At 43.2% G+C, this 288358-nt stretch overlaps 1 protein-coding gene, 1 long non-coding RNA gene and 1 other non-coding gene across 4 annotated transcripts; all 3 read left to right on the top strand.

Annotated features, from left to right (window-relative positions):
* The first annotated feature begins 125276 nt into the window (after positions 1 to 125276).
* Positions 125277 to 125482, top strand: LOC127570099 (small nucleolar RNA SNORA74). The gene has a single exon (XR_007956302.1). It is a non-coding gene; the product is annotated as a small nucleolar RNA SNORA74 (small nucleolar RNA).
* A 307-nt stretch (positions 125483 to 125789) lies between these two features.
* On the top strand, positions 125790 to 131089 carry LOC127569984 (uncharacterized). Its single transcript, XR_007956284.1, has 5 exons — positions 125790 to 125973; positions 126937 to 126995; positions 127880 to 127934; positions 130654 to 130779; positions 130917 to 131089. It is a non-coding gene; the product is annotated as an uncharacterized LOC127569984 (long non-coding RNA).
* An 11663-nt stretch (positions 131090 to 142752) lies between these two features.
* LOC127569568 (fibroblast growth factor receptor-like 1) lies at positions 142753 to 278181 on the top strand. 2 transcript variants are annotated; one of them, XM_052014328.1, is made up of 7 exons: positions 142753 to 143096; positions 152830 to 152932; positions 204962 to 205234; positions 271405 to 271494; positions 273453 to 273722; positions 275686 to 276039; positions 276790 to 278181. In XM_052014328.1, exons 2-7 carry the CDS (start codon positions 152848 to 152850, stop codon positions 277170 to 277172), a joined length of 1455 nt encoding a protein of 484 aa, XP_051870288.1. In that variant the 5' UTR covers positions 142753 to 143096; positions 152830 to 152847; the 3' UTR covers positions 277173 to 278181. The 2 variants fall into 2 exon arrangements, with proteins under 2 accessions (XP_051870288.1, XP_051870289.1); XM_052014329.1 differs by lacking the exon at positions 273453 to 273722.
* The last annotated feature ends 10177 nt before the right edge of the window (positions 278182 to 288358 follow it).

Below are 288358 nucleotides of genomic sequence, written 5' to 3'. Positions count from 1 at the left end.
CTTTCTCATAGAAGGAGACCAAACCCATACGCAATGCTCCAGATGCAGTCTTAAGGACTTATATTAAGACTCCCACACTCCTATACTCAAATTGGAAACTGAAACCAGAAATATCATAAAGGGAAAAAGAAATGGCAGAAGTATCAAACAAAAATTTTGTATCTCTCTTCAAAGTAAAAGGCATAATCAACATATTAATCCAGAAATAAGGTTCCAATGAGAGTGAGGAAGTTGCTTATAGCAATTAATAGCTGTAAAGAAAAAGTACCAAAGAAATTAATGGCTTTAAAAACCATCAAACACATTGGACCTAATGGACTAGGCCTAACAGAGGTGAATGCAGAGGTAGTGAATGAAGTAAGGGTTCTTCCAAAATTCCCAAGATGGGTCTGTATGGATTATGTGGTAGTAACTACCATCCTGGAAGAGCAAAGTGACAATTGAGACATACAGATTAGTTAGCCTATTTTCAGCTATTAAAAAGTTGCTGGAACCCATAAGAAATAACAGCAGGAGTTGGTCACATAGCTTCTTACCTGCAGGAGATTTGAAAAGAGGTGAGTCTTTGTGCTTGTGAGTTTCACCTTACAGGAGTCTACAAGAAGCATATTGGCAAGTTGTTAATAGTTGATTGGCTCATTGGCTAGTTAACAGCAGCCAATAAAAAGAAGGAAGGATCAATCAGAGTGGCTATTTTGGCATGGCCATTGTGGGAATGTGTCAGTATTAGAGTAGGGAAGCTGAGGCTTTGGCTCAAGAGGTGGAGGCTAAGGAGTTGGTGACTTAGAACGAGAGTGGGAGATTTGAAAAGAAGTGAGTCTCCTTGCTTGTGAGTTTCACTTGCAGGAATTAAGAGGTAAATCAGCTAATTGTTAGTTAATAGGTGATTGGCTAATAAGCTAATTATCAGCAGTTAATAAAAAGTCAGGGTCAAGCAGAGTGGCCATTTTGGAGCAGACATTTTGAGAGTGAATACCAGGCTTCAGTGAGGAGAGTGAGCAACACTAAGGTAAGGAGAGGGTAGATTCTCTTTCATTTCCTCTGTCTCTTTATTTTACCTCAAAGCTTCTTAACCATTGGCAGGTGAGCTCAGACCCATGTCATGCTCCTTCTGCGCAATGTGGGAACTCAGGGATGCTGCCAGTGTCCCTAATGACTACATGTGCAGGAAGTGTGTCTAGCTGCAGCTCCTGACAGACTGCATGTGGCACTGGAGCTGTGCATGGATTCACTTTGGAGCATCTGTGATGCTGAGAAAGTAACAGATAACACATTTAGTGAGTTGATCACACTGTAGTTTAAAGGCCCAGGGAAAGATGGGGAATGAGTGACCAGGAAGGTGGTGCAGGAGTCCCCTGCAGTCATCACCCTCCAAAACAGATATACTGCTATACTGCTTTGGATACTGTTGGGGGATATGGCTCATCAGGGGAAGGCTGCAATAGCCAGGATCATGATACTGTGAGCAGCTCTGCTGCACAGGAGGGCAGGAAAAAGACTGGCAGAGCAATAGTGGTTGGGGATTCCATAGCAAGGGGAATAGACAGGAGCTTCTGAGGCTGTAACCAGGACTCACGGTGTGTTGCCTCTGAGGTGCAAGGGTCAGGGATGTCTCGAAGCGGCTGCAGGGCATTCTGGAAGGGGAGGGTGAACAGCCAGTTGTCTTGGTGCATGTAGGTACCAATGATGTAGGAAAAGAGCAGGATGCAGTCCTCCAAGCCAAATTTAGGGAGCTAGGGGGTATATTAAAAAGTAGGACCTCAAAGGTAATAATCTCAGGATTACTACCTGTGTCACGTGCTAGTCAGAGTAGGAATAGCAGCAGAGTTAGGATGAATATGTGGCTTGAGCAGTGGTGCAGGAGGGAGGGTTTCAGACTCCTGGGGTATTGGAATGGGCTCTGGGGGGAGGTGGGACCAGTACAAACCTGGGCAGGACTGGGATATCCAAGGGGGATTGTTTGCTAGTGCTGTTGGGGAGGGTTTAAACTAATATGGTAGGGGCAAGGGAATCCATGCTGAAAGACAGGGAAGCAAAACAGAGATGAGAACAAAAGTTAGAAAAGAAAAATCTAAGAGTAGAGTACAGAAAAGTCAAGTGCAAAGGATACAAAGGTTACTAGATTCAACAAGGACAATGAGTGTAAGGACACTTTATCTGAATGCCCGTAGTATTCAAAGCAAGGTCAGTGAACTTGTGGCACAAATCAATACAAAGAGGTATGATTTAGTGGCTATTACAGAAATGGGGTTGCGGGATGGAGATGATTGGGAATTAAATTTCCAAGGGTATCAGGTAATACAGAAGGATAGGCAGGAAGGTGGGGTAGCACTCTTAATTAAGAATGAGATCAGGGTGATAGTGAGAGACAATATAAGATCTAAGGAGTAGAATGTTGAGTCCAACTGGGTAGATATTAGGAATAGTAAAGGGAAAAACTCACTGGTGGGAGTTGTCTGTAGGCCACCGAATAATAGCATTACAGTGGTACAGGCAATATCTGATGCACGTAAGAATGGAATGGCAGTTGTCACAGGGGACTTTAACTTCCACATAGATTGGGTGAATCAAGTTGGTCGAGGCGGTCTTGAGGAGGACTTCATAGAATGCACCGGTGATAGCTTTCTTGAACAGCATGTTAGTGAACCTATAAGGGAACATGTTATCTTAGATTTGGTCCAGTGCAATGAGACAAGTAAAGTTAGTGATCTTGTAGTTAGGGATCCTTTTGGAAAGAGTGATCATAGTATGATTGAATTTCTCATACAAATGGAGGGGTGCAATAGTTCGATCAAAAACCAATGTATTATGCCTAAACAAGGGAGACTACAACGGGATGAGGGAGGAGTTGGCTAGCATAGACTGGGAACACAGGTCATATGGTGGGACAGTTGAGGAACAGTGGATGACTTTCAAAGAAATTTTTCAGTGCTCAACAAAAGTACATTCCAGTTAAAAGCAAGGACAGTAAGGGTGGGGAGAGCCAGCCTTGGATAACTAAGAAAATAAAGGAAGGCGTCAAGCTAAAAGCTCATGCATACAAAGTCGCCAAGAGCAGTGGGAAAATGGAAGATTGGGAAAACTTTAAGCAACAAAGGACCACTAAGCAAGCAATAAGGAAAGGGGAGATAGATTATGAAAGTAAACTAGCACAAAGTATAAAAACAGGAAAAAATTTTTGTAATTGTATAAAGCAGAAGAGGGTAGCTCAAGTGAATCTAGGTCCCTTGGAAGATGAAAAGGGGGAATTAATATTGGGTAATGTGGAAATGGCCAGGCTTTGAATGACTATTTTGTGTTGGTCTTCACGGTGAAGAACACGTCTAACGTGTCAAAGAGATGTTATGGATGCGATGGGAGGTGAGGACCTTGATACAGTCACTGTCACTAAAGAGGTAGTGCTGAGCAAACTAGTGGACCTAAAGGTAGACAAGGCCCCTGGTCCTGATGGGAAGCATCCCAGGGTACTGAGAAAAATGGCAGAAGTTATAGTAGAGGCATTTGTGATAATTTACCAAAATTCTCTGGACTCCGGGCAAGTCCCGGCAGATTGGAAGACAGCAAATGTCACGCCACTGCTTAAAAAAGGATGTAGACAAAAGGCTGGTAACTATAGACCAGTCAACTTAACATCTGTAGTTGGGGAAATGCTTGAAGCTATCATTAAGGAAGAAATAGTGAGACTCTGGATAGAAGTGGTTCCATCAGGCAGACAGCATGAATTCAGGAAGGGAGGATCCTGTTTGACAAACTTACTGGAGTTCTTTAAGGATACGATGACTGCAGTGGATAGAGGGGAACAGGTGGATGTTGTATACTTGGATTTCCAGGAAGCGTTCAATAAGGTGCTACATAGAAGACATCCATAAGGTAATTATGCATGGAGTTAGGGTTAATATATTAACATGGATAGAGGATTTGTTAACCAATAGAAGGCAGAGAGTGTCAGTGCTGGACCTGCAACTGTTCACAATATACATTAATGATTTGGAAGAATGGACCGAGTGTAGCTTATCTAAGTTTTCTGATGACACTAAAATGAATGTAAAAGAAAATTGTGCAGAGGAAGTGGAGTCTCCAGAGAGATATAGATAGGTTAAAAGAGTGGGCAAGGGTCTGGCAGATAGAGTATAATGTTGGTAAATGCAAGGTCATCCACTTTGGAAGGAGAAATAGATCAGATTATTATTCAAATGGTGGAAGATTGCAGCATGCTGTTGTGCAGAGGGATTTAGGAGTGCTTGTGCATGAATCGCAAAAGGTTGGTTTGCAGGTGCAACAGGTTATCAAGAAGGCAAATGGAATGTAGGCCTTCATTGCTAGAGGGATTGAATTTAAGAGCAGTGAGGCTATGCTGCAACTGTACAGAGTACTGGTGAGGCCGCACCTGCAATACTGTGTGCAGTTCTGGTCTCCTTACTTGGGGAAGGATATACTGGCTTTGGAGGCAGTGCAGAGGAGGTTCACCAGGTTGATTCCGGAGATGAGGGGCTTAGCCTCTGAGGCGAGATCGAGTTGCCTGGGACTATACTTGCTGGAATTCAGAAGAATGAGAGGGGATCTTGTACTGTAGAAACATATAGAATTATGAAAGGGATAGATACGATAGAGGAAGGAAGGTTGTTTCCACTAGTAGGTGAGACTAGAACCAGGGGACATAGGCTCAAGATTCAGGGGAATATATTTAGGATGGAGATGAGGAGAAACTGCTTTTCCCAGAGAGTAGTGAATCTGTGGAATTCTCTGCCCAGGGAAGTAGTAGAGGCTACCTCATTAAATATATTTAAGACAGTTAGATAGATTTTTGCATAGTGGGGAATCAAGGGTTATGGGGAAAAGGCAGGTAGGTGGATCTGAGTCCACGGCCAGATCAGACATGATCTTATTGAATGGCAGAGCAGCTTGATGGCCAAAATGCCTACTCCTGTTCCTATTTCTTGTTCTTGTGTTGACCATTCAGAAATATCATGGCTGATCTAATATCTCAACTCTGCTTTCCCCATCCTCCTCATCTCCTTGATCCACCAAAATTCTAAAAAGCTGTCATCTCAGTTTAAAAAGCTCACAGTATTTGTGCATCCACAGCCCTCTGGTTTGCATATTTCCAAAGGTTCACAGCCCTCTGAGTCAGAAAATTCTTCTGACTGCAATCCCTAATGTCCGACCCCTTGTCTTGGGAACACGTCATCCAGTTCTAGACTCTTCAGGTAAGCTCCTTCAGAATCATGTTTTAAATGAGATTCCTTCTCATTCTTATCTCCAGACAGAGGGGCCATCATACTCAATCTTCCCTCTAGGACACCTTCTCATCCCAAGAAATCATCTAGTAAATATCCATTGTATCATCTCCAAGGCAGTTTATTTCTTTCTGAGATAGACCAAAATTGTACCAAAGCCTGTTTCATTAACAAGACTTATGTACTCCATCTCTCTGCCATAAAGGCCGATATTTCATTTGACATCCTAATTGTTTCCTGTACTTGTATACTAATCTGTGATTCAGGAAGATACCAAATCCTTCTTAGCTCTTAAATTGCTCTCAATTAAAATTTGTCTGATGCTGGATGTCACCCAAAAAGTTGACCATCCCTCTGCCTCACAGATGCTGTCTGACCTGCTGAGTTCCTTCAGTTTTTTCGCTAACAGCATCTGCAGTCTCTCACATCTCTAAAAAATGAGTCTGTTTGTCTTCTTGCCTGACCTTGAAATCTACTCACACTGTCCTCAATCTGTTATTATCTTGCTGTTCACTTAATAGCTTTGCTTTGCATTCTTTCAAGCTTTGCATTAAAATATGAATACTTTGTTGTCAATGTTTTCAATTAAGTCATTATTGTAAATAAGCTGAGACCTTTAAACCACCCACATTAGTTAGCAACTGCTAATCCAGCTATTATTCCTCCATATCCATTCATCAATTCTCCATACACAATTATGCATTCCAACAGTCCCATGAATCCTTATGCTACAATTTTTTGTGGCATCTTGCCATTCCTGAAAATCTAAATATGATACATAATCCAATTCCCTTCATCCACTCCGGGTAGTCACTAATTTAGCAAACACTATTCCCCCTTCATTGAACCATGTTAATGCTGTCTCCACATGTTAAGCTTGTCTAAGGGCTCTCTTATGACTTCCCCTTGATAATGGATTCCTTCATTTTCCTGAAAAGTTTTCAAGCTAACTGGCCTACTGTTGCCTGTTTTCGTTCTCCCTCCTTTCTTCACCAGCCGTTTTTCTGTTCTCCAATCCACGGAGATTCTCAGCCATCACAACCCAAGATGCTCATCGTAATTTCTTCTGTCCTTTCTTCTTAAGGGACCCATACGTTCCTCTTCCTTATTACATATTTCTGGAAACTCTTTCACCCTTCTAGATAGTTTGCCATTCAATCTTGTTTTCCTTTTTATCATTTTGGTGATCACCTATGGTGTCTTTTTGCAAATCTTCCCAATCCTCAGTTTTATTATTCTTGGCAACATTTTTGGCCTTTTAATCTAAAAGCTGCCAGATAATCACCATCTAATAATAAATACTGGATCTATTCTTGTGATACTGATTAATGAATGAAAGTTGCAAATGATATTGTGGATAACTTCTATGATTTGTTCAAATATTAAGTCGAGAAGGGCCTGTTTCTATGCTGTATAACTCTGTGACTATTGTCGTGGGAACTTTCGCAACCCCCTCAGATGGCAGCCTTGGAGGCTTATAGGGCCACAGCTATTTAACCATCCATTTGATGGGCTACATTGAAGGGACCAAGTGTCAGGAATCCAAGTTTGTTGACAGGTGGAAAAAGTAATCTGAGAAGAGGATACAAGAATCTGCAGTAGAATATAAACAGTTAAGGCAGTGAGCAAGAAGGTGGCTGATCTATGGTGGAGAAATAAAAGGCTATTAATTTTAGTGGGAAGAATCAGAACATAGATTTTAAAGTGAGAAACCTGACGTCCCTGTACAGAAGATGTGTGGCATGTGCAACACACTATTAGGAAGGCAATTGGTGTCTTGACCTTTATCTAGACGATTGGTATACAAAGGTGAGGATGTCTTCCTGAAATTATAGAGTTTTAAATGAGTTTGCACCTGGAGAACGGTGAGCTACTTTGGTTTCATCACCTCAGGAATGATATAATTGCCATAGACAGTGCTCAATAGATTCACTGATGGTGAAAAGACATTGATTAGACAGGATGTATCTCTCCACACTGGGGTTCAGAAGAATGAGTAGTGATTTCATTGGAACAAGTATCTGTGGGGGTTTAAACAGGATAGGAATCATAAGGATGATGTGGCAGTCTAGAACAGGGGAGGGGTATAATTTCAGGATAGGTGGATGGCCATTAAGATTGAGATGAGGAGAAATTTTTCTCAAGGTTTGGATTCTTTGGAATTCTCTTCCCCAGAGAGGTTTAGAGCCTTAGTCGTTGCTGAGATGATGGACTTTTGAATATCAAAGGGATTGGGTGGGGAAAGTGGACATAAGTAGAGACAAACATAAAGAAATAGACTCATACTGCACAGAAGCAGGGCTTTTGACAGCAATGTAGAGCACCCATTTACACTTGTCCCATTTTATTCTCTTCATGTGCCCATCACTCTTACCCTCCTGCTTCACCACATTCTAACGTTCATCCACATACTACAGGCAATTAACAGTGGGCATTTAACTTTACTGAATAGGGGAGCAGGCTCATGGACTGGATGATTTAGCCACTCCAATTTATGTTTAGTTATTATGAAATTAACCTTGAAGTATGTTTCCTTTTCCATAGATTCCTCTACCCCATTTTGTAATATATTCTTATTGCTCCGCACTAGGGTATGGACCTGAAAATCCTTTGTTTTCATATCCTGTTCTTTGACTGTAGCTCCAGCAAATAATTAGCAGAATTCCAAGGGAAATGTCATAAGCAGACAATTTATACTCATTGTGCAAATTCTGACAGTTCCATCAATGACCTGGAAGAGAACACAAAAGAAAAGAGAAATCCCTATGGGTCCTAACTACATTTAGAGGTATGACAATCATAGGATTCTAAGCAGTATTTCCACGCACAGATATAGAATTAGGCATCAGCAATAAATGTCGGTTTTGTCAGTGAAGCCTGTACCTCGTGCAAAAGTAAGTTTAAAAATATACTAGAATTCAATGAAAACTGCATTTTGGAAGTGTTGTAACTGGCAGAGTTTGTGCCTCAACTCTAGTGACCAAATCCTGAACTCCAGTACAGTCTGTGTGGAGGTTGCAGGATTCCCAGTGACCCAACATGGATTTACTCTGGGTGCTCCTATTTCCTCCACATTCCAAAGACATGCGAGTTGGTAGGTTTAATTGGCCACAGTGAATTACCCCTAGTGTGTAGGTGGGTGGTAAAATCTGGGGGGAATTGATGGCAATCTGGGGAGAATAAAATAGGATTAATGTAAAAAGGAAAAATTCTATTACTGTATACATGCACTCTTATTGCAGATTCAGTGCAAGTGACTGAGGATAAATTTTTATGCCACATTTATTTTAAAATCCTTTCCTATGAATATAGGAGAGAAACAGATCTCCCCACTGTAAGGTATAATCATTATCCAGTGATGCCCCTTCTCATCTCTAGCTCTCTCTGAGCCCTTCTGGAGATCTGTCTGGGGCCAGCTGAATCAGGCTGCTTTCTTTCATCCAGTGAGTCAATTGCAGCTAGAAGCTTCCCCTGAGCACACAAGTGAAGCCTTGGTAACAATTCTATTGATTCTTGCCCCTTTTAGTTAGACATGCAAATAAAAGGTGTGGATTATGTCCTGTCTTATGCATTTTGTGATAAAACCAAGAAGCCCACAGTAATTGGTTTCAGCATCCAAATGCCATAAATGGATTAACAAAACGGGAACTAATTAAAGATCAAAATCATGGTGGTTTTGGGTGTCACATTGATAGTTTGCTCTCACAGAGAATTCATAGAGTCATGGAGTCGTACAGTTGGAAACAAGCCGTTCTGACCATCACGACATTTACACTATTCCTACACTGGTCCCATTTTATTTTCCCCACATTCTCATCAACTCCCCACAGATTCTCCTGCAAACTTACACACGAGGGACAATTTACAGAGGCCAATTAACTTACCAAACTGCTTGTTTGGGACATTGGAATGGACTGGAGCACCCAGAGGAAATCAACATGGTCACAAGGAAAATATGCAAACTCTACACAGACAGCACTAGTGATCTGGATTGAACCAGGTCTCTAGAGCTGTGAGGTAGTGACTCTACTCACTGTACCACTCTGCTGCCAAATTGTCTTTCTTTAACAGTCATACAGAACAGAACAGGTCTTTTGGTCTTGAACATCCATGCTGACCCCTTTGCTCATCTACACCAATCTCATTTGTCCCCATTAGAACAGTATCCTTTCATGCCTTGCTGCTTGAGTGTCTGTCTAAATGCCTGTTTTATATAGTAATGTATCTGACTCCACCTCCTCTGGGCAGCGAGTTCCAGATACCAATCACTCTCTGTGTAAAACAATTACCCCTCAGATCCCCTTTAAAACTTGTTCCTCTCATACTTAATCTTATACCCTCTTGTTTTGATACCCCTACCACAGTTTAAAAAAAAAAGACTTTGAATATTTACCCTATCTATGCTTCTTATCAGTCACCCCTCAGCCTCCAGGGAAAACAAGCACTGGCCTATTCAATCTCTCCCCATTGTTAAAGTCCTCCAATCCAGGCAACCTCCTGGTGAATCTCCACATTCCCCCTCAAGTAAATTTGGGACAGACCTGCAAGACCTCTCAGGAATGTATCCTTCCAAATTGCAGTTGTCAATTATAAAAACAAAATGTTGAAAACACTCAGCAGCTCTGGTGGCATCTGTGGAGAGAGAAAAGTGGGATTAATGTTTTCAGGTTAATGACTTTCATCAGAACTGTGAAAAGCTAGAAAAGGAACATGTCTTAAGTTGCCAGGAAGGGGGAAGGATGGAGAGGACAGAAGGAATGTGAGTTGTAGGTTGGAAACCAGAGGGTCTGAATGACAAGTGGTAGCACTGGCTGAGAGAGAGTGGTGAAGGTTTGTTAATTGCAGTTGATTTATCTGGAGGAGATTTAAGTAGATGAATGAGGATGGAGGATAGAAAAGAAAACAATATTCACATTGAGATATAAAACACTGCAGTTGCATTTGCAATTGTTTTCCTCTTGCAGTTCTCAGTTGTTATGTGGGTTGTTACTGACTGTGTCGTGCATTTGTAAGTTCTTTCAACTTGCGCAAAGGGTGCTCCTCTCCAGGATTTCTTTAGCAATTAGGGCAGTGTATCCCTTGTGACGGTGGAAGAGGATAGCAGAGAGGGAAGCACACCATCTCGCGGAGACTAAGATGCTTTGTCCATCTGTGTGACAAGTTCTGGTGTTTAGATTTCAATTTTGTGTTTCTATTTGCACACTATAATCTTCCTTTACTGCAAGCGCTCCCCTGACTGAATCTCAATGTGTTCAGTCATTAAATGTATCTTCAGTGCTTTTTCTCCAAGCAATACATTTCCTCTCTGTTGGAGATTGCTGCCTCTCAGGAAATTAGACTTCACTTGTCCCACTAATTCATGACTTGTTCTTTATCCGTCATCTGGTTCTCTCAGGCAAGCTGTGTACTTCTCGACGACAATCTCAATTCTAGTCCATTAATGTAAGGGAGCTTAATAAACACATGAAAATAGACAATAGAGAAACAAATCTCCAAGATATTGATCCAGTGCAAAATTTATATAATCATACTCTTGCCACCAACATCTTGCAGGTAACATCTCCACAACCCCAACAAATGAAAGATTAGTACTTTCAAATTCCAGTCTTCAGTTTAATCTGATCATTGGAATGGGACAGTGGTGCAGCAAGTAGAGTTGCTGACTCTCAGCTCCAGAGAACTGGATTCGATCCTGACCTCCAGTGCTATCTATGTAGAGTTTGCACATTGTCCCTGTGATCAAATGAGTTTCCCTTGGGTGCTCTGGTTTCCTCCTACATCCCAAATATGTCAGGTTGGTAGGTGAATTGGCCACTGTAAATAGCCTCTAATGTGCAGATGTGTGGTAGAATCTGGGGGGAGTTGATGAGAATGTGGGGAGAATAACTGTGTGGGTTCAGTGTAAGTGTGTGCTTGACATTGTGCCTGTGGCTAGGTATGCCTGTTTCTATGTTCTATCTCTATGACTCACAACATCCATGAATACAATCCAGAAATGTAATGAATATATTCACTCCTTGATGAAAAAGTTCTGATCTTCAGTCTTCGTTCTGACTTGTTAACTCTACATGGATTTGCTACACCTATAATCATAAAGATAGGAACAGGGGAAGGCTATTTGGCTCCTCAATAAGATGCTGGTCCTTCAGTAAGATCCTGGCCAATCCTCTACCTGAACACCTTTTTTCTTCCCTGTCCCCACTTCTCTTGACTCCTTTAAGACCTAGAAATCTATCATTCCCTGTTTTGAACACAGTACCTACCCTTGGCTGATGGTGCCATGGACAACTCATACTTCCTGCTCACAGATTAGCTTCCTCCTGTCATCCATATGTGTGCACCACAATGCAGAAGTCACACATTGGAGGTCACATCCCTCTCTGTTACTGAACTCACTGATAGCAGAACACAAACGTACCAAGTTGCTGAGGTAGATACACTTTGCCTTTGTTGTTTTTAATTAATGTATAGTAGTTTAAGATATTTTAAATGAATTAATTGTTTTTTAATTCTACATTAATAATTTCCACTTTTAAAATATTAAAATCTATTTGACTGTTTTTAAAGGATCTCTGCATGCCAGAGACCACTTTCTTCGTCAGTCTCTCAAGACTGAGGGTGATTAGTTTTCCAGTGGGGAGTAGAAAGATGCTGATGCTTGATTTCTTTCAACAAACCAGCTACCACGTGGTCTGGTCAGAGTGAGGTATTGGTCCAATGGTAAAGAATGCATACACTCTTTTCCTCATTTCCCTCCCTCTACCTCTTATCCTACTCCAACCTAATTGCATCCCTCAGTGTCCTGATGCAGGGTCTGGACTCAGACTGTCAACAACTCCTCTTCCCCCAGATGCTGCTCAACCCATTGAGTTCCTCCAGCAGATTATTTGTTAATCACATCCCTCACCTCCCCTACCTCTAGCACCTTTCTTCCTTGGGCCCCCTCAGTCTCCCCACTTGGTCCCCATTGCTCAGCTCACCCCTCCCCTTTAGCTCTCCTCCTCCCCGCTTAGTCCATTCTCTCGATTCCCAGATGCCCACTCTGCTCCTGCTGCTCCCCAGTCACTAGCTGCTCACTCTCTCTAAGACATTTAAATACATTTCAAAGTGGCAATCCATTAAAAGGCCACTGGAATGGTTCATGGACAGAGCCTCAGGAATCACCTCCTAAATCCTAGTCCCTGCTGCTGCTACTGACAGCTTCATCTAGGTCATAGGGTCAGAAAGAGATACAGCACGGAAACAGGCCCTTCAACCCATCGGGTCCATGTTAACCATGAAACACCCATTACACTATTCCTTTCTTTTATTTTCCCCACACTCTCTTCAACTCCCCCCAGATTCTACCACTCATCGACACAGTAGGATCAATTTAGTGGCCAATTAACCTACCAATCCACAAGTCTTTGGAATGTAGGAATAAACTTGTGCACCCTGGGGAAACTCATGTGGCCACAGGGAGAGCTTGCAAACTCTACACAGACAACACCCAAAGTCAGGATTGAACCCTACTACTACTGCTCTGCTAGTTGTGCCATGGAAGCTGAAGTCAAAATCAAGTTTATTGTCATATGCACAAGTACATGTATGCACAGGTGCAATGAAAACTTACTTGCAGCAGCATCAGAGGCACATAGCATCAAATAAGCAGCATTCACAAGAAATGCCAGGTCCCAAGGTCAATTTAGTGGGATCATTAGAACATAAGAAATAGAAACAGGAGTAAGTCATTCAGCCCCTTTATACCTGCTTTAAAATACAATAAAATTACAGCTAACATTTTTGCTTGTCCTAACCCCATACCCCTGGGTTCCCTTCATATCTAAACAGTAGTGTAGTGGTTAGCATAACATTATTACAGCGCCAGCGACCTGGGTTCAATTCCCGCCACTGTCTGTAAGGAGTTTGTACATTCTCCCCAACTCTGCGTGGGTTTCCTCTGGGTGCTCCGGTTTCCTCCCACATTCAAAAGACGTACAAGTCAGGAGCTGTGGGCATGCTATGTTGGTGCCAGAAGAGTGGCAACACTTGTGGGCTGCCCCCAGAACATTCTCAGTAATGCAAAATGATGCATTTCACTGTGTTTCGATGTATATGTGACTAATGAATAAATATCTTATCTATTGATTTCTGTATTAAATGTATTGAGTGCCTGAACTCTTCAACACTCTTGGGTTGAGTATTCTATTGATTCAATATTATCCACCTGAAGAGATTATTTCTCAATCTGTATTCTGAATGGCTGACCTTTCAATTTCGGACTGCTTCTATAGACTCCAACTAGGGGAGACATCAACCTCACATTTACTATGTCAAGCACCCATAGAATTTTTTATGTATGTGGTCATCTCTAATTCTTCTAACCTCAAAAGAGTAGTGGCCCAATCTGCTTTATCTCTCCTTGTATAGCAAAGCCATCATCCTAGTGCTGCCTCCCCAGAGCTTTGAGGCACATGCTGCAGGTAATTTATGTCTCAGAAGTGTAAAGGAGGGCAGGGATCACTGCTGCCCAGTTGAACAGAAGTTTTGTCTTAGTCTGATGTCTTGATATTCACTCTCTTTTGCAGTTGGCCATGGGCCATGCTGCTGCATTGGAAACAGCTGTGAACTTCATCACTGATATGTTTTTGCAGGGTGGTGGATCCTGATATATGGGAAGTGATCCACATTTTGCAGCATCTGAGTGCGAGCCTTTATTGTGGAGTGGGGGGATAGTGTCATACTGCAGGGGCAGGTGGGTAGAAGACCTTGGTTCTGGGGATGATTAATATCTGGTCCATTCTCTCATACTCTTCAATGACAGAATCAATGCTGATTTCCACTTTAGCCTTCAAATGTGTGCAAGTGCACATGTTTGGCCGACATGTGTTTCTGCAGCTCTTGCTATTGAAATGCAAAATACTACAGTTGTGGGAAATCTGAAATAAAAGAGAATGCAAGGAATACACAGCAGATCAGGTGGCAGCAGCAGAGAGAAACAGGCAATATTTTAGATCAATGGCCTTGTGTCAAAGCTGAGAAGAGTTAGGAATCAACCTGTTTTAAATTGCAAAGATGGGGGAAGGGTGGAGAAAATAAAAGGACTATCTGAGATAACTTGGAGACCAAGAGAGTGAATGACACGTGATCGTGCTGGCAAAGAGGTCGTGATGAGGGGTTGTTAATCGCAGCTTATTTTGGAGGAGATGTAAATAAGAGGAGATGAATTAGAGCAGGGAAGGAGAGAGAAAGGAAAAGGTGCAATGTTTTCATCTCTATCATAGATATTCCCTCTGCTCTCTTCACCCCTTCCCCTTGTCTACAACATTTCTCAATTCTGATGAAACATTATCAACCTGAAACATTAACTCTATTTCTCTTTCCACAGATACTACCTGACCTGAGTATTTCCAACATTCTCAGTTTTTTCTGTTCCACCGTTATTGTTGACCCTTAACTGCATCCTCACTTCTAGGTAATTTGGAAAAGTCTATAAATGTTGGCAATGCCAGCGATTGTCCACATCCCATAAAGAATAACTAACAAACAACAACCCCACAAGGTTCCTATAATCATAGAAAGTTATGGCCAATAATTCACCATTGTGTTGTGGTTGCACTCCATTTTGCTGACTCTTTTCTCATCTCCCCTCTCTCATGGGACAGAAGATACAAAAGCCTGGAAGCACATACCACCAGGCTCAAGGGCAGCTTCTATCCCACTGTTATTAAAACTATTGAACAGTTTCCTTGTATGATAAGATGGGCTCTTGACCTCACAATCTACCTCATTATGGCCTTGTACCTTATTGTCTACCTGCACTGCACTGCACTTTGTAGCTGTTACACTTTATTCTGCATTCTGTTATTGTTTTACCTTGTACTACTTCAATGCACTGTGTAATGAATTGATCTGTGTGAACAGCATGTAAGACAAGCTTTTCACTGTACCTCAGTACATGTGACAATAATAAACCAATTCCAACATGTAATCTAACAGGAGAGCCTCAAGTTACAGTATTTCCCCAGGATATACAATAAGAATCACCACAACTCCCTGTCCCAAGTCAGACCTGATGTAGAGAGTGCTTCCCCATTCATTTCAATGTCTGCAAGTGTCTAAGATTATTAGTTCATAGAGATATATTTAAATGATTTGGGGGTCTTTAATCATTTTAAGCATTTTCAAAGCTTTTTATGTACTAAGTTTTTAAAATGATGAAAAAAACCTTTATGGTTTTCAGGGCTTTAATTGATTTTGGATGCTTCTGAATGTTTTTGAATCTGAAACATTCAGAAGTAATGTTTAAGTAATTGATAACTTTGACAGTTCAGATTAAATCAGGAGCTATTGATTAGCTGGTTGTCAATTTGTTTCTGCTTTTGGGTGAGGCTTGTTTTGTCTCACCACCCCGCTCTCCACCCCCACCCCCACCATTTTGTCATGGAAAGCTCTGTTGATATGTGGCATCTTGTCACTGAGGGTCAGACCAACTTACCCACTAGTGTGATCATGCTAAAAAGGTGCTAATATTTTTCAGAGGGCAGAGAAGTGTGATTCACCACTGACCACTAATTCTCAGCTATTTTTTTAAGATCCCAGAAGCAGCATAAAATGTTAAGCCGGTGGTGATGATTGAGGGATGTTGGGTTAGCGGCTGTCATAATTCACTTTTATGTCTAGAAATTCATCCATGGATCAGAAGCAAACAACATGAGATATCATGGGATCTGTGCATTGGACTTGCAATGAGGTACAACGTGTAGGTGAGCTTTTACCTTGTGAGTTTAACACTACCAGTCAAATGTCTCCAATGTTCACGTCCACTTGAACAGGAAGAGCAACACTTGGTTTAATTTCCTACCCAAAGGATAGGTCCTGCAACAATGTATCAGTCCCACTGAAATGTCAACCGAGATCACTTTTACAGATCCTGAAGTTGTCTTCTAAGCTAAAGGCTTCTGAACTGGAGACAACATTGGCCAATTTGACACCACTGAGTTACTTACAATCCTAAACTGAACTCTCACTCCATAATCATAGATGGTAGACTATAATTCTCCAAGTTACCAGAGACATTGAGCGAGCTCTTTGTATCTGCCTCATGACAGAAGGCACGAGAAACATTTCGGAAATAGTGAAGAACCAAGGATTTATTGACAACATGGAACTTAAAGAAATTAGTACATAAACAAGAGCCCCAAATCTCTAGGTCTGTTGGTTTACAGCCAAAGCTTTCAAAAATGGCTGTGACAGAAATAATTGATGCATTAGTTTTCATCTTCCAGAATTCATCTGTGAGAGTCCAATCATCCACCCTTGACAGTCATCTGCATTACCATCACTTTTTGTAGGGCACATGGAATAAATCCCTCCGAGGAACGCTGTGTGCACTGGTCTATCCTGCTAATTACACCTTATCTAAACTCTCATTATCATTGTCAAATGTAATTTTCCACTCATAAAGCCAGGGTGACTCTGCCAAATCATGTTATGATTTGTTACCACTTGCTAATTGATAGATTTCAGCAGGTATCAGAATGAATACTTCCCTCTTTTTCTCTCCCATTTCCATAAAATACTTAAGTTTGCCAATTCTGGTGCAATGGTTCCAGAATTTGAGAAGTTTTGTAAGAACATCTCTGCAGTCACCTCTTTAAGAATCTTGGGATGCAGAATTAATTTTTCTGCATTGATATTAATGACTTTAAGTTCCACACGCAACATCAGTATAGTTTTGCTATATTTATTGCACTTGCAGTCGCAGTAAATAACTGCCTGGTTCAGATAAGTTTCTGTTCAATGTTGATCACCAGGAAGTGAACAGTGGAGAATAGGCAATGACTTGATGTTGATGATATTCAACATTAAGGGGAAAAGTACAAAACAGATACAAAATAGTGTTTAAAAGCCTCAGCAGTTTATTAATTCTCCATAATTCTTTGTTGTCTTTATCTTTTTTGTGGAAGCTTTCTTTTTGCTAGTCTTTGTTGTTCATATTTATTGAAGATCTTACAATCATTTCTTGTGTCTCCTGATAATTTCCTCCCTTACTTTATCCACTTATTCTTCATTAATTTTTGCTGCTTCCTAATACTCACCCAATTCCCAAGCTTACAACTCTTCTTGACAACTTTTAAGCCTATTTGTCTCTTTGATGTTGGGGCAGGCTTGAGGGGCCAGGTGGCCTTTCCCTGGTCTATTTTCTTTTGTTAGTTGTCTATAGAAGGATTGATTTTTCTTGTGGAGATTTTATTTCTCAATAGGATATATATTCACTGATAACTTTAAGCATTTGCCATTTTTTAAAATCTAATTTCCAATCTCCTTTAACTTATTCACCCTTTATACCAACATAAATGGCTCTGGTCTCCAAGGGAAATGCATCTGTCAAACTGCAAAAAAATTTTATCAAATTGTGATTGCTTGTCCCTAAAGGATTTCTTACTCTGAAATTACTAATTAAATCTTGGTTCATTACATGAGTCAAGATATTAAATAGCTTGTTCTCTTGGTTTGATGATGTATTGCTCCAGAAAATTGCCCCGAATGCATTCAAAATCTCATTCTCCAAACTATTTTTCATAATTTAATTTGCTTTGCATATTTCAAAATGTAAGTCGTTGCATTGTTATTGTAGTACTTTCCAACTTTTAAAACAAAATCAATTCTCTGTCCAATTGTATTACTTCTGTTAGAGTGCCTGTAAATCATTCTGTCCTTTATTTCCTGCCTCCACGGGCTACCTTGTTCTTTTATCATTTTGTCTGCTTTTCCTATGCATAAAGCTCCCCAGAATTTTTAATTCCCAACTTTGTTTCAATTCTGCAGGAGCTTTAGGTTAAACTTGTATTTCTCTTCTTGTGCTCAGAATTCATCTATGGTGTTATGCATATCTTATGGTCAAGTGCTGAATTGTTCAGTATAAGTTATCAAGAGACTACTCTAGTATGCAGAAATGACTGCTTCACTTTCTCCTTAACATTGAACAACATTACCATTCCCCACTCCTGTCGCCCATATGCTAAGGATCACTTTTGACCAGAATCTGATCTGGACTCGGCATTTGTTTACTGTGACAAAAGCAGTTCAGGTGCTGAGGATGATGCAGCAAAGGACTCAACTCTGGTGAGTGCAAAAAATTTCCACCACCTGCAAGGCACCAGAGAAGGTGAGAGAAAAAACTTGAAATCATTCAGGACAGTAATAGATTGCCAATCCCTTTCACTGCTATTAGCATTCGGTGCTGTCCAGCATCGACCCAAAGGCTGCAGTGTATCTCTTTTATCCAATGAAGGTCAGTGCTCATCAAAGCTTCATCAGCTGCACTCAAAGAAGCCTCAAACTCTCTCACATAAAGAGACAAGCACAGGAATTGCTTGGGTATTCCAGCACCTGAAATTGTTCAAACACCACCCCAACCTGGGAATGCATCATAAATCCTCATTCATAACATTGGAATTGTCTGCAAAATCACATCCCCTAAGTGCCCTTTGAACACTGATACCTTGAGCTGAGCTTGGTTGGTAGCTTCACTGCAGTCTTCATACTTTGTGCAGCTTCTGCCTATGCTGCAATGGAAGATGAGTCTTCAGGCATCAAAGCACACATGATGGTAATGTCTGGGAGTGTTGACATGGAGCTGCACCATTCCCATCATGTAAGGAGAGAATCCAGGCCCAGTTCAAAGTCTTCTGCGATGAGGGAGTTAAACTTGCCGTTGCTCCAAGAGATCTTGCTCTAGATTTTGGGCAGGACTGGCAAGAATCTCAGTGTACTCAAGCATCAGTCTTTATTTGTGGACTAAACTACTTTGTCCAGCTCTGAGTGCTCCAGAGCAGTTGAGGTGTACAGCCACACCCTCTGGAGAGCTGAACTACCATCTCCACTTAGCTTGGCTGCAGTCCATTCATGCCTAGGGAATCACTGATTGCATTTCCAATCTCTAGGCTGCCCCCCACTATGTAAAGTGCTGGGATCTGACCAGGCAGATGCCTTCTGGTTTGAGGATCATCTGGCAGAACTGGGACAGATGAGATTTGTTTTAGGTACCTGGGGGGGAAAAAAAAGTGCAGCCATTTTGAGGATGGGGAGCTAATAAGAAATGCATGTCTGCATCATTTAAACTATGTACATCCTTTATGCAGGAAGAGCAGAACAACTGAGAAGTGGTATGTGAGAACAAGGATGAAGGAAGAGTTTACCATGATATTCAGCAATTCTCTGATCCATTACTGGCTGTGAGCACAAGCATTCTGTTCTCTATAAGCCTCGGCCTGTGGATACAGTAAGGCCCTGAGCCAATCAGATGGTGCAGTCAGTAGTTAGTCACTACCTCCTCCTGCAAGGGGGAGTGGGAAGAGTGTTGGTGAGTGTTGTAACCAGTGCTTGTGATGTGTGTGGCATGGTTGTAGAGCTGGAATATTGGTGAATTGGTTTATTATTGTCACATGTACCAAGGTACAGTGAAAAACTTTTGCATGCCATCCATACAGATCACTTCATTACAACAGTGCATTGAGGTAGTACAAGGGAAAACAATAACAGAATTCAGAATAAAATGTTACAGTTACAGAGGAAGTGCAGTGCAGGCAGACAATAAAGTGCAAGGCCATATTGAGGTAGATTGTGAGGTCAAGAGTCCATTTTATCATATAAGACTATTGTACGGTCCCTTGTAACAGTGGGATAGAAACTTCCCTTGAGCCTGGTGGTATGTGCTTTCAGGCTTTTGTATCTTCTGTTGTAGACTGGATTTTTTCTGTGTTGGCACCAGGTGTTAGTCTTTGTATTGACTTCCCTGGCCACATCCTTCCCTCGCCACTTTAACTCTTTTCTAGATAGCATCCTGGGTCACCAAGTGTGCAGGACTTCTCACCTGGTGTTTTACTCCAACAACAAGAATCTGCTGGCTGGTGTCTGAGAAGCAAAGTACCCATTTCCTTTTCTGTTGTGCCATCCTTTCATTTGTTTTTTTTTCCCAAGCTCCACAGAAACCACCAGCAGTAGTTTGAGGTGTGAGCACCTTCCCCTTTAAGAGGTGCAAGTACAACATAAATCAGTGATGACTACTACATTGAAATTATTGTGCATTAATATAAAACCAGTACAACTGGCATCATTGCATGTGATGAGTTCATGAAGTTCCTGGGCAAACAAAAACAAACTGGTGCAGGTCCACCATGCATCATTACTTCAGCACTTGGTTTCTAGTGTGATTGAATATGAATGTGCTGAAACTCCTGGTAGATGTTTCTGAAGGTGAATAATCGCCCTGCTCAGAGTATTTTGAGGCACTGTTAGGATTAGCAACTGGAATTATCTAAATTTACATAACCACAGAACTAACAGAAAATTAATCTAATCACTTGCAAAATATTTTGCATGAAATCCCTCTTTGGTTAGGTCAAATAAGCAATATAGACCAGTAGCTTAAGCTAACACTTTGCATAACACACATCAGTATTTTCTCCATCCCTCTCAATCAGAATGTTAGATGTCATTTGGTATTCCCATACCAGTCTATTTTCCTGCAAGACACCAGTAATTGTGGGTATAATTGGAATGATTGTTTCATGTACTTTTAAACATTTAATAAGCCTCCATTCAGAATCTTCAAACAAATTAAGTTGTTTTCCCTAAAGTGGCACTCTATCTATTCAATCCAAAAGATAATTATTACCTGTTAATAAATACATATTGATATGGTAAAACAAATAATGTGTCAAAGGGAATTCATTAGCTGATTTTGTTATGAGATATTGTAATAGACAAGGAAGGAGAAGAGGTCAGTGAGAAAGTGGGTGGCATTGCAGGGTGAGGGATGGTGGGGTGAGGTGACATAGGAGTGGGTTGAATTTTGGGGCTTGAACTGGATTCTGTGATTCCAGGAGGGAACATCATGAATTCACTCCAACACTATCATGGTGGCTTTGAGTCATGGAGTCAGAGATGTACAGCAGGGAAACAGGCCATTCAGCCCACCACATTCATGCTAACCAATGGGCACCCATCTGCATTAGTCCCATCTCCCAGCATTTGGTCTGTAGCTTTGGGATATGATGATTGTTATTGATGTTTAGAGTGCAGATTTGGTGCATGTGAGGCCCAGTTCTTTGATTGTCAAATCTGGGGATCCATGAATGCTCAGCTCCATGTGGTTACAGTCAGTTTCCATTTTAAAAAAAACACAAAAACGTTCAATTCTGGGTTATAATGGCACACTGCTTCTGAATCAGTGACGGGCTGGCACACTTCAGTTACAGGATCTGGAAATTGAGTTCAAAGTATCCAAAGTAGGAAAGGATAAAAACAAGCCAATACTTCATCTCCTGATGAATATTAGGAACTCCCACTGTAAAATGCACAAACACAAATACACAACAAGAGCTCAGTCAGCTACAAGAAAAACAGAACACTGGAAAAACTCAACAGGTCAAGCAGCATCTGTGGAGACAAAAGGTGCAAGTCAACACTTCAGCTTGAGAACCTGCATCAGGACTGAGAAGGAAGAGCAATGGTAGCTTGTATATAACAGTATGAGGGGTGGGTGGGACAGAGGCTGGTGGTTGATAGGTGGAACCAGATGGGGAGGGGATGACAGGCAGATAGAACCAGGTGGAGGCGGGGGAGGGGATTGGAAAGGAGATCAAAGGGAGAAGAAACCTAAGTGGATAGGTGAGTGTGTGTGGCAGAAGGGCAATGGGAGTGTGGGTTACCTGGAACTGGAAAATTCAATGTTCATACCACTGGGCTGAAAGTTACCCAAGCAGAATATCAGATGTACTTCCAATTTGTGTTTGACCTCTCCATAGCAGTTGTCAGTGTGGGAATGGGATGGAGAGTGAAAATGAAATGCAACTAGAAGCTCGAGATGGCCACTGTGAACAGAGCACAGGTGCTCAGCAAAACAGTCACCTGGTCTACACTTGGTTTCTCCAAAGCAGAGGAGGCCACATTGCGAGCCCCTAATGCAATAGACCAGGTTGGAAGAGGTGCAGGTGAACCTTTTCCTTACATAGCTGTTTAGGTCCCTGAATGATGATGAGGGAGGAGGTTAAGAGACAGGTGTTACACCTCCTACAGGGGAAAGTGCTGGTGGGGGTGGGGGGGGGGGGCGGAACTGGTGGATGCAGAGGGATAGGCAGACCAGGGAGTCAAGAAGAGAGGGTCCCTGCAGAAAGCAGCAAGGGGTGCGGGGGGAAGAGGAGAAGATGTGGCTGGTGGTGGGATCACATTGTAGTTGACGGAAATGAAGGAGGATGATGTGTTGGCTGCGGGGGCTGTTGAGGTGAAAGATGAGAACCAGGAAACTCTATAGGTGTTCTGCCTGGGGAGGAGGGAGGGTGGTGCGGGAAGTGGATGAAATGCATGTGAAGGCTCCATCAACTATGGCAGAGGGGATACCACACTTCCGGAAGAAGCTGTAGAGCAGAAGTCCTCATCTTGAGAACTGATGGAGATGGAAAAATTGAGAAAAAGAGATGGCATCCTTACAGGAGGCAGGGTGGGAGTTGGTGGGTTTATAGAAGATGCCAGAAGCAAGTTTGTCTCCTGAGACGTAGGCACAGAGATCTAGAAAAAGAAGAGAAACGTTAGAGATGGTCCAGATGAATTTGAGGGCACTCACCTCCTGCTTAGCTGGTTCACCTCCATAATTAATTTGGTATCAATGAAAGAATCACTTATCCAGTTACTTAAATGGTGCACCACAGCCTATCTATATTTCTTGATGATTGGCACCTCACTTAAAGAACTCCAGACTCCATATGCACAATGCACTTCCTCAGAGCAGCTCCACTTTTCAGGTGTAAGCAATGGTTGAATGCAGTGACCTCTACATTGAAGATGCCTATTAACCACAGTAACTACTGTAGCTGAAAGGAATGCATGACACTTTAATCAGACGATCACGCAATGGTCTACAACAGGGACAGAGACTCATTAATGGGTTCTTTCATGTGAGGGACATTTTAAGCCATTGTACCACATGACTATTTCAAGGTAAACAGTGGCAAAGTCCTCATGAAGTTCCAGTAGTCGAACCATCATGTTTCATGGAGCTCACAACAATTGGATGTGAGCACTGTAGTGTCATGCTTTTTGACAAAAGCAATGCCTTTTGACTAAATTCAGGCCTCTGGCTTTCAACCCCAGCAAGGGGCAATGTAGGGCATGTATTTTACTTCATTATGTGAAGTTGCTCATGTTCCTCAGCCTCCTGTAGGCATCCATCCCCCAGGGCTTGCCATTTTAAGTGTTGTGAGAGCAGACCAAGCAGAGGAGATAAATTCCAGGAGATTACAATGTAGTCGAAGGCATCATTCAAATTATTTCACATACATATATTTTTCACTGCAGTGAGAGATTCACTTTTAATGGGAAGAACATCCACACTTTCTAGCAACAAACAATGTTTATGTCGTGTATGTCAATGTGAAGTATACAGGTCCTGAAGGCATAGCAACCTAGTGTCAAGCAATTAATTCTTGAGCATCTCAGAACTTAATCACTCAACATTAGTGATCACACCTTCAGCTCCCAAAAGTCTGTTCAGGAGTTGCTTCCCCAATACTCTGTGCCTTTCTTTCCAACTTTAAGGCACTCCTTAAGGTCTACCCTTTGGTCCAAGTCGTTCTACTATGTTCTTGTGCGGGAAAGTTTGTTTCAGATTCGTAGTTACAGAAACAGCTCCATTGGCCCACCAAGTCTGCAGCGATTATCAAACACCCAGTTGCACTACTCCCCTTTTATTCTCCCCAGATTCCCATCGATACCACTCTCCTACCCTAGATTCTGCCACCTACCTACACAGTAGGGGCAATCTACAGTGGCCAATTAACTTATGAATCTGCACATCTTTGGGATGCAGGAGGAAACTGGAGTACCTGGAGGAAACCCATTCAGTCACAGGAAGAATGTGCAAACTCCAAACAGACAACACCTGGGGTCAGGATTGAACTTGGACTGCTGGAGCTATAAGGCAGCAGCTTTACTAATTATGCAACTGAGCATTGCTTATTTCTTGCCTCCCAAATTAGGAACACACCAGTTGTCACAATGCTATGTTTCTAAAAGAAACTACTGTTTTTCTGACCATGACTTGATGCTTAAATTAAATAGCAGAAGAGTTTGCTTTTAACTTAATTCTTCCTTCCACCTTGCTTAAATTGAATTTTATGGATAATGATGCAGCTGTGTGTGTCACTGAATCAACTACACTGCATTCATCGCGCTCAACTTCAATACGAATTGAATCAGCCATGCTGCACTTGACATACTCGATAATAACACAAGTACGGCAAATGCATCCAGGAGATAGCTTGATTTTCTAACTCAAGTGGCTAGGCATTGGATTTCCAACATAAAGCTAATAAGCCTGGTGTTGGAGAAGGGCTTTCAAGCATGAAGTATTTGTTCTAGTATCCCTTTGATCATCTGCAAAAGCTGATAGCAGTGTGGAAATTTGTTCCAATGCATTTATGTTATTCAGGTAGGTGGTAGGCTGTGAGTGTCGCCTTGGATGGATAACTAAGGCTCAGGCAAAATTGGTCCGCAGATCTTATTGTTGTATTGCTACCAAAGTGCAAGGGTGAAGTGGTTGCACAAAGATGAAGATGAAACAACCACACGTTCTGATACTCTGTGAGAGAGAGAGAGAATGGGAGGAGTTGATTGAGGATGGGAGTGACGGTGATCTGAGTATACAGAGGGCAAAATGAAAGGAGGGGAGAATACCTCAGATGGTAAGTGTCTGGGTAGAAAGGAATTTGACAATTGTGATGAAGCTGAATACTGGTGAGGAATAGTCTTTGGGACTGCTGCAAAGCCAGGATAGATATACATTTTTAAACTTATCTTTTTAGTGCAACCTAACATGCTTTCTTTAAGGATTATTCATTAGACCAATTGTAGATTTGGCTGTATCTCAAAGAGATGATAAGCACCTTTTATTGTATATGCGAAGGAGCCTTGATGCCTATGCAGGAGGTTTTATCAAATTGCTAGGTGCACATTTCTACTTCATCAATGTTTATGGCATTTGCCATATTTGGGTGTTTTAGCACTGTGACCACTACCTACATAACAATTATTTCCAACTGCCTCATTTTCTGCAGTTCCCTTCCCCAATGCTTGTACATCTTTGAATTTCTTCCACCTTTAAATGGTTAACATTTTGGCAAAATCTTAGGTTAATTCAATCTCTGTCTTCTTGTTTGCTTCTTCACTTGTTTCTACTCCATGAGACTTAATTTTACATTAAATTTACTACATTGGTTCTGTAAAAATAGAAAATGCTGAAAATACTGAGCAAGCAGCACCCATGGAGAGAGAAACAAAGTTAACATTCCCAATGAATGATTATGCACCATATATGAATGCAAATTGTTTTAACAGGGTAATTAGAATCATAGAGTCATTCAGCCCAACTGGTCCATGCTGTCCAAGATTCCCACCTAAGATAGTCCCATTTGTCTGCATTTGGCCCATATCCTTCTGAAGTTTTCCTATCCATTTACCTGTCCAAGTACATTTTAAATGTTGTGTTTGTATCTGCCTCAACCACTTCCTCTGGCAGCTCATTCCATATACAAACTATCCTCTGGGTAAAAAAGTTGCCCCTCAGGATCCTATTAAATCTCTCCGCACTCACCTGAAACCTATGCCCTCTAGATCTTGATTCTGATTCTCCAACCCTGGGAAAAAGATTGTGTTCTTTCACCCCATCTATGCCCCCCAGGATTTTAATACAGCTCTAAAAGATTATCCCCTTTTCCCCTACACTCCAATGCATAAAGTTCTAGCCTGCTCGACCTCTCTCTATAACTCAATCCTTCAAGTCCTGGCAACATCCTCATAAATCTTTTCTGTACTCTTTCCAGCTGAATGGCATCTTTCCTATAGTGGGGTGAACAAAACTGAACATAATATTCCAAATGCAGCCTCACCAATGTCTTGTACAAGATGTTGTAATTAATAATCAATAGCAAACAATGCTGAAATTTATTTTCAGATCAATAAAGGATACCCAGTTGGGAGCAGACAATAGCACTGTAATTAAAGTTGTTGTCAATGGCTCTTCCTGATGGCTCTGTGTAGTTGAAGCAGACAGGACAGTGCATTTGGATTTAAGCCACCTCTGAAGTAATTCAAGGCTATCACAGAGTCCAAGAAGAATGGAAGAGTTGAGACCATTTAACATGGTTAAGGCATGTCAGATTTGATGATTTCAATGAGTTCTGTAGAATTAAATAAGTACAATTCCAATTTATGATAGTCAGGCTGGAAAAAAAGAAATGGAAAACACATCTGCAATGGTGCCAGTGATAAAGCAATGTGTGAATTTAGCTTCAGATCACTTTCTCCAAAGATACAGTTGAAATTGTAAATAAAAACTGAAGCTATATTTGGTTTCTGCCTGAAATTAGGGAAGTAGCGTGATTTGGATCAATTGCTTAGAAATCCATTCAGCCCTGCAACAATTCCACAGCCCTCAAGCAGAACAATCCCAGACACCATGACAGAGACACAAGGATTTCTGCAGATGCTGGAATCTGGAGCAATACACGAAAAGTGCTGGAGGAACTCAGCGGGTCAGGCAGCATCCATGGAGTGAAATAAATAGTTGACGTTTCGGGCCGAGACCCTTCATCAGGATTAGAAAGGAAGAGGGCAGAAGCCAGAATAAGAAAAGTCAGGGGAGGGGGAGGAGCACACGCAGGCAGGTGATAGGTGAGTTCAGATGATGGGCGAGTCCAGGTGAGAGGGGGAAGGTAGTGGGCGGAGGAGGAGGAAAAGATGTAATAAGCTGAGAGGTGGTAGGTAGAAGACGCAAAGGGCTGAAGAAGAAGGAATCGGGTAGGAGAGGGCAGTGGACCATGGAATAAAGGATGGAGGAGGGGAGGAGAGGAGATGGGCAGGTCATCAAGGTGGGGGAAGGGAGCCACAGGAATAAGGGAAGACAAAGGAGTGGGGAGGGAAAGAAAAAGAAGGGGCAGGATTACCGGAAGTTAGAGAAATCGATGCTGAGGCCGTCAGGTTGGAGACGCCCAAGGCAGAATATGAGGTGTTGTTCCTCCAACCTGCGTCTGGCCTCAACATGGCAGTAGAGGAGGCCGTGGATAGACATGTCAGTATGGGACTGGGATGTGGAATGAAGTGGGTGGCCACTAGGAGGTCCTGGCTGTTACGGCGGGTGGAGCGAAGGTGCTCAATGAAGTGGTCACCCAATCTGCCTCGGGTCTCATCGATGTACAGGAGGCTGCACTGGGAGCACTGGATGCAATAAATGACACCCTCGGACTCACAAGTGAAACGCTGCCTCACCTGATTGTATGTGGCCCTGAATGGTGGTAAGGGAGGACATGTAGGGACAGGTGTAGCACTTGGTGCGGTTGCAGGGATAAGTGCCGGGGGGTTATCAGTGGGGAGGGACGAGTGGACAAGGGAGTCATGGAGATAGTGGTCCCTCCGGAAAGCAGACAGGGGGTGAGAAGTAGATGTGCCTGGTGGTAGGATCCCGTCGGAGGTGGCGGAAGTTGCGGAGAATGATGTGTTGGATACAGAGGCTTGTGGAGTGGTAGGTGAGGACACCACAACTACTAGTTTTCAACACCATTGTTTGCAGCCTGAACTGAACCAACAAACTCAAGGCCAATAAAGGTGTATCTTCCCCATCAGCAACTTTGCTTCCAGTGCAAGCGGCCTGCTGTGGTGGTTCACTCTCCCAACCCTGGAGCCACTATACATTTAGGATGCTTCATAACTAAATGAGGAAATGCTACACACTCATAAAACATGTGTCATTATGACTGTACAGGACAAGTATACTATGCTTTGGGACTATTTACTTGAAATGGGTGAATGTATCTGTGTAACTAATACATAAATCTATTTACAGATGTATGCGTATACAACTGACCATGCAGCACATAATCACAAATGTAATTGTATGCCTATATGTAAGTGTGAGCATTCGTTAACAGAAGGTAGTGAGCTCTAGAAGAGAACACAAGAAAATAGGAGCAGGACTAGGCCACCTGGTCCCTGAAGCCTTCCCTGCCATTCACTATAAACATGGTTGACCCACCCCAGGACTCATCTCTTCTGTACCAGTTTCCCAATTCCTTAAAATTTATCTGCCTCTTCTTTAAACACCTCTACAACCTTCCCAGGCAGAGCATTCCATTGATTCACCTTCTCTGCAAGGAGAAATTCCTGCATAACTCAAGTTTATATGTCTGCCATCCCACCCCCTCCCTACCTTGTAACTGTGTCCTCTTGTTCATCTCTCCCACTTGAAGAAATATCTCAATATCTACCCTATCATGCCCCTTAAGATCGTAAATGTTTCAACAAGATCACTTCTCATTCTGCTAAACTTCAAGGGATACAGATCCTATTTCCAAATGCCTAATTACCCATCACTTTTATCTTGATCAATCACCATTCAATCACCATTAATCCCATATCAGTCTCATATTGGACAACGTTTAAGATGTAATCATAGCTGCCATTATCTGTAAACAACTCTGAGTATGCTCTGCTATTATATAAAATTTTCTGAGCAATATCGTGTAAAGCCATGGTACATGGTCACTTGCTACTTTATTATAAAGCACAATACAAGATTTAATAACACCAACATAATTACATCAAGATGAGTATTGCCAAAAGGCCACCATCCTTCTCTCTTGTTTTCACTTTGGTAATTTGTGAAAGCACTTTAAGAGAATAGTAATCTTTTGTTTTCCTGGCCCATTTTTCACAAGTCAGCAAAGGAACAAAGTGATGAGAAGCTAATCAACTAAATAATTTAAAATAATATCAGACCAGAATCCCAATTTCTTGAAATCACTTGCAACATTGATTGAGACGGGCTGATCATTACAGAGCTGATTGAAGCACTGCTGAGCGTCCCCTAAATTGATATCAAAATGGATTTTCTTTAACTTGATTTTATGTAGTGGGCCCTCCTGGAAGATATTTACTTCAGACCATGAAGTCTGAACATGAGTTGGCTGTGAGTTAAAGACCCTCATGTTGTGCTGTTGCTAATGTTTTAAAGGCAGATTTCCATAAAACCACCTCCAATAATGAACACATTTTCCATTGTAATGGAAAACAAGCAGTAACCTACATGAGCATCCTCTTGTAAATACACTGTTGAAAGTTGTTTTAATGCTTACCTGATGGTTATTAGATGACGATAATCTTCCCGTGACTTGATGAGCTCATTGTGGTCTGTCCACTGTGTCCTATTGCCCTCTGCATTTATCCTTCTTCCTCTCCTGAAGACCTGTCCAACACAGCTACATGATGTATAATTGTCATAAGGTATTCAGTCCTTCACCCAAAATTCCAAAAGTGAGTCAGGGTAATAAGCAATTACCTATGGATGAAAATAGATGTAAAGGTGTTTGGTTATGAGCCTGTTCTTGCCTTACACTGTAAACATTCAATCTGAATGACTAAGTGGAGGATGGATGGGTATCTGACAATTTCAGTGCAAAAGTCATGATGCCCAGCTCTCAGTTCAGATTCTGTTCTTACCAGACCATGTTGCATTTATCTCTAACCTACTAAAGGATTAGATATCACGATGAACAAGACACATGTGTCCTGCAGTATTAAGCGTCCCACAGAGTACAATCATCCCACAAAATTTCTATATTGATTATAAAGTTTATAACTACTGTAGTTTAGAAGTATGAAAGATGTAAGATCCTGAGGGGTTTTGACAGGGTGGATGCAGAGAGGGAGTTTCTTCTTGTGGGAGAATCTAGAACTAGGGATCACTTTTTTAAAAAATAAGGGATCACCCATTTAAGACAGACATGAAGTGAACTGTTTTCTCTCAGAGGATGAATGTCTTTGGGACGCCCTTCCTAAAGGGGACTGGAAGCAGAGTCTTTGAACATACTTAAGACAGAGGTGGATGGATTCCTGATTAGCAAGGAGGTGGAAGGTTACCGTGGGTAGATGGGAATGCAGAGTGAGGTTTTGATCAGATCAGTCAAGGTCTTGTGAATGGTGAAGCAGGTTCAAGGGGCCAAGTGGCCTATGTCTCCTCATAATTCATATACTTGCATGAAGCTTTGAACAACATGAATCATTCCTGCTATCTTGGTTCACCTCTTGCCAGCTCACTTGAACTGGGTAAGTCTCAGTCATCTTTGCCAATCTTACCCTGTGTATCTGCATCAATCAGCTGCCGACCCTGGCCACATGGTGTCCTGTCAGGCTTGTGTCCTCGGGAGTCTAATGTGAAAGTTGAGTCAACCTAAGTAAGAGTGGGGATTGAACATCCTGAGAAATCTTGGGTTGCCCCGGAGTTCTGGATTGCCAACTATGGGATCCTTGAGAGAACTGGCTCACAGTATATGCAGACTGGAACACTTGAGGCTCAAGTGAAGCATAAATGCTAGCATGGACTTCAAGTTCAAGTTTATTGTCATGGGCATACATACCCAAGGTATAAATGCCATGAAAATTAGCTTTTTGTGGCAGCAGCAGCAGCACAGTACATTACAAACATGACAACCCGATCGCAGTGGGGAAGAAGCTGTTGCTGAACTGTGAGGTGTGGGTCTTCAGGCTCCTGATGGCAGCAATGAGAAGAGGGCATGGCCCAGATGATGGGGATTCTTGGTGATGGATGTTGCCTTCCTGAGACATCACCTCTTGTAGGTGTCCTTGATGGTAGGGAGTGCTATACACATGATGGAACTGGTTGAGTCCACCACTCTCTGTAGCTTTTTGCATTCCTGTGTATTGGAGTTTCCATACCAGGCTGTGATGCAACCAGTCAGAATGCTTTCCATTGTACATCTGTAGAAGTTTGTCAGTCTTTGATGACATGCCGAATCTCCTTAAATTTGCAGAAAGTAGAGATGCTGGTGTGCCTTCTTCATGGTTGCATCTATGTGCTGGGTCCAGGATAGATCCTCAGGGATATTGACACCCAGGAACTTGAAATTGCTCACCCTTTCCACCACAGAATTCTTAAGCTGAATGGCTCACTTCTGTGCAATATGTCCTAAATACTGCTGTACATTCACAGATGTCACCAGATGAGAGCACAGGAAATGCATGGCTTACAGTCATCAGCCTGGTGCTGCAGCATAAAGAGAGTCCAAAGCTCCAACGTACTGACAAGATCAGAAATTCAGCATTCCCAGTAACAATTCAGCAAACTCTACCTCTACGATGTTTATTACAAGCCAGGAGACAGCAATAGTCACACTGGAATTGAAGAGATGCTGGCAAATTCTTGGGGTGTAATTTCCAAGCGCTGGAGGAGAGATGTTATAGTCAGATCTCACATCATTTAGCTCTATAGTATGACTTTTATAAAGTAACAAGTTCCACTCACAAATGTCAGCCTAACTGGCCAATAGCAGTGGGGCGTCCGATTATGGGAGGGAAAGCAAGAAGTCTGATCACTTGGAATGGGAAAACATTTCCTTGGGTGGTGCAGTGGAAGTGATTTTGTTGTTAAACAGCAAGCACTCATTCTGGAAAAGCCAAGGCAAGGTAGGCTCTGCCACTGCAGAGAGTGCAGGAACAGATCCCAGGTGAGCCAAGAAACATAGCCTGCTTCAAGGTCCACTCATACTTTGGGCTCTTCTCACACACCACTGCCAAGCCCCACTGACATACTGGCATTTCTGCATCTCCTTTCATGGCCTTCTCAAACTAAACGTGTGTAGTTTTCAGTGGAAGTTAAATAAACTATCTGGAATAAGCATGTTTGCATACTTTTCTTCTTCTTCACCACCTGACTCCATATCCCAAATATACAACTGAACATCCACGGTGCTCTGAGGTGGAGAATTTCAAAGATTTGCAAATCTCTCGTAAAGAAACTTCTCCTCATCCCAATCCTAACCGGATGATCTATTACCCGAGGACTATGCCTCCTGGTTCTAACACACCCAGCTCCAGGAAACAACATCATGGCATTTACCCTATCAATCCCTCTTGTCCAATCAATGAGGTTATCTCTCATTCTTTGATATGCGAATGAGTATAGCTAAATTTCAGAACCTCTCTTCATGGAGTAACCCCATTCATACCGAGAAAGAATGCTATGAATCCATTGGACCAACTCCAAGGCAGGAGATTATGAAAAGGGTGGAGGGGAATGATGCAGAGGTAGAAAAGATGAGGGATGGCAGCAATGTTTGATCCAAGGTCTTTAATGTCTAATACACCACTGCACTTTTATGAGGTGGAAGAGCTGAATGGAAAGCTTTAAATTGCCAAGAGTAATGTTTCAATTAATACATTTTATTGATGGATTTGTAACTGAAGAATAATTGAGACTAAATCATTTACTGTTGTGCATGGTAGTCTGGGTGCTCTGATCGATGGGGAATATATCTTTCCTCGTTATCGTCTTTACTCAGATATTTTGCAAACCCAAAGTTAGGTAGGTTTGTGCTGTTACTGGGCAAAAAATATCAAATCCAAACCCAATCCTTTGACCTCTACTTTTCATGAAGATAGAATTGGATTTGGGTAACCATGTGGGTGAAGGTGACAGTTCATTTAAAAATTTGAACAAGTTCCCTTAGGTTTTCATCTCATTTCCAGTTTTCTATTAGCTGGTCAGGCTTCCTTCACTAGGAAAAATCAACAGGTAAAGGGAGGTGAGAGCTGCTGTATGGAAGGGGTAAATATTTTTCCAGCACTGGTTGTGGGGCAACAACAACAAAATCCCCACCATAGATGCAACACCTGACCCTATACCACCTCCATCCAGGGACCTAAACAGTCCTTAAGAAAACTGTTCTCAACAACAAAATCACTTCCGCTGCACCTCCCAAGGAAATGTTTTCCTGTTCCAAGTGATCAGACTTCCCGCTTTCCCTCCCATAATCGGACACCCCTCTGCTATTGGCCAGTTAGGGAACCAAACATCCTGTTCAGGCTGACATTAGTCATACTATAGAGCTAAATGATGTGAGATCTGACTAGAACATCTCCCCTCAATTGGAAATTACACCCCAAGAATTTGCGACCATCCCTTCAATTCCAGAGTGACTATTGCTGTCTCCTGGCTTGTAATAAACATGGATATCATTGTTAAACTATAAGGAAGTTAAGTTGTGTGGTCATTATGAAGTCCTCTCTGTTTGGAAAAGTAATTGCAATACAGTTTCAGAGTCAGGTCATGTGTCATAAGGAAATGTTGCTCAAATATGTAGACAGATTTCTAATTATTAATTATGTTTCTCAGAACTTTATCATGGAGTAATTTAAAGGGAAAGCTTGATAGTATCTCACTTTCAGGTGGATCACAACAATGGGGGTTGTGGAAAATTCAAATGGAGACAAGGGGACAGAAGGTGTTCCACTGATTGTTGTAGCATTGGAGATGGAAGATTAGTCTCTGACTGACCAGTGATGAAGCTGACATCCCATTACCTCACCCATAAAGTGGAGAATGAGTTAGACCAATCAGTTACCGTGTTATACAGTTTTTCCCCCTCCCCCATCTTTTCCCTCTCCCCAGCATTCTCCCTCATCTGATTCCATTTATCACCTTCCTTATGTATCAGATTCCAGCATCTGCAGCCTCTTGTATCTCCACTCATCACCTTCCTGCCTCTGTCTCTACCTCCACCCTCCCCTTTCCCCTTCCCCAGCTGGCTCCATCTGGCCCTTTCTCTTCTCTCCTTAACCGTTTCTACCTATCACCCACCATCCACTGTCTCCCAACTCCACCACACCCTCTGTCCCCCACCTGGCTCCAAATGACCATCATCTCCCAACCTCACCTGGTTTCATCTATCATCTAACAGCCCTAGTCTCTCTCTCTCTCACACACACACACACGCCCACCTCACTTTTTTATACTGACTACCTCTCCTCTACACTCTCAGTCCTGATGCAAGATCTCAACCCGAAACATCGACCACCCCTCTGCTTCCACAGATGCTGCCTGACCCACAGAGTACCTCCAGCAGTTTGTTGTTATTGCTCCAGAGTACAGCATCTGTAGTCTCTTGCATTCTTATGTCTTAGGTGTGTCTGATTTGGGAGATTCAATGCCAACAGTGAGAGGAAGAAATGCACTAATGTGCATTATTGACAATGTTCACCTTGATGAGCACAAAAATGAATTCAGTGTGTGTAAAATTAAAAATAAAAAGCAAGTGACAACCACAATCGTACAAAATGAAAGTTGAAACATTTTGTCTCTTCTGTTCAAGCATTTCACATTCCTGCATCTTTTATTGTCAAGTTGCCCAAGGTGACAGTGATTACCAAGGCTGCGCTTTCCGTCATTTCTTTGTGGCTAAAGTGCTACAAGGCCTTTTGATTGCTTTCCCTGTACCCTAATACCACAGAATTTCTGACAATATATATTTAGGCTCCTTCACATTTAAGTGTACAGCAGAGCATCTATGGGTCAGAAGTATATTCATACTGCTGCATATCTATCTTAATGACCTGTGGATGTAACAATAAAATCTTCTTCGGGTGGGGAAGCCCCTTAATCATTGAAATGGTGTATCACTCCAAGGGGCCACATGAGTTGTATTGGTGCTATGGTTTAAAAATAATGTGCTAACATGACTGAATGTATTGACCATTAAGAATGTTAAAAGCTTTTTACAATGTGTTTGTTCTTTTGTATATACAGTATTTTTATTATGACAAAAGTTTATTTTTGAAATAAAAAAGTAGAATCTTCTTACCATCTGAACATTCATGTGATCCCTGCATGCTGCCTTTTGAAAGCCTGACTAAAAATAAGACCAAACTGAACCATTAAGCTGTTTATGTCACATGGTTTGGGAAAGGGGTGGTAGTTACTAATGTGTGACATAACATATATATACTATGTGCACATGCACAATATAGGTAGAAGACCGAAATAAAAAGTTCTCCTGTCATTTAGTGATTCGTAATGTTCCTGGCACTACATAAAATAGAAATCCTCAATAACAAAGAATGGCATCTATGTAAAGACTTCCTATCAAGTGGGACTTCCCTGTGAGATGAAGATGTTGGTGACCACTGCGGCTTTTTGTGCCAGTTAGCAGCATTGCAGTGTAGAGTTGTAGCTAATCCTGAGTGAGTGCCAGCAAGTGTGGGTATGACAGAGAGTAGACTCTACAGATGCTGCTTGACCCACCGAGTTCCTCCAGCACAGATAGAGGTTGGCCAGTGGAACGACTTCTGGTGGGGATAAAAGAGCTCCCCATCAGTCCAATAATATGAAGGGTGTTGCAGTTAATTTAATGAGTCAGGGGATACAGCCAGTAAACTCAATACACACTGAAAAGTCAGGAAACCTTGCACTTTCTGTTATGACAGATTCAGCATTGCCACAAACTGTATCAGAACGACAAAATGGCTGTCCAGATTCAAGGTGTTTACATTGGCAGTCTTGCTGTAGGTAACTGGATGCATGAGCCTTGTACTTCATACATAGAATGTTGAATATAGAACATACAACAGCACAGCACAGGAACAGACCCTTTGGCTACAATGTCTGCATTGAACTTGATGTCAAATTAAACTAAATCTCTTCTGCCTGTACATGATCTATATTCCTCCATTCCTTGCATATTCATGTGTCAATCTAACAGCCTCTTAAATGCCACTATCCTATCTCTTCCACCGCCAACCCTGACAGTACATTCCGGACACCTACCACTCTGTGTAAAAAATTTGTCCCGCACATCTCCTTTAAACTTTCCCCCTTGCACCTTAAATGCACGTCCTCTAGTATTTGACATTTCTACCCTGGGAAAAAGATTCTGACTGTTTACCCTTTTTATGCCTCTCATAATTTTTTAAACTTCTATCAAGTCTGCCCTCAGCCTCTGACGCTCCACAGAAATCAACTTAAGTTTGTCCAACCTTTCCTTATAGCTCGTACCCTCTAATCCAGGCAGCAAAAGGCGAACCCCTTCGGCACCTTTTCCAAAGCCTCCACATCATTCTTATAATGGAGCGACCAAAATTGCACACAATAAATGTATGGAAATGTTTTACTTTTAGAGTCAATAACATAGCGGATGGGAGATTGATGCTGATAGTGGGAGTACAACCGCTCAAATTGAGGGCAGGAAAGCTATTCTGTTAACTGAAGTGGGTTCTCAGATGTACAATTTATTGGCAAACCTTTTGACACCACAGAAGGCTAAAAAAAGGTTTCATTTGACAAAGCACTGTGAATGTTACAGAATCACTTCAATCCTAAACCCTCAAAAGTTGTGGAGAGCTACAACTAATGTATCATCTGGTTGAAGGACCTGTGTTGGCACTACAACATCTGCTCCTTATTAGGCTGTGTGCTGCCAGACGTTTTGTTTTGTGCTCAAATCAATGAATGACTATAAACACATCGAATCGCAAAATTGATCTTGTTTGTAAAATTGCAACACCCATTGGGAATGCATCAAAGAATTTTGTCCAGCGTAAGGTACAAACCCAACAGCAATTTGCAGTCGGAGCAAAGTGCAGACTGGAGTTGCAAAGCAAAATCCAAATCACAGGCATGGTGCAAGGTGCTGTTACAGACACAACGTGATTTTGAATCAGTCTTCAAGGAAGAAGGCACTAAAAACGTCTGAATAATATTAGATTGTCAAGGGGCCATTAGGAGATTGGAACTTAAAACAACCTCTATCACTAGTAAAGGGGACATTAGATCATTCAGGCCAGTTATCGAAGAGCATGGCCTCGCTCTTGCTGTGGTTGACATCTGGCCCCCGATGCCAACTCAGAGTGGTCACAGATGCTGATCAATCTGCAAACTGACCGTGGATGCAAGCAGAAGATGATGACATTGTCCATGTACAGGGAGGTTTTGAGATGTGTGCCTCCACTGCCTGGCCATGTCACCTCTCTTATGCACTCGTCCTTCCTGACGGATTCAGCAAAGTATTCTATCTAGCACACAAACACAACAGGGGAGAATGGACAACCCTGCCTGACTCCAGACTTGATGGGGAATCTATCTGTCTCCCACCCATTGATTTGGACTGCACTATGGATATCTGCACAGAGCACTTGGATCCAATTTTTGATTTCCTCCCCAAAACACATTTTGGAGAGCACATTCATCATGTACGTGTGTGATATCCTGTCAAAGGCCTTCTCCTGGTCCAAGCTAACCAAGCAGGCACCCACCACTCTGTCCTGCATGTAGGCATTGGTATCCCTGAGCAGCACAAGGCTAGAAGTGACGGCTTACCGGCAGAGTTGTACTTGGTTCTGTGGGACTGGATGGGCCCAGACCTGCTGGAAGTGTACAACGTTATGCTTCTGGCTGGCAGCATGTCAGAATCCATGAGGAAAGGGATCATTACCCTCATCAACAAGCAGAAGGGGGAGAAGGAGGACATCAGGAATTGGAGACCATTTCACTGTTGAATTTGGACTGTAAGATCCAGCATAGCACTGTATGTGGGCAAATGCTTGATCTAAGTTGTAATTGTTATGAAAAGGCTTCATTGCCAGAGACCTTATGATGGTGGTTGCACTTTAAGGACATGTGAAGAGCTGAGGGAAGCAGCTGAAACTATTTTAAAAAAGAATTTGGTGGGTTTAGTATATTTTTATTCAGTGCCTCGGAAAATAACATAACTGATGTCTATGCTGATGATAAATGGTTGACTAGAACTGAGATCGAAAGCTGATGGATCCCAATCACCTGATAATTTGCATCCCAGAGTTTTGAAAGAGGTGGCTATAGAGACAGTGAATGCTTTGGTATCAGCTTTCAAAATTCTTTAGACTCTGGAATTGTTCCTCTGAATTGGTGGGTAGCAAATGTGATCACACTATTTAAGAAAAGAGTGAGAGATCAAACAGGGAACTACTGACCTGTTAACCTGACATCAGTGGTAGGGAACATATTGGTATCCATAATGAAGGAAGTATTAACAAAACAACTAGAACAAAATAATAGAATTGAGCAAGATTCAGCAAGGATTTGTGAAAGAAAATTATTTATCTGACTAATTCATTAGCATTCCAAGAGGATGTGACGAGCAGATTAGTTGAGGAGAAATTAGAGGGAGTGGTGAATTTAGACTTCTGAACACTTTCAATAAAGTTCCACATAGGAGGATAGTCAACAAGGTTGGAGCACATGAAATTGGAGGTGATGGACTGGCATGGAATGAGAATTGGTATACAGACAGAAAGCAAGGAGAGGAACTACATGGGCCCTTCTCAGGTTGATGGGCTCTGTCTAGTGGGGTGCTTGAGTCCTGCTATTCATAATCTATATTGATGATTTGGCTGACGGAACTAACCGTCATATTTCCAAGTGTGCTGATGATAAAAACATTCAGGAGGATTGCGAGTAGGGTGGAGGATGTAAAGAAGCTTCAAAAGGATATAGACAGGCTGAGTGTGTGCGCAAGAACATGACAAATGGAATATAATGTGGAAAATGTGGAGTGCACAAAACTGAAGAGCAGAGTATTCTTTAAACAGTAGCAATAAGGGAAACGTTGATGGTTAAAGGGACCTTGGTGCCTTTATACACTAGTTACTGAAAGCTAACTTGCAGGTGCAGTACACAGTTGGGAAGCAAATGGTATGTGACTATCTACCCTATCAATGCTACTCAGGATTTTATAAACCTCGATAAGGTCATCCCTCAGCCTCCTGCACTCCAGGGAACACAGTCCCAGTCTATCCAATCTCTCTTTACAACTCAAGCCCTCCAGTCCAGGAAACATCCTTGGGAATCTTTTCTGCACCCTCTCTTGCTCTCTATACTTCACTTTCTGTACCTGATTTAATATTGAATTCAATACTTGAATTCTGGTTCCCTGGCTCAGACCCTGAGCTGCTCATTAATGATTCTTCAATCTGATTGGTGCAGGAAATACAGAGATGTTCACACAGGACCCTGACAGACTTCTGTGAAAATCCCATGGTAATATACAAGTCTAATGAATGGCAATCACTGTTTGTTCACCACTCACTTTAGACTCCAACCAATAACTTTGAACTTTGCAGTGACATCATATGGTACGTTGCTGTTCACCACTCACTGTACAGTCCAGCTAATAATGTTATCTCTGTGATGATGTGAAATCATACTCCTTGCTGTTAAGTTACACAGCAATCTCTTCTTAAACTCAAGCTGAATCATATGGCATTCAGAAGAAGTAAGTCCCAAACAGACTAACCCCGCTTTCTCCCAGCTTGTAATGTACATCATTTTCAGTTGAGCTTAACAACAATAATGAAGTCACCATTGTCTAGAGAAATAATTGCAACGCATTGTCAGAATCTAGTTAAGCTTCAGGGGAAAATGATATGCAATTAATTAGGCATATTTTTAATTAGCAATTTCAGTAACTGTGGGCAGGATTTTTTCATGGAATAATTATACACAGGGGAAATTTGGTAAGTGTCTCACTTTCAGATGAATCACAGGAATGGCTGGTATGGGAAATTGAAATGGTAAATTGATGAAAGTGGATAGACTGGTCGTAAATAAGTCATGGGGCACTGGAGGGGGAACATTAGAGTGTCTCAGACCATTGCTGCAGCTGATTACTGGATTTATTTTTACATGGTATTTGAAGGAAGAAGCTTTTACTTTTAATTTTCTAATGACATTGAGGGAGGACATTTAGCCAACCAAATCCACGTTGGCTCTCAGAGCAGTCCCATCCTCCCACTTATTACCTCGCAATCTGTTCTCTACCACAGGCCTATCAACTTCCCACCTAATCACCTGCCACCCACCTGCACCAGCAACAACCTTCACAGTTGCCAATTAACCTACCAGCACTCCTTTTGAGACATGGGAGGAAACTGAAGCACCCAGGGAAAAAAACGAGGTCACAAGGGAAAAGTGTAAACTCCACACAAGCAGCATGCAAGGTTAGTCTCAGACCTGGGTTGTAAGAGGCATGCACTAACCACTGAACCACTGTTCTTCCCCTTGTAACTATGCTGTGGATCAGTGAAGAGTTCCCAGACCATGAACGAATCTTCCTTGGGTTATTTCTGATTTGTGAAGATTGAATAGAAAATGATATAAGAAAATGTTAACACCATTTTCTCCAGTTTACAAATATCATAGAGGAGCTTCAGTCGGGCAGATATTTTGATTCCTTCACACTTGAGTGTATGGTAGAGATTTGAAGCTTCACTATTTTGGAGCAAGGAACATGTCCTTTAAATTTCCTATAGAGTCATAGAATCACTAAGATACAGCACAGAAACCTGCCTTTCGGCTGACTAAGTCAACAACAATGATCCACAACCCATTTACACTCATCAATCACCTTCAAAAGAAGGGTGATGGTGACTTGATAGTGGTGTACAAGATGATAAGAGGCATAGATCGCGTGGACAGTCAGAGACTTTTTCCCAGGGTGAAAATGGCTAACATGAGGGGGCATAATTTTAAGGTGATTGGAGGAAGGTATAAGGGGGATGTCAGGGCTAAGTTTTTTACACAGAGAGTGGTGGGTGCGTGGAACACACTGCCAGCAGAGGTTGTGGGGGCAGATACATTAGGGACATTTAAGAGACTCTTAGATAGCCAAATGAATGACAGAGGAATGGAGGGCTATGTAGGAGGGAAGGGTTAGATAGATCTTAGTGCAGGATAAAATGTCGGCACAATGTAAGATAAGATAAAATATATCTTTATTAGTCACATGTACATCGAAACACACAGTGAAATGCATCTTTGCGTAGAGTGTTCTGGGGGCAGCCCGCAAGTGTTGCCATGCTTCCGGCGCCAACATAGTATGCCCACAACTTCCTAACCTGTACGTCTTTGGAATGTGGAATGAAACCGGAACACCTGGAGGAAACCCATGCAGACATGGGGAGTATGTACAAACTCCTCACAGACAGCGGCCGGAATTGAACCCAGGTCGCTGGCGCTGTAATAGCGTTACGCTAACCGCTACATTGCTGTGCCTGCCGAAGGGCCTGTACTGTGCTGTAGTGTTCTATGTTAATGTTTTATTCTCGCCATATCCTCATCAACTCCCCTCAGATTCTACCAGTTGCCTACACACTAATGGCAATTTACTGTGACAATGTACCAATCCACACGTCTTTGGGATGTGGGAAGGAAGCAGAGCACCCGGAGGAAACCAATGCCATCACAGGATGAATCTGCAAACTCCACACAGACAACACCCAAGGTCAGGATTCAACCTGGGTGTCTGGCACTTTGAGGCAGCAGCTCTACCAGCTAGCACATGAAATTGTGTGAAATTATTATTGCCACTGTCGAGGCAAATGGACTCTGGAAATCTGCAGTTCAATGGTACTGATGAAGAGTCCCAGACCCCAAAAATGTTAATTCTGTTCCTCCCTCCACAGACGCTGCCTGACCTGTTGAGTATTTCCCGTGTTCTCTGTTTTCATTTCAGATTTCCAGCATCTGCAGTCTTTTTTGATTTTCATTTACTGAAATACAATAGTGGTGCTAATTTCACCCAAGAGCCAGATGAACCATTGTGGTGTCCTGGCTATGGGCAAGTTCAGCACCAGGATACTGCATGGCTAAAACACATAAAAGATAATGGCTGCAGAATGTATGGTGTAAGCACCTGTATTTCAGTGGTATTGGTTCAGATTTATTTCCAAGGAGTGATCTGCACACTTTGTAGTGTGAGGTCTGCTGTTTGCCTCATTTTGAAGGTGATTTGTGCATGCAGAGTAGGTAGACTGTGATATATTTCCTCAAGAAATGCTTTCTGGATGCCAACACTGTCATATTAGACTTTAATGATCTACATAACACAAGGCAAATTCCAGCCCAACGAATAAGTATTCTAGAATAGGATTACAGTGGGATGCTGAGATTTATTCAGCTCTCTTCAGGTCTTCTCTTCTCTTAGGCAGTCCCTCAGGATGGAGGATTACTTGCTTCTACTCCAGTTTTGTGAGTTCTGAGGTCGCTGATGAGGCCAATATTTTGGACCAATTGACTCTTCCACGGATTGAGCCAGTGGTCCGACAGTGAGGGTATGAGGGTTTTTGTCAGGTATTGTACTCCTTCTCCTTTGACCTTTGGCCTCTGTGTGCTCTACATGGACATGTTCCTTCTCCACTTTGAACATGGGCTGGAGATCCCAGGAGTCAGTGTGGATGTTGTATTTTCCAAAGAGGCATTGAGAACATGCATGAATCTTTTCCTCATGCCTGCCTGATGATCTCTTCCCATGACAGAGCTCAGTCTATATTGACAGTGTGTATTGGGCGTGAGAATCACGTGGCCACCCCAATGTGACTGAGTGTAACTGAGCTTCATTGCTGGGAAACAACACTCCAGTGAATTTGGAAGATTTTGTTGAGTCGCCATTGGTGGTATCTCTCCAGTGCCCTGAGGTATCCTCTGAGTTTTGTGTCAGGGCTGAAGTCTTGACCTTGCTTTGCAAGAACCTACAACACCAGAAGACAAACTTTACTATCTCACGCTTCTTCCATGAAAGTAGCTGGAAGCAAACAAGCTGATGACAACTTTCACCTTGATGGCCTCTGGAGAAGTGGCCCTGGCATAGATCTGCCATATGAGTTGTAGCTGGGGGATCTGGTGCGATCAAACAGAGGTTGCACTTTTCATATTTGAAAATGTGTCATCTGGAATTGAGACCAGATCTGATGGAGAGAATAGGCTGACGCTGAGGAATGTCAGAGGCTGAGGTGTTGGATTGGAGTTGGGATCATATAATCAAAGTCAAAGTCAAATCAAAGTCAAAGTCCAGTTTGTTGTCATATACACAACTACATATACAGTATGTGCAGGAGCAATGAAAAACTTACCTGCAGCAGCATCACAGGCACATAGCATCATAAAGCAGCATTCACAAGAAAAACATAAACAATTTTTACAAAAAAGAACACAATTAGAACCAAAAAAAAGTCCATTTTAGTGCAAAGTGATCACTCGGAAGCGCGCGGGCGATTTAAAAGTCGGAGGTTCGCCTTCAGTTTTCTTTCCAGCGACGAGAGAGCGGAGAGTGCCGGAAAATAACGAGCGAGGTTTTTTTTTCTCTTTGTAGCATTCGGGACAGCGGCGAGTGACTGCGCAGGCGCATGACGTCACTCGGAAGCGCGCGGGCGATTTAAAGGTCAGAGGTTCGCCTTCAGTTTTCTTTCCAGCGACGAGAGAGCGGAGAGTGCCGGAAAATAACAAGCGAGTTTTTTTTTCTCTTTCTAGCGTTCGGGACAGCGGCGAGTGACTGCGCAGGCGCGTGACGTCACTCGGAAGCGCGCGGGCAATTTAAAAAGCAGATGAGCATATCCAGCGGACAGCGTCGGAGCGGGCAGCTGAGTGAGAGGGAGCAGAGTGGGTTCGGCTTTGGCTCAACCGGCTTCGGCGAGAGCGGGAAAGAGGCGAGATTATAGAGAGGGGGTAAGTTATTAGTTTAGTTTAGTTGTTGAGCTCAGTGATATTCAGCAGTATGCATCTGGGATTAGTGTTGTGTTTGGAGTGTCAGATGTGGGGCCCCTGGGAGACGACCAGACTCCCTGATAACTACATCTGCGCAAAGTGCACCGAGATGCGGCTCCTCAAGGAACGGATTGAGAGTCTGGAGCAGCAGCTGGATGACCTTCGGTTGGTTAGGGAGAGCGAGCAGGAGATAGACAGGAGTTATAAAGAATATGTAGACAGCACCTCAGTGGCAGTCCCCCTCAAAAACCGATATCTCATTTTAGATTCGATTGGAGAGGATGACTTCATAGAGGAAGACCTCAGCAGCCAGGACCTTGGCACCGTGTCTGGTACTGTGGTCCAGCAGAGGAAGCGAAATGCAGTGGTTATTGGGGATTCGATAGTAAGGGGTACGGATAGCAGATTCTGCGATACCGACAATGAGTCTCGGATGGTGTGTTGCCTCCCTGGTGCCAGGGTACGGGATATCACGGACCGTGTCGAGAATATTCTGAGAGGGGAGGGTGAGCAGCCAGAAGTCTTGGTACATGTAGGTACTGTCACGAACCAGCAGCAAAAGAAACACACTGAGCATGATTCAGCGTTAAAAACTATTTTATTAATCACTACTTATGGTAATACGTAAAATAAAAGTAAAAAAAAATGTTAGTACGTTAGAATTCAAGAATGTTAAACCTCGAACGTTAACCCCAAAACTAAACTCTTCGTGTGTGTGTGTGGCAAAGTCCAAAACTCCCAGTTCCGGAATGGTTCTTAAAGTTCAGTTCCGCAAGCCATAAGGTGAAATATGAGCAAGGGCTTCTTCAACAACCACCGTTGTCTGAAGATAAGATGTAGATGTAGAAAAACATAGAGAGAGTACATACGAAATCCAAATGTTCCACGATGGAACCCAAACGACACTTCAGTGTTTACTCGGTAGTGACTTCCTCACCCCGAAAAGCATCCGAACCGTGGTCGTCCACACACAAATACCTGTTTCCTTCTACAGGTCAGCAACAAAGTGAACTCCACCGGATTACTTCCAACTTCCATACATGGATTTCAGTGGCAAACACAGTTATTGTTTCTCATCCATCGATAGAGAAAACAAGCAGGCTGGTGTCTCTCTCCCTTCTCTCTCTCTCTTTCTTCTTCTTCTTCAACAACGTCATTACGTCCTTTATCTTCTATTGACGTAAGCACGCCCCACACACACATACACACACACTCTCTATCTTAAAGGGACTTTCACTGAGTCCATAACAGACCAATGATTTAGGTAGAAAAAGAGAAGAGGTCCTGAAGGAGGAATACAAGGAATTAGGGAGAAGGTTGAGAAGTAGGACCTCAAGGGTAGTAATCTCAGGACTACTACCCATGCCACGTGTCAATGACAGGAAGAATAGAAAGCTCTGGCAGTTAAATGCGTGGCTGAGTGACTGGTGCAAGGGGCAGGGCTTCAGATTCTTGGATACCTGGGACCTTTTTTGGGGGAGGCAAGACCTATTTGCTAAGGATGGGTTGCACCTAAACTCCAAAGGGTCCAATATCCTGGCGGGAATGTTTAATTTAGTTGTAGGGGAGGGTTTAAACTGATCTGGCAAGGGGATGGTAACCAGGATGCTAGGTTACAAGATGCTAAGGTGAGGGAGGAAGTGTATAGAAACGAATCCATTGAGGATGGCAAGAATGACAGGCAGGTGATAAGTCAGGATAATTTACTGAATAATAGAAATACAACAAATCAGGATGTTAGGATACAGAATGTTAGGATCGGGGATGAGGATGTTAGGATACTGAATGTTAGGATAGGGGATGAGGTCTACAGGAGCATGTCTAAGATAGTAGGTAGCGAAGATAGTAAGAAGGATGGACAGGTAGAAAGTCAGGATAATCTGCTGAACAACAGAAGTACAATAAAATCAATAGCAGATACCAGTCTAAACGTACTATATTTAAATGCACGTAGCATCAGGAATAAAGTAGATGACCTAGTGGCACAACTACAGGTTAATAAATATGACATCGTTGCAATCACTGAGTCGTGGCTTCATGATGGATGTGATTGGGAACTGAATGTCAAGGGGTATACAGTGTATAGGAAGGATAGGCGGGTAGGCAGAGGGGGAGGTGTGGCCATGATGGTTAGTAGTGATATAAAATCAATAGCAAGGAAGGACATTGGGTCAGAGGAGGTGGAATCCTTATGGGTGGAGCTAAGAAATAGCAAGGGTAAAAGGACAATAGTAGCAGTCATATATAGGCCCCCGAACAGCAGTCAGGAAGTGGACCATAAGTTGCAGATTGAGATAGAAAAAGCGTGCCAGAGTGACAATGTGAAGATAATTATGGGGGATTTTAACATGAAGGTGGACTGGGAAATCCAGCAAGGCAGTAGTACTCAGGAGAGTGAGTTTGTGGAATGTCTAAGGGATGTTTTTCTGGAGCAACTTATTGAGGAGCCCACCAGGGGATCGGCTGTTTTGGATTGGGTGCTATGTAGTGAACCCGAGGTGATTAGGGAACTAAAGGTAAAGGAACCACTGGGAACAAGTGATCACAATATGATTGAGTTTAGTTTCAAGTTTGAGAAAGAGAAGCTGATAACTGGTGTATCGATATTTCAGTGGAATAAGGGAAATTACAAGGGTATGAGAGAAGAGTTGGCCCAAATTGATTGTAGGAGTAAGTTAGCTGGAGGGACGGCGGAGGAGAAATGGAAGAAATTTCTACAGGAAATAAGGACAATGCAGGACAGATATATTCCGAGAAAAAAGAAGGTTTTGAATGGAAAAAAGGCACAGATGTGGATAACGAGGGAGGTGAAGGATAAAATAAAAGCAAAAGGGGCGGCGTACAAAGTAGCAAAAATTAGTGGGAAAACAGAAGATTGGAAAGTTTTTAAAAATCTGCATAGAGAAACTAAGAAGGTCATTAGGAAAGCAAAGATGAGTTATGAAAGGAAGCTGGCGGACAACATTCGGAAGGATTCTAAGAGCTTTTTTAAATACATAAGGAATAAAAGAGAGACACGGGTTGACATAGGACCAATTGATAATGGTGCAGGAGGTATTATAATGGATGATAGTGAGATGGCAAGGGAATTGAATGAATATTTTGCATCGGTCTTCACCGTGGAGGACATAAGCAATGTGCCCGTTAGTCAGGAGTCTCACGAATTGGAACTGAGTTCAGTTGAGATTAATAGGGAGAAGGTGCTAGGAAAACTAAAGGGGCTTAAGACTGATAAGTCTCCCGGACCGGATGAGGTGCATCCCCAGGTTCTGAAGGAGGTGGCTGTAGAGATAGCGGAGGCATTGGCGATTATTTTCCAGGAATCGATAGATTCTGGCATGGTTCCGGAGGACTGGAAGGTAGCGAATGTAGTTCTGTTGTATAAGAAAGGTGGGAGGCAGCACAAAGGCAATTACAGACCTATTAGTCTGACGTCAGTGGTGGGAAAATTATTGGAATCTATCCTCAAGGAGGAGGTTACCGAATACCTAGAGGCGCAAGGCAAGATTGGACCTAGTCAATATGGTTTTGTGAAGGGGAGGTCCTGTCTGACCAACCTATTGGAGTTTTTTGAAGAAATCACAGGTAGGGTGGATAAGGGAGAGGCGGTAGACGTTGTGTATTTAGACTTTCAAAAGGCCTTCGATAAGGTGCCTCACAAGAGACTGATTAATAAGATGAGAGGTCATGGAATTATGGGTAGGATAGCAGAATGGGTGGAGCAGTGGCTGGTTGGCAGGAAGCAAAGGGTGGAAATAAAAGGATCTCGTTCTGGTTGGTTACCGGTTACTAGTGGTGTGCCGCAGGGGTCGGTGTTGGGGCCGCTCCTTTTTACCTTGTACTTCAATGATTTGGATGATGGAATAAATGGTTGTGTGGCTAAGTTTGCGGATGACACCAAGATAAGTGGAGGAGTAGGGAGCATAGAGGAAATAGAAAGGATGCAGAGGGACCTAGACAGTTTAGGAGAATGGGCAAGGAAATGGCAGATGAGATTCAATGTTGAGAAATGTGCAGTTGTACACTTTGGAAGCAGAAATAAGCGGGTAGATTATTATCTAGAAGGAGAGAAGATTGAAAGTACGGTAGTACAAAGGGACTTGGGGGTACTCGTACAAGATACCTTAAAAGTTAACCACCAGGTTGGATCGGTGGTTAAGAAAGCGAATGCTATGTTGGCATTCATCTCGAGAGGTATAGTGTATAAAAGTAAGGAAGTGTTGATGAGGCTCTACGGGGCACTAGTGAGGCCTCATTTGGAATACTGTGCGCAGTTTTGGGCCCCACATCTTAGGAAGGATGTACTGACGTTGGAGAGGGTTCAGAGGAGATTTACGAGAATGATTCCGGGAATGAAAGGGCTTACGTATGATGAGCGTTTGTCGGCTCTTGGACTGTACTCACTGGAGTACAGAAGGATGAGAGGGGACCTCGTAGCGACATTTAAAATGTTGACAGGAAAGGATAGAGTAGATGTGGCTAGGCTGTTTCCCTTGGTGGGCGAGTCCAGGACCAGAGGGCACAATCTTAGAATTAGAGGGTACAGTTTCAAGACAGAGATGAGGAGAAATTTCTTTACCCAGAGGGTGGTGAAATTGTGGAACTCCTTGCCACGCACAGCAGTGGAGGCCAGATCAGTGGGGGTGTTCAAGGAGGAGATAGACAGATATCTAAATAGTCAGGGTATCAAGGGATATGGGGATAAGGCTGGAAAATGGGATTAGAATAGTTTTTTTTTTCCCCACCCCATTTCTTTTTCCCTTTTCCTTGGAGCAGACTCGATGGGCCGAATGGCCTGCTTCTGCTCCCTTGTCTTGTGATCTTGTGAAGTGGTCATTGTGTTGCTAAACTGTAGTGATTAGGGTATTGCCAGTTGGTTCAGGAATCGAATGGTTGAAGGGAAGTAGCGGTCCTTGAAACTGATGGTGTGGGACTTCAGGCTTCTGTACCTCCTGTCTGACGGTAGTTGTGAAAAGGTGGTATGGCCCGGATGGTGGGGATCTTTGATGATGGATGTTGCCTTCTTGAGGCCACACCTCCTGGAGATACTACCAGTGGTGGGGAGGGATGTGCCCATGATGAATTGGGCAGAGTCCACTACTCCTTGCAGCTTCTAACATTCCAGCGCATTCGAATTGCCATACCAGACCATGATGCAACTAGTCAGGATACTTTCAACAGTACGCCTGTGGAAGTTTGTGAGAGTGTTTGGCGACAAGCCAAACCTCCTTAATCTCCTAAGAAAGTAAAGACGCTGATGCACTTTCCTTGTGATTGCATCTATGTGCTAGGCCCAGGACAGGTCATTGCTATGTTAACGTCCAAGAATTTAAAGGAACTTAAATCATAGAGTCATACAAGGCCGAAACAAGTCCTTCAACCCGATGAGTCCCTGCTGACTATCAAGAAGCTATTTACATTAATCCCATTTTATTCTCCTCACATTCCCACCAACTCGCCACTGATTTTCTCCCACTCACTTAACACATTAGAGGCAATTTACAGTGGTCAATTCACCCACCAACCTGAATGTCTTTGAGATGTGGGAAGAAACTGGAGCACCCAGGGGAAACCCACCCAGTCACAGGGAGAACGTGCAAACTCCACACAAGCAGCATCAGGGGTCAGGATTGAACCTGGGTCACTAGAGGTGTGAGGTAGCAGTTCAACCAACTGCGCCACACTACCACCCTGGTGGTTGGTGATCGAGTCAGTGTCTGGGAGTGACAGAAATTGGTCCCATAGAAGATTATTGGGTTGGAGGTTCAGGAGAATCAGTGCAATCTCAGTGGATTAGTTGGAAGGAAAGGAGGGTCAGGCCTGTGCATCAGAGGGACCAGGGCAGCATTACTTCATGTGGGGTGGGGAACGGTGGGTCCAGGTTGGGGTGAGCCCCTGGGGATGAAAGTTAAATAAAAGACATACCTGACAATGGTCCCATCCCAGCATGACGGCATGAAAACCTAGTTGTTTACAGAGGGTCCAGCATTGGTGACCTCCAGGTGAACTTGGTCTAAGCACCCTGTGGTGCATTAAAAGAAACATGGCACTGACAATAGCATCATCCCATCTGTAGCTGATGAGTAAATTGTTTTAGGGATGGTGGGTGATGGATGTGCGGTCCTCTGAGCAATGTCTGAGGCTGGTGTGGTTGCTGAGATATGAAGATGCATTCACTTTCCTTGACTGTGCCTGTGAGGTCATTGAACTTCTTGCTGCTCTGCCATCAGTTCCTTGGTCCCAACCATTTACCTCAGGAACTAAATCTTCCCACTGCCTTCTGCACCTGTGCTAGCAGGTACCCCTGTGGTTAAAGTCATCTCTCCTTCTCGAGCAGTGAAGTTTGGGAAAAGCATGGTTCCCACAGACATGATGGGCTGAATGGTTTCCTTCCCTGCAAGTTATGTGCAGAGAAGGGGCAGGGAGGAGAGCAAGCACACACACATACACACACGCATGTACACATACACACACACACATACACACACACATACACGCACGTTCACACACAAATTTATGCACACCCACCCACACACGTGCATGCACGCATGCACACACACACACACACACACACACACACGCACACACAGAGAAAATCCATGAAGTAATGTATGGATGCACAGATTTATCCTCTACACATCTTTACAAAGCTAACAAATTTTACCTCTGCACTGAATCATTTTACCATTCTACCTATGTACCACCTTCATTGCATGCATCTGCAGATCCTAAGATGTGTGTGTGTGTATGTGTGTATGTGTGCGCGCATGCACATGTGTGTGGGTGGTGTGCGTGTGTGTGTGTGTTTGTGTGGTGTGTGTGCGTATGCGTGAGTGTGCATACGCCTGTGTGTTTGTGTGTGTGCTCACACATGGATGCGCTTGTTCCTCCCCCCGCTCCCTTTGTGCACATATCTTGTAGAGAAGGGAATTATTCAGCCCGTCATGCCTGTGGTCACTGGTTCCACTCCACACTCTTTTCCGACTCCCCCTGCAGGTTAGGTTGGTGCTGCTTTGACCATCCTTCCCAGTGATGTATTCTATAACTTTGCAGGGATAAATTTCCCCAGGCAGGTTGTTCTGTAATCCAAGTTTGGAGGGAAATATTTTTTCATTAGTGATCTGAGCAGTAACATGATGTAGTAAGTATGCATTATTTAAGGTACCATGGAGTTTAAGTTTGAAATTGATAGTTTTTTGGTAAAACGATGCAATAGCAAGAACCCTTTGGGAGTTTAGGTACCACAATATGTTGATACATCATAATTTCATCCAGGTTTAAATTTAAATTGGTGCATGCAGATTACATTATTTTCCCTTTTTTGACTGCATAGGTTCTGATTGCATTATTTGTGTCCCTGCAGCCCAGATTAGAAACATCATGAAACTCCCTCCACATTGTCCAGTCACATACTCCTGGGGCTGAGAGAGCAGGGTTAGATACAGAGTGAAGATCCCTATCTAAGGTCCCATCTCAAATTTGCAAGTCTAGTGCAGTGCCAATAAAAAAACAAAAATGAGATTTAAATATAGACTAAAGCTCCCTAGACCTGGAACAACACAAGTTCAATGCAGAGCAAGTCTCCCTCTACACTATCTCTTCTCAAATTCCCTGGGCAGGAATATTTGGGTTCGATACAAAATAAAAAATAAAGGCTCAGAGACAGAGTAAAGCTCCCTCTACAGTGTTCCAAAAAGTTTTTAAAAGAGAATAAAACTGTCATTTTTCAACACTGAGTGGTAATTGCAGTGAACTAAGTTGCAAGAAAAGGTGAAGAAGGAATTAGAAAAATCTCAATTTAGAACGACCATGCTTTGTTGCATGGAGGAGAGCTCTTTGAAAGTCAGGACGGTGAGGTTTTTGTTTGTTGCAGCTGTCACCCTGGACTGAGTGGAGAAATTGTTTGTGGTCTTTGCTTGAAATGAGGAAGTTAGAGATGGATCTAGTTTTTTGATGGGTAGGTATTAATAATGGATGTTTGCTTAACATCTGGGTAAAATTTGTTTACTGATTGTGGGTTTAAGGCAATGTTTCAGGCACTATTTGTTTTATATTCCTTTGCATTGTTTTAATATTCTACAGATGATTTCATTCCTAGGTAAGTTAATGCAGTGAAACAATGAGTCAGAGGAGGATTAGGAAACACATGATTTAAAATGAATTTCCAAAAGATGAAAGGTATTGGTTGAAAAAGTTAAAGGCACTTGGAATGGGAAGGAGGAAAACAATTATGTCAGATGAGAGCAAAGCAAAAACATATTAGTTGTTTTGACAACTCTGGTTCATTTAAAAATTAATAGATTCAAATTAATTTAATAAATTGGATTTCAGCCAATGCATGTCTGGGAAAAACTGTTTCAGAGACTTGACAGCATTTAAAAGATTAATCTTAAAAAAAAAAGCCATCACAAAAAAGCGGTGAGTGAGCTGATTCCACAATTTCTTCACTGAGCTTGAAAGGATTAATATTGTTATATTAGATTTGCTGCCTCACTCTTATTATGGCACCATTAGTCTGGGGCTTTGTGCTAAGCAGGTGAGTCTTTCAGTCATACAGAAAACCCATTACTCTCACAGGGCAATCCCAGCAGTTCCACTAATCACAGGATTTCTGCCTATGTGCGTGTGAATGTATGTATTGTCTCCACAACTGCATGGAGGCACAGCACTATATCCAGAAGAGGCAAAGGTTTACTTGCAAGATTTTACTTATTTAAGTATTGAAACTTTCAGCTGGCGTACTAAATGTCTGTGCCAATATTATATTGTCCAATAGGATCACAATATGAATACCCACATGGATACAGAGAGAACAGTGTATTTATGTTTAAAGAAACACTTAAAGGTACAGAACAAATCCCAAACTTATCGGACATATTTCACAATCCATTTCCTGACTGCACTTGGTTGGACTCCTCATGGATTCCAGTGGCATTTAAAATAATATAATTTAATTAATTGTTTTTAAATATTTTAAGTTGTTTTTAATATCTAAAAACATAATTGAAGCATTCAACTACGAGTTAAAATCAATGTTTCTGAAGAATTAACAATAAGTTATGCTGTGGAAATGGTTTGGTAGGCAATCTAAGGTCTTTCAGCTGTTCTGGCCACCCCTAGGTAATGGTGTTATTGTGTGTGGAAACTCTGTCATGATGCAGGATCACCTTGTCGAATATTAGGCTGATACTTGGCAGGAACCTGACATCAGAAGATTTACAGATGAGTAAGTTTGTACAAATTGTACAGCTCAGCAACCAGTATGGGCAGATTGCCATTGGCAGGAAATTCTGGACCTTTGTAATTAAGGGTTCTGGGATACACTCATCAACGTGATGAATTGTAGGGGTTAACTGTGTGAACCTTCTGCCATGAATTCTCCAGCATGTAAAATGTAAAGAACAGGAATTGCACAGGAATAAGAGCCTGCTGTTCTTTCCTTGATCACTCTCCTTTCAATTCACAAACTGCCCACCCTCCACTCACCCCTTGTCCTTTGCTTTATCCCACGTGTTGAACTCACTGGCAGAGTGTTCATGAGGTATGGCCTTTAAAATGGACCAGGCCTCCCAACTGTGGGAACAGGTGACTGGCCTGGTACCTAATATCAGGAATGGTTCTTCAAAGACATTGTCCCTCTCAACAGAGGGAATTACAGATTCACAGGGCAATGGGGAGTGGGACTAATTAGATGGCTGTTTCAAAAATTCAGCACGGGGAAAACAGCTCAATCATTTGGAGTCTACCATTTTGCTCAGCATTCAGGCAACATCTACCAGTTGCTTAAGTCTGTTCTCTTATTGATTACTTGACAGATTTCTGCCTTCAATGTTGTGGAAGTGCTAATGCACATCAGTTTGTGTGATACCAACCTAGGGGTCTAGCAACCAAGTCCAATGTCAGAACTCAGTTTGAAGGGAAGCAATGTAAGTAATGAATTCATGTTGATCAGGCAACTAGCTCAAGACCTCTGAATCAAATTGAGATTTATTAAGTAGAAGTCAGATACAGGAACAATATACTTAATGAAAGCATGAGATATATGATGGGATTTGGCACTGATCTATTTGCTTCTCCTCCTGTTCGGTATTGCTGTGTTCTGACGACCATGGTCTTTGTCCTTCTTCTAGGCATACCAATTCGGGACCTCGCATTTGGTTAGCACTTTGCAGGGTGTTGACACTAAGGGTCTTGCCAGTTCCACCTTGCCCATTCTTGGTCTTTCTGTACTTCCTTTTACTTTCACAGCAGCTTATTTCATATCTTGGTCCTGCACACAGCCATTGCCATCAGGACTCTTCCTGAAGATCAGCTCGAGGCACCCTTCCTGTCGTTTATTGCAAAGTTCAGATACTCCCTAATGTTTGATATCATATTCTCATATTTCATATTTTCTTGTAATATAGGAGACCATTTGACCCATCATGCCTATGCCAACTCTCAGAGCAACCCCATCAATCCAGTTCCCCCACTATTTTCTCATATCCTATTCTCTCTCAGATGCGCATCAAGTTCCCACCCACCTACACACTGGGGCTAATTTGAAGCAGCCAATTAACCTTCTAACCAGGACATGTGGGAGGAAACCAAAGGATCCAGAGAGAACTGGCAAACTCCACACAGACAACACCAGAAGTCCTTATTGAACCCAGGTCGCTGGAGCTATGAGGAGTCCTTTGCTGTGCTTACACTTGATCAATAAGCTTATTGCACGGATATTACCATGAATTTTTGTTATCTGTTTATTCTGAACTGACTGGCCTGGTGCATTGATATTCCCTATTCTTTGTCATCTGTATTTGTGCTCAACTAACCAGCTTAGTACACAGATGTTCCTTATTCTTTGTCATGCTTGTCTTACCTTACAAACTTTTCATATCAACATTTCATGACATGTTCCCTGAAAGAAACTAAAAAGTTCCCGAAGAAAGAGTAGCTATAATTTGTCAATTAAGTCAACCTTTTTGGTGGCTTTATTAAGCTCTTACATAAATCAAGGAGTTTCAGAGCACTTCAGAACACCAGTGATGATGAATTCTCCTCGTGTCAAAATATGAAGGTGGGTAGTCAGTGTAAAGCCACTGAAAGAAGATTAATGATCTTCTGAAGAGCAACAAATGGATTTTAGCCTGTCCAAAAATATTTTTTTATGGGTTAATTCATATGAATGCACAATGGAAGGGTGTTCACTGAATTTAATCAATGTATATTGTACAAAATTATCCAACTAGTATCAACAAGGTTAATAAAGAATACAACTTACAAGCATGATAACGAATTGATGTCCACGAGCGCAACTCTCAGCTCAACAGCAGAACTTTTCCTCTTGACTTTTAGCCAGAGATCATGGGTTCAAGTTCCATTCTTGAGATCCAAGCGGTAATCTAGCCTAGCACTTCATTATATTACTGAGAAGATTTTCCAGCTCCCCTCTTTCAGACTCTGCATTAAGATGAAGACCCCTTTTCCTTTATGTGGTGTTGTGACCAAGACTTATTTTTCAGTGTATAGTACTAAACAGGTTATAGGGTTATTTATCTTATGCTATTGATTGGATCATGCTGTACAGATATTGGTTGCCACATTTGCTTACCTGATTGGTGGGACATTCTGAGTACGTGAAAGGTGATAGACTGGTGACCCACCTTCCACGCAGGCGAACCGGCTCCAAAAACGGTGCGCGCATCGGCAGAGAGGCCAGCCACAAAATGGCGCTGGGCCTTCTTCTCCACCAGCGAGGGGAGAAAGCCCGCGCACGGGAAGAGGTTCTGGTGGCACACCTCTGACGTCATCGCTGCCCGGAGAGGGCAGGAACTTAACTGTTTAAAAGCCAGCGAGGTGAGGTTCGCGAAAAACCAGTCTTGGGTGCAACCTACCGAATGCGTATCGTTATTTCTAGCTCAGTGCGTAGCCCTTCACTACATTGGTAACCCCGACGGTCCAAACGGAATTTGGACCAAAGATGATCCACTCTTCATCCGTTCACGCGGTTTCGCTAAAACTGCCACCCTTCTGGACGTGGCGACCACACTTGTGGTTTGACCAAGCAGAGGCCCAGTTCCAGATTCAGCAGATACCACGCATTACTATTACGTGGTGAGTAACCTTGACCAGGAGACAGCTGCCCAGGTTGAGGATTTCATACAGTCACCCCTGGAGGAAGGCAAATATGCAGCATTCAAAGCGCTGCTCATAAGGACCTTCGGCCTCTCACGGCGGGAGTGAGGTGCTCGCTTGCTGCACCTCAACAGTTTGGGACACAGGCCGCCGTCAGCATTAATGAACGAGATGCTGGCCCTGGCTGACGGACACAAGCCCTGCCTCATGTTTGAGCAGGCATTCCTAGAGCAACTGCCTGAGGACATACATCCGCTACTGGCCGACGCAGGTTTCAGTGACCCCCGGAAGGTGGCGGCCCCGGGCAGACGTGCTGTGGAAAGCCAAGAAGGAAAGCGGGGCGTCCGTTGGACAGATTACCAAGCCACGTGCCCATGCCAGGACAGACCAGGCCCGGCAATGGAGCGCACACAACCCAGAGGCAGGAGTGAGGAGGCCACTGTACAGTGGTGTTTCTACCACCAGCGGTGGGGCACAGAAGCCCGCCAGTGTCACCCGCCCTGCAAGTTCCCGGGAAACGCCAAAGCCAGCCGCCGCTAATGGCTACGGTGGCTGGCCACCAGGACAGCCTCTTGTACATCTGGGACAAACAGTTGGGATGCCGCTTCTTGGTCGACACCAGAGCGGAAATCAGCATCTTACCCCTGACGGGAGTACGACACCTGCAACAGGGAGCCGGGACCCACCCTGAAGGCTGCAAACAGTAGCATGATACGAACCTACGGCATCTGCACAGTGCAGTTGCAGTCTGGCGCCAGCCAGTTCACATGGGACTTCACACTGGCCGCCGTGGCCCAACCACTCCTGGGGGCGGACTTCTTGAGAGCTCACAGCCTACTGGTCAACTTGCACAGGAAAAGGCTGGTCCATGCCAAGACTTTCCAGATGTTCTCCTTGGGTGAAGCCAAGTTGCCGGCCCCACACCTGGACTCCATCACGCTGTCAGACAACAAATTCACCAGAATCCTGGCAGACTTCCCATCAGTCCTGGCACCGCAGTTCACGGCAGCCATACCCAGACACGGAATACAGCACCACATTCCAACCAAGGGACCACCTCTCCACGCCTGCACATGACAGCTTCCCCCGGCCAAGCTCCACCTGGCGAAGGAGGAGTTCAAGAGGATGGAAGAATTGGGGATCGTACGGAGGTCAGACAGCCCATGGGCCTCCCCCCTGCACATGGTGCCCAAAGCAGCCGGGGGCTGGAGACCATGCAGCGACTACCGTCGACTGAACGAGGCTACAACCCCAGACCTCTACCCCGTGCCGTACATACACGACTTTGCAGCAAACCTGCACGGGGCAAGCATCTTTTCCAAGGTGGACCTCATCCGGGGATACCATCAAATCCCAGTACACCCTGAAGACTTCCCCAAGACAGCACTCATACCCCGTTCGGCCTGTTCGAGTTCCTCCGAATGCCATTCGGCCTGAAGAATGCCGCACAGACGTTCCAGCAGCTAATGGATGCGGTGAGACGCGACCTGGACTTCACGTTCATCTATTTGGATGACATCCTCATAGCCAGCAGAAATCGTCAGGAGCATCTGTCTCACCTCCGCCAGCTCTGCTCCCGCCTGAGTGATTTTGGCCTCACGATCAACCCGAACAAATGCCAGTTCGGACTTGACACCATCGACTTCCTAGGCCACAGGATTACCAAAGACAGGGCAGCACCCCTGCCCGCCAAAGTAGACGCGACCCGCCACTTCGCCTGGCCCAACACAGTCAAAGGCTTGCAGGAGTTCGTGGGTATGGTCAACTTCTACTGTTTCCTCCCCTCAGCAGCCCATGTCATGCGCCCTTTGTTCACCCTGATGTCAGGTAAAGGCAAGGACATTATTTGGGACGAAGAGGACGCAGCTGCTTTCGTTCAAGCCAAGGAAGCCTTGGCAGACGCCGCGATGCTGGTGAACCCCAGAACAGACGTTCCAACTGCCCTCACAGTGGACGCATCAAACACAACAGTCAGTGGGGTGCTGGAGCAACTCATCGAGAGGCGCTGGCAACCACTGGCATTCTTCAGCAGGCACCTGCGGCAACCCGAACTCAAGTACAGCGTCTTTGACTGGGAGCTGTTAGCGCTATATCTGGCAATCCAACATTTCAGGTACTACCACTGCCAATTCCTGCGCCCGAGCACTGATTGCAACCTGGGTAGCACGCTTCGAGGTACCGGCCCACATTACCTCCGACAGAGGTGCCCAGTTCACCTCCAAGCTGTGGTCGGCTGTGGCTAGCCTGTTGGGAGCACGGTTACACCACACAATTGCCTACCACCCACAGTCGAATGGACTAGTGGAACGTTTCCACCGTCACTTGAAGTCGGCTCTCATGGCCCTCCTGAAAGGGCCTGACTGGGTGGATGAGCTTCCCTGGGTCCTGCTTGGAATCCGCACAGCACCCAAAGAGGACCTGCATGCCTCATCGGCCGAGCTGGTGTACAGCGCACCCCTGGTCGACCCAGGAGAGTTCCTACCAGCCCCAAGGGGGCAAGAGGAAGAACCCGCGGCAGTCCTGGACAGACTACACGAAAGGCTCGGCAACCTGGCCCCTGTACCGACTTCACGGCATGGACAGATCCTGACCTGCATACCCAAAGACCTGCAGGACTGTAAGTTTGTATTTGTACAGAGGGGCGCACGCCGGACACCGCTACAGTGGCCGTACGAGAGGCTGTTCAAGGTGTTCAGGAACAGCGGGTCCACGTTCGTTCTAGACATTGGGGGGAAAGAGGAGGTTTTCACAGTGGACCGGCTCAAACTGGCCCATGTGGACTTGGAACAGCCGGTTGAGGTTCAGGCCCTGCGGCGCAGAGGCAGACCGTCCAAACATCGACTGATCCAGTCTGTGGACTTCGGGGGGCGTATCGCCGGTTCTGGGGGGGGTGGGTTATGTGGTGACCCACCTTCCACGCAGGCGAATCGACTCCAAAAACGGTGTGTAGGTCGGCAGAGAGGCCAGCCACAAAATGGCGCTGTGCCTTCTTCTCCAACAGCGAGGGGAGAAAGCCCTTGCACGGGAAGAGGTTCGGTTGGCGCACGGGAAGAGGTTCGGTTGGCGCACCTCTGACGTCATCGCCACCCGGAGAGCCAGCGAGGTGAGGTTCGCGAAAAACCAGTCTCAGATGCAACCTACCGACTGCGTGTCATTATTTCTAGCTCAGTGCGTAGCCCATCACTACAATATATAAAATGCAATTTCATTAAGTTGCTCTTTTGTAACCAAAAAAATATTCGCAGTATTTGCCTGTGCTTGAGGTTGTTTTCATGAGCTGATCTTGTGAGTGACTATAGAGTCAGGAAATCATACAGTACAGAAACAGGCCCTTTGGCCCATCATGTCATGCTGACCATCAAGCCCCATCGATACAAATCCCATTGACCAGCACTTGGCATGTAGCCTTGCATACTCCATCGGTTCAAGTGCTCATCCAGATACTTCTTAAATATTATGAGAGTCTCTTCCTCCACCAGCCACTCAGATGAAGCATTCTAGATCCCAACCATCTTCAATGTGAAAATATTCTTCTTCAGACCTCCTCTGAACTTCTTACTTCTTATCTTAGGTCGATACTTTCTAGCTATCGTCACCTCTCCTGTGGGGAAAAGTTCCCTACTATCTACCCTATTTATGCCTCTCTTGTTTTTCTATACCTCTATCAGGTCCCCCTCAGCATCCTTCACTCCAAGGAGAACAAATCAATCCTATCCAATTTTTCTTCATAGCTGAAGCATTCCATCCCAGGCAACATCCTGGTAAATTTCCTCTGCACCCTCTTCAGTATAATCACACACTTCACACAATATTCCAACAATGGTGTAACTAAAGGTTTATAAAGTTGTACCATAACTTCCATGCTCTTGTCTTCTGTGCCTCATCTAATGAAGTAGCCGGTTTGCCTTCTTTACCGCCTTACCTACTAGTGTTGATAACTCAACACAATATTCCCTAAGGCCCATCATTCACTATGTCCTACCCTTATTACACCTCCTGAAATGCGTTACTTCACACTTATCCAGATTAAATTCCACCCAGCTAATCAGCTGATCAATATCATTCTGTAGCCAAGACCACTTCCCTCATTATCAGCACCACCAGTTCTTATCTAAAGTAAAATACTCAGCAGGTCAGGCCACGTCTGTGGGAAGAGAAACATAGTTAACATTTCAGGTCGAAGATGAAGGGTCTGACAAAGAGTCTTGTGTGACATTATTGACCACCTCCACATATGTAATGTCAATCGAACAGGATATTCACTGGCATGCATTACAGGTGGCACACTGATTTTGGCTGTGTGGTTCTAATGCCCAAGATGAATTTTACTCCATTTGCATTACTTGGTGAGGACTTACCATGGTAGAATTGCACTCAAGTGTAGAAGGCCTGAATGACAGATGTGCATTGTGTGGGTAGAGTCATGGAGCCAATACAGCATGGAAACAGGCTATTCAGCACACCATGTCCAAGCTGACGGGTGGGCACCCATCCATATTAATTCCATCTTCCAGCACTTAGCTCATAGCCATCAATGCCTAGGTGATTCAGGTACTCATCCAGATACCTCTTAAATGGTCCCTCTCAGATCTCCTCTAAATGTTTTACACCTTATATGTCCTCTAGTTTTATTCACTTCTGCCTCTCTATACTACCCTCTCTATTCCCCACATAACTTTATATACCTCAATCATGTGTTCTCTTAACCCACTCCCTCTCCGGGGAAAACAGATCTAGCCTCTCCAGTCTCATCTCATAACAAAAATGCTCCATAGCAGGCAATACCCTGGTAAACCTCCTATGAGACCCTCTCCAGTGCTATCACATCTTTCCAATAGTGTGGTGCAAGAAAAATAAAAAGCAACATGATTGCAATACAAAAACTGACATCACAATAAGGATAAAATAACCAAGTTAAATTGGTTTAAGTAAATGAAACTGAGAGAGAACATATGTGTTACAGATTGTACAGTCTTTAGGGTCTAGTCTCGGGATTAATGCACTACAGATCGTCAATATCACTGCAGTAAAATAGTTGCAAGATTCAGAATCACACCACCACATATTTATCAACAGCTGACTATGCTGTCCTGGCCAGTCATCAAGAATTGCCCATGACCCTTAACATTACTGAATCTTACAACATAAATTGTCATTTGATCCATCATACCTGTGTTGATTCTTGAATGGGCTATGCATTGTGTTTCAGTTCTCTGCTCTTTCTCCATATCCCTGTCAAATCTTATCATATTTCAAGAATGTATCTGATTCCCTTTCAAAGGTTAATGTTGAATCTGCATCCTTCAACCTTTCAAGCAGATTATCTCAGATCATAGGAACTCACCTTGAGGAACATCTCTCCCTTGGCTCTTCCTTGAATTGTTTGAACCCTCTCGTTGTCACTCCTTAGAACAACAAAAGCAGTTTATCCTTATCTGGTCCATCAAAAAACTTTATAATTTTGAACACCTCTGTTAAGTATCCTTGTAATCTCTACTCAAAGGGAACAATCCCAGCTGCACTATACTCCACATAACTGATCCCTGGCACCTTCTCTAAGGCCCAGAATTGGACAACTCCACATGTGGCTGAGAACATGCTCCAAGAGGTTTAGCTTAACTTCCCTGCTTCTGAATTTCCCTCTTTACACAAAGGACATCAAATCCAAATTCAACCTCATAATCAGCCTCATCTATTGCTTCCAAGACAACATATAGGTCTATGCAGCAAGGAGTGCCACTCATCTAATGACGTTCCTGAAGCTCATGAGTTAAACAGAACTGTGCATTTGCCCCTACATTATTTAATCTGCTCTTGATTTGGAAAGCTAGAAGTCACTGAGTGTATTGGTAATACAAGTATAATGCTAACAGTGTGATTTGATTGCAGACTTCTAGATTTCAACACACAAACCTGTGATGGTAGCTAATCAAATTGAGAAGGCTGTTTAAAAAGGTCAATGGGAACCTAACATTACAATAGTATTCTTAATACTAGAAATCATTTTCGAGAGACATGGCAGGGTACATTTTCAATGACTGACTTTCAAACTTATCAATCCAAAATACATAATAAATCCCAACAAAGTGAGGTATGGATGCACTGTATGTTGACCACCCAGCCTTTGTCGCCCTCTCTGAGAATGACTTGCAATACTTACAGAATATTTTGGCCTATGCTGCATTACTTTTGGTTCCTGTATTAATGTAGGGAAAGCTGTAGCCCCATACCAACCATCTACTGGCAAAAATCCAACAACTCCATCACCATAGAAACAAAGGTAATTAGCAGCCAATTAAAATACGTCGTCCTTCTGCTATTTATGGTCATCTACAAAAAAAACGATGGGCAAGATAAAGGGTCAAAGTATCTACAATACACCAAGTTTACACAGCCGTTGTCCCATATCTCTTGAGCTCATTGGAAAACTGCCCCTTTACTTTCGCCTGAGTGAAAGACTTAAAGCCTGCAACAACACCTATGCAGCAGAAGGGAGTCTGCAAGAAGGCTGCACATGGTGACATCACTTTAGCCAGACAGAATGGAGGTGATGAAGTAACTCCCCTGTCAAGCAGGGTTGAACATAGAACATAGAACATTACAGCACAGTATAGGCCCTTCGACCCACAATGTTGTGCCAACATTTTATCCTGCTCTAAAATCGATCTAACCCTTCCCTCCCACATAACCCTTCATTTCTCTATCATTCATGTGTCTATCTTAGAGTCTCTTAAATGTTAACTGCCATTCTCTGCTATAAGAGATTTTATTATACACATAATTTAGTTGTAACTATCCTTCATTTACTGCATTTTTCTGGAAATTTTTCCTTGCTTTTACTGGGGGAAGTTGCAGTGGTTTGTTTTCTACAGTTTGTTAAATAGACTAGTTATTGCTTAAGCTGACTTTGTTCCGCCCACTTCTAACACTCACATATTGTTAAGTGTTGGCAATAATTACTCTGTTGACTAAATCACCAACAAAAATTTACTTTCGTTACCAGCTGTGCCAAATTTGGAAGCACACTGGCACAGAGATAAATGACCTGGAATGACCATGTGCTAAGAGATAAAAACAGAAAATACAGCAATATTGAGCAGGTCAGCCAACATCTGTGGAGAGAGAAAAAGAGTTAATGTTTCAGGTCATCAGAACCTGCTGCAAGTTTCCAGAATTTCTGGGCTTTTTTTTTTGGATTTCCAGCATTTGAAATATTTTGTTTTTGAACTGCCTATGAGAGTTCCAAATAGTGAATTTGGAAATGGCAGTAGGAAGGTTGGCTACTTGGCTACAAGGACTGTGTCACATAGCATATAAAGTCTGCAAGACTGGACATAATGACCTAGAAGGATATGGCCCATAGCGTAACTCATACAGCGCCAGCGACCCGGGTTCAATTCCAGCCGCTGTCTGTAAGGAGTTTGTACATTCTCCCCGTGTCTGCGTGGGTTTCCTCCAGGTGCTCCGGTTTCCTCCCACAATCCAAAGGCGTACAGGTAAGGAAGTTGTGGGCATGCTCTGTTGGCTCTGGAAGCGTGGCGACACTTGCAGGCTGCCCCCAGAACACTCTATGCAAAAGATGTATTTCACTGTGTGTTTTGATGTATATGTGACTAATAAAGATATTTTATCTTATGAAAAGAATAGATTGAGCAACAGAACATTATTGAATCATCTTGGGTGGCAGTGGGTAGGAGCATGGAATTCAACTTCTCCTGCCTTGCCCTATATGTGGAAACTGATTTCTAGTGTTAGGAGCATTATTCTGTTAGGTTCCCATGGACATTTTTATAACAGCCTTCTCAATTTGATTTGCGACCATCAATGATTTGTGTATCTGAACACTCAGGGGTCTCTGCTTTTGCACTCCCTTTGAGTTTCAGTGGCATAACATTTAAATAGCAGCGGTCATTGTATCATAAGGTTTAAAATCCTATGGAAAAGGTTGTGGAGCACTCTAGGTTAAAAGGATTCAGTTGGAGAGTGCCAATTTCATTGGCTTGAGAATAGATCTGACCCAGGTTAATTGGAATCGGAGCCTCGCGAGCAAAACTATGTGAACTATGGGAGGGATTCAAAGTGAAGATGCTTCAGCTCAGAACATTCCTAGGGGACAGAAGAGTAGGAACATTAAAGCCAGATCTCTCTGGATGATCATGAAATTAGGAATGAAAATAAAGCAGAAATAAAAGCCATATGATAAATGCCAGGTTGTTAACAAGCGAGAATAAGGCCGGTTAGAGAAAATTCAGAGGGAAGGTAAAAAACAAAGAAATACAAAAGAAATAAAGAGGGTGTTTGATAAAAGACTGGCAACAAACATAAAGGGAAATCCAAACATATCCTACACACGCATAAACAGTAAAAAGGTTTTAAGAGTAGGACCAGAAAGAAAATCTATTCAGGGAAGCAGAGGACAAGGCTGCAAAAGTAAATGAATACTTTACATCAGCCTTTACCAAGGAAAAAGGGAGATGTCATTGACACACTGGATACAGTAAATTTGACAAAGAGAAGGTACTAGAAAGGCTAGCCGTAGTTAAAGCGGATAAATCACCCAATCTGGATGAAGTCCACCCCAGGTTGAAGAGAGAAGTTAGGGTGGACATTGCAGAGATCCCAGGTATAAATATTCCAATGTAGCGACCTACCTTCGAAGCGAATGAACCGACTCCGAGAACAGAACGCGCGTCGGCAGGAAGGCCGGCAGCAAAATGGCGCCGGGCCTTCTTCTTCGACAGAGAGGAGAGGAAGCACACAAGTGGGAAGAGTTCAGTGACGCAACGCGGCCGGCCGCCTGTCACTTCTGCGGCCGGGAGGAGACGGTGTACCACGCGTACGCGGAGTGCGAGAGGTTGCAGCCCCTCTTTGAGTACCTGTGGGGGCTGCTGCTTAAGTTCTGGTTACACTTCAACCTGACACTGTTGGTTTATGGGCACCCGGTGAGGCGCAGGGAGGGGTGCATGGCGGATCTCCTGGTGGGTCTCCTGCTGGGCCTGGCCAAGCTGGCCATCCACGGGACGCAGCAGCAGGCGGCCGAGGGTCCTGGCAGGTCAGCCTGCCTGCCCGTCTTCCGCACTTACGTGCGTGCGCGGGTGTCGTTGGAACGGGAGCACGCGGTCTCCTCGGGCGCCCTGGCCGAGTTCCACCCTCGGTGGGCCCCTCAGGGGATCGCGCGTGTCGTGGACGAGACGGATGCGATTCTGGTATGAAGTGTCGTGCATTGCAGTTGCGGGCGTAGTGTTGCGTGGGTATTGGTTTTGGCCGGGTTGTTTCTTTCTGTACTAGATGTAGCGTGTTTGCTGTTGGTTGTTTTTTGTAGTGTTTTTTTAACGAATAAGCGTTTTGTACAAAAAAAAAGTGACGTACCGCGGGCGTCACTTCCGCCTGGAGAGGGTGGGATCTGTATCGGGTTTAAAAGCTAGCGCGGGTAGTTGAAAAATAAATCAGTCTCGAGTTCAGACCTCCAAATGCGTGTTTCATTCTTAGCTCGGTGCATAGCACCTCGCTACACCAACATCGAGAGGAACACAGGTAGTGCCTGAGGAAGAAAAGTTGCAGATAAAACAGGGTTTAGCGATAAACCCTGCAACCACTGGACAGATAGTTTAACCTTGTTGATGATAATTCAGGATAGAATTAGCAGTCACTTGGATAAGTACAGATTGATTAATGAAAGCCAGCATCGACTTGTTACAGGCAAATTCTGTTAAACCAGCTCGATAGAGATTTTTGATGAAGTGACCTGAAAAGGTCATTAAGAGAAATGTTATTGATGGATTGTCAAAGGCAATTAATAAAGTGCCAGTTAATCGGCTTGTCATTAAGAGTGAGGCCCATTGAATGTTAGGGATCAGGAGCTGCAGCTTGATGACCTTCAGTTAATTAGGGAAAGTGAGGAGGTGATTCACAGAAGCTGTAGAGAGATAGTAGAGAGCACCTCTGTGGCAGTCCCCCTCAGAAATCAGTATATTGTTTTAGATACTGTTGGAGAGGATGACCTGACAGAGGACGACCGCGGCAAATGGGACTCTGGCACTGTGCCTGGTGCCATGGTCCTGAGAGCAAGGAGAAATGCAGTAGTTATAGGGGATTCCATAGTGAGGGGAACAGACAGGAGATTCTGCGAGCCTGATAAGGATACCTGGATGGTGTGTTGCCTCCCTAGTGCCAGGGTATGGGATATCCTGGACCGGTCCAGAGTTTTCTGAGAGGAGAGGGCGAACAGCCAGAAGTCTTGGTACATGTTGGTACCAAAGACATAGATAGAAAAAGAGAGGAGGTCCTGAAGGAAGATTACAGGGAGTTAGGAAGAAAGTTGAGAAGCAAGACCTTCAGTGTAGTAATCTCAGGATTACTGCCTGTGCCACGTGCTAATGAAGGCAAGAATAGCAGGATCAGGCAGATGAGGCTGAGATCAGGCAGGCTAAGTAACTGGTGCAGGGGGCAGGGCTCCAAATTCTTTGATCATTTGGGGGGAGGTATGACCTATTCAAAAAGGATGGGTTACACCTTGTAGTATGAGAGCACATGGCTGTCACGTGATGGTAACAACACTGACCCCCCTGGTCGGAGGACAGCATTGCCTATCGGATCGGAAGTGGCACCACTGTCAATCAAGGTTTGGCTCCACCCCACCCATCAGGTGTGGGCATAGGGATTGGCCTTGGACATCACCTTTGTTCCTGAACCTGCCTGACCTTGACCTCCAAGCCATTGGCCTGTCTAAATGACTTCACCGGGCTCCACCCAGCCTCCCAGCACTATAAAGAGTGTTGCACTCCCCTGGCCCTTCCTCTTTTGACTGCCCCAGGAGTAGTGAGACGACGCTGCAGAGACCACTGGTAAGAGTGTGCACCACCATGTGGCTTGGGAGCGTTTTAGTCAGATTCCAGGGAGTGTTAGAACCAATGCTTGTTTGGGTCAAGATATTCGGGTATTGAAGTGTTTATCCCTTGATTAGCTGTACCTTGTTTGTGTGTGTGTGTGTGTGTGTGTGTGTATCTCATCCTTGTTGCGATTTCTTTTCCCCCCCTCATGTTTGCGGTCTCCTGCGTGTGTGAGTGTGCATCTGTTCCCATTCATTCTGTCCCCGCGTTTGCCTTTGTGATTAAACTATTTTTAAAATCCAAAGCCTGTGTCCAGAGCCCTCCATCTTTAAGATTCCAAAGGAACCTTTTCACACAACACACCTGAACTCAAAGGGTACCAATATCCTGGCAGGATTGTTTAATATAGCTGTTAGGGAGGGCTTAAACTAATTTGGCAGGGGGAAGTAAACCAGGGAGTTAGGGTCGAGGAAGAGGAAAATAGAAACAAGTCAAAGATAGTGTGCAGCAAAGATGGCAAGAAGGACAGGCAGGTGAAAAGACAGGATAATTTGCTGTGCAATAGAAATACAGCGAAATCGGTAGCAGATACTGGTCTAAATGCACTGTATTTAAATGCACGTAGCATTAGAAATAAAGTGGATGACCTCGTAGTACAGCTACAGATTAAAAGATATGTTGTGGCCATCATGGCTTAATGATGGATGTGATTGGGAGCTGAATGTCCAAGGGTACACAATGTATAGGAAAGATAGGCGGGTAGGTAGAGGGGGTGGCGTGGCCCTGATGGTAAGCAATGATATTAAATCACTAGAAAGAAGGGACATAGGATCAGAAGAGGTAGAATCCTTATGGGTTGAGTTAAGAAATGGCAAGGGTAAAAGGACCCTAATAGCAGTTATACATATATAGGCCCCCTAAGAGCAGCCAGGATGTGGACTACAAGTTACAGCAGGAAATAGAACAAGCGTGTCAGAGAGACAATGTCAAGATAGTTATGCGGGATTTTAACATGAAAGTTGATTGGGAAAGTCAGGAAGGTACTGGATCTCAGGAGAGAGAGCTTGTGGAATGTCTACGGGATGGCTTTTTGGAGCAGCTTGTTGATATGCCCACCAGGGGGATCGGCTGTTTTGGATTGGGTGCTGTGTAATGAACCTGAAGTGATTAAGAAACTAAAGGTAAAGGAACCCTTAGGAAATAGTGATCACAATATGATCGAGTTCAGTTTCAAATCTGAAAAGGAGAAGCTGATATCAGGTGTGTCAATATTTCAGTGGAACAAAGGAAATTACAGTGGCATGAGAGAGGAACCGGCCCAAATTGATTGGAAAATTAAGCTAGATGGAGGGACGACAGAGCCGAAAGGATGAAATTTCTACAAATAATGAGGAAAGTGCAGGATAGATATATTCCAAGAAAGAAGAAAATTATGAATGGAAAAGTGGCACAAATATGGCTAATGAGAGAGGTTAAGGCTAAAATAAAAGCAAAAGGGAGGGCATACAAGCAAGCAAAAATTAGTGGGAAAACAGAAGACTGGGAAACTTTTAAAAACTTACAGAAAGAAAGTCATTAGGTAAGAAAAGATGAAATATGAAAGGAAGTTGGCAGTTAATATACAGAAGGATACTAAGAGTTTTTTTAAATACGTGAAGAGTAAAAGACACAGGTAGATATAGGACCAATTGAAAATGGTGCTGGAGAAATTATAATGGGTAACAGAGATGGCAGAGGAACTAAATGAATATTTTGCATCAGTCTTCACTGTGGAAGACATCAGCAATATATCTGATAGGGGTCTCGGGATAGAATTGAGTAGAGTCGAGATTACTAGAGAGAAGGTGCTCGGGAAGCTAAATGGACTAAGGACAGATAAGTCTCCCAGAACAGATGAAGTGCACCCTTGGGTTCTGTAGGAGGTGGCTTTAGAGATTGTGGAGGCATTGGAGATGATTTTCCAGGAATCAATAGACTCTGGCATGGTTCCGGAGGACTGAAAAGTTGCAAATGTAGTTCCGCTGTTTAAGAAAGGAGAGAAGCAGCAAAAGGAAAATTACAGGCCTATTAGTCTGACATCAGTGGTTGGAAAGTTATTGGAGTCGATCCTCAAGGATGAGGTTATGGAATACCTAGAGGTACATAACAAGATAGGTCCAAGCCAGCATGGTTTCATGAAGGGGAGATCCTGCCTGGCCAACCTATTGGAATTTTTTGAGGTAATCTCAAGTAGGATGGACAAGGGAGAGGCTGTGTATTTGGATTTTCAAAAGGCCTTTGACAAGGTGCCACACAAGAGGCTGCTTAAAAAGATGAGAGTCCATGGAACTACAGGAAAGATATTAAAATGGGTGGAGCATTGGCTGATAGGCAGAAAGCAAAGGGTGGGAATAAAGAGATCCTGTTCTGGTTGGCTGCTGGTTACTAGTAGTGTTCCGCAGGGGTCGGTGTTGGGGCCACTTAGTCTTGTACTGAATATCGATGATTCAGATTATGGAATAAATGGTTTTGTGGCTAAGTTTGCAGATGACACCAAGATAGGTGGTGTAGCAGGAAGTGCTGAAGAAACAGAAAGGTTGCAGAGAGACATAGACAGTTTAGGAGCATGGGCAAAGGAATGGCAGATGAGACACAATGTTGAAAAATGTACAGTTGTACACTTTGGAAGAAGAAATAAACGGGCAGATTATTATCTAGGTGGGGAGAAAATTCAAAATTTGGAAATGCAAAGGGACTTTGGGGTTCCTCGTGCAAAAGGTTGACCACCAGATTGGATCGGCAGTAAAGAAAGCATTGGCATTCATTTCAAGAGGAATAACGTATAAAAGTAAGGATGTGTTGATGAGGCTCCATGGAACACTGGTGAGGCCTCATTTGGAATACTGTTTGCAGTTTTGGGCCCCTTATCTCAGGAAGGATGTACTGATGTTGGAGTGGGTTCAGAGAAGATTTACGAGGCTGATTCCCAGAATGAAAGGGCTTACATACGAGGAGCGTTTGTCGGCTCTTGGACTGTATTCATCGGAGTACAGAAGAATGTGGGGACCTCATAGAAACATTTCGAATGTTGAAAGGACTGGACAGAGTAGGTGTGGCTAAGTTGTTTCCCTTGGTTGGTGAGTCCAGGACAAGAAGGCAAAGTCTTAGAATTAGAGGGTACCAGAACAGAGATGAGGAGAAATTCCCTCAGCCAGAGGATTGTGGATTTATGGAATTCATTGCCACATACAGCTGTGGAGGCCCAATCACCGGGGGTGTTTAAGGAGGAGATAGATAGGTATCTAATTAGTCAGGGTATCAAGGGATATGGTGAAAAGGTCAGGAATTGGGGCTAGATGGGAGAATAGTTTAGCTCACGGTGAAATGGTGGAGCAGACTCGATGGGCCGAGTGGCCTACTTCTGCTCCTTTGTCTTGTGATCTTGCGAATAAAAGGGACAGTAGCAACATTGACAGAAACTGGCTTTGTGACATGAAACAGATGGTAGCAGTGAAAAATTGTTCCTTATATTAGAGGGAAGTGCACAGTGGAGTTTGTCAGGTGTCGGCACTAGAACCACTGTTTTTCTTAATATATACTGAGGATGGTAATGGACTTCGAGGAGATACAGTGGCTGGTGGAATGGGTGGATAGGTGGCAGATGAGATCTAACCCAGAAAAATGTTAAATTTTGGTAGGAAAAATGAGGAAGGGTCATATAAACCAGAGGGCACAATCCTAAAAGGAGTACAAGAACAGAGATCTGGAGGTACTTATGCACAGATCATTGAAAGTGACAGTTCAGATTGAGAAAGTGATTAAAAAAGCATCCAAGATCCTGGAATTTGTAAACTGAGGCATGGAGTACAAGAGCCAGGAAGTCATTACGAGTCTTTATAAGACTGTAGTTTGGCTACAACTAGAGAGTTGTTCTTTGCACCACACTTAAGTGAAGTTCAGAAGGATCTAGGCGTTTCGTGCATGAATCACACAAAGCTAGCAGGCAGATCCAACAAGGAGCTAAGAAGGAAAATGGCACTTTGGCCTTTATTGTAAATGAGTTGAAGTTTAAGAACAGAAAGGTTTTATTACAATTGTACAGAGAGTTGGTGAAGCCACATCTGGAAGACTGCACACTGTTTTGATCCTCTTACCTCATAATGAATGTAGTAGCATTGAAGGCAGTCCAAAGGAGGTTCACCAGGTTAATCCTGAGATGAGTGGGTTGTCCGATCAAGAGAGGCTAGACAATTTGGGTCTTTATTCCTTGAGATTTAGAAGAAGGAAGGGTGACCTTATTCAAAAATAAGGGAGCTTGACAGGGAGATGTTGAGATGATTTTTACTCGTGGGAGAGTAGCGAACAAGGGGGCAGAGCAGCAAAATAAGGGGCCAATCATTTACAACTGAGGTGTGTGGAAATTTCTTGTCTCATACAGTAGTGAATCTCTGGGGTTCTCAGTCCCAGTTGGTGCTGAAGGCCAGAACATTAGATATATTTAAGATGGAGGTAGATAAATATTGGAAAGATCAAGGAATTGGAGGTTGTGGGGAACTGACACAGAAGAGGAGGTGAGGCCAGTATAGATCAGCCATGATCATATTGAATGCAGGGCAGGCTTGAGGGGCCTGGTGACCTACTCCTGCTCCTATTTCCTTGTGTTTAGAAAAGATGTAACAGCCTCAAAGTTTGCATAACATATTTACTAGAATGATTCCAGGGATGGGGTTTTTCAGATACATGGATAGACTGAAGATGGTGGGGTTGTTTTCTTTGGAACAAAGGTTGAAAGAGGATAGAGATATTTATAATCATGAAGGGTCTAGAGAGAGACTGTTCCTACAGATGGGGGAGGGGGGATGGGTTCACTAACCAGAGGATATAGAATGAAGGTGATTGGCAAAGAATCAAAAGCAACATGACGTAAAAGTTTCTTTTAATGCAGTGAATGGTTAGGGTATGAAATGCACTGTCAGAGATAATTGGAGAGGAAAATTCAATAGTGGTATTCAAAGGAGATCTGGATAAGTACTTGAAGAAAAGAACTTGCAGCATTTTGGTGACAAATTGGGGGACTGGCTGTATTTCGCTTATATAAAGTTGGTACACACTGGATAGACTGAAGGGCCTTATGCCCTGCTGCAGCCTTTCTGTGATTTTGCACTTCTGTGATATTGCCCACAAACATTTTTTTTCCACAATGCATCAATCAAATCTCCCTGGATTGAGCTTCATTCTCATGTCACCAGTCTGAGGTCTCCTGAAATCTGCTGTGACCTTTTTCACCGTTCATGACATTTCCAAGTTTTTTGCTCCTTGCAGAGTTTGAACTTTTGTCTCATATCCTTGCATCCTTTGTTTTATGATTCATTCAAAAACATTTTTTCACAGAACACCAGCTGAGATTAGCATCACAGCACTTAGGGCCAAGGAAGAGGAAGTCATGTTATCTGTGTTTCTTTCCATTTCCATGACACTGTGCTATTGACACAATAGCATTCTGCTCTGCCTCACCATGTTTTGATTTCAAATTAGCTGGCACTTTAGTTCCTCGACTATAATGAACACAGCTTGATGAATATTATTAGTGGAAACATTCAGCACAAAATAAGGAGTAAGTGTTCTCCAAATTCTTAGTTAATAATATTTTTTTAAAAGCCTACCCATGGAGAAAAAAAAATGGATGGTGAAATGCGCTATTATTTAGTTAAATCAATACAGACTCAAAATAATAGAACATAGAAGGTTGCCATTGGCCAATCCAAACCAAGCCAGCTCCTTCATACATCATTTTAGTTAGTTCCATTCCATTTAATCTTTTTCCCCATGCTTCTGTAATATTTCCTCCTTTATTTATTAATTTCTCCTTTGATGGCTACTTTACAATCCATCTTGGAAATCAAAATCCTGCTGATGCTGGAAATCTGAAATAAAAATGGAAAATACTGGAAACACTCATCAGGTCAGGCAGCATCTACAGAAAGAGAACTAGAGTTGACATTTCATTGGACAAAGGATCTTCGATCTGAATCTTTAACTCTGTTTCTCCTCCACAGATGCAACCTGACTTGCTGAATGAACACTTCTAGTATCTTCCGTTTTTATTTTGAATCCATCATCTATTAAGCTGTGCATTCCAAAGTACAATCAATTGCTGAATTGTTTTTAAAAGAAGTTAACTTCTCCCATGTTTTTTGGCTATTATCCAAGCAATCTAAAGTTTGCTCAAGAGGGTTTAAGAAATGTCGCGGTAGAGGTAGATATGTTTATGGAGGATATTCTCTACGCTGCCAGACATGGTAGGATGAAGGAAGCAGTGGTTCCACAATTGCCCCTTTCCATGAACCACAGGAACAGCTGCATCTTAAAGATGAATCATTCACAAATCTAGAAAATAAAGTAAGGAAAGCTTGAAATGAGGGATCACGTACTGTTTCTCGTTGCATTTAGGAAAGAACAGCCCAACTTTTAAGGACTTATTCAAACAGCAAGACCAAACAGCCTTCTTAAAATTCCATTTTATTTATTTCAAGTCTGCATCCCACTATGCAAAGACATAATCCATAGAACCATGCCATTCTACAGCCCAGTCAGGAGTCACTTGATCGCTGGCTCATTGCCAAAGTATTGAGGGCTTGAAAGTATTTTACAAATTATCATCATAAGCAAAGCTAATATGGAAATTCATGTGCATAACTACCCTGTTTCACAAGGATTTAAAACCAGTTCAGGTAATTCCAGTGTTTGGTGAATTCTGCTTCAAGGAGACATAATAACAGTTGTTGAAGAATCAAAATGCAATCCCACTGTGAATACTTGTCTGAAGTCTGTGAATACCTGCGATATAAGAAGAAAATGTTGTAAATATTCCAATAGGTCAGGCTGCTTCTGTGGAGAAATGTATCATGTGAATAAGCTTTCATCAGATCCAACCTAGAATTAGGGGCAGGCAGTCAAATGAACGGAATGAAGTTCCACAAAGAACCCTCATCGAAGCCAAACTATTCACTCTATTTATATATGACTAGACGATGGTCTAAAAAAACACGTATCCAAATTTATCAATTGCACAAAAATTGGCAATGATGGTTGGCAACACTAAACTACAAAGTGATTATTAACAGATTGAATGAATGGGTGAAGTTATAACAAGAAGAATTCAGCACAGGGAAATATAAAGTCATCTTCTTTGGCTCTAAAGTGCTTGGAACTCTGGGCTTTCAAAGTGGTCAAAAATGGAACAGTGAAGATCAGATTACAGAAACTAGGACAGTATTCCCCAGAATTTAGAAAGTTAATAGGAGGTTTGAGAATTTTGGAATATTAAGAGAAACTAATAGGATGGATAAAAACTTGTCCTAGTCCATCAAGGACCAAGGGCTGAGTCTAAAAAATAAGGCCAGGTCTTTCGTGAATGCATTTAGAAAAATTCTAAATAAAGAGGCATGTAAAGATTTAGAAATATTTTCTGTAAATGGGAGTTAAAGCTATGTCATTTGACATTGTTCATTTTTTGTTAACCAAGAATATCAAGGGAAATGGTGAAAAGGTGAGAATACTAGGCTTAGTCATGAGTACAAATGGCCTCCAGAGACAGTGGTTAATAATCAGGTGTTAAGTGATTACATCAAAGTGATACGTCCCAGAAAAGGCTCAAAGGAGAGAATGGCCTATTATTGATCCTGTGTTCCTTTGTCCCTGATTCTGATGAAAAGTCATTGACCTGCAAAATTTACTGTATTTCATACTGGACAGCCTAATTTGCTGAGAATGTCCAGCATTTTCTGCTATTGTTTCAGATAGCCAGTTTCCACTGTATTTTTCTTTTGTCTCCCTGTGAAAAATTCTTTAACAAGCTTTGCTTAAATTGAGGAAGCACCCCGTGAATAAACCTTACACTATAAAGACAGTAATGCAAGACAGTTCTTGGAAGGAAAAGATGATGAAAACCTGAATTAGAGCCAGTGAAATTATAAATGTTCTAATGTTGAATCAAATGAAAAACCTCACCCAAATGGACCTTAGATTGGAGTGATATTTTTCCAATTCTTTTTGGTATATTTACACAGCTAAGTACACAGCAGCACAGTGAAGAAGGAGATTTAAACATTACTTAAATTACTTGTGAGCATCAACTAAGAAGACCATTAATATCATTTCTATGTTGTGCAGGGTATTGGGCTGCAGAAGAGATAAGGAAAATGTTATTTACACTCTTTAATAAAGGCAGAAGCACAGGTCTGGTTCATACGCAACAGCGAAGCTGAATTTCATGCAAAAAGCATATCAAATAAAGCAATCACTTTTGAATATTTGATGTTCAAATGACCATAATTCCATTGTTAGATAACTCCAACAGCAATCTAGATGACTTCCCTGATATCAGTGCAAAAGAATCATTCACACAAGTCTATGCTTGGTTCAGACAGATGTTTATTTATCTGATCAATCTTTCACTTGTAGGAGAGAGAGAGTGGCATAATCATCCTCCATCCTGTGATCCACAGACTCTCCCCAAATGTACAAAGCATGGTACTCTTATCCAGGTTTTGGAGGTTCCACCAATATACAGAGTTTGGTTATCATCTCTCAAGCAATGCAAAGCAAGAAGGTTCGTAATCAGCTATTACTGACATCATGTGCCTTAGAGACCCCTGCTCTGGTTGATCATAACAATGCATCTCTTTGATTTAATGAATTAATACTTGATTATTAACCATTCCCTCCAGAGACTATATGTACTCAACATTCCTGCTAATATTAGCTACATTGCATCAGGTGACCACCCACATTTATCAGACCTGTCACCTCTCACTTCTGCATAAATTGGGAACAAGCCTGTCATTTTTTCATTCTCCCCATAAGGGACATCTGTTTCAGGAAAGGCCTTTATCTCCTTTCTATGATCTCTTAGGCACCTTCTAACTGGGAATAGGCCCCATTACCTCAAAGCCCGTGTTTTCTGAGAAAGCGTGACATAAACTGTTGATCACAAATGTATTAGTCAGGTCTTCGTTAAATCCTATCTGTGTGCGCCCTTGTGCTAACCCCTGCCTATTATTGTTACAAAGACTGCAAAAATGTGTGATCTGCAGTGAAGATGAGGTTGTTATCAAGAGAACATTCCAGTAGGCTGTTTCTTTCTTATTTGTATCACTGAGCTCAATAACTCAGTTACACAAACAAGATCTGACGTTGGTGGGACAGAAAAACATTTTGTCTTACTATATGTTTTACACTATTGATATGCAAATTAACCTGCATGCACTTTCCCCATGTCCCACAATAGAAATGCGGGGAATTGTCTGGAAAAACTGGTAAAGTCAATGGGTCAGATTCTCCAATTTCAGCTTGATGGGGGTAATAAACTTTCACTTCCAAGTTGTCCATCAGCATGCTACCCTATTGGGGGTGATGTACACTGGCAGGAGATTATTTCAATCTCTTATTTAACAGCTAGATGTCTAAATTGAGGGAGCTAGGAGGTCTGGAATGCATAAAAATCAAAGCAAGCATCCAGCTTTAGGAGCCAGATATTACAGTCAGAGATAACCACCCCTCAATGCCTCACCTGTGGAAAAGTTCGTAATTCCTTGTACCTTGCATTATCTTCCAATTTGCTAAACGAAACCGGTTCTACAATGGTGAGAGCATGACTAAAACTTCTGTGTGTGTGTGTGTGTGTGTGTGTGTGTGTGCGCGCGCGCACGTGCGTGCATGCGCGAATGTGCTTGCGTGCGTGTGTGGGGAGGGCATTAATGGAGCTGGCGGAGGGGATGGTATAAATTCGCCATCTATAAATTTGTCAATAACACTACTGTTGTTGGCAGAATCTCAGATGGCGGTGAGGAGGTGTACAGGAGTGAGACAGATTGGCTGGTTAAGCGGTGTCCTTGCACTCAGTGTCAGCGAGACCAAGGAATTGATTGTGGACTTCAGGAGTGGGAAGTCGAGAGAACACACACCAGTCTTCATTGAGGGGTCAGCAGTAGAAAGGGTGAACGGCTTCAAGTTCCTGGGCGTCAACATCTCAGAGCATCTATCTTGGGCCCAATACATGTGTGCCTTCTTCATGATTGCATCACAGCGGCTCTACTTCATTAGGAGTTTGAGGAAATTTGGTATGTCACCAAAAACTCTTGCAAATTTTTACAGATGTACGGTGGAGAGCATTCTGACTGGTTGCATCACTGCCTGGTATGGAGGCTGGAATGAGCAGGATTGAAAGGGGCTGCAGAGGGTTGTAGACTCAGCCAGATCCATCACGGACACAACCCTCCCCGCCTTCGAGGACATCTGCAAGAGGTGGTACCTCAAGAAGGCGGCATCCATCATTAAGGACCCTCACCACCCGGGACATGCCCTCTTCATGTTACAACCATCAGGGAGGAGGTACAGGAGCCTGAAGACCCACACTCAATGTTTCAGGAACAGCTTCTTCTCCTCTGCCATCAGATTTCTGAATGGTCCATGAACCCATGATCACTACCTCGTTATTCCACTTTTGCACTATTATGTTTTTTTGTAATTTATAGTAATTTTTATGTCTTTATGTCTTGCACTGCCACAAAACAACAAATTTCACAACGTATGTCAGCGATAATAAACCTGATTCTGATTCTGATTCTTCTGGTTGCCAGAGCAAGCCCTAACTATAAAACTGCTGAGAGAACTTTAACAACTGGCCAAGGGTCACTCTCAGTGTAACCAGCCACCAAGTCTCAAAATATTCCAATGATATTAATGCTCACAAACCTCCAAAGCTATTGTAGAGTCAAAGATCAATACAGCATGGATACAAGCCCTTCGGCCCAACCAGTCCCCGCCAACCATGGTGACTACCCAACTAGTCCCAATTTCCTGCATTTGGCCCATATTCCTCTAAGCCCCGCCGCTCCATGGACCTATCCAAGTGCTTCTTAAATGATACAAGGAGAATCCTAAGGCATTTTATATTAAGCAAAAGAGGATAACTAAGGAGAGGGTAGGTCCACTCAAGGATAAAGAGAATTTGTGCTTGGAGTTAGAGCAAGTGGCTGAGGTACTAAATGAGTACTTTGCATTGGTATTTGCCAAGGAGAAGGATTTGGAGGATAGTGAAAACAGAATGGAGCATGCTAATGTGCTGGGACATTTTGAGATTAAGGAGAAGGTAGTGCTGGGTCTTCTGAAAGGCATTAAGGTGGAGAAGTCCTCAGGCCTTGATGGCATATGTCCCAAAATATTGAAAGAAGCAAGTGAGGAGATTGCTGGAGCTTTGACAAAGATCTTTGTGTCCTCACAAGCAGCAAGGCGAGGACTGGAGAGTAGCAAATGTTGTTCCTTTGTTCAAGAAGGGAAATAGGGATAATCCAGGTAATTATAGGCCAGTGAGCCTCATGTCAGTGGTAGGGAAGCTGTTGGAGAGGATACTGAGGGATAGGATTTATGGGCATTTGGAAAGGCATGGCCTGCTTTGGGACAGTCAGCTTGGCTTTGTGCGGAGCAGGTGATGCCTCACAAACTTTATTTGAGTTTTTTGAGGAGGTGACAAAGGTGCTTGATGAGGATAGGGCAGTGGATGTTATCTACATGGACTTTAGTAAGGCATTCCATAAGGTCCCTCATGGTAGGTTGAAGATAAAGCTGCATGGGACCCAGGGTGAATTGCAAGTTTGGATTTGGAACTGGCTTGTCCATAGAACACAGAGAGTAGGGGTGGAAGGCTTTATTCTGGTTGGAGGTCTGTGACCAGTGGTGTTCCACGACGATCGGTGCTGGGACCTCTGTTGTTTGTAATATATATCAATTATTTGGATGAAAATGTAGATGGGTGGATTAGCAAGTTTGCTGATGACACCAAGGTTGGTGGAGCTGTGGACAATGTAAAGAACTGTCAAAGAATACAGCAGAATATAGCTCAGTTACACATATGGGCAGAAAAATGGCAGATATGGAGTTTAATCTGGGCACGTGTGAGGTGTTGCACTTTGGGAGGTCAACTGAAAGGAGAAAGTACACAGAGAAACAAAGGACTGCAGAACGTACACAGTTAATGGGCGGCCCCTTAATAGCATTGAGGTACAGAGGGATCTTGGGGTCCAGGTCCATAGTTCACTGAAAGTGGCTATCCAAGTGGATAAATTGGTAAATAAGGTAAATGGCATGCTTGCCTTCATTGGTATGGGTGTTGAGTATAAGAGTAAGGAAGTCATGCTGCAGCTACATAAAACTTTAGTCAGACTGCACTTGGAGTATTGTGTGTAGTTCTGGTCACCCCATTATAGGAAGCATGTGGAGACTGTGGAAAGGGTGCAGAAGAGGTTTACCAGGATGCTGCCTGGATTAGAGGGTATGAGCTATAAGGAAAGGTTGGACAAAGTTGGGTTGTTTCCCTGGAGCATCGGAGGCTGAGGGGAGACCTGTCAGAGGTTTTTAAAATTATGAGAGGCATAGATCGGGTAGACAGTCAGAATCTTTTCCCCAAGGAAGGAATGTCAAACACCAGAGACATGTTTTTAAGGTTGGGGGTCAAGTTTAAACGTGACGTCAGGGGCAGGTTTTTTACGCAGAGAGTGGTAGGTGCCTAGAATGGGTTACCAGGGGTAGTAGTGGAAGCAAGCAGTTTGGTGGAGCTTAAGAAGCTTATAGATAGACACATGAATATGAAGGGAATGGAGGGATGTGGATGATACACAGGAAGAGTACATGTAGTATAAATAGGCATCAAGATCGGAACAACATTGTGGGCTGAATGGCTTGTCCAATGCTGTACTGTTTTATGTTCTATACTATTGTACTTGTCTCAACCACTTCCTCTGGCAGCTCATTCCATATACTCACCACCCTCCATGTGAAAAAGTTGCCTTTCAGGTCCTTCTTAAATCTTTCCCTTCTCACCCTAAACCTATGCCCCCCAGTTTTGGACTCCCCTACCTTGGGGAAAAGACTGTTACCGTCCACCTTATCTATGCCTCTCATAATTTTAAACATTTCTGCATTTCACCCCACATTCTCTTACATTCCAAGGAATAAAGACTTAGCCTGGCCAACCTCTCCCTATAACTCAGGACCTCTAGTTCTGGAAACATCCTTGTAAATCTTTTCTGCACTCTTTCTAGTTTAACCATATCTTTCCTATAACAGAGTAACCAAAACAGTACAGAATACTCCAAGTGTGGCCTCACCAACGACTTATACAACTGCTACATTATGTCCCAACTCCTATACTCAATGCCCTGACTGATGAAGGCCAGTGTGCAAATGTCTTTTTCACCACCTTGTCTACCATTCATATTACAAGTCCTACGCTGGTTTGACTTTCCAAAATGCATCACCTCACACTTATCTGTATTGAAATCCATTTGCCACTCCTCGGCCCACTTCCCTAACTGATAAAGATCCCCTATAATCTACGATAACCTTCTTCATTATCAACAACACCTCCTAATTTTGTGTCATCCACAAATTTACTGATCAAGCTTAGTACATTTGCATCCAATTCATTTACATAGATAATGAATAACAAGGGTCCCAACATCGACCCCTGTGGCACACCACTAGTCATCAGCTTTCATTCCGAGAAACAAATTTCAACCACCCTCTGCTTCCTGCCTCCGAATCCACCTAACTAGCTCTCCCTACGTTCCATGGGACCTAACCTTCCAGACCAGCTCACTATGCTAGACCTTGTCAAAGGCCTTGCTAAATTCCAAATAGACAACATCCACTGCCTTACCCTCATCTACCTTTTTGGTTACCTGTTCAAAAAGCTTTAAAAGTAAAGCACGACTTTCCACATACAAAGCCATGCTGACTCCTCTGTTATCCAAATGCTGGTAGATCCTGTCCCTCAGAATCCCCTCAAGTAACTTCCCCACTACTGATGTCAGCCAGACCAGCCTATAGTTCCCTGGCTTGTCCTTGTTACTCTTCTTAAACAACAGAAGGACATTAGCCACCTTCCAGCCTTCCAGTCTTTGGGAACTTCACCAGTGGCTAACAGTGAAGCAAGTATCTCCGCAAGAGCCTCCACAATTTCTTCTCTAGCCTCCCACAAAGTCCAAGGAGCACTCAGTCAGGCCTTGGGGATTTATCCATCTTAATGTGCTGTAAGGCTGCAAGTACCTCCTCCCTGGTAATATGAATGTCCTCCAAAACATCTCCACTAGTTTCCCTCAGCTCTTGAACCACCATGATTTTCTCTCAGTAAACACCAAGGACAAATATTCGTTAAAAATCTCACCCATCTCCTGTGGCTCAAGACATAGGCGGCCCTGCTGATCTCTAAGGGGACCTACTCTCTCCCTTGCCAGCCTTTTACTCTTTATATAGCTATAGAACCTCTTGGGATTTTCCTTAACCTTACCTGCCAGATCCATCTCATACTCTCTCTTTGTCTTCCTGATTCCCCTCTTAAGTGTATTCTTAATCTTTTTATAGTCATCAAGGGATTCACTTGTCCCTGACCTCCTAAACCCAATGTATGCTTCCTTCTTTTTCTTGACCAGAGCTTCACTGCATATTAAAATATGCAAATTATTAAAAAGCTTTAATAATGATTAAAACCTAAAACCCAAAACACTTACAACTAATTAAAACATTTAAATAAGCTTAAACAATTAAAAATTAAAGTAACTAAACCCTACTTTGATCCCTGTGGCCAATGGAGACATTGTTCATAGACCAGGAAGGACCTGAGGCAGGTTGTTCCAGAAGGTTACCGCACCATAAGTGGTAGGCAATTGCTGCAAGCTCCTTCTAAACTCTGCACTCCTCATGGAGTTCAAAGTCAGATGCATTAGGATAATTGCAGCTACCAGTAAAGTCATAATGTGTTCATTTTTAACACGTGCAGGAACCTCAGTTTTGGAGGCAATTCTGCATTTAAATTTTTTAATTTATATTTTATTTACAGCTTGGTAACATTTAAGTGTGGAGCGCCCACCAAAATCCACCAATGATGCCTCCCTGGAATTATTGCTGAATTTCATCGGGAGTGGAAAAGCCGTATTTTCCCAAAGCATCTATGGAACAAATTTATGGCTGTTATCAAGAAGGTATGGTTGTGGGTAGCAGAGGAGGTGAGAGGCAGGAACATTATGACTTGGGCTTGAATGCAATGAGAGAAGTGATTTGTTCACCTAATCAGGAAGAGTGAACATAATTGCTGATTCATCTGCATGGCTGTGAAGTAACCCCCCAAGCTCTCACCCTGTCAGGCTAAGTGGATTCCATCATATCACCAGTCACTCTCACTCCTTTTCCTTCTTCTTAGGCAGTCCCTATGGATGATTTGCTTGCCTTCCAGTTCTGTGGGTTCTGCGGTGGTTGATGAGGACGCCGAGGAATCTGCAGTCTTTGCCAGACATGAAGCAGGAGATGCCCGACAGGATGAGTGAGTGAATAGTTTGTGAGGTGGTTGCTCCATCAGCCATTTACATTGGGCTTTTGTGTGCTCCTGATGAATGGACTCGAGGTTCTCAAGTCCAAGTTTATTGTCAAGTTCAGGTTTATTGTCAAGTTTATTGTCATGGGCCTGCATACCCATGGTATAAATGCCATGACAATTAGCTTTTTGCAGCAGCAGCACAGTACACTTCAAGCATGACAAACATAAATTACATAAACTTAAATTAACATAAATTATACATAACTTACATGACACAATAAACAAAGATAACAATGACATTAGTACAAGTTGACGGAAGTATAGTCCAAGGTAGAATTAGGGTTTTTCAAGTCAGTTCAAGAACCTGATGGCAGTGGGGAAGAAGCTGTTGTTGAACCATGAGGTGTGGGCCTTCTCAATACCATACTGCATGCACCTTCTCCATTTTGCACATCATGTGCCAGAGATTGACACAAATCAATGGGGATAATGTACTTTATCTGGGAGACTTTGAGAACATCCTTGAATCATTTTCTCTGTCCACCTAGTAATCTCTTGTAATGACAGAACTCAGAATAGTGACCGTTTCAGATGCTGGGCAAATGAATCAACTGGTTGACAATCAAAACCAACTGATTGAAATTCGGACCTCAAAGCTACAGGTGTTGGCCTAAGAGAACACACATATGTGTGTGCTTACCCTGTCGGTGAATTTTGAGGTTTACTAATGATTAAAACTTAAAAAATATGATTAGGTACAACCACAACATTTAAAACGAATTTTAAGTGTGGAGAAAATGTTGGGGATATCTCTCCAGTGATTGAAATGCCTGCTCTTGTTAGTCTAAGTATCAGAAGCATACAGAAAGGCAGGATTCACTGCTGTCCAGTAGTCCATGAACTACCCTCACCACCATGAGGAGATACTTGCGGGCCCTGTGTCTTCTCTGCCACAGCTCCAGGCTTCACTCTCCACAACCTGCCACAGACCTCTCCAACACTTCGTCCTCCGCCGGATCCAAGCCTTCAACTGCCAGTTCTTCATCTTCCTCATGTCCAGGAAGGATCGGAAGCTTGGCCGTCTCCAGGCCGTGGCCCCCGCCACCTCCAGCTCAGACCCAGACTCCCCCAGGCCCAGGCCCCAGCCCAGGCTGCCTCCGGCTCCGATCTCGGCTCCAGCCTCCTCCAGGCCCAGGCCCCGGCTACCTCTGGCTCCAACCTCAGCCCCTGCCTCCCCAAGGCCCAGGCCCCAGCTCCAGCTCCAACTTCAGCCCCAGCCACGTCCAGGCCAAGGTCTCTCACACCACCGCTGGGTCCTACTGCTCCTCTGCTTCCACATCCACTCCTCACCTTCCCCTGGTCTCTCAAGCTTTCCCCTACCCCTCGACCGCACCCTCACTCCTCTGAGCCCCCATCTTCCTCCCACGTCACCTTCCCTGACCCCTCTAATTCTCCTCCCTCCTCTGACCCTAGCTCCAACCTGTGTCTTCACTATCCCCTCTGAACTTCTCCTCTCTGAAGCTGAACATTCTGTCCTCAGCAGGGGCCTTACCTTTATCCTCCTGCACCACACTTTCACGAGTTCCGCACTCTCCATGAAGCCAAGCTCTTCTTCCGTCACCTCCATCTCAGGGCCTACTTCTTCGGCAAGGATTCCCCACGCCCCACTGGTGACCCCTTCTCCCACCTTAAGCCTTCCTCCTCCTCTTGGATACCTCGTCCTGGCCTTCTGCCCTCTCTGGATCTCTTCATCTCTAACTGCCCACAGGACATTAACCGTCTCAACTTCACCACTCCTGTTAACCGTTCCAACCTCATCCCCTCTGAACGCACTGCCCTCCACTCTCTCCGCACTAATCCTAACCTCACTATCAAAACTTCAGGCAACGGTGGTGCTGTTGCAGTCTGGTGGACTGACCGTTACATCGCCAAGGCCAGACATCAACTCTTGGACACCTCCTCTTACTTATCCCTCAAACTTGACCCCACCAAGGAGCATCAGGCCATTGTCTCCCACATTATCACTGACATCACCTCCGGTGATCTCCCCTCTAATGCCTCCAACCTCATAGTTCCCCTACCCCGCACTGCCCGTTTCTACCTCCTACCAAAGAACCACAAGCCCAGCTACCCCAGTAGGCCCATTGTTTCTACCTACTCCTGCCCCACTGAACTCGTGTCTTCATGTCTTGACTCCATTTTGTCCACCTTGGTCCAGTCCCTTCCCACTTATGTCCATGACACTTCACATGCTCTCCATCACTTCAACAACTTTCAGTTCCCCGGACCTGACCGGCTCATTTTCGCCATGGACATCAAGACCCTGTACACTTCCATCCCCCATCAGGAAGTCCTTTAGGCTCTCCGCTTCTTTCTTGACAACAGACCCAACCAGCTCCCCTCCACCGCCACCCTTCTCCGTCTGGCAGAACTGGTGCTCACTCTCAACAACTCTTTCGGCTCCTCCCACTTTCTCCAAACCAAAGGTGTAGTCATGGGCACTCACATGGGCGCCAGCTATGCCTGACTTTTCGTCGGCTACCTGGAACAGTCCATGTTCCAAGCCTACACTGGTAACACTCCCCAACTCTTTCTACATTGGGGCTGCTTCCTGTACCTATGCTGAGCTCATCAATTTCATCAACTTTGCCTCCAACTTCCACCCTGCCCTTGGTCTATCTCCCCGACACCTCCCTCCCCTTTCTGGATCTCTCTGCCTCCATCTATGGAGACAGATTAACCACTGACATCTTTTACAAACCCACTGACTCCCACAGTTACCTTGACTACACCTCTTCCCACCCAGTATCTTGCAAGGATGCATCCCCTTCTCCCAGTTCCACCACCTCCGCCGCATCTGTTCCCACGATGAGGTTTTCCACTCCAGGGCATTCAAGATGTCCTCCTTTTTCAGGAAATGGGTGTTTCCCTTCCACCACCATCAATGCAGCCCTCACCCACATCTCCTCCATTTTCCACATATCTGCCCTCACCCCCTTCCCCCCCCCCCCCCCCGACATAACAGGGACAGGGTTCCCCTTGTCCTTACCTACTACCCCATGAGCCTCCGCATTGAACACATCATTCTCCACAACTTCCACCACCTCCAATGGGATCCCACCACTAGGCACATCTTCCCCTTCCCCCTTCTCTCCGCTTTCCACAGGGATCGCTCTCTCTGCGACTCCCTTCTCCACTCGTCCCTCCCTGCAGATGACCCTCCCGGCACTTATGCCTGCAACCACACTAAGTGCTACATCTGCCCCAACACCTCCTCCCTCACCACCATTCAGGGCCCCAGACAGTCCTTCCAGGTGAGGCAGAGGGTGTCATTTATTGTATCCGGTGCTCCTGGTGCTGCCTCCTCTGCATCGGTGAGACCTGATTCAGATCGGGTGACCACTTCGTTGAGCACTTTCGTTCCATCCACCACAAAAGCAAGGATCTCCCGGTGGCCACCCACTTCAATTCCATATCCCACTCCCATACCAACATGTCTATCCATGGCCTCCTCTACTGCCACGTTGAGGCCAGACGTAGTTGGAGGAGGAACACCTCATATTTCGCCTTGGTAGTCTCCAACCTGATGGCCTCAGCATCGATTCCTCTGACTTCCGGTATCCCCTCCCCTCTTCTCTACCCCTTTTTCTCTGTCATTCCTGTGGCCCCCTTCTCTTTCCCCACCCTCATAACCTGCCCATCCCTGCCCCCAACCTTATGACCTGCCCATCTATTCCCCACCTCCCTCCCTTTATTGCATAGTCCACTGCCCTCTCCTACCATGTTCCTTCTTCTTCAGCCCTTTACCTCTTCACCTCTCACCTTCTTACTTCTCCCCCCTCCCCCACCCCGACCCTCCTACCTTCCCCCTCTCACCTCGACTCACCTATCACCTGCCTGCATGCACTCCTCCCCCTCCCCCAACCTTCTTATTCCGGCTTCTGCCCTCCTCCTTTCCAGTCCTGATGAAGGGTCTCGACCCGAAACATCGACTGTTTATTTCTCTCTGTAGATGCTGCCTGACCTGCTGAGTTCCTCCAGCATTTTGTTTGTGTTATTCATATTCTAACTTTTGAGGTTTTGGAATTATTTTAGTTGGGCTTTATTGCACTCCCTTCAAGGCCAATAAAGCATTCCAGAGTTGAGAAACCCATAACTAAACACAATGTTCAAGATGTGATTTAGTAGCAGCATTATTTATATCCACTTATATCTCAGTCCTCAAGATATAAAGAGGTCTATTCCATTAGCTTTTCTGAGGAACTGAAACTGGAAATAAAACACCACAAATTATACAGCTCACAAACTCAGAGGACATTGCCATGGAGATAATTGCCCCATCTGCAACCCCTCAGCTGGTGATGGAGAGAATTCAAATGAGCAGATGGTTGAGAACAGCTGCAAAGCTCTCTGACGGAAAAACGCTGACTTCATTTCATCATTCACTGAACCCTAAGCAATCTCTCCAATGTAATAATCAAGATTGTAACTTTAACACAACTACTCCAGCTTCCTTTATTTCGTGTCTGTTAAATGTAGTTGATTCCCTGAAGAATCTCAATTTGGGTGCGCTATCACAGGACATAAAACTACACCACACTACAGATACATGTAATTCAGCGGGCTGCATTTGGGGTGTAAATAGGCTCTGGCTGTGGAGATTCTATGTTAGATACCTGATCTTCTCCAAAGTCTGAGCTGAGCTTAGCCACTGAACCTGAGTAACCATACTTCTGAAGTATTGACAGTCACGCCAGGCATACTATTCATAATAGCAAAGATATAGGAGGAATACAAATCTAACTCAAATGGATAGGTAGTGCAGGAAAATGTGAGAATGTTTGTCATGGAAGGAGTGATTACTTCCATGGAGATTCAGGCACTGGCTCTCAAATGGCACCATGAAGCCACAACCACAGTTAGATATCAACTCAACTGTTATGCCAAACAAGATGAGAGCCAACGTATCCATGGTCTTTCCAGGCATCTCTGACTTTCATCAAGCTGGTCTGCAGCAGAATGGTAGGACAGGTGAGGTGCTGGTCTGAGAGGGAAATGATGCTGAAACAGTACTCGGAAGTGGGAACTTCATACAAGGAAGCTCCAGCTCTTAGCTGGTACCCTCATTCTTGCAATGCCCAGTAAGCTGTCTCTTCTTCCAATGGCCAAGTTAGATCCTGTACCATTGTAGATGAAACAGCATTTTATGGTGCATCCAAGGGCTGCCAATACAGCCTTTCACTTGCTTCATGATGAATGCCAGTACTGTCAAGACCTATTGGAAGGATGTACAATGGGTGAACATGTCACTGAAGGTTTGTTTAACACAGTGGTGAGAGGCTGTGGCGATGACTTTCAATCACTTTCCACTAGGAAAATTAATTGAGACTTCTGGCTACAACAGCATCCCTGGCATATTGAGCACCAATGTACACATAGAACATAGAACACTACAGCACAGTACAGGCCCTTCTAAATGTCCCTAACGTATCTGCCCCGACAACCTCTGCAGGCAGTGCCTTCCACGCACCGACCACTCTGTGTAAAAAAACTTAACCCTGACATCCCCCTTGTAGCTTCCTCCAATCACCTTAAAATTATGCCCCTCGTATTAGCCATTGTCGCACTTGGAAAAAGTCTCTGACTGGCCACTCGATCTATGCCTCTTATCATCTTGTACACCTCAATCAAGTCACTCTCATCCTCCTCTCCAAAGAGAAAAGCCCTAGCTCGCTCAACCTATCCTCATAAGGCATGCTCTCCAATCCAGCCAACATCCTGGTATCACAATCATCGTCACAATAGATATCTTCATACACCTCCTCCGCTTCTTCAATGACCTCTTCACCTGAGAATTGTTCAGAAACAAGAGCATGGCTGCTGGTCTTCCTGCAGTATCAAAGGTGGTAGTGGAAATAGTGAATGAATTGGTTAACATTTTCCAGAATTCTATTGGTTATGGAATAACTCCCACAGATTGGAGGGTGGCAAATGTAACCTCACTAAACTTCTTAATAACTTTTAAGCCACTATGAATGCCCTGTCAAATGGATTGACAAAGTTGCTGTCAGCACCAAACCAACTGAGACTGGCCAAACTGAATTTCAAAGAGCCTCATGATCTGCATCTGAAAATCAACTCCCTTTGATAGGTTTCCAAAGTCCTGGGAAGCCCATGCTGCTAAACATTAGATTCAAGAGTAATTTAACTGAATTGAATATTTCCCTATCTGCATTTAATTATTCTGTTAAATGCTGTGTTAATTTGATCCACCTGCACTAATTATTGCACTGTCTCTGTGCACAGTTTACTTGCACACCACCAGACACAAATATGGCCACATTGCAGCTGTGTTCTGGCTGTAGTTCTATTTCTTTTGATTTTTACATCCAATTCCAATGGTTTGAAATTCCTCTGAATCTAACTCTTGCCAGACATCAGCTGATAACCCAGGTAGGGGGTCATAGGGACTCACTGTGCCTATTTAAATGGTTCTATGAGAAATCAGCACTAGACTTTTGTTATGCTGTTTCTGATTTGCAGTGCATTCCAAGGACACAAGGTTGGAAGTGGGACATCAGGCTTCAATGTCATCACTTAACAGGAACCAGAATCATTTCAAGGGAATTTGCACTCTGCTGGCGCTCAAAAGAGAAATCCCTCTAAATGGTAGAGAAGACGCAAAGCGGCTCCAAGGTGATTTAGACAAGTTGAGAGGGTGGACGAATACTTGGCAAAATGCAGTATAATGTGGTTAAATGTGAAGTTACTACATTTTCAGTAGGAAAAAAGAGAAAGGCAGGGTATTATTTAATTGGTGATAGATTAGGAAATGTTGGTATGCAAGGAGATCTGGGTGTCCTTTCCCTGTCTTGGAAAACAAACTTGCAGATCTTGCAAACAGTTAAGAAGGCAAAAAAAAATGATTGCCTTCATTGCAAGAGGCTTTGAGTATGGGAACAAAGATGTACAGTGAATAGTTTTTGGGGCAGTACAGTGGTTGCAGTAGAGATGATGCCTCGCAGCTCCAGCCATCCACGTTCAATCCCCACCCTGGGTGCAGTCTGTGTGGAATTTGCACGTTCTCCCTGTGACTAGTAGGATTCCTCTAGGTGCTCTGGTTTCCTGCCACATGGCAAAAGTGTATTGGTTGATGGATTATTTGGCCAAAATAAGTGGTAGAATCTAGAGAAGTTGATGAGCATGCAGAGAGAATAGTTTACAGGAGAAAATTAGTAGGAATGGGATAGTTCCGAGAGTGAGCAGAGCCTCGGTGGGCTGAAATGGCCTCCTTCTATATAGTAAGGAAATATGGAATGTCTTGCCACAATTAAATAGTTCCTTGGTGAGACCGCACTACAAGTGTTGTGTGCAGTTTTTGTCTCCTTATCTCTGGAAGAATGTACTTGTATACTTGCCATAGAAGGCATGTATTGTGACTCTTGCTAAGTCACTAGAGACACTGAAACAGGTAGATATTCATCACAACAGGCAGACTTTCTCTTGAAGACCCTCTCAGTAGAATCTCCCTGACCTCAAAGCACATCAAGTTTTCATACACTTTAGAACAAAGATAACAACAGGTGATTCAATACAATTTCAATAGCTTCAATGATACCATTTACTTCAGTATTTTAGTGCCAACAAACTATTCCATTGAAGTACGTATTTACAGTGGGAGCACATCATAACTGACAAGTTATCTAATCGCGCAACCAGTGGGGGTGGAGAGGGTTCGCCTCATCCGAATGCTGCACACTATCTGTTTGCATGAATTGGTTGTTATTTAGCACGGCGGCATTTCTTCTGATTAAGTGGTTATTTAAATTTACAGTCACATGCTGCGTGATTGATTGAAATTATTCAAAATAAATTGCATTATTTCGAAAAGGAGCCAAGTTTTGGTTGATGTTTACCCATCAAACTACCTAAACTTCAGATCACTTGTTCAGTCACCATGTTGCTGTTTATGGGAGTTGTCGTGTGGAAAAAAAAATAGCTCTTGCGATTCTTATATTTTCAATAATGGCTATACTTTAAAATGTACTCTTTTTGTTGCAAGAGTTCATTACACTTTGGCCTCATAAATCAGGGCATTGAGTACAGGAGTTGGGATGTTGTACAAGATGTTGGCGAGGCTGAATTTGGAGTATTGTGTGCAGTTCTGGTCACCTACCTACAGGAAAGATGTCAATAAGGTTAAAAGAGTGCAGAGAAAATTTACAAGGATGTTGCCGGGACTTGAGGACCTAAGTTATAGGGAAAGGTTGAATAGGTTAGGATGTTATTTCCTGGAACATAGGAGAGTAAGGGGGAGATCTTATAGAGGTATACAAAATTATGGGTATAGATAGGGTGAATGCATGCAGGCTTTTTCCCCTAAAGTTGGATGAGACTAGAACTAGAGGACATGGATATAAGGTGAAAGGTGAAATATATAAGGGGAATGTGGGCGGGGAATTTCTTCACTCAGGGTGGTGCGAGTGTGGAACTGCCAGCGGAAGTGGTTCAACTGTAACATTTAAGAGAGGTTTTGATAGTTACATAGATGGGAGGGGTTTGGAGGGATATGGTCCGGGTGCAGGTAGGTGGAACTAGGTAAAAGATCAGGTCGGCATGGACTAGATGGGCCGAAGGGCTTGTTTCTGTGCTGTAGTACTCTATTATCTCTGAATATTCAAACGCCTTTGGATCTAAAATCTTCTGAGGATAGAGAACACAGAAACCCAAAATTAGTGTTGTGAGGGCTGATTATTTGGGCACACAAATATCCCAATTATTGATAGAGCAAATATGCCCATGCCCATGTTTGATGTGTTAAGTAACAAAAGTCTGGTCTGGAAGCTTCCTTGATCTCAGTCACAATGATGTAAAATAACAACTGAAGGTGCCTGATTCCGGCTTTGATGTAGGCCAATTAATGTAGCCCCATTGTTTTGCGTTTGGCTGATGCATATGAAAATGACATATGGTTATGTCAGTTTACAAAACATATGTCTTGAGCATCCAGCTTCCTGCTTGAGAATCCAGATTCCTGCTTGTGGGTCAGTAGCCTGCGCTCTGTAGACAGTACTGTTTGTTTACAAAGCTGCCCTTTTAATTTCCAAACTAATTACTGCTTACATTTGAACATGTTTTTTTTGAAGACAGGTTCTCCTTTGTATAATGCCTGCTATCTACATAATTCCATAACTCCTAAGTAATCCCTAACAGAGTGCAGCAAGGGTTCACCAGACTACTTACTGGGATGGCCAGACTATTGCATGAAGAGAGAGCGGATTGATTAGATTTGTATTCGCTAGAGTTTAGAACTATGAGAGGGGATCTCAATGAAATGTACAAAGTTCTGACAGGGCTCAACAGACTGAATACGGGGAGGCTGTTTCCCCTGCCTGGGTGGTGTAGAACAACAGGTCATAGTCTCACAATGTGACACTTAGGACTGAAATGAAGAGAAATTTCTTTACTTGGACAGTGGCATTCTCTGCCACAGAAAGTGGTGGATGCCAAGTCACTGAATATATTTAAGAAGAAAGAGAGATTTCCAGACACAAGGGATCAAGGGATGTATGGAGAGCAGGAATATATATTGAGATAAAGAATCAGCTGTGATCGTAATAAATGGCAGGGCAGGCAAGAAGGGCTGAAGGGGCTACTCCTGCTTCTATTTACTGTATTACACACAAATACTGTAAGTACTGACAGGTCTGCCAGTATCAAAGGGGCCGTCCTAGAGACCCTGATTCAGACAGTGGACTGCTCTTTCAAGGAGCACAAGGTCCTCCGGGCAATACCTCTATGGAAAAAATTACACTGACAAAGATGATAACAGGATCCTAACTCCTGAAACGTGGTATAATGCTGGAAGATGTTCTGTCATTATCACTGTAATTGTCAAGGTAAGAATTTCTCGCTTATTCTCCACCATCTCCATATTCCCCACCCTCAACTCGGCCTTCCACTATCACTATGTTTTGCAGCATCTTCAGATCTTCATGGTGATTGAAAACAAGCTGGACTTTGAGTGGAGGTCTTTGCATTCAGGAAAATTCCAGATTGGTAGCAGGAAGTAGGATTGATGGCATCCTTCACCAAGGTTGATAGCAACTTAACTTCCTTACTGGTACAGTCGTATCAGTAACATTGGCCCATTCATTTGACCCATTCATACTGATTACTTTGGCTACTTTCAAGTGGTAAGCTGTACCAACCTGTACAGGCTTACTTTTACCTCTGCCCTTCACCTGATTGATGTCTGAAAAGTGGAAAAGATACTTTGCATAGCCCTGTCCAAGGATAAGAGATGCAATTGTTCCTGTTGGATGAGAGGGAGTCTCAGAGACTCCCTGATACAAGGACAGACTGCAAGACAGGAGATGTCACTGAAGTCATATACTGCAGCCTGGAAAATGCCTGTTGCCAAAAGATTCAGGCCTAAGGCAAACTTGTCTACGTTTAAGTTTTCCCTCAAGAAATTCAGGTAGGTGAAGTGTTTCCTGAAGATCTGCTTTGGGTACAGCTTCCTAAACAGAAGTCACCTCATTCTTCTCACAGGAGTTCTCTCCAATCTTTATTACTGTTCCTCTTTTGCCTCCACTTGTGACTGCAATAAAATGATTCAAAAGTACCAAAATCAACACACTGTAGCGGTTGCTACCGCGGAATAAAACAAGACTCTACTCGGAGGATTGCCAAACAGAACTGGTTTATTTTCCCGCCTTGTGCGGGCCCTTTAAGGGAGAAAAAACTCCCGCCCAAAAAAAAAACCGGCAATGACGTAAGTCCTACGTCATCAGGACTTTCCCGCGCGCGGGTTCTCCCCGTCGCTCGGAAAGACGAGGCCCGCCGCCATCTTGGGCCTCGTTGCTCCGACGCCTCGCGACCCGACTGCCGAGCCGGTTCGCCCGACTAGACGGTGAGTCGCCACAGCACAATAAAATCAATAACACCAAAGGTGTATCACAGGAGCATGAATCAACAAATTTTGTTGTTATGGCTGATGATTTGTTGTAGGGTTTGAATAAGCATCTTAAAGAGGATATTAGGTTTAGGGAGGGAATTCTAGAGCATGTAGCGGTTGCTACCGCGGAATAAAACAAGACTCTACTCCGAGGATTGCCAAACAGAACTGGTTTATTTTCCCGCCTTGCGCGGGCCCTTTAAGGGAGAATGTTCCCGCCCAAAACAACCGGCAATGACGTAAGTCCTACGTCATCAGGACTTTCCCGCGCGCAGGTTCTCCCCGTCGCTCGGAAAGATGAGGCCCGCCGCCATCTTGGGCCTCGTCGCTCTGACGCCGCGCAACCCGACTGCCGAGCCGGTTCGCCTGACTAGACGGTGAGTCGCCACAAGCAGAACATTTCCAGTTGAAAATAAGATTATTGGCTCTTCAGACCTGCTCTGTTATTCATCAAGATCATGGATGATCTTCTATCTCAATGCCATTTTCCCAAACCATCCCTTGGTTTCTTTCATATCCAGAAATCTTCCCACCATTTGGAATGAACTCAGTGAGGGAGCTTCCACAGCCCTCTGGGATACACAATTCCAAAGTTTCACCATCATTTGAGGGAAGAAATTTCAGTTCATTTCAGTCCTAAATGATCCTGAGACTGTGATCCCTGGTTCTAGATTCCTCAGCCAAGAGAAACATTCAACTCGCTGAGCCCTGTAAGGAATGTGCAAGTTTCAATGAAATCTCGTTTCATTCATCTGAACATTAGAGATTACTAGCTAGTCTACTCAATCTCTCCTCATATGGCAAACTCATCATCACTGGAAGCAGTCTAGTGAATCTTTACTGCCAGTAGATTCTTTCTTTTAGGACGGGGATGAAAAATATACACAATACTCTAGATGCAGTCTCACCAAGACCCTATATAATTGAAGTGAGTCAACAAGGCCCAATATAATTTGTATGGAATTCCCATGCTAAGCAATCATTTCAAACTTTTGAATATATAGTTGGGGGAAGGTTCTGCTCATCCAGTTGTAGATGTTGAGTCTGACAACTTAGAAGCAGTGGAGAAGCCAGGAGTGGTGGTGGTGAGGTGGAGCTGCATGTCAATAATGCACATGTGGAAGATGACTCTACTTTTGGATGCCGTTACCATTAGGCAGCGGGTAGAGGGGGATTGGGGGACTCCACCAAAAACTCCTTTCACAAGTCACAATTGCTCCAGAGTTAATCAATGTCCCAATGGGATCAACCAGGAACTGTCCTGGTCTTTGTAGGTAGAGGCACTAGCTTGGAAATTATTTCACCTGGTAATGTCTACTCCAGCACTATGTGATTGAGAATGCACTTATCATTGAGTGAAATGCAACAATGACCATTACCAGGTCGCTTTGCCTCAGGTGTTACTGAACTGTCAGTGATAGGTCACAACCGAAATGGTCATCTGGCTCACCCATTATGCTGCATTAGAGTCTCTAGGCTGTGGAGTACAAAACCAGGAACTAATGCTGGACCTATATAAGTTACTGGCTTGCCCCCAGTATTATGTCCAGTTCTGGGCACCACACCAGAAAGCATGTTGATGGCTTTGGAGGAGATGCAGAAGGGAATTATCAGAATGGTTCCAGGAATGAGGCATCACAGTTCCTTGGAGAGATCGGAGTACCTGAGGTTATAACCACTTGCAGGAGAAGAGATCTGATGAGGTATTTAAAACCATGAAGAGTTTAGAAGGAGTAAATAAAGAAAAGCAAGTTATTTTCTACTTCTAGTTCCAGTTTTACTTTTTTTAAAAGAAAAGAAATGGCTAAAGGTTTAGTGTTGAGAGAGCATGGATTTAAGCTGTTTGATCCAGAAGTAACATGAAGAAATGTCACTTTACACACCCAGTGGTACAGATTTGGAATGCACTGCATGACTGGGTGGTGGATAGACTTCTGGTGTTCATCTTCAAAAAGTAAGTGGATAAATTCTTGGAGGAAAGATATTGCAAAATATCAGGAAAAGAGTGGAGAGGGAAACAAGTTGCATTGGCCTTCTGAAGGACTGAACCAGTTTGAAAATAGAAAATGTTGAAAATATTCAACAGGTCATGCAGAATTAATGGAAAAAGGAACAGAGTTAGCATTTCAAGTCAAAGACCCAAACATTTCTATGCAGGCCTACCCTCTCTGATACTGTCAGCGAGCAAGCAAACAGTAAATTTACATGAAGACACAAGAGACTGCAGATGCTGGAATCTGGAGTGGAAAAAAAAACTGCTGGAGGAACTCGGCAGGTCGAGCGGCATCTGGGGGGGGGGGGAGGGGGGAGGAATTGTTGATGTTTCGGGTCGAAACCGTGCATCAGGATAGCTGAGTCCTGATGCAGTGTTTCATCCCAAAACATTGACAATTCCTTTCCCCCCACAGATACTGTTCGACCCACTGAGTTCCTCCAGCAGATTGTTTGTTGTCGCAATAAATTTGAACACCTCATCAAATCCAGGTCCCGTTGATGCAGGTTGATTGACTTAATTAACTAGTTAATAACCTTTGCGGTCATTTTAGTACCAGGATGAATTAAAAAGAGAGTAAAGAAACTCTAACTGGCAATTTAATGAAAGCTTCACAATCACCAATCAATCAATTACTTTTCCCCAAATAAGTCTAATTGGGAAGGCCACAGTAAAGTATTTAAGGTTGTCAACTACAATTTGGTGATAGACAGCATCCTGGAGAATCAGTGTGGTGTCATGCACTGACAATGGATGTTCTAAAACCCATGGCTTCCTCACTGCTTGTCTCGGTCTTGCAGTAGTTTCTGCAATGAAATACTGCATAGCTAGTTTCACAGTCAATTGTCAGGCTGCTGGTGATTGACTGAAACAGGCGTAGAGGATGAAAGGCAGTTAGAGTAGAAGAGGAGTTACCCTCTTACAAAGTAACAATCTTTCAAGCAGAAAACATAACTGATGGAGCACAAAGTTGTTCTAGCCTCTTAGTACAACGAGTTCTGTATTTGCTAAAGAGTTTGATATTTACTAGAGGAATGAGTAAATAAAGATATTAAATCAGATTAAAATGTTATGCTTGTTATTAAAATGCCCACTGAGATTATCAGCTCCAGTCAGACCTAATGGACTTGTATTCCGTCAAAAACTACTCATTGATGAAAACTCTCAATGGTGTGACTTGGTTACATAAAACAAAATCTACAGCAGAAGAGAAAATAAAACTTATTCCCTTAACTTTCAAAAGTGTTGACTAAACACTTGATAGCTGAGACGATAAAATGACTTTCCAGATGTGTTCTGTTTAATATTAGTTCAACGATATTTTTAATATTCTTAACAATTAGTTCTTAACAATATTCTACCACTTTAAGGATATAAAATGTGACTGACTATGTTCTAGACTGAAATATTATTTAGTATGGTACTTCCCAGAAGCTGTCTGCCTCTGGAAGAAAGCCACAATAAAGCAGAAAGTGTCAGAAACACTCAGCAGGTCAGGCAGCATCTACAGAAAGAGAAGAGAATTAAAGTTCCAGGTCAACGACCACTCATCACAACTGAGAGAGGGAGAAAGCAAGTTAGGTTTAAGTTGCAGAAAAGGTGGGAGAGGGAATGCATAGGATAAAGGGACTATTTCTGGTAGGGTGAGGTGAAGGCTGCTGTGGGGATAAGTTGTCAAGGTCATCCAGTAGATGGGACCAGTTAGAAAAAGAGAAAGTGAACAAAACCTATGAAATAAAGGTTTTTCTCTGCATCTTTTCCAAAGCTCCAATTTCCTCAAGCAAGGAAAGCAAGATTCGAATTCAAGCTAATGTCATGTACAGAGCAAAAATAGTTTGCTTTGCCTTGCAGTTGATTGTTCTATAAATGTACCCAAACACCCTATTTCTAGCAATTACTTTGTTTAATATCTATCATAATACACATATCAATGTCTCCATAATATTTACAACTTATGCAGATTTTTCTCCCCATCTGTAAGTGGACTTTTGCTGACCAGTAATCCTGGCCCCATTAGCATTGGCACACCCAGATTTTGAGTACCACACTGGCTCTGGGCCAACAAAATATTCGGCTGGAAGAAGCCAAGTGTGAGGCAAGCCTTACTGTCTGGAGGGAACAGAATGGTAGACCCAGCTGTTAGTTAGTGCTGGTGCAAGTATGAAAGTGTCGACACCCTCTGTCTGCTCCAACATGAGCAAAACGAGCCCTACAATGTGACACTGGGCTCCAGCTTGCATTTTTAATTATGTCTACTGTCTGCCATGAGGGTCAGCCTGGGGAGTCATCCTTCCCTGATTTCTTCATCTTCCTAGGATGTCCCTCAGAGTAAAGAGTTGACTTGTTTCTACGGGGTTTCTGAGGTGGTTGAAAATTCCTGTGCTGAATTCACATCCTCTTCCATTGTTGAGGCAGGAGGTGTTTGACAGGCAGGTGGGTGTCTTTTTGGGCTGTTCAGCTGTCCTTCTACTGGCTGCTAGTTCCTGCAGTCCCAGAGGTTCGAGATGCTATGTCTGAGATTCACCTTCTCCATTCTGAGCTGTCACCGGCCAGGGATTCCCATGACTCAGTGAGGACAGTACACCTTCTCAACAGAGTTTGAGGACATACTTGAAGCATTTTCACTGTCCTCCTGAAAATCTCTTGCCGTGAAATAACTTGGACTAACGTGCTTGCTTCAGGAGTCTGATGTCAGGCATATAGATGATGTAGACTGCCCAATGGAGCTGGCCAAGTGTAGTTAGAATCTTGATGCTGGTGATGTTGTCTGGGAGAGAATGTTGACGTTGTTTAGCCTAACTTGTCAATAGATATGGTGAATTTTGCAGAGGCAGAATTGGTGGTATTTCTCCAAGTGTTTTGAAATGCTCACCATAGGTTGTACATGTCCCAGAAACAGGAGGATGGCGGTCACCACTGCTTGATAGACCCTCAGCATGGTGCTGGGTTAGTGGTCGTGGTCTTTTCCTCAAATCGAGAGGCTCCGCCAGCACATTGCTGGTGGTGAATTTTATTTGCTTCGCAGAGAATTGAAAGATTTGGAAAGTGATCCACCTTTTTAAGGGTGACCTTTATTCTGGAGCCTTTACCACTGCAAAGGCAGCAATGCCACGATTGTTCATTTTTGTGGCATTACAGATGTTTTTTCACTCTGTGCGTGCTCTGAAAATGTCATCCTTTAATCTATAGTTCGGCTGCTAAAAAGGTAAAACCAGAACAAAAATACATCACCAATTACTTTTTGTAGCACCCTCCTCACTGCACATTTAGTTGGTGACATTTCTCTTTACTCCACACACTGTCACGTTGATCTTGGGAATGAATAAAAAAGAATGAGCAGCTAATTACTTGGATGTTTATTGTCTGTTGTTTTTGGACTCTCCCTCCATTGCTGCTGAATCCATTCTTCGTCTGACCTCTGACACCAGTTAGATCAAGAATCCTGAGGCTATTCATTTCAGGGAGAACTTACAACTCCCCAACCTAGAAATTTGTTCAGGGAAACCCCAGAAGAAATGGTGTTGTGATGTTGAAATATCAGATCAACTAGGAATTTTGCATACTGTGAGGAATATTTTAGTGCCCTTCAGGAAATTACTCTCATTTTTCTGCGCGATTTTCCTTGTCCCTAGCACACTTTTTTCCAGCATAAAATGTCCTCTGATGACATTAACAATAGTGCAACAAGCAAACTTCACCTGCAGTCAGATTTTCAATCACACTGGTTTGAAAAATGACAGTACTTATTTACGTACAGAACAACCAAATTTTAATAATCCTTTTACCCTGAAAATTGTGGTACTTAAAGGGACAACACATTCTTTGTCCTCATGAAGGTAATTGGTGTATTATTGTCACCTGTACTGAGATACAGTGAAAAACTTTGCTTTACGTGCCATCCAGACAGATCATTCCAAACATTGAGGTAGTACAAGGGAAAAGCAATAACAGAATGCAGAACATAATATTACAGTTACAGAGAAAGTGAAATCCAGGTAGACAAATAAGGTGCAAGGGCCATGATGAGATAGACTGAGAGATTAAGAGTTCATTTTTATCGTACAAGAGGTCCGTTCTTGAGTCTTATAACAGCGAGATAGAAGCTGTCTTTGAACCTACTGGTTCATGTTTTTGTATCTTCTGCCCAATGGAAGGATATACTATTACCTCAAGTAAAGTCTCACGTGTGCCTTGAAAGCCTTGCCTGTGGAACTCAGGGTCATGGTCACTCTCTGCTTCTGATCCTCAGAAGACTAATAACACAAAATTAGGAGGTGTTGTTGATAGTGAAGAAGATTATCATAGATTACATGGGGATCTTGATCAGTTAGAGAAGTGGACCGAGGAGTGGCAAATGGATGTCAAACAGATAAGTGTGAGGTGATGCATTTTGGAAAGTCAAACCAGCATAGGCCTTATACTATGAATGGTAGGGCACTAAAGAGTGTAATGGAACAGAGGGACCTGAGAGTACAAGTGCATAGTTCATTGAAAACAGCGTCACAGGTAGACGGGGTGGTGAAAAAGGCATTTAGTGTGGTGGCCTTCATCAGTCAGGGCATTGAGTATAGGAGTTGGGACATGATATTGCAGTTGTATAAGTCATTGGTGAGGCCACACCTGGAGTACTGTGTACAGTTTTGGTTGCCCTATTATAGGAAAGACGTGGTTAAACTGGAAAGAGTGCAGAAAAGATTTGAGGATGTTGCCGGGACCAGAGGGCCTGAGTAATAGGGAGAGGTTGGCCACACTAGGTCGTTATTCCTTGGAACTTAGGAGAATGAGGAGTGACCTTATAGAAATGTTTAAAATTATGAGAGGCACAGATAAGGTGGACGGTAACAGTCCTTTCCCCAGGGTAGGAAAGTACAAAACTAGGGGGCATAGATTTAGGCTGAGAGGGGAAAGATTAAAAAAAGGACATGAGGGGCAACTTTTCACACAGAGGGTGGTGAGCATATGGAAGGAACTGCCAGAGGAAGTGGTCTAGGCAGGTACAATAGTATCATTTAAGAAGCACTTGGATAGGTACATGGAGGGGTGGGGCTTAGGGATATGGGCCAAATGGAGGAAATTAGGACTAGCTGGGTAGGCATTGTGGTCGGCATGGACATTGGGCCGAAGGGCCTACATCTATGCTGTATTGCTCTATGACTCTTTATGACTCAGGACCATTCCAGATTGCTCCCACAGATTTCTGCCGCATCTGTTGTCTGCTGCTCACTGCTGCATCAGGGAGGTACATTCGAACTGCATCATCGAGAGCATGAGATATCACCTGCTCTTCCTACAGCTCACACAACCAGTCAGAGAGGGTGCAGGCACCTACCCCAAGTACAGACACTTAGGGAATGTTTTTTTTGTCCTTACAGGTCTAACCTGGTAACCTCCTGCTACGAGTGCCTGTTTGGTCTCTGGCCCCCCATGCATAAAGAATATGACTGCTGTAGATACTGCCCTTCACCAGCCTGCCCTGCTATCTTTGCTGAGGGCCACTCTCCCACCCATCATTGCAGCATTCATGCATTCATTTGCAACGTGTCCCTGAAGCTGGAAGCGTGCCACTTGTATTGCTGTATATCCTTTCAGAGCTGGGGTAATGACTGCATCTACTGTGCTATATTACTGCCATCGCCTGCACTTCCACCCAAACACATTTCCCAGTCTCCATCCCCATCCTCTTCTCTCCATCAAGTCTAACTCAATCAGGATGTTAGCCTTGAAATCTGATCAAGTTCCACAAGTTTTATATGCCTCAATCACGCATAAATGTGGCTTTACCTGGATGAGATTGCACAATCGTTTCTGCATTAAATCAAGAAATTGGTCCTTTTTCTCATCAGTACACCATTGGTGTTTTCCTGGTGTCAGATGCATACATAATGATGTCAACGCATACTTCCTGCCTATGGAGGTTTTGGGTGCAGTCTATGATCTTCGTTGATCACTCACAGAGAAACGAGTGGCACATTGCAATGGGATCAGCAGTGAGGCATCAATTAAAGGGTCTACACTGTAACTTCGATGTCTTGCACGTAGCATCTGTAAGCCTTGCTTTTCAGTGGCCAAGTTGCTGGAAACTGCATTGTGGTGCTCCCCTCTCTTCTACATCTTTGTATGAAGCACATCTGGGCTGCATGCTGAGATCTCCAGTCCGAAGATCAGCCCACGCCTCGCAGTGTTGGGGGCCATTCGCAGCACGGGGCAGTTGGACAGTATTGTTCCTTTGGAGGCAATGCTCTTACCTCATGCTTATTTATTTATTTATTGAATATTAAATATGAAGTAGACAATTGGCAAAGGATGATACCTGCAAAGGCACCTCATTCCCCACAATTGTGCTCAGATCTCTTGTAATTTTCTGAATCTAGAGGCAAGAACACTACCACTGAGCCAAAGCTGACAAGCTGAAAGCAAACTATGTAACCCTCGGTTTTCTGCCTCTGGACTTGTATTAATTCAATGCTTCCTTTGTCCTTTTTTTTGAAGCTTTCTTTAAAACAAAAGTGCTGTTTGAACTAAGCTTTCGAATGGCGTTTTTCAAGCTTCTCTGTGGCTCAGCCTCGACTCTCTTAAGATATCTTTATTAGTCACATGTACATCGAAACACACAGTGAAATGCATCTTTTGCGTAGCGTGTACTTGGGGGGGGGGCAGCCCACAAGTGTCGCCACGCTTCCAGCGCCAACATAGCATGCCCACAACTTCCTAACCTGTACGTCTTTGGAATGTGGGAGGAAACCGGATCACCTGGAAGAAACCCACACAGACACTGGGAGAACGTACAAACTCCTTACAGACAGCGGCTGGAATTGAACCCAGGTCACTGGAGCTGTAATAGTGTCATGCTAACCACTACACTACTGTGCCTGCCCTATGTTTCACCATTAAAACTGGTGTTAAAGGCTAAATCTAAATTCAATTTGTTGTTGTTTATATGAATAAAATTACCACTGTATGGATGAAAATACGTAAATTATACATTCACAGCTGGACTTTTTCATATCATTGATAGCCTGTGCCCTGAATAGTTCCACTCCACAGTCAGTGAAGTCATACAGCACGGAAGCAGGCCCTTTGATTCTATGAGTCATTCACACTAATCTATTTCCTTTTATTTTTGCCACATTTCCCTCAACACCCCACAGATGCTCCCACTCATCTACACATTAGGGTGACAGTCACCAGCTAATCTTCCAAACCATACGGCTTCGGGACGTGAGAGGAAACCAGGGCACTCGGAAGAAACCCAAGCAGTCACAGGGAGAATGTGCAAACAACACACAGACAGCACCAGAGGTTGGAATCGAACCTGTGTGGTAGGCAGGCAGTAGCTCTACCAGCCGCACCACTGTGCCACTTCATTCCATGCTGTGAATTTTGTCCTGCCATGTAATTCATACCATGCACCTAGCTTCATCATAAAACTCACACTTTTTTTGCCTTTAAGTTGAATGAGATTGAATGTTTTCATCTACTACAATTACGTCAGCTTTCTCTTACATATTTCCAAAGCCTGTTGAATGGTCCTGTTAGTAAATCAGGCCTTCCAACCCATCCTGAGCATGAAATTTTCTTTGCATAACAACGTGGGGCCAAAATCTCTCAAATAAGTGGCAACAGCAGGGAACATCTACTCCAGGTGGTAGGATGGGTATGCGTCAAAGGGAGCTGGAAAATCTAAATACATGAAGCACAGTTTAAAGTATGGAGAAGCTTTAAGAAGGCCTATCAAAAGCTTAGTTCAAAACATATATTTAAATACATTATAAAGTACATTTTTTAATGAATAGACAAAGGAAATGTTGAATGAATACAAGTCCTGAGACAGAAGACCAAGAGTTACGTATTTTGCTTTCAGTTTATCACCTTTAGGAAGCATTCACCCACCATATAATGCCATCCTGAATAGCCTGGAGTCTCCAGGAATTCAATATTAATCTGGATGCTGCTACGTGACCCAGGAAGAAAGACATGGGGCAAAAATAGAGCATGAGAGGCAGAAAATATAATTTTTTTAGGACTGACAATCGAAGAGTATCCAACTGAGAGGCAAGGGGCCAGATTGTAAGACTATGAATCATCAGGAAAGAGCTGGGAAATGGGACGGGTCTTTGGGAGAATGCAGGGAACCAAGATGTACGTTCAGCAGTTTGAAGCAGTCACTGCGTTACTGCACCATTTCCAGGAGCAACAGTTAACAGCAGTTGAGCAACTGCAGCTGGCAATTTCAACTCGGGTATTGAAGGAGATGGCCAAACATGTAAAATGATGGAATTTCAGAATCAGGTTTATTATCACTGACGTATCTCATGAAATTTGTTGTTTTGCAGCAGCAGTGTAGTATAAGACATAAAAATTACTACATGTAATAAATAAATAAATAGTGCAAAAGAGGAATAACAAGGTAGTGTTCATGGACCGTTCAGAAACCTGATGGCGGAGGGGGAGAAGCTGTTCCTGAAATGTTGAGTGTGGGTCTTCAGGCTCCTGTACCTCCTCTCCAATGGCAGTAACATGAAGAGGGCATGTCTAGGGTGGTCAGGGTCCTTAATGATGGATACCGCTTTCTTGAGGCACCTCCTCTTGAAGATGTCCTTGATGGCAGGGAGGGTTGTGCCCATGATGGAGCTGGCTAAGTCTACAACCCTCCGCAGCCTCTTTCGATCCTGCATATTGGAGCCTCCATACCAGGCAGTGATGCAACCAGTCAGAATGCTCTCCACCGTACATCTGTAGAAATTTGCAAGAGTCTTTGGTGACATACCAAATCTCCTCAAACTCCTAATAAAGTAGAGCTGCTGGTGTGCCTTCTTTGTGATTGGATCAATGTGTTGGGCCCAAAGACGATCTGAGATGTTGATGTCCAGGAACTTGAAGCTGCTCACCCTTTCCACTGCTGACTCATCAATAAAGGCTGGTGTGTCTTCTCCTGACTTCCCCTTTCTGAAGTCCACAATCAATTCCTTGGTCTTGCTGACATTGAGTGCAAGATTGTTGTTGTGATACTACTCAACCTCACTCTATCTCACTCCTGTACGCATCCTCATCGCCATCTGAGATTCTGCCAACAACAGTCGTGTCAACAGCAAACTTATAGATAGCATTTGAGCTGTGCCTAGCCACACAGTCATGGGTGTAGAGAGATTAGAGCAGTGGGCTATGCACGCATCCTTGAGGTGTACCTGTATTGATTGTCAGCGAGGATAAGATATCTTTATTAGTCACATGTACATTGAAACACACAGTGAAATACATCTGTTGTGTAGAGTGTCCTGGGGGCAGCCCGCAAGTGTCACCACGCTTCCAGTGCCAACATAGCATGCCCACAACTTCCTAACCCATACGTCTTTGGAATGTGGGAGGAAACCGGAGCACCTGGAGGAAACCCATGCAGATATGGGAAGAAGGTACAAACTCCTTACAGACAGCAGCCGGAATTGAACCCAGGTTGCTGGTGCTGTAATAGCATTACGTTAACCACTACACTACTGTGCTGGTGAGGAGGAGACGTTATTATCGATCTGCACTGACTGTGGTCTCCCGATAAAGAAATCAAGGATCCAGTTGCAGTGGGAGGTACAGAGGCCCAGGTTTTGAAGCTCATTGATCAATACTGAGGAGATGATGGTGTTGAATGCCGAGCTATAATTGATAAACAACAGACTGACGTACAGTATGTATTGCTGTTGTCTAGGTGCTCCAATGCCGATTGAAGAGCCAGTGAGATTTCATCCACTGTAGACCTGTTGTGGCAGAAGGCAAACTGCAGCGAGGCCAGGTTCTTGCTCGAGCAGCAGTTAATTCTAGCCATGACCAACCTCTCAAAGCACTTCATCACAGTAGATGTGAGTGCTACCGGGTGATAGTCATTGAGGCAGCTCACCCTGCTGTTCTTGGGCACCAGTATGATTGATGCCTTTTTGAAGCAGGTGGGAACCTCCAACTGCAGCAATGAGAGGTTGAAGATGCCCTTGAACATTCCAGATTTTCAGTACCCTGCCAGGTACACTGTCGGAGCCTGATGCCTTGCGAGGCTTCGCCCTCTTGAAGGATGTTCTGACATCAGCCTCTGAGACAGAGATCACAGGGTCGCCAGATGCTGTGGGGATTCACACAGGTGTAGTGGTATTCTCCCTTTCAAAGCATGCATAAACAGTGTTGAGCACATCGGGGAGTGCTTTATAGGAAGTAATGGCATGTAAACCCTGCCATAGCTGTCGTGCATCCAATTGTGTCTCTAACTTCACACAGAATTGCCTTTTCGCTCTCACGATGGTCTTCCGTAGGCCGTACTTGGACTTCTTGTAGGGTTCTGGATTGCCGTTCTTGAACACCACAGATCAAGCCCTCAGCAGACTGCGAATCTCCTGGTTCATCCAGGGCTTCTGGTTTGGGAAGACTCGGTATGTTCTTGAAAGCACACACTCATCCATGCAGGTCTTGATGAAGTCGGTGACGATCAAGGCATATTCATTCAGATCCGAAGATGAACCCCTGAATATGGTCCAGTCCACCGATTCAAAGCGGTCCTGTAAACACTCCTCCACCTCCCTTGACCATACCTTCACGGTCCTCACCACTGGTGCTGCAGTCCTCAGTCTCTGCCTGTATGTTGGGAGTAGAAGTACAGCCAGGTGATCAGACTTGCCAAAGTGCAGGCGCGAGATAGCACAGTAGGTGCTCTTGATGGTGGTGTAGCAGTGATCGAGTGTGTTGGTTTCTCTGGTTCCACAGATGATATGTTTGTGATAGTTTGTCAGAGACTTCTTCAAGCTGAAGTCCCCCGCAATGATCGGGAAGGCATCAGGGTGTGCTGTCTTGTGACTGTTGATCATGGTGCTCAGCTCCTCCAGTGCCAGCTTGACATTTGCCAGGGGTGGAATGTACACCGCTACCAGGATGACGGTGGAGAACTCCCTCGGCAGATAAAATGGATGATGCTTGACCGCCAGATGTTCCAGGTCGGGGGAGCAGGACTGTGACAGAACCGCCACGTCTGTGCACCACGAAGAGTGATGGTGAAGCCCTTGGGCTGGAGCGCTGTGCCCAGAGTGCTGGGGGTGAGCTATGTCTCTATGAAGCAGAGTACACAACAGTCCCTGATGTCCCTCTGGTACTGCAGTCTTGCTCTGAGGTCTTCAATTTTTTCAGAGACAGTACATTAGCCAGGAGGATAGTTGGGGAGGGGGAGGGGGCCTTAGGGCCCTGTGTTTCAGTTTTACCTGCAGTGCCCCCCACCCCCCGCACCCAACTTTCCTGAGACAATGCAGAGGTTCCCTGAGCTTTCAGCTGCTGCAATCACTGCCTGGGTAGTCTGGAGTCCCAAGTCTGCCGGTTCTTAAGATCGCTAGTTTTTTTTAAATGACTTGAAACAACATTGCTTACTGCAGTCTCTGTGGCTGCAGATTTCAGGTGCAGTAATTGTAAACGGGAGTGTTTGATAATTCCCTTGGGAACTGCACACAAAAAGTTGTCCCTCTCTGGCGCCATTTTGTTTTGATTTAGAGTTGAGACCTCAAAAGAAAGGGTTAGCAAAATGGAGTCCAGATTTTCAAAGAATGCTTCATTTTGGTGATGCATTGCAGGTGACAACAAGGATCTGCAGAGAGATACTTCATCCAGTGGAAGGAAGAGGAAGAAGCCTGTGGGTGAAACAAAGACACAGTTGGAGCTTGTCCACAAAGCCAACAACAGGTGCAGAGGGTCTCACTTCTGGTAGGTACCAATAAATTGTTCATTAGTGAACAGGTTGCATTCTGCTATGACCATGAAATTGTTCTTTTTTCCAAAAATATACTTTATTCATAAAATATACAAGTAGGACATGGCATTGTCTTCACTCATTGTACCATGCATTTCATTATATTCACCTACAATCCTTACAATATGTCCACATGTCATTAATGGTTCATGTTTGAGAGGTAATTACAAATGGGCCAGTCTCTGTATGTCCAATGGTAGAAGGACCCTGCACTGTGGCCATGAACTCATTTCAACCTTGTTCAAAACGTGGACAAATGATCCGAATTCCAGAAGTGAGATGCAAGTGACTATCCATTGTGTCAAAGTAGCATTGAACTGAGTGTGGTCCTGGGAAAAATGGATTCAATGGAATCAGAAAAAGTCTGCATTGGATGGAAAGAGTGCTGGATGTGGTTGTTGGAGCAAACTCAGTCTCCAAATTCCAAGACCTGGGACTCAACACCTCCATTTGCAACTGGATCCTTGACTTTCTGATCAACAGACTGCAATCAGTAAGGATAGGCAGCAGCACTTCCGCCACAATTATCCTCAACACTGGTGCCCCACAAGGCTGTGTTCCTCAGCCCCCTATTTTCTTCCCTATACACTCACAACTGCATGGCCAGATTCTGCACTAACTCCATCTACAAGTTTGCAGATCACATCACCATAGTGGGTTGAATTTCAAATAACAATGAATCAGAGTACAGGAAGGAGATAAAGAGCCTAGTGGTATGGTGTCATGACAACAACCTTTCCCTCAGTGTCAGCAAAACAATGAGTTGGTCATTGACTCCAGGAAGGGAGGAGGTGCACATGCTCCTGTTTACATCAATGGTGCTGGTTGAGAGGGTTGAGAGCTTCAAGTTCTTAGGAGTGAACATCACCAATAGCCTGTCCTGGTCCAACCACGTAAACGCCATGACCAAGAAAGCTCACCAGCGTCTATACTTCCTCAGAAGGCTAAAGAAATTTGGCATGTCCCCTTTGACCCTCACCAATTTTTATCAATGCTACATAGAAAGTATCCTACCTGGATGCATCACAGCTTGGTATGGCAAGTGCTCTGCCTGAGACTGCAAGAAACTGCAGAGAGTTGTGGACATAGCTCAGCACATCACAGAATCCAGCCTCCCCTCCATGGACTCTGTCTACACTTCTCACTGCCTTGGTAGAGCTGCCAACATAATCAAAGACCCCTCCCACCCCGAACGTTCTCTCTTCTCCACCTTTGCATCAGGCACAGAAGATACAAAAGCCTGAAAGCACACACCACCAGACACCTTCTATCCTGCTGTGATGAAACTATTGAACAATCCCCTTGTACAGCTCTTGACCTTACAATCTACCTAGTCATGGCCTTGCACCTTATTGTCGGCCTACATTGCACTTTCTCTGTAACTGTAACACTTTATTCTGCATTCTGTTATTGCATTTCCCTTGTACTACCTTGATGTACTGATGTGATGAAATGATCTGTATGGATGGCATGCAGAATAAAGCTTTTCACTGTACCTCAGTACATGTGACAATAATAAACCAATTTATCAAACTGGTCATCTCAGAATGTCATTGCAGGAGTTCTTCAAGGCAATGTCTGAGGGAGAACATTTGAACTTAGAACAGTATAGCACAGGAACAGGCCCTTTGGCCCACGATGTTGTGCTGAACTAATTAAGCTAATGATGCCTAATTAAACTAATCCCTTTGGTCTGCACATGGTCCATATCCCTTCATTCTCTGCATATTCGTCTGCCTATCTAAGATCCTCATAAACAACTCTATCGTATCTGCCTCCACCACCACCCCGGTAGCACATTCCAGGCACCCACCACTATCTGTGTAAAAAAAAACGCCCCACACATCTCCTTTGAACTTTCCTCCCCTCACCTTAAATGCATGCCCTCTAATACTGGACATTTCGACCCTGGGAAAACGATACTGACTGTCTACTCTATCTATGCCTCTCATAATTTTATAAACCAATTCAGAGAAAACAACCCTAGTTTATCCAATCTCTCCTTATAGCCCTCTAATCCAGGCAGCATCCTGGTGAGCCTCTTCTGCATTCTTCAGCTATTTCATCAATAATCTCTCCTCCATAAATTCAGGTATGGGGACGGTTGCAGTCGTGAGCAGGCAAGGTAGGCGGCCACAGGGGTAGTTGCTCACAGGGGTGGGGAGGGATGTCGAGGTTTCTAGTACTCTGCAAAGTTGGGAGTTTGGGGTCTGAGCCTTGGGAGGTTGAGAGCAAAAACTGAAAGTGGGTGGACGATGCCACATTGGTTGGGAGTGGCTGGGGCTTCTGAGAACAAAGGTAATAATGGCACTTACCTTAGTGGAATGGTAGTCCAGCAGTGCATTGTGAAGACCCAGTTGTCCCAGGAGTGGCCAATGAGGGACGTCTCAGTGAATGGCATCATCCCATGAACAACCAATGCCGGGAGTGCAAGGGTGAGTATGACATGTCCAGAAGGGCTGTCAGATTTCTGGAATGATGTGAAACCATCTAGATTACAAGAAGGATCAATTTTCAATCAGGACGCTGAGGTACACAGAGTTATGTATTGAGTTTCATGGGAGATGTAACTTGATGAGTCTGACACCCACTGCAAAGACCTTATGTTTTACTCCCAGGGCTGGTGATTGATAAAAAGGGTGTTAGATCGAGCACTACCCACCAAGATGCTGTGCAATCTTGCTGGCAGGCATTAGGGGAACGAACCCCTCAACAATATGTAGGGTGGTGTTTCTTCACACCTCTTTTACCAAGATCCTATCCTGGGCCCAACACATTGATGCAATCACAAAGAAGGCATGCCAATGACTTTACTTTGTTAGGAGTTTGAGGAGATTTGATATGTCACTAAAGGCTCTTACAAATTTCTATAGATGTATGGTGGAGAGCTTTCTGACTGGTTGCATCATAGTCTGGTTTGGAGGCTCCAATGCACAGGATCGCAAGAGGCTGCAGAGGTTTGTAAACAGAGCCAGCTCCATCATCGGTAAAAAACTCTCCCCGCCATCAAGGACATCTTCAAGAGGTGGTGCCTCAAGAAGGTGGCATCCATCACTAAGGACCTTCACCATTCGGGACATGCCCTCTTTTCGTTACTACCATCGGGGAGGAGGTACAGGAGCCTGAAGACCCATACTCAACGATTGAGAACCAGCTTCTTCCCCTCTGCCATCAGATTTCTGAATGGTCTGTGATCCCATGAACACTACCTTGATATTCCCTTTTTTTGCACTATTTATTGTTGCAATAGTAATTTTATGTCTTTGCATTGTACTGCCGCCTCAAACCAACAAATTTCACGCCATCTAAGTCAGTGATAATAAATCTGATTCTGATGGCATCTTATCCTGTTGGTGTGTTCAACCAGCATTAAAGCTTTTTATCCCATCTTGGCCACCTTGGAGATTCAGTAGTGCCTGAAGGACCTGCAAAAAAATTACCCCTCAAAGGTTTCTCCACCACTGATGGTAACCTGACTGCCCTGCTTTATTCTTATTCCCTTTGTTGAATGGGAAGGTAACTTTTACAGTCCTCCATTCCTCTGGCACTCTTCCCATACCTCAGAAGGTTTGGAAGCTTGTGACTAGAATTTCTACCCTCAACAACACAGAAAAACAGAGGAGCATGATTACTAATTATTGCTGTGAGGTACAAGTAAGCTGATGGTATGTCTGCCAGCTTTCTCCAAAAGCAGGCTCTAAAAATTGCTTGTGATGTGACAACACTGCAGCTAATTTCCCTTTAGCCTCCAGCCCTACTATTCTCCATTCACCCTATCCACACACCTCCAGCTCCTGTGGGCTCTCTACCATCATCCTCCTCCTTTAGCCCACTCAAAGTAGCTCACAAAAGCAACCGGCGGCAAACGACAGTCATGATCCAACTGAAATGCACTGATCATATGATTCAGAATCGCTCACTCCTGATCCTTCACCAATTACGTTTGCAATTTCCAGTCAGTCACGTAATCTTCTTGGAAAGACATTAACTCAGCACAAAATATAGATACAGGAACAACAAAATCCAGGACTCACTTTTCTGACAGAGACACAAGAGACTGCAGATGCTGGAATCTGGAGCAACAAACAATCTGCTGGAGGAACTCAGCGGGTCGAGAAGCGTCTGTGGGGGGAAAGGAATCTTCGACGTTTCAGGTCGAAATGTTTTGGGTCCTGATGCAGGGCTTCGACCTGAAACATCAACAATTCCTTTCCTCCCACAGATACTGCTCGACCCGCTGAGTTCCTCCAGCAGGTTGTTTGTTGCTCTTTTCTTGATGGTCTCCTATAGCACCAGGGAGGTATGCCTCCTCTGTATTAAGCCCTAACTTTGAAACACTGTGGATTCTTTCAACAGTAATGAATGCTCGCTCACAGTATGAGCTGGTAACCTTGGGCCACAGTCTAGGGTCCTCGTGCCACTGCATCCTGAGGGGCTGGGCCCTGTATAACAGCCACTCAAACTCTTCAATGCATTACTGAAGGAGGAAACGTGAGTGCCGTTGATGCATTGTAATAAAATGTACTCAATTGACTGGACAATAAATGTAGAGAAAGATTATCCCAATTGTAGGTACTGAATGAAGTATATTTTTGGAAGAGAAAATGAACCAGCAATCTTTCAGCAAGGCTAATAACCTTTGATGAAAAGAAATGCATCAGGTCATCCAGCTTGGTTCTGGGCTCCTTGGGTGTGCAGTGTTGTCACCCTTGTAGGGAAATCCAGGTTTTCATTGTTAGAACATAGAACACTACAGCACAGTACAGGCCCTTTGGCCCACAATGTTGTGCCGACATTTTATCCTGCTCTAAGATCTATCTAACCCTTCCCTCCCACATAACCCCCTATTTTTCTATCATTCATGTGTCTATTGTGGAGTCCATTAAGAGTGCAAAGTTAATTATGCTAAACGTAAGTCATAGTTGTGGACCTTTGATGTGGATTAATAGTAATTAAGGGTGATCGCCCAGCGGACAGTGTCGGGTGAACCAGGGGCAGGGATGGACAGTGCGAAGGGGCAACTAAAAGTGGGCCGGGCAAATGTGAAGAGGTGCAGGGTGCTGAGCCAGAGCACCGCGTAGGGTAAAGCACAAACAGGCTGAGAAGGCAAAACAAAGTGGGAGCAAGCAACACACAAGGTACTGGAGGAACTCAGCGGGTCAGACACAAGAGCAAGAGCAAACCATGCGAGGTGGAGAGCTAGCAGGCGGTGAAGAGAAGCGCAGAGGCGGAAGGGTGACCCAGAGTGCAGCTCAAGCCGACCTGAAAGGGAGAGGCGGGGTGGTGTTCGAGCGGACGTGAAAGGGATACATTAGGGTGCAGCTCCAGCGGACAGTGTCGGGTGACCAAGGAGAAGGGATGGAGAGTGCGAAGGGACAATTAAAAGTGGGCGCGGCAATGTGAAGAGGTGTAGGGTGAGGAGCTGGCGCACCACGTAGAGTGAAGCAAAAACAGGCTCGAAAGGCTCGTGAATGTTGCTTATGTGAAGCTATGTGCCCGTGATGCTGCTGCAAAGTTCATTGCATCTGTGCACGCATGTACTTGTGCATATGACAATAAACTCGATTTGACTTTGGCCTAATGTCTAATACAGTGGCAGGATTGACACAGTGCCTCCGATCACTACTACTTAAGAGTGCTAAATATTTCTTCTCCAATTTAGCACCTCTGGACATGCGAACATATACAGGAGAAAGCTACACAGTCCCTCAAGCTTATTGTGACAGTTAATAAGAGCATGACAGATCTGACTGTAACCTCAACTCTGCATTCCCACCCTCATGCAGTGACCTTTCACCCCCTTGCTTATTAAGAATCTATCTACCTTTGTCTTAAAAAAACATTCAGAGACTCTGCTTGAATCTTCCTCTGAGCAAAAGAATTCCAAAGACTAATGACCCTCTGAGAAAAAAAAATTGCCTCATCTCTGTCTTATAAGGGTGACCCCTTATTTTTAAACAGTGACCCCTAGTTCCAGGTTCCTTCACAAGAGGAAGCACCCTCCCCATTATCCACTCTCTCAATACACCTCAGGATCATTTATGTTCCATCATGTAATCAGTAAACATTCCAGGCTAAAACCAGACTCTTCAATGGGAAGGTCTTATTACCACAGCATCTGCCTCAACCTTCCTTCCAAATAACTCCTGTAGGGTGGTGAAGAAGGCTTTTGGCACACTGGCCTTCATCAGTCAGGGCACTGAGTATAGAAGTTGGGATGTTATGTTGCAGTTGTACAAGACATCGGTGAGGCTACATTTGGAATATTGTGTTCAGTTTTGGTCACCCTGCTATAGGAAAGATGCCATCAAGCTGGAAAGTGTGCAGAGGAGATTTACGAGGATGTTGCCAGGACTTGCAGGACTGAGTTATGGAGAGAGGTTGAGCAGGCCTGGACTTTTTTGATTAGAGCGTAGGAGAATGAGGAGTGGTCTGGGAGAGTTGTATAAAATCATGAGGGGCATTGATACGGTGAATGCGCACAGTCTTTTTCCCAGGGTTGGGGAATCAAGAACTAGACGGCATAAGTTTAAGGTGAGAGGGAAAAGCTTTAGTAGGAACCTAAAGCAACCTTTTCACCCAGAGAGTGGTCAGTATATGGAATGAGCTGCCAGAGGAAGTGGTTGAGGCAGGTACATTAACATCATTTAAAAGGTACTTGGACAGGTACATGATAGGAAAGGTTTAGAGGGATGCGGGCCAAGCCCTGGAAAATGGGACTAGCTTAGATGGGAATCTTGGTCGGCATGGGCCAGTTGGGCCGAAGGGCCTGTTTCCATGCTGTGTGACACTATGATTCCACGATTGCGATATTGATGAGCTGCTGAGCTTCAACTGCTCCACCTATTGGTGGTAGAAGGTAGTGGGAAGCAGAAGTTGGGGAAATCGAGAATCACTTGAAATTTTGTAGCACAGACAGGCTCCAAAGAGTCAATTGCGTATTTGGAACGATACAGGACTTGGAAAGTCCGTCAAGGTACATTAGATAGATTAGTCTAAAAAACATAAAACTTTGTGCTACAGTATATGTACTATTCGAGACAGAATAGTGGTACAGCTGGTAGAGTTCCAACAACCCAGGTTTAATCTCCGGTGCTGTCTGTGTGGAGTTTGCATGTTCTCCTTGTGACCATGTGGGTTTCCTCCATGTGCTCCGGTTACCTCTCACATCCCAAAGACATGCCGTTGGGAGATTAAATGGCTCGGGATACAAGTACATAGATCAGAGAAAGCCAGAGTAGTGAAGAAGGCATACAGTATGCTTGCCTTCATCAGCCAAGGCATTGAGTATTGGAGACGGGATGTCATGTTACAGTTGTACAAATTTTTGGTGAGAGTATTATGTGCAGTCCTGGTCACCACGCTATAGGAAGGATGTGATTGAGCTTAACGTGCAGGTCGGCAGGTTAATTGGCGACTGTAAGTTTCCCCTAGCGTGTGGATGAATGGTAAAATTCCAGGGGAGAGTTAGAACATAGAATAGTACAGCACAGAACAGGCCCTTCGACCCACAATGTTGTGCCAACATTGCTAATCCGTCATACCTAAAGAATGCTCATATCCCTCTATTTTCCTCTCATTCATGTGCCCATCCAAGCCCCTCTAAAAAGCCCCCAATGAATTTGCCTCCACCACCCTATCAGGCAATGCATTCCAGGCATCCACCACTCTCTCAGTAAAAAATGTACCCCTCACAACTCTTCTGAACCTACCCCCTCTCACCTTAAATGTGTGTCCTCTGGTATTGGATCGCTCAATAATGGGAAGAAGATATTGCTTGTCCACCCTATCTATGCCCCTCATAATGTTACACACTTCCAACAGATCACCCCTCAAGCCTCCGCCACTCCAGAGAAAAAAGCCCAAGTTTGTCCAGCCTTTCTTGATAGCACATGCCCTCTAATCCAGGCAGCATTCTAGTAAACCTCCTCTGCACCCTCTCTAAAGCCTCGGCATGCTTCCTATAGTGAAGTGAGCAGAATGCGGCCTAACCAGAGTTCTATAGAGATGCATCATAACTTCTTGACTCCTGTACTCAATACCTTCATTAATAAATGCAAGCTGATGAGAATGTGGGGAGAATAAAATGGGGTTATCATTGACTTACTGTAAAAAATGGGTGCTTAATGGACTTGATGGGCCAAAGGACCCGTTTCTGTACTCAATGACTTTATGACTCTAGGACATGTGGCAAGAATAGCATGCTTAAGAAAAAGCAATTTTAAGACGATAGTCCCTAAACTAACCCAAATGGCCCCATTGTACAATAATTAATAGATACTGATTGCTATTATTAGTAAACAACTTCATTGTCTTTTCATTAGGTGATAACAAGGATCCAAGACGGCAAACTCAGTGCAGCTCAGTTTCCCTGTCCAGCAATTCTTATGCTCCATTTGGAGAACATTAGAAACAGAAACAGGAATAGGCCATTTGGCCCCTCTCACCCATTCCAGTGTTTGACGAGATCATGGCTGATCTTCCACATCAACTCCACTTTCAGATCTGATCCCCATATTCCCGCTTGCCTTGTAACCAAACATCCAGGGAATTCTGAAGATTTGCAGCTGCATCAGTGATGAAATTCTTCCTAATCTCAGTCATAAATATCTAAACCCTTATCCTGAGATTATCCTCCCTGGCCCTTTATTTCTCTAGTATTATGGCTCATCTGCAGTCCTTTGTTTCTCTAGGATCTTAAATGTTTTACAGAGACCAACACTCATTCTATAGGTCCTTTCTCCTCAATCTTTCCTCACGGTTCAGCCCTCTTATCCCAGGTATTAATTCTTTGTTGCACCACCTCTAAATAAGTCCTTCCTGGGATAAGGAAGTTCAAACTTTATACAAAGTCCAAGTGTGGTTTCGCCACAGCTAGAATTTCTGACCCTTGTACACTAAGCCCAACTGCAGTAAAGGTCAACATGCCATTCCCTCCCTACTTACTTGGTGTATCTGCATACTAATTTGTTGTTCATGCATAGGGATACCCAAGTGTCTATGAACACCAACATTTAACAGTTGTTCTCAATTTAAAAGTTACTCTGTTTCTCCTTTCTTCCTACCAAAGTGAATAACCTGGCATCTGCCCACATTGCACTCCATCTGTCACCTTCATTCCCTCCCATTTAACCTGTATCTATATCATTTTACAACTTCTTTGGAGGGTGAACAGCCAGTTGTCATGGTGCAAGTAAGTACCAACAATATAGGAAAAGAGCAGGATGAGCTCCTATAAGCCAAATTTAGGGAGCTAGGAGATAAATTAAAAAGTAAGACCTCAAAGGTTAATAATCTCAGGATCGATACCTGTGCCACGTGCTAGTAAGGGTAGGAAAAGAAGAATAGTTAGGATGAATATGTGGCCTGAGCAGTGGTGCAGGAGGGAGGGTTTCAGATTCCTAGGGCATTGGAACTAGTTCTGGGGGAGGTGGGACCAGTACAAACCAGACAGTCTACACCTGGGCAGGACTTGGATCAATGTCCTATGGGGGATTGTTTCCTGGTGCTGTTGGGGATGGTTTAAACTAATAGGGCAGGAGGATGGGAATCCATGCAGAAAGACAGAGGGAAGCAAAACAGAGACCAAAGCAAAAGTTAGAAAAGAGAAAAGTAAGAATAGAGTACAGAAAAGTAAAACGCAAAGGACACAAAGATTACTAGTTTCTAAAAGGACAATGAGTGTAAGGGCACTTTAGTGAACTTGTGGCACAAATCAGTAGAAAGGGGTATGATTTAGTGGCCATTACAGAAACGTGGTTGCAGGGTGGAAAGGATTGGGAATTAAATATCCAAGCGTATCAGGTAATATGGAAGGATAGGCAGGAAAGTAAGGGAGGTCGGGTAGCGCTCTTAATTGAGGATGAGATCAGGGCGATAGAGATGATATAAGATCTAAGGAGCAGAATGTTGAGTCCATCTGGGTAGAGACTAGGAATAGTAAAGGGAAAAAAATCACTGGTGGGAGTTATCTATAGGCCACCAAATAATAACATTACAGTGGTACAGGCAATATCTGATGTATGTAAGAATGGAATGGCAGTTGTCACAGGGGACTTTAGCTTGCATATAGATTGGGCGAATCAAGTTGGTCGAGGCAGTCTTGAGGAGGACTTTTTCATAGAATGCATCCGTGATAGCTTTCTCGAACAGCATGTTACTGAACATGTTGTCCAAGAAAAGGAAAATGCTATCTTGGATCTGGTCCAGTGCAATGAGACAGGTAAAATTAACGATCTTGTAGTTAGGGATCCTCTTGGAAAGAGTGATCACAATATGATTGAATTTCTCATACAAACGGAGGTGCAATAGTTCAATCTAAAACCAGTGTATTATGCCTAAACAAGGGAGACTACAACAGGATGAGGGAGGAGTTGGCTGGCTAGCATGGACTGGAAACACAGGCTACGTGGTGGGACAGTTGAGGAACAGTGGACGACTTCCAAAGAGGTTTTTCACGGTGCTCAACAAAAGTATATTCCAGTTAAAAGCAAGGACAGTAAGGGTGGGGAGAGCCAGCCTTGGATAACTAAGGAAGTAAAGGAAGGTATCAAGCTAAAAGCACATGCATACAACATTGCCAAGAGTAGTGAGAAACTGGAAAATTGGGAAAACTTTAATAAGCAAAAAAAAACACCAAGCAAGCTATAAGGAAAGGGAAGATAGATTATTAAAGTAAACTAGCACAAAACATAAAAACAGATAGAAAAAGATTTTATAATTATATAAAGCAGAAACGGGTGGCTAAAATAAACGTAGGTCCCTTGGAAGATGAGAAGGGGGAATTAATATTGGGTAATGAGGAAATGGCCAAGGCTTTGAACAATTATTTTGTGTTGGTCTTCATGGCGGAGAACACATCTAACATGCCAAAGGGAGATGTTATGGATGCGATGGGAGGTGAGGACCTCTATACAATTGCTATCACTAAAGAGGTAGTGATGATCAAACTAGTGGGCCCAAAGGTAGACAAGTCCCCTGGTCCTGATGGGATTCATCCTAGGGTGCTGAAAGAAATGGCAGAAGTTATAGTAGAGGCGTTTGTGATAATTTACCAAAATTCTCTGGACTCTGGGCAGGTCCCGGCAGATTGGAAGACAGCAAATGTCATGCTACAGTTTACAAAAGAACGTAGGCAAAAGGCAGGTAACTATAGGCCAGTTAGCTTAATGTCTGTAGTCGGGAAAATGCTTGAAGCTATCCTTAAGGAAGAAATACCAAGACATCTGGATAGAAGTGGTTCCATTAGGCAGACACAGCATGGATTCAAGAAGGGCAGGTCCTGTTTGACAAACTTACTGGAGTTCTTTGAGGATATAATGAGCGCAGTGGATAGAGGGCAACAGGTGGATGTTGTATACTTGGATTTCCAGAAGGCGTTTGATAAGGTGCCACATAAAAGACTTATCCATAAGATAAGGGTACATGGAGTTGGGGGTAATGTATTAGCATGGATAGAGGATTGGTTAACCAATAGAAGGCAGAGAGTTGGGATAAATGGGTATTTCTCTGGGTGGCAATCGGTGGTGAGCGTGGTGCCATGGGGTTGGTGCTGGGCCCACAACTGCTCACAATATACATTAATGATTTGGAAGAGGGGAACGAGTGTAGAATTTCTAACTTTGCTGATGACACTAAATTAAGTGTCAAAGCAAATTGTGCAGAGGATGCAGACAGTCTGCAGAGAGATATAGATAGGTTAAGTGAGCGGGCAAGGGTCTGGCATAAGGAGTACAATGTTGGTAAATGCGAAGTCATCCACTTTGGAAGGAAAAATAGAAGATCAGATTATTAATTATCACTGATTATAGTGAATGAATTGCAAAGGGTTGGTTTGCAGGTGCAACAGGTTATCAAGAAGGCAAATGGAATGTTGGCTTTCATTGCTAGAGGGACTGAATTTAAGAGCAGTGAGGCTATGCTGCAACTATACAGGGTACTGGTGAGACCGCACCTGGAGTACTGCGTGCAGTTCTGGTCTCCTTACTTGAGAAAAGATATACTGGCTATGGAGGAGGTGCAGAGGAGGTTCACCAGGTTGATTCCGGAGATGAGGGAGTTAGCCCCTGAGGAGAGAGCGAGACACCTGGGACTATACTCACTGGAATTCAAAAGAATGAGAGGGGATCTTATGGAAACATATAAAATTATGGAAGGGATAGATAAGATAGAGGCAGGAAGGTTGTTTCCACTGGGAGGTGAGACCAGAACTAGGGGACATAGCCTCAAGATTTGGGGGAAAAGATTTAGGATGGAGATGAGGAGGAACTGCTTTTCCCAGTGTTGGGGAATCAAGAACTAGAGGGCATAGGTTTAAGGTGAAAGGGGAAAGATTTAATAGGAACTTGAGGGGCTACTTTTTTTACACAGAGGGTGGTACGTACGTATATTGAATGAGCTGCCAGAGGAAGTGGTTGAGGCTGGTACAGTAACAACTTTTAGAAGATAATTTGGACAGGTACATGGATAGGAAAGGTTTATAAGATTATGGGCCAAATGCAGGCAAATGGGACTAGGTCGGATGGGCATCTGGTCGGCATGCACCAGTTGGCCAAAGGCCCTGTTTCCATGCTGTATGACTCTATGGCTAGAAGAATTCATTGAAGATCCTCTTTAAGATTTACTACTTTGACCAATTATTTACTCACTAATCCTGAAATCAATCTCTTTGCCTCATGTACCATTTCTTTGTTTTTCTTACTCTCCTGTCCAACATCTTGAGACACTAATGTTGCTCCATGCAAAAACAAAATGGAGGTGGAATGATGTTAGCACTAAGACTTGAAGTACGTTCAATGAACAGTCAGTGGGAAATAAAAATAATCATAATGACACACTTAATGACACAATTAAAGCTGAAATGAAGTGTAGTTTAGGTGGGTCTTGCCCTCATCCGCACTGAGTGTGTTATTATGTGTTGTTATGTAGTTATAATAAAGAACTACAGTTCCCAGTAGGCAATGCAAGGGGTCACATGGGGGAACAGGGAATGGCTGTAAAAGAGTGGGAAAGCAAGCCTGTCTGTTGTTGTTTTAAATAAATGTTCAGATGTTAAACCCACGCAAAGTTTGTCTCTTGATGAAGAACAAACATAACATGGTGTCAGAAGTTGGTGTGAGGTCTGAACAAGGAAAGTAAATGAATACTGTGTACAACCGAGAAAGAGACTCAGTGAGTACAAAAGAAAAGCTGTAATAAGACGGAGAAAAAGCTGGCAGGCGTGGCAAAGGAGCACATTGTTCCTGAAGTTCAGCAGTCACCGGATTTGCCAAGAGAGATTCAGGTGAGAGGCCGAGGGTTCCCGTTATGGACAAGCTAAGTCCTCCCAAGCCTATGCATTTTACTGGCAATCTAACAGACAACCGGAAACGCTTCAAACAGCAATTCAACATATATTTAGATGCTAGTGGAGCAGGAAGGAACGATGAAAAACTGAAAGCATCTATTTTTCGGCACGTGATTGGCTGATTGGCGAAGATGCTTTGGACTTCTATAACAGCTTTCAAATTGAAGACACAGCTTTTGAGTTGGGCACTTTGATGGAAAAATTTGAGGAGTATTTTATCCAAAGTGAAAACATCACACTTGAGAGATATCATTTTTTTTCCTGTGACCAGAAACAAGGTGTTAGCTTCGACCAATACTTAGCTGAGCTTCACAGACTGAGTAAGTCTTGTGAATTTGGAGATTTGAGAAACTCACTAGTTAAAGACAGAATAGTTTGTAGAATTCCAGATAACGGACTCAGAGAAAGACTGTTGCATGAAAAAGATCTGACCCTGGAAAAGGCGGTGAATATGTGTAGGTCAGCAGAAAACACACGAGCACAAGCTAAGGAGCTGCACAGGGCAGACACAATAGTACATGCTGTGAAAACAGAGAAGCAGCTCCCAAGGCATTTCCAAAAGCAACAACAAAGCAAAGAGGAAGGCTGAAACAGTAAATGCAGCAGATGTGGAGGTAAACACGTTCCAAAGATGTGTCCTGCTTATGGGAAGTCCTGCAGTAGCTGTGGGAAGAAGAATCACTTTGCAAGGTGCTGCAAAGCTGGGGCTAACAAAAGGAAGGTGCACACAGTTGATGAGAAAATGGAGGAATTCTTTGTGGATTCTGTACAGACTGGCTGCTGGTAAAACAGAATGGATTGTTCCAGTAACTGTGAATGAGACGGTAATTCTATTGAAGCTTGACACCGGACCTCAGGTGAATCTGTTATCCATGGTTATCCATGGATGATTATAAGACTCTCACAGTAAAGAGTAAGATTTACCCTGTGAAGTTAAAAGTGACAGGCTACACTGGAGAGAAAGTTCCAGTAAAAGGAGGCTGTATGGTAACCTTTAAGCACAAGGGGCAGCACTTAAAATCACAGCTACTGATTGTAGAAAAGAGAGTACAGCCAATATTAGGTCTGAGTGCATGTGAAAAGCTCAACCTAGTGAAAAGAGTTTTCATAGTAGCTTCACATACCAAAGATGACCCCACAACACTCATGGAAGAGCACGCAGATGTCTTTGAGGGGCTCGGATGCTTACCTGGTGTACATAAAATTCATATAGATGAGGCAGTGGCTCCTGTTGTCCATGCATGCAGGAAAGTTCCATTTCAACTTAGAGATAAACTTAAACAAGAACTAGCACGCATGGAATGAATGAATGTCATACAAAAAATTGAAGAACCAACAGATTGGGTGAGTTCACTGGTCATTGTGCAAAAGAAAAATGGAGCATTGTGGATATATCTAGACCCAAGAGATCTAAATAAAGACATCAAGAGAGAGCATTTTAAATTGCCAACATGGGAGGAGATCATGTCCCAGTTTTCAAGTGCCAAATGGTTTAGCAAGCTCGACGCATCATCTAGGTTTTGGCAGATGAAGCTTGATGAGGCAAGTTCAAGACTGTGTTCTTTTAACACACCACAGGGAAGATATCACTATCTTTGGCTGCCATATGGGATCCTGTCCGCACCAGAAGTCTACCATAAAACCATCTACATGATTTTTGAGGGCATACCTGGTGTCGAGACCATGATGGATGACATCATCGTCTGGGGGTCCACCAAGGAGGAACACGATACTCGACTGAGACAAGTGTTTGACGTGACAAGGAATGTCAATTTGAAATTAAATAAAGAGAAATATGAGTTTGGTGTGAAGACACTGACCTTCATAGGAGATGTCATATCTGAAGAGGGAGTGAAGCCTGATCCAAGAAAGATGTCAGCCATTGAAAACATGGAGAGGCCCCAAAACAAAGAGGAGGTGAGACATTTCTTAGGGATGGTGACTTACCTGGCCAAGTTCATCCTTCGACTGTCAATGGTGTCAGCACCACTTAGGTCACTCCTCGAGCAACAAAACGAATGGATTTGGTCCCATGAGCAAGAAGAGTGCTTCCGGACATTGAAAAGGGTCCTAACTGAAGAGCCCGTGCTGAAGTTTTATGATCCGGAAAGGTGTATCAGGATATCAGCTGATGCGTCACAGCACGGCCTTGGATCAGTACTACTGCAGCAGCATGATGGCACATGGCAACCTGTGGCCTATGCATCAAGGGCTTTAACAAGTGCGGAAACCAACTATGCACAAATAGAGAAAGAGCTCCTCGCCAGTGCATATGCATGTGAAAGGTTCCATCAGTACAACTATGGGCAAGCTATTGAAGTGGAAACAGACCATAAACCATTGGTCTCAATTATGTCCAAACCACTGAATGACTGTCCCATGAGGATACAGTGCATGTTGATAAGGCTGCAGAAATATGATGTGAAGATGATCTACACACTGGGGAAATATATGTTTGCTGCTGATGCTCTGTCTCGAGCAGCCAACAACACAGAAAAGAGTGACCAACAGTTTAATGCAGATATACAGGCCTATGTTGACATGATTGTCATCACTCTTCCAGTATCTCCGGATAGAACAGAGCAGATTAGGAAAGCAGCAGAGGCAGATGAAACAATGAAAGTACTCAAGGACACAATATGGAAAGGATGGCCAGCAGCAAAGGATGACTGTCCAATGTGTATTCGGGATTATTGGGCATGCAGAGCTGAACTGTCAGTAGTGAAAGGTATGGTCTTCAAAGGGAACAGGTTTGTGATTCCAGTGTCACTACGCAAGGAGATGCTCCAGAAGATACACGAAGGGCATCTTGGGGAGGAAAAATGTAAACATAGAGCACGTGAAGTGATGTACTGGCCAAGATTAAACAAAGGCATCAGCCGGACCACTGCTTCATGTGAAATATGCCTTACCTACAGACCAAAGCAGCAAGCAGAACCACTTACACCACACCCTGTACCAGACAGGCCGTATTTCAAAGTTGGAGTGGATTTGATTGACTGTAATGGGAAGAGCCATATTGTTGTAACAGACTATTTTTCCAATTACCCAGAGGTTGCGACACTGCAATCAACATCCAGCAAAGCAGTTATCATATTCTCGAAAGCTGTGTTTGTGAGGCATGGAGTTCCATGTGAAGTAGTATCAGACAATGGTCCACAATTTTCGAGCTGTGAATTTGAATCCTTTGCCAATGTTTGGGAGTTTCAACATATAACCTCAAGCCCACATCACCCAAAATCTAATGGCCTAGCAGAGAGTTAATTTAAGGTGGTGAAGAGCCTCATGAAGAAAGCGCAAGATGGATGAGAGGATTTCCATAGAAGTCTAATGATTTACAGAAGTGCACCACTGCAGAACAGCCTTTCACCAGCCCAAATGCTAATGGGTCGACGCATACGCACTAACCTTCCAATACATGAAAACCCGTTGACACCTGAAGTCAAACAGGCTAAAGAAGAAGGGAAAGAAAAACAGAAATAGAATCACAAGACAGCGAAAAGCCTACCAGTCCTGAAGCCTGGGGATCAAGTGCGAATCTGAGATCATGATTCTGGCACATGGTCCATGCAAGGAGTTGTGCAAGAGGAAGTAAATCCACATTCATACCAGATTCAGACGGAGTGAGGGACACCTTTGAGGAGGAACCGCATGGATCTACGACCACAAGCTCCAACCCATGGCTGTGACCTGTCCCCTGTCAGTACACCAAAGGGGCCAGCATATGGAGAAAATGAACATGTGGACCAGAGTTCCCAGGAAAACACCAATAGTAATGCAGCAAATGAAAGCAACACACCTGCGAAATCAAGTAACAGACCAAAAAGGACCATAAATCCACCTCAGAGACTGATTGAAAGCTGCTGAGTGGACAAGGGTTCTTGGCAGGTTTATAAGGACAAAGTATGGTGTTTGTTTTCCTTTAAAAGGGGAAGATGTGTTATTATGGGTTGTTATGTAGTTATAATAAAGAACTACAGTTCCCAGTAGGCAATGCAAGTGGCTGTAAAAGAGCGGGAAAGCAAGCCAGTCTGTTGTTGTTTCTAATAAATGTTCAGATGTTAAACCCACGCGAAGTTTGTCTCTTGGTGAAGAACAAACATAACACTGAGTGCAGTTTGCATCCTGGCACCTGCCTCTTGCCATGAGTAAAGATGGCAACTCATCGTACAAAGTATCACAGCCGGAGCACGCATGCGTGTTCTGGTGGTCTGAGATCGGAAATCTCGCGATATCAGAGCGGTATATATAATGTGGTTGGGGAGCGGGCCGTCCTTTTCTCCTGTTGCCAGTGTTAAGGTGAGAGTTAATCCGGTGCCATCCTGGGAGCCAGGGGTCTGCTGGGCTGTACGGCCCATGTAGGACGGTAGAGTAGGTGATGAGGAGCCTGGGGGTCTTTATATGGAGCAAGTTGTAGCTTTATTTCCCTCCGATGTGTTTGCGGCTGGTGCCGGGCCTGGCGTGGGGGAAGGAGCGAGTAATGCGACTGATTCGCGTATGGCGCGGTGCAGAGGCAACGTCTGTTCGCAGAGAGCTGCAGGCCTTTAATGTGCATGTTGCCCCCCAGTCAGTCTGGCGCTGACCGTGATGATCGGGGTTTGTAGCGCACCAGCTGAATGCTGTCCTTTCCTCGAGTTTGGGAGTAGTTTGAAATTGCATTTGGGCCACACGGGTTTTACTGAACAGGTTGAAAAGCAGCTTAGTTTAGAATGACCCAGTTTGTATCTTCCCTCGGAGTGAAATTGATTAGAAAGTTGACTTAGTTCTATAGTTATGCACTTCTGAATATTAATTGGTAGGTGCTGGATTGTTTAATCAAGCCCCAATGTCCAAACATGTATCCAGCTGTTAATCAAAGTGCTTTGACACTGAACCTAAGAATTTGAATTAACCATTAATTCAAGGTGGTGCTTAGTTGAAGCTGAGATTTGTCGCTATGGCTGCATTACTAGATAAAATGTTTACTTTTTCTGGAAACATTTTTAGTATGAGGTTGAAGGATTACAGACCAGAGGTTTAGAAGTGAATATTAAGTCTTAAAAAGCTGAAGGCACAGATGATAATAGGACTGAGCTCAACTTGGGTGCAAATGTTGATGTGGATAAGGAATCAATGGTGGGAGAATTGGGGTGTTGCTGGACTGGGTTGGGTTTGCAATTTATATTAGATGTTTGAAAAACGTGGCTCTGCAAGTAGTTTTTTCCTTGCACCTGCAACTCCATTCTCCTCCCACCCCTTCAAAAAAAAGTTGGAAATTCCTGATCTGGTAGGTGGTGCTTTTAATCTCCCCAGTGGTAAGTCAGCTGCCCAGTGCTGTGCTGTGCCTGTGCTGGCGTTACACTGCTGGGAAATGAATGGTGCTGTTCTCTTACCCTGGCAGTTAACTGTTGCTGTTCTGGTGATGGTTAATGATAAGCCTAGGCAGCACTGTGCATCCTTGAGTGGGCCACTGTATTTGTCCATATAGGTGGTCCTAGTCTGGTTGCATACATGATTAGTGTTGACTTAATGCTTGACCTGAGTTTTCACTATGGCTGCATTATGAGAAAAAATGTGTATTACTGCAAAGCACTTAACTATCCTGGTAGTTTTTAGGTGACATAAATGAACACAATGAACTTGATAAATACACTACTTGTTGCTGCTGCAATCAGTGAAACTTGTACTATTGAGGCTTCAGTCAGAAACTTATTGCTTTGTTTAGTTTGCAGCAGTGGGTGTGCATTGTCAGCTTTCTTCATTATTAATCTTTAATTTGTCTTCTACATGATATGGAGTGATCCTTTGTCTGCCATTTTGATCTGCACTCAACTCTTTTGCAGTGGCTAAATTGGGACCCTGGACAGTTTTTGAGAAGATGCTTGCACTAAAGCACCAGCTTCAGTTATGTGGCAAAATTCATCTGCTGAGCTTGCACCAGGTTAAACCTGTCACAGATTTGGGGGTCATTTGTTTGAATGGAGTGGTGTAATTCCAAGAATAGGGTAAGTTTTGGGTATTTTGCATTGTGCTTTTGGGTGTTTTAATTTTAAAACTTCTTAACAGTATAATTTAAGTTTTTGATGTGATCTTTGACAGCTTGTAAACCTGGGGCTTGGTTTCACCCACTAATTAGCATTTCTCTGGATGTGGTTTGCATGATCTACAGTCTTTGGGACTCTGAAGGTTTACCTCTGTAAAGTAATGGATATATCAAGGTGTTTTTAACACTGCTGGGCTGCCCATTGGTTTAGCTGTACCTTTGCTATGCATTTTCTTCAGCGTTGCTTTCTGGCAATACAAGTAGAGGTGCAATAGGCCAGGTGTTGTTCCCCATTGGATATCTTGGTCTTGTGGGATCGAAGGTGACCTGCTTCCTCGAGTTCTGAGGGGGGCCAATGTGAGAACTACGGTGTCTTCCACAGAGGGCAGGCCTCTGTGTGCTTGCAGTGTATGAGTTTAAAGTTCTCAGTGCTGTCCTGAACACTGTTTCACTTGATCATGAACTGGGATTAGTCTGCCTTTGAGCACATCCTGAATCTTCCTCTGTCCACCTGATCTCTTCACTTCACAATTTGGGATAGTGTCTGTTTTGGGAGTCATGTTAGGCATGCAAACAACATGGCAAAGTAAATTAATATGATGCTTTAAAATATTTTTATCCTGAAATGTTGTGGCTTGGAAAAAATTGCTTCCTTTGGTATGCTTTGAAAATTTGGGGCAAAATTTGAAATGTGCAAATCTACTGATTGCATGTTGGGTTCTTTGAACTAATACCACTGTTGTTGATCCTAATACCTTCAAGGTCCAGGGTGATTAGATATTGCTGACATATTAATGTTAGTTTTGTGACTTCTTGGGCTAACAGCTTAAATAGCGAAGGGGGGCTGGATAACAGTAGTCCTGGCAATGACAGTAGACATGCTTGCAATTGTTTTAATTCTGTATATTTGCTCTTTTGTTTTCAGATGGGCTTCTGTTTAGTACAGATGCAACGTCAAAGATGTTTTTCCCTTAAAGGTGTCAGGTAAGTTGTATTTCTTCCCCTACTTTGATGTTTTTAGATCTGTTTTGGTGGCAAACTCCAATATTGTTATGGAAGCCTACAGATTAGCTATGTCTGTTATCTTTGTACCCTATTTAAAAGAACACGAGATCAAAGGAGTGCAGGAGTTGGCCCCTCAAGCACCTCTCTCCTACTCTGCCATTTAGTTTGATAGTGGTTGATCTTTCACCTTCCCCATTTCCCTTTTCTAACCCACATAGCCATTGATTCTTTTAATATTTAAAAATGTATAATTTGTATACAAAAGATTGCATGGATATACAAAGTAATAGGAGAAGGGCAGGCTATTCCAGTAAGTTTGAGGCTGAACTTGTCCATCAGAATGGGTTTCTGCCTTCTCCAATTTCCATGTGTTCTCTCAGTCCCATGAGTATCCATGACTCTTGGATAGGGAATTCTGGGTGTTTGCAGCAGATTAGTTGTTCTTTGCGCCAGTTTTTGATGAGACAGCCTGAAATGTTTGAGGTGTCTGCAGTTTCTTGGATTTACTGGTCTGAAAATAGAAAATATTGCTGGACTGAAGGGTACTTAAGTTGTTCCCTGGTTGGAATGGGACTAGTTCCTGCAGAAAGTGAGCATTGTTTGTGGGGTGTCTGGTATGTACATGTTTTTTTGACTCTTCCATCTAAACCATTCACGGTTGGCTTCCTTCATCTCAATGCAGGTGCTGCTGTCAGTGTCTTATGGTGGTCATACTCCACTAAAAGCTTTGGTTGTCATCAGTTTGGGCAGTGGGTGTCAGTGCAGATCTTTTATTCTGTAACCATACACTTGCTCTTCTGGTGATGGTGTTCTGTGAATTATAAATTGGACCTTGCCAATAAGTTGCTGCTTCTGATCTTTAGGATGGGACAACCTGATTGAAAAGACCAGTGCTTTCAGCTCAAGGTAGAAGCTAAGGTAACTTGCTGTAATTATGCCATCTGAAAGTGTTTTGTATCCTGTTTGATCCGAATGGTTGGTTTTTAGTGTGCATGTCTTTTTTTTTAAATTTTGGTTCTTGTCATTGGGCACCTTTTTCTACCATTGATTTAATGTTCTGGGAGCAGTTATTTACTAACACTGCATTTTCTGAATTAGGAAAAAATGCTGACACTAGCAGACCAAGCAGCATCTTGAAGAGAAGCAGTTAATGACTTTTTTGATTGCAACTGATGTCCAGTTTTGAGAGGTCAGCCATCTGTGTTAACTTTTCTCACTCCACAGAAATAAAAATACTGCTGATGCTGGAAATGCTCAATTGGTCAGGCAACATTTGTGGGAAGAGAAACAATTAATGTTTGTCTTTCTTTTTCCATCTTTTTATTAGTTTTCAAATTAATACAGATTAATATATAACATCAATGTTTGTACATGTAATACAAAGATCAGGAGAACAATCATGGCATGGATAATCATAAAGAACAGTAAAGTATAAAAAAAATCTGCAGGTCCAACGATCTCTTAGTAAATGAATATAATATAAAAGAAAGGAAAGAAAAATTATATAAATATAAGAGAAAAATCCCCAAAACAATAAGAAAAATTATAAACAATATATCAAACCAAACTAAGCTAAACAAAAAAAATTTCAAAAAAAAATGGACTAAAATTTCTCAGTAGAAACAGAGCAATATTATGTCATCAACTCCATTCCTCTAAGTTGAAAGGTTATTACAGGGGGATCTATATCATGTGAAAATATTGAATAAATGGACTCCAAACTTCCTCAAATTTAAGTGAAGGATCAACAGTACCACTCCTAATTTTTTCCAAGTTTAAACATGATATAGTTTGATAGAACCATTGAAAAGTAGTAGGGGGTATTGGATCCTTCCATTTAAGCAAAATGGATCATTTGGCCATTACTGTAACACAGGCAATCATATGGTTAGCAGAGGCAGATAGATGGCCAGACTCTATCCTTGGTAATCCAAAAATTGCAGTGATAGGATGAGGTTGTAAATCAATCTTCAATACATTTGAAATAATCTTAGAAACAATTAATGTTTGGGTTGGAAAACTTTTAAAACTGGAAAAGAAAATTAACTGGGTTTCAAGTTGTTGTGGATAGGGCATTTGATTTAATTGGTTTTCTTTCCAGTTTTGTCATAGGGCCTTTGACCCAAAGTATTACCTGTTTCTTTTGTCAGATGCTGTCTAGCCTGCTGAGAATATAAATGTGAATTTGAGGCAGAGAAAGCCACTTGGTCCCTTGGGCACATCCTGCCATTTAATAAGATTATGGCTGATCTAACTGTAACCTCAACTCTCCATTCCTATCTAACTTTGATAACCTTTCACCCTTTTAGTTCTGTATTTTTTTATACAAAAAAATCAAGACTGCTTCCATTACCCTTAAGGAACAGATGTACAAGAGCTCACACTGTCAACATCAGCTCTTGTCTTAAATGGGTGACCCTTTTTAAAACACTGACCTGTAACTCTTGATTCTCACAGTAAGCATCCTCTATGGCCACCTTGTCACAACGTTCTCACTTTTCCATACTGGAGGCTACTAGCCTGGACTGTCCAGTCTTAGATATTTGTCCCTTCTGGACAATTCAGTGAAGATTGTCTGAACTGCTTCCAATGTATAACATCCTTATAACCAATACTGTATACAATATTCCAGATGTCTTATTGCTAGTATCCTATACAGTCTGCTTACAATATGTACAGCTTCAGGTGAATAGTAACTGGTTCAACAGCTGATCTATTATAGCCAACAGGATGCTTGTTATTACTTTAGTTAGCTTGTGTAGGATTGTGTGGTCAGTCACATTACCAAGTACGTACAATCATGGCATAGGCTTTTCCTAGCTATGATAATCATTCTTGGGAGATCATAAACAGGACTTGGCACGGGCTAAAGTGGTTTTAATCCTCCACAGCTGTCTGACTAAAAGACCTGTAACACACCCAATTGCTTTCTGATATGCTGCATTGATTTGCCAGTCAGAAGTTTGTGTTATCTTGTGGGCTAGAATTGAATTAATAGTTACATCCAGGTAGCAGTGCCTTCTGATTTTTTTTTTTGTTGCTGGGCATATTCTGTCATTTTTCAGACTGAGCTGTAACAAGGCTACAAGTGTAATCAGTATTGTTCAGTGCCTGGATGGATCTACTGAAATTATGGCTTTCTGGAGACTCTTCTGCCATGTTACAGATTCTATTGCTGCAAGTATTAAATATCTAGGTTAAATTTGATGGGTAGACTAAGTGTTCAGAGACAGCACATTGATGTAAATAAATGTTTCAGTTCTGAATCAAAATTATTGGCCTGAAATGTTTAAGTTTCTCTAGTTTTCCCAACATTTAATTTTATTACTTAACTGAAACTATTTTTAGTAGTGGAACCTGGACTCTATAAAATGTAAATCATGCTGACTGCTATTTGGCTGCTCAGCCTTGCTGTCAGAGATAGCTCTGTGCACGCCAGAGAGTTTACAAAGGGCTATACAGAAAACCAACAGCACTGGCTGAATGAATGAGCAGTCTGAACTGCAGGTGTTGTGAAACAGTTAGCTGTCAGATTTGATTATTGGCTTTGATATGGTGCCTGTATTGCCAAATGTCATTTGTAGGTGCCTTGAAAATGATAACATACAGTGGTAATATTGCAAGTTTATTTTTCCAGGGATTATCACTGATGTCAACATCACACTGAGTGACGATCCATAAGTCAACATTATTGATGCAGTCTGGATGTTGTGAACCAGCTATTGCCATTTGAGTTGGGATGCATCAACTTGCTATTTAGCAGGTGAGCTTTCAACTGCTTAATGCTGAAACTGCCTTGAATTTGGTCCCAGTGCTACTGGCAGATCATTGGCCATGTTGAATTTCTGCCCATTTTAACCACATTAATTCTAACATGTTTTTCTTTTTTTGTGGTATTAGGTGTTCAAAGGCATCTGTATGCTTGAGAAATTCAACCAGTATGAAGCTTTCTAAGAGTATTCCCAAGTAAAGATCTCTGCTGTTCAATCTGCAGCACCTACCATGATTGATGAAGACAAATCTGTAATTTGTGGCCCATGCTGTTAACACAAATAAACATTGGATGATGTGCAGATTGCTTGTATTCCTTGTATACTGTTATGCTGATGTGCATGACTCTAGAAATGTTGAACAATGATCGAGGTTTTTATTGGTTTACTGGTAATAAACATTTCAAATTTGGGTTGAAGTCCTGGACAGAAGTTAGCTGTGTCATGACCCAGTAGCTCATTGTTTTAATATTCATAAGCAGCCCCATAACAAAGGGGGCAAAGTTGGGTAACCTATTTGTTTCTAGTATTGTAGTGCTTGCAGCCAGCCACTAAGTTTGCTATGGGGACAACCTAGATTTAATGCCAGTCATCCTCTTGCTGCTGCAGTCTGTCCCCATGACTGCAATGCCTTCCTGACCCTCCATCCATTACATCCCAGCTACCCAAGCCACCTGCACAGAACTCATTTTAGCTGACTTGTTGTTGACATTGGCTACCAGTAAACACAACAAGACTTGGGCCAGGAAATGTTTCCTCTAGGTTTTCTGGGACCAGTCATATAATTTGAAATGTGCATAACTCTTCAATAAGTAATGGAGAGGGTGTGGGGGGGGGGGGCTTTAGAATGGGAATAGCAAAACCAGTGAGTGAAAATTGGGGATTGGATAAAAGAAAAATGGATATTGAAGAAAAAGGTAATAGCTGTCAGAAAGATGTGATTGGAGGGAGTAATCATGTATGTATAGAATGCAATCCTTGGTGAAGAGCTGCTTTTTTGTGAGGAGAAGCATTAATATTGAGCAAGAATTCAATATTTGAAAAGTAAATATTGGAATTAGGAGCACTGAAGGTGATTCTTGGGTTTCAGTAGGTTCCTTGGTCATTACAGAACTTGTTTGTCCTGGACATTTATATTTTTGTACATAATAGGTGGCTATTTGGTCCATGAAGTCTGCCAGATTTTGGTGCAATCCTATTGGTCCTATTCCCCCACTTATTTCCTGTAACTTATTCACCATTGAATGTATCAACTCCACCCTGATTCTGCCATCCACCTACACTAAGGGCGATATAGTATTCCATTAACCTGCCAACACCTCTTTGGGTTGTGAGATGAACTCAGCACTTGGGAAAACCATGTGGTCACAAGAAGAATGTGCAAGCTGTAAGTTTAAATCAAACCTAGCTCACTAGAGCTATTCTACTGTTTGTATATAGTACACTTATGCGTCTGATTCTGCAAACTGGCCAACTCTTGTATATATCACATCTTTGTGTCATCTTCTCAAGGTGATTCACTGGGTATTTAGGTTGCCATGACATTTTGAGAATAAATTATTGGATTGCTGCACCAATGTATGGTTGAATAATTTGGTCCTACCTTGTTTAGACCAAGGGCTAAAACCTGTTTGGAATATCCATTTTGTGCATTAACTTTATTAAAGACCCATCAATGTATTGGCATAATCCGGGGAAGAGCTGCAGAGAAATTGGACAACTGAACTTGTTTCCACTCAAATGCAGGAAGAGGTTACATTGGGAACAATTGAAGAAAGAAGGGCTCTGACTACTGTTTCTAAAAAAAAATTTCTCCACAACCAAGGTTAAATTTCCAAAGAAGAGAAACAGGATTGCAGATGCTGGAATCTAGATGAAATACATGATGATGCTGGAGGAACTGCTGAGTTCTTCCAGCAACATTGTTAAATTTCCAAAGAATTTCCTGCTGCTGTGTTTATGAGTTGAGTTGTATAATGAAATGTCTGTGCTGAGTTGTAAAGTCTGGGGTTGGTTTGTGGTTCTTGCTGCAATTGCACCAAGCTCAGGAGAAAGGTCAAAAACTTAATATGAAGGCAATAATGGGGGCCTTTGGTAAACAAGAACCTATTGATAACTCACTCAAAATTTAGGAAGAAATAGGAACTCGCATTGTAAGAAATAAACTAGGTTAAGGTCATTAGATTCTCTTGAGGTGTTTGTTTAGTGCTGTTCTTTCAAGCTAAGTGTTCCAGTCTAGATTCAAATAGAATTGAGTATATTAAGTGAGAATCCAGAGGCAATAGAATAGGAAGGAGAATGGAACTAGTTAGGAACGAGGAAATCTAGTCAAACTATAACAGGCATTGAATACTTCTCATTTGTTCTTACAAGTGAATGCAGAGTGCACCTTAAAATGAGGTACAGCTTCAGTAGTGTGCAAAAGATCAGGAATTTAGTAGTGGTGGGGTGAGACATTACACCTCAGTGCACATCTTGCCAATAAACTGAGAGGGCAGGAAAGGAGGTCCTATAGCCAGATCTTTGAGGGCTGTGGAGAATGTTAAAGAAAGTAGTCACCTTAGGATTATTCCCAGTTCCTTGTGGGAATGGGAACAAGCAGTACTTCACTACAGTAGCAGTACTATCTCCTTGGATTTCTCCACTTTATACAAATTAGAATCCCTTTCTGGAGGTCTTAGCTTGAAGGAACAGTTATGATTTCACACTGCTGACCTTAGAAGTAACCTAGCTTTGGTTAGTTCAGATATTAATAAGTTGTAAAGTATTAGCGATAGCCACTGTTACTGAATTTGAATTTTCCAGATGTCACAACAGTGCTCAGACACCCATCTTAACTGCTGCTCATGATTGTATTAGATTGTGCCACTTCATTTTATGGATATTTCAGAGTGTATTTCACCATTTCCAGATACCATTAACAAAAAAATTGTCAATTATTTGGTGCATTTCACAATCTCTCCCAATTGCAACATGCGGAGCTGAGGGTTTTAACTGCTGTACTTTGTAGAAACAATGCTGAGCTGAATCCTGAATTTCAGGTAACATTCACGTCATTGTCAAAGGACCTAAGGATTTGACCTTTCTCCTGAATTTGGAGAGATTGCAGCAAGAAACACAGCCCCACTGAGACCTTCTGACTCAGCACAGACACTGTGATTGTATTAATCCTCAACGCCATAAAATGCAACAGGAAATTCTTCAGAAATGTAACCTTGGTTGTGGGAAAGTTTTTAGAAACAATAATCAGAGCCTTCTCTGTTCAATCATTCCTGATGAATGTGACCTCTTCCTTTTATCTTTACTCTAGTGGAAATGTTCAGTTCTCCAGCTTCTCTACATCATATAGAATCTAAATTTCACAGTGATTTAATGGCTCTTCTCCAGATCATCTGCCAATATGTTGATGGCGCTTTAAAGTTAGTGCTCAAAATTGCACAGGATATTTCAATCATGTTTTCGCCCTTGATCTATACAAGGCAGCACTAACCATACATTGGTGCAGGAATCTAATAACTAAGTTATTCTTAAAATGTCATGAAAGTAACCCAAGTAATGTCCAGTAAAACACCTTGAAAAGCTGTGAGCTATTCATACAAGGCCACAGACTGAGGCATTAGATCGAGCTGTAAGTCTACTACATTTATAGTGCAGCACAGTAGTGAGTGCTGCTGCCTCAAAGCTCCAGCAATCTGGGTTCAGTTCTGACCTTCGATGCTATCCCTGTCAAGCTTGCACATTCTCACTGACTGGACTGTATGGTTTTCCCCTGACTATTCTTGTTTCCTCTCACATCCTAAAGATGCGCTGGCAAGTTAATTGACTACTATAATTGCCCCTAGCGTAATGTGGGTGCAGCGTGGAGATGATGGGTGCATGAGTGTAAAAAAATTACAGGAATTAAGTGGGGAATGCCTCTGGTGATACAGCAATTTCAGAATCAAGTGTACTAACACCGACTTAAAATTAAAACCAACGTGAAATTTGCTGTTTTGTGGCAGCAGTACAGTGCGAAGACATAAAATTTACTATAAATTACAAAATAAATAGTGCAAAATAAAGGAGTAACGAGATAGTGTTCATGGGCTGTTCAGAAATCTGATGGCGGAGAGGAAGAAGCTGTTCCTAAATCATTGAATGTGGGTCTTCAGGCTCCTGTACCTCCTTCCTGGTAGTAACGAGAAGAGGCCATGTTCCGGATGGTGAGGGTCCTTAGTGACGGATGCTGCCTTAATGAGGCACCGCCTCTTGAAGATGTTATCGATGGTGGGGAGAGTTGTGCCCATGATAGAGCTGGCTGAATCTATAACCCCTCTGCAGTCTCTTAAATCCTGTGCAATGGAGCCTCCATACCAGGCGGTGCTGCAACCAGTCAGAATGCTCTCCACCGTACAGCTATAGAAATTTGCAAGAGTCTTTGGTGACATACCAAAGTTTGCTAAAACAATAGAGAAACAAAGGACTGCAGAGGGTCCTGACCTGAAACGTCCGCCTGCTTTTCTCCATGGATGCTGCCTGGCCTGCTGAGTTCCTCCAACATCATTGTGTTTTTCATCTTTGCTGAAATGATCATGGGTTTTCACCAGCCTCTATTTTACAAAGGCTTAGGACCCTGACTTGGCTATGGGTTACTGAGAGTCCACATTCTTGGTGTGGTACGATGATTTTCATCACCCCAGTATTTAACTTCTGTTAGCTAGCCATTCCTTCTCTAAACCCCACCTTTCATTCCTGCATTGTGCTCTTTAGAACCTACCTGTTTGGTCAGCTTTAGGTAACTTATCCAATGAAGCACCTTGGACAAGTTGGTGACAAGTTATTGCAATGGGACTGCTTGCTTTGCTCTGATGTTAGTTTCAAAGAAAACTGCACAAGTCTCCAGGCTGTTGTGATTACTGGCTTAAGATTCCATATTACTAGATGCACGAGAGATGTTCTGGCAGAAGTGCAGTTTGATTTAAGAGAATTATGTTCCACCTTGTCCTTTAGGTCTGAGAGGGTGTCAGTTAAACATTCTGTAATACCACAGACTTTTTTTGGTTGATCTGGTTGCAACGTAAACTCTACATTCCAATAACTGCAGTCACCTTTCACCCCCTTGTTTATCATGAACTTTTCTACCTCTACCTTAAAAATATTCAAAGGTTGCTTCCACCACCCTTTGAGTTCAAAAGACTCATGACCCACAAAACAATTTCATCCCAATCATCTTAAATTCATAGTCCCTAGTGACCCCTAGCCATAGATTCACCCACAATAAGTAATAGTCTTTACATCCACTCTGCAAGACCCCTCAGGCTTCAGTTTCAATCAAGTCATCTCTTCCAAACTCAAGGATACAAGCCAAGGTTGATATACTTTCCTCGTGACAACCCACCCATTCCAGATATTAGTTTAGTAAATCTCAGAACTGCTTCCAATTCACTGCTTTCAATTCCAATTAACTGCTTCCAATTCCTCATCTAAATTTCATGGATTCTATGTGTGTGGGTTAGGTAGTTGGGGCACAGTGGGGAGAGGGCAGGGTGCATTAGAGTTGTGGTGGTGGGGATAGACTACAGGAGCAGCAAACGTTGGGGATGATTGGCCTAGAATCTAGGCTGTCTCTCAGAAAAACAGGTCTGGTACAATGACTGGCTGCAGGTGCTACCATGCCAGAAATAAGTAGGTTGCATAGAAACCTAGAAAATAGGTGTAGGGGGCCTCCTTCCAGCCCTTCAAGCCTGCTCTGCCATTCATTATGATCATGGTGATCATCTACCTCAATACCATATTCCCATTCTCTCCCCATGTCCCTTGACACCTTTTGCATCTAGAAACCTATTTTCTTCTTAAAGCCTTCAGATTCCCCCTCATTCTTCTAAACTCTGGTGAATGCAAATTGGATCAACCTCATCCCTCCCCATATAGCAACTCTGCTATCCCCAGAACCAGTCTGGTTAAACCTCCATTGTATTCCCTGTATAGCAACTATATCCTTTCTTTAACAACACACAAAATGCTGGAGGAACTCAGCAGGTCAGGCAGCATCTACAGAGGGAAATGAACAGTCGACATTTCAGGCTGAGACCCTTCATCAGGTCTGGTGAAGGGTCTCAGCTCGAAACATCGACTGTTCATTTCCCTCCATAGCTGCTGCCTGACCTGCTGAGTTCCTCCAGTATTTTGTGTGTTGCTTCAGATTTCCAGCATCTGCAGTCTTTCTTGTCCTGTATATCCTTTCTTAAGTAGGGAGATCAAAGTTGCTCACAATATTCGAACTGTGATCTCTGTATAATCGTAGCAAGACATCCTTGCTCCTGAACTCAAATCATTTTCCTGTGAAGGCCAATGAACCACTTGCCTCCTAACCTGCTCGTTGCACCTGCATGTTTGCTTTCAATGACCATGTAAAAGAACACCCAGGTCTCTCTGTAAATCATTACTTCCCACTCTATGCTATTTAAGTAATACACCTCCATTCTGTTTTCCCCATTGAACTGGATTACTGCACGTTCATCCATGGAATATTGCTTTTGCCAAACTTCTGCTCATTTGGCTCAATCTGTCTAAGCCAACTTAAAGCCACTCCCAATCCACAACCCAACCGGTTTAGTGCTGTTGGCAAACACTGAAATATTTACATCCTGTTCCCTCCCCTCTCATCCCCTCCTGGTATGGAGGCACTCATAAATACCAGAAAGATTTGATCTCAAGGGCAGTGATCATGGCTTCTGTGTTGACCTCTGTATTGGCTCCATTCTCACTAGCTTCATGAATTCCATCTGGTAAGTCCCTACATACCTCTGGCACACTCGCAGCAGCAGTTTGCGGAACATTATAGGTACTTACAAACCTACTTTTTTAATCAGTTTAGGACTGTGGCTAGACTGTGGGTTGTTGAAAAGTCCACATACTTTACCTGTGATTGGATGATTTTCATCACCCCACCATTTGCCTACATTTAGCCAGCCACTGAGTCCTGAAATTCCTTCCCTAACCTCCCCACCTGTTTTCCCTCCATCAAGATGCTCTTTAGAATCTATTTCCTTGGTCAGTTCTTGGTAACTTATCTACTTATGTGACTCAAGGATAAGCCTTGTTGATAACAGATCTGTGAAGTACCTTGGCATATTAAAGGTGCAATTCATTGCTCGATAGACAATCGGTGATGAGTTAGCAAGGGGACTGCTTGCTTTGCTCTGATGCTAGTTTCAAGGAGAACTCCCTAGTTCTCAAGGCTGTTGTGATGATGGTGAATATTCCACATTCCATATTACTAGATGCAGTTTGGATGCCATTAAGAGAGCTACATAATGCCCCACCTTGTACTTCAGATTTCCGACAGGATGTTAGTTAAACATTCTCTAATTTGGCAGAGTCTGCTTTTCACCTTTAATAATCTGATTCATAGTTTGTAGCTTTAGTCCTGCAGTCTGGTAAAATGTTTATTCTTCCACTATGTAAAGACTATGAGAACACCAGAGTGCCTGTATCAATTCATGAACTAATTACACCAATCAGTGCTTTTTTTTTGTGCATTTGGTGGTACATTATTAGTAAATGTGCAATTAGAGTCACAATCTGGTCTGCAGGGAGTAGAAACTTATTTACTTCTGTGCTTCAGCACCACAATTCCCACTCTGCAGTAACACCTGTATGATGTATTAACTGTGTCAAGCACTCTTGATTCAAATCATAATGTTGTGGGTTCATCTCCCACTTTGGAAGCCCAAACACTCAAATTTAGGTTGGTGCTCCACCTCAGATTTGAGGAAGTACTGTATCATCAGAGCTGCTGTCTTTCAGATGAGACTTGAGACCCTGTCTGTTTTTTTCATGTAGACCTAAAAGATCCCATGCCACTATTTTCAAAATGACCACGGGTATTTTCCACAGTGCCCTGCCAGTAGCTTATCCTTCAATGCAAATCATGTCTAACCTATTAAATAAAGATTTTTAATGAAATAACAAGGAGGGTTGACAAAGGAACTGTAGACTTCCTTTTGGACCTCCAAAAGGCATTTGATAAAGTGCTATGTGATAAAGCTTGAAGCTGAGGGAATAAAAGGATCTGTGGCTGCATGGATAAAACAAAATAGCTAAGTAACTGAGAAGAACAAGTAATGATTAAAGTGTGTTTCTTTGACTGGAGGGAAGTGTACAGCAGAGCTCCCTGGGGTTTGGTACTAGACTACTGGTTTTCTCAATATGTTTTAATTGTTTGAATTTGGGGGGTAGGTGTAAGCATCAGTTCCAAATTTGCAGATGACATAAAACTTGGTGAATGTGAGGATGATAGGAACGGATTTTATGAAGATATGAACAGGCTAGTTGAAGGGGCAGATAAATGACGATAAACTTTAGGCAGAGAAATGCAAAATACTACATTCTGGTCAGAAGAATGGAAAAAGGCAAAATAAGTTAGAGGGCACAATTCTAAAGAGGATACAAAAATAGAGATTTTGCAGTACAATGCATGCTTCATCATAAGTGGCAGGCAGATTGATTAAAAATATATATGGGATCCCGGGCTTTATAAATAGAGGCAATGAGCACAGGAGCAAGGAGGTCATGATGAACTTTTACAAACCACTGGTTCAGAAGGATGCGAAGGCTTTGGAGAGAGTGCAGAAGAGATTTACCAAAATGATTCCAGGAATGTGGGACATTAGACTGGACAAGCTGGGAAAGTTCTCCTTGGAATGTGAAGGTTGCGAGAAGATCTGATGATAATATTTAAAATGCCTGCAGGGTATTGGCAGAGTAGTAGAGAAATCCCTTTGGCAGAGGGGTCAGAAACTAGAGGACAATGAATGACGGTGATTGGCAAAACAAAGCAATGTGAGTGGTTGGGGTCTGGTGTGCACAGTCAGGGGTAGTAGTGGGAGACAGATTCAATCATAGCATTCAGAAGAAAACTGGATAAATATCTGAAAGGGAAGGATTTGCAGGGTTTAGAGAGAGGCAGGGGAGTGGATCTGCTGGGTCACTCCTGGCATAGTGTGACCCCTGTACTAACCCTGTCCCTAACATAATGTGACCCCTGCACTAACCCTATCCCCAACATAGTGTGACCCCGCCACTAACTTGGTCCCTGGTATAGTGTGATCCCAGCACTAATCCTGTCCCTAACATAGTGTGAACCCAGCACTAACCATGTCTCTAACATAGCGTGACCCCAGCACTAATCCTGTTCCTAACATAGTGTGAACCCAGCACTAACTCACTCCCTCAGATAGTGTGATAGCAGCACTAACTGCTGCAACAGTGTGCCACCCATTCCTCTGTTGAAGGCTTCACTATGTCTAATTCCCCAGTTATCAGTAGACCCCCAATGCCTCAATTAAGTAGTCATTTTCGACATGTCAGCCTGTTTCATCCTGGACAGCATCATAACTGATCCTAATCCAGTCCTGAGCCTTCCTCCATATACAGGTACTTTTCAGCAGAGATCATTGGATAAATGAGCATAGCAGGAATTCCAGCTAATTTTCCTCCTCCTGAGTCCGAGGAGCTGAAATCAATTGCAGCACCAACTTCTCCTCAGTGCTGGTCAGAGAACTCAGCTTGGAGCAAGAAGGGGATTCCCACTTCCTCATATTGTCCCTTCCATCCCCAGAGCTGCCTTTCCCACTTTCTACTCCCACCTCACATCCATGAATATTTTACACGCATTTCCTATCTCCATCACTTTGTTCACCCTGGCTCCGTTTTGAACAGACAATTCTTTGTTCAAATTACATCAATATTATCAATAGCTGCTAAGTTAACTTGAAAGTTGATATTTGGTGTATCGTTAACACTTAATATAGGTCAATTGGCTGTGTTCATTGCCATTATACTCAATTGCAGGAGTACTGAGGTCCAGTTGTCAAAAGCACTCAGTCATTTCATTGATCCATACAGCACAGAAATAGGCCCTTCAGCCCACTGAGTCTATGCCGACCATCAACCACCCATCTACACTAATCCTATTTCATCCCATAAATCCCATGTTTTATTTTTCCTACATTAACATCAACTCCACCAGAGTCTCCCACTCTCCTACACACTAGGAGCAATTTACAGTGGCCAATTAACTGACAAACCAGCATGTCTTTGGGACATGGGAGGAATCCGGAGCACCTGGAGAAAACTCTCATAGTCACATGGGGAATGTGCAAACTCCATACAAACAACACCAGAGATCAGGATTGAACCCGGGTCACTGGAGCTGTGAGGCAGCAGGTTTATAAACTGTGCCACTGGTTGGGTGATTAAAGCAGGTACAATAACAACATTTAAAAAATACTTGGACAGGTACATGGATAGGCAAGATTTAGAGGGATATGGGCCAAACACGGGCATTGGCAACTAGCTTAGGCAGGCATCTTGGTCAACATGGACAAGTTGGGCTGAAAGGACTGTTTCCATGCTGTATTACTCTATAACTCTTTGACATTGTGTCACCCATCCACAGTGAGATATAGTTCCGGGAGAGTTGACAAGAGTTTTGGTCTGCCATTCATCATGGAGAGCACAGTGGAACCAAACTCCAACCCAACATTCTCTCAGGTGCACTCTCCATAAGCACAGACCTGGCTGAAGGTGCCCTCTTGCTCAAGGGTCATTCATAGCAATGATGTATGTACCACCAAAATACAGTGCAACAGGTATCACCATATGTGGTGGGGCTTGAATTTTTCGGTTTCAACCAATAAAAAATGACCCTAAGTGAGTGAGTTTATCATCAGATCTGCCATGAAGTGGATTTAGCACTGATAGTGGTCCTGCCAGAGATAATATTTCATTAGTGTTTGTATTTCATGGCTGTTAGCTGCTTGATTGATCTGTGTGCAAAAGATTGATTGTCCACTGGAGACCATTCACTAAATTTCTACTGGATGATACAGCCTCTGGCATGAAATCCTTAAGACATTTTTTTCTATTCATTCAAGAGATGTGGGCTTTGCAGGCTGAGCCAGCACTTAACTACCCTTCCCTAATAGCCCTTGAGAAGGTGGTGGTGAGCCGCCTTCTTGAATGGCTGCAGTCCTTGAGGTGTGGGTATACCCACAATGCTGTTAGGCAGGGAGTTCCAGGATTTTGACTGAACAATTTTAACAAAACTTTCATCTTTCTTTCACATATTTGGTTGTTGTCCTAATTTCACATGCACTTTACTGGTTCCACTTTTCTATGTCCAACAAAAGGCAGGGGTCCCCCCACAAGTACTCCTCTAAGATCAGGACAAGTAGATTTCAAATCGCCGAGCATCATTCCCGCAAAGATTGGTGCAGAGACCTCTCATATTGACCCATGACTATTGTTTACTGATTTCGTTCCATTTACGGAGACTGAAATAACTTTAGTAACTGAAATTAACTCACTTCAGCAAACTAATAAAACCCCCCTCCCCCAAAAAGCCGTGAACTGAACCAAAAATAAAGGTGAAAAGTTCAAGCTCATATTTGATGCCAGAGATGTCAATAGAATCAAGATTACCAAAGGACAACCTCTCTGTACGAGAAATAAGAAATAATCGGATATCAATTCCGAGTATATGCTGAGGAAATCGGTTGCAATTAAAAGTTAGTTGGATACAAGATTTAGTCTCAACGTTGCTGTGACAGAGATCTGGGTGAAAGGTTTTTTCCAGGTCTCTTGTTCCTGACTGACTTACCTTGATTCTATACGGGCATTGTGATGCTGTCTGTGGTTGAATACCAGCTGATGATTATTGCGGTAGAAAGTGAATGACAGTCTACATGGACAGAAAGGCGAGTAACTTTCTCAGTGCATTTCCAGTGTGTTTGGCAATAGCTGGGAGCTCCCAGCAGAGGGCGCCGGCCAGCAACCTCGCAATCTGATTGGCGTAAACTTTAGGGTTTCTGTGAAAGTTGTGTGAAAGTTTGAGCAGAGAAGTCTGCGGCTCGTTTAGCAGTGTCCGACACCGCCAACCTGACAGCGGCAACCCGACCGGCTCGCACTCTCAGGGATACAACCCTTTGAATATATAGCAAAGAAAATCAGCCATGCCTGTTGTCAGTGAATCGTTTAATATTGGGACACTCAGTGGGAGCTTCCAAGAGATGTGAATTCCCAGGGATCTTACAGTGACATTTAAATCGTTCTCCCGGTTGATCTCCACCAGCAGATTCTGGAAATTATTAACTCCTTTCCTAAAATATACATATACTGAAATTTGCAAACCCTCAAGTTCCTTTTTTTTGTTTCAGTATTGGAATATTGCCTATAATTTTTGGATCAGCGTGCGATGGTTTGTTGTACTACCATCGTGAAAGGTTTATGGAAAACCGTCTGAGTTGGTGGATGCAGATATCGTGGGGTAAGTTGCTTTACTGAGGCATCCGAGAATGTTACAGTGTGTGTTAACTATTTGAAGGAAAAAAGTGTGTTTGCGTTTGTGTTTGAAAGGAACAAAGTGCATAGACGCCAATGAGGGTGGTGGAGAGTAAGAAAAGCGGACACATTCTAGAGAAATGATAAGGGGACAGGATGAGGTGAGCGAGCACGCAATAAAAGATAAGGTGGGAGGCAAAAGCAGAGAGTATCAGTGACAAAGAAGCAGGGCTGGATGGGGTACAAGAGACTGAAAGAGATAGATTCTTGGATGTTAATGGGTTTGAGGTTAGTGCAGGAAAGTGGGGCTGAGGAAAAATGATTATTGACTGGAGGAGCCGGCACAAGGGGCCGAACGGCCTGCTCCTGCTACTTCTAACGTTTTTATTAACAGAAACAAAATGTTCAGAAAGAGTGAGTAAAATAGAGGAGAGAGGGAAATGAATAAAGAAAGGGACAGAGAAGGATCAGGAGACAAGGGGAATATTAGGAGTTAAGGTGATCTTTCCAAGCTCTTTGGTACCTCCTGGATAATGTAAATTTAGTGCAGCTGGGTACAATCGAGTATAAAGGGCGTCCTTTACTCTATGCCCTGGGAGTGGAAAAATCTAAACTCTTCAACAAAAAGTCACTGTACTTGCAAAGTGATTTTTTAAAAAAGCAATTGAAATTATGCTGAAAAAACACTGCCTGCTTGTTCCTGATTTCATTAACATCAACAGCCACAATTAGCTGTAATTTTAATATCTAGGCTTTTGCTTCTACTGTTCAACATTTCTGTAAAATAAAACCACCAGACTTTATTTTCTTTTCTTTCTATTTAGTTAGGCACCGATATTAAAGTTTAGAAAAATATATTGAAATCTAAGAAGTAGAGTTTCTATAAAGCTGCTTTTAGAGTGAATTTAATAGTTTGCAACTGAGGGATAGATTTTAGAAAGAATGCCAATATCAGCAATATTATATGAAAATATTAGCCGGGATATGAGAGGGGATTTCATGATGGGGTTGGATGTGAGAGCTGTAGGATAGTTGGGAAAGGAGTTTGAGACTATATTTGGGGGGAGTGGGTTGTATGATTATATGTTCATGTTGGTGAGAGAGTTAATGAGACTATTATTGTGAAGGTATGTGGCATAGGATGATATTATAGTGAGGGCCATTGGATACATCAGATGCTGAGAGTGAGAGGCAGATGAAAGAATGTTACTCTGAGGGTAAAATGACGATTGTGGAGAATATGAAAAAAATGCTTTGGTTAAGCATGTAGTGAATAAGAAAGAATGCTGCAGTGAGAGATATGTGTTCAGTAAATCAGAGGGCTGCAGGGATATTTGAAGTTATATCTGGTATCAGTGTTACAAACTGTGTTGCATTTTATGTTGGAATATTAAAGGAATGAATGCAGTAGATGATTACAGTGAGGGTGAGGTATCTGAGGTCATTACAATGCCAGTTACAGTTATGGTACACCAGAAAAAAAGTTATAATTGAGGTTTATATTAAATTTATATTATATTGCATTGAGAGTCACATGAAACAAATCAGGATGTTATAGTGAGGACTGTGAAGTATATCATGGTGGTATAGCATAACATTCTCTGAAGAAAATAACCCCCTCCTATGTTTTACAATAATTAATAATATAAATACCAATGTGCACATGTTACATAATATTTTAATCCTTTGATTATTCTAATACGCTGTACATACTATAATATTGATGTATTAGATAATAAAACCACTGAATTTTGAAAATACTGCTGTACTTTTTATAGTGACATTCCTCCCTATTTAAAATAATACTTTAATACCTCTTGCATTAGACAATAGAATAAAAATCTTTGCTGAGTAACATAATAATGCTCTTGTACTGTATACAGTGACACAATGCAATATAGTATCGATTTCTTATTTCCAGTATCGCTCCTATATATTTCACATAATGACTCTGCTCTTTCAATGATATGGCACATATTTTATATACAGTGATGCTACTGTGTTGTAGTCAGACAGCTGGGTGAGAGGGTAAAAAATACTGCCGATCAAGTGTTTTTTGTAGTGTAGCCACTGTTGCACATGAGAAATGTTCCTTTTGCACAAAGGAAACTCCCACAAGTGCCAATTCGATAACTGGCAGACGACCTGATTTAGTGACATTGATTGAGGGGTAAATATTGCCTTGGCTACCAAGATAACTTCTTATCACAGGATATTTTGCACCTGACTGAAAGGGTGAGTGGTATATTTAATATCTTGTGTGAAGGATGGCACTTCTGATAATGCAGAGCTCCGTCAGTGCTGCAGTGCAGTGTCAACCTAAACTGAATCTTCAAGTCCATTGCGCCCATAACATTCTGACTCTAACGCAAGAATGCTGCCCACTGAATCCAGGCAGATACCTTGTGTTGTTATATGGTACAGAGCTGTGACACTATTATATGTCTATATATAACTTTGCGTATTACACATAGTATAGAATAGTAATGATGCTCTGTGGTACCATATGCATATTTGTTACATTGCTCTGTCTGTGACAGTAAAACAGCTCTGTGCGAAAAGAAAATGCAAATATACTCCACCTTCCTCACCTCAAGGCATCCCAAAGCACTTAACAGCTGCTGAAGTGCTGCTGTTCATTATACTAGTGGACACTGCTTTGTATTAGGATACATCACTACTGTTCTTGGTGTAATATCATTGTTCTATGTACTACGTACAGTTGCACACTTCTGCTTTAAATATTTAAGCAATAGCACAGATATATGATAGCTGCTTATGGAGCAAGGGCAGGAATGTGGAGCAGCTGTAGAGGTTCAGTCATGGCCTTGCTGAGCATGTGGGAGAGCCCATACATCCTGCCCTGCTCCTGTTCCTCATGTCCTTGTGTAACTGATTTGTATTATGTACAGTATCACAACTCTGTGATGTACAATAGCACAGCTCGGTGTCATGGGAGCCTAAGCTGGAATGTGTGTGGAATGGAGTCTGTGCGGAGAGTTGTGGCTCAGGTGATGGGAAATTGATAAGGAGAAAAACTGAGGCCATAGAGCGACGTAGCAGATTTGGCGATATTGGGCGATAGTGGTTCATAATGGTCACGTACTGAGATATACCGAAAAGCTTTTGTTTTGCGTGCCATCCAGACAGATCATGCCATACATAATTACATTGAGGTGGAAAGAAGAAAAACAGAATGCATAAGTAGTGTTGCAGCAATAAAGGGCAGGGATTGTTAGAGTGACAGAAAGGAAGGAATGCATGAATATAATCAAATGAAGGGGAATAGTTAAAATTGAAAGCCTTTTTATCAATTGATAAAGGGTTCATAACAATAAGACAAATAGAGATAAATGACCTTGATCTGGTAATCATTATATTAACATGGTTGCTTGGCAACCAACATGGGGAACTAAATATTCTAGGGTGCTTGATATTTTTGGGAAATAGTGCTGAACCAAGATAGAAAAGGAAAGGTTGATAAAGAAATGCAAAACTATAGTGTTGAAGAAGTGTGTGGGATCAGAGGAGCAGGTAGTAGAATCAGTATGGGCAGAAATTAGACAGAAAACACTGGCGGGACTAATTTATAGCCCCCTAATGATCTCATTATTCTGTTGAGTTTTAATAAGTAAAAATGACTTGTAATAAAAGTTGTGCAATAAATACGGGAGCTTTGATTTTAATATACATTGAGAAAAATAAAATTTACAAAAATATTTGAAGGAAGAGGTCATATAAGGCATTTGATACTTTTACAAAAATGATTTAGCAGGGAACCAACAAGGGAGCAAGCTAATTTAGATATTGTCTCATGTAATTAGCCATGGTTGAATTGTAAGGAAGCCTCTGTGGAAGACTGTTCATACCAGCATTTAACATTGAGTTCAAGAGTGATACTTTACGTACTGTTTCAGTCAATGTAATTTCAGTTATGTAGATATGATGGGTGAATTGGCTCATGTAAATGGGAAACTAAAACATATGATGGTAGATAACCAATGGCAAATGTTTGAGAAAACTATTTTATGATTTTCAGAATTAAAAACTCCTTTGGAAAAGTGATCTATCCATTAGACATCTGATCATAACATTATACTTTAAAAAAAAGGTATGAAATGTTGACAAGATTGAGGACTGTAAACCAAATTAGGACTAAGAATTGATAGAGAGAAGATAGATATTGAGAACAAAATAACAAGAAGTGTAAAAAGAGATTTCAAGAAATTCCACAAGTATATAAAAAGGAAGAGTGTATTGAAAGTGATGTGGGGAACACCTCAGAGCTAAGGTGGAAGGAATTATAATGGGGAATACAAAAAGCAGTTGAAATGTTAAACAGCTACCTTTTATCTGTCTTTGTTATAGAAGATATACAAAACATATCAGAAATGGTAAGAATCTGAGGCATAAATAAAGTGAGAAAGGTAAAGTAATTAATAGCAGTAAAGAAAAATATCCAAAAAACATTAATGGGGCTAAATGCCATTGATTCACCTGGACCTGATAAGTTATATCCTAAGGTTCTAAAAGAAGTTGGTAGCTGTGATGTTTCAAACTTCTCCAGCTTTTGGAACAATTCATGTTGATCTGAAGAAATATAACACAACCATAGAGGAAAAGAGGGACAGAGAAAATAGGGTTTAGTGACCAGTTAACTTGAGTTCTGTCATCAGGAAAATGCCAGAATTCATTATTAAGGGCATGGAGACCAGGCACTTAGATTCAGCATGGCTTTAATGAAAGGGAAATTATGCCTGACAAATCTAATAGTGTATTCTGAGAATGTAGCCAGCCTGGTGATTAAAGTGGAGCCAGTTGCTGCACTAAATTTGGGTTTTCAAAAGGTATTCAATAAGGTGCTATAGAAAGGGTTATTACACATGAAAATATAAATAAATGAGATCCTGGGACCTATAAATGGAGGTACAGAGGAGAAAAGCAGGGAGGTTATGTTCAACCAGTATAAAACACTGGTTAGGCCAGAACTGGAGTATTGTGTCCAATTCTGGTCGCCCCATTTAAGGAAGGATGTGAAGGACCTAGACAGAATGAAGAAAAAGTTTACTAGAATAGTTCCTGGTTGGAGAAATTTCAATTATAAAGCTAGCCTGGAGGAGCTGGCTTCTTATCCCTGAAGCAAAGAGGACTGAGTAATGATTTGATCGAGGTGTGCAAGGTGCAAAGAAAAAAACTGCTGGAGGAACTCGGCAGGTCTGGCAGCATCTGTGGAGGCAAAGAGATAGTCGACGTCTGAGGTCGAGATCCTGCATCGGGACTCAATCCCATATCCCTCTGCCTCCACAGATGCTGCTTGACCCGCTGAGTTCCTCCAGCAGTTTGCTTGTTGCTCCAGATTCCAGCATCTGCAGTCTCTTGTGTCACTTTTTACTGCTCCACTGCAAAGTCCTTTCAAAGTATCCCCACTTTGAAGAAGTTTGCCTCCTCTCTTTGGAGACCTGATGCAGGTTTTCAGTCTGAAACATCGACTATCCCTTTGCCTCTGCAGATGCTGCTTGACCCACTGAGCTCCTCCAGCAGTTTGATTTATTCTCCATATTCTGCATCTGCAGTCTCTTGTGCCTCCAAGGTACACAAAATAATGGGTTTAGAAAGGGGAAAGCAGTTCCCTTTAAGGACCAAGACACACAGACTTAACAATTTGGACAAAAGATGCATGGATGATGTGAGGGAAAAGCTGGGAGTTATTCCCGAAGGGAGTGGGTGGGATAAATTCAACCAGGCTTTCCAAAGGAAAACAGTTAGGCCATGAAAGGATTGCTCCATTGGGCTGACTCCTTCTGTGCTGTAACAATTATATGACTCTATAAGAACCCATGAATTGGGATGGGGATAAATATATTAGAACGGATAGAGGTTGATAGAAAGACAGAAAACAGAAGAGAAGTAAATACATTATGTTCGGCACAGACCCGGTGGGCTTGAGGGCCTATCCTGTGCTGTACTAATCTATAAGTGGGTCATCGTCAGGTTGCTGGTGGAGTGCTGGGTTCTCAATTATTAAATATATATCGATGACAAATGAGGGGACCAAATGTAATTTGTTCAAGTCTGCTGACTGCACAAAGCTAGATAGGGAAAATGGAGCAGCTTTAGGCTACAGATGGAGGTGAATGGAGGTGAAGCTGTCAGATGGAGTATAACATGGGATGAGATGATTCATATTGGAAAATCGCAAAGAAAAGCAGGAAATTGTCTAACTGATTGGAAACATTTTAGTTTTTGTGTACTTAAAGGAATTTGGGTGCCCTTGAACATGAAAGTTACCATGCAGGTACAGCAAGAAGCTAGGAAAGCAAATGTTATGTATGCTTTACCGAGTCCCTTTCAATACTAGCCTTGATATTACATTGTTATAATTTTTACTCCCTTCTCCACTCGTGCTCTGTCTGACTTATCTTGTCCATTAAGCCCAGTTTCCACTTTATCAACTCTATTTCCAACTGAATTGGTGACCACCCAATTATCGTTCCTGCTGTTGGTTCTTCTTCCTCATTACTAACCACTCCTCAAACAAATCTGCCATCATCTCCTGATTTCCAATTTCTCTTTCATCTCCAGATTTCCTTGAATTTTTTGCCACCTCCTATATCTGTCTTCATCTTTTCCCGAACCTCTTGTGTCTCTCCACTAATGTTTTTGCTGTTGTCAAATACTATTCAATTGTATAGTCAGCAGACTTGGATATATTACATTTGGCCCCATCATTTGTCATCGATATATATTTAATAATTGAGAACCCAGCACTGATCTTATGGCACTCCACCAGCAACCTGGCGATGACCCACCTATAGATTAGTACAGCACAGGATAGGCCCTCAAGCCCACCGTGTCTGTGCCGAACATAATGTATTTATTTCTCTTCTGTTTTCTGTCCTTCTGTCAACCTCTATCCATTCTAATATATTTATCCCCATCCCAATTCATGGGTTCTTATAGAGTCATATAATTGTTACAGCACAGAAGGAGTCAGCCCAATGGAGCAATCCTTTCACGGCCTATCTGATTTCCTTTGGAAAGCCTGGTTGATTATCTTCTCTCTCCAAATCCACACTGTTACCCCTGGTGTCACCCAATGATCTGTCTTTGGTTGCCTCTTATTTTTTCATCTACACTCTGCTCCTTGGCATCATCTCAAATCACAGCATCAGCTTCCATGTATACAACACCCAGCTCCACCTCATTGCGATGTCTTCACCGTCTCCAAGTTGTCAGACTGCTTAAACATCCAATACTGGAAGAGCAAAAATTTTGTCCACCTGAATATTGAGGAGACGTAAGCAATCAGTTCCACCTCAAGTTCCCTTCTCTAGACATCTCCTTTACTCCTCCCTCACAACCATTATCCATGGCACAGCAAGCTTATAAGCCATACTTCGGCTCCTGTTAATTATGCACTTAAATTCTTAGCACAGAGAACAGTGTTTTGTATGGGTGTACAAGAACGTTCCTCTGTATTCTATGCAGTAACATGCTCTATATTGTATACTGCAATGTTATTGTGTACATTATGTGCAATAAGTCTGTGTTGTGCATTACATACTACAATGCAACTCTAGTAGTCAGAGCCTTCCTTGGCAATCCCTCATGTTTGAGGATGACTTGCTTCCATTCCTGCTTTATGGGCTCTGAAGTGACTGATGAGGCCAAAGTGGGAACCACAGACTGATGGGACAGACTGGACGGGTAGTTTGTGAGATGGTGCGCTCTTTCCACTATAAACACTGAGTTTCTGATAGATAGACTCAAGTATCTCAATATCGAATACTCCTTCTCCACTTTCAGCAGTTATAGGCAGTGGTTCCCTGGAATCAGTGGGGATGTTGCATTTCTTTGTGCACATCTTTGAATTTTTCTTTTCTCTCTGTGCACCTGCTAACCTCTTCCTGTGACAGAGCTCAGAATGAAGTCGATGTCAGTTTTTCAAATAATATGACCCACTTGGCAGAGCAGACTGTGTAAGTGGAGCCTCAATACTGGAGATGTTGGTCTGGGAGAGGACACTGGCATTGCCTATCCTCCCAGTGACTTTGGAGGACCCTACATAGATAGTTTGATGATATCTTTCCTGTGCCCTGAGATTCCTGTTGTAGGTGGTCCAGGTCTCAGAGCATATGGTAGGGTAGGAATCACTGCTGCCTGGCAGACCATACGTTTTATAGCAGGCACTGAGGCCTTGATGTTCTTTTCCTCCATTGACTGAAGGGTCTACTGGTGCACTGAAGGCAGTGATGAGTTTCATCATCGACGCCTGCCTTCACGGAGAGGTGGCTCCTGTAATGTGAGAAGTGGCCCACGTTTTTCAGTTCTCTCCACGAACCTTCATTGTCAGAGGGAGTCATTGTACGGCTGGGGCAGGTTAGCAGAGGACTTTTGTCTAGTGGGTGTTGAGCGTAAGGCCCATACCCTCATATGCTCCAGTGAATAAGTCGACAATGGCTCAGGACTCAGCCTCCAAGTGTACGCAAAGGCAAGCCTTGTCTGCATACTGCAGCTTGACTACTGAGGGTGGAGTAGACAGTTAAACAGTTTCACATTAGCTCTGAAGATTAGCTCCTCTCCCATTTGAAGTTAGTTGGAACTGAGGTGCAGCACTGTGATGAGGAAGGTTGATTAAAAAATATTGGGGTAATGCCACAGCCTTGTTTGATATCAATCTTCATAGGCATTGGCTCTGCTGTAGACCCATTGGTGAAGCAATTGAAGCAAATGGAAGATGGAGATGAATATCTGTGGAGGCTGCAGTTGAGGAGGGTGCTCCAGAGTCTCTCCCAGCTGATGGAGTCTTGGGCTTTAGTAAAGCTGAAAAAGAGTGGCTGCTGCTGTTCCCTACAGTTCTCTTGGAGTTGCCACACAGTGATGATCATGTTTACTATGTGTCTAGATGGATGGAATCCACCCTGCAGTTTGGGGAGCAACTATTAGGCCACTGAGGCAGGGCAGTTAAGGAAGACCCTAGCTATGGCTTTCCCTGTGGCAGACAACAGAGAAACCCCATTGTAGTTACCACAGTCATACTTGTCAATTGAAGGCGGTCACGATTACAGCATCTTTGAGGACCCCTGGAATATTCACCTCTATCTAGGTGTGGTTCATGAGACTGTGGGTTCATGAGCTTCTGTCACTATTCACTGTATTATGCAATATCACTGTCGGTATATACAATAATGTTATTTCTATGATACATGGTAATACTGTTGTGTAATATATAGTAACATTGCTCTAATATATAGTATACAGCTCTGTGATCTGCAGTGATTTGTCTAATTTGGCATCATGGTCGGCACAAACATTGTGGGCTGAAGGTGCTGTTCCTGTGCTGTAATGTTCTATAATGTTGCCGTGTTAAGTATAGGGGAATACCATCCTGTTCTGTAATTCTGAAATTCCACCATTCTGGAATGGTGCTTCATAAGGATACTCTGAGTTCAACTTCACCAATTGAATGGAACCATCCTCTCAAAATAAGTGTGACCTGGCCCTGTGTCTGAATTCAGTCATTATCTTGGCTACAAAGTCCATGAATCACTATGCTGACATCATATTAATGTCAATGATGTTTGGCTGTAAAATGAAAATTTAAATGTCCAAACTATTGCAGTTGAAGCCCACGGAGTGTCTGCTGGAAGTATTCAGGGAAACTGCACGAGAGAAAGGCGAGAATGATTAATTTTTTCTCTTTTGCTTTGTTCCTCTAGCCTTGAATAATTGGGTTGATGCGAAGTGGCAGCAAACTGAGGATGGATTTCCTGTATCTCCTTATCTTCATGATGATGTTTGGTCTGTGCAGCAGTGTGAGAGGTAAGTTGCAATAGTACTGGTGCTGCCATGGTTTTGTTAACCATCAAGGAACCAACGTACAGTGCAAAGACCCAAACGCTGGATGTTTCAAATTAATATTCCAAACAGGAGATGAAGTCAAAAAATAGATGAGAGTTGGAAAGTTTTGGGTTAAAGCCTGTAAATTGTGGGCAAGTGAAAGAGATGGCAAGGCATCAGGAGTTTTACAGGCAGATTGTGCTCAAGTTGTTAGAATATTAGGTTCATAAAAAGCATTTAAAGTTCAGAAACTCACATTGAAGGTTGAGGAGCCAGCAGATCGAGCCAGTTCAAGGGTCAGGATTTCATGGACTGATTTAGGGGCCAAGACTCTACAGGGCAAGTTAAGGCATGAAGAGTTAGGGTGGAAAAGTGGACAGAAGGAAACGGACACCATGATGAAGCCTAGCCTATCGTCCACCCTCTAATTGGATAAAAATAATCAGATGACCTTCGTGAGGACTATTCTGCCCAATGGGAAAGAAAGGAGGGAAATTTGGATGAGTGGAGTCCACTATTATAAAGTATGTGTGTTCACTGGGTTCTGAACCTCTGCTGAAGTTCATTGAAGGATACACTGGCGTACATGAGACATAAGGAGCTTAAACTACATGTTATTCAAAGGCTCTTTCGAGGGAACTTTCTACAAAACAATATTGGAACTCAAGAGCAGTTAGTCCCTTGACACAATCCTTAAAGGGGTGACAGCTTTAAAGTGGCAACTAATGTTCACAACCAATCAACCACACTGCTTGTCTTAAATAAGTGACAACATATTAACAACCTTTTCAAATTTAAGAAAGTCACCAGTCATTTTACAAATTTAAGAGAGTCACTGGTTTCCGCACTCTCTGTAACCTTCACAGCACTGGTGTTGTTACTTGTATTGAAGTCATAGCTTCACCAAGTATTGTTGGAGTTTTGTCCATCTCTGGACTTAATGTCTCACCTTGAATCTTGTTAGAAACATCACAAGTTGACTTCTCCTGAATAATAGTTAGACTCACTTCCTCCAAGTAATTCCTAGACTTGTATATCTACACCATCTCCCCAACATCCACCGCTGGCTGCCAGGAAGTTGCCATAAACAAAGCCTTTCATGCAGGGTGAATCTCTTCTTGTAGCTTGTGTTGTGATATTTCTCCTATTTTAATGACCTCTCCTGCACTTTTACTTTCAAATTGTGTTAGATGAGATTCAAGTGTGTTCCGAATATTCTACTCATTAACATTTCAACAGAAGTATACTGTTATGAAAGGCGGTGTTGTCCTATAGCTTGGAAAAGTGCTGTGTCAGAGTTTCATGGTGAAATTCAGTCAATCTTCTGTACCGCCTTTAAAAAATGAATTAACCTTTGGCTGTTACCCAGTCACTCTGTGTCACTTTCACCAATATTCTATACAGCTAAAGCCTGATTAGTTGTCCTTCTACCCAAGTTTTCAGCACATGGAGTAATTATTCCTTTGGCATCTGATTTTATGCAAATGAGCTTAATTCCCCTTGATGCCCAAATATGAATCCTTGGACATCTCTATATGTTGTTCTGGAAGCTTCCTTAAACATAATTGTGAAGTATTCACACAATATATTTTCCCAATCCATTCTCAACTTTTTCAACCTCTTTTTACAGTGAGTTTGATCTGTTGACATTGTCTGGCACAAATTAAATGGTAGCTTTGCCTTTTGCCTACTTGTAGAGGTCTACTCAAACTATTTGCCCTAATGTTTTCAGGCTCTCAAACAGAATATGTTCTGATTTTTAATGTGCTTCTTAATAATGGCACCTTTTGGTCACACATACCCCTACCCATGAAGGAGCAGTTTGCAGCTCTGCCAATATTCAAATTGATGCCTTGATTATTAATCCTAAACTCTAGTAATTTCAAACTAAGTTGTTGATCATTTCTAGTAGCTTATATGCTATGTAAAATGTACTCCTTGTTATAAACCTCCTGCTGTGGTTTTGTATTGTAATCATTCCTCTTCCATTGAGACACTGTTTGGCTACCACTCCTTTGGCTTGTTACACTCCGCACACACAGGCTATGTTCCCATGTTTCTTACAGTTGAAACATCTTGCTACTCTGAGCTGACATAATTGAGTTGAATGACTCCCATTTCAACAGTGGTAGAGCTTTACCCCAGACACTCTTTTTGTGCCACTCACAGTTATGACCCGGGCCCGACACAGAGCTCCCAAAATTGCTCCTGCCATTGGTTGTAAACTGCATTTACGCAATGTTCTACAATAGATGAAATTCCTTTGTGTATTTAGTGCCATATCCATAGATGTAGGTCTCCTGCATGCCATTCACAGGTTAAATCTTGAAAGTTAAGTAACTTGCACTGGTTATGTTCATATATTAGTCCACATACAAGTGATCCAGAAGCATAGCCAAGGTTGTAGTAATGTGATTACCCTTTTAGAGCAATTATAGTGTTGCTAATAGAAACAGAAAATGCTCTAAATACTCAGCAAGTCAGACAACATTTGTGGAAAGAGAAACAGTTAATGTTTCAGATCAAAGACCCTTCATCACTTGTTTTGATGAAAGGTCCCGGACATGAAATGTTAACTGCCTCATTAACTTCTCAGGTGCTGCCTGACCTCTTAGTGTTTCCAGCATTTCTGTTTCTATTTCAGATTTCCAGCATCTATAGATTTTTAATTTCATTATTTAGATATTAGCCATCTCTCCCATTCCCTGGTTATGGGTTCCAGAGCTACAATTCTACATATTCTGGGGGCACTGGATGGAAATGATTTTGTAACTTCTCTATTACTTAGTTTGGTGGGATGTCAAATTGTCCCAATATTGCATGAGTACCTGGCCCTGTTTCTGCTCACTAGGTTGTTTCTTTTTCATTTTGTTTTAGTCTCTATTCCAAGCATCTTTGCTTTCACCCTCTATTTGAATAAAATTCTTCATCCAAAAGTACATTTGTCGTTGTTGGCGTATAAACCAAAGGAATCCCACATCTCATTGTAACAACCCAACTTTCTGATATAACTGGTCTGAGACTGGCCTGCCATTTTGTAGTGTAAATCAAATCAACAATTACTAGACTTGACTTTTAAATCTGCACCTCATTCTGGCAGATGCAACCCTTTCTTTGTTCCTCATGCTTTAGTCTGCACCTCAGGCTTGCCATGATTACCATGAACTTAGGTCTACTTTGCTAACACAGTCATTTAGTCATTCATTATCTTCAATGATTTTGTCAGTTTTAATGGCTGTGCCATCCTCTTTGCCAGTATGTCTGCTCAATGGATCCATTGCAAAGTACACATGAGGCACGAGGAGCTCAAACAATGTGTGTAATTTATTTAAGGCACTTCACAGACTTCACTAGTTGAATTTTCAGCAAGAATTGCTGCCACCCAGACAACAGTTAGTCATGTTAAAGCCTTAAAGTAACAATCAACCTTCACAACCAATATTATACTTCAGACAACTTTAACCAAAGAAAAGATGATATATCTAAAGCTCCTTTCTCGACACCTGATTACTCCATAGAATTTTACATGCAATGATGCACATTTTGAAGTAATGTTAAAGACATGCAGAGCAAGTTCCCACAAGCAGCTGTGTGATAATGACCAAGTAATATGTTTTCGGTGTTGTTTGAAGAATGAATGACAGTCAGAAAATCTGGGCAAGTACCAGTGCTGTTCATCAAATGAGTGCCAAGGGATCTCCCACTAACCTGGGAGTATGTACAAAGCTTCAATTTAGCCCTGATCTAAAGGACAGCGCCCACAACAGTGCAGCTTTCCCTTGATTCAGTGCTGGAGTATCGGTGCAGATTATGTGCCGATAAGTTGATTCTTCTCGGTGTGTAAAAGAAGGCACTGTGAGTTGTCACTAAGGACCTTCATCGGTAATCCTACACCTTCACAACATAAAGAGAATATGCCTTGCCTTCTAGAGATGAGAAAATTAACTGCTGCAGTGGCAAGGTCAAGTCCTAGCGACATTTACTATCAGAAGTACAAATCCTTCAGCTGAGAAGAAGAAATAACTTCTTAAATCAGACAGCTGACTAATACACGCTCTGATCTGCTCTTCCCTGTGTGTCTCATGTTGTTTTTAAAATAGCCAAGGCTCCTTATGCAATAATTTGAAAGTCAACTCTCTTAAAGCAATGTTAACACCATGATGACATGTTCTGCAAGATTTTAACTTCTAGTTTTTTTCCATGTGAATCACTGCTCGGTACACGTGTTGTTTATTGTGCTGCCAACTACTTTCAACTAATAAAGCTAATGGGTGGAGTGCTTCTAAATTTCTGTCAACGTTGCCAGTATATCCATTTAGGATAACATTTCCTGCTAGTCTGGTGCTGACTAGCTCTGCTTTCATTTACAATATTCCACTGATTTAGGGATCACTGTCATTTGTTGCCTTTGAAAAGGAGGTGGAAGGAGAGCTTCTGTTCTTAAATCACTGCGCACCGTGTGTTGAAGAAGCCCCCCCACTGTGAGCGAGGGTGTTCCAGTATTCTGACCCAGCAACGATGAAGGAACAGTAATATATTTGGAGTGTGACCTGGCTGGGGACTTGGAGGTGATGATAATCCCATGCATCTGCTGCCCTTGTCTTTCATGATAGAGGTCACGGGTTTGGAAAGTTCAGCTGAAGAAGTCCCAGTGAATTTCTGTAGCTAGTACACCCTGTATTACTACCCACAGTGTGGAGACAGTACACTTTGTAGATAATCCATTTGGTCATTTATGGAAGGAGTGGATACTTAAGCCAGTGAATGGGGTTGATAGGAATTGTCGATGTTTCGGGTCAGAACCCTGCATCAGGATGTAGGGTTTTGATCCAAAACGTCAACAATCCCTTTCTTCCCACAGATGCTGCTCAACTCACTGAGTTCCTCTAGCAGATTGTTTGTTGCTCCAGATTCCAGCATCGGCAGTCTTTTGTGTCTCCAGTGGGGTCAATAAAGAGCGCTGTCTCTGATCTTTGTTCCATCTTACTATATGGAAGAATGACAGGCTGAAATTAGCAATGTTGGAAAATGAAGGCTTGAACCCACAAAGTTCTCCCTGCCTGACATGTTACTGATTATCTATCCATTAGTGTAACTTTGGGTAAGGGATATGTGAAGAGAAAGTGACCTGAATTTGATTTCCACAAACAACGTTCTCTTAAATTATATACCCCCCACCCAAAAAAAAATCCTCTCCATTGCATCTCACACTTGCTCTCTCTGATTCTAACCAATTCACTGCAATTTGAGGAAGATTTCCATTAGAAGGTATGAAGGATAAACACATTCTGATGAAACAAAGCAGGATAAAACAGATATAGTAGTTAGGCACATTTTAAGCTTTGCCATCCATTGACCGATATCTTGAACTGAATGCGTTATTTGAAAATAAATTGCCCGAGTTGAGATCTCTCTTTGCAGCATTTTTCAAAGCTTGCGGGGTGAGATGTTGATAAGCAAGGAGGTGAAAGGTTACCATGGATAAAACAGAATGCAGATCTGGAGTTACAATCTACTCTTCCTCCTAATTCATATGTATGTTGTCAACTGTACTTTATGAAGAAGTAGTGTGAGCAGATGCAAAAATAACATTAAAAAAGGGGTCTAGATCCATCCTTGAAAGAAATGCAGGAGCATGAGGTAAAGCTCAGGGTGAGTGGGATTACAACCTTGGGCACAATGTTCCAAGGGGCCTCTTCTTCTTGCTCTCATGGTCCTGATTCTACCTGCTCCTCTAATTTGTGGAGTGAAAATATCTTCCAAAGCACTTCCACAAAATGGAGTTGAACACCAAGCCATGTTGGGAGAATAAGTAAATAGGGCCAGGTTCTTTGCTACAGAAGTGTGCTTCAAGAAAACAGTTAAAAGTGTAGAGAGGAAAGGTGGATGGGAGGGATTGGGTGATAGCAAGGTAGGATGGAGTGAATTTGAGGAACCAATGGCAACTAATCAAAAGCCAAAATTTAGATAGATAAGTAAATAAATAAGCCAGGCAAATTTCCTTAGAGCAGAATAAGGTAAATATTTTGATTTCATTGTAATGGCTAATCTTTTGCGATCCAATGTTAGCCAAGGTAACCTGAGATAATGAGTAAATTACTCACTCCTTCCTGCAGCTCCTCATCCCCTCCCCCCCCATGTCAAACTGTCCAGAAGGTTTCAGCAAGTTCTCACATGGTACATTTAGCCTTCTGATTTAGGGAACATCTGTCAGGTTGTCACTGCTGTTCACTGCTATTCCTGTTGTAAAGTGAGCAAGAGTGTGAATGGCAGTCAGAAGTGCAATGGCTCCAAGTTGGGTCCCCTCCGCAGTTAACTAGCCCAGTGTCATTCATCGCCTGACAAACATATGAAGATTGACCGCCTGGCCTAATTACTGGGGACGCCAGTGGGAGTGCAATCATCAGACAGTCAGGCAGGAACAAGGGGATAGGACCTGTGTTGAGAACAGCAACAGCAAAAAGTCAGCAAAGTGTAACTTTGGGTAAGGGATATGTGAAGCGAAAATGACCTGAATTTGATTTGCACAAATAATGTTCTCTTAAATGAATGTGTGCGTTTGTCTTTAAATGGTTGTTGTGAAGAGCAGAGCATAGAGGAGTGAAACTCCTGTAGCGCTCATCACTCTCCACATCAAAGACTCCTGAATTTGTTGAGCAGCCAAGGGAAACCGACACTGTTTTAGCCATGTAGGGGAAAATGCATCAAACAGTGACAAGAGTGACAACTTATTGAGGGTCCATGCAGAATTAGTGCTTTGATGCCATTGCTGGTTGGGAAACATGCTTTTACATGAAGCTGTGCCCTCCTACTGTGTCAGAATAATGACTCAGGATGCACCTTAATGTACACAATCTCATGGCACGATATTTTAACAATGACATTAATCAGATCGTTTTAAAATAAAGTAACTGATGGAGAAATTTCACACTGGCTGTTAGGCAATAGGAAACAGGATTTGGGTAAATTGGTCCTGCTTTTCTTGGACCAGACCTTGGCAAATGGTGAAGCAGACTGTCAAAGATTCAAGGGGCATAGTCTTAAAAGAAAAGTAACTTGATTGAGCTTTGGTGTCCTGTAGGCCAATTCTTAAAAGTAGCAGCTCTTCTGGAAACACAATTAGGCAACAGTGCAGATTCCAGAATTAATTGGCAGTTTGTACTCTACTGATGTTAAACAAACACTACCTTGCTGTGAATCAATTAATGCCAGTGATTCAATATGATAATTAGGGGGAAGCAAACGGGCAGTAAAAAACAGTGTTTGAAAAGACCATGAAGCAAGTTCAGATCTGTAGCACCATTTATTGATGGCTCAATGGGTGCCAGATTGGTTCCAATATGGCATTCACACACGTTATTGGAGTGAGTTATGCCATTGGAACACAGCTACCCTGTCACAACCTGGACCACATTCTGAGGCAAGGTCATCGACCTGAAGAACCGTCTCTGCTTCCCTCCCCCCAGACACTGCCCGTCCTACTGAGTATTTTCACCTTTGCTGTTTACTTCATATTTCCAGCACCTGCAGTAACTTGCTTTTAGAATTTAGCCTCCTGTCTTTGTGAAAGAGGATTTAGCTTCAAATGTCCTCTCTCACAAAGACAGAGGTTTACATTTGTGAAGGGTCTCAGGAAGAAAAAGGAATTTTCTCACCATCTTTATTATCATCTGATACTTCCCAGGAACTGTTCCTGTCTTTCACTGCAGCACTGGCACAGGACGATGAGGTTACTTGGGAGTCATGGGTGCTGACACTAATTGGTGTTAAGTGTAACTTTCATCAGGAATGTCACTTAGACACCCCATTATCCAACCAATCTGATTGTTGCTTTCCGCTAAGTTCAAGGAAAAGTAAAGCCAGGCTGGATGTACTGCGGGCAGCCTGTCCATTGTTGCCTATTTTGCACCCTTGCCATAAATTGCAATGACCACTAAAGTTTGCCTCGTCCTTTTGCTGGGGAATGGGTAAAACTGTATAAATATTTGATGTGTTGTTCGACTGAGTCTAAGGTACTTTGTTTGTATCTACAATAAAAGCTGGAAATCTCCCCTGTTGCTGTTCTGTTACAATTAATTTGACTGTTGGCTCCCAAAATTGAGGCCCTGGTGCTTCTGACATACCATGGGTGACCCCATATTAATTGACAAAGTCAGCTCCTTTGTGAGCAGAGGCAACAGGTGTTCACAGTGCTGGCAGTGATCACAATGCATGTGGTGCACAGAGTGCGCCCCATTGTCACAGTACATAATGCACAGAGTTGTCACAGTACGCATGTCACTCATACGGTCACGGTGCATTTAGTGCACACTATAAACAAGGTCCCCTAGGTGACCACACACACAAAACATTGACAAGTTTACAGTGAGTCTGCTAAAATGATACCTGTAATGTCATTGTCAGATTCCAGCCAAATGGTATTGGTTTAATTTATTCTATTGCTATTCAGTCCTGAAAACAAGAGCTACAAAAGTGAGTCAGGGAGAGTTGGCATGAGGATGCCCATTTATGTTGCTGGCAGGTGAGTATTGTAACAAAGTGGGCTGATTCCCTCTGATCTCTGTGAGCAACATCTTTAAAAAAAATCATCGCTGAAACATCAAGATAAGACTGACATTTATCATTACCCAGACTGTGTTCTGTCTGAGGGTGAACTTCAGTGTTATAGAGTCTAAAGAGTAATACAGCATGGAAGCAGGCCCTCCACTTCCATGCTGATCATCAAGCATCCATTTACATGAAACCCATTTTATTCACCCCTACTTCCCAATAACTTCCCAAGAATCTATCACTACCACTACACTCACCTTCACACTAGAGGCAATCTACAGTGGCCAATTAAACTACCAACTCTCATTTCTTTGAGACCTTGGAGGAAATCGGAGCACCCTGGGGAAACCCACACAGTCACAAGGAGGACATGCAAACTCCATACAGACAGTACCTCAGCTCAGGATTGAACCCGGGTCTCTGAGGCAGCTGTTTTACTGACTGGGCCTAGGACACCAGTTCCGCAAATTTGATGAAATAAACAGAAGGGACAGAAAAGTAGTGCCATGTATTTACAGTATGCCTGACTAAATAGAACTACCAATGCACAGTTCCTGGCCAGCTTTATTGAGCAGCCCTAGTCTGTAGCCATGTCCACAGCTGATGGAAGTAATGAGGACTTAGGCCAAGTTCACAAGTAAATCTGGAAGGCCAGTAACCAATGTGAGTCCATGTCCTTCCCGTACATGCACTCTTGTTGGCCGTTGTGGAAAGGTGAAGCTCCAAAGGTCAGAGAGACTTCCACTGTCTGGTTTAGGACTTCTTGTAAAATGGCGGAAGGACTGTTGATCTGGAAATCCTGAAGTAGACTGATGGAAAGCAGGAGCTGAGCCAAGTACTCACTAGGACAATTAGCTCTTAATATCCTGGCTGCCATTTTACCTTCAGAGTGGGAAGCTTTGCAAACTGCAGCGGATTTCCCATGGTAAACACTTTGATGTTATTGCTGCTGTTAGCAACCTGCCCTTGGAAGATCATAGGAGAAACTAAAAGTGAGAGTGGCTTCGTGGGGAACACCTCTTAAGTTGTGCTTCCCTCCCTTTCCTCTCCTCCCCACAAATGTCACCTAATTACAAACAATTCTGTCTTTCTTCACCTTTGCCTTCCTCTACCTTTTTCTCCACCTGTTGCCCAGCCCCCAATGCCCCCCCATCTCTCTAACCTCCAATTTGCTCCAATGGACATTTTGACACTATTCAACCTTTTTTTACCGTAAATAGAATGAATATGCAGAGAATGGAGGGATTTGGACCACGTGCAAGTGGAAGGGATTAGTGTAATTAGGCATCATTAGTTTATTTAGTTCAGTACAACATTGTGGGCTGAAGGGCCTGTTCCTGTGCTGTATTGTTCTATGTTCTCTGTACCTACCTCCTGGATTTTTTTTCAAAAGTTGGCTTGTGACTTCCTCAACAAGCTCTCACTTCCCCTGGTTACCCTTGCTTGAAACTGAACCTCTTTTATTGTTTTCAACTTGGTTTCCTCAATTATTACGTTGGGTAAATATCCTCCGGGTGCTCCAGTTTCCTCCCACATTCCAAAGACGTACGGGTTAGGAAGTTATGGGCCTGCTATGTTGGCGCCGGAAGCGTGGCGACACTTGCGGGCTGCCCCCCAAAAAAATCACTACGCAAAAGATGTATTTCACTGTGTTTCGATGTACATGTGACTAATAAAGATCTGATCGGATCTTATCTTATCTTATCTTATCTTACTTTATCTTATCTTATCTTATCTTATCTGTTGGCTAAGCACCTTTCACATCCCTGGGATGTTTCACAGCCAATTATCATTTTCAGTGAAAAAAAACAAAACTGTTAGGGGATCTTGGTGGGTCAGGCAGCATCTGTGGAGGGTACAATGGTCAACATTTCGGGTTGAGACCCGACATCAAGTTGAGTCCTGATTCAGGGTCATGATGCAAAACATCCATTTCCCTCCGCAGATGCTGTCTGACCTGCTGAGTTCCTCCAGCAGTTTGTTCTTTTCTGCAGATTCCAGCATCTGCAGCCTTGTCATTTTCAGTGAGCAGACTGGTTTGAGTCATTGATTAATCCAGCACCCTTGGGACTTTGGTGGTGCTGGACTGGCGGATTTTCCAGGCAATTGGATGTGACTCCTACTAATACCCAACACACAGTTTTATTTCACGTTTTTACATGTTACACAGCAGTGTAATAAATTTTCCAGTCAACGTGGTGAGTTTAAAGGGGCCCAGAAATATACAAGAACCCCGGACCCCGATTTCAGCTGCAAACCTACGCATATTCCTCTCCCCCTGGTTTTCCAGACCTCTGGCTCCAGCCACACACCTGGACACCGTGCTGACCCCAGCTGTGGCCACATAGCCTGCTTGTTCTCTGGACCCCACTCACAGTCCAGTCCAACGAGTGAACCTGATGCTGAATAATTGGATGCCAGATAATCAGAGTTTTGCTGTGTATTGAAAGCTGAGATAGATTTTTGAACTATAGAGAAATAGAGAGTTATGGAGAGCAGGTGGGAAAGTGGAAATGAGGCCAAGATCAGATCAGATGGATGGCAGACAAGACCTGAAGGACCCGATGGTCCATCTTTATACATTCATTGTTATTGTGTAAGCACGGTAGCCAAATTGTGCACAGCTTTGCTCATTTATGACAAGAAGTTACGTTGAAGTTAAGGCAGTATTTTTATTCATTTTTGGGGGGTGGAATATGGACAAAATTGACAAGGCCAACATTTATTGTCTATCCCTGCTTGACTTCGAGAAGATTTTGATGAGTTGTCTTTTCCAATTGCTACAGTACTTGTGGTGAAGGTACTTCCATAGTGCTGTTGAGTAGGGAGTTCCAGGACTTACACCCAACAAGGATGAAAGAACAATGATCAACTTCCATTGTTAGAGAACATGACTTGGAAGGGAATCTGCAGCTACATCTTTCCAATTGCTACAGTACTTGTGGTTACTCACTGGTGTCTGCTGCCCATAGTCTTCTAGTTGGTGGAGGTCACCGATTTAGGAGATGCACAATGAGTAACTGCAGCACATTTTGTAGATGATGTACATTGCAGCCAGTGTGTGCCATTGGTGGAGGGAATAAATCCTTATGTGGTTGATAGGGTGCTGAAGTAAGCAAGCTGCTTACTTCTGTATATTGTCAAGTTTCTTGTTTGGTGCCTGCCACTTAGCAACCTATGCCTGAATGTTGTCCAAGTCTTGATGGTAGAGGCTGTGGATTTAGATGGTGCTTTCACAGTAGCCTAGGTGAATAACTGCAATGTATTTTGTGGATTGTACACACTGTGACCATTGTGAGCTGATGCTGCAGGGAATGAAGTTTAAGGTGACAGGTAAAGTACCAATCAAGTGGGCTACTCTGTCCTGGCTGGTGTTGAGATTCTTGAGTCATTGAGCTACACTCATCCAGGCAAGTGAAGGGTATTCCATCACACTCCAGACATTGGGAAAGCTTTGGAGTGTCAGGAAGTGAACTATTCTAATGTCTGATCCTCTTTTGTCAAGTGTAGATAGCACTTTTGTGCTGCTAAATTGTTATTTGCCACTTATCATCCCATGCCTGAATGTTGTTTGGGATCCACATATTGCTTGCTAGCTCTTGCCCTGCCCTGTCCCTCACCTCTTTATACTCACTGTCTTCCCTCTACTTTTTCGATCCAGGTAAAGGGTCCTGACCCAAAAAGTCGACTCTCCATTTCCCTCCACAGATGCTTCCTGTCCCGCTGACTTCCTCCAGCAGCTCGTTTTTTGCTCCAGATTCCACCATCTGCAGTTTCTTGTGTCTCTGTTGTCTAAGTCTTGCTGCATGCAAGCATGGGCTACTTCATCTGCTGAGGAGTTGTGAGTAGAATTATGCAATCATCAGCAAACATCCAGTTTCCTGACCTTATGAAGGGCCATTGATAAATCAGCTGAAGATGGTTGGGCCTAGGAGACTGACCTGAGGAACTCCTGAGATAACTGACCTCCAACAATCACAACCATCTTCCTTGGCTACAGTGGAGCCAGAGCAAAATCAGAAGATTTTCCAGTCCCACGTTTTCCTCATAACTCCATCCTCGGAGATTATAGATATAGGCTTTGTGTTTTTCTCACCCTACTATGCTTCTTTTGTGTCTCAGTGATGATAACCGAATACAATGTTTAAGGTCCTGCCTCACTAGATCCCTTTAGCTTGTTCAACAGTACTTGCAGGACTGGTCGTTGTCAATGTTGTCATTATTACTCCTAGGCCATTTTAAAGCTTCCTTCTATTCCTTTAACATATTCCCATCTTTGTCTACACTGAATTTCACCTCTGTTGTGCAACTTGCATTATCCTTTCAGGACTCAAGTCAGATTCAAATCATATTGTCATATGTGGTTTATGGTCATCATCTAACAATGTATCTTACATTTCTCAGTCCAAATCATTCGTGCAGATAAAACCCAGCATAGTACCAGGGGGGCTCTTTTCAGTATGCATCCCCATCTAATAACCCTTCCCTAAATAGTAACCACTGCCTCTTCTCTTTCACCAATTCCTCATCCATTTAATACAGAATGCTCACTATCTTTGCTTGCATGTAGCCCTTTATGTGGAATTATTTCAAAATGTATACATAAATTCAACATTTTACTGATTTCATTTTGGAATCCAACTACCTTTTTAAAAAAATTAATGGGTTTAAGGGAGAGTCTAACCTACCATATCTATTGAATGACATTTATAGGCTATTTCCTTCGGGATATGGTGCCGAGTCATTCCTAATGATCAGCTCTGTTTTGTTAGTTACTGATGTGAGACTGATTATATACAGTTATATATCTAATTAGCAGGGTTGGTTTTATTGCCTTTCTTGTTTCCAATCCAACATAATCACTATAATCATTGGGCAGGCACAGTAGCGTAGCGGTTAGCGAAAAGCTTTACAGCGCCAGTGACCCGGGTTCAAATCGGGCCACTGTCTTTAAGGAGTTTATACGTTCTCCCCATGTCTGCGTGGGTTTCCTCCGGGTGCTCTGGTTTCCTCCCACATTCCAAAGATGTACGGGTTAGGAAGCTGTGGGCATGCTATGTTGGCGCCGGAAGCGTGGTGACACTTGCGGGCTGCCCCCAGAACATTATGCAAAAAGATGCATTTCACTGTGTGTTTCAATGTACATGTGACTAATAAAGATATCTTATCTTCTTCATTATGACTGTCAGCAGTTGCTGCCAGCAAGTTTAATTTTCAGTCTTGGTTTTTACACTCATCTATTTAGCAACCATACCCAAGGATTTCATGGTGCTTATTCCTTGAAACCTGTCTGGAGTATCAATGATATCAAAGTCATTTGAACCACCTATGGGTGGCATTGACAGTAGTGTCTTCTGTATAAATGCTTCCAGAAAATAAATATATTATTTATTTTTGTTAAAGCCCATTTTCTTTAATTATGCTTCAGTAACTGTCTCATTATACCACAAGAATTTCATTCCAGCTGTCTCTTGCCTACCTATTTTACCTTGTTACTCCCACAGCCTTTTTGTTCTCTTAACTCATTTATCCCTCGTTGTCAGCTTGGGGTCATGCTTGTTCACTCTGCACTTCCTGACCATTGATGTATGATCCTTCAGCATGCTAAACAATGTATTTTAATGGTGTTCCATTTGACCACAAATTGACGTTGTCACGGGTATTCCCCTTGTTCATCTTTATATGCTCTTCATTTATTCGCTTAAAGTTATAACAAACTGTGGTTTTCCAGATAGGCCAAGTTGAAACATGTTATGGTCACTATTGCCCCTGGTTTCAAAGTCTTTCCATTTCTGGTCTGAACTTCTCCTCATTGGACACTCCTGTGACTAAAACCCTTGAATAGAGCTGTCCTGACCTGGAACTCAGAGGAGTAAGTCCATTATTTACAATTTAAGCTTTGTCCCCTGCATCTACCACTGTACTAAGGGTGATTGAGGAGTCTGCTCCAGGAGCAATCTAGAATCAAGGCGGTACAGAGATCTCCTGTCTGTTCCTCCTCCACCTTCTCTGCAACTTAAAACCAACTTTTTTCTCTTTCCTAGTCCTGTCAAAGGGTTTTCAACCCAAAACATTAACTCTTTTTCTCTTTCCACAGATGCTGCCAGAACCTGCTAAGTGTTTCCAGTAATTTTGTTTCAGATTTCCAGTAAATGCAGGGTTTTTTTTTAACTTTCATTTAAGGGTGAGGTTACTAGGTGGGTGGACAGACTTGGGCTGAAGGCCACAGGTTAAAAGTTTAAAACATTTAGACCCACCTTAATGGAATCACAGGCCAAGATTAAATTCTGTAGTCCCAGGAACATCCAATCATAGGCAGTGCCAAGTTGAATTAGCAGAGTATTATGAAGTGACCCAGAAATGGTTGACGTTGCACTTGGAGCCATAGAGTCATTGAATCACACAGCACAGAGATAAGCCCACTATTTTGCAATCAGAATCACTTTATTATTTCTGACATGTCATGAAATTTGTTGTTTTGCAGCAGCAGTACAGTGCAAGACATAAAAAATTACGATATGTTACAAAAATAAACAAATAGTGCAAAAGAGGAATAACAAGGTAGTGTTCATGGGTTCACTGACCATTCAGAAATTTGATTGCGGAGGGAAAGAAGCTGTTCCTAAAACACTGAGTGTGGATCTTCAGGCTCCTTCCCTCCTCCCTGATGGTAGTAATGCAAAGAGGGCATGTCCCGGACGGTGAGGTCCTTAACAATGGATGCTGCCTTCTTGAGGCACCGCCTTTGAAGATGTCCTCGATGGTGGGGAGGGTTGTGCCCGTGATGGAACTGGCTGAGTCTACAACCCTCTGTAGCCTCTTTCGATCCTGTGCATTGGAGCCTCCATACCAGGTGGTGATGCAACCAGTCAGAAGGCTCTCCTCTATATATCTGTAGAAGTTTGCAAAAGTCTTTGGTGACATACCAAAACTCCTCAAACTCCTAATGAAGTAGAGTCGCTGATGTGCCTTTTTTGTGATTGTATCAATGTGTTGGGCCCAAGATAGATCCTCTGAGACGTTGAACTTGGAACCAGGAACTTGAAGCTGCTCACCCTTACCATCGCTGACCCCTCAATGAGGACTGGTGTATGTTCTCCCTACTTCCCCTTCCTGAAGTCCACAATCAATTCCTTCGTCTTGTTGACGTTGAGTGCAAGGTTGCTGTTGCAACACCACTCAACCAGCCGATCCATCTCATTCCTGTACGCCTCCTCGTCACCATCTATTTCCTCCCAGGCAAAGTCCAGTTCTGTAACACAAGCACTGAAAAAAAAACAGCAGTGTCTGGTTGAATTTCAAGGCCAATAATGGTTAACTTGCCCCATCACGAACTTCTTGCCCTGGCTGACTCCTTCACCATGGCAACCGTTCAACATTCAGTCAGAATGTTCACAGCCTTGGCATGCCATAGTTGACTCCAAGGTGAGCTTCAACCCACCTACCCTGTCATTGCTAAGATCATCCCTTTTCACTGTGTAATCTTAATTACCCTATCTTGGCTCCTCATCTGCTTTGTTACCACTGGAAAAACATTTCATAACACTGCTTCTTCAATCCACCTTCTGTATACTGGAGACTCTCTGCAGCTCTGTTGGCTGTATCCTAATGTGGACCAAATCCCTTCACTCATCAACCCTGTACTTGCTGACCTCCATGTTAAGTGACACCTCAGTTTTACACCCTCATCCTCGCTTGCATATTTAGCTCCATATCTCTGGTTTATTCCAGGCCAACCACTATTTGACGGATCTTCATTTCTTGAGCATCCCTGAGTAAATCTGTCCACAACTGACTGACTTGCCTTCAGCTGCCAAAGAGCTAAACCTCATTGGTTCCTTTTCTGTTAACATGCTCCTTAAAATTTACCGCCTTGACCAAACTTGGAGTCCAAATATCTTATGTGGCTCAGGGTCCAATTTTGCTTGATAGCATTCCACTGAAGAGTTTTGTTCTATGTTACTAATATCAGCCTGTGCTACCCTCTGATTAGTGAACCTAAGCCAGTTTACCACAACCTAAGTCAAACCTGGGCTTCTCCTAGTCTCCACAGTTTATTATGCAGCACAAGTATCACATAAAACCTTTCAGGTCATTGTGAGATGAAGGTGGGATAGTACCAGGGTGGGGTTCCCATGTGTTACTGGTGAAATGGACAGGAGAGGACAAGGTTTGACTGGGATGTGGCCCCAGTGTTGTATCTGCCGAAACTCACTCTCTGGCTCAAGCCACGATGATTGGTCCCTTAAGCAAGGTGCAGTTCACCGTTTGCACCTGTGGCAATGTGACACAGCATGAATGGGTGCAGCAAAAGAGGAAGATATTACAAGAATAAAATCCCTTCAAGCTCTTAATACACAGTCAGCGAGCATTACTAGAGTTATAGTCATATGGCACGAAACAGGACCCCTTACACTAATCCCAATTTATTCTCCCCACATTTTCATCAACTCCCCCTAGATTCTACCATTCATCCACACATTACAGGCAATTTTACAGTGGCCCAATTACCCTACTTAAATTGGATGCCTTTTGGATGTAGGAAACTGCAGCAGTCTATAATTGCCTTTACCTGCCAGGTTAAATGTGGAAGGAGATAAAATACGAGGAACGAGCCTCAGTGATACTTTTAACGGAGCGACCCATCTCCTGGGAGAGAGTTATTCACCAATGTCCATGTCTGCCTCTGTTAACACCAGAAGTAAATGTCTGAGTTAGGTTCAAATTTGAGACTTTTTTGTAATTTAACATCCTATCCAAAATCTTCCTCATTACAGCACAGGAGACCATTCAGCCCACTGGTCCATGTTGGCTCCCAGCAGAACTATCCCATCAGTCTGATTCCCTTTCCCTTTTCCCTCGAGCTTTGTTCACATGCTCAGCCAGCCTTTGTTTTTCCTGCCACTTCCCTACACGATAGGGAAATATTTGGGATCCAGGAGGAAACCAGAGCATTGGGTGGAAACGTACCCGGTCACAGAGAAGGCATGCAAACTCCACGCAGAGAGCTGCAGAGGGCAGGGTTGAACCTGGAATGCTGGAACAGTGAGGCAGCAGGTCTACTAGCAGAACCATTGTGCCACTCCACTGCTCTGTCTATCTGAGAGTCGCACAGCATAGAAACAGGACCTTGGGCCCAACCTGTCCATACCGACCATTAAATACCTATCTATACTAATCCCATTTTTCAGCACCAGCACTTGATCCATGGCCTTCTGTGCCTTAGCAATCCAAGTGCTCTTCTGGATGTCTCTTAAACGTTGTGAGTGTACCTGCTTCTACCACCCACTAAGGCACTGACCGAGATTCCAACCACTCTCTGGTGAAGAAATTCTCCCACATATCCCCGCTAAACCTCTTCCCCTTTCCCTTAGACCTATGTCCTCTAGTTTTTGGCAGCTCTGTTATGGGGACAGGTTTCCTACTGTCTACCCTATCTAGGCCCTTTATAGATTTGTATACCGCTATCGCGCCTCCCCAAACCTCCTTCGCTCCAAGGAAAGTAATCCCAGTTTATCCAATCTCTCCTCATAACTGAAATACTCCATCCCAGGCAACATCCTGGTGAATCTCCTCAGCACCCTCTTCTGTGCAATCACGTCCTCCCAGAACTACACACAGTACTCAGCTGTGGCCAAGCCAATGTTTTATATTTGCTGTAACGCTACCGTGAATATACCGGCTAATTGTTGAAGCTTTGTTCTCATTGGGAACCAAGCTGATTTTTACACAAAGCCAACACGAAGAACATTGAGCACCAGTGTCCCCTTAGGAAAGGGTGCGTGATTTCTTGGTGAAATTCCGAGCCTGCTGGAGACAGCTGTCCAGATCCTGGGACAGCTGCAGCCGTTGACAGAGTTGCTGATAATATTGTGCCGCGCATTCCAAAACAGCACTCTTTCTGAAACCGAGTCACTCCATAAATGCAAGAAGCTGTAGGAGTCTGAATCAACAGCATGTCTGTTTTTAACACTAGTTTAAACATATTGTTTGTGTGAACAGCCAGCTGAGCTATTGTATCTGCAGACCAGGAAACCGGTCACAGTTAATTAGAAATAGATGAAGGGTTATTGATTAAAAGCCACCAAGCCTTGGACAGAGGTAAAAGGAAGAAATAAACGAGGAAGCCTGTTAATGAACGTCCATTCTGAGATGACTTACTGGGTGAAGGTGCTATCTTGTGTGGCATAGAGACACACATGGCAAGGAAGTCTTAGTTCCTGTCCTTAGCTTTTGCTTCCAGGCATGACGGTAAAAGCACGACAATTGCCCAAGATGATCTTGACTATTAAAGGAGAAAAAACACCAGGTTTTCTGTTCCTGGTGGAAATCTCGCTCCTACAATTTGCCCCGTTTGTGGATATTGAATGGAGAAACAATTGGAATGTTCTACTTAACCTAGATACACAATCTGATCAATGCAAATGTTGGTGAGTCAAACACAGATTGTCCACTGATGCTCAAACTTGGAGTCTCAAAATCTCTGAGTTGTTTCTGATTGTAAATTTCTGAGGTCAGCTAGGTGCCTCCCACATTAAATTAATTAATTCTTTTTGGTCAGATCCAGTCTCAAAATGATTTAAGGTCTATCTTTATTTAGGGGGCACATGCTATTGGCATTAACACTCTCAGCCTTGTCATTGTATCAACCTGTAGAGCTCTGATGCTAGTTAATACTGCAGTTGGTCTGCTGATGGCGTCTGGCACTTGATCCCAAAGGGAAAGCAGGGCTTTGGAGTGAGAGTGAAGGTTAGTATCAAATCTGCAAGAGGTCTTACCACCATAGCCTTGCTACGATCAATCACAGCTTGTCATCACTACCACAATACATCACGCTGACAGGCCTAAAAGCCTGGGCCTATGCATTTGTCTTTCTCCTCATTAGTAAAGGGATCACAGACAATAAAGGGCATTGTAAGACAGATGGAAGCCTCACACTATCTAACCAGGGAAATCATTGAACACAAGTGGGACTGACCTGGAAAAGGGAAAGCATTTAGCACCGTTTCAATAAAGTGGTGTGAAGGAATACAGAAGTAAATTTTCCAGATATCAGCCAATTGAAGAATTGCAGTATTACTGAGTTCCTCCAGCACTTTTTGTGTATTGCTCCAGATTCCAGCATCTGCAGAATCTCTTGTGTCTGCGGTATGACTGGATGTGTTTTGAAGCCAATATTCCCTATTTTTAACTCCATGTCTCTCTGAAGGTTGTAGGCACCTGCCCGGATTCCTTTCCTCCCAGCAGCCCTTACCTACCTCACCCAACAGGGATCCTTTCGTGAAGTATATCTGCATGCACACTTCCTAGGGAGGGAGATGTACATACAGTGAGGGTTGGGAACTTGGGCTGAGATTCTCTTTCCAACTCCCAACAGACTCTATAGCTGCAATCTACCTGCCACTAATGCCCCTGTCACAGGGTGAAATCAGGCACTGTATGGCTTGGTACTGCACCTGCTGCCTTCAGGGTTTCTTTGAGACTGTATGTCCAGGAACGTTCCCATCCCACACTATAGCTTGGTGTGCGCTATTCTCCAGTGCTTACACAGCTCTTCTACCAAAATCACACCAGCTAATCAGGAGAACCCTCAGAGAAAATCATTCATGTTGTGTTGCTGTCCATCGAGTCTTCCCTTTTCACTCCACAGGACCATCAGTTTTCCAGTACCACATAAAGGTTACTTTAGTGTCAGGAAGCTATTTAACTGTCCAGAAGAAGGGTCCTGACCTGAAACATTAACCACCTGCTTTTCTCCACGGATGCTGCCTGGCCTGCTGAGTTCCTCCAGCATCATCATATTTTTCAGCTATTTAACTGTGATATACATCACCATGTACAATACCAGCACCTAAACTTGACATTCAACAGCGTTACCATTGCTGGAATCCCCACCATTAAAATCCTGGGATCACCAATGACCAGAACCTCAACTGGAACAGCCAATTAAATACAATGAGAGCAGGTCAGTGGCTGGGAATCAGGTAACGAGTGACTCACCTCCTGAGACGTTAAGCCATTGCCCCCATTCACAAGGCACAAATCCCCGATTGCCTAGTTGAGTTCAGCCTCAACAACACTCAGGAAGTTCAATGCCATCTAGGAGAAAGCAATCCCTATCTACCACCCTAAATAAACATTCCTGCCACCAATGATACACAGTAGCTGCACTGCATTTACTCACCCAGGCCACTCTGACAGCATTTCCCAAACCTAAGTCCTCTACCACCAAGAAGAACAAGGACATCAGGATCATGAGAAAGTCATCACTTGCAGCTTCCCTTCCAAGACACACATCGTCCTGACTTGGGAAATTTATCACCAGTACTTCATTGTCAATGAGTCAAAATCCTGAAACTCCCTCTCCAACAGCACTATGGGAGCACCTTCACCAGAAGGACTGCAGCAGTTCACCACTACCTATCTCCTCAAGGGCAAATACGGATGGGCAATAAATGGTTGCCAGTGACATCAAGAACATGAACAAAGTTCAGATCATTCAATAATTCTCTTTTCGTCAAAATCAAAACCAGAAGCAGAACTAGTCTGACACTTTCCCACTCTAGTCTGAGAACAATATCCACCACTGTCCTGCTTCAGGTCAGATAACTTGTCATTGAGTGGGGACGAAACCTGATGGAGTAGTCATGACCAACCACACAGTGTAGCCACCTGTCAACTTATCGGTGGTTCAAGGATTGGTGGAATAAGTAATTTGCCTCTGGTTCACATCTGGGAATCACAGCTTCCTAAATTCCTGGATACAGACAAGACACACAGTGCAGCATCCCTGGTGGTCGGTGCTAATTGCTGAATGGTATCAGAGAGTGTCTCTGTCCAGGGCTGTCTCCAGGTAAACTCATCACCAAACTCATCACCAAACTCTGAGACCTGGGACTCAACAACTCCCTTTGTAAGTGGATCTTTGACTTCCTGACCAACAGACCACAATCACTGAGGATAGGCAGCAACACATCCGCCACAATTATTCTCAACACTGGTGCCCCACAGGGCTGTGTCCTCAGGTCTCTACACTACTTCCTATATACTCATGACTACATGGCTAGATTCTGCTCTAACTCCATCTACAAGTTTGCAGATGATACCACCGTAGTGGGCCGTATCTCAATAAGTTGGAGTACCGGAAGGAGATAGAGAGCCTAGTGGCATGGTGTCATGACAACAACCTTTCCCTCAATGTCAGCAAAACAATGAGTTGGTCATTGACTCCAGAAAGGTGGGGGGGGGGGGGGGTGGGGTCGGTGCACATGCTCCTGTTTACATCAACGGTGCTGGTCGAGAGGGTTGAGAGCTTCAAGTTCCTAGAAGTGAACATCATCAATAGCCTGTCCTGGTCCAACTATGTAGATGCCATGGCCAAGAAAGCTCACCAGTGCCTCTACTTCCTCAGGAGGCGAAAGAAGTTTGGCACATCCTCGTCAACCCTCACAAATTTTTATCAGTGCAACATAGAAAGCATCTTATATGGATGCATCACAGCTTGGTATGGCAACTGCTCTGCCCGTAACCACAAGAAACTGCAAAGAATTGTGGACATAGCCCACCACATTACGGAAACCAGCCTTCCCTCCATGGACTCCCGTCTATACTTCTCACTGCCTCGGTAAAGCAGCCAGCATGATCAATGACCTCACCTATGCCGGACATTCAGTCTTCTCCCCTCTCCCATCGAGCAGAAGATACAAAAGCCTGAAAGCACCTACCACCAGGCTCAAGAACAGCTTTTCTTCCGCTATTATAAGACTATTGAACAGTTCCCTAATCCGATAAGATGGACTCTTGACCTCACAACACCCACCTTGTTATAACCTTGCACCCTATCGTCTACCTGCACTGCACTTTCTCTGTAGCTGCTACACTTTATTCTGTGTTCTGTTATTGTTTTACCTTGCACTGCCTCAATGCACTGTGTAATGAATTGATCTGTATGAACGGTATGCAAGACAAGTTTTTCACTGTACCTCAGTACATGTAACAACAATAAACTAATCCAATTCCAAATTCAGTTCCTTGGAACACAGGAGATTGAGGAGTGACCTTATAGAGGTGTATGAAACCTTGAGGGATATAGATAGGGTGAATGCACATGATCTTTTTCCTAGGGTAGGGGAACTAAAAACTAGAGGGCATAGGTTTAAGGTGAGAGGTGAATGATTTAAAAGGGACCTGAGGGGCAACTTCTTCACCCAGAAGGTGGTGCTTATATGGAACAAGCTTCCAGAGGAAGTGGTTGAGGCAGGTACAATTACAACATTTTAAAAAACTTTTGGATACATACATGGATAGGAGGGGTTAGAGAGATAAGGGCCATATGAAGGCAAATGGGACTAGCTTGGTTGGCACCATGGTCGGCTTGGACGCATTGGGCCAAAGGGCCTGCTTCCATGCTGTATTACTCTATTCCACACCTTTCCTGCTCTCAGCACTCACAGGGCATTCCTTTTAACAACACCTGTCCAGGCTACCAGGGAATTCCCAATCCCTCCTCACTTCTCACTCTAGCAGCTGTCAGTACTCCCTCCCTTTCCCACACCACCTGGAAATTCCCAATGTCTCCTCACCTCCAGTGCTACAAGGGAACTCCTGGAACCTCCCTGTATTCCTGAGTAATGCTGCAAGCACTCATTTTCTCAGGGATTCACGTCTACTTTTAATAAAGTACTGGTCCGAATTATCTATTTGAAACACTGCTAATATTTCCCTATTCCTCACCTGGAACATATATTTTGAAATAAGTTGTTGGTTTAGATGCAAGAATTGGAATTCATTAAGAGCTCAGAGTAACAGAACCTCTGTTTCACAACAGCTGAGCTCAATAGATATATTTTGTTAACATTGTGATTCTAATTTAGAGTCTACCGATATCAGGAAGGCCACTGTTCAATAAACAGCAGACCATGAATGTGTCACCTACTTCAGAAGCCCAGTCTTGAAGAGAATACCTATTTTGCAACAAAGCTTCTATTGATTTAGTTCAGCTGCCTTGTATGATTAAGTAGCCACTGTGTGCCACATCAATGAAGTAAGGTTCGGGTCGATTGAAACATTATTGTTGCACAAACAACCTCTCTAATGTCTGTGTTCGATGTTGTTGACGGAGCTGGCAGTTGCTTTGTTTTAACTACGTTTCACACTCTAAAGTGGGTTTCTTACCTTATGACTGATTAACCAAACAATGGTGCAACAGTGACATTGTGTGACTCATTAACCCTTCACTCCCAGTCACTGTACTACTCATTGATAAGCTGCCCGTCATTGTCTGACATTAATCTACTGCAATCTCTGTGTGACTGACAGTTGTACATTACTTCAGGCCTATTACGGTGTGACTGAAAACTCTGTAATAGTACAGCCCCATCACTATGTGCCTGAGAACCATTGCCATGTCACTGACAACAACAGTGCAGACCTATCTTTAATAGTGCAGGCTTGTTAAAGTGTGACCAATAACTTTTTAACAGTGCAGCCTCTGACAACTGCATCATTTCTGCCTATCACTGTGTGTAAAACAACTCTGCAACAATGTAGCTACAATACAGTGTGACTGACAATTCTGCAACCATGCAGCCCTGTTATGTTGTGACTAACAACTCTGTAACCATGAAGTATTGTCACTGTGTGACTGGCAATTCTGCAACAGTGCAGCCAAGTCACAGTGCAGCAAACTTATATTGTCATATTGATTTTCATTCATCTTACAAAATCCCAGATGAAAGCTGATTTGTAAAATTGTAAGCGCATAGAATTAAAAACGTGGATAAGAATTTGGCTTAAAGGTAGAAAGCAGAGAGGAGGGGTAAATGGTTATTTTCTGAATGGATGATGTGTTCCCCAGGGATGGGTGCTGGAACCTTGTCTTTTTTAAAATATATAAATGACTTAGATACATGGTGCATGATAAAGTTTCCTAATTTGTAGATGACACGGAGCTCGACAGTGTGGTAAATAGTAAGGTGAATACTACTGGTCTGCAAAAGGACATGGAGGGGCTGGGTGAATGGGCAGACAATGGCAGATGAAATTTAATACATTATGAAGTGATGCACTTTTGCAGAAAAATATAAAGAGAGACAGTATAGGCTAAATAGCACAGATCCAGAGGGTGTGACCTTGATGTATACTGTATGTGTATACAACCTTGAAAGTGGCAGGGCTTCTTGGTAATGATTCGTAAAGTCTATGAGATCCTTGGACTCATAAAGACGTTGAGTACAAAAGTAGGGAAGTTATATTTAACCCATATAAAACATCAGGTGATCTACAATTGGAATAATGCACCTAATTCTAGTCACATAACTTTAGGAATGATGTGAAGATCTATTAGAATGGTTCCAGGGATATGTGATTTCAGTTATAAAGCTAGACTGGAGAAGCTGGGATTGTTCTCTGTGGAGCAAAGAAGGTCGGGGGGGGGGGAAGATTTGATAGGGTTGTGCAAGACTATGATTAGACAGGGTAAATTGAGAAAAGTTACTTCATCAAGGGCGGTGGACACAGATTTAACATTTTGGGCTAAAGATATAAGGGCGTGTGAGGGAAATATTTTCTACTCAGATCTGGGATCCGCTGCCTCTAACAGTGGTGGAAACAGAATCAGTCAGGGTGCTCAACAAGGAATTGGACAAGCATGTGAGAGAGAATAATTTGCAAGGTTAGAAAACGTTGTGACTGATGGGTTTGCTTCGCTAGGAGCTGTCATAGATTTGATTAGCCAAATGGTCGCAACAATTATTCTATATTTCTATATCACCTGACTGATACTGTAATACTGCACAGATGTCTCTGTGGCTAACACTCATAGTGAAGCCATCACTGTGCATTTGACTGTCACTGTAATAGTGCAGCTCTGTGACTGACAATCCTACAACTGTGCAGCCATATCACTGTGCTGACCCTATCCTGTATGGGCCTGTCCTTTATTCTAAGATTGATGCCCACTGTCTGCATTTCACTCTGCAATTCCCCACCTCCATGAGGGCTGAAGCTCGTTAATTTCTGACCTGTTTCCTTCACATAAGCTGGCATACAAGCGTGGCCCCATTTCAATTTGCTTGACACCAAAGAAATTGGTATCAAGTAGCACGGCTGAGGCCACCTGTCGTTCAGCAATAATCAGCTCCACACTCCCCCCGCCTCACTTTCCTTTGTCGGTCTCTCCATTACTTATAATCGCTCTGGTAGTGGACCAGCAAAACTCGTTCCTTTTAACATTTTTCAGTGCATTACTTGGTTTCAATCATTAACTCGCTTAAGGTAAGTAGGTTAAAGAAGGTGTTATGCTGGTCCAGAAAGGAATTTCACATGAGCTTATTAAGCAGTATGCTGCCAGAGGAAAAAAGTAAATTAAAATGCTTCCTTGCTTCTTTTTTCCTTTCCCTTTCAAGCTGCAAGGAGTATTGTTCCCTGTTCACCATGATTGTACGGTAACTTTCCACTCAAGGCAAGGGGGTTACCGTCTGCTGACAATTTTCAGGACTCGTAGCTTTGCCAGGTTGTGGACTCAAACCCAGCTCCAGAGACCTGAGCCGATCATTTCAGTTGAAATGTCAGGGCAGAACTGAGGGGAAGAGGTGCAGCGCTGGAGATACTGCTTTTAGGTTAAGTTTTAATCTGGATCAGATGGGCATCGTGTTAATTTAAAGGAGAGATGGCACTTCTCCCTTTGCCACAATCAACCTGCCGGACTCAACCGACATTGCTGCAGGATAAATTAATTTGCGACTTTTAGTGGAACTTTGGTTTGCGCTAAAAGCCGCCATAATCACAGTGTCAACACGTCCATCAATCAATGCACCTGCTGGTGTCCTGGGACTGGAACAAAATGCAAAACAACAAATTTCACGTCGTAAGACAGTGATAATAAATCTGATTCTGATTCTGTTTCTGAAATGCTGTCTAAATGCGACTTCTGTTTCCTCCCTCCCTGGCTCCTTCCTCGTGCTAATTCAAGGTGATCAACCCTCACAGGATGATCATGAGGTACACTTTCTGCATCTACTCTGGGACAGTGGCGCAGCCAGTGGAGCTGTCACCTCACAACTGCAGTGACCCGGATTCAATCCTGACCACGGGTGCAGTCTGTCTGAAGTTTGCACATTCTCCCAGTAACCACGTGTGTTTCCCCAGGGTGCTCCGGTTTCCTCCCACATCCCAAAGGCATGCGGGTTGGTAGGTAAGTTGTAAACTGCCCCTAATGTGTAAGTGAGTGGTAGAATCTGGGGGGGGGGGGGGTTGGGGGGGGTGGTAGTTGATGAAAATAAAATTTGATTTGTCTAAATTGATATTGATAGTCGAGGCGGACTCAGTGGGCGGAAGGGCCTGTTTCTGTGCTGTACGATTCTATGACTACAAGGAGGATTTCATATCACCATGTCAACTGCACCTTTGGCATGGTGATTATAGACCCATTGAGTATCTGGGAAAAGACTGCATAGTCCTGCAGCAAAACTAAACTCTTAGACTGGCAGCTCAACCAGCCCATAACCTGCATTAAAGTGACACACCTGCCAAGCATTGTTTAAGCACCTGTTCATCTTTCCTCTTGGACATATTCCAGAGACAGGAACCACTACGTCTGCTAAGACTTTTGTATTGATATTTGTAAAATATATATTGATGATTTAGTCTTCAGTGCAGGAGGCATGATAAAGAAGTTTGCAAATGATTCAAAAGCTGGCCGTGCCATTGACAGTGAGGGGGAAAGCTTAAGACTTCAGGAAGCCATAGATGGTACAAAAGTGGCTAATGGATTTAATCCAGAGAAGCACAAGGCAATGTATTTGGGAAGATGCAATAAGGCCAAGGAATTTACAATAAATGGAATGATATTGATTAGTTCAGAGGAACAAAGGGACTTTGGAATGTTTATCCACAGATCCTCAAGTTAGCAGGACAGGTCAAAAACGTGGTTAAAAAGGCATACAGGCTGTTCAGCTTTATTAGCTGAGGCATAGAATATAAGAGCAGGAAGTTATGCTAATAGTTTAACAGTGTTACTATGCTAGGAATACAGTGCTAGTCAGATCATAGCTCGAGTATTGCATACAGTTCTGGCCACTACATTTAGGAAAGATGAGATTGTACTGGAAAAGGTGCAGAGGAAATTTACAAAGATGTTGCTGGAACTATATTGTAGTTATGAGGAAAAACGAGATAAGACTCTCTTTGGGACAGAGAAGGTTAAGGAGTGAATTAATTGAGATATGTAACAATGCGAGTGGCTGGATAGAGGAAATAAGGAGGATCTTTTCCCATAAGCAGAGTGTCGAAAACAAAGGGACATGGAGTTACAGTGATTGGTGGAAGGGTTAGAGGGGAGATGAGAAGAACTTTTTCACCCAGAGGATGGTGGGCTCTGGAACTCACTGCTGAAAGGGTGACAGAGGAAGACACCCTCATCAGTACTTGGATGTGTACCTGAAGAGTTGCAATCTGCCATGCTGTGGACCTGATGCTGGAAGCTGGGATTAGGCTGAGTGGCTTCATTATCCAGCAGAGACATGACGGGCAATCTGTGTTGCAACTTTTCTATGGTTTTATAAGTCTGGCCTCTGTTATCCAGAGATAGATATACTCCTTAGTTACTTTGACGCTGCCTTACCTTCAACGACAACAACTTACTTGTATGCAGTGCCTTTAATGTGGTAAAGGGTTTCATGGAAACTTCATAGGAATAGTTTTCAAACAAAATATGGCACTAACTCAGCCAAGGACCTGTAACATAAAGCTTGATCAAACAGATAGGATTTAAAGGGTTTCTTGAAAGAGAAAGGGCGGGAGAGAGAACTTCAGAGTGTTGGATCTTGGCAGGTGTAAGCATGGTGCCAGTGGTGGACAGATTAAAATGAGGAATGTGCAAAGGAATAGAAGTAAAGGAGTTTGGAGATCTGAGAAGGCTGTAGAGCTGGATGACGTTACAGGGACAGGTATCAGAGACATGAATGCTTCTCATTTATATGGATGGCATATTCCCCTCCAAGGCAAATATACTGATTTACGTTCTGGTCTGTGGAGATAGGGGTCCAATACAAAGAGCGATGAGAGCATTTTATCTGAATTTGCAGGTGGTGAGATGTTTTTCTACAATCAAAAAACTGGACGATATTTCATGTCTAGTCCCACTATTCAGAGAATTTTTCCTGATGGAACCAAAAATTGGTGGAAATAATTCCTGTTTAATTTGTCTGAGCTAAGAGAGCAGCTTCCTTCATTTAAGGCAAATTACTCATGACCATTACAGCCTTAAAGCACATTTTATTGCTAGCTTACCAGCAGAATAGTTAACTTTCTCCTTCCTAAACTAGGATACTGAAACTGGTTAAAGCACTGCTACTAATACCACCCTCCAGCTGAAGTTATCAGACACTGCCAGTACCGGGGAATGGAGCCAGGGAAATCTGGTCTACACTGTACACATTGCACTGTTGTTATCTCATGAGTCTTCCAGCCCCGTGGGTATGGGGATTACTGATGCACATAAAACATTATTACCTGCACTGACTTTAAATTCGAAAATAATAAAGTGAACCCCTATCCTAGAGGTTGACAACTGTCCAGGAATTTAAAGCTTGCTCTTCCCAAGAGCAACCGAAGAGAAAGTAAGGTGTGTACAAATTTTCATTTTCCAAGTTGCATCCAACAAAAGTTTCCTGTTTGACTAAAAGTAATGGATCTGTGTGCTTCTTGTGGGAAGGTGGTTCTCCATGAGAACTGACATGTTGCACAGCTACGAGTGGGTGAGTGGGAGCAGGGAGGTTCGTGGCAAAACCTCCATGTCATGAAACTTCCAAGAATTCAAGCAGAGTAAGTAATCCTCACCATCTAGTACCAATTCAATTTGCACAGATATGGCTGCCCAAGGCTAGCAGGTGTTCCAATGAATGCTCACTACCTAAATTACTGCCCCACCAACCTGTGCTTTGTCATTCTGACGCCAACTGCAGACAGATACATGAGCTAAAGGATCCACTTATTCTTTTTAACCCATCTTTCAGCAAAGCTTTTCCTTGCTTGGGAGTGTCTAACCAGAAGCTCAGCTCAACTGGAGATGGCCAGTTATAGAGCCATGCTCAAGGGCTGTACTGGTTAACCAAACTACACCCAAAGCAAAATGTTGAATACGATGAGTTTCCCATTGCAAAGTAATGTAAAACCCTACAATAACAACAGCATTAATATAGACTTCTCTAAAATCACCTTCTCTGCCCAAATTGAGACACACACAGACAGATGCACACACACATACACACAGATTGAGACACACACAGACAGATACACACACACACACACACACACACATACATACACACACAGACAAACACAAAACACACACACACATGCACACATATACACACTACACACACACACATGCACACATATACACACTACACACACACACAAACACACACGCATACACACACAGACAAACACAAAACACACAAACACACGCACACACACAAACACACATACACACACATGCACACACACACACACACATACACACACACACACACACATACACACACACACACACACACACACAAACACACATACACACACACACACCACACACAAACAGTACAAACAAGTCCACTTAGTGAAGTCTTTTCAGAGCAGGATAAAGAAACTAATTTTAATGGATGAGAGGGATGAAGGCAGGGTAGATTCAGATGACTTTTAATCTTTTAACTTGATTAGGAAGGCAATCATGCCGGTGCCTAGTCAAGAGGAAGTGCAGGTGAGGTGGGGCTGGTATTCGGAATTGTGAGAAGCATGTGGCAACGATTCAGCTCTTTTCAGGAATTCGGATCTCTTATCATTGTCCTCTCGTTGCTTGTGTTCCACTAGTTAACAGAAACCATTCCACAGTAACCATTCAGCTCTTTTTTTTGTTCAGTACAAGTCAGCCTTAACCAGAACACCCTGAGCTTGGCTGAACTCTTGTTTGTACAGCTGTTGAAATGATGGTGCTTGTTGCATGCCTGTCATGAATAAGGCAGAGAGAATGCTGTCAGCTGGATTCACTTCTCAAAGGTTCTGTTTGCAGAACTTGATGGTAGCCTGTTGTGGTGGAAGGGAGTGAGGGTCTCTGCCTGTGTACATGGTGACAGATTTTATACAGGGTGTTGAATGCCTTTCATACTTGAAAGGAGCACTCGGCTCTTTATGTAAAGCATCTGTGAACTAAAATTGATATTGATCTCTGTATGAAATCAGTCAGTGAGAAAGCTCTGGGCCACAAGATCTAGCACAGGGGTAAATCTTCAATGAACTGAAAACATCCCGAGTCAGTGCACAAATTGGTCGAGCACTCAGAGATAGCTATAGACTGAGAAAGAGTAGGTCAGAACTAGGACTGTAGATTAGTCCTCACTGATGTAAACAGATTAGGGCCCTGCCAGAAAGTTATTACTCACTAATATGGGATAGATTAGGGCCAGGACCATAGGTTATTACTCGTAAGGTAGAGATTATGGCCAGGACTGGGACAACATCATTACTCACTGACACAAAACAGAACTTGGAGATCCGTTCCTTCTGTTATGATCCTGAGCAGGCCAGGGACTGAGAGATTCTCACTCACTGAAACAGATCAGGGCTGAGTTTGGGAATACACACCCTCAGTAACAGTGGAAAGCCAAGCGTGTGGGCAAATCACCTTTTGTGGCCTGCTGGGCTGTGGCAAGTGTTGAGCAGACATTTTAATCAACCACTTTTTTGTATGGTGTGATTTGCGTTTGCACATTGTCCCTGCACCATGTTATCCTTGTTTACAGCTAGGTTAACTGGGCAAATTCAAATTGAATAAATAACATGTACTGTATATATCTTTCTTAATATTTGATTTGTAAAGAGCAGTGTGTAATTGGCCAAGAAAGTTCTGGGTTCTATTCCATTTCTTGTGCGGCAGAGCTGCTACAATTGGCTGCTCTTCTGGTATCGACATCCAATAACCTCTGCTGGAAATCTGAAGCGCAGGGTTGGCGATGAGGTCGCAAGAACAGGTTCGGTTTTTAGGCCAATGCTTTCCACAACTATGTTTAAGTTTCTAACATCCACCACTACTCTCAAAGAAGATTAGCTAAAGAATTGGAGGCAGCATGAGGAGCCAGACTATCATAGAACAATACAGCACAATACAGGCCCTTCGGCCCACCATGTCGTGCCGACCCTTAAACCACGCCTAAAACTATCTAACCCCTTCCTCCCACATATCCCCCTATTTTAAATTCCTCCACATGCTTATATAGCAATTTCTTGAACTTGATCAATGTATCTGCCTCCATCACTACCCCAGACAGCGCAGTCCATGCCTCAACCATGCTCTGGGTGAAAAATCTCCCTCTGATATCTCCCTTGAACTTCCCACCCATTACTTTAAAGCCATGCCCTCTTGTACTGAGCATTGGTGCCCTGGGAAAGAGGCACTGGCTGTCCACTCTATCTATTCCTCTTAATATTTTGTATACCTCTATCATGTCTCCCCTCATCCTCCTTCTCTCCAAAGAGTAAAGCCCTAGCTCTCTTAATCTCTCCTCATAATCCATACTCTCCAATCCAGGCAGCATCCTGGTAAATCTCCTCTGCACCCTTTCCAATGCTTCCACATCCTTCCTATAACGAGGCGACCAGAACTGGACACAGTACTCTCAGTGTGGTCTAACCAGAGTTTTGTAGAGCTGCATCATTACCTCACAGCTCTTAAACTCAATCCCACGATTTATGAAAGCTAACATCCCATAAACTTTCTTAACTACCCTATCCACCTGTGAGCCAACTTTCAGGGATCTGTGGATATGAACCCCCAGATCCCTCTGCTCCTCCACACTACCCAGAATCCTGCCATTAACTTTGTACTCTGCCTTGGAGTTTGTCCTTCCAAAGTATAGCACCTCACACTTCTCTGGATTGAACTCCATCTACCACTTCCCAGCCCAGCTCTACATCCTATCAATATCCCTCTGCAAGCTCCTCCACACTATCCACAACACCACCGACCTTTGTGTCATCTGCAAACTTGCTAACCCACCCTTCTACCCCCTCATCCAAGTCATTAATAAATGTCACGAAAAGTAGAGGTCCCAGAACCGATCCTTGTGGGACACAACTAGGCACAGCCCTCCATTCGGAATGCAGTCCCTCCACCACAACCCTCTGCTTTCTACAGGCAAGCCAATTCTGAATCCACACGGCCAAGCCTCCCTGGATCCCATGCCCTCTGACCTTCTGAAGAAGCCTACCATGTGGAACCATGTCAAATGCCTTACTAAAATCCATGTAGACCACATCTACTGCACTACTCTCATCGATCTTCCTGGTCACCTCCTCAAAGAACCCTATCAGGCTTGTGAGACATGATCTTCCCTTCACAAAGCCATGCTGGCTGTCCCTAATCAGTCTATGATTCTCTAAATGCTCATAGATCCTATCTCTTAGAATCCTTTCCAACAGCTTGCCCACCACAGACATAAGGATCACTGCTCTGTAATTCCCTGGACTATCCCTACTACCTTTTTTGAACAAGGGGACAACATTTGTCACCCTCCAATCCTCCGGTACCATTCCCGTGGACAACAAGGACTCAAAGATCCTAGCCAACGGTTCAGCAATCTCCTCCCTCACCTCACGGAGCAGCCTGGGGAATATTCCGTCAGGCCCCAGGGACTTACCTGTCCTAATATTTTCTAACAGCTCCAACACATCCTCTCTCTTGATATCTACATGCTCTAGAACATCAATCTTACCAACACTGTCCTCAGCATCATCAAGGCCCCTCTCTTTGGTGAATACTGAAGAGAAGTATTCATTGAGAACCTCACCCACTTCCACAGCTTCCAGGCACATCCTCCCACCTTTGTCTCTAATCAGTCCTACCTTTACTCTCATCATCCTTCTGTTCTTCACATACGTGAAAAAAGCCTTGGGATTCTCCTTAACCCTACTTGCCAAAGCTTTTTCATGTCCCCTTCTTGCTCTCCTCAGCCCCTTCTTAGGTTCCTTCCTTGCTGCTCCATATTCCTCATGAGCCCTATCTGATCCTTGCTGCCTACACCTTATGTATGCTGCCTTCTTCCTCCTAACTAGTTGTTCCACCTCTCTTGTCACCCATGGTTCCTTCACCCTGCCATTCTTTCTCTGCCTCACCGGGACAAATTTATCCCTAACATCCTGCAAGAGATCCCTGAACAACGATCACATCCCCATAGTACATTTCTCTTCAAAAATGTCATCCCAATTTACACACTCAAGTTCTAGCCTTATAGCCTCATAATTTGCCCTTCCCCAATTAAATATCATCCTGTCCTCTTTGCTCCCATCCTTGTCCACGACAATGCTAAAGGTTAGGGAGCGGTGGTCACTGTCCCCCAAATGCTCACCCACTGAGAGATCTGTCACCTGATCTGGTTCATTACCTAACACTAGATCTAATATGGCATTCCCTCTAGTCGGCCTGTCAACATACTGTGACAGAAATCCATCCTGGACACACTTAACAAACTCTGCCCCATCTAAACCTTTGGCACTAAGCAGGTGCCAATCAATATTTAGGAAGTTGAAGTCTCCCATGATAACAACCCTGTTATTCTTGCATCTTTCCAAAATCTGCCTCCCAATCTGCTCCTCAGTATCCCTGCCGCTACTGGGGGGCCTATAGAATACTCCCAGTAGCGTAACTGCTCCTTTCTTTTTCCTAACTTCCACCCATATTGACTCTAGAGAAGATCCTTCTACATTATCCACCCTTTCTGCAGCTGTAATAGTATCCCTGACCAGTAACGCCACCCCTTCTCCTCTTCTCCACCCCCCCCCCCATCCCTTTTAAAACACTGAAATCCAGGAATATTCAATATCCATTCCCGCCCTGGTGACAGCCAAGTCTCTGCAAGACCCACAATACCATAGTCCCATGTACTTATCCAAGCCCTCAGTTCATCACCCTTATTTCTGATACTTCTTGCATTTAAGTAAATGCACTTTAGCTCATCCACCTTTCTACTTTTATACCCTGTTACTCTGCTTCTCCTTCCTCAAAGCCTCTCTACATGTTAGATCTGACTTTTCCACATCTGCTTCTTCCTCTGACCTACCCCTCGGGTCCCCATCCCCCTCGCAAACTAGTTTAAACCCTCCCGAACCACCCTAGCAAACCTGCCTGAGAGCCTGCATAGGAGGCAGACCAGGAGGAACAAAGAGCCCTCAACAAAATGCAGATGTGTTTATCTGAAGGTATTGGTTGAACTGGGGATGTTTTCTAATATCTGCCCACCTTGCACACATGCATCCATCTTGCTGTTATGCAGCTATTTTCTTGCTATTGTATGTGACCACAGGAAAATGAACCTGTTTGCAAATGGGTGCAATAGCCCAGGAATCTGATTTATCTCAAGTCATCAGTACCAGTAGATAGGAAAAACCATTGCTTTTAGAGAAGGCTTGTCTCCCCACTCTAGATCTCCCCTACCTCCACTCCTTGATCCCTCCTTGTGCACTCCTCTGCAGATAAACTGTCAGAACGATTATCCTGTAATGTTAGGGTAAATTCAGTGCTCTCAGCAGAACGCCAGGTTCAGAGAGCCTCTGTTCTATCTCCCTACCTGCCCCAGGCTGTCTTGAACTTGGCTTTCATTTGGCATTGAATTTAAATTGTCTCTGTACTTGTGGCATATTTTGTGCAACTGAAGCATTAACTGAACTCAGACTGGTGAACCAAATATGTATGTGTCCTCATACAAACCTACTATGTTTGATAATAATACAAAACAGGAATCTTTGCAACAAGCTGCCCCCAAACCCCCCCCCCCCCCCCCCCCCCCCCCCCACACACACACACACACAGATACTTTAATGTTGCAGCATTGTTGAGCAAGCAGCAGTTCAAACCAGGAACAGGAAGATTCTAAATTTCCTTTGCATTCATAATGCTGAATAATGTTCCCAGTCTGTTTTTAACCTACCTTAAAGTCCCTGACATAAAATATCTGACATAATTTGTCACCAGGTTAAATGGCATGTGATTTCAAAGGAAGTATTTCTGGAAGATAGGCTAACAGAAGGCTGCAGCTTTGACAAACATTAGTTGCATTTGGTACTACAAGCCTTGATGGCAATGACGTGGTCACACATTTTTCAGGACACTAAGTGGCAGAACTGTGCTTTTGAGTGAATGAGTGGTTTCAAAATATTTAAGCAGGGTCATGGTCTCCCACTTGAATACTTTTGATAAATTCCTGCTCATAATCTATCATCGGCTAACCAGGTTTCAATTATGCGTAACGAGTAGGAGTATTGAAAATCAAGTAATGGGGATTACTACAAGGCCTGGTTTCAATTTGACTCTATGCAAGGTGAGGTCCCCAGTGGCAACAACTTTGTACATGGGATTTTTGCCCTATCTTCAATCAATTCCAAGTAAAGGTTAAAAGTGACTTCTCTGCATTATCAAGTCGCATTTATTGTCATATGCACAAGTACAGTGAGGTACAGGTACAATGAAAAACTTGCTTGCAACAGCATTACAAGCAGGTAGATTCAGACAACAGCACACAGAACATAAGTTACACATAAAATTTAGAAGACAGAAAAGAAAAGAAGACTGCAAAACAAGACATTAGTGCAAAAAAAAAACAGAATTAAACACAAGTCCATGGTAATGCAAGAGGCAGTCCGTAGTATTCCGTTGCTGAGGTAGGGTTAGGGTTGTGCAGGTCAGTTTAAGAACTTGATGGCTATAGGAAAGTAGCTATTCCAGAACCTGTTGGTGTAGGACTTCAAGCTTCTATACCTCCAGCCTAATGGTAGCAGTGAGAAGAGAGCATGACCCAGATGGTGAGGATCCTCGATGATAGATGCCGCCTTCTTGAGGCAGTGCCTCAAGTAGATCCTCAATGGTGGGGAAGGCTATGCCCATGATGGAACAGGTTGTGTCCACTACTCTCTGCAGCCTCTTGCGTTCTCATGTATTGGTATTACCCTACCAGGCCGTGATGCAGCCAGTTAATCATTGTATCTTAATCAAAGATGAGAGGATTCACATTGGTTGATATGTTCAGGACAGGCAAAACGGAGCCTTAAATACAAAAGGAAGGTGCTGGAAACACTCAGCAAGTCATGCAGCATCTGTGTAAGGAGAAACAATCAACATTTCAAGTCCAGGACCCTTCATCAGGACTCAAGGTGGAGACTTTCTTTACAACTGCTACTTCTCTGTCCTCTAATACTGTATGAAACCTCCACATCCTTTCTATAATGTGACTTCCAGGACAGTACGTAATGCTCCATCTGCGGTCTAACAATCCTTTGTACAAATTCACAATTTCTTTTATATTTTATTGGCCCAAGCATGAAGCCAGCATCGCACTGACAGATGGAGAGTGCCTGGTTAGGTGAAGAAAATAGGCAAGACTCTGCGTGCAGAAAGAGCATCACACCAAGGGCCTCCACCAACCCCCAGAGGAATGACTTGGGATTTAAATAGACTGAGGGTAGTTGGACTATTTCTGTATAAAGTAGGGGATAGTGAGTCAGCAATCTCTTTTACAGCTTTACATTTCCAATGCTGCTTTACAACAACCCTTGCCAAAATTACTGCCCTTTGGTCCTACGTTTTGCCCCATGGCAGGATATCCCTCCAAGGTAACAGGATGAGGGGTAGGAGGTGTGCCTGGAAAATGTTCCATTGACATTCCTTGGAAAGAAGGGCTGGTAAACCCCCGGATTGCCCTCAGGGATTTCATCTGCCACGTGGCCCACCAGAAGCTCCTAAATTGAGCAGGATGTCTGAGGGAGATCCAAGATGTTCCCGGGGGAATCCACCCAGCCTCTACTGAACCCAAGCCAACCAAGAACAGGAATATGTCTCATCACAGCCTGATAAATCTCTGATGGTACTCCCAGGAATTGGGATTCAATCCTGGAGGGAATCAGGCACCTTCCTGCAAAATGCAGATAGCTCCTTCTAGAGCTGAAGACTTTTCCGCAAGGTTTCCTTTTCAACTTCCCATTATCCATTGGCTACACCTCAATCTTACATCCTGGAAGACACTGGCAGTCCCCCACAATTATGCTGTTAAGTCCAGCTCAAAGTTTGGCTTAGGAACATTGGACTCAAATCCTTTAAGGTTGAGCTGATACGCTTTTGACATTGAAAGAGGGAAAAAACCTTTTGGTCAGTCCAGTGTAGATTAAATTTTTGATCATTGATGCATACACCACTCAGACTATTTGTCATTTTATCAAAGGTTTTTTGTGACTGGCTTTCTTAGTGTAACTGACGGGAGAAGTGTGTGTGTGTGTGTGTGTGTGTGTGTGTGTGTATTCAACCATCATCCCTCTACTTTTAATCTTTTGATACAACTCTGTGGTTTGGCCATTTATCCACTCAAACCATTCCGATCAGACTGACTGAATCCCCATGCATCTGAGGTAAGACTTCTCTCATATGGACACTGTGGAGATGGTGTCCTTAGCTCAGAAGGAGTCAACCAACTTTTTCAGCTTCCTGCCATTGGTAGAAGGTGCTCAAACCCCTGGCCCAATCCTACACCCTGCAACCAGGAACATCTTTTACCAGTGTTGCTTATTGATCTAGTATAGACCTGATTTAAGCCCAGCCAGTTGGCCTTGCTCCGAGTCCCTTTCTGGAACCTCTTATCTGTCAGTGCTTCAGGCCCACGGAGAATGTTCGGTTCAAGGTGTCATTAGGTAACTTCAAAGTGCTGCAGAGGTCAAGTAAGTGATGAAGAAATAATACTGGCTTCACTCAGTGATTTATAAAATCTGTTAAAAGATTATGTGTTGGGTAACACAATATTTCACACATAAAGGATTCCTTCATTTATTTCATCTGTACCTTTCATTTCTTTTTTATTATTTTCTCACAATGAATGCCTTTATGTTTATATTTTAAACCCCATTTGGTATCAGTGTTGTGCCCTCACACAATGCTTCTACTTCAGGCCAATTCTCTTGGCTAGTTGAACCACAGCTGAATAACTCCAGAGCTCCAGAGCTTCAGTCCAAAAGGTGGCATCTATGACAATGAGGCAGATCTTCTGATGACAGACAAGCCTTGGAGCCTGCCAATCACACACCGTTAGGCAGGCACTTCAGCATCCCCAGTTTTCGTTCTTCCAACAGGAGGCCACCCCTGGTTGGAGATGCAAGGTCTTGGGCATGCAGGGCCTTTCTGACTATTGGGTTAGTGAGCCGAGGAATGGATTTGGATAAGTGCGAGGTGTTGCATTTTGGAAAGACGAGTATAGGACTTTCACAGTGAATGGTATGGCCCTGGGAAGTGTTGTAGAACAGAGGGACTGAGGAGTACAAGTACATGGTTCGCTGAAAGTGGCATTGCAGGTGGACAGGGTGGTGATGAAGGCTTTTGGCACCTTGGTCTTCATCAGTCAGGGCATTAAGCATAGAAGTTGGGAAGTTATGTTGCAGTTGTACAAGATGTTGGTGAGGTCACATTTGGAATATTGTGTTCAGTTTTGGTGATCCTGCTATAGGAAAGATGCCATTAAGATGGAAGGAGTGTGGAGGAGATTTATGAGAATGTTGCTGGGACTCAAGGGACTGAGTTACGGAGAGAAGTTGAGCAGGTTGGGAACTTTTTCATTGGGGGATAGGAGAATGAGGAGTGATCTTATAGAGGTGTATAAAATCATGAGGGGCATAGATTGAGTGAATGCACACAGTATTTTTCCCAGGGTTGGGGAAAAACTAGAGGACGTAGGTTTAGGGTAAGAGGGCAGAGATTTAATAGGAATCTGCGGCCTGGTGATTCTTCAGAAATCATACAGATTGAAATTTGAGGCCAGCTTTCTACCAGTTGGTTTCCTGCTCAGGAGCAACATTTTTAAATTAGTAATAAAAGCAGGTCATGTATCGTCCGTGTGTATTGTGCTGGACTGCCAAGCATTGTGTGTGCATTGACTACAGTACATTTTCAGCCCCTTCCTGTTCCAATTTGGAGACTCACGTCACAGACTGACTTTGGCCCCAGATAAATTCTGATCTACAATCAAATCAGCCCAGAGATATGTCGACATCCCATATTGGTGTTCAGTGAGCTGTTCTGTTGGAGAATGTAGTGATTGAATAGGAGAAGGTGGCCAATGTTTGTAATGGTAGAGTTCTTGGGAGTAGACAATTTTGCATAAGGCTTGGGAGGATGGGTACGGTGCTTGACTAACCTAGCTTGCAATCAAAGGTCAGTGTCAATGCCTTCGAGGTCCAGAGCCAAGCCCAAGTATGACCTCAGCCACTTGGAATGAAGCCCAGGATAGCCTCAGTCTAATTCCAGAACAGATGTGACTCCCACCATTCAGTAGTCCAGATCACCAGTGACACAGACCATTTGTCAGCACGTGGGCAGGAGGTTCCACTGAGACAGTGACCTGGATGGAGGGTCCTGCAGCACCAACAGGAGGCTGGTTGGAATCCAGGAAAACAGGTGCCTAAACCTATCTTCCATAATGTAAAGCCTATAATTGCCTGCAAACTATTGCAAGATACACTGTATGTTAGTTCTCCCTCACTATTGTACTCAGCTTAGATTTTGACTTTTCGTTCCCAGTTCAGGAAAACCCCAACTTTGACATTTTGATGCTTTTATTCCAATCACCATGCCTTCTTCCCACCCTTTGTCACCAACCTCCACTTGTTCCACAACCTTCTGAGAGCTTGGTGTCCCTACAATTCTGGCCTTACACCCACCCCCACTTGCTTAACCCCACAATTCAACAGCCATCCCTTGAGTTGTCTAGATTATGTCCCCTAAACCTCTCCACCTCAGTTTCCTACTTTGGGGTGTTCCTTCAAGCCTACCTCCTGCAATAAAGCCTTTTGACTCATCCCCAATACATGGATGTATCCATTTCTATGAAGGGGCTTGGGACAGCACATAAATTCACTGATTATTCATACTAGTTGTTGGAGAGAGGAAGAGATCCTTGGTAGTGGAGAAAAGTGGGGTTAACATTGCTCTGCAGAAGCAACCCCTGAGGAGCTTTGTCAGAGATAGTGAGGCCTAAAAGAACTGATGTAGTTGAGCCAGATCCCAAAATGAATGACAGAACCAGGTAAGGAGTAGATACACTAAAGTCCCCAATCATTGGTCTTGTAAAAGGAGGAGGACGAATTGAGTATTGAGTTTCAATTTTAGCTATGACTCAATGCCATCTCATGCCCAGATGCCCAACAAGTCCAAGAGCCAAGAACCAAATCCTGATGTATCTATTTGACCTTTTCTGTGGCAGGGGCTGGAGATGAGGTGAATTGTAAGCAGTGGTGATTAATGGGGTTGACGAGAAGGGGGAGAAAGACAATCTGGTCTTCCTGAGCTTGTCCCACTGTTTTCGTCCTAAATGGTAGTCAGTAAAATGAGATGCAGTGGGCGAGCTTGAGTTGGCAGATGGAGAACAGATTGCAACTAGAAGCAGATTAACCAACTGTCAGACATTTTCATTAGAAGAAAGCTAATGCATTTATTTGAGACACATTTCACCTTTCTTCTTAAGCAATCTACAGTATTCCTGTCAGTTGCTAGCCTGGGATTCTTGCAAGCTGACAGAAGCTTTGGTGATCCTCACTCTGGGGATTGGGGCCACAGTTGTAAAATGTGGTTGCTAAAATTGGACTGTGTTTAATCTCCCCTCTATCTTTCATCCCACAAGGACACAGTCTATTAGAAAAGGTTTTATATTGGATAGACTGAGCTGGGTAGCAATGTTACTGACCACTCCCTTTGCACTGGAAAATGCATTCTCATATGGTTGTCTTTCACCAGCAAAGGTAGAGTGAATATAGACTTAATATGGACTGTAAATCAGGATATATTTATTTGGCATAAAAACAGACAAATGAACAATATACAGTGTAAATGGTGAAGGTTCCTGTAGTTATAGATTATTTTAACCATTCTGTGTAGCATATTTAAAATAACAAAGATGTGTATCCTGAGCTACCTTTCATTATAACTCTGTGATCAATGCTCTGCATTCCAGCAACTTTCAGACACACATGGTGGTGAATGTTTAAACAGCTTATAAGAAGAGGGGATTCCATGATCATCCTGGTGCTAGAGTACAGCAAATGAGTATAAAATACAAGGCTGGCACACTTGTGTCATCAGCTGGAGTGATGATCCATCTTGGCATCCTCCTGAGCTCCAAACCATTCCAGAAATCAATATTGAACTAGTTCAGTTTAATCTAATTATGCAGCTGAGGTTGGAAACACACTGTGTGTAGTGCTAAAGGTCTGTTCATGCCTCTAGACAAGCTGTTACAGTACAGCTACGAAACCAGCATTTACCTGAGAAAGCAGAAAAATGTCCTGTTGACAAATAATGAGGCAATGTCGAGCTAGCCAGCCAATTGCTGCTCAGCCAGTTCACTATCAATCACTGAAAAGTGGTTGACAGGGTCATCAGTAGTCCTACCAATAACCAGCATGCCAATTCTCAGCTGCAATCCCAGCAAGACCATTCAGTTCCATACCTCGTTACAGCCCACGTACAAACATTGACAAAAGAACTGTATTCCAGAGTACGATAAGAGGGACTGCCCTTGACATCAAGGCCGTATTTCATTTAGTGTGGGATAAGACCTTCTGGTAAAATTGAAGTAATTGGGAATCAAGGTTTTCACAAATAGGACAAAGTAAGGTTGTTGGAGTTGATGACACCTAATCATCGCAGCCCAGCAGGAGTTTCACAGCAGGAATTCCTCAGAGCAGTATTGCAAGCCCAAATATTTCCAGCTAATTCATCACCAACCTACCCCACACTGTGTTCTCTGCTGATTGTGGTGTTCAGTTCCACTTGCAGTTCATCGGGTAAGGAGGCAGTCTGTGCCCACTTCTAACAACATTCTGCAGAATGTTCCAGCTAGGCAAATAACATTTTTGCCACGAAGTGGCAAATAACATTTGTGCCATGAAAGTTCAAGGCAAAAACCTTCCCACGACATTCAAAAAGCCTTACTATCACTGAATCCATCACAAAGTCACTATTGCCCAAGTATTTAACTGGACCAGTCACATAAACGTTACAGCCACACAAACAAGTGGGAAGCTGCTTTTTTTACAGTTGGTGACTCAGCTCCCAAACCCTTTCCACCAGTTAGGAGTGCAATGAAATACTGTTCACTTACCTAGATGAGTGCACGTCTGAGAAGAAACAAGAGGTCTGACGCCATTTAAGATAAAGCTGGCCATTTGACTGACAGCCAGTGATACCGCCTAAATGTTGATAACCCCCACACTTGCCCTTTGTGGCTGCAGTGTGTACTTTTGATTAAATACACTGCAGCAACTCATTGAGGATTCTTCTCTTCCATCATTTAACCTCATGACCTCTGCCAAGTTAGGGGCTGCACATTGGCTCAACAGTTAATGCTGCTGCCTCGCAGCTCCAGAAACCCAGGTTCGAATCTGACCTAGGGCACTGTCTGCATGGACCGCACCCCGGTTTCCTGTGGGTGCTTCGGTTTCCTTCCCCATCCCAAAGACGCAGGGTAATTGGCCAATGTAAATTGCCCCAAGAGTAGGTGGATGGGAGAAGAATCAGGGGGAAGAGAAACAAAGGACTGCAGATGCTGGAATCTAGATAAAAAACACGATGATGCTGGAGGAACTCAGCAGACCAGGCAGCATCCGTGGAGAAAAGCAGGCAGTCAATGTTTCAGGTCAGGACCCTTCTTCAGGACTGAAGACAGGAAAAGGGGGAAGCCCAATATATAGGAGGGAAAAGCAGAGCAGTGATAGGTGGACAAAAGAGGGGAGGCGGGGTGGGCACAGGGAAGTGATAGGTAGATGCAGGGAAGGGATAGTGATAGGCAGGTGAGGAGGAGGAGGGGAGAGCAGATCCACCAGGAGATGGGCCAAAGGTGAGAAGAAAGAGGAAAGAAAAAGGCTAGGAAAGGGAAGAAGGGAGGACTGTCATATCAGTGATAGTGAGGAAGGGGGAGTTGATGTGATTGGCAACAAGAAGATGCAGGTCATGGTTACGGACAGAGCGCAGGTGTTCTGTGAAACGGTCACCTAGTCTGCGTTTGGTCTCACCAATGTAGAGGAGGCCACACTTGGAGCACCAAATGCAGTGGATGATGTTGCAGTAGAATCAGGGGGAGTTGATGGAGATGAAAAAGGAAAGCATGTGTTTTGTGGTCAACATGGATGTGATGAGCCAAAGGGCCTGTTTCTGTGCTGTATGACTCTATGATCTCTGGAAGGACAAGGGCAGAAGGACCATGGGAGCACCACGACCTGAAAGTTTCCCTCAAGTCATACATGATCCCCCTTGAATTATATTGCCGGTCCTTCATCATTGCTGGGTCAGGATCCTAGAACTCCCGAATCATTTACATTACATGGACCACACTAGTTCAAGATGTTGGCTGACCATCATTGGGGGAATTTAGGGAAGGACAATAAATGATGGGCTACCCAGCAATGCCCTCATCCCACAAATGATTCTGATAAAGTCCTGAAAGGAATATTGGGTCCACCCTTTAGAACTTAATGTCCATTCTACTTGGCATCAGCCAGTTATATTTCCCTCCTATGTGTCTGTCTTTCCTGCACTGTCTTTACCTTCCTCAGCTTGCCTTCCTTCATTTCGCTCAATCTTCTTAAGCTTTTGTCTGCCTTCAGCCTTGACCTCTCAGGCCTTCACTATGTAGACAATGGCAGGCACGGTAGTGTAGCGGTTAACATAACACTATTACAGCACCAGCGACCCGCATTCAATTCCAGCCACTGTCTGTAAGGAGTTTCTACGTTCTCCCTGTGACTGCGTGGGTTTCCTCCGAGTGCTCCGGTTTCCTCCCACGTTCCAAAGATGTACGGGTTAGTAAGTTGTGGGCATGCTGTGTTGGCGCCCGAAGCGTGGCCACACTTGCAGGCTGCCCCCAGCACATTCTATGCAAAGATGCATTTCACTGTGTGTTTCGATGACTAATAAAGATATCTTATGTCACAAGCAACGTTGCACCATCTCTCCAGAAGAAAGAGATGACTAATAAAGATATCTTATGTCATAAGCAACGTTGCACCATCTCTCCAGAAGAAAGAGATGGCTAATAAAGATATCTTATGTCACAAGCAACGTTGCACCATCTCTCCAGAAGAAAGAGATAAGAATGATATGTAGACTGAAGGAGGTGTGAAAAAGCCCAGATACGTACCAAACAAGAAGAAAGGTTTAATAACAATTTGTGGTTATATATACCTAGAAATCGAAGCCATTTGCCTGTTTTTTGAGACACCAATAATACATAAAAGCTGTTTGGCACTATATTTAAAGGGACAGCACAGTGGTGCATCAAGCAGAACTGCTGCTGCTGCCTCCCTGCTAACTCTTCCTTGGGAGGTGTCTGTGTGGAGTTTGCACAATCTCCCTCTGATCAGATGGGTTTCCTCCATGTGTTCCGGTTACCTCCCACATCCCAAAGACATGCTGTTGGGAGGTTAATTGGTTCGGGGTACAAGTACATAGTTCAGAGAGAGCCAGAGTAGTGAAGAAGACACACAGTGTGCTTGCCTTCATCAGCCAAAGCATTAAGTATAGGAGATGGGATGTCATGTTACAGGTGTACAAATTGTTGGTGAGAGTATTATGTGCAGTTCTAGTCACTATGCTATAGGAAGGACGTGATTAAGCTGGAAAGGGTGTAGAAAATATTCTCAGGAATGTTGCCTGGATTGGAGGGTTTGAGTTAGAAAGGGAGCAATTGGATAGGCTAGGACTGTTTTCCCTCGAGCAAAGGAAGCTGAGGATTGACCTTGTACAGGTTTATAAAATTATGAAGGGCATAGACAGGGTAGATAATCACAGTCTTTTTCCCAGAGTGGGGGGGGGGGTTTAAAACCAGGGGGCGTAGGTTTAAAGTGAGAGGGGAAAGAGTTAAAGGGGATCTGAGGAGCAACCTTTTCACACAGAGGGTGGTGGGTATATGGAACAAGCTGCCAGAGAAAGCGGTAGAGGCAGGTACAATTACAATGTTTAAAAGGCATTTGGACAGGTGCATGGATAGGAAAGGGGTATGGGCCAAATGCAAGCAAATGGGAATAGCATGGAAGGGCATCTTGGTCGGCATAGACATGTTGGGCTTCTGGATCTGTTTCCACGTGCCAGGACTATATGAATCTGTGACATCTAAGCCTATCCCATCTGGCTGAAGTCTGGCTACCAGAAGACTGCTCCCTCTCACCCAGAGGTCCCACAGATGAAGAAGGTGATGAATGAGAATCTCTTGCCCTGGAGGGTCCGGCTTTAGACAGCAGCCCAGGGAGAAGCGAAGGAGCAGTCTGAATCGGCTGGCTCTGCGGAACATGTGAGTGCGTTGCCTGAGAGGCTGTAATGGGAGAAGAATAGGTGCCCTCGTGAGTGGGGGAGTATGAATGATCTGAACCTGTACAGAGTGCAACAACTGGTACCACCATCATATCAGCCTCCAGACCCAGAACTGAGCTGAGCAAGGTGTCTGCAGATGTGGGCAATTAGGCAAGGTGCCCTTGAGAACTGCAGAAGTCATGTTTTAACACAACTCTACATGCAAAACAGCTTACCAGTTCCTTACAGGAATTTCGGCCAATTTTGCAACTTTTGTAAGGAAAACAGATGAGTGTTAATGGTACAGGCAGCACCCATTTGGTGCAGTAAAAATGAATTAATTCCAATATCTAGACAATGGTGCACTTAACAAGGAACAAAAAACTCCAAGGCACTTCATAGGAGTGGTTATCAGATATTTTCTCACAACATTGGAGTATACACAGGCTCTCAGAACAATCCCATCCATCCCATTCCTCCATTTACTTCCCTCTGACCCATTCTCGCTCAAATGCCCATCCAATACACCCTAGATTCATCTACCACCCACCTACACTGTGAACAACTTACAGTAGCCATTCAACCTAACAACATTGGGGTGTGGGAGGGAACTGAAGCAGTTGGGGGACTCCACACACTTGCAGGGAGAATGTGCAAACACACACAGACAGCGCCAGAGGCCAGGATTGAACCTAGATCCCTAGAGCAGTGCAGTACACCTACCGAACTACTGTGCCACCCTTCTACATGATTCAACAGTGAGCCACACAAGGTGATACTGGAACAAAAATACACTCAAACAAATAATATTTCAGAGAAAAGAAAGAGGTTTAGAGATTTTGGGAGGAAATTTGAGAATTTATTCTTGAAATTCATCCCCACTTAGTAGCATTAAGTGCAAATATGCACCAACCATTGCTTTGGAACAGAGGTTTGGAAGCTGAGTTTATGCACAGCCACTACTAAATAACACATTCAGCATTACCGACCAGGGTGAATTTCCAGGCACTGAGGTTTTAGACACCTGAAGGCATAGTTACTACTGGTGGATCAATTAAGATCAGGAGAGGCTAGACATGAGTTGAAGTCAAAAATCCCAGAGTATCATAGAGCTTGAGGGGGTTTCAGGTTCTACTTTCTCCTCACTGCTTGGGTGAGATGTGAGGATATGAGAAGGGTGAGAATGAAGATGGAGACTTGGGTCAGCTAGTCATAAAATTACGGAGTCATACAGCATGGAAATAGCCCTTCAGCCCACCAAATCCATGGCAACAATCAAGCGCCCATGTTTACACTGATCCAACCCTAATCCATTTTATTCTGTCCATGTTCCCATCAAGTCCTCCCCCCGCCACCGCCCCCCCCCCGCCCACTCTACACTCTTGGGGCAATATACAGTGGCCTTTTATCCTAGCAACCTGCACGTCTTTGGGACGTGGAAGGAAACTGAAGCTCCCAGAGGAAACCCATGCGGCCACAGGGAGAATGTGCAAAATCCACATAGGCAACACCAGTGGTCAGGATTGAACCCAGGTCGCTGGAGCTGTGAGACAGCAGCCCTATTAGCTGTGCCACTGTGCTGCCCTTGTAGGCAGCAAGTTCCCAATGTTCAGCCTCTAAGAGAATCTAAAAACATGAAGAAAGAGGAGAAATATTTTCATTGGATCAAGATGATGGTTGCAAGTATTATGCCTGGCTTAAAGATTCTAAATCATATGAAAAAGTGGAAATAATTTGATAGATCATAATTCCGTTCTAGGATTCTATAAAACTTATACTTGGATTAGATGTGTATTTATCAGTTCAGACTGTAGAAATAAATAATCTTGAATAAGGAGCTGGCAGAAGAAAGAATTCTAAATATCTTTGTTTTTATTGTTAGCCATTTTACTGATTTTGCTTTAATTACATATTTTTCCTTTTTTTATCGTTTCCAAAACAGCCCAATTCATTAGGAAGAAGAAAGAAACATTATTTTAAAAAATAAAAGTCTTTATTTCCCACCTTGGCTTGGTTGGCCAATGCATTTTCTGCTGTAGACGTCACCAGGTTGTTTATCCATTATAGGTCTCCTGTCTGGAGCTCCAACTCATTTTTTTTTAACCTTGTCATCTCCCTTCCTGTTCCAAAAAGTTACTCAAAAAAATCCCTTGTATTTGGCCAACTGTGTTTTCAGTTCCATTACCCCAAAGCCCTTCTCCTAGTTATTTCTTAAAATTCTTTCTCACAGAGCCACAAAACCAGATCCAAGCAAGAGGAATCCAGGAGCCTCACTCCCATGTGCTCTCCCTGTAGCTCTGCAAATTATTTTCTTTCGCATCTTTATCCAGCTCCCTTCTCAATGTTACAGTTGACTCGGTCTCCGCGACTCTGGCAGTGCGTTCTGAACCTAAACACTCGCTGTGAGAAAAGCTTGACCTGTGTCACTTTTGGTTCTTTTGCCAGTCACCTTCTGGGGCAGCACAGTGGCACAGCTGGTAGAGCCGCTGCCTCACAGCTCCAGCGACCCAGGTTCAATCCTGACCTCAGGTGCTGTCTGTGTGGAGTTTGCATGTTCTCCCCGTGATTGCGTGGGTTTCCTCTGGGTGCTCCAGTTTCCTCCTACATCCCAAAAATGTGTGGGTTGGTAGGTTAACTGGCCGCTGTAAATTGCCCCTTAGTGTGTAGGTGAGAGATTGAACCTGGGGAGAGGTTGATGGGAACGTGGGGAGAATAAAATAAAGGGATATGAATCATGTTCAGGCAGAAGTGATTAGGTGTCATTAGCTTAATTAGTTCGGCACAACATCGTGGGCCGAAGGGCCTGTTCCTGTGCTGTACTGTTCTATGTAATGAAATAGGTTAGGGTAGGATTAGTGTAAATGGATGGTTGATGGTCAGCACTGACTCAGAGGGCTGAAGGGCCTACTTCCATGCTCTGTCTATGACTCTATGAACCTTATTGCATGTCCCCCTGGTTCTTGGCCCTTCCACCAATGGAAACAAACAGTTTCGCTCTATTACAACTTCCGATCTTACAAGGAAAACAATCTCAGCCTCTCCAGTCAAGCGTCATAATTAAAACCCCTGGAATCACATTAATAAATCTCTACTGCACCCCTTGAAAATTTCTACATCTTTCCTAATGTGCAGTGCCCAGAACTGAACTTCACCTGTGGCTCAAACAATGTTTTATAAAGGTTCCTCATAGTCTCCTTGTATTCTCTATCTTTGACCCTGTTGCCTCCACACTCTGCAGCTTTTTTGAGACTCTGTTCTATATACAAGGAGTGCTGTAGAAATGGATATTGTCACACTGGTCTGTGCTGAGTTTGCCGATCTTAAGTACAATTGGCATCAGCAGTCCTGGAACGGAAAGGGGAGGAAAGTCATGGAGTAATACAGCAAGGAAACAGGCTCTTTAGCACAACATCCATGCCAACCAAGGTGCCTACCGAAGCTAGTCCCATTTGCCCGCATTTGGCCCATCTAAGCCTTTCCTATCCATATACTTATCCAAGTGTCGTTTAAATGTCGAGAGGGTAATTATTAGGGAGCAGTCTCTGATTACTATATAGCCACCTCTGCTGGAAGGTGAACATGTGTTGATTTAGGGGAGGAACACTATGAGCCTCAGTTGTGATATTCATTACAGTTAGTCAATGTCTAAACTCACACAATGGGAAAAGCTGCTTGCTCAAGGGATCGTAGGACCACTGGTACCAATGTAAGCTTAAAAGAATCAGTATAGTGTGGGGAAAGGAGGGAAGTGGAATGTGGAAAGCAGCAAATGACAGTGATTGTCACAAAGTCCTGGAAATTACTTTGCTCTCAATGTTGCCCTGCGCCCTGCAAACAAAATTGTTCATTCATTAACAAACTATCGTCTCAAATGCCTCATTCACAACTCAAGTGAAAATAAAAGGTTGCTGTTTGGAATAAGCTGGTAACGCAACAGGAAATTATTTGAATAGATGTGCTGTTGCAGAAGCTTCCAAGGTACACACTTGCCAGGACTCTGGCATAGGAACATTCCAACATAAACGCGGCAAAAGAATCTCCAGGGAAGGAAAGTCAGAACCGGGAACTCAAAGAATGAAGCACAAGACAGGAAGAGTGCGGGCATCACCTCTTCCAAGAAACACAGACTTGAAGCTGAAATCCATTTCAGTAAAACATCACGTGGTGTTTTCACTTTCTGTTAACCTTTGCCCTGCTGAATAAATAAAGAGTGTGTATGGATGGTTGGCACGGCAAATGCTGTGAGAAGCACTTTATGATCTGGGATAATGTATCACTGTTGTGCACAAAACTGCCGTTTTTCTTTCTTTTTTAAGGAATGGAATTGGGTGGGTGGTCATATTCATGTGTGAATGCTGACCTATCACCTCCATTTAAATCCAAAGCAGACAGTGCCTATTGGCCCTGACGGAAACCAGGTGCAATGGCAAGCTAGAACTATGAATGACCCCCAATGCGGTGAAGAGCCTTAGTCACAGAGTTGGGTCTTCAATGTTCGCCAGTGTTCTACGACTTTCCACTAGGAGCACTATCATGAGAAGATAAACGATGGATGATTGTATACACTCCTTGTCTGACTGAAAAACCAACTGTGCCTTCGTTTGGGGTGGGAAGCTTTCAACATGTTCGAGTGGCGATGAAAGAAACCCTGAAATGTACAGGCACGGCCTTTCTCATCTGCTCTTCTGAGGTCACATAAGTTAGAGCATGGACATTTGACATATACAGAACAATTGCCATATACAATGGAAACCAGGAAAGGCATAACATGGTCACACACACACATACAGTATATACAAGCAAACACACACACACAAGGGGGACAGTTGTATTGCTAACATTGCTGACTTAACCTACTGCATTGGCCACTTTCTTAACAGTACATCCTTCCGGCCTGTATTGGCTTACTCTCATCTCTGACACCACCCCCCCACCCCTCCTAGCACTCACCATCCATGGATGACTTCACATCTCCTAAAGCTGGGATGACTGGCACTCTACAGACTGCTGCATCCTCTGTCATCTGTGTGCTGGTCTCCAATCTCCTCAGATGCATGGGAAAAAAGAAACCTTTTTGCATGAATTCAAAGCAGGTGAATATCTATCGGGATAGTAAGGGTGGGGATACATATGACCCTTTTCATTTCTGTTGCCTGATGCAGAGAAAAACAAAGGCAACCGTGTGAACTAGGTATGTGGAGTCTAGATAACATGTTGCCCTCAAATGTCATATTTCTGGCAGTGAGGGGCGTGATTTTCTCAGACTGTCCAATTTCTTTGTTTCCCAATCTACTCTCAGTCATCATGTGCCCCTTTGAATATACATCCCGATCTGGTCATGTCAAATGTGCAATGTGGTAGCAGCCGTGCTTTGTAGTCCACTTCCAAAATCCAGTTCTATTGGCTTCACTGGAACTGAATGTCAGAAGTGGAGCTGCTACCACTCAGTGCCTTTAGAAGTGAACTTCTCAGCAGTGAAATAGAGACCTGCTCATCATTAACGGCTCAACAGAATCAGAGGAAAACACTTAAACATTACAACAAGTGCCATAGGCCCAGCAGATATGATTATTTCACCATAATAATGGTGGTAGTACACCAGTAAGGGATCAAATTCTAATGTAAGGGATTCAGTAAGGGATTCAAATTCTTATCAACAAAATACCCTACATTCTGAAGACACAAGTGACTGCAGATGCTGGGATCTGGACTGGTGCAGGTCTCGACCCTTAAATGTCAACCATTCTTTTGACTCCACAGATGCTGCCTGATCCATTGAGTTTCTTAAGCGGCTTGGTCTCACCCTGCATTCTGAGGTATTTACACATAAGACCTCAAGTGTAGCAATGGATCTTGCATCATTCCAAATCAAGGCCACTCCGGTCAATGGACAATGCCAGAAAATCAGCTGGAAGCGGAGTAACCAACCAACCCCTCAACACATTGCCTCTGTCTGTCCTGGAACATCAAGTTGCTGGTTTGATTCAGGAGGAAGATGGGGGACTGAGCTATTTAGAATTAATGAGTTTGTGCGATTTTAAGTTCAAGCCGGCTTCTATTTTCACCATCACTGACCGCTGATTCTCTTTGCTGTCTATTCCCAGGTCCTCCGAGGATCTCTAAGAAAGTGCAGAGCCGGCAGCCAGTGAAGCTGGGCCGCACGATTAGGTTGGCCTGTCCGGTGGAGGGCGATCCACCGCCACTGACCATGTGGATCAAAGATGGACGCACCATCCACAGCGGTTGGACAAGGTTCCGAGTCCTTCAGCAGGGCCTCAAAATCAAGGAGGTGGAAGTGGAGGATGCAGGAGTCTACGTCTGTAGAGCAACTAATGGGTTTGGCAGCATTCATCTCAACTATACCCTAATCATCATCAGTAAGTGTACAGGTGGCTTTTGGCCCTACCTTTGGAATAGTTCATTCTTTTTCAGTTGTATGAAAAACCTGCAAACCTTGTCAGGTCACATAACAAATCTTAGGTGATACCTTACTGGTACCATTATACCTGTGAATACTTCTACTGAAAGGCTTTCAAGCAGAATTAATTGGTTTAGTAATTGGTTTATTATTGTCACATGTACCGAGATACAATGAAAAGCTTTTGTTTGCATGCCATCCAGCAGATCATTCCATACACAAGTACGTCAAGGTTGTACAAAAGGTTAAAAAAAATACAGAATACAGTTACTGAGAAGGTGCAGTGCAGGTAAACAAATAAAGTGCAAGGGCCATGTCGAGGTAGATTGAGAGATCAAAACTTCATCTTTATCGTATAAGGGGTGGGCTCAAGAGTCTTCTAACAGCGGGGTAGAAGCTGTCCTTGAGGCTGGTGGTACGTGTTCTCAAGCTTCTGTATTTTCTCCCCAATGGAAAGGGGGAGAAGAGAGAATGACCGGGGTGGGAGGGGGGTCTTTGATTATGTTGGCTGCTTTCCCAAGGCAGCGGGAAGTGTAGACAGAGTCAATGGAGGGGAGACTGGTTTTCATGATAGACTGGGCTGTGTTCACAACTTTCTGCAATTTCTTGAGGTCTTGGGCATAGCAGTTGCCATACCAAGCAGCGACGCACCCAGACAGGATGCTTTCTATGGTGCATCTATTAGAAATTGGTGAGGGTCATCAGGAACATGCCTTAGCCTTCTGAGGAAGTAGAGGCACTGGTATGCTTTCTTGGCCATAGCTTCTAAGTGGCTGGACCAGGACAAGTCAGAGGTGGTATTTACAACTAGGAACTTGATGCTCTCAACAATCTCCACCTCAGCACCACTGACACAGACAGGGATGTGTATTCTACCCCACTTCCTGAAAGTCAATGACCAGCTCTTTGCAATTGCAACTATAGAGTCTTTCCCATCCTTACAACACCCCAAAGTGTAATGCAAGCGATGTGAAGTGAAGTCACTGTTGTACTTGTTGCTTATCTGTAATTACTGGTAGGTTGTAGGAACTTACAAAGTGACCACTCTTTCTCTTGCACAATCCCAATGAACATTGCACATTCCCCTAGATGCATATCTCCCTCTATTCAGCTGGTGGATTTTTTTTGCCACAGTTGTTGGAGGAAGGGTTAGGCTACAATTAAAGGGCAAAATTAAAGGGAATGAGTAAGTAAAGGTGAGATTATGACCCTGGTGGGGTTCCGAGTGTGCACCCTCGCAGACGGTTGTGAATCTCTGGAATTCTCTGCCCTGCAGCTGGTGGAAGCTGGATTATTAGAAGTATTTATAGTGGAGGTGGATAAATATTTGACAGGCCAAGGAATAGAGGGGTATGGAGGAGTTAAGGCCAGCATGGATCAGCTATGATCATATTGAATGGTGGAGCAGGCTTCGGAGGCCTGATGGCCTACTCCTGCTCCTATTTTCTTGTGTTCTTCTGAGTAGTGAATGTGTTATTAACTGGAGGGAAAAGTTCATAATAATTCTCCTGTATGTTGCTCTGAGCTATTTAGGTGAAAGATCATTTGGGGAATTCCAGGAAGTGATTTTTGTTTTGTCGGATTTTTGTGTGCATTTTTACTTGTTAGTTATTAGCAGATGGGAGGTAGGGGAAAGGTTGTTTTACAGGGCGTGGTGGTGGGCTGATAGGTCATGCGATGAGTCCTCCGGGAGTACATCTTATCACAGCAAGTTGTGTGTATTTCAAGTAATCTGTAGGCATTCTGTCTGCAAAATTCATTCTGACTAATTTAAGCCACTTTTATACTTCATAATTGGTGGGCAGCACATTGGTGCATGAGTGGCATTGTAGCACTGCTGGTAGTGAAGTTGTCGCATGGCTCCGGTGACCCAGGTTCAATCCTAACCTCTGCCACTGTCTGTGCGGAGTCTGCACATTCTCCCTGTGTCCATGTTGGTTTCCTCCAGATGCTCCTACATCCAAAGTCGTGTGGGTTGGTTGGTTAATTAGCGCTCTACATTGCCATCAGTGTAGGTGGGATGGGAATGTGGGGAGATTAGGTCACAGAGAAAATTAGTGGAGCAATGGGATTGCTCTGTGAGCTAGCATTGACTCAAATAGGCTGAATACTCTCCTTCCATGTTATAAGGAAATATGGAATACTTGGTGCTGAACTATTCAGTGAAGTGCTCCAATTCTGTTCCAAATCTGCTGCGCTATTGTGCAATCGATGCCGCATTCAAATGGTTTTAGATACACAGATGCAGAGAGGGAATAAAGATATCAGTGTGAGCGGCAGTCAGGAGGCAATAAAGAAGCAGGAAGAAAGTCATAGGTCTGCATCTCCATTTGTAACAATAATAAAACTGTTAACATTTGCTGCCGTTACATTGTGAAACTGACAGGAACTTCAGGTAGAAGCAGATGTGAGGCTAAGCACAGGAATGTAGAAGCTGCTGTCAACGACTTCCTGCTCCTCCACAGAGTGCACTGTTCAGAGTAATCAGTAATCTGACAGGAACTTCACGCATTTATCATGGGCTCTCACTGTAAAAAGCCTGAAAATATTGCACTTTGTTGTGTGAAGTGTGAGATGTTAATGGCACTAATTGTTGGTGGTCATCACCCTGGCCTTAAAAGATTAATTTTACTTCATAGGTTGTAATTCCCTCAGATAAATATTTCAAAATCCAATTAATATTAAGGTTGATTCACTGAGTGTCAATACCTACCCGCAGATCACACGTGTAGCACTATATCTGTGGGTCGGCTGTACATTGATCTGAGCTCCTGCTCTACCCCTAGACCAACCATGAGTTAAGGGACGTTCTGTAACATATTGAGCTGAAGAGCCACATTCACTTCACTTCTGGCCCCTCACCTTTACAGCAGCCATATGTGGCACATCTAGAACAGTCCCCAGTACTTAAAACGTAGGTGGTTTGTTTTCTTTTTCTTTTTAAGTAATAGTTATATTTAAATAATTTACATAAGTTGAATGAGGTTAAGTTATTTTTTTTAATTTTTAAAACAATTTAATATTTTTCGTCTCTTTCTAAATGTGTCTGATTGGTCGAGACATTTAGAGTCAGTGGAAAGGGCCTTCAACAGCACGAGCTGTCAAATGACCATCAGGCAGTCAATGGCCAGGACCTTGGCCATTGTTACCTGAGGCATGGTCACCACCCCTGGTTCATCCAGCCTTGTGGAAAGGCGACAGCTGTGAAACCGGCCAGATGTTGGGAGCTACACAGCCACAAAAGCAAATGAGAGGTGAACAAGAAGTTGGATAGCAACCTCACTATCCTTAATAACTTCACTTTATTTACTGGGCAGAGCACTCTGATACAATCTCATGCAGTTGCTCCAATTTTTGTTTCACACCCTGCAGAATATTTAAAATGTCGGTTAAACATTGTGGTTTTTTCCTACCGGACTTTGCTGTCTGAAAGAATTCCTCAATGCAATTGACTGCTCAGCCAATTTGATGATATCACTAATACTAGACAGCAGGGAGCTGCTGGAAGCAATGACTGAAAGCAGTTCATGTTGGAAAAGTGGACGTTCCCACCACAGAGATCATTCAACCTTTACAGGCATCCTGGTCAAGGTCATTGGAGAATGCTGTAACTCACTGTAAATCCAGTCCTTGCTAAATTAGAATCTGGAGTAAAAGATCAAGGAAAAATAAAGGGTGCAGAGAGACAGTGAAAGAGAAAACCTCAGAGACCACCAGGGGCAAGAGAGTGAAAGAGTTCACTGATGTGCACTTGTCACTTTACACACACACACACACACACTCACACACACACACACACACACACGTGCACGCAAATCTGACACTCCCAAATACTAACCCAGACATATGCGCGTGCGTGCACACACACACACACGCACATACACATATACAGAGCGCACACACACACACACACACACAAACAAGTCTGACACATGCAGATGCTAACACGCACACACAAATCTGACACCCACATTTTATGCACAAACATATACACACATACTAATCTGACACCCACAAATTACACATACAGACACGCACACAAACACAGACACAAATCTGACACCCACATACTACACACAAACACACACAAATACACATGCACATACACATATGCACACACACAAACACGCATGCATATCTGACACCCACATACTACACACACAAACACACACACAGTTCTGACACCCACATACTACATACACACAGACACATGCACACATACTCACACACATACATATACACACAGACACAGACACACACACACACACACACACACACACACAGAGCACACATATGCTCATTATGTACATGTGCATGCACACACACATACACACACTGTGGGCTGTTCATATAAGTATCTGATGCTGGGCATTCATTTTTGATTCACTTTTCAAAGAATTTCTGGGGCCTAAATAAGTAGAATATTTTGTCCTGACTGCAAGAGAAGGATGGGTGGTGGTGGGAGAGATTTATTTAAAGATAACCATCTGGTATATGCAATATATAAAAAGATGGAAAATGCAGCAGCACTTTTAAAAGATTCTAAATTAACAAAACAGTGTATATTTGTGGATTTATCTTCTCCTGTTGGGAGCAGCTCTGCTGCAATTTGTCCTGTTTTGACTGACAGCCAAGGGAAGGAAATGGGCCCACTCGGTCTTCAACCTTTCCGCTTTTAAATTGTCCCCTGAGCCAAATTTAGGATAAAATGAACTGAAAGTCTCAGCACATTAACTGCAAATGCAGGGATTTTGTTTTTTAGTGAACTCTTGTAAAATGCTTTTAAAATCACCTTCCCACTCTTGTCAGCCTTGCTGGCTATCCTGCTCCTTTAACCTGGAATTCCCAATAAACCTGACACACCTGCATTTTATTTCGTGTGTTAATGTTATGTGAGCAGACACTGTAGGAAACCCCGACCAAGTATAAACCTAACTCTGAATTGCAGAAGACAAAATGCTGCAGTCTGGATTCAGATTTAGATCCAAAGTATTGATCTAACTTTCCAAAACCCACCAGTCCCGAGGACAGGAGATGACCCATGTCTAAACATCACTTGGTTCTGTAACCCTTAATAACCTCGACCGACAAAAGGCTATCACTCTCAGCTGAGAAATATCCCAGGAGCCCAAGGGTCAGCACTGGTCGACAGGGTGGTAGGGAAGGGGAGGGGGGTTCCAGATTGCCACGTGCCTTTGTGTGAAGTACAAAGTACTGCCACCACTGCTCGAATGGCCTGGCGCTGGCTTAAAGATTACACTTCCTGGATCTGAGAAAGTAGTTCCTCTCTATCTGCTGCATCAGTTAAATGGCTCAGTTAAGCCACCCTTGAATTTTCTACACCTGCGGGAAGTTAAGCCCACACTCTAGAGCCAGTCCTCATGAATTAACCCGGGGTCATTCTGCTCCATTTGTGTTTAATCCTCTTCGCAGCAGTGCTCAAAGTTTAATGCAGTATTCTAAATGGGATCTAACCTTTATATGTCTGTAATTCCCTGATTTACCATCCCATATGGGCTCCTGTGGCTGGAATTTCACTACACTGATTTCCTATGTTCTTGAAAATGGCCCTTCGCAATCCACTGTCCCACCTTCCTTCAGTCCTGGATGAGCATCAATGTGGGTAGTGTATGGCTATAATCATGCGTCACCTTGGCCCTTGGCTCACATCGAGGCACAGACATGTTAGTGGTCTGTGTGTTCACTCTCTTTCCTGCCTGTTCCAATGATCTGAGTGGCATAGAACCCTAGGAAGACACTGCAGGGTATCAGTCATTAGCTTGACTCAATTTATGTATATTTTCTTCCACATCAACCCCTGCCTCATGAGACCATAAGATATAGGAGAAGAATTAGGGCATTCAGCCCATCGAGTCTGCTCCGCCATTCGATCATGGCTGATTTTTTTCTTTCAGCTCCATTCTCCCTGTAACCCTTAACCCCCTTACCAATCAAGAACCTATTAATCTCTGCCTTAAATACACCCAATGACTTGGCCTCCACAGCCGTCTGCGGCAATGAATTCCACAGATCCACCACCTGTAGCTGATGAAATTCCTCCTCATCTCAGTTTTAAAGGGACATCCCTTTATTCTGAGTCTGTGAGAGGCAAACTTCACCTGCTCATAGATGCAAATTTCCTGCACAAGGTAGGCACTGCAGTTCTCTTGCACCTCGCTCAGGCGTCATATTAGTGTTCACAGACCATTTTGCCATCAGTATTTTCCCATCTCATCAAGTCCAGTCCGAACTTCATTTGGCATCCTTAAATGCCCACTTTTGGGTATGTCAATGGAATAATTCAGATCCTGATCAATTTACCCTTCCCATGCCAGGAGCTCTGAGACCAACCATAAGACCCCAATTGTTTCCCTAACCAAGGATGTAAACTCAGATTTGGGATAAATCTAGAACGTGTGTTGATTCGTTCTATAAAATCCTTACGTGGGCCAGCTGGGGATTTTCCAGGTATCAACAGTAACTTTTAGTTTTGAGCCAGTTTAGTCCAAGGAAGTCAGTATTAATCGTTCTCTTGGGCACAACAGAGTGCTCAGTCCAGTGCTAGAATACTTTTAAATGATTCTTGTTGCTTTAGGCTGCGGATAATAAATAGAGAGCTTGACATTAACACAGTTCAGATGGAAATTTTTAAAGGTCAAGGAGAAACAAGAAATAAAGAACCAGAACTGAGATTCAGACTAAGGGTTATTACCTGTGCATTGCTGATACAAATATAATGGATAATGCAGCCTGGGATCTGACATAACAAGGAAAAAGCTGGACAGTGGGAGGAATGGAAAAGGCTGATTTAGCAGTGTGAGGCAGTGTCCCAAATAAGCTGTTATAGCCCCATGTACCATGAAGAGTTTCTCTTTGTAACTCCCTTGTTCCCTCAGGGAAGTGCTTCTTCCAAGGGAAGGGAAATTTTTCTGTCTTCTGGAGCATGTCAGCTGATGGAAAAGACATGGGCTTTAAATGGGTCCCTGTGTCAATACACAAGGTGATCAGCCCCACAGTCCTAGTCATAGAGTCATCAAGCAATACAACATGGATGCAGGCCCTTCGGCCCAACAAGTCCATGCCGACCACAGCGCCTACCCAACTAGTCTCAATTTCCTACATTCAGCCCATATTCCTCCAAGTCCCTCCGCTCCATGTACCTATCCAAGTGCTACTTAAATGATACTATTGTACCTGCCTCAACCACTTCCTCTGGCAGCTCATTCCATATACTCACCACCCTCTGAGTGAAAAACTTGCCCCTCAGGTCCCTTTTAAATCTTGCCCCTCTCACCCTAAATCTATGCCCCCTAGTTTTGGACTCCCCTACCCTGGGGAAAAGACTGTTACTATCCACCTCTTCTGTGCCCCTCATAATTTTAAACATTTCTGTAAGGTTGTCCCACATTCTCCCATGTTCTAAGAAATAAAGACCTAGCCTGACCAACCTTTCCCGATAACTCAGGCCCTCTAGTCCTGTCAACATCCTCATAAACCTTTTCTGCACTCTTTCCAGTTTAACCACGTCTTCCCTATAAAAGGGTGACCAAAACTGTGCACAGTACTCCAAGTGGGCCAAGGAGTGGCAAATGGATTTCAATATAGATAAGTGTGAGGTGATGCATTTTGGAAAGGAGTTGGGACATTATGTTACAGGTTACCTCACCAATGACTTATACAACTGTAACATAATGTCCCAAGTCCTATACTTGATGCCCTGACTGATGAAAGCCAGTGTGCTAAATGCCTTTTTCAGCACCTGTCTATCTGTGACCCTGCTTTCAACGAACTATGCACTTGTACTCCTAGGTCCCTCTGTTCCATTACACTCCCTAGTGCCCTACCATTCAGAGTATAAGTCCTACACTGATTTCACTTTCCAAAATGCATCGCCTCACACTTACCTGTATTGAAATCCATTTGCCACTCCTCAGCCCACTTCCCTAACTGATCAAGATCCCCCTGTAATCTACAATAACCTTCTTCACTATCAACCACACCTAATTTCATGTCATCCGCAAACTTAGTGATCAAGCCTTGTGCATTCGCATTCAAATCATTTATATAAATAACAAATAAGAAGGGTCCCAACACCGACCCCTGCGGCACACCACGAGATACCGGCCTCCATTCCAAGAAGCAACCTCCAACTACCACCCTCTGCTTCCTACCTCCAAGTCAATTTTGAATCCACCTAACTAGCTGTCCCTGGATTCCACAGGACCCAACCTTCCAGACCAGCCTACCTTGCGGGACCTTGTCGAAGCCTTGCTAAAGTCCAAATAAACAACATCCACTGCCCTACCCTCATCTACCCTTTTGGTTACCTCTTCAAAAACCTCTAAAAGATTTGTCAAGCATGACTTGCCATGCACAAAGCCATGATGACTCCTCCTAAGCATATTCTGTCTATCCAAATGCTGGCAGGTCCTGTCCCTCAGAATTACCTCCGGTGACTTCCCCACAACTGATGTTAGGCTGACCAGCCTCTAGTTCCCTGGCTTGTCCTTGCTGGCCTTGCTACCCTTCAGAATGGAAAAACATTAGCCACCTTCCAGTCTTCGGGAACTTCACCAGTAGCTAACGACGAAGCAAATATCTCTGCAAGGGCCTCTGCAATTTCTTCTCTAGCCTTCCACAAAGTCCGAGGATGCACTCAGTCAGGCCCTGGGGATTTGTCCACAATGCACTGTAAGGCTGCAAGTACCTCCTCCTTGGTAATATGAATGTTGTTGTCTGTTCTCTAGTGTCTGCTGGCTTGGCCAAGTTCCAATTGACCAGGTGCACCATGCCTGGTTGATGACCATTGAACAGACACCTGTCACTGTGTATGGTCTCCTTCAGCCTCCAGCCTCTGAAGCCTGAAATGGCACATAATCCAAGGTAAACCCCAATTTCCCCCAATCAGTTAGCTCACCTACTCAGTAGGTATAATAATCCAACCTTCAATTTTATGATGAGTCACCTGTCACTTGATGAATTAATTCAATATATATACAGAGAATCTGATAGGTTGTGGTAGTGTTATCCATTCCCATTGTTCAGCTTTGGCTGACTGTTCCTTAATCCCACCTATGGAACCATTGTGCTGCACTCCATGGAAATGACCTTGCAGTCTGTGGGAAGTCAGAGAGACCATCTGGCTCATCATATGTGTGCAAGCTCTTTGAAAGACTATCCAATTCATTCCACTAGCCCTGTTTCTTCCTTGAGATCTGTAAGTTCCTTCCCACGTTTACCTAATCATCTTTTGGAATTAACTGGTGAATTTGCTTCCACTGGCCTTCCAGGCAGTGCGTTCCTGATCATAACCCTCACTGCGTTAGAAGAATTTAACTCATTTTCCCCTGTTGCCCATTTTCTTAAATCCATGTCCATTGGTTCCTGACCATCCCGCTAGTGAAGAGTTTCTACTCCATCAAAACCCTGCATTATTCTGAAGACCTCTATTAAATCTCACCTCAGCCTTTTCAGCATTTCACCTTATCTATGGTCTCCAGTGAAATACCGGTTGCCAACTCCACACCATTTCATCTGATAGGTCCTGTGGTATATGGACTGAGGCAAAACAGGAACTCCTTTAGTAAGTTGCATCTTAGCACAACCTGGTCTTAGCCTAATTCTGGACTGTTTCACCTAGGTCCTTAGTAATGGTTGAACAGAATGCCCAGTAAGTTCAACTCCTTCAATTAAAAATGGAACCATTTGTAATTTATTATTCCATTTTTTTTAATTCCAAACTAACCTCTTTTCTCCCATTTGCATATTATTCACAGACTACAAGTTGGTGACATTTCAAGAAGTGCTTTCTCTAATACATATTTGTATCTGTGCTGTATTGCTCTATGACTATAATAATGACCTAGACTTAGCTGCACAGAGCATAGTTTCACAGTATGTGGGTGACACAACACTTAGAAATGCAGTAAAGTATGAAGAGGATCGTATTGGATTTTAGGGAGATAGAGGAAGACTGATGAGATGGGAGGATAGGAGGCAGATGAAACTTAATGCTATCTTAAACTTAGTGCAGTGTTACATTTTGGTAGGAAGAATAAGAGGGAATATGTACTGGAGGGCACAATTCTGAAAGGGAGACAAGAAGGGGAATGTCTGCAGGTGTATGTGAATGCACATACATAAAAAAATATGGGAGCCTGGGCTTTATAAATCAAGGAGTAGAGTACAAGAGAAAGGAAGTCATGATGAAGCTTCACAAAACACTGGTTCAGCCGTAGCTGGAGTGATGTGTCATAATTTAGGAAAGATGTAAAGACATTAGAGAGGCTGCAGAAGAGATTTACCAAATGGAAATACACGAGAGCAAAAAGCAAACTGCTGAAGGAACTCATGGGGATCAAGTAGCATCTGTGTTGGCGGGAAGAAATTGTCGATGTTTCGAGTCGACGTCAGATTTACCAAAATCCTTCCAGGGATGAGGTACATTAGTTAGGTGGATGGACTGGAGAAGGAAGGGATTGTTTTCCTTAAACTGAGCAGGACGTGAGGAGATCTGACAGCAACGTTTAAAGTCATGAAGAGTATGGACGGAGTAAATAGAGAGAAACTGTTCTGGTAAGGAGAGGGGTGATGAACCAGGTATTACAGAATGAAGGTGATTATCAAAAGAACCAAAATTGACATAAGCAATGCTTTTTTTTAGGCAGCAAGTGTCTGAGAAGAAAGAACATGTAGAGCTATGGGGAGAGGGTAGAAGACTAGGAACAACTAGCTTGCTCCTTCATCGAGCCACAATGGACTCAGTGCGCCAAATGGCCTCCTTCCACAGTATAAATATTCTGTGATTCTGTACCAACTCTCCCCAGATCAAAATTCACCCCAGTGAGAATCAACACTATCCAACCATGAAGGGGGACCACAAGTGTCCTCAGAGGTTGCCAGATTGTGACAGGGAATTGGAATTCAGGTTCTTTCTTCCACTTAGTTAGCAGCTGATGATGAGAGAGGGTGAGGTGGGGTAGGCTGCAGGTTACACTTGAGTCAGTTGCATCCGCCATGTATTGTGTCAACAATTGTGTTAACCGTGTTAACTGTGAGTCAGAAGGTTGTGGGTTCAAATCTCCTAACAACCACATAATCTAACCTGATACTTCTATGCAGTGCTGAGGGAGCACTGCTCCAGATGGAAGTGCTGACCTTTGGATTAGATGTTAAAGAGAGGCTGCAACTCCCCTCTTTAACCGAAGCAATGGATCCAACAACATGATTCATAGAGAGAAAACAAATTTGCTAGCGATCTGGCTCATCTTTATCACTAGACTCAGAGCGATTTGAGATGAGCAGTTCACGAAGCCTTAAAAGTCAATGATTTGGGGTAGAAGATGTTTGGAATTGCAGATCTGATGCAATCTCAACATCAGATTGCAGTGTGGGAATTAGCTGCCACGATTCCTTCTCGCAACAGTGACTACCTTTCAAAAAGTACTTAATTGGCTGCTAAATAGCTTTGGAATGTCCTTAAGCCATGAATTCAAGACTTTCATTTCTTAGTTGCCTACATATGAATCAAGAGAGTTTATTTTTGAAAAAATGTTTATTTACTGGCCTTTACAAGCATCCCAGTGTGCTTGCTGTACTCTTTTTTTGTGCGCTGTGCAGCAAGAGGTATTTAGTGAGAAGTGCAGGATTTGTGTTCCAGTAACAAGCTCTGCCATAACCTTCTATAAAAGTACAGGGAAGTTTGCAGCTGCTGCAGTTTTAGCAGGATATTTCTTTATTTTAATTCAAAGCACGGGCATCCTCTAGGTCTTGTCAGACGCAGCCGTTCTGGATGAATGATTATTTTATCAGCAGCTTCAGGCTGAGAAGCTGCTGGACTCTGGGCTCGGGTTACTAACACGTGGCAGGTGTACCTTTTTTTCCCAATTTGTCGGGGCCTAGTTGAGGTCAAGGCCTGCAGTGTCACGGTTGTGCTGTCTGAAAGAACGTTTGCCTCTGAGTCCCAAGGTTAACTGGCCTCCCAGGGCTGGCAGTCAACAGGAGAGGCATCTCACTGCTCAGTGATGAAATGACTTTGGCCTGGGTTTCATTATTTACTGCATGTTTTAGGAGCCTACTGGGGTCTGTGTGTTCTCTTCATCCAGTGAATTAGAAAATTAAAACAAAAACTAAAAGACTTCGCAGGGCAGTTTATTTGCTGCAGGTTTTCTTAAAGAGAAAGTGGTTTGTACTGCATGGTGATAAACTGCAGACAAGATAACACATCAAAAATTATTAAAAGTTCCCTCCATCCTCCGCTGCCTTTTGAAGGTATCAGGAGCTGCATAAATAGCTGCTAACAAAGTGGTGAGCGGATGAAAAGACTCGATGACCACCCTGGATAAATTCAAGTGGATGACTTCAGTAATATCAGAGGCACAGAGTCATAGCCATATTGTAGAGAAGCGGGCCCTTCGGCGCCACCCTCTATGCTGACCTTTTAACCCAGCTACACTGATCCCACTTGCCTACATTAGGACTGTATCTTTCCATGTCTTGCCTCTTTGAATGCCTGTCTAAATACAACTTAAACATCATGATTACATCTGACTTCACCAACTCCTCTGGCAGCGCATTCCTGATAGCAACCACTCTCTGTGTAGAAAACTTACCCCTCAGATCCCCTTTAAAACTTCTACCTCTCATCTTAAGCCTACCACGGGTAGGGGAATCAAAAACAAGGAACGGAAGGGTTGCCACTGACTTCCTATTCCCCCCAGCAGCCTTGTCTTTGGTTCTCATGGTTTTAGATAAATTCTGTCAAGCTCCTTTTCCATTCTTTCCTCTTTTGATGCTCTGGCTTCTGATTTCCTGCCAAATAATACTGATTTTTTTTTTACTTTTGCCTTACTTACTCTAAACTCCCCCCCATGACATGACTTTACTCTGATGATTAGGACAGGGGACCAGTCCTGAAGAAGGGTTCTGACCCAAAACATTGACCGCCTGCATTTCTCCACAGATGCTGTTTGGTCTGCTGAGTTCCTCCAGCATCATCGTGTTTTTCATTAGGATGGGGGCATTGAATGTTCTTCAGCCTGAAAGTTTAACTGTTTCTTCTCCCACAGATGCTGCCTGACCTGCTGAGTGTTTCCAGCATTTTCTGTTTTTGTTTCAGATTTCCAGTATCTGCAGGGTTTTATTTTGATTTTCTGCTTGTTTTCCGGTTACCTTGAGTATTATATTTATGGTGGCCCAATGGCACAGCAATAACATGAGTTCGATCCTGACCTCTGCTTTCTATGTGGAGTTTACATCTTCTCCCTGTGACCATGTGGGTTTCCCCTGGATGTTCTGGCTTTGTCCACACCCCAAAGACGTGCTGGTTGGTAGGTTGATTGGCTGCTGTAAATTACCCCTAGAATATGTGGGTAGTAGGGGTCCGACAATCAGTATGGAATTGATGGGCGTAAGTGGGGAATTGGTACTTAGAGGATTGGCATATCGGCAGTAGACTTACTTGATGGGCTGAAAGACCTCAATTTATTTAGTAATTAAATATGAGAAATTAAAAAAAATAGAATCCAGATTGTGCAGTGCAATCAATCTAATAATTTTAAATAAAAAGAAAAGATGTTGGAAAAACTCAGCAGGTCATGCAGCATCAGTGAAGGGAGAACCAAATTAATGTTTCAGGTCAATTTCTTTGAGGTACTGTTCTTCAAGCCACTGTGAGCTTTGCTGGAACAGTGCAAAAGCTGATGACAGAGAGTTTAGAGTGGGAATGGGGTGGAAAATTAGAATGGCTGGCAACTGGAAGCTCAGGGTTACCCTTGCAGATGGGACCCTTTTATTCTCTCCATCCCTCACCCTTCTCTGCAAGTTAATACATGTCTGATTTCCATCTGTTCTCAGTTTTAATGAAAGACCATCTACCTGAAACATTAGGTCCAATATGCCCCAATAAATGGCCCCAATAGACCTCCAGATCTACATGATTTCATATCAAATCACTTTTTAGCTTCTTCTGTTTTAAGGAAAATGCCCCAGTTTCTCCAATCTCTCCATTATGACTAGAGCCTTTCATTCCTGGTACATTCAAGTACATCAGAACCCTCTCCAAAAGCTTCATGCCTTTCCTCAAATGAAGTGCCCAGAATTAGGCATTGTTTTCCAGATAGGCCCAAGCAAGTATTTTATGCAGGTTGAGAAATAATCTCCTGATTCTTTGACTCTCTATCTCTATCTTTAAAAGCCAACATCCCATAAGCTCTATTAATAACCCGTTATGAAGAGTCTTCAACCTAAAACATTGAAGCTGTTTTTTTCTCTGCAGATGCTGCCTGATCAGATGAATGTTTCTGGTGTTTTCTGTTTTTGTTTCAGATTTCCAACATCTGCAGTTTTCTGCTTCAATTTCAACTTTATTAAGTGTTTAACCAGTCCTTCTTTCAAAGATTTATGGACAAATGCTCCCTGGTCTTTGCTTTTGTACCTCCTTTAAAATTAAACCAGCTAGATTGTGCAGTCTCCCTTCATGCAAAAACTTATCGTGCCACATTTCATCTGCTTTGTACCCACCCATTGACTTCTCTATTCCTCTACTGTTGACTGCAGTTCCAAGATTTGTGGCCTCAGGAAATTTTGCATGCAAATCTTGTATACTGGAGTGAAGTCATTAATCTACATCACTAAAAACCATGGTACTGGTACTAAATCCTGGGGAACACCATTATATATCTCCTTCCACTGTGATAAAGAGCCATTCACCACAACCTTCTGTTTGCTCTTCATTTGCCAACCCCATGTCCCATGTTACTATTTATTCTATTATCTCACGTGCTTCAACTTTGCTAACAGAATAAGAATCTGAATCAGATTTATTATCACTGAATTTGATGACATGAAATTTGTTTTGTGGCAGCAGTGCTGTGCAAAGACATAAAATTGCTATAAATTACAAAAATAAATAAACAGTGAAAAAAAGGAATAACAAGGTAGTGTTCATGGGTTCACGGACCATTCAGAAATCTGATGGCGGAGGGGAAGAAGCTGTTCCTAAATCATTGAGTGTGAGTCTTCAGGCTCCTCTACCTTCTCCCCAATGGTTGTAGTGAGAAGAGGGCATATACCGGATAGTGAGGGTCCTTAGTGATGGATGCCACCTTCTTGAGGCACCGCCTCTTGAAGATGTCCTCGGTGGTGGGGAGGGTTGTGCCTGTGATGGAGCTGGCTGAGTCTACAACCCTCTGCAGCCTCTTGCGATCCTGTGCGTTGGAGGTTCCATACAAGGCTGTGATGTAGCTAGTCAGAATGCTCTCCACTGTACATCTATAAAAATTTGTAAGAGTCATTGGTGACATACCAAATCTCCTCAAACTCCTAACAAAGTAGAGCCGCTGGCGTGCCTTCTTCATGATTGCATCAATGTGTTGGGTCCAGGATAGATCCTCTGAGATGTTGACGCCCAGGAACTTGAAGCTGCTCACCCTTTCCACTGCTGATCCCTCAATGAAAACTGCTGTATGTTCTCCTGACTTCCCCTTCCAGAACAAGTCCAATTTGTGCTATTTTGCCAACCTCCTTTTGATAGTCTCTTTACAAAGCATCAGCTACACTGTGGAAAACAAGTAAATCGGCAGATGCTGGATTCTGGAACAAATACAAAAATATTGGAAGAACTCAAGACAGTTAAGCAGTATCTGTGGAAAGAGAAACCAGTTAACGTTTTGGGACATTGACCCTTCCTCAGACTAGCTGAGCTCTTCCAACATTTCTATTTTTGTATCAACTATACTGTGCTCATCCACTCTGTATATTATGTCAAAAACACTCAATCAAGTTAGCCAAACACAATTTTCTCTTGGCAATCATTAGTCTCCCTTCTTTATTGGTGAATGTTTCTCCAAGAGGCCATTAATTTTCTCCTTGTTGTAGATTCTCTAAGGTGGCCCTCCATCCCCACTTACTGGCCTGTAATTGTCATTTGTATTCTCCTTTCCATTTTCCCTTCATTTGAACACTGCAGTCTCCCAGTTTTTCAATGTGACGGCCATGGGTGAGGAGACAGCAGCCAATATTTCTGGAACATCTATCATTGCCACAGGATGTGTCCCACCCATTCTGGTTGACTTGTCCATTTTAATTACTACCAGACCTTCCAGTGCCTCCTCTCTATTTTTATCTCATCCAGCTTTCTGACAGACACCTCACTCAGCAGAGCTCAGCAAAGTCTTCCTCTTTGGGAATGCTGTGTAGACCTTACTCCACCACTTCAACCTCAGCCAAATGAAATCCATTTTGATTCTCTGCTTATACCACAATTGTTCTGATAGCGGCACAGTAGCGTAGCGGTTAGCACAATGCTATTACAGCGCCAGCGATCAGGGTTCAATTCCTGTCGCTGTCTGTAAGGAGTTTGTACGTTCTCCCGTGTCTGCGTGGGTTTCCTCCGGGTGCTCCGGTTTCCTCCCACATTCTAGAGACGTACGGGTAGGTTAATTTAGGGGTTTAAAATGGGTGGTGCGGACTCGTTGGGCCAGAAGGGCCTGTTACCACGCTGTAAATAAAGTTTAAAAATTTAAATAACCACTTCACGGCTTCCCTTTCATGTTAGTTCCAACCTATTCTCATCATTTTCTTTTTGCTTTTTTAAATTGCTTTCTTCCTTTCTGCTCTGTATTTTTTTAATATTCAGTCTGATTCTCTCTCAAGAGGACACCTGCATCCCTGTTTTTCTCCTTTATTCTGCTCTCTAAATCTAAGGAGCTCTGATTTTGGTTATCCTCACTATCTCTTTCCCTGGAAATGTAATTGTAAAGAGGGAGGTATCCTGGTTCATGTGATGCAGGAACGAAACATTGTAAGAACAGTAAACAAAGCAAATGATCGGAAGGCAAATGATATGTGGGCTTTTATTGCAAGGGGATTGGATTACAAAAGTAAGGAAGTCTTTCTGAGATTGTACAGAGCTTTGATAAGACCCGTTTGGAGTACCTTATACAGTATTGTTCCCTGTCAAAGAAAGATTCCAATGGTCTTGGAATCAATGTGGACATAATGAAAAATTTCCATTTTTAAAGTAAAGAAGTTAGCTTTAAGTAGCTTTAAAATAATACGTCATTCACAACACAGTTCTGAACAATGCCAAAGTGCATTCATACATTTATTAATTGGACGATGGATCCCTGGAATGAGGGGCTCATTGTAGGATTAGAGATTAAGGAATATTGGAGGTTAGAAGAAAGGGAGGAGATCTCATTGTGGCAAGACAGGATACTGATAGGGTAGATCCCAGAACTCTGCTTCCTCCATTTGGAGAATCTTGAACTTAGTCCCAGGATAAGAGGTTTTGGAGAAATTTCTTCCTGAAGAGGATGTAAAGGTTTGGAATTTTCCCCCTTGGAGGACTATAGATGTTCAGTTGTTGAGTATTTACAATGCTGAGATCAATAGGTTTTTGAATCCAGGAATGAAAGTTCATGAAAATTGAGAAGCAAAGTGGACTCAAGGTATAGTATCAGCTCCGATCTTATAGCATGGTGGCAAAGGCCAAGGAACTTTATTGCCTACTCCCGTCTCTATTTCTTATGTTCTTTGGTTGTTCGTATATCAGGTGTAATCAAACCATCCATTGATCAGTTATTTTTCTGCCAACAATCATCAACTTCATTTTAATTAAGCCAGATCTTGCCTCAATTTGCTAAATTAGCCCTCCTCAAATTAAGTATTTTTACTCTTATGCCAAAATATAATCAGCTTTAATATATTATAATCACTATTCCTGAGATGCTCCCTGTGATGGGAGGCTTTGATTATGGGAAAACATAGAAACCTGTCCCCTTGTGTGAGAAGAAACTAGATTAAGTGGTATCCAATTAAAATGCTAAGGTTCTGAAGAGATTTAAAGGGTTGAAGCCATTTTGATTGGTATGTAAATCAGCAACTGGAGGGTATAAATTTAATAGCATCAGCAAGGAAACAAAGAAATTGGGGATATTTTATAAGATTTCATGTCATTAAAAGTGGAATGCACGATCAGAAAAGGAGGTGGAAGTACAATCCATAGTTATAAGGAAAGTTTTCAACTATAAAGACTTGTAAAGGTTTGAGAAGGCACAGAGAAAAGAGACTAAGTGTTCAGAGTTGTTTGGGCATGAGAGATTAAGAGGCTCCATCATAGCTGCATAATTCCAGAATTAGGGAGTGGAAAGGCTCCAAAAATACTTTAGAATAAGGAAAAGTACATATAGTCAGCACCTCATTATCCTTGGCTATGCAACAGTATAGCAGAGGTACATTTGACCCTGCCAGTAGGTCGTGTGATGTCACAGAGAACCGTCCCTTAAACACAAGGCCTTGCAGAAACCAACAAAAGGTGTTCTGTCCATGCGACCCTGGCACCAACTTTGCACACAGCCATTTCTGTTCAGCAATGAAGAAAGATTTCCTCTGCTTGTGTGTCTTGGCGGGCTGTGGTCTATTTGTGCAAAGTACAGTTTCTGGAATTCAGAAACATTTTCCTTTAGTTTGCTTTACTGAGGTAGCTGAGAGGGGAAAAATGAACAAGAAGGGGCTCCAATATTTCCCACTGTGCTGATGAGAGATCGCCCTGTAAGTTGGAGCCTTCAAGGTCCAGCCAGTCTGTAACACAGTAATTTCCTGTTTCACACACTGAAGAAAATACTCCTAAGCTCGCCAAATATAAGTCTGAGGGTTGAAATCTCAGTGTGGAGAAGCTTTTATTTCAGATCTACAGCCTTCATGACAATTTGCTTCTGAGTAGGGAAAGATTATCTGGCGTGCCCAAGAGTGAAACATGTATAGGTTTCATTATGAGTCAATGTCATCTGGATGTGACATGGAGTCTTCAAAAGATGTGGCCAAGATATTGTGGTCAACTCTAAAGGGTATGCTAGAATAGGAGCAGTGGGCTCTTTGTTGCAACACCTTAGGCATTGCACGTGCTCTGTGATGGCGCTGTTTTGTGGAGTGGGGAGAGAGATTACACAGTGACGATGTAATGTAGGATGTGGAGTGTGATTACACAGCGACAGTGTAAAGTGGGGTAAGGGATTACACATTGACGGTGTAGTATGGGGTGTGGGGAGAGGGATCACACAGTGACAGTGTAGTGTGGGGTGTGGGGACTGGATTACAGTGTAGTGTGGGGTGAGGGATTACACAGTGACAGTGTAGTGTAGGGTACATGTCAGGTTGCAACATCAACATTGTGTGGAGAAGGAGCATTAATGTGAGAGTTCTCAGAGGGCAGGAGATACTCTGGGGGGAATCCCAGGGGAACAATACTTATTGGTGGCTCCCAGGCACCCCTGGTGATGGGGAGAGGATGTTTTGTGTAGTGGCCATCCCAGTATTTTTGTGCATATTTCACCTCACTCTCCAACCTCACAGAATCAGACTGGAATCAGATAATACTGTCCAGACATCTCCGTTATCAAGCACCCTGGGGCAGCTTGGTCCACATTCCCCTCCAGAGGGAGAACTCTCCGGGAATGATGTCATTCCCACGGCCCCGGGCCACTGCAGTTTGACTCATGATAGGTGTGAGTGGAAGAACCAGCTGAATTTCCCGAGCAACACACAACCACCTGGAAATGTTTGTTATTGTTCTTCAGTACTGGAAAAATCAATTTTCTGTTACATAATGCCGAGAGAAAAAGGCAGATTATAATTGAATTTCCAGGCACTTCTGCTTTCTGTGTCTATCTTCCGTTTCTCCCAGGGGCACTGCTTCTTTCTCGGTTCTGTCAGTACTTTAGTTTGCGGGCATGTTAAACAAGTACTGTTGTTCAACTTACACAGTGGGGGTCAAGCAGGCTGATCATCACCTCCCCACCTGAACTTCACATATGTATTTTCCATCAAAGGACACAGGACAGCAGTCAGACCAGGGAACTTCATATCATTTATCCCTATCTAAGTTAGAGTCACAGAGTTATATAGCACAGAAACAAGCCCTTTGGCCCAACTTGCCCATGCTGAACAAGTTATCTACTTGAGCTAGTCCTATTTCCCCACATTTGGCCCATATCCCTCTATACCTTTCCTATCCATGTACCTGTCTCAATGCTTTTCAAAGCTTGTAATTATGAACTTGTGGCCAATCACTGCACCAGCACAACTGTAATAAAAATAGAAAGTACTGGAGATTGTCAGCAGGTCAGGCAGCATCTTTGGAGACAGAAACAGAATAAATGTTTGAAATTAGTTCACTCTCTGGAATTAAGCTGGGGAATCATTCTGACCTACATGGTTCCCATCCTCTGGGCAGGAGATAAACCTATCCTAATTTCAAATGTTTCTACCAATGCTTACCAAAAGTAGTTCTGCTGTGGGCTCTGCCAGGTATTTGAATCCCCACCATGATGGAGAAGGTTTAATTGAGTAAAGTGGCAGTTTATTTATCATACCTTCAAAGGAAACACAGGTGGAGGAATTAGCGCTCTAGTGTTTATTTCCAATGTCAAGGTTCCTTCTAATATTACAGGACACATGATACCATAGCATTTATTTCATACTTATAATGACACAGAGGGAGGCTGTTCAGCCCATAAGTCAGTTACTAGATTGGACCAAATTTTCAGGACATGTGAATTCAAATTCTTGGATGGCAGCTGGAGAATTTCAGTTCAGCTAATTAAATAATTTATTTTAAAAATTTCAAAATCTAGTTCCAGAATGATGCTACTTAAGCCACCAGATTGCAGTTTCATTCATCATGTTTCTCAGTGAAGGAATCTGCCACCCTTGTCTGATGTGACTCTTAACCCCTGTCTGAAATGTCCCAGCAAACTAATCAGTTCAGGGAACATTTCGGAATGGGCAGCAGGTGCTGGCCTGATGGTAACGTCCACATCCTGTGTGTGAAGAAAGAAAACAAAGTTCAAATGCCTGGTGGAAGCCCATAATGTATGTATTTATCCTACAACACTGTGGCATTCTCATCCTGAATCCTTGGGGGTGAAATAAAATGATTTACTCATTGGATGTGGGCGTCATTGGCAAAGCCATCGTTTATTGTCTGTCCTCAGTGGCAAACCATCTACCTGAATGGGAGTGGTCCATTGTGCAAGTAACTGACTCAGAGCTGTGAAGTGGGGCTCCAGGGTTTTAACCCAGCATGATGTAAGAACAGATAGTGTGGTGGCTTGGAGGTGTGGTGTTCCTGTATATCCTATTGTCTTCCTGGATGGTTTGAAAAGTGCTGTCAAATAAACCTCACCAAGTTGCTGCAGTGAATCAACAAACAATCTGTTGATGGAACTCAGCAGGTCAAGCAGGATCTGTGGGAGGAAAGGAATTGTCAATGTTTCAACGAGTCCCGATGCAGGGTTTCAACCCGAAACATCAACAGTTCATTCCTCCCACAGACGCTGCTCGACCCACTGAGTTCCACCAGCAGATTGTTTGTTGCTCAAGATTCCAGCATCCTGTGTCTGTCTGTTGCAGTGAATCACGTTCCACACAGTGGTCTGCTATTGGTAGATGAATGCATTGTTATTGGTGATGGAAGGCATGCTAGTCAAATGTATTGCCTGATCCTGGATGTTGTTTAAGCTGCGCTCATTTAAGCAAGTGGGAAGCGTTCTGTCACTCTCTTGATTTGTACCTTGTCAATGGTCGAAAGTCACTGGGGAGTCAGAAGGACCACTGTCTGTTGAATACCCAGCTTCCAATCTGCCCCTTACATCTGATCTAATTAACTTTCTCATGCCAATTCTTCAGTGAAAGCACGCTTCAGTGTGAGTGGCCTGCTTCGTAAAACATAGAACATAGAACAGCACAGCACAGAACAGGCCCTTTGGCCCACAATGTTGTGCCAACATAGCTATTCCCTCCTACCTACAGAATGCCCATATCCCTCTATTTTCCTCTCATTCATGTGCCCATCCAAACCCCTCTTAAAAGCCCCCAATGAATTTGCTTCCACCACCGTATCAGGCAACGCATTCCAGGCATCCACCCCTCTCTCAGTAAAAAACGTACCCCTCACGTCTGTTCTGAACCCACCCCCTCTCACCTTAAATGGGCAAGGATTTTGTACAAGTGATGTCAAAACCTATGTGTGTGCCATCTGGTGCTGCTGCGCGTTTCCAAAGGACTGTGTGCATGTGCACATTACACATGTAAGGAAGCACGTTAAGTATGGAGAAGATATGTACAAAGTACCTGTCAGTACTCCATGAGCGGGTTTCAGATAAAACCCCCTAATACAACGCACAAAATGTTGAACTGCATGAGGAAGTTTCTGGGCCAGCATCTCCAGCCAAGAGTTTGTGGCTGTCTTCAGGCCTTGATAGCTCAAACGCAATCTTTACATCAGGAACCTGATTGTTCAAAGCTACTGAGTGTTTACTGCATCTTTCACTAACAACATTCAATTGCTTTTGGGTCCTCCGTGTACCTGGCCTGCAGGTGCCCAGAATCATCCACCACACACTTGGATTCCACTTCAGAGTCATTCAGTTGCCTGTACTGGGTCTTTAGATGGAATCCAAGGCTAGCTTCAAGTCTGCCAAAGGGTTTGCCAAAGTAGGTCTGGAGCCAGGAAGACTGACACTCGGAGACACCCACAGATAGATCCCCTTCTGTTTATTGACTTGATTGCTCAGCCAACTTCCCTAGGGCCCTGTCACTGTACCCACAACCCACCCCCAGCAGCTGATTCCAACCCCAGCCTTCACCCACCCCCCCACTTTAATGTCATGACCAAGCCTCAAGATCATGATTTCTTCTGACTCCAACCCTCCACCAACCATGTCCTGGACCAGTTGGGCCTCTCTTCACAGCAGCCCAGCAGTACTGTCACGGACTATGCCGAATGACCCTGATCCACTTAAACTGGGCTTGCTCCGCATTTGCAAACTCTTGCACAATATGTGCCTACTGTCAGCAAGAAATGTGCAAAGTCTGGGCTAGGATGGAGGGACACCATTCACTGTTTCCAATTACCATGTGGAACATTGAGGGATGGACAATAAATGTTGGCATTACCATTGACATCCACATCCCAGAAACAAAATAAAAAGGACCTTCTCCATTAACCATGAACAGGGGCTCCTTCCTGTGCCAAGATATGCTACGATGTCCATGCCAACCATCAAGCACCTATCTACACCAATCCCATTTTTCCTTTCATTTCCCCATCAACTGCCCCCCCCCTCAATTCTTCTGCCATCTCATCCATGCATTAGGAGGGACTTACAGTAGCCAATTAACCTATCAACCACCACGACTCTTGTTGTGCCCGGGGGAAACCCAAGCAGTCACAGAGAGGACGTACAAACTCCACACAAATGGCATCCGGAATCAGGATTGAATCCGGGTCTCTGGACATGAATGGCAGGCACACTAACCAATTCACCCACTGTGCCACCCTTTGGAACATGGTGAGGGGTGAAAGCCAGACTGGAGGGGGTTCAGTTTGGGGACTTGGGAGTCTACAATACAACCCTTCCACCCTTTATCATGGAATCATAGAATCATAAAACAGTACAGCACAATACAGGCCCTTCGGCCCACAATGTCGTGCCGACCTTTAAACCTCGCCTAAGACTATCCAACCTCCACCTCCCTCATATCCCTCTATTTTAAATTCCTCCATATGCTTATCTAACAATCTCTTGAATTTGATCAATGTACCTGCCTCCACCACCGCCCCAGGCAGCGCAGTCCATGGTCCAACCACACTCTGGGTAAAAAACCTTCCTCTGATATCTCCCTTGAACTTCCCACCCATTACTTTAAAGCCATGCCCTCTTGTATTGAGCATTGGTGCCCTGGGAAAGAGCCGCGCTGGCTGTCTAGTCTATCTATTCCTCTTAATATTTTGTACACCTCTATCACGTCTCCCCTCATCCTCCTTCTCTCCAAAGAGTAAAGACCTAGCTCCCTTAATCTCTCCTCATAATCCATACTCTCCAAACCAGGCAGCATCCTGGTAAATCTCCTCTGCACCCTTTCCAACGCTTCCACATGCTTCTTATAATGTGGTGACCAGAATTGGACACAGTACTCTAAGTGTGGTCTAACCAGAGTTTTGTAGAGCTGCATCATTACCTCGCGGCTCCTAAACTTGATCCCACAACTTATGAATGCTAACATCCCATACTCTTTCTTAACTACCCTATTCACCTGTGGGCCAACTTTCAGGGATCTGTGGATATGAACCCCCAGATCCCTCTGCTCCTTCACACTACCCAGAATCCTGCCATTAACTTTGTACTCTGCCTTGGAGTTTGTCCTTCCAAAGTGTACCACCTCACACTTCTCCAGATTGAAGTCCATCTGCCACTTCTCAGCCACTTCTTTCACTCCAAAGTCCTTGAAAGTCCTTGAAATAAAGATTAAAATGCTCATGTTGAGTGTGAGATACAATCAATTCTGCTGGACACCTGTCCAACCCTGCCAAGTTGGAGAGAAGCCAACTGAAGGAAGTGGCATTGACCATGACGAATGCCCTTCTGGCTGAAATCATTTCTATGGTAGCCCAATGTAGTAGTTTATAGTACTGTTCCCAACCCAGGTAGAATTTAATATGGGAGCCTACCAAAGCTATTTTGTTCCAACCCACTTCCAACGACCCAATTCCAACAACTCTGACAAATCTCCCTCATACCTGACCCTTCATTACTTGAGGCCTCCATCTTTGCAACTTGCCGCCCTATCACCTAGCACCACCCCTTCACCCCTAAGCCCTTGAAAGTACTGCAACCTCCTAACTTGGTGCTGACTGAATTCCTCCAGTCTGGCTTTTACCTACATTAGTGCTCTTAGTCACTAATGGTATCCTATGTGTTGACGGCAGGGTAATACATAGCTTGTCATTTTCTTCACCCTGTCTAGTGCCTTTGACAGGGCTGACCACACAATCCTGCTTCAGTGTCATTAAGTTGTGTGGGACTCTCCCTGTCTGGCATCATTTGACTACGAAGACTTACCTTTTGCTCTCAGTTCTAAGGAGGACCCCCAGTGAGATAAACTTCATGGGACAGCACGTCTGTTGGGTTCAGCACTGAACCCATCAGAGCTCCGTCATGCTGAGCTGAAGGGCCAGGTACAGTTTACACATGGTCCCTCAGCTTCATACCAGCCATGACTAGCGTGATCCTATTCATATGAATGGGGTCATCAACATGAATTATAAAGCTAAGTGCAGGTAAGTTTTTTTTATTAATTCATTGCACTTCGTATTCATATTCTTCATCAATTTAATGCACCATGTTCTAAGTAAGCTTCCTATTGTTAATGTTTTGATACTTGTCATTTTATTTAATTCTTCCTTGCTGTTTTCAAATGACCCTAATCATCGGAGGTATCTAAAAGCAGCCTATAGGACTTTGACAGCAACAAGCTGTCAAATGGCCATCAGGGGAGTCTGGGGGCGGGGCCTCAGGATCCACCAACCGAGGCCCGGTTGTCACTCACTCAACTCACAGGACAGCTGAAGAAGCAAAGGCCTGGGGCTCATTTGGATCCATGGAGCTGTGAAAGGTTAACACTGGGGGAGGGAAGAGCTGCCAGTGTGAGGCATAAGCCAGATCTAGCATTATCCAGCCCATCCTTACTTATAAACCCTCTGCTTCACTAACTTTCTTTCATCCATTAAGACACATCTTAAAACCTGCTGCAGCATACCCATGGGCATGAATGTGCTATGCCCCATGTATACTATATGTACAAAGATACTTGATCTTATTGAAGAGTAGGGCCATGTGGTCTGTCTACGATAAAGTAAAAGTTACGTGTATATTATATTTTGCGTTCTATAATGCAGTTATCAAGACATTATACCCACCTCTTTGAACAATGTTCTGCCTGCCCCAATATTGCTGTATGTGGCTTGGTATCAATTTTTATTTCTTAACACCTCTGTGACATGCCTGGGCCATTTTACCATGTTGAAGGGGCCATATAAATGGAAGTTGATGAAGTTTTTGTTGTTGTTTCCTCAAAGACAATGTTCATGGTGAGGTCTGACCCCAAAAGCAGCTCCCTCAAGCAGCCTGTGCACAAGCTCAGATCTTGAGGGTCAGTGGGCTGTTTGACAATGGGGTATGTTGCAGATTTTAATTACCCAGATAGAGTCACTAAATGGCAACCTGGAGGAGAGATGGAAGACTACTTGACCCTCTTCTTATGGGGCTTCTCCCAACAGCTCAGCAACCTCCCTGATTCACTTGCGATTTATTTCTCACTGAGCAGTCTTCTAATCTGGGATCGAGTGGCATGTTTATCTCAGTTATACTCTGCCTTTCACTACAGCCTCCATTCTCCTAATGATAATCGCCTCTTCACTGTTACCCTATCTCCAGGCCCTTCAAACTCTGCAGTAATCCTTGACATCTGTTTCTCCCGCTTGCTGCCGATGAATGAATCGACACTCCCCCCGGAATCTTGAAGAGTGAATGAACTGATTTTCTGTTGCATGTTAATCACACCATAAACCTAATGGAAGCTTTAGGAAAATAAACATGTTACTACAGGAAGGGATCAACACAGGCACACACAAAAAGGCAGTGATTTGTTAAGTTATCTACTCATGCTGTAAATGGATCAGATCACTGTGTAAATACAGTGGTTCCTTTGTGTGTCTGCCTTTGGGAGACTCCTGCTTGGTTTGTTCTGTGCCTTACTCAGAAGCAGAACGATAAATGTCATTTATTTTCAGTCGCGTGTAAAAAGCAGACGGAGGAAGGACCTGATTAAACATCCATGTGCATTCACACACACTCCATGAAGTGTGGATTGATACCAGCGCTAATGGAGTTAAACTGTGAAGACAGGTTGCATTGACCAGGCCTGTATTCCCTTGAGTTTAGAAGATTAAGGGGTGATCTAATTGAAGCATTTAAGATGATTAAAGGAGTTGATAGAGTAGATAGAGAGAAACTATTTCCTCTATGAGGGGCATAACCTTAAATCAGAATTAAACCATTCTGGGTGTTGTCAGAGAATAGGTTTCTTGCCCACAATGCATAGAATGCTAAATCATTTGAAAATTTTAAAGCTAGGAAAGGTATTCGATAGACAAATGTATTACATGTTACGTAACCAGTAACTATTAGGCAATGTTATTGAGATAACAAAACACACTGAATAGTTTGAGTTTTTCCAGCATTTTCTGTATCTGTTTGTACAGTCTGAACAATTATAGAGTCAGAAAATACAGTCAGAAGATTTCCAACATCTATTGTGTTTTTTTAAAATTTTCTGTATGGTTTCATCCTGCGCCTTTGTTCTTTTTTCAATACTGTCCACCACCCGAACTACCACCACCCCCAATATTTTCAATGTCTCCAGTCACTGGAGACACTGATTTGTGTCGCGGTTCCAGAGTTACCATCCATCCACTCAAGTGACAATTCCACATGATTTGGGCAACAAGCTGTTCAGCCACTGATGGAATCACAGTGAAACCCAATCCCTTTCTTGACCAACATCCAGTAAAAGCACATTTCCCTAACAGAATCCACTGTGGGAGGATTCCTGGCAGATTTCCCTGCTTGACTCTGTAGCCAGAGGCAAGGAAAGCCAACTACTGCTCTTCCTACCAGCCCCCTGGTGGCACACTTCAGGAGAACAGCTAACTCAGTACAGACTTGGAACTGAATCTGTGACTGCGGGAGTTCAATTTCACACCAGTCAGTACAGTTCCCAGCTGAACCACGTTGGCCCTGTACACACATGTGATGAGATGTCATTTTTTTGCTTCTTGAAACAATGAACTATTGGCAGCAGCATGCTGACAAAGAAGTATTCTTTATTCTGTTATGAAAAGGAAGTTAGCATGTAAAAAACCCCACTTGGATTTTCATGTTCTCACTGGTGCTACGGGACCGCAGTGAAAGTTAGCAGACTGTACAAGTAGTCATCATAAAGGCTAATGGAATGTTGGCCTTTGCCTCTAGGGGGCTGTAATACAAAGAGGAGGAAGTTATGCTTCAGTTGTTTAGGGTCTTGGTCTGGTCTTGTGTGGAGGATTGCATTTAAGTTTGGGCACCAGAACTTGTGAAAGAAATATTGGCCTTGGAGGGAGTACAGCACAAATTCACCAGACTGATACCACTCTAAATTGTCAGGACAGGTTGCACGACTTGTTGAATTATCCAACCATTGCAGCCTGTAGCTGGCTACTGAAATGACTAGTTGTCATTTAAGTTACTGAGATGACATGGTTGTCAAGGGTGTGGTTGTCTACTGTCACATTGCTGCCGTGCACTGACAGTGCTCAGAGAGTGAGGGCTGGTCTTCTCCTGGTGATTCCAATTCTAAAGTGATTTCATAGGTTGGATCCAGGGAAATGGTTTGGTCTTTTTGGGCTTATGGGTGAATTAAGAATGAGGGGATATTATCATGAAGTTAGAGGTAGACCATTCAGAAACAGCTTATAATTCAAAAGATGGTAGAGATATGAGATCTCCAACCCTCAAAAAGTAGCTGTGGATGTGGGGCAATTGAACCTTCCACTTGTGAGGTCAATAGATGTTTGTTGGGTAAGTGTGTCAAGCAATTATGGGGCAAATTCAGGCAAATAGAGATGAGGTACAAATCGGCCAAATCTAATTGATGGTAACTCTGGATGGAAGTGGGGAAGGGCTGAGTGGTCTGTTGTCAGTATTTGACATCCCTTCATCCCCACGATTGGATGTGCCTTGGAGGAACCCTGAGTGACCTTTCTGCTGACTTTCTCCCTCCTATTAATGTCATCTGGCTTCCCCAAAACCTCCCTCCCACCAGCCCACCACTACAATGTGAGAACTGGAATCAGACAGTTGCTAAAACTCCACCTAGTGGTTTCTCACTGCATTGTACAGAGAGGGAATGTCACTGCGCACCCTCAGGGGTGAATTTTCAAGAACCATCTTCATAAAAGAGTGTCCAACCAACTTTAGTAAGTCTGTCAAACAGTTCTACAGATGAATCACTAACTAATCCAAAGGCATTAAACTGGAAAAATGTAATAATTGACTGAAAAGTAAAATATTACTCAGCAATGATTACAGTGATACGGTGAGTGATTTTAGATTTCCGTGGTAAACGAGGAAAACTAGTTACAAATTGGTCTGATGGTCCTGCACTGATCGCTTGTCCTGTTCCTTGATACCTACAAGGAACGTCACAATGCAGGATAATCTAAAACCTCTCAAGTGGCGTTGATCCTTCTTTGCACCCACAAAGAACGCTTTGTCCAACCTATTTTATAATTTGAATGGTGTTGTGGGCTCTTTGTCCTAGGTGGGATTAAAGAAACGATGAAGATGGTTTTACTTTGACAGAGAGTTGAGGAGAGAGGGAGCCTGTACAATTGATAGTGGGGGGGAGGTGTACTCCTGGGTGGTTCTTGTGGGGCCTATTTGATGTTCCAAATACAGGGTGTGAGCATGCAGCCAAGCTTGAGGAGATGGAACAGATCCCGTGCAGGGTTCTGAGTTACTTCTGAGGTGCCACATCTTCGTTTAAAGCCTGCAGTGTTTGAGCAGCTCCTGTCAGAATGGATTGTAGGAAAGGAGAGTGACAGGCCCTCTTGTTGCTTTATCTGATCCTGTGTTTAAGATCATGGAAAGCAAAGGTGGAGGGGTTGCCTAGTCTTGGAAATGAATCCCAACTCAAACTCTAATATTTGCCCAAGTTTCAGAAAGGTTAATCTGTCTTGGAATGTCGATCTTGACTTCTTGTATTCAAATCATGGATTCAAGCGAGGTTAATGGAGATTCTTCAGATAAAGGGTAACAGAACGCCAAATGTGCACAGCACAAGGTGTAACAGAGTTTGTTGTAGGAAGGATATACAAATCACAGTGTGCACTCTACAGGGAAAAGCAGAAAACCCAGTGTTAGTGGAGATCCCTCAGACAAAGGACCTGTGCCAGATAGACCCACCCCCCCCCCCCCCCCCCCACAAGTGTAATGGGGTGAGTAAGCTCTGTACGGGATATACCACCGAACTGACTGTGAGTTGTAGGGTGGGTGTTCACCATACAGGAAATAAGACAGGCACAGTGTGTGTCATGAGGTGAGTGTGCATTGTATCGATACAACACAGCACCCAGAGCTTGTTATAAGGTAGGTGTGCATAACACAGAATCAGCATGTGCTATAGGGCGGTTGTTTGCTGTACAGAACCCAGGGTGTTTGTTGTAGGGTGGGTGTGCCCTAAATATACCACAGAATCCAGTGTAAGTTGTAGGGTGGGTGTTTGCTGTATGGGATCTAACACAGAACTGACTCTGTGCTATAGGGTGGGTGTAGAACAAAAGGTGCACACTGTTCAGTATTAAACAAAACCTAAAGCCATGGTTAGAGAGGGATTCATTGTATGATGTGGCAGCAACAACTTCAAGGGCCAGATGGTATAAATAACAAATGCAACAAACAAACAGTTTGTTGATTCGTTCCGAGTACTGAGATCCTTTGCTAATCTAAACATATTTTGCAATGAAAGCACAGGGGACAATGGAAGTGTTCAATGCCATCAAACTGAAGCAACAGACAGTTTTATTTGGCCATCTGGACACCAGGAAGTGCGCTGCCTCAAAGACCAGTGTAAATCCAGATCTTCATTAATCCTCTGGTTTGAAGTAAGGATCATGGAACCAAACATTACTGGAGACTCTAGCTCCCTGCTGATGGATAAATTGACTTAAAGATGTGAATCTAATGTGGTATGTGCAGGTATATCGCAGAAACCAGTGCATGTTATCAGGTGCAATACAGAAAAAGTGCTGGAGGCTCAGGCAGCACCTATGGAGGGAAATAAACCCCTCGGGTCTCAACCCGAAATGTTAACTGTTTATTTCCCTCCATAGATGCTGCCTGACCTGCTGAGTTCCTCCAGCACCTTGTGTATTGCTCCAGATTCCAGCATCCGCAGAATTTCTTGTTGTCCAGGTGGGTGTGCAATCCAATGTGTCTTATAGAGTGGATCTGCACTGTTCAAAATATAGCACAGAATCCAATGTGTGTTATAGACTTGATAAGCGCTGTACGGAGTGGTATATAGAACTGGGTGTATGGAGTGCAGTGTGACCAATTTGTTGTATGCACTGGAAGTAATACTGGTGTTTGGAGAGAGGGTGTTGGATTACAAGAAATCAAAACATTTCTTCAGTGATTTCCGAAGTATTGAATTTCAGCACCAAAATCACTGAACTTCCAGGAGTGACGTGACGATGTCTCATTGTCTGTGACTGTTAGGAGATGCACAATTTCAGAATCAGCCAAGTTTCTACCTTTATTGTTTTTTTTTTCAGAGCTAAACTAAATGAAAGTACAGTGGATCCCAGAGCTAGCAAACAAAAACAACTAATGAAGGGGGATGTTCATTTACCGAATCCAATGCTCTTGGGATCATGGTGGTTTTTAACACCAATTAAGAAGGGTCTCAGAATGTGTCCAGGTTCTTGTTAGTACAAGATCAAATTTATCAAGTGCATGGCCAAAGGATTGGGGTCAAAGCAGAGGGGCAGTGGGAGTACTAATGAGAAGAGAGAGGAGGGAGCAAGGGAAACAGCAGGAGGCAAAATGGACGACCTAGAGTTCAAAGTCTGCACTGTTTTGGCTTTCTTTGCATGGGGATTAATGCAATTTGTCCACGTTTAGAAGGGGGAGTGGTTGTGGTCACGGCTGAAGAGAAAGGGTATTGAAATGGGGGAGACTGAACTGCAGTGTGAGGGAGGAATGCTCTTGATGTGTAAGACCAGATATGTGGTTGTCTTTCAAACTAACAACAACAAAGACAGAAACGTATCCATGGAATTTACTCTCTGGTGCGATTGTACTGAAGCAGTAAATAGACAGCAATCTGAGAGCGTGAAGGGAAACCAGTGATCCACTCCCCTTCCACCCCCCATCACCACCATATGCCTCACATTAATCGAAATGGAACTTGTTTCTCTTGCTGAACTCACTCTGTTTTATCAGACTTCTTCTGATGGAGATTCATCCTTTCATATCTCCTTTTCTCTCCTGTGTCACATTGTTTCTCTGTGAGTAACATATTCCCAGCCCTGTTCTCCTGAAGAGCACCCACGCTTGTTGTCTGTTCCTTGATCCTACCATTCCTTACTGTTGCCATGGAGTGAATGTTCCTTACACCACAGAACAATTTCATGTGGTATGGGATTCTCTTCCCCATTTAGTTTCTCAATATCTCGTCAAATAAATGGATTCTTTGCTTTGCTTTGATTTGCTTTGATTTGATTTGATTTGATTTGATTTGATTTGATTTGATTTGATTTGATTAAATTAGATAACCAGATTTTCAGGTAAATATCTCCAGGTTAAGTTTTTATCCAACAGAGAGATAACATTGAGTAAATGTTTATTGCTACTCAGTGTTAATTTAAGACACATCAGCTCCAAAACCTCAGGGTTCCTCTGCAGCCGTTGTGTTCATTAGAGTAAAACCTGCTCATTCAATCTCATGGTCCAGGCTAATGATAGTGGAAAAGACTAATTTTTTTTATGATCAGCTGCAGCAGCCTGTTACTGTGTTAGGAGTCTCCAAGTCTACATCTGGTGGTTTTGCTTGCTTGATATGGACATATATTCTTGCCTCGTGGACATACCATAGTTATCCCAGTCCTGTAAGCCAGAGTGTTGATGATCAAAACCCCAGGCCTGAGTGTGTGCAAGGGCATTGTGGAAGCATCACAAAGTAGTTACAGCACAAAAGTGGGTCAGTCATCCCAACCAATCAATGTGGGGTCCGTGCTTTCACTGATGCTCCTCCTATCCCTCTAACTCCATCAACATATCTTCCCTTCCTTGCTCTTCTCTTTCTAGCTTCCTGCTCTTGAACACATTGGTGCTATTTGCTTCAACTGCTTCCCATGATAAGGATTTCCACTCTTATCAGGTGGAATTGTTTCTCATGCATTTCCTAGTGATATTGATTATCTCACATTTACAGCCTTTTGGTCCTGCTGTTTCTGTTCTCACCTGCAACTGGAAATAGCTTCGCCACGTCTAACTTATCAAACATGTTCACTATCTTTGTCACCATTGGAAGGGAGGATTTCTGGCGAAAAAGCAAGTCCTGTCCAATTCTGCTGGAGGATTCGGAATGGGGAAATCTCAGCTGAACCTCCATCACTTAATATAGTACTTTCCAATACAAATAGAACAAAAGTCAAACAAGCAGACTTGTATTTAAGTAGTGCCTTTCATAACCAAGGATGTTCTAAACCACATTACAACCAATAAAGTGTTTTTGAAGTATAGTCGTTGTTACAATATAGGAAATGCCAATTTGTGCACAGCAAGGTCCCCCAAATAGAATGCAGCCAATTGTAGTGCCTCCAGCAGATCCACTTAAGCCAGGGATTAAACCTAGGACAATCCTTGTCTGAAGTTTTCAATAGCAGCACACATATGGTGCTCCTGCCCATGGAGCCAACAGAATCCAGCAAAGCTACAGTATGGATAGAGGTGGATTATGCCCACGAACAGACATTTATCTACTGTAGCTGCGGTAGACACATACCAATTTAGGCTGGTGACACTATTCCCCAGTAATCGTTGCCTTATTAAATCTGAGAATATAATTAAAATTAAATTGGAACAAGTAAAGGAGCTGGAGGGAGAAATATAGTCCTTTAGGCCTCCACCATTTAACACATGAAAAGGTAGATTGTCGGATCAAATTATTCCCATCTGTGTTTGGTTAATGCTCCTACTTTCCTCTCATTACATGAAGTACAGGAATTGACGAGCAACAGAAAGTGCCAGTTATTTGTTTAACCTTTGAGCAAAATGTCCATTTTGTTCAAGAAAACACAGCAATTAAGGATGGAGCCCCTTGGCGTTTTCTGAATGAAATTTTTTTTAAATATAGAAACTGGCAAATAAACTCTTCTCTGTTCTCACACACTGGTCTTTGTAAAGGTGTTTCATCTAAAATCTTGTGTCCTGTAACAGTGGAGGGTTCTGTTAGGATCAGACTGGAGAGAACCCTGTCATTTCAGTGTGGGTTGGGAGGAACCCTGAGACAACCTGGACTAAATGCACAATGTTCCATTAGGTGGTGGACTTATCCATCAGACCAACAAAGGAAGCAACACACAAAACCTCATACAGTGTGGCACTTGTGACGTGGGTTGCTAACCCTTGAGCATTGCCCTGGAGTCTCCAAGAATTCAAAAGGAATGTCTCAGCAAACAAGAGGAAATATCATAGTAACGCCTTTTCTTTACTTGAATATTTTGTGTTTGTTGATGATAAAAATATTAGAAATTTGAAACAGGGCTACTTGGCATTGTAGGGAGGTTGGAGGTGGGAAGTCATAAACTGCTTTGAATACATCCAACCAGAGCTACAGCATTCCAATGCTTGGTTGTATCTGCAATAATTAAATCACAGCAACAATGAATGAATCATTCCTCTTCTACCATTACAGAGAAACAATCCCCTCAATCCATTTAAAAATTCTATCAGATCACTTCATATTTCCTCCTACTGAGCGACAGCTATTTCTGATGGATATAACCCACTCAGTTCTGCAACTTTGTAGATATTTGTTGGACCTTCTCCTGTGGAGCTACATCCTATTCATAGTAAGAAGATTAGAACTATACACAGTACTCCATACAGAATCCAATCATGTTTCTTTGCAGGCTTAGATGTCTTCCCTGCTTTTCAGATCCATTGCTCTAGAAATAAACCCTGGTTTGCCTATTTTGGGCCTCATTAACCTGCAACACCACTCCTATGGTTTCCGTATCTGAACTCCTAGACCTCTGCTGCGCCACCTCAGAGTGGGAGAAGATGTGTCAAGTGGTGGAATCCCATTGAAGGTGACAGAATTTGTGGAGGATGATCCATTGAATGTGGTGGGGTAGAGGCTGAAGATAGGGGAAAGCCTGTCGATGTTCTGGCTAGTGGAGATGGGTTACGAACAGAAGTGTGTAAACAGAAATAGTTCAGAGCCCTGTCAACTATGACAGAGAGAAAGGAACAGTTAAGGAAAAAGGAAGACATCTTAAAGGCTGTGGTGTGGAAAGTCTTGTCATCAGAGAATAATTTAACTACTCCATTTACTCGGTATTAGGATGGCTGATCTTTTTGATATATATTATCAATCCAGGCTTGTGGGTACAAGATATAATTTCAACATTTGAAATTATATAGTGCTTCAATTCAATAAACAGTCAGGAGAATAGTAATCAGCTGCAGTGAAATAGGCAGATTGATGAAGTGGCAGATGAGTGTGTGTGTGAAGGGATAGATTTTGGTCAGAAAAATGAGGAGAGGCAACAGAAAATAAAAGGCACTTGGTTTGCTGGTTCATTAGGAAGATCTGTGGTGTAAAAACACTAACCTTGGAAGATGGCAGGGCATGTTGAAAGGGCTGCTAAAACAGCAATAGGGATCCTTGCTTGAGGCCTTATTAACAGAAGCATAGAATAAAAAGCCAGGAAGATAATTTAAACTTTTATGAAACACCAGTTAAAGCTCAGTTGGAGTCTAGAGATCATTACCGGACGCCACAGTTTCAGAAGGATATCAGGGGCTAAGAGAGACTGTCAAAGCTGTGGTTGTGATACAGCACAACCAGTGTTAATGGGGATTCGAATTTATTCCAGGCACTGGACCCGAGGTATGCATCTTTACAATGCAGGGGTTTGACGTCTGTCTGCCGATAATTAGAGATCTTTCATTATTTTGCTCTAAAATATCAGCCCTTTGCTTGATGTTCCGAACACTTGTGTCATGCAGCACCTGCTGGCTATAAATACCGTGTATTTCCCTTTCATCTTCTGGAGGCTTCAATGCCAGCCCATGTGACATGGACCTCCATGTCTGTCAACTGGCACCAGTTCTTCCATCGCCCCTCCTCTCAAACACAGAGCCACCTGCTCCAGGAATCCAAGGGCCTTGCTCCATTTGCAAAGGAGCTGCCTTTGTCTGCTAACTCCACGTATTGTTCAGTTTGCAGACAGCTCATTCCTGTTTTTGTTTGCTCTGCTTTCCCTTGAACAGTCAAAAAAGGAGGGCTAACAATGTGGGTGTGTAGGTGTATGTGTATGGCCCTCACGTTTCACTCATGGTAAATGAACAGCCTCAGTCCCGACATTCCATCATTGAAGAGTTTCTTTATTCCTTGAGCTATGCATTTAGTAAACAAAACTTGGCATTGGAAAGGGGAAGAGATAAAGAGAAGAAGATGAGGCATTGGGGAGAGCATGGGTGAAGTCCTAGCCAAGCAGAGGGTGCTTGAGAGGATAAGTGGGGAATCAGCCTGGCATGGGCGACTGAGAGAGATAATGGTGGTGTTAGATACACAGAGGTTCCGAAAGATTTTATTTACAGTGATCCCACTCTGGGTCTGAGAAATGAAAATATTTACAGTTATACCACATGTGGGTCCTGGGAGACAGGATTAATTTACAATTATATCTTATGCAACATGTGAGAGAATGTCATAGGTATCGTTTGGGTTATCACATCATTTATGTACAAATGAGAATAGATTTATCAAATGAAATCACAAGATGCTATAGATCACAATATCCTTTTAACCAATATCTCTTTACTAAGAGCATGAATGGGGTTTAATAATGCAAAGGTTCCCATATACCGTAAACCTTACCACAACTCCAGGGAATTCCCTATACTTGCTTTTTCTCATCAAGTTGCCTTGTGATTTCAGTACTCTTCTTCTTCTGGCTGTTTCTTACAGCTTTCCTACACCACCCTTCCTCATTCTTGTGTCCCTGATATCCTCCCTCATGTACGATTGCAACATTTTTTTTCCTGAATCCCCAATCCTCTGACACCTCCTTCTCCAACACCCCATCCACGATCCACCACCAAAGTTCCACCATCAAAATCCACCTACTCGCTTCTCAAAGGAGATGGCTAACCTCACACCAGCCCATCTCCCACTTGTATACCATAGCAAGGATAACATAGGGAATGGTTAGACATGTCACGTTGATATATGTTTCACATTTAGGACTCCAGTGGATGAACGAGAATCCCAATCAAAAGTAGAGCTGTGAGTTTTAAGAGATCACTGACTGCCACTAGTGTTTGAGATTATATATTAATTTGTTACAGTACTTCACAAGCATATGGCATCAATAGGAATGCTGTCAAGGCACAGGGTAATTTTCTGTGACATTAGCAAGCCTGCAGCCTAGCCTTTGTTCTGGTTAGTGAGTTATATCTTCCAGCTGGCACTGTGTGAATTATTTCTCACATCCTACTCTGCTTTGCTGTGAGTGGTCCACCATTTAGTAGGGCATTGAGTTTTCCACGATACTTCTGCAGGCTTATAAAAGTTTTGCCAGGGAATTGTTATTGGCTCTATATTGGTTTCTCAGACATCATGGGTCAGTTTGGTATTGGTGCTAATAGAAAGTACAGACACGGCGGAGAGAAAGGGAAAATACATTGAACAGCACAGATCAATTGCAGGATAATGGCTTCCCATAATGACCTGAATTTATTTAGTTCCCTTAATCTATAAATGTATCTCAAGGCACTTCATCAGTCTTCCACCTCAGGAGATGTTAGGACAGCTCAGAAAGGTAAGATGTAAGCAGCAGACAGAGACAGAAATACTTACAGAAGGAATTGTAGAACAGGATCTAAGGAGCTGAAAGCCAGGGTCCTAATGAAGGGTGATAAAAATTGATTCATGCAAGAGACAAAAATTAAAGATCTCAGAGGTCACAAGCTAGAAGGAGATTGCAGGAATACCAAAGGAGCAAGGTTTTGATGGGTTTGAAAAGTCGGATGAGAATTTGAAAATTGCATCTTTGCCAGAATTGAAACCAATGTGATTCAGTTAACATTAGTATAAAGGCAACAGATTTCGGGGCGAAGTTAAGTTTACAGGCAGTGCATGGTGGAAGGTCGGTCAGTGGAACTGTGATAGTTGTGTCTGGTGGTAGCTAAAAGCATGGAAGAGGGTTCCAGAAGCAGATGGGATGAAAGAGGAGTGGGAACAGGTGACATGATAGAGGTGATAGTATGCCAGCTTGGAGAAAGAAAGGATATAGGATCAGAAATTTAGTTCATGGTCAGATAAAGTAGCAAGAATATAAAATCCATTTCCATCTCAGCTATGTTACAAGTTGATAGGGAATGGAGATAATGGCAGGAAGCTAAGACCTTTGGTCTTCTTAATGCTTCATTTGGAGACGTTTTTGCTCCTCCATTGCTGGGTGTTGGATGTAATTCTAGAGACCAAGGAAAAGTCAAGAGTGGCAACTGTGAGGTCTTGTTGATAAAGAACACATGAACTTAAGTTCCCAGGAAACAATCCAAAGGGATGCTGCAAGGGGAATAAATTCACATCACTCGTATCACATGCAGAAATCACATTGTCAGTGCAAGTTCATTTTGTTGAGCTTCTGGAATTATTCTGGAAGTTATCCCCATTCCAGTCCACTGGATAAATAACCAGCTTCTAAATACATAGCTCTGAAAAAAAACAGCACAGCATGTACAAATTTATGGGTCTATTTATTGTAGAGAAAAGAAGCCAAGGACTACCTTCCAGTTCCAGGATGATTCTAAAATAGTGAAATTTCCTTGGGTTTTACTTTTTCTTTGTATAGTCTGCCCAGAACCAGCAGTGAAGGGCTAAATATAGGTGTTTACACCAATGAACTATTTCTGGAAGCATAGATTCTGTTGTAGTACAGGAAACATGACAGTAAGATTTCACCCTTGCTGGTAGCATTATAACATACAAGTGGAATTTAGTCTGTTTTAGGATACTATCACCATCAGAGGGCACATTTAGAAGAATGAGGAGATGATTAAGGTTAGGCCCTCGGGAGACCCAACAGGTAACATGGATGGAAACAGGAAGCTATTGCCTTGCTGTAGCAAGGCAGGAAACTGGATTGGAGTTGTTCAGACATGGAAAATCGGGAAGGATGTGGCACGGTGGCATGGCCATTAGTGCTGATGCCTCACAGGGGCGTGGGTCCAATCCTGACCTCCTGTGCTGTCTGTGCACAGTTTGGATCTTCTCTTTATGACCTCATGGGTTTCCTCTGGGCGCTCTAGTTTCCTCCCACAGACATTCTGGTAGGTTAATTGGCAGCTGTATATTGCCCCTTAGTGGAGGTTAATGACAAAAGAATCAAAGTGGAGTTGATGGGCATGTGAGAGAGAGAATAATTTGCAGGGATACAGGGATATAAGGAAAAGGGAACAGAACTAATGGAATTACTTCCTGGGAGCTGGAACAGACCTCCTTCTTTAAATTTTTTCTAAATTTTTTTTTTAAACTTTGTTTACAGCGTGGTAACAGGCCTTCCAGCCCAACGAGTCCGCGCCGCCCATTTTAAACCCAAATTAACCTACCCGTACATCTTTGCAATGTGGGAGGAAACCGGAGCACCCGGAGGAAACCCACGCAGACACAGGAGAACGTACAAACTCCTTACAGACAGCGACGGGAATCGAACCCCGATCGCTGGTGCTGTAATAGCGTCGTGCTAACCGCTATGTTCTATGTCATTATAAGATGAGGGAGGTAACAATATGCTCAAGGACTTTGGAGAGGCTGGAGATGTAGCAGCAGTCCTACAGAGGGATCAGGGGTGGATTTTCTGAGAAGGGGATTTGAAGGGGAGAGGACAGGATGATGGGAGGGATTTGTTCAGCATGTTAGCTAACACGAGGCCAAGAAAGGAAGTTTGAACATGTGTTTGCAGCATTAGGATCAAAGTAGCAGGAGGTGAACCCTTGTGAAGAAGATGAACCCTGGGAGATGGTAGACAAACTGGAGACAGGTGAGAGTTCTGTATTGCCCAGAATCAGGAAAGCGTTGCTAGGGAGAGAAGGCTTGTGGTCAGGGGTGCTGCTTCAAGTCAGAACCTCAGTTGGCAGTCAGGGTCAAACCAGATCTTAGTCAGGTTTGAACTGGGGCCAGAGTCAAGGGACAATGAGGTGTCGTGGTCGATTGCTTGGTCGGGTCAGGGTTGGGAACCAGTGAATGGGCAATTGTGGAGTTGAGGCCAAAACAGGTAGAGGTCGAGGAAAGAATCAGGAAGTGATGGAGAAATTGAGGGGTTGGTAAGACCAATGGGTAAGTGGGGGTGGCAAGTACTGTGGACTTTGTCCCCATAGGAAAGGAGGCCGATAAGGAGTGAGGTTGCCCCCACTCAGGTGCAGTGCTGTTAGACCTTGGTTGTCTGTAGCACAGAACAACATCAGCCAGCTTCCTGGGCAACAGGCTGAAGGGACAGCACACAGGCAGTGATGTCATTCGACATGTTTCTGAAGTTGTCGGTGCGGGCTCAATTTGCAACCAGTTGAATTTCTGGAATTGTGCAGTTCAGCTTGGGAGTCATGTGGCACTCTGAAAATAGCCAGCTTCCATCTGAATAACCCCAAAGAAAACAGATGTCCATATTTCCAGGCCTATTTGCAGTAGAGAAGAGAAGCCAAGTATTACCTTCCAGTTCCAGGAAGGTGCTAAAATAGTGAGCAGTGTTCCTTGGTCAGAACAAGACCTGCTTGTGCTTTATGTGTTCCAGCCAGACCTCAAGATGAATGGCAAAATGTAGGAGACTGCACCCAATGAAACCTTTTTAATGAATTATAATCTTCTTGTGGTGTGGGAAACGTGGCAGAAAAAAAGTGCATAGCAAGATCCCACAAACAACATTGTTATAATGATCAGGTAATCTGCAACAGTAATTTTAGCCAAGGGATAGATAATGTCCATGACACTGGGGAGTCCTGTCTTATTCTGCAGTATAGTTCCTTGGGTTCTGTCATATCCATCAGTCATAAAGGTGCTTGGCCTAATATCCCATCTGAATGTTGTCACCTTTTGACAGTGCAGCACACCCTCAGTGAGTCTGGAGTGAGTCAAGTACCCTTGGCCCTTTGACTCAAAAGGTGGAGTGCTACCATTAGGTAACGGCAAGAAGAAAGTGGTCAGTGAAGAGAATTGCAGAAGGAAAATAGTCATAAGGTGCACTGATCTGAAATCTGTTCAAAGGAAATCAAAAAAAACTGCAGCTGCTGGAAATCTGATATGAACAAAATAAACAGAAAATACTGAAAACACTCAACAGGTCAGGCAACATCTGTGGAAAGAGAAACAGAGTTATTATTTCAGGTCCAGGACTCTTTGTCAGAACTGGAAAGAGAGACAAAAAGGGTTAGCTTTTAGTTGGAGAGAAGGTGGGGGAAGGATGGAGGAGAATGAAGGGAATATCTCTGATAGGGTGAGACCAAATGGGTTGATGAGACAGTTAGGATCTCATTATGTTCCTTGGTCTGCGTTATGCATTGCTTATAGCAATGTTAGCGCGATGCTGTTACAGCGCCAGCGATTGGGGTTCGATTCCTGTCGATGTCTGTAAGGAGTTTGTACGTTCTCCCGTGTCAGTGTGGGTTTCCTCCGGGTGCTCCGGTTTCCTCCCACATTCCAAAGACGTACAGGTTGGTTAATTTGGGTTTGAGATGGGCGGCGCAGACTCGTTGGGCCAGAAGGGCCTGTTACCATGCTGTAAATAAAATTTTTTTAAAAATTAAAAAATGTTGTGGGATGTGCCCAGAAGGACAGGATATACTAATGGAGAGAGAAAAAATGACCCAAGTCACAGATGGATGAGTAGCAGAAGTGACCAGTTTTGATACAGACAGAAAGGAAGAGAGAAATCTGGTTAAATCCATTCAACTGGACCAGCAACAGCAGAGTGTGAAAGGGAGGAAGAGCAAGGAGTGCAGCTCTAACTACTTTAACGTAGCTTAGATGTTCCCACAATGCCTGAATACCACTAGGAGTGAGCCACAGTGGCACTGTGCAGTTAACAATTAAACAATGAAGGAACCCAGTTTTAAAACATAGCCAGCTTCAGCAGGGTGCATGCACAGAAATCTGGCAAGTTTGGGAGACTGGGTAGGTGCCAGTCTGGTTGGCGTCAAAAGTTTTCGAAACCTATGGAAGATGTTGCGATGTTTATTCTGGAAGCAATGTTGGTGTTAGGTTGCAGGGGAAAAATGTTACCAAACATTAAGCCCTTTCGTCTTCCCCCACAGAGAGATTCCTGAACTGTTTTAAGAACAGAATTAAAGATATTGAGAATTCAATATGTCCACAGGAAAAGCTAGCATTTTTGTTGCATTTATCCATTTCTCTCTCTTGGTGCTTTAAGTAAATGCCTTTGAAACGTAATGCCTGCGGTTAGTGGACAAACTCCACAGCCAATATTGCACACACAAGCGGCTATACATCGAATGCCCTGTGAGTTTGTTTTAGTTGAGGAATGGATCCCAGCTAAGACAAGTAAAAGCTCATAACAGAAACATAAAAACCAACATTCCAAGGTTAGATGGCGAGATGATTTTGCATTTGGCGCAGTGGCCAAAAGGGAAGGGCAATGGTTGAATGGGAAATTCCAGTCTGATTCCCAGTTAGGTTCCACCGGGTCCCTTGCTCCTTTTGGATTTAAGTCTAGGAGCCATGATTAAGAAGTTTGCAGATGATACCAAATCTGATCATGTGGTTGTCAGTGAAGAAGAAAGCTATAGATTGTGTGGTGACATTGGTAGAGTGATGAAGTGACAAATGGAATTCATACCAGAGAGGTGTTTGGGGAGGGCAAAGAAACCAAGAGAATGGACGATAAGGGATAGGGTACAGAGAAGTGTAGAGAAACAGGGAGGTGCAGGAGTTCCAGCCACAAATCCCTGATGGCAACAGGATAGGTAGAAAAGATGGTTAACAACATATCCTGGATACTCAACTTCATTGGCCAAACCAGATAGAATATACCAACAGAGAGATTATGACAGAATTACATCAGACATTAGTTAAGGCATAGCTGGAGTACTGTGTCCATTTGTAGTCACTACACAAACAGAAGGAAGACATAACACTCGAGAGATTGCAGAGGAGATCTACAAAGCTCTTGCCAAAGGTGAAGAGCCTTAGCAATGAGAATAGACTAGCCCAACTTGGGTTATTTTCTTTGGAACAGAGGAGGCTAAAGAAAGATGTGATCCAATTGCATAATGTTATTTAAGCCTTGCTTGGATGGATAGGGAGAATCTATTTCCCACAGCAGAGGTGTTAATGACCAGGGATATGCATTAAGGTAACCAGTGGAAGGGGTGGCGCAGTGGGGTCTGGAACACAGAGGCACTGAACACAGCAGAAGGTCTGCATGAACTTCCGAGCAAACCTTCCCCCCCCTGCACCTCCCCCCGCCACCCAGTGAGGCTCCTCCTGCCCCACATGTGGTAGCATCTACAAGCCCTTCAATGGGCTCGCCACCTCAGAACTGGAGTAGGAGCAAGTCATCCTCAATCCCAAGGGACTGCCTGAGAGAAAAAGCAGTTGGTGTGTCAGCTGGGACTATGTCCATAGTTCTCAGGGTCAGGGCCTCTGACTCAGAGAATTAATATCTGAGCTGCACTGACACAAATCGAGTCATGCCCATGAAGTGCATTCATGGATTTTCCAACATGCCCCTGCCAGATGGAGTTTAATTGAAATGCGTGCTTTTTGTGAACTTGTGACTCTTTTCAGATGCAGACTGAAGAACTGAACATGCTCCCTGTGCTAACAATGTGACAGAACTTAGTTGCAGATCAAGTGGAAGCCCTGTGAACTATCAGTTATCTCATTCACTGGTGGAGAAGAGGGAAAGGGATGGTGATTCAGTGAATGGACTGAATCTGATTGCTGCCCACTCAGGGAGCTGGACGTACAGCATGCCATGACTGTCAGCTCTCCTGACACTCAAATAACACATTAAGAAACATAATCAGATAAAAAAGGCTTCCTTTTTCTTTTCTATGTGGCCTCTAGGGAAGCCAGCTTCCTGTCAAACTGACAAAATGAGGCTTGTTGGGACTTTGTAAATTTTTCCTGAAATCCGTGGTCACCAACTGAATAACTTCAAATCCCAACGCATTTCCCAACATCAGCTGTTGTTAATTTTGCATTACTGTTTCAAGGCTCCACTCGCTTAACCTAGCTTGCGTGCTGATATCTTTAATCTCCCGCTGAGTAACTTGTATAAAAGCCATAGTGCAAGCAAGGTGTTCCAATGAAAATCAATACTGTTGCATATTTTTTGGGGCATACTTGGGTAAAAGTAGAATAATTAAAGCTCTACTTGGGCTTAAAATGCTTTTGAGTCTCTTACTCAAGGGCGTGTTATTTCAGTTTTGCACAGCTCCTGATATGAAAGCAAACACAGTAAATGAAATGCATTTTGAAAATGGGATGAATGGCCAGTTTGCTTTGGGAAATGTTGGTTGACTAGTTGAGGGAAAAATATTCACCAAATATTGACCAAAGAGTTTCGCTCTTCTACAGAAATCTTCATAGGATCTTATACATCCACAGTGTTTATAAATTATAACTGCATGAGGTATGCGCAGATTGGTACAATAAATGGGATGGATAAACAAGTTGCAACTTTGGTGCCTTCTTCGACTGCAAGTTGCTTTACAACTTGTTTATGGGTGAATTCAGTTGAAATTATTAAACGTGCAGAATCTCACATTTGATCTAGTCTGCAAATTTGCATCATCCATCAGGACTGCACTGAGGAACGCTAAAGAATTTTGTCCAATTTAAGGTACTAACAGAATAGCAATTTACAGTCAAAGAGCAACAGCAAAGACTCGGGTTGCAGAGTAGTATCTGAGGCATGAGGATGAGAGAGGTGTGAACTGCTACTCCAGATGTAAAGCAACACATCCATTGCACGAATATCAAACACAGTAATTAGCTCAATCTGTCACATCTCAATAAAGAACCATGTGGAAGAAGAGCTGGATAAATTAGAACAAAATGGAGTTCTACTAAAGACAAGCCAGTTGTACCTAAAGCAGACAAAACTGTTTGTCCATGCAGTAATTTCAAGATGACGCTGAATGAGGCAGTTGATGATGTAGAATGCCCATTACCTACTTCTCAAGATCTACACACAGAATTGGTAGGAGCCAAAGTTTTCACCAAACTAGATGTGTCACATCCATATGGTCATTCAAGGAGTAAGCAATATTTGACAATTAATACACATAAGAACCCTTCCTCCCACACAATACTATATTGTGGTGTGAAATTGGCACAAAAGATCTTTCAAGTCATAGTGGACAAGATACTGCAAGATTTAAATCACTGTTTATGCCATCAAGATAATCAAAACAAAATCTTTGAATATTGGAAAACATGTTCAGGTGGCTGCATGAAGAGAATGTAAGGCTCAAAAGAAGTAAGTGTGATTTGTACAGAAAAAAAGTAGTTTATATTGGGCTGGAGGTAGAATTGCAGTCAGTCATCCAAAAGTGGAAGCAATTGTAAAGGCAAAAAAACCTGAAAACATTGCAGAACTTAGGTTAATCTTTGGAGTATGCTAGAATTTAGCCAGATGTCGTAATTGTACCAATGCCATTGTATTAGTGTCTGAAGAAAGACAAAAAGTAGAATTGGGACTAAGAACAACAAATGGCTTATGACATAATGTAAGGGGAAGTTAAATCGTTGTTACCTCCCTATGATACAAGGTGTACATTGAAATGTGTGTGATGCTTTGATTAGGGATTGCAAACTGTAATCAGTCACGGAACGGGGCCATGGTCAAGAAGAAATAATCATACTGGAATCATGTATGTTGATGAAGCGTGAAAGAAACTAAGCTCAAATTGAGAAATAGATATTAGGAATTGATTTTGGTGTAAAAAAAGTTCCACCATTACCAACTGGGCAGATCTTTAACTTTGGTCAAAGAACATTAGGCTTTGTAAGAAATTGTTGGTCCTAAGTCAGTACTACAGACAATAGCTGCATTGGAAATGCAAAGGTGGTGCATTCTCTTATCTCAGGCTGATTACACAACTGAATATAGAAGTTTTAAACAAAATAGTATTGTAAAAACTTGATATTCACATTGGAAGTAGCGGATCATGACTTTGTGATTACAGCAATGAAGATAACCAAGAAGACACAAAAAGATATTGTTCCCAAAGAAGTAAGTTATATACTCCAAAAAGAAGGGCAGAATGAGAATACTGCCTGGACTTTGAGAGTGCTTCACACTGAACATTCTAGTGATCATGAGTGTGAAAGCTATTGCCAGAAGTTGTACTTATGGGACTGTGGTAGATAAAGGCTTTGAAGATCTGGTAGACAAGTATACTATCTGTCAAGATTGCAAAGCCAAGCCAGCGAATGCACTCTTACAGAGTTGGAAATGGCCAACAAGATCATTCCAAAGAGCCCATGTTAACTATTATAAAGAAGGAGAATGATAATATCTTAGTACTCATAAATAGTCTCTAGAAATGGATTCTTTGGGTCCTCTTCTACAATAGAGCACACTAATGAGGAATTGAGGTCCATGTTCTCATGTCACAGCTCACCAGAAAAACTAGTCCTGGATAATAATCCTCAATTTCATTTGTTTTATTTGATGGCCGGAATGGCATTTTTCACAATACCATCTATCATTAAATCAAGTGCCCTAGGAGATCATAATTATCAAAGAAGCATTGAAGAAACAAGTGTTAGAAGACTGCGCAAGTTTAACAGTGAGACATAGATTAGCTAATTTGTTGCTAAACTCCAGACTAGCACCACATTCCACCACAGGTTATCCTCCTGCTGAGTTACTCATGCATTGGAGACTGAGAACGTGGCGGAGTCCATCCAAATCTTCAAGGAAAAGAGGAAGAGAAACAATTGAGACAGAAACAAAATTGTGACTCAATTCATAGAGAGAAATACTTCAAACAGTTGATAGAGTTTGTGTTAAAACCACCCAGCAGTGGGTTGTTGGAGTGATAGTGTAAATAGATGGTACAAAGAGATATCTTGTCATGTGAAATCTTGTCACGTTACAGTTGTACAAAATGTTAGGTTATACTTGGAGTATTATGTGCAGTTCTGGTCACCACACTTTAGGAAGGACATGATTGAACTAGAGAAGGTGCAGAAAAAATTCACCTGGATGTTGTCTAGACTAGAGGGCTTCATTATCAGGAGAAATTTGATAGGAGATTTGCTTTCCCTCAAATGAAGGAGGCTGAGAGGTGACACAATAGAGGTTTGGATTGGTTTTATTAAATATTAAATTTTTTTTTTAATTTTATTTACAGCGTGGTAACAGGCCCTTCCGGCCCAACAAGTCCACGCCGCCCATTTTAAATGCAAATTAGCCTACCCGTACGTCTTTGCAATGTGGGAGGAAACTGGAGCACCTGGAGGAAACCCACGCAGACACGGGAGAATGTACAAACTCCTTACAGACAGCGACGGGAATTGAACCCCGATCGCTGGCGCTGTAATAGCGTCGCGCTAACCGCTACGCTACCGTGCTACCGTGTACCGAGATACAGTGAAAAGTCTTTGTTTGCAAACCATCCAGGCAGATCATGCCATACATAAGTACATCAAGGTAGTAAAAAGAAAAACGGGATACAGAATATAGTGTTGCAGCTACAGGGAATGTGCAGTGCAGGTAGACAAATAAAGTGCAAGAGCCATGACAAGGTAGATTGGGAGATCAAGAATTCATCTTTAGCCTATGAGAGTTTTATAAAGTTATGAGAGGCATAGTATCCAGCGTCTGTTTTCTGTGGTAAGGGTTTTTAAAACTAGAGGGCATATATTTAAAGTGAGAGAGAGGATGGTTAAAGAGGATCTGAGGGGTAATTTTTTCCACACAAAGAGTAATTGGTATCTGGAATGAGCTGCCAAAGGAGGTGGTGGAGGCAGGAGCAGTAACAACATTTAAGAGGCATCTAGATAGGTACCTGAATGAGCAGGGCATATAGGGAATGGATTTAATGCAGGCAAGTGGGATCAGTATAGATAGACATGATGGTCTGCATAGATGCAGTAGGCTGAAGGACCTGTTTCGATGATGTACAACTCTATGACTCTAAAATAGGAGATAGAATTACAACTATACTCATAAATCACTAAATCCCTTCGAGACATACACAAGAATATATCGATGTGTTGTGTGATCATGACTGTATTCCAGAAATTTGGCACAGTGGAGAGTGTGGAGGAAACAAAATAAAACACAAGATTCTATTGAACTGAGTCAAGTGACAGCTTCCTCAAGTGAAGCGGTAGTTATATTGCTCATGATTCAGATCCTTTGAGGAAATCAGAGCAGTTCAGAAAACCTGTGAAAAAGTTAAATCTGTGAATATGGACACATATGAATCATACTTCCTTTCCAAAAAGGGACAGGTAGGTTAACCTGGGATCAAACTTTCAGTAGAGGTATTAAACCCAGGATTTTAAATGCAGATGTAATACATGCATACACACACATTCCTTATTCCCACAGTCATGCAGGGTACATGCAGAAAGCCCAAACACGAAATATGTGCAACTTGTTCATTTAATTCTCTAAACTATACTCTGCATGTGCACGTGTCATACATATATGTTTATCTACAAGCAGTACACTACCTGCCCCTTTTCTCACCTATTTCTTGCAAGATGGTCACAACAGCCAGTGCTTGCACAGCCAGGGAGCAACTGACTGAACTGGAAAGGTTATTAACTGGAAACAGTAACTCTGCTTCCCTCTATGCAGATGGTGCCTGACCTGCTGAATATTTACTACATGTACTACATGTTCAGTTTTTTGTCTCAGAAATCCAGCATCTGCAGCATTGTACTTTTGCATTTTTGTTTAGGTGGGAGATAAGTATAGAGGGAAATATTGGCAGCTTGGCTGTTTTTTTTAACAGTGTAATTGGATCTTTGTCCATATATGGGTAAAATGAAAGGGCTTCGGTCTAACATCCTACGTGAAAGACCAGCACTTCCAACAGTCCATTACTCCCTCTGCACTGCATTGCTTTGACAACCTGGTTTAAGTACTCATTGAGTCATAGAGTACTACAGCACAGAAACAGGCCTTTCGGCTGATCTAGTCCATGCTGCCTGATGTTCTGCCTCATCCCACCTACCTGAACCTGGACCATATCCCTCCAAACCCCTCCCATCCACGTACCTATCCAAACTTCTCTTAAATGTTACAATTGAACCCGCATCTACCACTTCCCCGGCAGCTCATTCCACACTCACGCCACCCTCTAAGTGAAGAAGTTTCCCCTCAGATTCCCCTTAAATATTTCGCCTTTCACCCTAAAACTATGTCCTCTAGTTCTAGTCTCACTCAACCTGAGGGGAAAAAGCCTGTATGCATTCACCCTATCTATACCCCTCATAATTTGTATACCTCTATAAAATCTCCCCTCATTCTCCTGCGCTTCAGAGAATAAAGTCCTAACCTATTCAACCTTTCCCTATAACTCAGGTCCTCAAGTACCAGCAACACACTTGTAAATTTTCTCTGTACTCTTTCAAGCTTATTGATATCTTTCCTGTAGGTAGGTGACCAGACTGTACACAATACTCTAAATTCTGCCTCACCAACATTTTGTGCAACTTCAACATAACATCCCAACTCCTGTACTCAATGCACTGATTTATGAAGGCCAATATGCCAAAAGCTATCTTTACAACCGTATTTACCTGTGATGCCACTTTCAAGAAACTATGGATCTGTATTCCCAGGTCCCTTTGTTCTACCGCACACCTCAGTGCCATACCACTCACTGTGTAAGTCTTACCCTGGTTTGTCCTCCCAAAGTGCAACACCTTACACTTGTCTGCATTAAATTCCATCTGCCATTTTTCAGCCCATTTTCCTAGCTGGTCAAGATCACGCTGCAAGCTTAAATAGCCTTCCTCGTTGTCCACTACACCCCCAATCTTAGTGTAAGCCACAAATTTACTGATCCAGTTTACCACATTATCATCCAGATAATCATTTAGATGATTTAATCATTTAGATGATTAATATAGGTGATAAACAACAACAGACCCAGCACTAATCCCTGCAGCACACCACTAGTCACAGGCCTCCAGTCAGAGAGACAACCATCTACTACCACTCTCTGGCTTCTCCCGCTAAGCCAATGTTGAATCCAATTGACTACTTCATCCTGACCTGCCAAGCGACTTAACCTTCTGGACCAGCCTCCCATGTGAGACTTTGTCAAAGGCCTTGCTAAAGTCCATGTAGACAACGTCCACTGCCTTTCCCTCATCAACCTTCTTGTAACCTCCTCAAAAAACTCTATAAGATTAGTTCAACATGACCTACCACGCACAAAGCCATGTTGACTGCCCTGTCTATCCAAGTATCATGTCCCTGGTATGTGACACAATCTTATGGCTCAGTGCAGACCTCACTAAACTGAGGGTGATACCTTTAACATTATACAGCCGGTTCTGCAATAGAACATAATCTTCTGGTCTAGCACAAATATTGAAATTGAACCAGGTTGACATTCACCATGCACACAGGCACCAACCTTACATTTTCCTATAACTTATAAGTGCACCAAATACATTGCCATGTGCTGCGGGGTGAAGAGTTAAACATGTATGCAGCATTATAAATAAGGAAGCAAGGTCCTTCACTGGTTCCCTAAGTTAAGTGCTGCCCTCTGCCTTTCACAGTTGAATAGTCTACAGTCACTCATTATGTAGCTTCAGGCCTGGAGAATTACCTTCAGGAATAGTATGGTGCCCAAAATTTGTGTGGCTCAGTGGGCTTGAGTGGTGGAGTAAGGGTGACAAACAGTGGGAAAGTTGTATGAGGCAGGCATGAAGAGAGTCATCCATGTGGGAGAGAAGCTCGTGTACATTTGTGAGGAGAAGAGAAATCTGTAATGGCTTTGGGAATTCAAAGCTGGCTTTATTTTTTCATCTGGGGCGAGGGAGCGGTGTAGGGAGGGCAGGAGAAGGTGTTGGGGAGGGGTAATGGGGAGTGGGATTCCTTCCCAGAAAATAAAGTTCTTTTTGTTCTTCCATCTGTTGGAAACTCTGGTGAGACCCAAGCCATTCACAGGCCGCGAGCGAAACCCAGCACCTCGGCATTAACAGCGTGATACCCTATATTTAGTCTCGGCGCATTAACTTGATCCTTTGCTCCGCATTTACTTGGATGTGATGCCTGGGAGCGATCGCTGTGCCAGCGGCAAGGAACTTTCATCTAGCCCACAGCTCAACTCCTCCCAGCGGTTAAGCCTCTTGGCTCTGAAGTGGCTGAATTTGTTTCCGATTCAGTAGAAAATGCGGGCTGTGTAATTGCAGATTAAGCTGCTTTTTCCAGGCGGGTCTTCAAAGGCCCCTATCAGACCCGTAGAGGCCTTTCAGCAGGTGTAGGGTTTCTGAGTAACCGGGTGGGTTAAGGCGAACAGAGCTGCTGTTGGCTACTTATTCTTACTATTTTTTTAAACAGAGACCACAAAACATAAGTGGGATTTAAGAAAAAGGCGAAACACACCATGACACATTATAGAACAAAACCTTCAGCTTCACAGAGCAGTGCCTCTGTAGTATTCCATGTACATTGGTGCTGTATGTAAATAACATGTCTGTTGTATAGACATTATTTTACATAGCACTTTGAGCATATAAACAGGCCATTTGGCTCATTTGAGCATCCTACCACAACAAGAGCTTAGTCCAGTCATTTCCAAACAGCACCGGGCATTTAACACAGCTGAAATTTTAGTGCAACAGGGCATCAAACCCATCCCCCTTCATTTATCCTCTGCCTCATCTCCTGCTCCAAGGACTGCAATTTGTCCCATCAACAAAACGCATTGCAGCAACTCACTGAGGCCTTTTCAAGATCACCACACAAGCCTGCTGCATCTTCTCACCAGAAGAACAAGGGTAGCAGACGCAAGACAATGTCATCGGCCGCAGATTCACTTTAAGTCTTATGCAATCCTGGTTTAGAAATGTATAGGCATTCCTTTGTCATGCTCGGTCGAAATCCTGGACTGCAGTGGTTCGAGAAGGTATCTTTTCATCACTCTTTCAAGGGCAAGTGAGGATGGACAATAAATGCCAGCTCTGCCATCGAAGTCCACATTTTAGAATTGAATTTAAAATTCTTGATAGAGTTCAATTCATTTACTTTGGAATAGTATTCCTGACATTCAGATGTGATGAGTGGTTTGAAGTGGCTGCATACACACAGTTCTTTAGTTTTCCATTTCTGCTTGAGATAGGCACATTACCTTGTGTACACCAGTTTGTGTAACTGTCTCATAGCTCCAAACAGCCCGGGTTTGATCCTGACCTCTGGTGCCGTCTGTGTGGAGTTTGCATGTTCTCCCTGTGCCCGCGTGGGTTTCCTCCATGTCCCAAAGACACATGGGTAAGTTAAACAACCTCTATAAATTAACTGTTACTGTAGGTAAACAGCAAAAGCATAAAAAAGGGGAAATTTATGGGCCTATGAGAAAGAATAGGTTGCAGGTCTACAGGGAACTAAGGAGCTGAAGTAAAATTTGAAACAAAATCTCCCTTGTTCTGGGTAGGTTGAAACTGGTAGGTTTAATTATTGGATCTGTGACGAGGTGGTTGTTTCATTCCAGCTTCTTTCCCAAGATTCTGTCCAGGAACCCATCCAAAGCAGCTTGCACTATTTCAACTGCTTTGCTGTGATGTTTTGAAGGTTCTGATAGATTGACAGTTCAGAGTTGGTTTCTATCTATTGAGGTCCACGGTCACCTTGCACCTGATATGTGATGGAGCAATATTTGAAAGGACTGGCAGCCAAGGCAGTGGAATTGTCTGAGGCATTCCAGACACAATTCACATAGTACGTTTCCAGCTCATCGCCCATGACTTCTTTCAATTGCCTTATCAAACACGTTCTTTTTATCTCTTAATCATATTTTTTAAAGAGTCGTGGATCAGTTTGAAGTGCAAATTTTTTCTGAATGATGGGAGTAAAGAGATGCATGGGGAGTTTTTAAGAAGAAAAGATTAGCAGGATATGGCTGTCATTGTTGTAATCTAGGAAAATGCAGCAGTCAATTAATGCAGAGCAAAAAGCGAAACAGCATGCGATAATGACCAGAAAATATCTCTTCATGATGTTGATTGAAGAATTGACTTAGGATATTAGGATATTTGCTATCCTTTGAATTAATAGCATGGGATTTCCTGTGGGCACCTGATGGGGCCTCGATTTAGTGGAATGGTGGAAGTTCTGATCGAGCACACTTTCTCAATACTCCACCGGAGTGTGCCTTGGACTGTGTGCTCAAGCATTTGGAGTGGAGGTGTATGAGATATTCTTCTGAATCAGAGCGGAGAGTGCTCCAACTGAGTCCCATTCTCATACCATAATGGATAGGGAAGAACAAGATATAAGAAGGTAACAGAATCAGAATCGGGTTTATTATCACTGACATATGCTGTGAAATTTATTGTTTTGCAGCAGAAGTACAGTGCAAGACATAAAAATTACTATGTTACAAAAATAAATAAATAGTGCAGAAGAGGAATAACAAAGGAACGAGAGACCAGAGGGAACAAATGACACAGCAGGTTATAAAGTTTCAGAGAGCTCAAAGGATTATAGAAATCTACAGTTTAGAAACAGGTCGTTCAGTCCTTTGTGTCCATATCAGACAAAAGAATTATTTGGAGTAATCTAATTTCCAGCTCTTTGTCCATCATCTTGTAGGCATGGGTGTGTCAGTGTTATACACAGGACATTAGACTGGGCAGTGTGTTACTCAGAGGCTAATAGAGTAGGGCAGTGTATTAAACAGAGGCTAGTAAAGAGGGGCAGTGTGTTACACAGAGGGTAATAGACTGGGCAGTGTGTTACACAGAGGGTAATAGAGTGGGGCAGTGTGTTATACAGAGGGTAATAGAGTGGGGCAGTGTGTTACACAGAGGGTAATAGACCAGGGCAGTGTATTACACAGAGGGTAATAGACTGGGCAGTGTGTTACACATATAGGCTGGGGTCTGGCATGAGCAAGTGGATAATAGACTTGGAATAGAGTGTTTCGGAAGAGACAGTTTTAAGACTGGGTATATCAACCAGCTGGGAATGGGTAGATACATGGTGGATGAAATTTGAAACACGGTAGTAAGAGGATGACAAAGGCATCAGAGTATAAAGGGTACAATTCTGAAAGCGGTGCTGGAATAGAGAGACCTGGATGTGTGCATACATAGGTCTTTGAATGTGGAGCCACACAAGTTGCAAAAGCAAGTGATAAAGGTTGTGGGATCCAGGGATTTATTAATCAATTAATAGAGCACAAACATAAGGAGGTAATGTAGAATGGGTTTATAATACTAACTAAACCGTTCTGATCACCGCATTAAAGGAAAAGTGTGAAGGCCCTATACAGGGTGCCAAAGAGAGTTAGTGGAATGGTCCCAGGAATGAAGGATCATGGTTTCGTGGATAACCTGGAGAAGATGGGATTATATTCACTGTTACACAGGGAAATTTGACAGGTGATTTGATTGATGTGTTCAAAATCATCAAGCAGTGAATAAAAGTGAGTAAAGGGAAACTTCTTCTTGGTGGAAGATTCTCAAACCATAGATTTAATGATTGACATGAGGAGACACTGTTTCATGTACCAAATAGTCTTGATCTGGAGTCATTAGCTGGAGGTGTGGATGCAGATTCAATCATCACTTTCAGAAGGGAATTGGAAAATTGAGTGAGAAAAGTAAAGCAGGACTTTGGAGAGTGAGTTGGGGAATGGGATTAGCCTCAGTGAGCTGGCACTGGTATGATGGGCCAAATGGCCTCCTTCTGGTCTGTAACAATCCTTTGGTTCTGTGATTCTCTGATTCTAAACAGGAGACGAGAGTTAGACAGTTTAATAGGATAGTGGCATGGAGTGGGTACTAAACTAAGCAATGAGTTTTCCAGAGGTTGATATACAAGTTACTTTAAACAGAGGGTGGAAGGTTACTGTTATAATGGAACCTTGGTGAGAGAACTTTAGTTCAGGCAAGATCAGTTTGCCTGTTTAGCCATAGATATGAACTTGTATTGCTTTGGAGGGTGTAGTATTGCGAATGGAACAGTTGGCAGTTGAGAATTAAAAATCGAAGTTCACGATATCCAAAGAACAGGAACCCATAGATTTCTGGGACATTGTATATTCATGTCAAGGCCACACTGGGAGTGACAAAATATGGATAATAACATGCCTGTAAGCTGCAATACATCCAAATGAGCTGAGAGATTAATGCATACTCTTTTAGACGTTGGGTTCAGAACCAATGCACCAATAGGAGGTGTGTATGTGTGTGTTTCTCTGTGTGTGTTTCTGTGTGTGTGTGTGTGTGTGTGTGTGTGTGTGTGTGTGTGTGTGTGTGTGTGTGTGAGAGAGAGAGACAGAGAGAGAGACAGAGAGAGCGAGAGACAGAGAGAGAGACAGAGAGCTGGTGAGTTTCCATGATCGCTGCACTGCACTGAACAGTCTAATTCAAAGCTCCAGCTCAGAGTGGAGTTTGAAGCAGTTTGGGTTTAATTACACTCCCTGGCTTCCTGTGCAGGGTTATGTCAACATGGTTCCATGCTAAGTTTACAGCAGTGACCTTTTTCCATGGAAAATAAGCAAGAGGTGTTACAAAGAAGTACTGTCCTATAACAACCCTTCTCCCCTGCATGCCACCCCCACCCACGCACACATGCACATGCACACATATCGGCTGAAAACCCCGAGGAAATGGAACATTTAGGATTTTAAATAACTCTTTCTTTCCACTTTTAATAACTCTTGTGTTTTTTAACTCCACACCATTAAGACTTGGAGAGCTTGGTATTTTCCATAAAACCCCAGGGCTTTTAGGAAAATCTTTGACCATCACAGCTCCTACTTTGAGGCAACAAGGAAACATCTCAGGTACATTACTAATGTTGGTCTCCATATCACCAAGAGGTTATGGAAGTACCAGGGTTCATTTCTACAGGAACAGGATTTAAAAGTAGGGAATTATATTAAACTTATACCAATCCTTGATTAGACCACACTCAAGGTATTGCTCACACATCTAGTCCACATTTAACAGAAAGGATTTTGAAGTACCAGAGAAACTGTAAAGATCTACCAGTTCACTTCCAGAAACAAGATGGTAGAAGCTATCAAGGAAAACAGCCTAGGGCATTTTTCTTGATAGAATATATTGAAAGTGAGCTGATAGCAGGTTTTATAACAATGAAGGTATTTGATAAGAATGGCATTGAGAAGGTTTTTCATCTTATGGGAGAAAACAAAAGTACCAGTTGTAAGTACAAGATGGTCACTAATAAGTGCAATCAGAAATCCACACCTTTGCTCAGAATGTGGTAAGAATGTGGAACTCAGTAGCACGTGTATTCCTTAAATTAAATTGAGTTGAATTGAGTTAAATTTAAGCATTTGATGAGATGCTAAATAAGTAGGGAGAAAGAAATAGGGCATAAGAACTTGTAGAGTCATTGAGACATACAGCACAGAAACAGGTCCTTCGGCCCACCGAGTCCGTACCAACCATCTACCACCCATTTACGTTAATCATACATGAATCCTTTTTTTTATTCTCCCCACATTCCCATCAATTCCCTCCAGATTCTACCAATCACCTACACACTAGGGGCAATTTACAGTGGCCAATTAGCCTACCAACCGTATATCTTTGGAATGTGGAAGAGACCGGAGCACCCGGAGGAAACTCACGCGGTCACAAGGAGAAGGCGCAAACTCTGCACAAGCAGCACATGAGGTCAGGATTGAACCTGGGTCGCTGGTGCTGTGAGGCAGCAGCTCAACTAGCTGCAACACTGTGCCACCAAACGCTACTGTGCCACACTTTTACTTTATAAGAACATAAGAAATAGAAGCAAGGGTAGTCTGTTCGGCCCATCACTTCTGCTGCACCCATTCAATAAGATCGTGGCTGATCATTTACCTCAGCACCACTTTCCTGTACTAATGCCTTATCCCTTGATTCTATTAATATCTAAAAATGTATCCATCCCTATCTTAAACATACTGAGCAACTGAGCCTCCACAGTCTTCTTGGATGAAAAATTCCAAGAATTCATTACATGAAGAAATTTCTTCTCATCGCTGTCATAGTTGGCTGACCTCTTATTTTGAGACTGTGAGTCATGTTTCAAGACACCCCCATCAAGGGATACTTTATCCCCATGTCTATCCCATCAAGAACCGTAGAATTATATATATTTCAATGAGATTGCCTCTCATTCTTCTAGACTCAATCAAGTACAGGCACAGTTTGCTTAATATCTCCTCCTGGGACAACTCCCCCCCAATTCCCAAGAATCAATCTGGTGAACCTTCTTTGCAGCCTCCCTGTTGTAAGAATATCCTTCCTGAGGTAGGGCAACCAGACCTTTACTCAATATTCCAGATGCAGGCTCACCAGGGATCTGCATAATTGGAGCAACACTTCTCTACTCTTGTACTGAAGCCTTCTTGCCACAAAGGCCAACATACCATTTGCCTTCCGAATTGCTTACTGTTTCTGCATATTAACTTTCAGTGATTCACGTCCAAGGCCACTTAAGTCGATCTGAACACCAACACCTTTCAATCTCTGACCATTTAAAAAATGCTCTGCCTTTTCCCAGCACTGATGCCTATGGGGCCCCATTAGTCACTTATTTCCAACCCAGAAGTTGCTTATTTATGCCTATTCTCTGTTTTTTATCTGTTAACCAGTCCTTAATTGACAAGCATACCTTACCCCCATGCCATGTTCTCTAATTAAGTTCCATCATCTCTTATTAAAGACCTGAAAGTCCAAATGTACCACATCACTGGTTCAAACTTTCCATTAGTTGCAGCCTCAAAAACCTCTAATGGATTTGTCAAGCATGATTTCCCTCAAGTTGTCCCTGCCCAGTCTTTCTAAGTGCCCTGCTACTACGTTGTCAATCATAGATTCCAGCATTTCTCCCAGTACTGGTGAAGAAACCTGCTAATATGAGGAGATGAAACCTGTTGGCCGAAGGTCTTGTTTGTGTGTGTAATTCAGTGGGCTGAATATAAAGATCTGGTGTAGTTTTATTGTTGAATGAGTCATGCTTTGTCTGACGAAGTGGTGCACATGGAGCATATGCAGGTGGGTTACAAAGCCACCTGTGTCTCAAAGAAGCATTACAGCTGAAGGGAAACTGGAATAGGATTGAGGCTGCTGTAAGTTTGCTTCCTGAGACACATCTCAGCGGTGATAAAGCCACGGGAAAAGAGTTTGCTCATTTTTTTGTCCAACTCCTAGCAAAGAGAGACCCAACATCTTCAGTTCTATACTACACAACCTAGAAGCACATCCTCATTATCTTCATTTGTCTAGCTATTGTGCATGCCTCTTACTTTGGCAAGAATTTATTTTTTTTATTCCACCTCTTTCTTATATTGTACAAATACAACATACTGTTGATTTGGAGGTATTACATCAGTGCAGTCAGGATATGTCCTTCAAGGATTAGGATTGAAATTTTTATTGGGGCATTTATTCCTCTATAGCCTGGCTGTGTTAGTGAGAGATTCATTGCCTCAGTACTGTGGTAGTCTTTCTGATGAACATTGTACTTATATTTCATCCACCCGATGTGGGTTGGAATCTGGAATGAGAATTGTATAAGTGGCTGAACCAGGAACATTAATATCTTACATTATACCTCATCGATCAGGTGTAAATCCTGGCATAGTGGTAACATCCTGTGTTAGAAGATCATAATCCAGAGACTGGAACACATAATCTAAGTTCACACTCTATCACAATACCAAGGGAGTACTGAACCAGCAAGAGTGCTGTCGATGAATTGTTGAACAACTGCCTTGTTTGGTGGACAGAAAAGATTGTTAAAGAAGTGCAGAGGAGTTCAACTGATGTTCTGGCCAATATTTGTTCCACCATCTCATCACTGCGATGGGTTATATGACCACTCTCATATTGCTGTGTCTGGGATCTTGCTGTGCAGAAATTGGCTGTTGCATTTCCCTCATTATAACATTGTCATAGAGTCATTGAGTTGTACAGCATAGAAATGGGCCCTTCAGCCCACTGCATCCATGCTGACCTTTTTACCCATCTAAATGCCTTTAAATGCAGTAATTGTATTTAATTCTGCCTCCTCCTCTGGCAGCAAGTTCCACATATCAACCACTCTCTGTGTATAAAATTTACCCCTCGGACCCCCTTTAAAACTCCTTCTCGCCTTAAACCTATGGCCTTTTGTTTTTGATACTCCTACCATGGGAAAAAAAGATTTGACTATCTACCCTTTCTATGCCTCTCATAATCTAGTTGTCTACAGTTTAAAACACGTTGTTACAGAAAAGAGCTTTGAAACAGTGCGAGGCTGTGAAAGGTGCTATATAAATGCAGGTCCCTTCTTTCTTGTGTCTCAGAACAAGCTGAACAAAGTTCATCTACTGTCTGAAAGATACTATGCCCCATTTGGGTGACTGACCTCAACCTGACTCATTATGGCCTGTAATTTTGTGAGCCAGTTTGTTTCTTAATGCATTTCGACCACGTTGGGGATGGAAACAGCAAGTGTATCTAGCAGGTCAAAGTGTGGAAAATGGTCTCAGAGGAAGAATCTGTCCCATTCAATCCAGGCGCAAAATGTCCAACAACCTCTCGGTCCCAATAGTGTGAGCAATTTGGGACAAATGCCTAGTATTTTGTCCTGAGGTCCTTGTATCATTTCTTTCTGCTCAGGATGGCAGACTAGTCTATGCCTTGAGGTTTTCGACTTTGCGAAAATGATTGATATCCCTTTCGAGAATCCTTTAAGGTTCCACATCAGAATGTCTTGGCTTTAAAAGTGAGCTGGTAACCTGATTGTGATAGGTATGGGTAGGCTGGACTCTCTCTAGGAAATACATGGTTACTGTCATTACATTAGTGCCTCAGTGCTTAACAATCCATTCAGCAGGATCAGGAGATCAGACACTCATTTTGCACATATGAGATCAGTGGACAGTAAAATCAAACAGATTATAAAACAGGTGTCCAACCCATATTGGTATCTTTCCCTTCAGGCAAGTTAAGTAAGAGTTTAAAGTTTAATGATGGATATTTTTTGAGGCTCCTAAAATGCTCACACTATTGGGAGAGGCAGGTTGTTGGACATTTTTGCGCCTGGATTGAATGGGACAGATTCTTCCTCAAGACCGTTTTCCACACTTTGAACAGTACGTTCTAGTTGTTGAGGATTTCTGAAGGCGAGATCATAGTAGTTTTGTAAAAGTAAGCTGGGTTCCATATCAGTTGGCACTGTTAACCGTTCCCTCACCTCAGATACTCTACCTCTCTTTCAAATTTACTCTATCATCTCCTTGCTAACAAGAAAACAACCAGACAACATTGTTTTCTCATCTCCTGTTGGAGCAATTTAACATTATGCCCTCATTTATAAGCCTTATACTTTCTTCCCCTGGTCACCCACTCCAGCTTCATTCTTGTACTCTTGTACGCTTAAAGATATCGCATTCATTTCTTTCTCCCAGGCTCCCATCTTTCTAAACCTTACCGCCCCCCCCCCCCCCAAATCCTCCCCTTTCAATTTCCATCATCACCTTTAAGAATCTTTTGAAAATCCATCTCTTCATCTAAATCTTCATTCACCGTTTCAAAGGCTCAGATTACACTCCTTGATTCCTGTGGCCATTTGCCCACATTAACTACTCTACTTGGTAGCAGGCTGATGTTGGTGCCTCTTCAAGCTACCTCTACACATGAGCAGGGAGTGTGAGAGCTATTGTCAGGGTGTGGCTCCACCACCAGGTCCAACTCTCATTTACAATTTCCCCGTCCTCCTGTAACCAATATTTTGTCCACTATCCAAGAACAATCCCTTAACAGAACCTGTTTAGAAATGCTGGTTATTGAACACAAGCTCATCCTATACTTCTTGTTCCCCTGCATTAACACCCGTGCACGCAATGCCAGCAGTTTGTCTCCCTAATTCTGTCTAAAAAGGGGAGATTCTGCATTGACAGAGGAGAGGCTTCAGATGGCTCCAGTAGTATGCATGAATGCACTTGCTCAGATTCCCATGAAGCCATGGTATTTGTTAAAAGCAACCTAATCCCAGGGGAATTCTAGGATGGTGTGTACCCATCAGACAGTCAGAGCTTGCCTTGTCATTCCAGTTGAATACCAGCACTTGAGTTACTATTTGTACTGCGTCAAATGGAGCAAGGCCATTAACCCTTTAAAGCCTGTTGGGCAGCTGTGGTATGGGAAGATAATTGAAGACATTAATTACTTTTTATAACAATATATGTGGAATGCCTTGCCTGCAGCATAGGTACTGATATTGAGCATTCTATTGGATATACAATATACAATATACATATACAATAGTTTGTTATTTTGCAACATATATGAATCCAGGAAGTGAGTGATTTGATTGGAAGGACATAATCCTGTCTTTAGCCAGTTTCAATCACAAACATTCATGGTATTAACAAGCATTAAACAATTATAAAACACATTACAAGTTCACTGTTGCCAATCTGCATCTACTCCAATACAAACCTGTTAGTTAAGGCAATGAAGGAGCCACTCAGTCGATTATGACAAATTGGTTGGTAATTCAGGTCTTGACTTTCTAACAAACAGACCGTAATCAGTGAGGATAGGCAGCAATACCTCCGGCACGATTATTCTCAACACTGGTGCCCCACAAGGCTGCGTCCTCAGCCCTCTACTCTACTCCCTATACACTCATGACTGTGTGGCCAGATTCTGCTCTAACTCCATCTACAAGTTTGCAGATGATACCACCGTTGTAGGCCGTATCTCAAACAGTGATGAGTCGGAGTACAGGAAGGAGATAGAGAGCTTAGTGGAATGGTGTCATGACAACAACCTTTCCCTCAATGTCAACAAAACAAAAGGGCTGGTCATTGACTTCAGGAAAGGGGATGGTGTACATGCACCTGTCTATATCAATGGTGCTGAGGTCAAGAGCGTTGAGACCTTCAAGTCCCTGGGTGTGAACATCACCAACAGCCTGTCCTGATCAAATCACATAGATGCCACGGCCAAGAAAGCTCACCAGTGCCTCTACTTCCTCAGGAGGCTAAAGAAATTTGGTTTGTCCCATGACTCTCACCAACTTTTACCAATGCACCATAGAAAGCATCCTATCTGGATGTATCACAACTTGGTACAGCAACTGCTCTGCCCAGGACCGCAAGAAGTTACAGAGAGTTGTGGACACAGCCCAGCGCATCACGGACACCAACCTCCCCTCCTTGGACTCTGTCTTTACCTCTCGTTGTCTTGGTGTAGCAGCCAGTATATTCAAAGACCCCACCCACCCGGGACATCCTCTCTTCTCTCCTCTTCCATCTGGTAGGAGATACAGGAGCCTGAGGGCACGTACCACCAGACCTAAGGACAGCTTCTACCCCACTGTGATTAGACTATTGAACGGTTCCCTTATACAATGAGATGGACTATGACCTCATGATCTACCTTGTTGTGACCTTGAACCTTATTGCACTGCACTTTCTCTGTAGCTGTGACACTTTACTCTGTACTGTTATTGATTTTACCTGTACTACATCAATGCACTCTGTACTAACTCAATGTAATTGCACTGTGTAATGAATTGACCTGTATGATTGGTTTGTAAGACAAGCTTTTCACTGTACCTCTGTACACGTGACAATAATAAACCAATAAACCAATAAACCATGGAAACAGGCAACAAATTTGTAAATACAGACAGAAACAAGGATGGGGAGTGACCTGCCTTGGAAAGGATCAAGTAACACATCACAGGCTCACACTGGAGGGCACTTGTGGAAGGAAGTCTCATGGGAGAAAATCTAAACGCCACATGAGACCTATAAATATGGGGAATAATGGATTAATTTAGAAGATGAGAGAGATCGGAGACAAACATAGTTTTTTTTAATGGGACATTTAAATGTCTGGTTTGGGAAGAACAGAATGACTCATTAGAAAGGCCATGGATTACTTGAGCGCCTTCAAGATTTCTTTTAGAAAAATGTTGTCTACAACAGGGAAGAAAACAGTTCATTCTGCATTTGGTAATGAGTTAGTCTCAGCTAATAATCTAACAGTAAGTCAACATTTATCTAACATTGATCGTAATACGTTCCCATTCAATGTTAAGCTTGAAAAGTTCCTAAGATTCTACATTTTATTACAGTTAGCAGCTGTATTAAACTTTGGTTTGGCTGCATTTGGAGAATTGTGTTCAGTTCTAGTCACCCCATCACAGGAAGGATGTGGAGGCTTTGAAGAGAGTGCAGAGGAGGTTCACCAGGATGATGACCAGGTGAAAGAGGTTTAGTCATAGGGGGAGGTTGGACAGACTTGGATTGCTTTCTCTGGAGTGTCAGAAGCTGAGAGGAGACCTGATAGAAGTTTATAATATTGAGAGGCATAGATAGGGTAGGTAGTCAGCGTCTCTTTCCCAGGGTAGAAATGTCAAATACTCAAGGGAATAGCTTTAAGGTAAGAGGGGGGAAGATAAGGGAGATGTGCGGGGCAAGTTTTTTTACATAGAGAGTGGTAGGTGCCTGGAACATATTGTCAGGGTGGTGGTGGAAGCGGATACAATAGTGGTGTTTAAGAGGCACTTAGACAGACACATGAACGTGAAGGGAATGGAGGGATATGGATCATGTGCAGACAAATGGGATAGTTCCATTTGGTATCATGGTTGGCACAGATACATGGGCCAAAGATCCTGTTCCCGCGCTGTACTGTTCTATGCTCTATGTTCTTTAATCTAAAGTGGATAAAGCAGCATGCTGGTTCCTACTGTGGTTGGGTATAATACAGATGAACCCGAAAAAAAATAGCTTAAAGGAGGACTATAATAGGCCTTTAAAAGGAAAGGCCTCCAAATATTGAACACACCTAGGGTTGACAAAAGTGGTGAGAGGTAATTCAATACCAATGGAAGGAGTGTAAAGAAATAGGAGAGATAGTAAGAACTAAATGAAAGAGGGAAAAGGTGCTGGAAAATGGAAATATGAAAAGGAATTTACAGGAGCTGCATATATCTAGCATTCCATGAGAGCTAATTAAGAATTAAAGACTGGATCTCTGTATATCAGAAATTAATAATGACTCAAAGACTGAAAAATCTCAGGCCTAATGGCTTCCATTTGTAGGTTTAAAAAAATTTCGTTAGGAAACTGAAGTTTTCCTGATTTGCGAGTTTCAGTTGAAAACTTACAACTTCCACATTATTTTTAAAAAATGGTGTGAGAGAGAAACCAAGTAATGATAAATGCAACAGTATATCATCTGTATATTAGGGAAGTTAATGGAATCTATGAGGACAGAGTGACTGAGCACCTGGAAAAATTTGAGCCAAGGGTAAGTCATGTCCAATAAACCCAAATAATTTGTTGAGGAGATAACCCAAGTGGTAAACAGGGAAATGTCCATGGAAGACTGATTATAAAGCTGTACATAATGGACTGCTGTTCATGGAACTGAAGGTAAGTTATTGAGCTAGCTAAAAGATTGTTTAGAAAACATAAGACAGAGAGTAGAGATAACAAGAATGTATCTTAATTGGGAGAAGGTGACTAAAGGTAATCCTCAGTTATTCATTAATGTACTCATGATTTGGATGAGACAATGGAGAACTACATATATAAATTTACTTCTGACACAAAGATTAAGTAGTGCATTAAGTAGTGTAGGAGCATAAAATTACACATAGACATTAATGGAGTGAGTGAGGAGGCATAGTTGTGGCAAAAGGCATAAGTATGTGACGCCTTTCAGTTTAGGTGCAAAATAGATAAATCTGAATGTTGAAAAGCCAGGAACAGTGGATGTTCATAAGGCTCCTTGTACATAGATCAGTGAAACAGACAATCAAAAGGGCTAATGGAGTTTTAGCTTTAATAATGGGAGCTATAATAGAGAGAGAGTTTTTCCACAGCTGTAAAATAAAACTCCAATTAGATGTCACCTGGACTGCTGTGCACAGTTCTGTGCAACACTCCTTACAAAAGATACATTGGCCCTCGAAGATACACAGCACATATTAACCAGCAGAGCTCCAGGGGTTAAATTAAGAGTGGAGATTGCACATCCTGTATTCTCTGGAACATAAAATGTCAAAGGGTGATTTGATTGAGGTTTGCAAGACTATGAAAGAATTTGATAGGGTAGGGAGAGAGAAACATTTTCCACTTGCAAGGGTGCCAAGGACAAGAGGACATAAACTTAAAATCAGGGTCAGTAGAGAATGCGGGAAGTACGGCCTCACATCAAGCATGGTAAAAATATGGAACATCTCCACAAAGTGCAGCTGTCACTCAGTTAATAATTTTAAATCAGAGATTGATAGGTCTTTCCTCGCAAACGGGGTAAGGGATATGGGTGGATTGAATTAAGGTACAGACAGGCCATGACATCATTGAATGACGGAACAGGACCAAGGAGCTGAATGGTCCACTTCAGTTCTAATGTTCCTTGTTAAATGAGCATTTTGTACCTTTGTAACATTACATCAAAGGTTTAACAGAGTAAACAGTTGAAGAGAACTTCTATCGATTATTTAAGTTTGGATGTTAATTCATTATTCAGGAGGTGTCAATATTGGAAAGTGGTAGGTAACAAGGATTAATAACACCAGGACACAATTCGAGAGTTAATGAAAGATACTACACTGTCAAAAAAATAGCTTGTTTTCTTAATCAGACCTCATATTTTAACATTGTTTTCTTGAAATGGGAAAATCCAAGAATAATATTTTTCAAATTAAGATCGGCAGAAAAACTGACTCTAGTTTCCAGAGCATTTACGAATCATACAAGGACTAGATTTTCTGAAAATAAAGTGAAAATAAATCATGAGAGGAGCTACAGGAAACGTTGGGGCGTCAGGCCTCTTGCAAGCTTCGAATTAAAGAGTTGTGTGTTTGCCAGAACAATGACTCCAAAAACACAGGACCCGCATCACTCAGATAGGCCCGTTTTATAATTCAGTGTTGAATTTGTGGTACAGTTGAGGAAGTTGTGTCATATTATATTGGATCTGCATTTCTGGTACTCAATGGCCTACTTGGAGGTAGGCCAACAAAAATACATCACGGCAACCAGGATCTTTGCAGGACTCTAATTACCTGCACTGCTTGGGAGTCTTGCATGATATAAAAATGTGAGCAAAGATATTGATATATTGGTAATAACAGTTCAAGTTTCACTGCTAACATTATTAAGTAAGCAAAACAAAAAACTTCTTTCCAAGGGCAGCTCTTTGGTAGGATGACACAGTCCATCCAATTGAAGTCCATGTCGTGTTTTGTTTCCCCCACAGATGACAGCAGCACAGTAAGCAGTGGCCAGCCCCTTCCCGAAGGGTCTCAGTCTGAATCTGCAAACCCGGAGCCCACAGGAAAGCAACTGAGTAGGTATCCACTGAAAACTTGGCAGCACCTTTCTGTCCACAGGATGTGGCTCGACCTGAGTTTTAACAGGGCCAGGCGGATGGTTTGAAAGTTTGTCAGCCTAAGGTGTGCAAAGCTGAAATGAATGAAGGAAGGCTTCAGTGCAGTTGCAGGTGGTGCCCCAGATCACAGCAGGAAATTGTTTCCAACCCAGGATAAAACTAGCACTGAACTATGGCCCTCACATGGAGAGGGGAGAAGCTAGCCGGGCTTTGGGTGGAGAAGAGTCACTAAGGTGCAAGAGGTGAATCTGAAGTGTAGCTAACGCGCAGATTTGGGGACAATGGGTGTGATGCACTGTGAAGAGCTTAATTTTAAATATATATTTTCTCAGTGTTTGTCATATTTTGTTTCTCGCATTTCCTGACACAGAATGAGGCCACTCAGCCCATCAGTCCCATTCTCGCTCTTATGTCCTGACAACCTCTCCTCTCCCACATGCCCATCAGTTTCTTTCCCTCAACCCTAATTCTCCCACCTAAACAAGGGGCAATTCACTGTAACCAATTAAACTATGAGCACACCTTTGGAATGTGGGAGCAAACTGGAGCACCCGGGGGGGGGGAACCGACACAGTCACAGGGAAAACATGCAGACTTCACACACGTAGAGCCGGAGGTCAGAATCGAACCCTGGTCACTGAAGCTGTGCTCATTGTACCACCCATGTGATTCAGAAATATTTGCGACAGAGACATTGCAAATTTACTCCGCATGTACGCCTGACCTAAGAGTGCACTTTGAGGCAAAGTGGAGGGAGGTCTGGCACCCCAAAAGCCTACCCACACTCACTAGGGTGATCCGCTGAGTACTTTCAACTGTTTACCTTCACATCTTCAGCATCTGCGGCATTTTAGTGTTAGAAATGTATTTGTGGACAGATTGTGACAGGCTTGTATGAGTGTTCTAGAAGACACCAGCAACCTCAGCCCAAAGGTATGCACTTCATCACTGACTAATAGCAACAACTAACTGCAGGGATGCTTACATCATGATGACATCATCATGTTATATGGTCATATGACTTGTTTGCAGAACTATATACAAATATATCACAGTCTGATTGGGACTTGATAAGATGGTCACTGTTGGTATTGGTACTGGTAATTGGTTTATTCTTGTCACATATACCAAGATACAGTGAAAAGCTTTGTTTTGCGTGCTATCAGATCATGCCACACATAATTACATTGAGATAGTAAAAAGAAAACAGAATGCAGAATATGGTGTTGCAGTTACAGAGAAAATACACTTCAGGTAAGCAAGGGCTGCGGTGAGGTAGATTGGGAGATCGAGTTCATCTTTTAGCTTATGAGATGTCCATTCAAGAGTCTAATAACAGTGGGATAAAAGCTGTCCTTGAGCCTGGTGGTACATGCTCTCAAGCTTTTGTATCTTCTGCCCGACAGGACAGGGGAGAAGAGGAGAGAGGAGAGGGTGGAGGGGGGTTCTTGATTATGTTGGCTGCTTTCCCGAGGCAGCAGGAAGTGTAGATGGAGTCGACGGAAGGGAGACTGGTTTGCAGGATGGACTGGGCTGTGTTCACAACTCTCTGCAATTTCTCGCAATCTTGGGCAGAGCAGTTGCCATACAAGCTGTGATGCATCCGGATAGGGTGCTTTCCATAGTCATTGGGGACATGCCAAATTTCTTTAGCCTGGTGAGGAAGCAGAGGCGCTGGTGTACTTTCTTGGCCATAGCATCCACGTGGTTTGACCAGGACAAATTGTTGGTGATATTTACACCTAGGAACTTGAAGCTCTCAACCATCTCCACCTCAGCACCTCTGATACACTGTCCATTGTGCCAAGCCCTGGCAATGGGCTAATGCAGAACATGGAGGAGCTCATGGTTTTGGATAACTTTGACATGAGTCACAGCGCTGATGCCTCAGTTTTTCTGCCCCCCCCCCCCCCCAGTTAAGCCCAGGTTCACCCAGCCCAGTAAGATGCGCCAGCGAGTGATAGCGCGGCCCGTGGGCAGCTCGGTCCGCCTGAAGTGCACTGCCAGTGGGAACCCTCGCCCCGACATCGTGTGGTGGAAGGATGATCAGCGGATCGCGGAGGACAGGAAGAACAGGTGGACCCTCAGCCTGAGGAATCTGAAGCCCGACAGCAGTGGGAAGTACACATGTCACGTCTTCAACACCGCAGGCGAAATCAACGCCACCTATAAACTCGACGTTGTCGGTACGTGGCTGCTGTCACCTGAAGCTTGTATTTGTGCAGTGTCCCACAGCAACCCCGCTTGTGCCAAAACACTTCACATCCCTGTTCAAGGGCTTCTGAAGTATGCTCACGGTTGATGCAGCTGCCAGCTTAGGCACAGGCTGGTCCCACAAACAACTATGTACTCAGTGGTTGATTGATGGAAGAATGATAGACAGGGCTCCAGGGAGAACCACCCCCCCCCCGACTCTCCTTCAAAATGTGGGGTCTAGTCACTTACTATCTGACAGTGTAGGCAGGCACGGTAGTGTAGCAGTTAGCGTAATGCTATTACAGTGCCAGCGACCCGGGTTCAATTCCAGCCACTGTCTGTAAGGAGTCTGTATGTTCTTCCTGTGTCTGCGTGGGTTTCCTCTGGGTGCTCCGGTTTCCTCCCACATTCCAAAGACATATGGGTTAAGAAGTTGTAGGCATGATATGTTGGCACCAGAAGTGTGGCGACACCTGCGGGCTGCCCCCCAGAACACTCTATGCAAAAGATGTATTTCACTGTGTGTTTCGATGTACATGTGACAAATAAAGATATCAAATCAAATCAAATCTAAAAGAGTTATGGGTCAAGCACGGGCAAATGGGACAAGCTTTGATGGGCATTTTGTTCAGCATGGATGAGTTGGGCCAAAGGCCTGTCTTTGTGCTGTATGAGTTGATGACTGTCCAAACAACAGAAACTTCCAGCAGTGTAGCCCTCTCTCAGAACTGCACAGACTACCAGCATGGATTTTGTGCTAAAATCTAAGGAGTGGGATTGCATCCCACAACCTTCCAAAAGTTCTGCCAACTCCAGCTAAGTGGAGAGACACTTGGGAACTAAAAGCAGTGAGCCTTTGCATGTAGAAAAGAGTGTAGAGCAGGAATCACTTCCAGAGAGAGTTCCAGGGAATAGGACTAGGGTTGAATGTTGGTTAGTTGAATGAGGTTGGGGGTTGGGGGTGGGTTGGGGGGAGAGCTGGAAGAGTGAAGTTGGAGGAACTGAGGACTCGGATGATCACTTTACGCTGGAGAAGATTGCAGTGGTTGATAGGAGCGGTTTGCAAACAAGGATGTAGATTTTAGATGTTAACATGTTGTGGGGTGGAGAGTTAGTTTAACCAGGCAGAATCACACATAGGTATGAGAGGCCAGAAAAGAATGGATGGTTACTCAATTATGCCCTGCACCCATAATATCTGAAACAATTTAATGGATATTCCATCCGAACAATCCATCACTCCCTACACCGCTCACTTCTGGGGAAGGAAAGGAACTACCACATAAGATAAGATTTCCTTATTAGTCATATCTACATCGAAACACACAGTGAAATGTATTTTTGCATAGAGAGTTCTGGGGGCAGCCCACAAGTGTTGCCACGTTTCTGGCGCCAACATAGCATTCCCACAACTTCCTAACCCATACACCTTTAGAATGTGGGAGGAAACCAGTGCACCCGGAGGAAACCCACGCAGACATGGCGAGAACGTACAAACTCCTTACAGACAGCGGCCAGAATTGAACCCGGGTCGCTGGCGCTGTAATAGCATTACGCTAACCGCTACGCTACCATGCCTGCCTCACAAGGAACTGAGAGTGAGTATCAGTGATAAAACCTCCCTACCAAACCCCCTTAAACATTCCCTAAACTGAGTCCACTTACTGCAGACGTAATTGGAATTACGAAGGGGTCTGTTTGCATGATGAGACCAGACCAACCAACAGGGAAAGTCCAACTGCTCCATCGAGATTACCCAGCCTCATAATGGTTGGAGCAGGGTCATGAGTCACTTCCTATCCCCCCCATCTACTACCGGCATGGCCATCTGGTGAGAAAGGAAGAATATTTTCAAAAAGCATGGCTAATAGTGGAAAGTTAAACACTGGAACATTTCTTTCATTCTATTCGTTGCTACCATTACTCACATCAGTTAATATCCTCTTCTTCCAGAGAGAACAAGATCCAAGCCTGTTTTAACTGGCACTCATCCAGTCAACACAACAGTGGAGTACGGAGGTACAACCTCCTTCCAATGTAAGGTGCGGAGTGACGTGAAGCCAGTTGTCCAGTGGCTAAAGCGAGTAGAGTACGGGACCGAGAACAAGTACAACTCCACCATCGAGGTCGGGGGCCAGAGGTTTGTGGTCCTGCCAGCAGGCGATGTCTGGTCACGCCCAGACGGGTCATACCTCAACAAGCTGCTGATAGCGCGGGCAACTGAAGACCACTCTGGGATGTACATCTGCCTGGGTGCGAACACCATGGGCTACAGTTTTCGGAGCGCCTTCCTCACTGTGCTTCCAGGTGGGTCACTGATCAACTGCTCATGCCTAAGGTTCAGGAATCCTCGAGGGAGACAAAGTCAGTGTGAGTGGAACTGCCAGACCTTGCACTTATTCTGACCAACTTGCTCAATGCGTTCCAAAATGGGTATGCATTTGGGAGATTTCTTTATCTATAAGGATCTCAAACAGGATTGTGACAAGAGTCAACATCATCCTTAAGTAGCTTTCTTCTAGATTTTTATCAATGTTGTAACAACATTCTGACAATAGAGAAGCCACCTCCACCATTCAGGACAAATGCAAGGCATTCAATATCTGCCCCACTTTTGCAATAGTTAGTACAATTTGGCAAAGTCATTCAAAGGATGGTCATTGTGGCACATAGTTAAGTTCATGTGCTTTAGGTGGTGTGCTTCAGGAGTAAATGCACATTGCAGGGGCAGTGTAGAAGGAACTTCGCCTGACCTGGAATGATTTAATAGGGTGACACAGGGTAGGGGAGCTCTATCCTATACGCAAGCTGCCTTGCATCTGAGAACAAATTGCTGAATGCCTCTCAACATTGATCGCCCTCAACTAGCCACTATAAACTTAGCAAAGATGATGAGAAACCAACATTAGTGAGAGTATTGGGAGGTACAAGATCTTTCTTCCAAAACACTCTTCAACTCCTACACTGGGTAAATTCTGACTTCTGTTTTGTGAACACTCTGGTAACTGCTTTTTTTTCTGTTACATATCACTCCTGGACTCCTGGTGATTGCCTCAGATCCCAAAATCGAGAAGACAACTACCTCTTCGCGTGCCGCCAGTGGATTACCATGGCCGGTTATCATCGGAATCCCCGCTGGTGCCATCTTCATCTCCGGCACAATTCTGCTCTGGTTTTGCCAGACAAGGAGACACAGCTCAGCCCCACCACAGCACCGGCACCAGCGTGACTGTATGGTCCTGGACAAAGACTGCGTGCCCATCGGGAGCCCAGAGTTCGCAGTGGCTTCTCAACCTCACCTGCTGGTTCAAACCCCTACCATGGTGCCCACTGTCACCCCTAAAGTATACCCCAAGATCTACACGGACTTCCACACCCACACCCATGCACACACAGAGGGTAAGATCCACCAGCATCAACACTTCCACTACCAGTGCTAGCTGTGAAGGTCTCATTCCTGGCATCCCGGGCCTCTTGGTAAAGAGCACCAAGTGCTCAATGGCACGTTGACTTAGATCTCAAATCCCACCAGCGTACTTCTAACAATAATGTGAACATCCCACGAGCAGCCCAGTTTTGAGAAGTCACTTGGAGAAGGCCGGGAAGATACCTCCTGGCTCCAAGTGCTGTGAGCAATGCTTGAAGGACTACCACCACTGAACAATCTGGCCACTGTGCAAAAGGTGGCTGCTGTGAGTGCCTGGACTGAACTATCTTCTGCATGGTGCGTTTATTTGGTCTGGTTATCCAGTTACTCTGTGTTCCCAATCCCCTGAAACTGAATGGACAGGATTGCTGCATGTCCACTCACTATCCGAAGAGTCCATTTTTTATTTGTTGAGTGAGGTGTCCAGAAACGTCTAACACGTAAACTAGGCTGTGAAAAGTCTGACATTCTTGGGATGCTCAGCGTAGCTGAAATTCGTCTCTCAAGAGTCCGGGACAGTTTTGCTTGCTGAGGTTTTTGATGGACTATCATCATCAGCAGAGCCAAAAAATAAATCACAACTGGAGCCACAGTCCTACCTGCCCCACATCCCGTGCCAAGCACCCAACTATTCTGCTTTGGAGCAGAAGTAACAGCCCAGTGTAGAAAATGCTGGGCTCAAACACCTGATCTCTGGTCATCCCTGTTTTTCCCTGCAGTTTTATACAGCCCAAGTTTCTTGGAAAATTTCAGCCTCTGCTGTTCTTTATGAAGCAAGGATTCATATTAAGCAAGACCCCAGCACTGCTTTTCCTTCCAAGCTTGCCTGGCTCCTGCTACTACAATACAGATTCAAAGTAAATCAGCTAGGGGTGAGTTTGGAGATGGTTAGCACCGAACCAAAAATCTAAACCAAGGTTGGTTTGTTGAAGCCTAAGCCATTGTTTTCAGGCAAACATCTGGACACCTCTGCACTGAGGTATGCAAGTGTGTGTCTGTATTATATACACAACAGTATGAGGTAAAAAGACAAACAATATGTACAAAGGATGTAATTGGATGATATTTTCTCATCAAAATATTTATGAGAATTCAAATAATTTTATTAAAAAAATAGAAAAAATCTTGTCTTTATGTTGTGACATGTTTGTTCTACACAGGGTGCAGGAAAAATTCCTCACTCTCAGTGTGGGAGGCTTCAGCTTAGCTGTTGAATACACCTGCAACTCTGTGGGCTCCTTTGTGAAATGTACCTGATCAACAGGCAGTGGGGGAGAAGGGCGATCCATTCAGTGGAGCTCAGCACTTCCACCTACCGAGCTCCTGAGCCCAGATGTGACACTGAGAGGACGGCGTACAGAACCTCATTACTACCATCGGGGAGGAGGTACAGCAGCCTGAAGACCCACACTCAACCATTCAGAAACAGCTTCTTCCCCTCGCCATTAGATTTCTGAACGGTCCATGAACCCATGAATGCTACATTGTTATTGCCTTTTTTGGCACATTTTATTTATTTTTGTAATTTACGTCCTTGCACTGTACTTCTGCCGCAAAACAACAAATTTCACGTCATCTGAGTTGGTGATAATAAACCTGATTCTGATTCAATACGGGGAGCAGGAAGCATCACTTCCGAGTGGCTCCCACACGCTTCCATGGCAATGCACTATGAACCCAGTTTGGAGCCCATCACACTCCCTGCTGGGCTCCTGCATGGCGTTGAGAGACTTGGAGGGTGGGAAAGGTTGGAGAACAGCTCTTGTTGCCAGAACACCATTCTAGCCAGAGATGGGAAATGCATTACCTCAGATGTTCTTCTTCCCAAGGCACAAACTCCCCTGCTCACTATACAGTGGGGAATTAGGACATTCAGCCCATCACTCCAGTGCCAGCTCCTTACGTGCAATACACAATGATGTTTGTGAATGCTATTGCCACCAATCACCTTCTCAATGGGAAATAAGAAGGAATAGCAAATGCTGGCCTTCCTAGAATGTAGAAGAATAATTTAAAACAAGACTCTTGTCATGACAAAACAAAGATTAGCTGGATAGTAATGCAAGTAGTACAGCTTCTTCCACTCCGCCATTAGATTTCTGAAAGGTCCATGAACCTGCCCAGGAAGTTTCACTGCTCTCTCCTCAACCCCCTTCATTAAGTCTAAATAATGTCTGAGCGGTATGGACATAGAGAGATTGTTCCCCTTGGTGGAGGGATCAAGGACTAAATGTCACAGGTATAAGATAGAGCGGAGGGGCATTAATACTGACTTGAGGAAAAATGCTTTGTGGTTGGAACCTGGAATGCACTGACTGAAAGTGTGGTGGGGGCAGGTTCTATTACAGCCTTCAAGACAGAGATGGATAAATATATAGTGAGGAAAAATTTGCAAGGCTGCAGAGGAAGAACTGGGGTGGAACCGGTGAGTCATTCCGGTAGAGACTCAGTATGGATATGATGGACCAAACAGCCTCTTTCTGTGCTGTAACTATTCTATGATTCTAATCAGAGAGGCACCTCTAGATGAGATGATATCCCACCCCGTACCCCACATTAAAGGGGAGTGCCGCCCCTAGATAATAACAATATTTTTCTGCTCATTCAGCCACAATACAAAGTTCCCTACTGTTACATCTTGTTGACCACGTTTTTGCCTTTATGATCACACTAAAAGTAATGCAGCTATTAGTAACAGGCCCATACACACATCCTTACAGAGAAAAATACTTGCATTTCTATAGCACCTTCCACAGCCTCTGGTGAGGCACAAAAGCTTTGCAGTCGATGAAGTGTCTGCTGATGTGTAGTCGCTGTTCCAACATAGGAAATATGGTAGGAAATTTACACACAGCAAGCAAACACAAACAGTTGCAAAATATCATATGAGTGTTTAATTCTTGAACCGCAATTTACACTAAAGTGTAAACATCTGAATTTGATTTTAAATGTTGACATTCTACTCAGCTGAATGGTGTACAGAGAGATCCCCCAGCGGACTAGTTGGTTAGTGGCACGGACCAATGTGGAACTGAGGCCAAAGGTCCATACCCTCATCGCTGATCATTGCAGGGTTGGTCCCTGTTCAGTCTGGGAAGCTGATGTGGAAAGGACGGTAAACAAACATCAGACAAAGCTCCCCAGTCTCAGTTACTGCGGCAAGGTTTGGAAGATATGAGCATGTGACTTTACATCAGGACAGAGGCAGCTTGAGTTCGATCACCTCCCTCTGCAGGATGTCCAAGCCAATTCCTGTGAACTGCTCTAAGACATTTGATTTCTTGTTTGCAGGTTTGTTGTTTTAGTTATGAAGACCTAACTGTTCAGAATATAGAACATAGGACAGTACAGCACAGGAATAGGCCCTTCGTCCCACCATGTCTGCACCGACCACAATGCCAATCTAAACTCATCGTATCTGCCTGCATTTGGTCCATATCCCTCTATTCCCTGCCTGTTCATTTGTCTGTCTAAATGCCTCCTACCATGGCTATCATATCTGCTTGCACCATCTCACCTGGCAGCATGTTCCAAGCACCTACCACTCTCTGTGGAAAAAACTTGCCTCACAAATCTCCTTTATCCATTCCCCTTCTTACCTTAAACCTATGCCCTCTAGTATTTGACATTTCCACCCTGGAGAAAGACTCTATCTACCCTATGCCTCTCATCATTTTATAAACTTCTATCAGGTCACCCCTCAGCCTCCAACACTCCAGGGAAAACAATCCAAGTTTGTCCAAGCCAATACATTCCAATCCAGGCAACATCCTGGTGAATTTCTTCTGCAGCCTCTCCAAGGCCTCCAGATCCTTCCTCTAGTGTGGTGACCAGAATTGCATCCAATACTCCAAATATGGCCCAAATCAATATTTTATACAGGTGCAACATGACTTCCCAATTTTTATACTCAGTGCCCCAAATGATGATAAAATATGTTTTCTTTACCATCCTAATTACTTGTGTTGCAACTTTCAGGGAGCTATGGACTTGGACCCAAAGATCCCTCTGTTTGTCAGTGCTCCTACGGGTCCTGCCATATACTGTATACTTTCTCTTGCATTTGACCTCCTAAAATGCATCACCTTTCATTAAACTCCATCTGCCATTTCTTCGCCTAAATGTCCAACTGACCTATATCCCGCTGTATGCTTTGACAACCTCCCTCACTATTCACAACTCCACCAAATTTTGCATCATCGGCAAACTTACTAATCACATCACCTTCATCCATATGTACGTTCTCCCCGTGTCTGCGTGGGTTTCCTCCGGGTGCTCCTCCCACATTCCAAAGACGTATGGGTTAGGAAGTTTTGGGCATGCTATGTTGACACTGGAAGCGTGGTGGCACTTGCAGGCTGCCCCCAGAACACTCAACGCAAAAGATGCATTTCACTGTGTGTTTCGATGTACATGTGACTAATAAAGATACCTTATTATCTTATCTTATATCATTAACATATTATAAACAACAGAGGTCCCAGCACTGATCCTTGTGGAACGCCACTGGTCACAGACCTCCAGTCAGAAAAACACCCCTCTACCACTACACTCTCTCTTCTATGACCAAGCCAATTTTGGATGCAGTTCTTAGCATTATTACTCCATAGATAAACCCAAATTTGAACTGTAGACTGATCCTAATTTAAAGATACAGGAACTTTTTTCTCTCAGAGGATCCCGTGTCTTTGGAACTCTCTTCCTCAAAGAGCAATGGAAGCAGACTATTTCTGAATATTTTAAGCTGGAGATAAATAGATTCTTGACAAGAAAGGGGGTAAAAGGTTGCTGGGGATCAGCAGGGTATTGGAGCTGAGGTTGCCATCTGATCAGCTATATTGGATGATGGAGCAGACTCATGGAGCCTTCTCCTTCTCCTACTTAAGAGAAAATCACCAATTTAAGACAACTGCAGGACAATAGGAATAAATGGCTACATATTGTAATAATTGTGGCCAGTGGTTCCAAAGGAAACTGCCAGGGTTCAGACTTTCACAGCTGAGTACATCCCAAACTAACAAGGGCCCATGTCTGTTGCCCGCCTCCATTGCAGGGCTCCAGCATGGAGCCCAATAGTGAAGCTCACTCATGATGAGATTCCTCACTATTCCACTGGGAATTTGGCTCTGGAATTCTACCCAGCCAGACTGCCATAGAATCAATATTCCCATTCATTTGAATTGGAATTCCCCACCAGGAGATTAGCAGCTTTAACTTTGTACTTATTACCTAGTCTTTTCATGAATTCTAATTAATTTTATCTTTTCCCCTTGGACATGTCTACATATTTGTATTTTTTTCAAGTATTTAAGGAAATACTAATAGTCTTAAATGACTGTACCAGAGACATTTTAAAAACAGTTAAAAATGCCTCAGCTTTAGCAGGATGTGAGGCTCCACTCGCCTCCTACCAAATGCTGTCAAGACCTTCTGGGGCAGAGCCTTAGTGATATGTTGCCTGAGGCCTACTTGTTGCTAAGGGCTTGTTGCTAAGGCCTTGCTGCACCTTGCCGGATACATCCCAGGGATGGAGTGTCAGCAACGTTGGCCTAAGTAAACCCAACCCACATAAGTGCATTTGAGGGAGGGCTGAAAGAAAGAATTCAGGCTCTGGCACATTGATTTAGATTATGAGACCAGAATCAAGAGACACATGTTGGGAGGTTTCCACAGATGGATCTCCTCTCCGACTGGTTGGAGAGCAGATTAAGCTAACATTCCCAAATCACATAGCACCCAGTGGAAGCTAAATGGTATGGACATGTGTTGTTAATTGGTCTGTGTTCTTGTGTTATGGATTCATACAGCACATCAAGGCCTATAAGCCCACCGAGTCTGTGACAACCATAAGCATCCATTTACACTAATGCCATTTTATTGTCCCCACATTCTCCTCCACTCCACCAGATTCTACAATAGAGGCAATTTACAGTGGTTGATTAACCTACTGACCTGCATGTCTTTAGGATGTCAGGGGAACCCCCACACGGTCACAAGGAGAACGCACAAACTCCACACAGACAGCACCTGGGGTCAGGATTGAACCCAGGTTGCTGGCACCATGAGGCAGTGACTCTACTAGCTGAACCACACTCCTGTCCTGTAGTGCGGCACGAGTCAAACACCCTGCAGTTCTTTAGATGGACATGTCGGGAGCAAGTACGTGGTAGCTGGCATCAGCGGAAGGCCGAACAGCATGACCCACCACCTCAGCAGAGAGGGGGGCAGCATCAGAGGAGTTGGGGGAAGAAACACTTTCAGCAGCTGGTCAGGATGTGACACACTGTGGCCTGAGCTGAGAACATGCTGAACTGATTCACTTCAGTAAATATTCACTCAGCAGCAACTCTAAGCTCAACAGGAAGGACTGCAGTAGAAAATGTTACCACTTAACATCACTGTTTGCTTTGGTTGGACCCACCTAGAGGGTTGACAAAGCCACAAACAGCCAAGTATGGGACACTCTGAAACCTCAGCTCAAACGTTGTCCCACCAGCACAGGTGCTGTAAACTGGGTGTCACACAGGGTATATGCAGGACTTACACAGGATGTAAAGGGACATAGCCTGTACCGTATGTGGGGTGTACACAGAGTGTCACAGGATATACATAGGAAGTACACAGTGGATGCAGGGCATTCAAGGGGCAGTAAACGTGTAGTACAGGATATACATGGGGTGTACACAGGATACAGGGTGTTCACGGGGTGGTATACATGGGGTGTACATAGGATATAGGGTGTTCATGGGGTGCTCTGCATGGAGTGTACACAGGATATAGGGTGTTCATGGGCTGGTATACATGGTGTCTAGTACAGAATATACATGGGATATGCACAGGATACATGGTATTCATGGGATGGTTTACATGGGGTGTACACAGGATACACAAGGGTGTAGCCAGATGTAAACAGGCTTTAAAATGGGTGTGCTCAAGATGTAACAGAGTGTCCACAGGATGCATGTGAGATGTATGTAGAGTGTACACAGGATATACCAAGGTGTAATAGGGTGGTGATGGGGTGGGACAATACCCAAGTGGGGTATGATTGCCACCATTTCCAGCATTACTTCACAAGATCAAGCACTTCCTTTTACAAAATGAACCTGCATCATTGAGTTGAGTTGGGGATGGTCGAGGAGTTGGGGATGGAGGTGTCTAAACTTCTGGGCCATGATTGGATGAATGTGTAATTCCCAACACTAAATTTTTCAGTGAAACAGATCACTTTCCGTAACCATATCATCAGCACTCATTAGCAAGCACATTGCTCACTTGATAGATCTTCTCAAGTAAGCAGGTGCAGGAATATAAGAGTCCCAGACCAGAGGTCTACAACGGCACAATCGACTTAAGACACCAACCGGTTGGAATAGTTAGCAAGTGGTTTGTGCCTCCCTCTGGTGGTACATTTGAATCAGTACAACCTCATGGTCCCAAGCCAAAGGAATCCAAGGTCAACAGAATATCTATCACTTGACTGAAATAGCTTTCAGGGCAATATGACTGGCCCGTATTATTGGCAATAAAAATGTAATAATCCTCTGCCACTGTTAACTGTTGAACTATTTTCTTTCTGTTCGTTCAAATTTTTCTCTGTCTTGATTGGTTATTTTTCACCTTTTGTGATTCCAAATTACCAAAGCTTTTCTCCCTTACTTTAACTTCCTCACCCTATTTCAATCCTCAAACAAATATCCTCTGAAACAGTTCCTCATCCATTCTATCACCTACTCCAAAGAATTATGGTATACCACAACAAATACAGAATGAAAGCTTAAAGGAAATCACAATTTCACACATATTCCACCACAAACAAAGAGTGCAAAGAAGATTTACGAGAATGTTGGTTGCCAGGATTCAAGTTATAGGGAGAGGTTGGATAGGCCAGGACTTTATTCCTTGGATTGTAGGAGACTGAGGGGTAACATTACAGATGTGTATAAAATCATGAGGGGTGTAGATAGGGTGAATGCACACAGTCTTTTTCCCAGGCAAAGAGAATCAAAAACTTGAGGGCACAGGTGTAAAATGAGAGGGGAAAGATTTAAAAGGGACCTGAGAGGCAACCTCTTCACACAGAGGGTGGTACGTATAGAGAATGAGCTGCCAAAGGAAGTGGTTGAGATAGGCACAATAACAATATTTAAAATACATTTGGACAGTTACATGGATAGGATAGGTTTGACAGGAAAGGGGCCAAACGCAGGCAAATAGGACTAGTTTAGGTGGGCATTTTGTTCAGCATGGACCAGTTAGGCTGAAGGGCCTGTTAATGTGCTGTATGACTCTAAATGATACCTCTTCCACCAGGATGTTAATAGCTTGGCTGCACTCTATCCTAGGAGAAATGTTTGTTCTACAAGGTCCCCATGCTCTTTGTTTGGATCCCCCACATCTCATTCGATAATGAGACTAAATAATTATTATTGGATCCACTCAGAGTCCCTAATTCAGCTTGGGGCCAACTTGCTGCACATTCATTATAAAGGCCCTTGCATAAACAAGGTACCTTTTCACTAGAAATATCTCCAGTATAAATGGCTCTAACTCCCAGAAGCCACAGTGCACTCTTGAACACCCTTGAGGATTGTTACGAAGGGAGAGAAAGTGAAAAGAACTGAATCATAGGAGAGGTAAAACAAAAGAACATTTTGTTAGGGTTGAACTGATGTTGATAGATCGTCATAAAGTTTAGTGATAGAGTAGCAGGGCAGAGAGAGGATAGGCTTCAAATCAAGTTTTATGTGCTCTAGGAAGAACTGGGGTAAGGATGTAATTTCTGAAGCCAAGCCAGGAGCTGGGAACCCTGTAGATGACAACACAGAGGAGGTAAAAATGACTGATGAGATGCAGTTGGATGGATTGGAACAGATACAGGAGGAAACATGGGCTGCAGTTCTCCACAGAATGAAATGGGTAGCATGTGCACAAGGTGACAGGGAAGTTAATAAGCTGGGAAGGGACATCATATGGGAAGGGATGGTAATGATGCTGACCTTCAGAGGGCCAAGAAGGGAAGGATATGCAAGAGTAAAGAGATGAGGAACTTGTCAGCAACAGTCCAGAATGTGATTGTCTCACCCTGTAATAAGTCTTCACATAATGAGGCTAACAAAGAAAGACTTGCACTTAAATGGCATCTTTAAAAAAACTCAGGACATCCATAAACTCTTTATATAGCTGAATAACTACCTTTGAATGTAGTCCCAGTTATAATACAGGAAATATTCAGCCAGTTTCTGCACAACAAGCTTCCTGAGCAACAATAGCCAGGTAAGTCATTTTAGAAATAATGAATGATGGCTAAATGTTGTTCAGGAGCCTGTGGTTAACTTCCCAGTTCCTGGACAGTTAAATGCTGGTTATCCAAAAACCAAACCAGTCAAACTCTTTATTTATTACCATGTTTTGTGGATAACATTCCATAATTCCATCCACCTGTAATCTGAACTCTCCCACATCATTTAAATCCATCAGCATCTCCCCCGTTACCTTCTTCCTTTCACTCCCATTAAATGCATCCATACTGTTAATTTCAACAGCTGCAGTGACAGTAATTCCACACACTGAATGTTACCTGAATATAAAGAAGTTCCCCCTGAACTCTGACTCTATCTTAAATTTATGGCCACGAGTTTGGGATTCTCCAACAAATAATGATGGCTGTGGTTGATAAGGACCTATGGAGATGGGGGTAATGTCCAAAACCTACAGATAGTGTAATGTCCAAAAGAAATAAAAAGCTGGACTCACTCAATGGGTAGGGAAGCATCTGTGGAAAGGGAAACAGGTAAAGGTCAAGGAGCTTCATCAGAACACATCATGGCTCCCATGGAGGACAGGGAGGCTAAAGAGAACAAAACAAAAAAGCTGGTCATTGACCTCAGGAAGCAGGGCAGAGTACACACCCATGTGCGTATCAATAGTGCTGAGGTGGAGATGGTTGAAAACTTCAAGTCCCTTGGTGTAAATATCACCAACACTTTGCCCTGCTCCAGCCATGTAGATGCTACAGCCAAGAAAGCACACCAGCACCTCTACTTCCTCAGAAGGCTAAGGAAATTTGGCATGTACCTGTTGACCCTCACCAATTTTTATATATCCACCATAGAAAGCATCCTATTTGAATGCGTCACAGCTTGGTATGGCAACTGCTCTGCCCAAGGCTGAAAGAAATTGCAGAGAGTTGTCCATCACAAAAACCAGTCTCCCCTCCATTGAATCTGTCTACGCTTCCCGCTGCCTTGGGAAAGCAGCCAACATAATCAAAGACCCCCTCCCACCCCGGTCATTCTCTCTTCTCCCCCCCTTCCATCGGCCAGAAGATACAAAAGTTTGAAAACACACCCCACCAGGCTCAAGGACAGCTTCTATCTTCCTGTTATATCCTACTCTTCTATCTTTCTTTTGGACATTACACTACCTGCTTTTAGCTTCTATCCTACCCTTGAACTCTTGTATGAAGAATAAACTCTTGATCTCTCAATCTACCTCACCCTGGCCCTTGCACCTTACTTGTCTGCCTGCATTGCACTTTCTCTGTAACTATAACACTTTATTCTGCATTCTGTTATTGCTTTTCCCTTTGTGCTACCTCGACGTACTTATGTTTTGGAATGATCAGTATTGATGGCAGGCAAAACAAAGTTTTTCACTGTATCTCAGTCTATGTGATAATAATAAACCAATTACCAAATACATGGAGAAAGATCAAAGACTCTCTGAGAGAAACATAAAAGTGATGGTGAATGAGAGACATGCAAGGAGGAGGAAGCCACATACAAAGCATCATGTGGGGGAAAATATCACTTGGTATCTCACTGTGACAAGAGCACCATAAATACTGTCCTTTAATGCCAACAGTTACACACACACAACCCATAACACAGTCACTTCCTCCTACCTTCCCCATTCAAACCTTCCAGACGTGTGTGCACGTACACACACAAACACAGGGATAAAGTGATAACACTTATAAATGCACATTACAAAAAGCTTATTTGCTTCATAGCCACTGAGGCAGAAACTACCAGGAAAAGGAGAATATAAGAAGCAGAAGCAGAACCAGGCCCCTCACGCCTGCTCTGCCTTTCAATAAGATTAAGACTGATTTTTTCATCCCAATGTCACTCTCCTCCACTGGCATCCTATGACTCCCTTAATATTCAAAACTCTATTGATCTCTGCCTTAAGTGC

The sequence above is a fragment of the Pristis pectinata genome, chromosome 4, assembly GCF_009764475.1.
Source record: "Pristis pectinata isolate sPriPec2 chromosome 4, sPriPec2.1.pri, whole genome shotgun sequence".
Lineage (NCBI taxonomy): Eukaryota > Metazoa > Chordata > Chondrichthyes > Rhinopristiformes > Pristidae > Pristis > Pristis pectinata.
This window is presented reverse-complemented; position numbering and strand designations above follow the sequence as displayed.

What these genes read in the sequence shown, in the direction of transcription:
- LOC127569568 (XM_052014328.1), top strand. Translation starts at nt 152,848, where the DNA reads ATGCGAAGTGGCAGCAAACTGAGGATGGATTTCCTGTATCTCCTTATC. An exon ending in GCCCACAGGAAAGCAACTGA is followed by an intron (nt 271,495 to 273,452) that starts GTAGGTATCCAC and finishes CCCCCCCCCCAG; the next exon opens with TTAAGCCCAGGTTCACCCAG. An exon ending in CTTCCTCACTGTGCTTCCAG is followed by an intron (nt 276,040 to 276,789) that starts GTGGGTCACTGA and finishes TGATTGCCTCAG; the next exon opens with ATCCCAAAATCGAGAAGACA.